At 49.0% G+C, this 288,358-nt stretch overlaps 1 protein-coding gene across 2 annotated transcripts; it reads right to left on the bottom strand.

Annotated features, from left to right (window-relative positions):
- Positions 1-57,682: 57,682 nt before the first annotated feature.
- NR5A2 (nuclear receptor subfamily 5 group A member 2) lies at positions 57,683-174,441 on the bottom strand. Of its 2 annotated transcripts, XM_040985411.1 has the most exons (8): positions 174,177-174,367; positions 164,841-164,972; positions 161,043-161,161; positions 159,472-159,613; positions 156,705-157,351; positions 107,883-108,002; positions 98,144-98,291; positions 57,683-58,582 (listed from the first exon to the last, which is right to left on the bottom strand). In XM_040985411.1, exons 1-8 carry the CDS (start codon positions 174,253-174,255, stop codon positions 58,335-58,337), a joined length of 1,635 nt encoding a protein of 544 aa, XP_040841345.1. In that variant the 5' UTR covers positions 174,256-174,367; the 3' UTR covers positions 57,683-58,334. The 2 variants fall into 2 exon arrangements, with proteins under 2 accessions (XP_040841345.1, XP_040841346.1); XM_040985412.1 differs by lacking the exon at positions 164,841-164,972 and having other exon boundaries at positions 174,177-174,441.
- Between the last annotated feature and the right edge of the window lie 113,917 nt (positions 174,442-288,358).

Below are 288,358 nucleotides of genomic sequence, written 5' to 3'. Positions count from 1 at the left end.
GCTGCAGGACAGCGACAGTCCTTGCCTTGTATGTACCAGGATCCCGTGTGGGCATCAGTTCATGTCCTGTGGCTCCACTTCCCATCCAGCTCCCTGCTTGTGGCATGGGAAAGCAGTCGAGGACGGCCCAAAACCTTGGGACCCTGCACCCGTGTGGGAGACCAGGAAGAAGTTCCTGGATCCTGGCTTCAGATCGGCATAGCTCTGGCCACTGCGGCCGCTTGGGGAGTGAATCAACAGGTGGAAAATCTTCCTTTCTGTCTTTTTCTCTCTGCATATCTGCCTTTCCAATAAAAAATAAATAAATAAAATAAATAATAAACAAGTAAATCTTAATAAGAAATGATGGGTTCTGGGTGAGTATGATCAGAGATGCATCATAGGATGGTCACACTGGCAGTGAATATGGGAAGGAGGCTGCGTGGACCGTACTTGCTGAGGTTCAGGTGAGACTGAAGGGCCACCTGTCTCAGGGGTCCCTCTAGTGGGGACCAAGACACAAGGTGTGACATCCACGCTGAGAAGGAATTTGGGACATAAGGAACGCAAAGGCGAGATTGATTGAAATTTCCTGGGGCAACTCATATCATTTTTTTTGCAAAGCAAGTAGATTGGTAAAAGTTACAGGCTAACTAAATAATTGCATACAGGCTGCTTCTAGTGATCCCAAGGGACCTGGGAAACCGTCACCAGGCCTTGGGCAACGAAACATGAGTTACAGGAACAGTACCAGTAAACGGGTGTAACTAGAAAAGGATTGGAATGGAGCTTTGTACTCGGACCCGCTCAGGTCAGTCACTGGATCGCTTCCTGCGTAATTCTTGGTCTGCCAAGAACGTTTGTGATTCGGGGGCCCTTGGACGTTTGGTGGTCCGGGTCAGGGGCCTAATCTCCACAGTTGATACTTCTCCACACATCTGGACTAGGGAAGCGACATTGGAATTGGGTGGACTTCGGACTCCAGCATAGCCCTGAGTGTGAAATGCGGATGTCTTACGTTTTTCCATCTCTGAAATTGGTGTAAATGATAGACTGGGCCATGACTTTCCATAAGACTCTACGTAAGACAATGGCACATCCGATCGCCGATGGCGTCCCAGTTAGGTGGAATTGGGGTCTGGGAGAAGAGAGCTATGGGAGTTGGCAGGCTCACAGAATCAGGGGGCTAGGGGCTCTGGCATCGCACAGGTGGCAGGACTACAGTTTCCAGCCGAGAGAGAGTTCTGTGGGGTCAGTTTTGTTCTCCAGCTCTTATAAACGATCCTAATGTGGCGAAGTTGAAAGTAGGAAACTAGTATTGAGTTGCCAATACCAAAGATTGTGAATTAGGACGCCTACGATTTCATGGTTGGTATACTTAAAAAAAAATTTTTTTTTTTATTGGTAAGGCAGATTTTTTTACAAAGACAAGGAGAGAAAAAGATTTTCCATTCTCTGGTTCACTTCCCAAATGGCTGCAATAGCCAGAGTTGAGCTGATCCGAAGCCAGGAGCTTCTTCCAGGTGTTTGTGGCTCTGGGCTGCCATTCACTGCTTTCCCAGGCCACAGGCAGGGAGCTGGATGGGAAGTGGAGCTGCTGGGATCAGAACCACTGCCCATATGGGATCCCAGCTCATTCAAGGCGAGGACTTCAGCTGCTAGGCCATGGCGCTGGACCCAGTTATTACACTTTTAAACTTCATTTTCATTAAGCATTGATTTGTTAACTGTTGAAGGTAACAGGCTCATGTGTCAATGACCCATTTTCCAACTTGAGCTGGTCGGCACAGCCAGGGCTTCCGTGGCAGTTGACTGACACCTCCCGCTGCGCTTCAGCATCCTGGCACTCAGTCTCCTCTTGGTCACGGGAAGATGCAACGTCACCTGCTATACAACCATGTGCTGAAGCAAGTGCTGAGCTGATGTCTTCACGGCTCCGGGAACCTCAGCAAACCCTGTTCTGGCAAAACAGAAAGCTCTGCTGGTCAGCTGTGGGGTGGATCCCGGTGTTCCCAAGCCGTGGCACCCAGGTGGATGCTCCAGGCCCGATGGGATGGCATTGGCAGGTGCTGAGGTTGTCAAGGAGATGCCCTTTTGCTTTAGGAAGCTATCCAAGTGGGACCGTCTCTCTCCTGGATGGGAGCAATGCAGACATCCGCAGGCCTGGGAGAGCATTGCCGAAGCTGACGTCATGTGCTGAGCTCAACTCTCCAGTCTCCAGAACGGGAAGAAAGGAATTCCTCTTGTTCAGGCACCCAGGTTATGATCTTGTTAGGTACGGGCCCAGCGCAGTAGCCTAGCAGCTAAAGTCCTCACCTTGCACATGCTGCCAGGATCCCATATGGACGCTGGTTCTAATCCCGGCAGCCCTTCTTCCATCCAGCTGCCTGCTTGTGGCCTGGGAAAGCAGTCGAGGACTGCCCAAAGGCTTGGGACCCTGCACTCGCGTGGGAGACCCAGAGGAGGCTCCTGGCTTCAGATTAGATCAGCTCTGGCTGCTGCAGTCACTTGGGGAGTGAGTCAACGGATGGAAGATCTTCCTCTAAGTCTCTCCTCCTCTCTATATATCTGACTTTCCAATAAAAAAAAAGAATAAATAAATCTTTTAAATCACGTATAAATAGGCGTTGTGATATATGCCCACAGGCTGCCACTAACACTCGTTTTAGGATGGATTTATTTGAAAGGCAGAGTTAGAGGACCAGGTCCGCCATGCCCCGCCGCCTTCCACCTGCTGTGACTAGCCCGGTGATGCCGGGTGGTGTCACGTGTCCGTGCTTACAGGGGGTGGTGCTCCATGCGGACCCCACGACGTTCCTCTCGGACTGTTCACTGAGATGATTCGGATGAATGAAGTCACTGCGTTAACTTATCTAGGCATTGAACTTGGAATGTAGCTAGTTTCTTTCCGTCTTGGTAAAAGTAGTATATTTTCAGGGTCCACTAACGCGTTAATGATTGATAAATGGGAAGTTGAAAATAAGCATCATGTATTTAAGTAAGATAAGGGACTAGGAGGTGACATGGCGTCAAGGGAGAGGCCAGGATTCCGCATTTGAAGTTGACCCTTCGGGAGCTGGGTGACTACGATCCACCTCGTGTTTCCCTATGAACAAAAAGAATCGAAAGGATAAAATTGTGTCTGATGGGCAGCAGCTCTGCTAGAACCCTGTCCCCGGGCTCGCTGTGCCGCCCAGCTGTGTGACAGGGCTGCCTCTGCCCAGCCAGGTGGAAGTGGCACCATGCCCCGTGGGGTCTCTGGAGCTGGGTGCTGAGGCCCGGGTTTGGCTGTGCAGCAGGAGGACCCCGGCCTGCCATGGCTGCGGCCCCCTGGGCCCCCTGGGCCCTCCCAGCCTTACATGCTTTCCAAAATGGAATTCCTCACCCAATGATAGACGGAGTCCCCAGCTCAGCCATGCCCTTCCTCCTCAGCCCTCGGACACACGAGGCAGCCCAGCAGCCCCTTGGGGTTCCTGCTATCCTAGGTCAGGGGTGTAGCTACCTTCCTTCTAGCCCCTTCCAGACTCCCTGCACCCCTCAGCCTCCGTCCCCCACTCCGGGCTCCCTCTCGCCCCTCTCGCCCGCCCCCTGGTGGCCGTCCTGCAGAGTCCAGGCCCTCCTTGAGAGTGGCTCCTTTGGTTTGCGGGAAGGAAATGAAGCGCTGAATTCAGGGAAACAGGACAGCAAGATCTTTAGAGTAAAGAGGAACGGGTTCCCTTTCCGGCCGCACTTCCTTGGCTGTGTGACTTGGAGAAAAGGGGATTAAGTTTTCTGGGCCTCATTTTCCTGTTCTGTGTGTTGCACCTGCCTCATCACGTTATTGTGAAGAGTGAATGAGGTCAGGCCCCCGAAGCCGTGAGGATGAAATGCCAGCACGCAGAGCGCTGTGAAGCTGGCGCGGGCCACCCGGTGAGCTGGCGTGTGCACGCAAGGTGTGTGGTTCCTTGGGCTCGTGTTTCCCTAAGGAGCCCTTGAGCGCTTGTGATGGAGCCCTCTGGGTTGGTGAAATGGTTTGGGGTTCTCATGTCCGTCCCTCTGTGGGACCCTCGGGGCTGTGGAAGGAACCCAGTGGGTGCCGCTGGCAGTGCCTGTGTGTATCTGTCCCCGGTACCCCCTGGCCTCCCCACAGCAACCTGGGCAGGTGAGGGGCTCGGGGCCTTCTGACCTTGACCCTCCAGGCTGGTGGTGAGGCAATGACCAGCCCGTGCAGGACCATCTTGGCGAGTACCCACTTCCACCTGTGCTGCTTCCTCATTGGCCCAGCATGTGCACCTCCCCACTGCTGACTGGCTTAGGGAGTTTCTGGATTCTTCCACATACTGACCAGGGAATGTTTTCAGTTTGCCCCATGTGTTTGGGAAGAGACTGTTCGACCAAGAATGCCGGCGAGAAGTCTCCGACGGCAGGTCGAGCTCCGCGCAGGCGCTCTATGCTCAGGTTACGGGGGTGATCCCTCCTGCCTCCCACGCACCTTGGCAGTGCCTTCTCTCCTTCCCTGACCTGGCAGAGTCCAAGTTCAGCCTTGAATCATGTCGTTGCGATGCCACTGGCGTCTTCCCACGAAAGGTCTGCACGTTTGTTAGATGTCTAGAAGCGCTTCGGAACCCTAAAGCGTCTGGATTAGCTAGTCCTGGGAAGAAGATGCTGTCGGAGACCTGGGTCTCCTTGGATGACGCCATAGACTGGGAATCTTGGGGTACTTCCGTGCTTCATCCCGGCACCCCAGGATTTCGCATGCCCCTTGTCCAGCCTGCTGCTCCTGCATCGAGTCCCCTGTGAGGGACAAGTGTGGCTGCCTGGGCCACCATGGAGTCCTGTGCAGCTGCTAGAGCCCCCAGCACATTACAGCCTTGACAGAGCCACAGCAGGGTGCGGACACAGCAGCGCAAACGCCAAGCAGCATGCAGCCGAGGGCCATTTCCATGAATCAGACACACATGTGCATGTATGTATACACACGGCCACACATGCACTGATCAGACATATCCCAGGATCCTGCAGACGGCTGGCAAGGCAGACCCTTCCACGCTGTTAGCCTCAGTTCCCTGCTGAGGGTATGGGGTGATTACCAAAAAGGCTATTCAACAATGAAGAAAAAGAAAGTCAGCTGTGGGTACAAATGTACTTGAGAATTTGTTTGAAAGGCACACACATACACACACACACACACACACACACACACACACACACACACACATACACACACACACACACACACACACACACACACACACACACACACACACACCCACACACCCACACACCCCCCCACACACACACCGAGTACTGGGACTGGGCCAGGCCATAACCAGACTATGGGAAGTTACTTTATCAATGAACCAATGGATGGAGGATCTTTCTTTGCAACTTTACCTTTCAAATAAATAAATCTTTTTTAAAATTATTATTATTTTTAAAATTTTTATTGGAAAGGCGGGTATACAGAGAGGAGAGACAGAGAGGAAGATCTTCCGTCCGATGATTCACTCCCCAAGTGAGCGCAATGGCCGATGCTATGCCGATCCGAAGCCAGGAGCCTCTTCCGGGTCTCCCACGCGGGTGCAGGTTCCCAAAGCTTTGGGCCGTCCTCGACTGCTTTCCCGGGTCACAAGCAGGGAGCTGGATGGGAAGCGGGGCTGCCGGGATTAGAACCAGTGTCCATACGGGATCCCGAGCATGCAAGGTGAGGACCTTAACCACTGTGCCACCGCGCCAGGCCCTAAATAAATAAATCTTAAACAAAACAAAAGAAACCTGGAAGAGGGCATGTGCAGGGGGGCCAGTGACTAAGGTGCAGGAAGATGAGTCTGGGGTTGTGAAGACATCGCCCTGGACCTGAGGCTAAAGTCAGCAACGAGCATAGCTGGGGCATCACAGAAACCTGCATGTGGCAAGGGAGTCCCTCTGTTTCCCTTAGAGCCAAGTTCAAGGGTGACCTTGGAGCACTACTTCCCTAGGGGCGCCTGAGGACAGCCTGCAGGTGTCCTTGTCTTTCCAGGCTGGGAATTCCTGGACCTGTCCTCGAGGCACTGGGTCCCACGTCCCCTGTAGTGCCCAGCAGAAGGGACATTGAGTCAGCAGTGCCTCGGCTCTGGCTAACCTCCTAAGAGGCTACTAATTAGGTCTCTTAAACAGTGGCTTTGGCTTTTGGAGTTAAAATGAATTGATAGTGTATAAGAATGCCATGTCGTGTTTAATAGTCAATCTAACTTTGTTTCTTCCCCAGAAACTTGCTGGGTTGGCATCTTTTTAGCAGCCAACTGCACTTCAGATCTTTTGCCCTGGGATCCCTGCCCCAGGGCTAGGTCATTTCATGTGGGTACACAGAATGCTGAACGGATTCACGGTGGGAGCAGTCAGGTCGGCACGCAGCAGTGATGGGCTTTTCTGGGGTTCCCATCCCTCAGGGTAACACATTGAATACCTTCTAGGAGCAACTTGGGTCTTGGAAACAAACTGGACTTAGCCAGGACTAACTGGGGGACTAAAAGAAGCACCCACAAGTGCTCAGCCTTGGTCCTGAGGTGAGCAGTGGGCCTAACCATGTAATGGATTGACCATTCATATCATCTGCCCATTGGCATGTCCGCGCCATGGCCCGCACTCTGCTGGAGTGTCTCCAACACGTCCTGCGTGATGGCACTTGTTATGGTTAATGAGCTGGTAGCTTTCCAGTTAAGGGTTTTCTTTTAAGGGTTTATAACCTGGTAACAATTTCTGGCTTCGCTTTGGACATGCGCTCCAGCACAGGTGCGATAGCCCAGCCACTGCCTTTGCTGTTCCCGGCACAGCTTGTGGCAGGGGAGTAGGCTCTGCCCCCTGTTTGCAGCACACAAAAGAAGCCTTACCTCTCCTTGTGGTGATGGCTCTATCTGATATGAGGTATCTCCAGAGAGCACGGGGTCCCCAGGGACACCAGGTGTTGTGGTACAGTGGCTTAAGCTGCTGCTTGGGGTGCCTTTAGCCCATCTTGGAGTGCAGGTTGGAACCCTGGCTAGCCCATGGTCCTGATCAGCTTCCTGCTAACGTGCCTGGGAGTTAGTGGAAGATGGCCCTAGCAGACAGGCTCCTGCCTCTCAGGTGGGAGGCTGGCTGAGATTCCATGGCCCTGGTTTTGGCTTGATCCAGCCTCCACTTTGGGGAGTAAACAAGTAGATGGAAGCTCTCTGTCACTCGACCTTTCAAGTAGATGAGGGGGAGAGACCCCCAGCTGGAGGCAGGAGTGTGTACTGGTGAGAGTTCTAGGCTGTGTGTGCCTGGCACTGTGAGATGCAGGTGCAGGCGGCCCTCCTGCTGATGCCGGCTCCACATTAGCTTGGCCTGGCTGTGAGGGGCACAGAGGACTCATGGAGTGTTTCCAGGGGCCTCCATGAAGGAGAGCAGGGACCTCAACTCTGAGAAAGGCCCTCTCTTGTCCTGCATGCTGGTTCTGTGCTCTGTTCGGCTTCCCAACCCCAGGGGACATGGATACCTGGGAATGTTGGCCAGGCTTCATACTTGGACAGCTCACCCAGTGCAGCATCATCCTATAAAAGCAACTGTATAGATATGTTTAGTTAGTGCCCCTGGTTCCTGACCCACTGCTAAAACCCTTGGCATCGCCAGAGCAAATGTCTTTTTGCATGCTGGTGTGCCGCCTGGTCACTGGGGCTCGCCCGGATGGCCTCAGGGTGGGGGCTGTGGCCAGGGCAACCGACCTTAGAGGTTGGAACTTTCAGTGGTCCCACCCTCTGCCTCCCTCATCTGTAACCACCCGGGAGGGAAAAGGGGTGGAGATCTCACGCAGGTGCTTGCCTTCATGGACAAGTTTGGTAAATTGTTTCCCTGAGATTCATGGGCCAGCATAGCATGTGCACCCAACCCACAGTGAGCACCCATGGGACCCTGACTGACAGCTGGCACTGGTAGTCCAGGAAGACTTCAGTGGAGTTCTAGGTCCTGACATCTCCTGATATACCCCTAAGAAGGTGCTCACAGGGTCCAGCATGATAGCCTGGTGGCCAAAGTTCTCACCTTGTACTCACTGCTGGAATCCCAGATGGGGCTGGTTCTGGTCTCTAGGGCTCTGCTTCCCATCCAGTTTCTTGCTTGTGACCTAGGAAAGCAGTAGATGATGGCCCAAAGCCTTGGGACCCTGCACCTGCATGGGAGACCTGGAAGAGGTTCCTGGCTCCTGGCTTGGGATTGGCTGATGTCCAGCCATTACGGCCACTTGGGGAGTGAATCAGTGGATGGAAGATCTTTTTGTCACTCCTATGCTCTGTAAATCTTCTTTTCCAATAGAAAGAATAGATCTTTGAGAGATAGGGCAGCAGAGAGGCTGCGCCAACTGGAAAAGTTGTACAAAACTATTGAAAGGTCATTGGATTTTCAACCTGAAAGCAATAAAAATCCTTTGAAGGCTTTGTGTGTGTGTGTGTGTTGTTGTTGTCGGTAGAGTGTGACAGGATCAAATTTGTATAATTAAATTACCACTATGGCTGTAGGCAGGAGAATTGATTGGATATTTACTGCACAGTCTTGTGAAACTAAAAAACTATGTTTTTGAATTGAGATGAAAATATGAAAGAAAGTTGATAAACATGTTCATCAGATCACCACCAGCCTTCTGCCTTAGCAGTGCGTGACCCCTCGGGGGTCTCTGTCGCCTCTCCTGGCTCCTTCCCTGCTTGCCTTGCTCTGGCGTTCGTTACCATGGATACGCTCATCGCAGCCGATATTCACCCTAGAGTGGGTTGCAAAGCTGTCGCAATGGGAAACGTCATGATTATCCGTCGGTTGTCGGAGATAGCTCGTATTTGTGACTTTGAATTTGCCAGCGCTGTTTCCTTGGCCTCGCTGAGAGGATGTCTCCTCAGCAAGGTCAGCAGTGGCCCTTGCTTCCCGCTTGATCTCCACTCGATTGCTCTGGAGCAGGACTGTGCAATGGAAGTCACTGGTTAGCACCTAACCCATCCCCTTCCACTGTAAACAGGTGCACTTCTCTCGGTGACTTTGAACTTGACCATGTAGCTTTCCTTGGCAGAGGGCCTGGTGGTCAGCGGTGGGGGACTGTGGCACACCGCCTTTGGAGCTTATGTTCATGGTTGCATTGAGCAGTGTGTGCCCCTGGTGGGCAGTGGGTCTTGAGTCAGGTGCTCTGGACCCACTGGGGCAGCACGGGTCCCAGAAGGTGCTGGTCTGACAACGATCAGAGCCTGTGGTGCAGGCCTGCATGAGGCCCACAGCCAAGTGCAGCTGAGCTTTCCCTGTAGTGGAGTCACCTGTGGAGGTCCATCCTAGACTCCTCAGCTCTGTCAGCGTTTTGTCACAGAGCAACACATCTGGGTGCTGGTTCTGTGACATGATGTCATCAAGAGTGGGCTGAGTCACTACCTCTGACAGCTCTTCCTATGGTGCTGTATTTTATTGTTAAAGGTTGATTTATTTGAAAGGCAGAGTTAGAAAGGGAGAGAAAGCAAAGAGGAAGAGAGTGAGTGCTTGCATCTGTTGGTACACTCCTCAAATGCCGGTGATGGCTAGGGCTGGGTCGGGATTAAACCAGGAGCCTAGAACTCAGTCTGGGTGTCCCACAGAGGTGGAAGGGGCTCAAACAGTTGGGCCATCTCCCGCTGCTTTCTCAGGTGCATTATCAGGGAGCTGGGTTGGAGATTCGAACCAGCACTTGGATGGTTTCCACAAATGGTGGTTCAGCCAGCTGTGCTGTATTGCTGACACCATGACATGGTTTTAAATCAGTCTAGATGTTTTTACATAATATGGTTCTGGGCATTTGTTTAGCAAGTATATCAAACCTTCGCTAGGATACAGGAGTGATGGCGGACATGGCCCTGTCATCGTGTTCCTGAAGCTCTTTGTAAATCCTGGCTATTAGTCCCAATCTGTTGTATAGTGTGCAAGGATTTTCTCCCACTCTGTTGGTTGCTTCTTCACTTTGTTGATCATTTCCTTTGCTGTACAGAAGTGTCTTAGTTTGTAGTCCCATTTGTTTATTTTGGCTTTGCTTACCTGTGCTTTTGGTGTCTTTCAAGAAGTCTTTCACCATTCCTATATCTTGCAGAGGGCTCCTGTGCTTTTCTCGAAGAGTTTGATGGTTTCCAGGTGCAGATTTAGGTCCTTGATCCATTTAGAGCTAGTTTTTGTATCAAGTGACAGGTGAGATTATTGCTGCTTTCCTCTGCAGGCTGGCATCCAATTGTCCCAACAGTATTTGTTGAAGAGGCCAAGCTTTTTCTCTGAATTGTTTTCAGTTTGCTTGTCAAAGATTAGTTGGCCATACATGTGTGGCTCCATGCTGGTGTTTCTGTTCTGTCCTGTTGATCTTCTCTGTTTCTCTACCAGTACCAGACTGTTTGGAATCCCGCTGCTCTGTAGTATGTTCTGAGGTCTAGAATTGTGATTCCTCCAGCTTGGTTTTTATTCTTCAGGACAGCTTTGGCTATTCGTGTCTCTTGAGTGGGTCCTGGTCTTACTAGTTGCATGGATCCCGCTGTCCATAGCAGTCATGCAGATTCTGCTTCCCAAACCAGCCCTGCCTGAGACCCAGGGCACCCACACGACACCCTAGGGTGAGGATATCTCATAGCTGGGGAGAGGGAGACAGATCCCTCTGGAGACAGGAGGACACAGCCAAGCGGGATAGCTACTGAGCTGAAGCGGCTCCCACCTGGTCGGGAGCAGCTTGGTAACATCCCCTGACTCACTGGCGCCCCCTCTAGGCGCCAGTGGGTGCCCAAAAGCCACTGTTGTGATTTGCAGTGGCTACGGTAACCCAATTTCTGGAGTGGTAAGCCAGCCACCCACTGTGCTTCCCAGCTGCCTCTGTAGGCAGGCCATGTTTGTGTTTAGGGGCCCCCTCCCCCTGTTCCAGGCATCCTGAAATTCTAAGGGTTCCGAGCCCTTTCTCCTTGACTTGGGACAAGGTTCATAATCAATGACATTAAGCAAGCACACATTCCACACAGTGTGGACTGGCAGAGGCTTTGGGGGACAGAGCTACCTTAACTGGTTCTTGTGAGGGTCACCCCGGTAGGCTCAGCAAACTGCGAGGTGGCTGGGCGGGGCATGAGAGTAGGGAAGCTGACAGCAGCATCGGGTCCACACCCTGCATGTTTCCAGTACCGTCAGTGGGACAGCAGGTGTGATGGAATGCCCTTGCGCCTCAGTGGAGGTAAGAGAAATAGAAGTAGAGGGGAGCTCGGGGCACAGGAATGGATGCCATTGGAGAGTGGCATGGGTGTTCTGCAGCAATGCCTATCAATCATTTGGCCTCCTTATGTTTCTTTTCATTGGAAAGAGTGACTAAGAGCGACGGGGGAGTGGCCATTAGGATGGAGAGACAGGCTGGTTGTGATAGAGTGGCTCTCGGTGGCAGGTGCAGCCTGTGACCATGTTAGCTGCATCTGCCGGAGGTTTCAAGCAGTAGACAAGCCCTTTCTGTCTGAACATGGTTGCTGGTCCCATGGGCGTCTCCTGCAAAATAGGTTATGGCTTGTCCTAGAACTTCACCAGCTGAGATGGCAAGGCTGGGTCAGTTTGGGAGACATAAAATTGATTCTGATCCACTTTAGCAAACACAGAGTTGAAACTATGGTTTTTTCATGAACAAATAGGGTTGGGAACAGGATCTATCTCCTTTGTTCCCTGGGCTAATCTCTAAATCACAGTTTCCCCTTTGCTTCTCCCTGGTCACCCGGGAAGGCCTCATGCCCCCTGCAGACCCTCGGGGGCTGGCACGACTGGCACTTGCTGGAGGAGATCGCTGCCATGGCCCCGCCTCTGGGTTATCAGCTCAGCTGGCTTGGGAACAGATTGCAATTGTATTTTCGCTCCTCCAGCTGGTTTCCAGAAGTTTTCAAAACCGACTGTGCATATTTTAGGCATACAAAAAGAAAATGCTAGAATTCCCTTTTCTACTTTTATCTCATTCTCTTTTAAAATCACGTTTTGAGCATAGATTTTATACCACACCTAATACAGTAGTCAATGTTCACAACCCCTCATCTGCAGTCTGGCATCCCGGAAAGCGTGGTTGTTTTTAAGTTCTGGGTTCAAGCAGACGCGAATTGACGCGTGGTGACCGGTAACCTTTCTCACCCTCCGTTCATCGGAGCAATCGGCAGGATGTGTGTGCCTCTGTAGCAACCCTACTGCCTTTCAGCAGGTTGGACCCCAGACTCCCTCCTAGGGGCACACGTAGTCTTGCTCTCTGCTAACACTGGGAGTCCTGAAGCACATTGCTTCTGTCAAGTTCGAGTGGGCACAGCCACCGATCACTGCATGTAATTTAGAAGAGACAGTCCAGTGTGTGCTGACCATACGCTCTCAGATCCTCCACCAAAGGGATGTGTGATCGAAGTCCGTGGCCGACAGTGACGGCATCAGGGTGGCCAGGTGGGGAGGCCAGTCCCAGCGGCGACCTGACCCCTCCACTGCAGCCGCTGGTGATGACTCTGTGGGGTGACAGGCAAGGAGGACAGATGGGCAGTGACACACCAAAGATGCCAAGACAGGTCCTACATTCCTGGGCCAGGAGAATCACAGCCTAGTGCCTGTCAGGTGTTTTTCAGCCAGAGGAACTCACAGTGAGTTCTAGAAATTAATATTGACTTTCTTGCTGTGTAAACTACTGTATTTTTTTTTTTTACAATAGATGCAGTTATTTATAAATTGAATCAGAGATAGCAAAACCAAAGGCCTGTGAATTATGAATTAGTCATTTCCAGTTTCTTAACTATTGTAAGGTAATGAGCAGATCACTGTAATAAGGAATCGAATGATTTCCAATATCCTAAAGCAGGTTTAATGAACTTTCCTGGGCTTTTTCTTAAGCCAGGATGCTTATTTTGTCTCTAGTGCCTAGGGAAGAAAAACGATGAACTTGGTCCAATTCTGGAGCATTGTGCCCCAAACACTGGGGTTCACCTCTGGCTCAGGTGTAGGCATACAGTCACCTGGGTCCCTCCTGCTAAGAGGCAGGATCGTTTGTCGTGGCGTTGATCCCGCAGTAGAACGGCCCCTTGCGCCGTTTGCTCTGCCAGGGTCTTGGCTCACTCTGGGGACACTGGCTGTCATTCTGCCTTCAGTAAGGAATGCCGGTGGCACAGAGATAAACCTGACAGGCCCCAGGACTGGCAGCATGGCAGCCGCCTTCCTCCGTCACCCGCCATCCATCAGCGCCAGGATCTGCAGGAGCCGAGAAGGTGACAAGGGAATAACATCCCTTTCTCTTCCATCGACAGGGATAATAACTCCTCGCTCCCGAGGGACAGATTGTAAAAGCCAATAGCTGGGAGCTGTGAAGCAGGGCGGGTAGAAGAATTGAAAATGAAAGAGGGAGTGGACATCTTTTTGCGTAAGGCTTGGGCGAGATAAAATAAAGCATCGAGCGTCAGTTTTCTAATTGCCTTGTTGTGGACATGCAGCTGGGCGAGTGTTCTTTTGGATCACTGGATGATTTTTAAGCCAACTGTTCAGAGTCATGGGGGTTCCAGAAATGCAGGCCTGAGCTGTTGCGCGTTGTTACGTGTCGATTCGTCTTGCCCTGAGTTTTCCACGTCATCGCTGAGAATCCCTCCTTGATGGTAGATTTTAAAATACCCCACTAAAGGACAAAACGTGGAGCGCACTGACCGCTTAAATGGTGGAAGCTGATGTCTTCATTTTGGCCTCACAAAGCCGTGTATGATCGGAGCTGACCGTGAGGGTACTTGGTGCCCGCGTGAGCACACACAGTCATTTTCAGCGGTTCACGAGAATTTCTGCGTCCCAGTAACCTTCAAAATGACTGACGGGCCCGATGGCCGGCCGTCTTCCAGTGGCCATCTATAATAAACAGGTCGTTCATGGCCAGGGCACCCCATGCAAACGCGTGTGCTTTGGGGTCCTAGTGTTTTGGATTAAAGGTGCCACCAAGAACAGTTGGAGCTTTTAGGAAATCACACCGCTGGGAGAGAGGCACCTTGGAAATACACTGACTTAGTTTTTAAACTAGGAGTGGTGTTTAGTTAAATCTCCTCGGGACTCAGTTCACTGAAGGTGACAGAGGTACTCACTGGAGCTCAATGAGAAGTAGACCCGACAGTAAATTTTTCAGGCAGTGACAGCAGATCTTGTTACAGGAGTCAGCCCGGGGGTCAGGGCAGAGCCTGTTGATGATTGAGGAAAAGAGAAGTAAATTCATTCTGCTCCGGGCACTTTGTCAAGTGCCAGTGGCTTACCATTGAAAACTAGTCACCCGTTCTGGTCTTACGGCCCTGGAGGTCACTCGTTTGATATAAATCACAGGACCACGTAGGTGCGCCAGCCTATTGCCACTCGGGATGAAATAAAAAAGAGGAATGCTGCCTGCGGAATGGAAATGACTACAAATATCCCACCACATGTTGCTGTTTAATGCAATATGTGGCTAGATATTGATCCCCCGAATCAAGTCATTAAAATGTGCAGTTTTTGTTTATTGGAATGAAGCAATTAAATGGTTCAGTTATGCCAGACCTTACCTTTTCTGATGAAAACTATTGATTTCTTGCCACGGCTTTATAAGCGACAATGTTTTTGATTACTCTTGACAAACCTCCTTGGAGTGTTAATTAAAATTGTACCAGATGAGCAGGTGTGGGAGATCATTAGATCGCCCGGATCACACAGCTACACTCTGCCGTCTTGCATAATGAATAGGGCACAAGAGGGGAAAACAATACAATATCTTCATCAGCAGAATTAGCAGCTTCACTTCTTAACACAACTCGGTGACGTTAGGCGTTCTGGCATCGGATGCCCGCTGCTACCACTGTGCCACATCACAGCAGCTTCGACCATTTGCTATTGTTTTTATTATTATTATTATTATTTTGGGAGGTCTTAAAATAGTTGCTGTTCTTGTTTCCAAGGTGGCAAATATGGAAATAGAAAATTTAAAGGGAAAATTGGTGAATCATGCGGGGCTCTTGTGGTGCTTATGCAAATGAGTTCATGAATATTAATAGAATTTATTTAACACTTTTGAAAAGTCCCCCCAGTAAGATGTCCTCGATGTGGTCTCAAAATACATCTCATTACTTAATTTGGGAATCTGCAGGAAATATAGTTGTCTTAAAAATGCATTCTGCTGATTGGTAATTCTATTTTTTTTGCAGCTGTGAAAAGGTTGTTACACAGTGACATTAAAAATAGTCAATAATTTCCAAAATCAGAAACAAGTCACGTTCAAGTTTTTGAGACACTGTCGGTCTTTATGTCGATGTTATTTATTGTGAAAAGATCTGATTATTTCATTAGCAAATGCATCAAAGTGGATTTTTTTTTCCCGTTTTTGTATGACGTGCGGAGTTTAATTGAAACTGGACGTAGCATCCTCTGTGGTCTGGAATCTGCATCTCTTGATTCACAGGCTCCGAGAACAACTTTGAGAGGTCACCGAATCCAATCCCCACTGCCAAAGTAGCTAGTTAAAAATGCACTATTTTCATTAGTGTAGAATTTTAAACAGATTCATGAATTTGTAAATGTATTATTTACAGTGTTCTGGTCATGTGTATCTGGCGGGAGCTGTCAGACTTTGAAATGATGGTTTTGTGTACGTGTCTTAGAATCTCAGCTTCCCTTAGAGTGATTCAGGAGTTTCAAAGTGATTTGCCATTTATATTCTTTCATCTGATCAATAGCCAAGTTTTCTGTCACAAGAAAATGGTTTGTAATTTGTTTCTAATTGAGTCCCTGACAAAGTCTCCTCAAATGTTTGTTGTTGTTGGGTCCTGATTATTAGAAGCTACTTGGCAGTTTTGTAACCTCTGTTAGGGATAGTTTTAAGGAGGTGTAAGTCAACCCTGTTTGTATTTTGTTGGTGAAATATGAGGTTATGAGCTTCAATCCAATTTTTTAGCACTGACATTGAGGACTTGCTCAGGCAGATGGGGCTGAAGGTCATGGCCAATGACAGCCGGGGCTGGGGGCAGGGGGTCTCCACATGGGCCCCTTTCTCGTGGTGGGTTCTAAGAGGGACTGTTCCCAGAGGAGAAGGCATTGACAAGTAATGACCTCAGGCGTCATGCCGAATCACCGTCACTGCTGTTGGCAGAGATGGTCACCAAGGTGTCCTCAAGTTCAAGGTGCACTTGGACCCCAGCACCTGAAGCGAGGAGCACCAAGTTCGGAGCCCTTGGAAGGGCAGGACTGGAGTCATGTTGAGAAGATAGGATTTGGTACAGAGACTTTTGGCTCAGTCTTCCTGTGACACCTGCCAGTAGGGTTAGGGCTTAATTTGAGAGGCAAGAAGTGAGTAGCAAAACAAGCACGAATCTAATCCTCTGACTCATTATTTTGGAGATAAGAGCATCAAGGCAGGTTGTTTGTAATGAGACAATGACTCCAAAATCATAATTGAACTCCACAGACTCTATAGTGAAAGGCACAATGAGAAATTAAGGTGGTGGGTTTTTAAAAATAATTTTTATTATTGATTATCTACTAGAGACAAATGCATTACCAATGTGGGCCTCTGACTTAGAGTTGGGGGAGGACCAAGACGTGGAAGAAGGTGGGTGAGATAAATGTTCCAGTTATTTATTTATTAATTTTTTCCTGTGAGTGGATGGGTGGGGGAAGCAAGCCACTCCTTGCTGTCAAATTCCATCAACTCTTGGGGATGAAGACAATTTCTTGAAGTCACCAAAGAGACTCTGCCATTGGGAAGGGTAGTCTGAGGATGTCACTTTGTGGTCTTGATAATCCTGAGACTTTGGAGACGTGGGGGCATCAGGACTGAGAAAATCTAAGGGTTGTTGGCTGATGAAGTTTGTGTCCACAGACCTGGACGCTTGCTGTAAAGCCTGGCCAGGAGGGTAGTTTAACCTGATCTGCTTCCCATCTTTTTTTTTTAAGATTTATTATTATTATTATTATTATTATTATTTTTTACTGGAAAGGCAGAAATACAGAGAGGAGGAGAGACAAAAAGATTTTCTGTCCATTGATTCACTCCCCAAGTATCTGCAACAACCAGAGCTGTGCAGATCTGAAGCCAGGAACCTGGAGATCCTTCCAGGTCTCCCACGTGGGTGCAGGGTCCCAAGGCCTTGGGCCATCCTCAACTGCTTTCCCAGGCCACAAGCAGGGAGCTGGATGGGAAGCGGGGCTGCTGGGATTAGAACTGGCGCCCATAAGGGATCCCGGTGCATGCAAAGCGAGGACTTTAGCCACTAGGCTACTTGTGGTTCCCTGAGCCTGGGGTTTGAGTGCAGGGGCCTAGCTGGGGAGTTCCCCAGGGATGATGGTCGTTTAGCATCCACATCACCATCCTTTGACAATCTGCAAAGTTCTGACAAAAAGGAGCCTTGCTTTGATTGGTCTGCGTTGTTCTGGTTATTGTCCATTAGAATGCACAGTATTACTTGCTGCAACCGTCATTTTGAAACTTGAGGCTGCCATTTCAGAACTGCTACAGAATGTGCCTCTGAGCACTTTAAGAATTCTTTCATTAATTCAATGGGTATTTATTATTCCGTGATGTGCTAAGAACTGCTCAAAGCACTTCAAAAGTGATCCTTGGGGCGCTCACCTTCCAAGTACCCACCCAACGAGGTCCCACAGATTCTGCTGAGCAGATGTAGCAGGGAACATGTCACCTCTGGGATCTTCTGATCTGTTTGGGTTTATCTGTTTAATATGTAATCATGGCTAAAATGAGAGATAAGGGGAAATTTTTAGATGTTATTAGGAATACTTTTTCTGTTTTTGGTACCTAACTTGATACATAAATGGAATGTTGTCTATCTGATATAATTTGCTCTCCAGAACATAGAGATGTTGCTCTAAAAAGGACTTACTTAGCTAACAATGTGTTTTTAAAAGGTGTACTCATTATTTATTCGAAATGCAGAGAAAAAGAGATCTTCCATCTGCTCGTTCACTCCCCAAGTGGCCACAATGGCCAGGGCTAGGTTAGACTAATGCCTGGAGCCTGGTACTCCGTGGAGGTCTTCCATGCAGGTGGCAGGGGCCAAGGACTTGGGTGATCTTCTGCTGTTTTTCCCAGGCACATTATCAAGGAGCTGGATCAGAAGTGCCAACAGCTGGGAATTGGACCTGCACCTGTATGGGATGCCAGCATTACAGGCAGCTGCTTAACTTACTGTGCCACAGTACCAGTCTCTAAGACTATGCTTTGGGAATCATGTTCCTGTGATCTTGATTGAACATAAAACAACTTTGCATAATCACATTTTCAGTTGTCAATAGTCCAGCGGTTTATTTTCAACCAGTGTCTGTGAAATACCACATTGCGTGAGTTTCTTGGCATTAACACCTGGGAAGCGATTTCTTCTGGTCCCGTAACAGGCTGGTCTGGTCTTTCTGCTCCCCGTGGTTCCCTCTTCACTGGCTTGCTCTTCCTTTCCAGTCCCCTGCCACTGAAGATAAAGAAGAAAGGCTGACAACGGGATCCTTGGCACAATCACGTTGTTTAAGATCCTGGGCCTGGAGTTCTCCTCCTGGGGCCTTTGCCGCTGGGCCTGTTGCTCTTGGGGCCGCTGGTCGCTGTGACTTGGCAGCACTGCGGGTACTAGGATTTCAGTCTGTGTCCAACAAAAAGCAAGCGGAGATGGAGCCGCTCTGCTTAGGATGGTACTGCATAGAGTTGGTGCAAAATGAAAGTAGGAGATAATTTGGGGGCCACAAGCGTGTGAACCCTGTACACTGTGCTTTCATAACACACATGTCCATGATCCTTTGGGGCATCCCTCATACGTGTCTGCAGGAAAGTAAGATCCTACTCATTGACTTTTTTTTTTTAAAGATTTATTTTTTAATTTTTATTGGAAAGGCAGATATACAGAGAGGAGAGACAGAGAGGAAGATCTTCCATATGATGATTCACTCCCCAAGTGAGTGCAACAGCTGATGCTATGCCAGTCTGAAGCCAGGAGCCTCTTCCGGGTCTCCCACTCGGGTGCAGGGTCCCAAAGCCTTGGGCAGTCCTCGACTGCTTTCCCCGGGCCACAAGCAGGGAGCTGTATGGGAAGCGGGGCTGCTGGGATTAGAACCGGCGCCCATATGGGATCCCAGGCGTGCAAGGCGAGGACCTTAACCACTGGGCCATCGTGCCAGGCCCACTCATTGACTTCTGAACCAACAGTGAGCAGAAAGAGACCAGAGCTGTGCTGTCCCTTCAGACCCACCGCTTTTGTCGCCACCTCCTTGCTGGTTTGCACCCAGACGGCAGGGAGGCCAGAGGGTGTGGAAGTGTCAGAGGAGTCTGCCCTCTCCCAGATGACCTAAAAGCTGGCTGGCAAGTGGGCGGGAGCAGGTGTCCAGGGTGATACTTTGCTGGGTAGCTGCCCATGTCATCTTGCTGCCTCTCCCTGCCTCTCCCTCCCTCTTCCTTCCTCTCCCTGCCTCTCCCTCCCTCTCCCTGCCTCTCCCTCCCTCTCTCCCCCTCTCCCTCCCCCTCTCCCTGCCTTTCACTTCCTCTCTCCCCCTCTCCCTGCCCTTCTCTTGAATGGCATTTCTCACTTGAACTGATTTGCTGAGTTTGGCCTACGCAGGCCCAGGAATAGGTTGTCTTCTCTGGAAAGTGAAATTCAGGCCCAGGTGGCTCCGTCCATGGGTTCTGCAGGTGCAGGGGACTGTGCTCTGTAGAGGGTCCCAGCTGGCCTGTGCTGAGCAGCGAGGTTCTCTTTGGTGGTGGTTCTCAGGGTATGTTTGTCAGACATGTTGCATATTAAACAAGCAAAGTGGAGAGTCTCCAAGGATCCCTGGGACTCTTTATTCTTTGGTCCATGCTGAAAATCATTGCTGTGAGCCTGGGCTCTCCAAGCTGCCTGGGAGAACTTTGGCATAGTTTTCCTAACCTTTCAAACAGTAAAAGCAAAACTCTCCTTTGATTAAAAAAAAAAAAAAAGCCGGAGGACTCTGGCACGTGGCCATTAAGGATGCAGGCGGCTCGGCTGCGATCTGACAGAATATTCTACAAAACACTGCAAAGTTCTCGTTGAGGTCCCCAGAGTGGGCCAAGGCACTTTGCTTGTACTTAACATATATCAACTGTCACCGGCGGCAGTCGGTGTTGAACCGAACACAATGGAACATCCAGATGGCATAAACAAAGTGAACACATGTTCACTGCTATTAAAAGCTGTTTACATCAACTTCCAGGAGTTCATGCAGCGAGGTTTATATTGTGTCACCCGCGAGGTGCTTGGCGTGGCTGGCCACCAGGACTGGCCTTTCACAGCCCCCGAACCTGTGGGCTTGGGTCTTGAGCCCCTGGTGGACAGTCGGGGCCCACACCCAGTTAGGCAAGGGAATAATGTCAGTGGGCGAGGGGGGGGTCAGTCCTCTTAGCCGGAAGTGACACCCACCGCTCACCCCTGCCCTGTTCTATTCTATGGGTTTTCTACTAGAAGCCTGGCCTCAGATATCATCTGTATGCGTTCCAGAGGGTCGCCTGCCCTGCGAGCAGCCTGCCGGTGCCATGCATACCATGGTGCCGTCAGGGTTGTCCTGCTTGTTTCTTGTGCAAGAAAGACAGAAAACTCTGCTGGTATTCACTTTGCCATCCTCCCCCAGTTTCTCTTCCTGTTGCTAAAGGAATTCGAACCGGAGCAGAAAAGACCCTTGATAATGCACGCTGTGCAGTTCAAGTCCCTGATTGTTACCTGTGTAAGTAAGTAAGCTGGATGTCAGGTTCTCCTTCTTAGGTTGCACTTGACGCATCTGAAACATAATTGTACGTCAACGGTTGGGCTGTTTTTAAGTGATTGTGCTTCGAGTTTTTTAAAGATGTCCTTTGTGAGATGGTTAATCTTGCGAGTGACGGGATTCAAATGCTTAAGCAATTAGACTCGTTGGCTATCCTATCTCTAGAAATGAATTTTGTTCTGGGTTGAGATCAAGATGGGTCTAGAACAAATCACATTCCACGGAGCAGCAGGATTTTACCGGTGGTGGGGGCATCCTGAAAGCAGGACTCATGTGGGAGCATTGCATGAACCCAGAAAAACAGGGTCCCCTCCACGCTGTGGGGTGACTTTGTTCAGGTAAGTTCAATTGGTTCAGTACACACGGTTTGTAGAGCACAGGCCCCCTGCGTCCTGTGTGCCTGCTCGTGAAAGGTTTAACGAGCTGGCTGCGTGTTGAAGTATACAGGCAGTAAGTGGTTCCCTGAATGCCAACCCGGGACAGTAGGATGAACAGCGAGGGTGGCCGTCCTCTCCAGAGAGAGTGTTGAAGAATCCGAGCCTTTTTGGTAGCAGTTCTGTCAAGTGTGTGTCTAGCTGGCAGTGCGCAGTGGACACATCCAGGCCCTTCTCTGATTGGCAATTAGCAAGACCACGTCACTGCCAGGCTCGGGGCAAATGGGTACAAGTTGGCCAACGTGGTCAGCAAAAGCATAAAATGGGACAAAACAGGGGCTGCGTCTTTGCCAGGGGTCAGGCCCTGTGCCCACGATGGAGGAGCCACCGCGAGCCTGCCTGCCCCTCCGTCCCTGTGCAAGCTGCCCTGTTTCCTGTTTATGCCGGAGCGCGTCCGGGCCAACTTGCCTTCAGCAGCAGGCTTTTCCGCACTCCCCAGGAGATGTCTTCCTTAAACTGGCTCGTTATTTATCATCCGAGTAAGCCACTGGAATTTTGTTAATTCCTGTTTTACTCAGCGCATGCTAAATGCTATCATTATCTAGGGGGAGATAATGTTAACTTATAACTGTTAACCAGAGTACCAATTAAGTGACCTTTACAAAACAAACCCGGGCAGGGAGTTCTCTGAAAGACGCGGAGGGTGCCAAGTCCACTGCCTTCCAGGCCTCTGGGTTTCTCATTTGAGGTGATCAGCAATGCCAACCTCAAATCTCTGTGTGGAGACGTTCTCACACTTGGTCTTTGAACTGCTCAATTTTCAGCAATCTCTTTGGCGTCAGCCAAGCGCTGCGTGAGCTGAGGTGCAGCTGGCAACTGACTTACTTGACTTCTCCCCTATCATGTGGGATCTGCAATCTTCCGTCACTTTCTCCCTGACCCTAAGTCAGAAGTGGAGAGGGCCTGGTGTGGTAGCGTAGCGACTAAAGTCCTCACCTTGCACACGCCAGCTTCCCATATGGGTGCCGGTTCAAATCTTGGCAGCCCTGCTTCCCATCTAGCTCCCTGCTTGTGGCCTGAGAAGGCAGCTGAGGATGGCCTTGGGACCCTGCACCCACATGGGAGACCTGGAAGAGGCTCTGGACTCTTGGCTTCAGATCTGTACAGCTCTGGCCATTGCAGCTACTTGGGGAGTGAATCAATGGATGGAAGTCTTCCTCTCTGTATATCTGCCTTTCTAATAAAAATAAAATCTTAAAAAGAAGTGGAGAGATTATAGCAAACTATTTCAAACGTTTTGTGTGTGTGTCAACTTTTATCAGAAAGGCAGATTTATAGAGAAGGAGAGACAGAAAGATCTTCCATTTGCTGGTTTACTCCCTAGGTGGCCACAATGGCCAGCGCTGAGCTGATCCGAAGGCAGGAACTTCTTCTGGGTTTCCCACGTGGGTGCAAGGGCATGCTTTGGGCTGTCCTCCACTGCCTTCCCAGGCCACAAGCAGAGGGCTGAATGGGAAATGGAGCAGGCAGGACACGAACCAGTGCTCACATGGGATCCTGGTGGTTGCAAGGCGAGGATTTAGCCACTGAGCCATCGCGCCTGACCGGTTCTTTGTATTTTAGCTTAAGAGGAAAACCTAAGCTAAGGAAATGCAATTCCAAAGTGCAGGAGTTTACCCAGTGGAAAGGGCTGCATCCGGGGGAAGCAGGTCCTTCCTACGCCCCTACAATCCTATTGGATAAAAGAAGAGATCACCCCTTTTAGCCGGGCTTGCTCTGTGTTCTGCTGCATTTGTTAGGAAGTGTGATCAGCTTGTCTACAGTTAGGATTTAGAGAGAATTCTGGCCCTGGGGCAGTAGCCTAGCAGCTAAAGTCCTCACCTATCATGTGCCAAAATCCCATATGGGCGCCGGTTCTAGTCCCAAAGGCCCCATTTCCCATCCAGCTCCCTGCTTGTGGCCTGAAAAGCAGTAGAGGATGGCAAAGAGCCTTGGGACCCTGCACCCGCATGGGAGACCTAGAAGAGGCTCCAGGCTCCTGGCTTCAGATTGGCTCAGTTCTAGCCCTTGCGGCCACTTGGGGAGTGAATCAACAGACAGAACATATTCCTCTATCTCTCCTCCTCTCTGTATATCTGACTTTACAATAAAAAATAAATCTTTAAAAGAAAGATTTAGAGAGAATCCAAAGTTAGGAGACACATAGCAAGCGGCTCCACCCTGCAGGCTCAGCTCCTGCCCAGAGGCTCTGCTGCTGATGGTTTCCGAATGCAACCTCGGACAGCTCGCTGTTCCCCTGCGTCACGGTCTTCCTAACGCCCACTATTCCTTCAGCTAATTTTCAAAAAATGCTTTTTTCATCTACTTGCAAGGTAGAGAGAAATGGCCCATCCCTTGGTTCACTCCCCGCATGCCCACAGCTGCCAGGGCTGGGCCAGGGTGAAGCCAGGCATCTGGAACTGCATTCAGGTTGCCCAGGTGCCCGGAGGGGCCCAGGCACATGAGCCACCTGCTGTCTCCCACGATGCATTGCCAGGAGGCTGAATCAGAAATGGAGAAGCCAGGACACGAACAGGGTTCTGAGATGGAATGCCATATCTGGAGTAGAGGCTTACCTCACTACACCACAACACCTGCCCCTTGAGCATTTTTGAATTAGGTAAAATCACTCTTACGGCTGTCATATTTCCTTTTAAAGTCTATTAATCTTTTAAAAAGGATTTATTTGTTTCAAGGGCAGGATTACAGAGGGGAGACGCAGACAGAAAGAAATCTCCCATCTTCTGTTTCACTCAACAAATGATTGCAATAGCCAGGACTGGGCCAAGCGGAGCTGGAATCTAGGTGATGCTTCTGGGTCTCCTACATGGGTGCAGGGAGCCAAGCACTTGACCATCTTTTGCTGCTTTACCTAAGCTGTTGGCTGAAGAGTTGGATCAACAATATAGGATACTGGGCCCAGCAGTGTGGCCTAGCAGCTAAAGTCCTCGCCTTGAACACATCGGGATCCCTTCTGGGCGCTGGTTCTAATCCCAGCAGCTCCGCTTCCCATCCAGCTTCCTGCTTGTGGCCTGGAAAAGCAGTCGAGCACGGCCCAAGGCCTTGGGACCCTGCACCTGTGTGGGAGACCCGAAGAAGTTCCTGGATCCTGGCTTCGGATCAGCATAGCATCGGCCGTCGTGGCTCACTTGGAGAGTGAATCATTGGATGGAAGATCTTCCTCTCTGTCTCTCCTCCTCTCTGTATCTCTGACTTTCCAATAAATTAATAAATCTTTAAAAAAAACAATATAGGATACTGATGTTGCAAATGGCAACTTTACCTGCTATATTGCAATGCTAGCCAGTGTATTAGCTTTTTTTGGAAGTGTATTTGAAATGCAGAGCAATCAGTACGGGTTAGGGGGAAGAAAGAGAGCAAGATCTTCCATCCGCTAATTCACTGCCCACATGGCCACAACAGCCAGGGCTGGTCCAGGCAGAAACCAAGAGAATCTCCATGTAGGTGCCAGGAGTTCCAGTCCATGGGCCAGTGTTTGCTGCTTTCCCTAGCTACATTCCAAAGAAGCTGGATCAGGAAAAGCAGCCGGACTGGAGCCAGGTGGAACTTGGACGTGGGATGTTGGCCTTACACATAGTGGCTTAATCCACTATTCCATGGTGCTGTCCCCTGATGAACTTTTTGCAAAGTACCCAGTTTTAGATAAGGGGCTAACTTACCATTCCAGATTCCAGTTTTTCTCATCCACTGATTCCTGGGCATCCTTCCCTGTTCACTGTCCAGGGCATCGCATGGCACTCAGATGTTTTGGAACTGGAAGTATAAGATGTGAAAAATAAATATGTACACACATCCAAGCAGCCAAAACACACATTTGGATCGAAGGGTGCTGCTCATTCATCCTTATGTCCTAAGTTTTGATTCCATTTTATGATTGCAAATATTTGCAGTTGCTACTTCAATTATAACACTAAAAAAGACACTTCTGCTTTGTAGAAATTGATGGAGAAATCTTCCATCACATTGTGGTCTGATTTATAAAAGCACAAGATTAAAGTTGGCAAGATTGTATTAATCTGACACCAGGTCTCCCTGTACCATACCTGATATATAGTGTGATCACAGGAAACATGTAATAAAAAAACAGTGAAGGGAGTGTAGTATTTTCTAATGTAATTGCGGGAAAAAAAAAAAACCCACCAAAGACACTACTTTGCAAAGATGTAAAAATGCACCTTATTTACTTGATTAAGTCTGAAATAAATGGAAGACCCGATATAAGACTATGTGGTTAAGACTGTGTGGCTGGAATATCACCGCTGTTGATGTTTTTACTTGACCTTGCGGACATATCGGGTAATCAGAGTCTTGTGGTCTGCAAGGGATCGTTACCATCGCTTGGTTTCTTGCCCAAATCACTTTCCTCTGATTTTGAGATGAATACAGTGGTCCCCCCTCCCCGCCCAACAGTCTTTACCAAGATCTCTCCATTACCAACAGCATGAAGTTATTTACATTAAGAATCTGGGCAATATTGCTTATCTGGTTTTTTTTCCCCTCTTAAAGAAATTTTTCTTGAGTTGTCACGATTCCGTATTATATGGCTAATTGATTAAAAGGCAGCAAAAGTTCGGCATCCCAGCCAGTTCTGCCCAATCAGCCGTATTTATAAACATAGCTTCAGAAAAGTAAGGCATGAGCCTCTGTTGGCCACAGAATGACTAAACACACGGATCCCGGGAGACCCACGCTCGTGTTGTGTGACGTGTCAGCACGCATGTGTTATCTCTCCGGAAGAGCATCCCACGGCAGCCCTTTCCCCGTGGTAATCAAGGCTAACGTTGGGGGCAATCGCACTCCCATCAGAGGGCGCATCAAGACGAACTGGAGAGTTTCAAGAGACTGGCATAGCAATCAGTTCCTTTCTCTGATAATATCATCCTAACTAAATTTGACTTCCCCAACTCACTGCCAAGATATTTGTTGATTCTTTTCTGGAGAAAACCTTGAGTTCTAATAACTTTTGCATGGAGGCAAGAGAAAATTCTGTCTTTTATTATTACACTTTCTATTCAGTTATGTTGTAAGGATTATTATAAAATGTATTGGGTTCAGTGCTCATTGTTTTCAATAGACTTTCAGGAAACTTTAATCATTTAATTCATTGCTTCAGTGTTGGAGGCTGTAGAATAATTTTTAGTATTTACAAGTCAATTCTTAGGAATTCTTAGGTTTTCCTAACCTGGAAACTCGGTGGAACCCGTGTGTTTGATGAGGAGGCATCCACAATTGCCTTACGGTGTGAAAGCAAGGTGGACTTGCCAGGGCTGCCCTCCAACACGTGGGCGAGATGGGAGGAAACGCAGTAGTCATGTACATGAATATAATATAGAATCCAAATGTCTGGCAATGACAAAATCTTGTACAAAATCATGAAGACAAGTGCCCAATGTGTGGAACTAACCAAGGTGCAGGGCATGGGGGCGGTGGAAAGGGGTTTAGTCAGCAAGGCAGAGCCTAGAGGGTGAACCTGTGTGAGGCAGAATGGGGGAGCCTCTGAAGGGCTCTGCGAGACCCAGCAATGCATCAAAGGGGCTGTTTGGTGGGTAAGGACCCCATCCTGTGGGGTCAAATCTTATTCTTCCTTCTTCCCTTAAACTCCCATTTCCTGTTTGCATAGCATGGTAACTGTGATGCAGAGCGATGTTGCGGGTCTCTAAGGAGAACAAGGCACAGCTGCCTTTGCTGCAGGCCGTGGCTCGTTTCTGAATCCATTCTTGAGCTGAGATTCTTGGGGCTCAGGAACCCTGATGACCCTGGAGTTGGGCCCATCTCTGGCATTTGGGGTAGCACACTGCTCTTGGAGTGTGTGGGTGGAAGAGGGAAGAAGTGGGAGCAGGGACCTGGCATTCCATCGGGAGCAGGGACCTGGCAGCCACCGCCCACCAGCACCGGGATGAGCGTCCCCAGAAGTGCAGTCCCTGGGAAATGAAGAGGCAAGTGTGGAGTCCTGGGAAGCAGTCAGAGGATTTGGGTTGTTTTGAAGGCACCTCTTCTTTTTGGACTGGTAGTTAATCCGACTTGTTTTCTAAAATTAGTACAGAAAATGAGTCATGGAGGCAGAAAGGCTGTGTGGAGAATCGCGAGAACTGGCGGTGAGTCTTGTTGGAGCACCTGCTAATGGTGTACCCACAACAGCTCACTTGTGTCGAGCTGTGATGGCCTATGTGCTTGGTGCTGTTGGGTCTTCACTTAGTCTCCCCCATAGTGCTGGGAAGTCCTGTGATCCTAGGGGCATCACTGCTTACACATCACTGGGACTGTTTGAGTCCCCCACATTCACTGAGTGGCAGAGAGTGACCCAGGGCCATCTCCGCCGATTTGTGTTTCCTGTTCCTGTGCTCTACTCTTTGCCTTCTGGTTGATGGAGACTGGCTGTCGCTCAGCACATGTTGTGTCCTGTTGACCCTTGGCTCGCATGGGCCTGGGCTTTAGTCAACCGAAGAGCACCTGAGCGGAAAGATTTCTGTTGGGGGACCCCGTGGGCATCCTGCCCCTCTCTCAGGATGGTCACTGGAGTCCTTGGCAGCCAAAGGGGAGGGAGAGGTCACTGGTGTGTGGATTCCAGACTTTCTCATCCCTCGTTACTGCATTTTTAAATTGAACAGAAACCACCATCAAGACATCAGCTCCTACGGTTCTGGAGAGGTGTTATTGTAAGGGGGTCTGTAACGCATAAGCTCACCAAGCATTTTTGGTGGAAAAACAGAAGCCCATGCATGGTCTGGTACAGGCAGAGTCCAGGGGAAGTGACAGCCCTGGGCCCTGGTCTGGGGGGAATGGGCCCTTCTCTTCAGTGGCTGGTTCGGGGCGAGTCCTGTGGCGAAGAGCCTCAAGTCAGGGCTCTGTTGAGGTGGCGATGCTGCTTGTGATGGTCTGGGAGGGAGCTTTGGAGGATGCTGTGTCGACTACAAAGAGGGAGCTGAAGATGAGGATGGTGAGGGGGAAAGAGGAAGCAGCTGGAAGCAGCGTTCAGAAGGTGAGACGGTTCTGGACTGCTTCTCACCTTTCTGGCCCGAGTTCCCAGGGAGTCTCAGGTGCACCTCACTGAGAGAACAGCAGACCAGGGGCTGGCAAGTGGGGGTGTTTGGACAAAATGAGAAACCCAAAAGGCGGTCACGTGTAGCTGTCCTGCAGGTGGCTGACATGCAGATCCGGAGCTCAGGCAAGGGGTGGGAAAACAGCCACTCACCCCGGAGCCAAGCTGCACAGTGCCCTGGCCCTCTGATCTGCTTCCTCACTCAGCTCTTGTGTTGGTTGGAACACTTGAACGTTTATTTCTTTGAAATGCGGAGAGACTGAATACGGACCAGGAGATCTCCCATCTGTGGGTCTCCCCTTCCCCACCCCCAGATGCCTACAACAGCTGGGGTTGGGTCAAGCCAGAAGCCAAAGCAAGAACTCCATGAGGATCTGCCATGTAGGTGGCAGGAGCTTGAGCCATTGCCCACTGCCTCTCGGTGTGTGTGTGTGTTTGTGCGCGCACGCGCGCGCGCAGGAAGCTGGGATCAAGCAGAGCCCAAGCTTGAACCCAGGCACTCCGATCGAGTAGCTTAGCTGCCTGTGGGCTTCCTGGGCTCTCTGTGTCCAGAGAGTGAGGTCTTCTTTTGGGAAGGACCCAAAGAGAACAGCCAAGAGAGAGAAATGATGGAGAGCATTCCCTTCGTCCTGCCTTCCAACCTCCATTTCAGCAGGTGGCAGTTCTTGAAATACCAACTGGTAGCAAAAGAATCTCCCATGTCTCGGACTCTGATTTGTAAAGTGAAAACGTCTTCCAAGTCAAGTCCCTCTTGCCCAGATTTGGGGATGAGTGGGCCTCTCTGCTCACACTGACCGACTGGGCCAGGGTAGGCCTGTGACAGAGAAACGTTGATTTTTCATAGAAGTTTAATCAGATGACACAGGTCAAAAAGTTCTGCCAAGATTGCTATGCAAAGGAATGGAGCAAGATGTAACTGGAGAAGAAAATGGAAATAAAACTTGTACGCCAGAGTTGATGGCAGAATAAATGAAAACAAGGGCCCTGTTCACCACGTGGTGGGTTTCTCCCAGGCCGGTCTTGAACCTCGGCTGATGTATTCACATGCAAGGTTTCCTGTCAGTTTGCTGAATAGCATTAGTATGTGTCAGTTGTATTTGGGGTACAGACTGGGTCTCACACTGTCCTTGGCATCACGTTCCCTTTTTAGCTTGCACTTATGTTGCCTCATATCATATTACAGAACAGTGTAAATGACCTTCCATGGCCCAACTGCTGTTCAATTACCAATGCCTGTAATTTATGTAGGATTGATTTACTTTAAGTTTTCTAAGTGAATTCAAGTGTATTCATTTGGATATAAGATGCTGTTTTAAAAAAACTTTAAATTTTCTTAATGTCTAAGATTTTAAACATCTGTTGACTTGCAGTAGCATTGCAACTAACCTCATCCCTAGCGTTCCGTTCTTGTTACTAAGAAGTGGCGCTGGCCTCTTTAAAATCCACTGGACAGTGCCTGCCATTGATTCAAATTTTCTCACTCAACAGCGCACCTCGACCTAATCAATCTGTTGATAAACAATTTAACCCCTGGAATATTACAAACTCAGGACATTTCCTACGACTGCAATCCGGAGAAAGAATGGGAAAATGGGAGTACTTTCCGCTCGAGTTCATTTGCCTTATTTGTTTCTCATTTTGACGCATAAACTTTCTCTTTCCCTTGGTGGTGAAAATTGAGAAGAATTACATAGATGATTTCAGGATCTGCTCTCGGATATCCAAAACCCAAATCTTCCCTCTGCTTCAAGAGACGCAGACTTAAATGAGGCTGAGCAGAGAGGAAAAAGTAATGCAGCACAAACATTTGCAAAAAGCAGCCTTGTAATTTAGGATAGCAGCAAATTACTAGGAAGTTGTGTAACTGCTATTTAATGAGCATGAACTAATTATAGCCCCAGTGTGGTAAGTCTCATCCTGCGGATATACAATATAATTCCTTTTAGAGAAGCAATAACATGTTGTTAATAGCATGCCACACTTGCTTCTACACTGAAGATTCCAAAGCCGTTTCTTACGAAGGGGCGTGGCGAGGAAGCCTCGTGCAGCGATTGGCGTTCTGGCCTGAGGTTTACGATAGGTGTGTTGTAAATGGCTTCACAGAAGCGAACCTTGTGTGAGCTGCACACAACTCCCTGGTCTGCGAGTGGCAGCAGTGATGGCAACAGCCAGTAGTCACGAACTCTGTTGTCTTTTTTCAAGATTTATTATTATTATTATTGCAAAGTCAGATATACAGCGAGGAGGAGAGACAGAGAGGAAGATGTCCTGTCTGATTCACTCTCTAAGTGAGCGCAATGGCCGGTGCTGAAGCCAGGAGCCAGAAACCTCCTCCAGGTCTCCCACACAGGTGCAGGATCCCAAGGCTATGGGCCATCCTTGACTGCTTTCCCAGGCCACAAGCAGGGAGCTGGATGGGAAGCTGGGTTGCTGGGATTAGAACCAGCACCCATATGGGATCCCAGTGTGTTCAAGGTGAGGACTTTAGCTGCTAGGCCACTGTGCTGGGCCTGGACTCTGCTCTTCATTGATACATGAAGGTCAATGCAGCAAACTGACCTTGGGTTTCCAAGGCAGTACTGGTGCCTTGTTCTCTAGCAGGTGGGGCAATGGTGGCTCCAAAAGGCTGAGGCACATCCTTAGGATCATACAGCTAGCAGGTGGAGGAGGAGCCTTCACCCAAGCCCCAGAGCATTTGTGTAGGATGGCTGGCTCCCCTGCACCATTAGCAGTTTGGGAGCTCAATGTAATGGCAATTTCCTGTGCTTGCTGGATGTTGCTTTTGGAAGGGTAGTCGTGGGTCGCACTGTAAGCCTCTGAAGCAAACTGTGGTCTCATGCCTCAGGATCTGTGAGATGCCATTCTGGGCTTAGAACCTGCAGGTTTCTATCCCTGGGGGTCTCTGATATATCTCTAGCAGGAGGCAAACTCATCTAGATCCTGGCAGGTGCTACTCCTTAACTCGTGCTTGACACACGATATTCTGGTAACAGTTGAACTCTTTTGGGTTCCCTGCTTAGCTCTCCTGGCCAAGAACCTCATCTGTTTGGGAAGTGAGATCGCTTCCTGCCAACTTGGGCATACACCTGAGTCTGTATGAGCCCAGGTTCAGGTGGAACAGCTTTTCCCCAAGGGGTGCTTTTCCACACTGGCCCAGCCCCTCAGCCAACACCTGTGCAGAGGCTGGCTGTCACCTAGAGGTGATCCCTCTGAGGGTCTAACACTGACTCCAGGGTGCCAGGTGGGGTTGGGGCTGTGTCTACAACGAGTGCAGAATGAGTAGTGTAACCATGATAAGTGTTGGGCCAAGGTGGGGGATTTCTAGCTGATTTTGAAACCCTGAAAAATATTTCTGTGGTGGTTTTTAAAAATTTATTTCTATTTGAAACATAGATTTTACAGAGAGGAGAGATACAGAGAGATCTTGCTTCTGCTGGCTCACTCCCCAAGTGGCCACAATGGCCGGAGCTGAGCTATGCAAAGCTGGAAGCTAAGAGGTTCATGTAGGTCTCCTGCACGGGTTTAGGGTCCCAAACACTTGAGCCATCTTCTGCTGATTTTCCAGGCCACAAGCAAGGATCTGGAGCACCCAGGACATAAATTGACATCCAGATGGGATACAGGTCCAGCAGGTAGAGGATTAGTCCTGCATGCCACCACGCCAGCCCCTTCATGGTCATTTTTTGTTTAATGACTTAGCTGGTTTGGATGACATTGCAGTGCAGCTTTAGTCTCTGAGGTTCTAGTCATGGCCGGATGACTCCCAGGCAGAGGAGGGTAGCAGGTAAGATGGCACCAGGCACTTGGCTCATGCACGTAGGCTGAACAGCGAGTGGAGGAGATGTGAATGACCTGTGCTGGCCTGCCACATTAGGGCCTGGGAGGTGCCAGTGCAGGTGGGGAGGGGCCAGGTGTGGACTCTGGCAGACTAGAAGAAGGAAAGGCCACCCAACATCCTGCTGCTGGTGCCAGTCTGAGTCCCTGCTGCTCTTCCACATATGCTGTGTGGGACTACTTAGGCGCTTCCATGTCCCGTTCACACACTCCCACCCAGATCCTGTTGCTGTGCTTGCAAGGTACCTTGCTGCTGGGTGCAGAGATAAGACAGACGGAATCCCTGTCCTCCAGGAGCGCCTGCCTCTGGAGGGTGTCTGACAAGGGAACATGGGGTGATGCATACCCTGAAGGGGGGAAGCGCAGTGGACTATGGGAATAGGGCAGGGCCAGGATCTGCTCTGATTCAGGTGGGCCTGCTGACGGTACGGGGGCTTTCTGAGCAGTGGAGGCCATGTCGGTGGAGAGCTGAGAGCAAATGGCAGCTGCAGGTTAAGAATGCAGGGAGGGCAGCGTCCCGTCCCAGAGGTGCCTGAGCCAGGGTTGGGGTTACAACAAGTGGGGCTGGCTGGAGATGCTAGGGTGCCACGTGTGGAGAGCAAACACAAAGGGGACACTTTGATCACATGTTCCTGTCATATTTGCTTAGCGAAGGAAGGTGAGGGGCACACTGTTGAATTCCAGGGACAATAGACTCTTGTGGGAGATGACTGCATATGAAAAAGGAAAGAAATTAAAAACCAAATCTGTCCCCTTGACAGCAAAACTGTTCCTTGCGGGGAACGCTTATCAGCCAGGGACAGTTTTGTGGTTGAGATTTCCTTCGTAAAGTGGACCCGTGGTGTTTGTTTCAATATCACACCCCAGGTGGAGGATGCACGGCTTGTTTTCTGTAACCAACCTGGGTGCTGTTACAAACAAGTTATGTGGGTGACAGAGGCAGTGGCACCCAGCAGGAATTAAGCCTAAGAAGAGAGAAGGGTTCATGGAGAAGTGTAAGAGGCCTGGCAGCAGTTTTTTCCTGGAGAGGAGAGCTTGGCCACAGCTGATGGTCATGTGTGGGCCACAATGTTCTGGGTCATGCATGTGCTGATGAGAGACTTGGCAAGTGCTGAACCCCACTGCGTGTATCTGCCCAACACGCACTATGGTTAGAAAGTGAAAGCGGAATGGGATCTGCTCCTTGCGTAGGAAGCAAGAATGCTACCTCCTGACCCTGACCGGAAGCTGGCTTTGCATCTGTGCACATCTGCTGGTGCCAGGGCCCATGGCACACCTGCGGCGTGGTCATGGTGTTCAGCTGAGGGCAGCTGAGGCACGAGGCTCTGCTGCATTGGAGAACCGTGCCATGAGCTCTGTTTCTCCGTGTAGAATGCTGACGGAGGCGCTGGCAGCGAAGTCCCCTCACAAGGACCTTGTACAAAGCTAGTGATGCCAGCCGTGCCGCAAATCTACTTTTCTCTAGATCAGGAAAATTCGGTGCATACAAAGTGGCCTTCTGAATGGTTGGCAGAAGTTGCCTTAAGGTGGAATTGCCTTTGGATGGATGTGAGCTCTTGTTTCCTTAAAGTTGTTAGATTATGGATGCCCAAAAAGAAACATTTCTCAAAGAGGCTGTATGATAAGAGTTTTAGTGAAGCTATTGATTTCCAATGATCTTTATAGAGAACTCCCTGATGCATACACTGCCGTCTCTATTTGTATGCCAGTAGTTTCAAACTAGTTTGTATGCTGGAGAAAAGTCACAGCTGTCATCTCTAACACCTGTATGCAGAGGTGATGCAGGGCCAATGCAAGGTAAACTTCAGGATGAGTATTCTAGTGTAATGTGGAAAGAAGGGGTGCAAGCGGTGAGGCAGAACGGTTTATTTCACTCTGATGGAAAGGACTTGCGTGTTGGGATATCCTTTCCTCTTACAAGCCATCTGCCCAGGCAGCTTGCCCAGAGAGACTGGGCCTGGGCAGATGCAAATTACAGTGGCGAGAACACCTCCCACCTTTCTAAGCTGGCACACTTAGATCTGCTCACCAGCTTTACTGACACCAGTGTTCAAACCACGGCTGTGAGAAAGGGCTTGGGCGGAGATGCTCACGGCAGGTTGCAAGCCTGCACCTGCTCCTTGGAGGCTGTGCCTTCATCCCGGCTCCTGCCTGACCTAGGGCAGGAGCACCTGTCCCTATGAGAGTGCCCTTGACAAAGCCTTCCTGATGTTGAAGTTGCCAGGCACAACCTGCGAGAAAGTAAATGCTGAGTAGTCAGAATCTGGTTGGCGGGGAGGGGGAGTGGATGAGGATAGAGAGAGGGCTCTGGTTTGGTTGGCACCAAGCATGGTAAGGAACTCCAGAAAGTGTTCTTGGCGTGCCTGTTCCCATCTCTCAGGCCCTCCCGGCCCTGTGTTCACCATGGCTTGTAGGCGGCCAGGCTTCCCCTTGTGAGCTGCCTCCAGGAGTGAGCTAGAGAAGCACTGGCACCTGCTGTTGCCCTTCATGCATGTGAGATGCTGCACCTCTCCCAGTGCACTTCTCATCCCTTCCCCGGGCTCCGTCTTCCTTAGCAGGGCAGGAAGCAGGCTGCTGAGTCATCGCTTCTCCCACAGATGGCTTCACGCAGATGAGGAGAGAGAGAGAAGAGAGAATTCAATTCCCAAGTCAAGCCCTCAAAATGAGAAAAAGGCTCTCCTCTCCCGCAAGGTGTGTTCAGAGAGAAGTGACCTGACAGATGTGAGCCAAGGCTGCAGAGACGGCTGGAAGCACCTGCCTTGCACAGCGCCCAGCACCCCCGAGTCTGAAGCTGGGTGGGGTGGGTCTCGGGAGCAGGTTCCCATGTCCTCCCAGACCCACTGACCATCCCCTAACAGCAATGCTGGAGTTTTGTAAGAATCATATTTTAAATATTAAGTTCTATAGATCAGAATAGCAGTGATCAGCTCCTTGTCCCTCCTGTCTTGTCTCCCACTGTTTCTGTGTGTGTGTGTGTGTGTGTGTGTGTGTGTCTGCACACTGAGCACACATTTGCTCTCCAAGCCCTTTCCAAGCCACTGAAGCCTTGTTATACAGCCCTGGTTTACCTGGGGATGTGGACTGGAAGATTTGCTGTGGTTACTGACACTGTCACTGTTGGAGTTGGTTCTGTTACGCTGCTCTGTTCCCTGGCCGCTTTGTGCACTGAAATTGTGATAGATTTTGGTCTGTCTGTAAATCCCTCTGACAAAGCTGGAAATTTCAGCACACAGAAAATGTGTACACAATCTCTCTCTCCCTTCCTCTCTCTCCCTTCCTCTCTCTCCCTCTCCTCCCCTCTCCCTCTCCCCCCACGGAAGAGACAATAGAGATACAGGCAGTCCACGCGTCCCACTGCATAAACAAGCTTGCCCAGCAGTTGGCTGAAGGACATTTCAGGATCTTTTGCAAAGACAGGTAGAGAATTGTCCAACAGTCACTAGGAAGCAGCTGCCTTGTAACTATGTAATTGTGACATGATGCGGGAGCTGCTGGAGGCCTTGCAGAATCATCCATTCAGCAGTGATTTTATTTCTGTGAGGTTTTACGTAGTAGGTTAAAATGAACCTGCAGCAGGTGGTAAAGGGTAGCAGAACTGCCAAGGAGACACCCCACTGCTGACTCGGGAGACGCTGCCTCCACGTATCCAGGTATTTCCTCTGTTCCCTCAACCCTGCAAAGATTGATTTACTTATTCGAAAGAGTGACAGATAATCCATGTGCTGGTTTACCCCCCAAATGATTGCCAACAGTGGGGGCTGGGCCAGGCAGAAGCTAGGAGCCAGGAACTCCATCTGTGTCCCCCACATGGTTGGCAGGGGCCCAAGATCTTGGGGCGTCATCTGCTGCCTCCCCAGGTGCATTAGCAGCGAGCTGGAATGAAAGAACGACTGGGACCCAGACTGGTGTTCCAATATGCACCACACTGGCCCTACATTTCCTTTGAACACATTTTATTTGGAAATGGAAAAAGAAAATCATATTTACTGAGAATAAGTTTAAGAATACAAAACTTATCTTGATCTTTCTAGCTGTTGCTGTGGTTTTGAGCCATACATCATTAAAGCCATGGCACTCCAATGATGTATGAAAGTCATATATCATAACAATGCCACGGCTTTGATGATGCATTAATGTAATACGACGTTAAGGCGCCATTGGCCTCATGATGTATGACTCAAAACAGTACCAATTGGTTAGATCTACACACAGGCACCTGTGTGTTGGGGACAGCAGGATGGCAAATGATTAAACTTCTCAGAGACATTGTGCCCACAAAAGCAGTGCTGTGCCACTGGCTGGGCTTCAAAGGCACACGTGGGGGTGGTGGGGTTGCATTGCGAGTGAGGGGTGAGAGCTGTCTGCTCCAACCACGTGGGAAACCTGCGGCCCGGGCCGCACTGCCGTGCGCAGCTCTGGCTCATGCCTGAGCGTTGCCCAGAGACAGCCTGGGAGCTGCTTTTCCTCTGGGATTTCATCAAATCCCCACTGCCAGGATAAGCAGGGTTTTATTGGAAGGGCAGATATACAGAGAGGAGAGACAGAGAAGAAGATCTTCTGCTTGATGATTCACTCCCCAAGTGGCTGTGATGGCTGGAGCTGTGCCGATCTGAAGCCAGGAACCTCCTCCAGGTCTACCCATGTGGGTGCAGGCTCCCAAGACTTTGGGCCATTTTTTAACTGTTTTTCCAGGTCACAGGCAGGGAGCTGCATGGGAATCGGGGCCACCAGGATTAAAACTGGCACTCATATGGGATCCCAGCGTGTGCAAGACAAGGACTTCAGCTACTGGGGCACTAAGCAGACAGTTTTAACATGACCTGGGGAGCAGAGGGCTGAGGTCTGGGGCCCCATGAGGCAGGATTAGGGGCCATCTCACTCCAGAGCTGATTTGGGTGGGTGCCTTTAATTATCTGATGATGACCCCGATATGTGAGAATCATCATTTTTTTCTCTATTTCGAAGGCAGTGTTTGGAAGGAATAGCTTCCTTTCTTCCATGCCCACCTGCTCCTGCCCCCCATATCTGCAGAAGGCGTTTGGAACACAAACTGGAGGAATCTAGACAGTACTGTGCCATTATTTGGCAATCATCTTCTGTTCTCAGGTACTGCCAGTGCCTGACCTGAGGTGGAAGGAACGGCCCTTGGATTTGGAGATGGGGACCAGGTGCTTGGCTGGATCCAGGGTCCCCATCTTTGCCTGATTAGCCCCTCGCCTGACCTCCTGACTTTCATTCTTGCTGCCATTGTCATTCCATTGTCAGTAAGGACCATGATTCTAAAATGCAAACCCTCTCCTGTCACAGCTTGGCTCCTCTGGAGGAGTCCCTAGTGTGTGGCCCCACCCCTGCCACCAGCCCCACCTTCCCTGTGCAGCACTGATCTTTTTTTTTTTTTAACATCTTTTTATTATTATTATTTTATGATACAGTTCCATAGATCATGGGATTTCCTTTATCCCCTCCCCAATTCCCTCCCCCTTCACCGAGTTCCCCTATATAATGACTATTGTATAGTTTTCATACACAATCATATGTCCATCATTGTGTACAAGGACAATATCAGAGTCCAGCATCCTATTGTTTTTTTTTTAATTTTTTATTGGTTTGCTGGACTTTTGGTCAGTCTACAGAGCAGAAAACTAAGTAAACGGTTTTTGACAATGGAAAGGAATCCTATCTTATTATTTATAATAAATATTCTTTGTTAAAATAGAGTTTAGACCCTAGAAAAAATTGGGAGATTTCTGGGACTTTCCTTCCCTAGACATAAACCTGTTCTTTGTCATATCACTGAGGCCTTATAAAGCAATGGGCTTTTTTTTTAAAGATTTATTTTTATTATTTTTTTTTATTGGAAAGGCGGATATACAGAGAGCAGAGACAGAGAGGAAGATCTTCCGTCCGATGATTCACTCCCCAAGTGAGCGCAAGGGCCGATGCCATGCCGATCTGAAGCCAGGAGCCTCTTCTGGGTCTCCCACACGGGTGCAGGGTCCCAAAGCTTTGGGCCGTCCTCGGCTGCTCTCCGGGCCACAGGCAGGGAGCTGGAATGGAAGCGGGGCTGCCGGGATAGAACCGGCGCCCATATGGGATCCCGGGCGTGCAAGGCGAGGACCTTAACCACTTGCGCCACCGCGCCGGGCCCTAAAGCAATGGGCTTTTAAATCTTTTTTTTTTGTTTGTTTTTTTAAAAAAAATGTATTTAAAAGTCAGAGTTACCGAGGGAGAGAGAGAGGTCTTCCATCCATCCACTGGTTCACTCCCCATATGTTTGCGAAAGGCCTGGGACTGGACCAGGCAAAATCCAGGTGCTTGGAGCTTCTCCCAGGTCTGCCACTCGTGTGCAGGAGCCCAAGTACTCCATTTCTTTCTCAAGGCCATTCAGGGCGCTTGATTGGACATGGAGCAGTTGTGCTTGGGCTGGTGCCTGTATAGGATGCTGGCACTGTTGGTTGCAGTTCTACTTGATATTCTTGCCACACAGACAGCCTGTAGGATGATGTTTTAGTCTTGAATAAATTAACTCACATTATGGTGTTACTAATTTCACATGTAACCCTTTTCTGAGGTATGTGTAACTAGAGGAATCCTTGGGGATACCAGTGGGATCCAGGGAAATTTGGAAGCCATTTAGAGGCAGGAAGCACTTATTCCCCACAGCAGTCTCCTGCCTGAAGTGGCCCTTAGTGAATAAGTCAATGAATACCAATAGTGTTTGCTGTCCCTGTGCTCATCTGACCCAAGTAAAAAGCCATGGCTGTGCTTGTAGTGCAAGGTAGCATTTCCACTCTCCCCACAGGAAGCAGAGCCACAGGTGTGTGATGCAGCCCGAGGCACAGTTTGGAGAGAGGATTTCACCATTTGTCCTGCCCTGGGTACACGTGTGGAAGGCCCAGACATCGCAGGCGAGAGGCAAGCACTGGGCAGGGGTGAAGAAGCCACTTGAGATGCCCACATCACACACCAGATTGCTAAGTGTTGAGTCCCCAGCTCTGATTCCTGAATCCAGCTTCCTGCCAGTGTGCACTCCGCGAGGCATCTGGTGATGAGACAAGCCATTGGGTCTCTGCTGGCCATGTGGGAACCTTGGCTTGAGTCCATGGCTGCTGGCATTCATCTAGTCCAGCTCTGGCTGGTATGGGCATTTGAGCAGTAAACCAGGAGATGGGAGAGCTCTTTGTGTGTCTCACTTTCAAATAAAAACAAAAATCTTGAAAGGAGGGTAGATTTACAGTACCACAGCTGTGTGGGTCAGGAACATGGAGGAAGCGGACAGTGAAGTGGGATAGCCCCATTGTGTAATGGTTAGCACTCTGGACTTTGAAAACATTGAAGTGGGCACATCAACAAGGGAGTAGGCATTAAGTTTAGTGGTTAGGATGCCCGTGTTTCCCTTAATGGTTAGTGCCACTCTTGCTCCTGACTCCTAGATTCCTGGAAATGTACATCCTGGGATCCCCTGGGAATGACGCTGCCTTAAGCAATCAGGCCACCCACATGGAGACCCAAGTTGTTCCTACCTTCTGGCTTCAGCATGACCCAGCCAGGACTCTCTGGGCACTTGGGGGAGTGAACCAGTGAATGGTAGCTCTGTGACTCCCATGAATTTGTTTGAAAGGCAGACTTACAGAGAAGAGAGACAGATCTTCCGCCCTTTAGTTCACTCCCCAAATGGCCTCAATGGCTGCAGCTGTTCTGAAGTCAGGAGCCAGAGCCTCCTTCAGGTCTCCCATGTGGGTCCAGGATCCCAAGGACTTGGATTATCCTTGCAGCTTTCTCAAGCCATAAGCAGGGAGCTGGAAGAGAAGTGGAGCAGCCAGGACGTGAACCAGCACCCGTTTGGGATGCTGACACTGCGAAGAGGAGGATTAGCCTGTTGAGCCACAGTGCTACCCCTTGCCCCCTTATTTTGTTTGTTAAGTGTCACCTAGTGCTGCAGTCACCCGAAGGATTGGTCAGGACTCACATCCAAGGTGGGCAGATTGGTGCTTGCTGGTGTTGGGAATCAGGACAGCCAGTCCAGACAGTGTCTGGCTAAGAGGATCGCAGATGCGTTTGTGGGCTAGGTTAGATCGTTTGCATCTGTGAGCTCCCTTGAGTGCCCCTGCCACTCACTGTGCGTCGTGCCAGCGTTGATCCTTTGAGTGAATCCAGTTGTGCCTGATGTCAGATCCGGTGCACTCAGGGAATGGTTGTCCAGGCAGCTAGGTTACCTGGTGGGGATGTCACAAACGGGATTAGTTCCCTTATAAAAGAAGCTGCAGAGGATTTTCAGGGCTCCCCATCACTCAGGATGAGTGGAAGGAAGCTGCCAGAAGAGGTCCCTCTAATAGGTGCTGCAATGGCACCCCAGTCTCAGTCCTCTGGCCCCCAGAAGTTCCTGCTATTTACCAACATTGTGGTACTTTGTTAAAAATAAGACTTGGGGTCCAGCACAATGACTCAGTTGGTTAAGCCTCCCTTTGCAAGTGCCAGGTCCCATATGGGTGCTGATTCCTGTCCCGGGTGCTCTGTTTCCCTTCCAACTCCCTGCTTGTGGCTTCAGAAAGCAGCAGAGGACGGCCCAAAGCCTTGGGACTCTGCACTCATGTGGGAGACCCAGAAGAAACTCCTGGCTCCTGACTTCGGATCAGATCAGCTCAGCTCTGGCTGTTGCAGCCACTTGGGGGAGTGAACCAGCAGATGGAAGATCTGTCTCTCCTTCTCTCTGTAAACTTCCTTTCCAATACAATAAAAATAAATCTTAAAAATAGGACTCTGATATGGAGCCACAGGAAGAACTGAGCCAGATGTGCCAGTGGTGGTCTTCTCTTGGGTCTTTCAGTGCCCTCCTTTGGTGTCTGCATTTAAGACCAAAAAGTCTTGCAGTGCAACGCAAAGCCTGTGGCTTCTTTCATCCCTCAGATCCTGACAAGCAGACTGAGTCACCAGGCACAGGCAGCCCGGCAGTGCCAGGAAGTGTCGGGAGGCGTGTTCAGAACTAGGAGGACACTTGCACTGTTGCCTTTGATCCGCACACTCCAGCTTGTGTGCCGTGTCCTCATAACTGTCACTTAGTGGATGGCTCTGAGTCTGCAGGGGGTGTGATGAGGCAGAGACCCTGCAGCTCCCAAGTTCACAGGCAGCAGGGGAGGGGGCTGGCAGTGAACTTGCATGGGCATGCATGTTGTGTGTAAGATGTTCCTGAGCTCCTGGCCTCAGAGGGGCATGAACTGGTGGCACCTGTGAGGAAGGAAGTGTGAACATCTTCCGGTGCTCTGTGAGCTTTCTGCCTGGCAGTCAAGTCTTTGGGATGTGTGTGTAGGTGGGTTAGGAACTTGCACTTGAGTCATTAATAACCTAGATGCATTTGCAGTGCAGTGGCGTTGCGTGCACCTTGGCCATATCCCTGTGGTGTGTGGCAGGTTCTTGGCTCCTGAAAGCCTGATCAGTGGATGGTAACTGTGAAAGAGGGGTTGGAATTTGTCCATGCAGCACTTACCTGAACCCTTGTGACTGTACAGACGCTGGCAGCATGGCAGCCAGGAGCAAGCCAAGCCTGCGGAAGACAAGCCAATTCTGTTTCTGACTCCAAAACCCTTCTTTTGCTAGCTCTATTGGATAATTTGGGGACAAACTGAAAAGAAGTCAAGAATATGAGAAATAGGAAAAGCATAAATGGGCCTGATTGTTTTGAATTACTTTCTATTCGTATTGCCCCATGTGTGTGATTTTGCAGTGTTAACGCTGTCATTTGGATGGATACATCTTAGTGAGGCTTTGTGTTGGCTTCACCGTGCAAGGCTGAGCTTCATCCATCAGCTCTGTAAAAACCTGCTTTGTGGTTCAGGGTTGAGGCTAAGGAGCTTGTGGTTCTGACTCCCCTGCCTCTTGTCTTAATCCTTAGAAAGAAGACTCAGTATGCAGGGAAAGAAGCATGTGTGGATTACACAGAGTTCAGATGTATTTACGTCCCATATAGACCAAGTGGTTGCTCTGTGCTACGGACATGACCCTGAATTCTGCCTGCCCTTGGACCTCTGCCGGGACTGGGCGAGAGGGGAAGGAAACGAGGGCAGAGTAAGTAAAGCTGCTTCTCGTAAGAGCTGCTGCTTGGGCCTGTGAGGCTGGCAAGGCTCTCAATGGCCCTGTGGACATTGTTCATGCTTGAAGGAGTTCCATGCTTGTGTCGAGGTGGTGGTTGGGGATGGGGGGAGTCTCAGATAGAACTTATCGAAGCATGCCTTTACCCCAGAGAAGGAGGGCTTGTTAGCTCTTGTCAAGACTTAGAGAAGCAGTGGAGGGGCCCGGGTCATGGCTCAGCAGGCTAAGCTGCTGCCTCTCATGCTGGCATCCAATGTTAGTTCAAGTCCTAGTTGCTCCACTTCTGATCCAGTGCCCTGTAAATGTGCCTTGGAAATGGCCCAAGTGTGCTTGGAACCCTGCCACCCACATGGGAGACTGGATGGAGTTCCAGCCTCCTGGATTTGGACTGGCCCAGCCCTGGTTTGATGGGTGCCATTTGGGGATGAGACAATGGAGGTAATTCTGTCTGTCTCGGTCTCCCTCCCTTTCTGTCTCGCCCTCTTTTCAAATAAATAAATCTTAAAAAAAAAAAATCTTGAAAAAGCAAAGCAGTTGGAAAGCCCGCCTGGCTGGAGCCAGGTGCTTGGGGACCATAGGAACCAGTCTTTCATCACACGTGCTGTGCCTTCCTGTCTTTTGTTTCATTGTCAGGCAAATCTGCACCCAACGGTGGGGAGGAGGAGAGCGCCTCTGTGAGCTGGTGGTGGGGGCACTTTTGAGGGGGGTCGTGCCAGTGTGCCATTAGGCCTCCTGTAGCCATCCTTAGGGTGACTTTGTGCCCTGGCCAGGCAGGGGCTATGCCTGCTCCTGGAGTTAGAGGTAAAGGTCCATTTCCCAGAAAAGGGCGGCTGCAAGGACTGGGCAGAGTGGCTCTGCAAGGAGAACATGGCCTGACTCCAAGAGGAGGGGAGGGAAGACTGGACAGTGCGCTCCAGCCTGTGCAGTGTGCTCCTGCCCGAGCAGCGCATTTCCTGTTCACCACTTCTCAAGGCTGCTCCCTGGTGTGTGTGTGTGTGTGTGTGTGTGTGTGTGTGTGTGTGTGTGTGTGTGTGTGTGTGTGTGTGTGCAGTATATGATCACGGGGAGAGACAAAGAGAAAGCAACGTCAGGGGGTGAGCCATGTAGCTGGTGTAGCTCCAGTCCCCACCATTCGGGACACTCCGAGTTACAGTACCTGCCTGCGTCTGGGCTCTCCACTTCCTATGCAGCTGCCTGCCAGTGCGCCCCCTGGCCTGCAGCAGGGAATAGCTCAAGTATTTGCATTCCTGCCACTTACCTGGGAGGCTCTTCATGGGGTTACTTGACTTTTGGCTTTGGCCTGGCCCAGTCCTGGCTTCCGGGGACATTTGGAGAATAAGCTGACTGATGGAAGGTCCCTTTCTGTCACTCAGCTTTAATAAATAAAAATTTAACTATTTTGCTAAAAAACTTACATGACAATCTCCCTTGTTCCTGTAACCACCCATCCCCTGTGATCAAAATGATAAGAGTTCAAGAAAGTTTCTCTAATTTTTTTACCTTTATACTATTTTATTTTTATTTTTTATTTTATTTTATTTTTAAAGATTTATCTATTTATTGGAAAGTCAGGTATACAGAGAGGAGGAGAGACAGAGAGGAAGATCTTCCGTCTGATGATTCACTCCCCAAGTGAGTGCAACGGCCGATGCTATGCTGATCTGAAGCCAGGATCCAGGAACTTAAAGAGTTACTTATGTTATTAGAAAGGCAGATTTACAGAAAGAAGGAGAGACAGATCTTTCATCCTCTGGTTCAATCCCAAAGTGGGTACAACTGCTGGAGCTGAGCCAATCTGAAACCAGGAGCCAGAAGGGTCTTCCAGGTCTCTCACGTGGGTGTAGGGTCCCAAGACTTTTGGTCATCCTTGACTGCTTTCCCAGGCCGCAAGCAAGGAGCCGGAAGGGAAGTGGAACAGCAGGGACAGGAACTAGCGTCATATGGGACCCAGAGCTTACAAAGGGGGGGTTAGCCAATTGAGCTATTGTGCCAGGCCTTTTTCTTGAAGAAATTTGATCACATTATACTAGCTACTGTTTTTGTTTGTGTTAAGATTCATTTATTTTATTTGAAAATCAGAATTAGGAGAGATTTTTCCTCAGCTGGCTCACTCCTCAAATGGCCCCTACAGCCGGGGCCGGACTGATCAGAAACTGGGCGCCAGGAGCTTCTTTAGGGTCTCCCATGTCGGTGCAGGGTTCCCTGGCCTTGGACCAACCTCCACTTGCCATTTGCAAGGAACTGGTTCAGAAGTAGAGCAGTTGGGACTTGAACTGGTGCCCCCATGGGATGCCAGGCCTGCAGGCAGAGGATTAACCTATTGTGCCACCATGCTGGTCCTTGCTGTTCTTAGCGTTTTCCACATCAGCACAACCAAAAATTTTTTAGTGGTTGCTCTCTGTCTCATAAGTGGAATTGCTGTAATTTAATCATTCTCCTGATCATGAACTTGTACGTGGCATGCATGATTATGTTTCAAACAATCCCAATGATGTCATGGACATTTCTGTGCACACAGCTTAGCATGCTTTCACAGTCTGTATGCTTAACTCCAAGATAGGAAGCTCTTCCTCAATCGTGTATCTTTTACCTTTGGATATGCACGGATACCCGTCTCCATTAAGACCACCATTATTGAGAAAAGCCAATTTCCCCTCATCCAATCAACACTGGATGTCTGAGCTTTCCATCACTGCTAATAGGTGAGCATGGCAGATCACTGCCTTTGTTTACATTTTTAAATTAGCAGTGATGCTGTAATGTGTTTCGCTGTTTTCTGTGAGCGTCAAGTTGTTCTCTCTGCCCGCGTTGGAATAGTGGCAGCTGGGTGACTAAAGCTCCCATTCCCGACTTAGGGTCCACTGCCTCCCGGCCGCCAGGCGTGACACCTGCAGGCTGGCTATTTGTGAATCCCAGAGACTCTCCTGAGACCTTTCCGTGATACAGTCTCATTTGTAGAGGGAGAAGTGGCATTCCCAGGAAGCAAGATGAACTGTCCCGGCACATGCAGGCACTGGCCCCATGCCGCCTGAGGAATCGCCTTTGTCATTCAGGAAAAGGAGCCTCTCTTGCAAATTGAAGCCATTCATTTTAATCTCTTAGTGTCCCTGGAGTTTCCAGGTACTGCCGCCGCCCTCCAGGCTGCCCTAGCTCTGCTGTTGTTTGTTGTGCTCCAGACCCCAGGCCCTGGGTGTCAGGGCAGGGCATGACCACCCACGCCCCACCTCCCAATGCCACAGTCGGGCATTGTGCCTGCCTCAGGGTGTTGGAGCTGCTCGGCCAAATCCAGCGAGGAGAGCCAGCAGTCTCAGCCCGGCCATTACTAATGCTTTTCATGGATTGTTTAATATAATGAAATGGTTACAGGGGGAAAAAACCCTACAAGTCTGCGTTATAATCCTTCACAGAGCTATTTGAAACTCGAAATTAAATTATACCCATTTAATTTCTTGGAGTCAGAATTTTATCTATCCTCTACTCCTTAAGGGACCCCTAAATGATTCTGAAAATCCAAGGTTATTTTTACTTATTTGGGCAATTGAGAAATGAGAACTGTTCTTTCAGAGGTTTTCATCCAGGGGGTCTCTGAGTCTAGGGGGGCAGGGACCCCAGATCCCTCTGTCTCTACCATCCCATGCTAGTTTGTTTTTCTTTCCATTATAAAAGAAAAAAAAGTTTATATTAGCCTTGTAATTTGGATTTATCTTGGTCTTCTTTTCTTCTTTTTTAAATATATTTTTATCTTAATAATCTTTACATAGTCAATTAAGACACAAAGGGTCAAGGGCTACAGGAAAGTGGGTAAGACTATTGTTTCCACTCTAATATCATTTTTCCCCCTGTATCTGGGGTCAGGGGAGAAACAAAGGGAGAAGCCCCACCCAGCCTCCCACCCATCCCAGGTCCCCGATGTGGGGCATGCTCCGAGGGCATTGCTCAAGTGGTTTTGATAGCTCAACAGTTCTGAATTGCTGCCAGTCTCGCTATTCCAAGCACATTGAAGTTGCTGCAGAATGCACTGATTAACATAGCCGTGTGGGGAGTCGGCAGACAGTTCACTCGAAGTCCCTCTTGGCTTTATCGATCCTTTTGGAATTTGTGCGGTTTAGGGCAGAGCTTCTTTTGACTCTTGCTCATAGTCTTTGCCCCACGCCCAAGCCCTCAACCCAATATGCAACTTCACCTTGCACACTGGTATGAATTTATCAACACAGGTTTCTCTGCAGTTTACTTGGTCTTTGCAAGATATCCTTGCAGGATACACCTCTGATCAGGTTTTTTTTTTTTTTAAGATTTATTTTTAATGCAAAGTCAGATATACAGATAGGAGGAGAAACAGAAAGATCTTCCATCCGATGATTCACTCCCCAAGTGACTGCAACGGCCAGTGCAACACCGATCCGAAGCCAGGAGCCAGGAACTTCTTCCAGGTCTCCCATGTGGGTACAGGGTCCCAAGGCTTTGGGCTGTCTTCGACTGCTGCCGGGATTAGAACTAGTGCCCATATGGGATCCCGGCTCATTCAAGGTGAGGACTTTAGCTGCTAGGCCATGACGCAAGGCCCCTCTGGTCAGGTTTTCGGGCCCCACTTCCCAGAGTCTTTGGGAGAAAGCATGGTTGGGACCAGCCTGGGCAGGCAGTGGCAACCCTACCCAGACCTGCAGCTGAATGAGATCCTCAGGTGACCCATGCCACCTTGAAGTCCCAAAAAAGCACAGCTGTGGGTACTGGAGAGGGATGAAATTTTCTTTTAAAATCCCATAACTCAGATCTCTAACCCCTTTTTTGAAATAACGTTTACCATCCTAAGCAAAGTCCTTCCTGGGACAGGCATTTGGCAGTGTGGTTGAGTTGCTGCTTGGGGAAGCCTTCCTCCATATAGCAGAGGGGCTGGTTCAAGCCCCGGCTCCTCTGGTTCCAGTCCAGCTTCCTGTGATGCACCTGAGGGGCGGCAGATAGTGAGCCACGTACTGGGGTTCCTGCCAGTCGAGTAGGAGGCCCAGGGGAGTTTCTGAGTCCTGGCTTTGGTCTGGTCAAGTCCCAGTTGTTGCAGGTCATTGGGAAATGAACCAGCGGAAATAAAATGAAAATGAATGCATTAACGTTTTTAAATGATTAAAGTTTGCATGGGGTCAGCATTGTGGGTGAAGCCACTGCCTGGGATGGGTCATCCTCTGAGTGCTGGTTTGTATCTCTGTGTAACTGCCTCTTTGAAGAGGTCTTTATTAAGATTCTAATACAGATCAAGTGTAACGAAAAAAGTGAACCATCCTCGACATTTGACATGAGAAAGTTCCGTTGTGAAAGAGACACGTGGGCCAGCAGAACAAATGGAGGGGTCTGTTCACAGGCTCCAGGACTTCCTGATAGAAGGGGTGTCAGGAAGGAGGAGAGACAACTGGTGTGGGACAAGCATGCACCAAGCTATTCTGAAGATGTATTATCCACGTGTGTGTAGGTATTTATTTTTAATGATTATGTTAATTGGAAAGGCAGTTACAGAGAAGAAAGACAGAGAGAAAGATCTTTCATCCGCTGGTTCACTCCCCAAGTGGCCACAGTGACCAGAGCCAAGCCAAGCCAATCCAAAGCCAGGAGCTTTTTCCAGGTCTCCCACTTGGGTGCAGAGTCCCAAGGCTTTGGACCATCCTCCACTGCCTTCCCAGGCCACAAGCAGGGAGCTGGATGGGAAGTGGAGCAGCCAGGATTAGAAATAGCACTTATATGGAATCCCAACACTTACAAGGGGAGCCGTTACATTGGACCCAGGTATTTCATTGGAAGAAGCTATGGCCAAGGGGCCGCCACAGGGGTCACTACCTTGGGCACCTGGATCAGAACCAGGACCACAGGTGGGTCTGTAGGTGAGTCCTGTCTGCTGGCCTCTGGCTGAGGTGAGGACTGAGCTGAAGTTGCCCAAGCAAAGGCCAAAGTCAGAGCTCAGCAATGGGGAGCTGAGCAGGGTTCTGGCTGGCTTGGGAGCACTGTGCCATGGTCCCCCTGCTAAATGGCAGGAGTCATTTTTCCTTCCTGGCCCTGTGAGATTGCTGGGTGACAGAAGGGAAGGCTTGTGTCTTTTGTTGTTTGGTGAGATTCAGAAGCACACACCTGTTATTCATATCACGTATTGTACCGACTTCTATAATTACAGTAAATTGTTCCCAATGCATAACAATAGCTCCTGTTCCCCTAAGATCCCTTCCTGTGACTGCTCATTGTGCACCTGCCCCGATGTTTGGAATCTTCCCTTGTGGCTTTGAGCTGGTTAGGAAGCTTTGCTGGGAGGTGAACCAGGTTTTATTTGGGGAGGTTTTCCACAGTGTATGAAAAAGACGAACCTGCCATCTTTGTGGGTGGTGAGTCCAGATGGATCTGAGAAATTCCTTATGTAGGCTCTCACGGGGTGCTCAGAGCTCCTGGGGTGCCTGTGGTGCTAGGGACAAGGGTCCTGAAGACACCTGTATCGAGGTAGGGACAGTGTGAATCCCGGGTAGGGTCATGGCATGGCAGTTTTCTTGCTCCACCTGTGGCTCCTGGAGGTTGTGGAGGGGGAGCTCTCATTTGGGTCCCTTCTGTGTCTTCTCCCATCTGTGTGTCTCCGTTGGTTTGGGGTCCTGCTTTGCACATCTTTCAGTGCCTGGCTGTTTTCAGCCTCTTATGCCTTGTAAGTACCATGCCTTCTGCAGCAGTAGTGTATGTTAGGCACACACAGGGAGAGGAGCCAGCTGGGACCTTGCTGAGGCCCCTTGACAAGGTGACAAAGCAGCAAGAATGGCACAGAGAAGATTCTGTCAGAAGACAGAACACATGATGTCAGTCTCATGCTTAGGGAGCTTAGGGGCATCGAGTGGGCAAGGGAACAGTGGTCACCTGAGGCCAGGGGGAGGGTGGAGCCAGGAGGAAGCATGGCCAGAGACTTGGGTGGAGCAGCAGGCAACTGGTTTCCAGGTGGTTCAGTCACTAGAAAGTGCAGCTGGGAAGGCAAGGAAGTGAGAGGTATGTGGGGTGACAAAAGGCTCATGGCTCAGGTCTGGTCCTGCATGTCTATTAAATTACACTGTAGGAAATATCATGTGTCACTTCATGTGATGTGCCCATTTCACTCCTGAAAACAAGTTACATTCATAAGAAATGAGGCAAAGCAGAAAGCAACACACACACACACACACACACACACACACACACACACACACACACACACAAAGCCTAAAAAGCAGATAGCTGCCCTGCCAGGGTGGCACTGTGGCATAGTGGGTAACATGGTATCTGTAGCTGCTGTGCTTCCATCCAGCACCCTGCTAATGCTCCTGAGGAGGCAGTTGGGGATGGCCCAAGGACCTGGTCTTTGTGGCCATTTGGGGAAGGAACCAATGGATGGAAGATCCCCCTGCTCTCCGATTTTCAAACAAACTTTTACAAAATAATAAACCAACTGATACTGAGCAAGGGGAGATGCTTCTGTAAGTCATCAGTAAAATGAAAATGGGGATGTGGAAGTCTCCATCCCTTCCATGTTTCACGTTTTCAGGATTGACTTAATAAATGGTTTGAAAGAGTTACAGACAGAGGGAGAGTCGGAGAGCCAGAGATCTTTCACGTGCTGGTTCACTCCCCAGACTGGCACAATTGCTGAAGCCGGGCCAACCTGAAGACAGGATCCAGGCGTTTCATCAGGGTCTCCCACATGGGAACAAGGCCTTGACCATCTTCTGTTGCTTTTCTGGAAACATTAGCAAAGAGCTGGATAGGAGGCGGAGCAGCTAGGCCACTCAGATTGGTGCCCATCTGGATGCCAGCACCACAGGTGGAGGCTTTACCCTGTATATCACAGCCAGGTGTGGTATTGCCTGGCCTTTGTGGTCAGATGGAGTTGCGTTCGCATCCTGGTCTTACCACTTCCCAGTTATGTAACGGGTTCATAGTGAGGCCATTCACAGGGTGACTATAATTATGCCCACTTTTTGTGGGTGCTAGAAGAGTTCAAGGACACAGTCAGTTAAAGGAGGGCTTAGTACTGGCAGAGGCCCAGCTATTATTAATTATGACCATCCTTGATGCTATGAGAGAGTGTGAGTGGGTGGATGTTGTGGTCCAGGTCAGGACATTGGTGGCTCCCCTAGTCCCCAGAGGGCCGTGCCACAGTAAGGCTTCCTTAAAGGGTTTAGGAGTCCCCTGTGCACCATGCTCTTGGATCTGCTGGAGCATTGCCCAGACCCTTGGCTGGGATCCAGAGCACATGATGGCTACAGGAACTTGGGACACTCAGTTGCCACGAGGCCACAGCCAGGAGCAGAGGGGGAGCAGAATCTTGACAGGGACAGTCAGGGAGTGGAACACGTGACTCTACACTTCTCACTTACAGATGCTTGTTCACCTCTGACAGACAACCCTGCACAGTTCTAATTGTTTGTTCCTGGAGGAACATCCTTAAGAATAAAGATATTCTGTAAGGAGTATTTTCTAAAGGCAACAGGGAAAATGAAATGTGGGCAGAAATGATAAGCACAAAATGTGTTCTCCCCATAAACATTCTTGTTTTGGATTTGCACGGGCTGTCATCCTGCGTGCCTGCAGGACACGTCTCAGCTGAGTTTGTGAGGAAGAACCTGGAGAAATCGGTAACCAAACAGGCTAGAAAGAATGAGGTGCAACAGGTCAGGACCAAGGTCAGGGAAGCAGGGACTGGTGATGGCAGTGCCGCCTGTTGGGGTGGTAAAACCAGTCTCTCTCCCTGCCCGCCTCACCATTTCCCATCTATGGAAGACTCTAAGAATGCCTGTGTTGTGGGGGTCCCCTAAGACTGAACAGTTTACATCTGTTGTAGCTACCAGCGGATATAAGCCAGCTTCTCCAGGATCTTGTTGAGATGAGGGCAGTTTCTAAAGTTTAGAAATCATTTGGTCTCTGCTTCTTTGTGTGTTTGCATCCTGTGGCAGGAGTGGCTATTGGCCCTGTAGAATGACTTGGAGGAAGGCAGCAGAGCACTGAGTCGGGGACCAGTGAGATGTCTGTGGGGATGTTTGGCTGGTCATGCATTTGCTATTGGACTTTGCACAAGTTGTTGGACCTAAGGCCGGTTTCCTCAGTCCCGAGAAGGGCTTGTGATGGCTGAATGAAGTCATGTTCTCATCCATCATAGGCTAAGTGCCAAGATGCTGAAACAAGACTCCAGAATCCAGTGGCTTAACAGAGTTCAGGGGCGGCCATTTGGCACAGTGCTGAAGTTGCTGCTTCCCAGGTCGGAGAGCCTGGGTTCAAGCCTTGGATCCTCCACTTCCCAATTCCAGCTTCTTGCTAAGGTGCCTCCCAGGAGGTAACTCAAGGACTTGGGTCCCTGCTTGTCTTCAGGAAACAGGACCGAGTTCCCATCTTCTGGCTTTAGCCATAGGCTCAGGCATGAATGTATGGGTATTTGGGGGAGTAAAGCAATGGATGGAAGCCTGTTTATCTCTTGCCTGCCCCCACCCTTTCAAATAAAGTGAACACAATGAGAAAGAGGTTTCTCTCCCAGCAACGCTGATTCTACCAGGGAGGTGGGTGACTTCCACCTCTTGGCTCCTTAATCCCCTGGTCTGAATTGCTCCCCATGACCAGGGGTCTATCCAGGGCAGCAAAGCAGAGCCAAGGGCAAGTGGCTGGCTCTTAAGGTGAAGGAACTCAGGATTTGTGCTGCCTTCAGCCCCGTCTTACCCACGTGGTTACACCTTGGTGTAAAGAAGCCAGCACAGGCGACCGCTGACCTCACCGCCAGGGGCTGAGTCTGCAGTGCCAACGCGTTTCTGACACACGGCAGATGCAGGAGGAGCCGTTGGGGGCGCATGAACACAATCTGTAAAGAGGTGACACGTCTTTGTATTGAGAATGTCATGGACGCTGACCTGTCCGGAGTCCTGTGGGGACATGTTGGTCAGGTTGTGATCTCTGTCTTGCATCATCAGTAAATACTGAAAGGTCAAATCAGATCTTACACATGTACATCTCTGGGCCAGACTGCTTGGCTGGTCAGGGTGGGGGAATCCTGGGTGGTCAGTTCTGGGGGGTTGTCACTGAGGTTACCCTGTGTGGGGCCTGCTGTCGGCCAGTCTGGCCTTAAGGTGGCAAGCTCCCAGGAGACAGCCAGCCTCCTGTGAACATGGCTGCACTTTGGGACAGCCTGAGTTGTTGGTGCTTCTGTCACACCATGACAAGGTCTCTCCCCATAGGAACCCCTGCCGTAACTCCCGGAGGTGCCAGCTTTCTGAGGCCACAGACCACAGGTGGATGTTTTTCATAGCTCACTCTTTAGATGGCATGCAGTGGGGCCTGGTGCCTTGTACCACATTCACTGCCTGTGGCCTTGGAGGAACCACGTGCTTGGGGTGGCAGCTGTCATGCTTGCACATGTGTGTCGCCCCGCGCAAGGAAGCCCTGCGACTGGTGTGACTGCACTGTGGGCCAGTGAGGCGCCATCCTGTCCTGGGCCCCATGAAGACGCCCACACCATGTCAAGGAGATGAACATCTAGCAGTGTGGTCTACGAGTTAGGGGACTTCACTGCATGAGGTCTATTTAGTGCTAGACACTGGGCGGCTGGCTCAGGAATCACCCAGCCCCCACCCTTGTCCTGCTCCCAGCGGAGAGGGGCAACCCTAGCAAGCAAGATAGGGCTAGATTGGAGCACAAATTTCACAGAGGTTAGGGACTATAATGTGGGCTCAATGTGGTTTGCTGGGGCATCTGGAAACCACAGAGATGCAAGATTGGGAGTAGGCAGCAGAAGAAAGATTCTTCCAGGAGGTGGGTGCATTGTGGGTGGGTAATAGGAGGGCTGGGCAGGGAGCCTGGGAAAGCAGGCAGCAGCTGTTTCTGCAAAGGCCCTTGTGCTAGGTGGGAAGGTGGACTTGCCTCCTGAAGAGGTCAGCTGGCAGAGGATGCTGAGCAAAGCAGCAGCACCTTAGCGTGGGGGGGGGGGGCAGGGAGACACTGGGTATGGGGTGACACTGATGGCAGGAGAGCAGTTGGCGGCCATTGTTTGATTTTTTGGGAAACAACCAGGGCAGGAGAGGAGCGAGCTGCTGTGAGAGGACCTGGAGAGGAAGCAGCAGTGTGTAGATGTTGAGGCCGTGGGGGAGTGAGGTGCAGGAGGTAAGCAGTGAGTGGCACAGGGGGCGGGAGACGAGAGCAGGGAGGCCCTGGCTGGCTGCAGCTGGATAGGCTGGACTTGATTCTCAGCAGATGTGGGCAGTGGGGTCAGACGAGATGAGACAGGGCTGTGCCCAGTGGGAGAAGCAGACACAATGTTGTTTCTCTCTGTGGCTCTTTCTGACCGACATGGTCCTGAGTGTAGGCTCATATCCGACCCAGTGTCTGAGGGAGCCGGGTCTGGGGCCACGATGCCTCCTGGGCACCAGCTCAGAGGCGGAGTAGCCCAGTATTACACCGTGTAATGGCTCTCTTTGCCCTCTTAGCACCTCTGTGAGGCTTTGCCACAAACAAACCCACCACCGCTGCCTTGCTTGGTCCCTTTCAGCAAATGCCGTCTCTGTGAACCACAGAAAAGTATCACCGGAGTATTTATTTTGAGTGGCTGAACGCTACACTTCCTGTGCGGTGTTGGGGGAAAATTGGTGGTTATTATTCCAGGGAAATGTCAAGATGGCTAAATACTGCAGCAGTGTGACCTGTGTTACGTTGAACAAACTCCCCACATGTTTCTCATAAAAACGCACATCAGAGATGGCTTCGAACTGGATGTCAAACTCAGTTAAAGGCATGAGCTTCTTCAAATTTATTTTCAATATCAAACAGAACAGGGGCACATCCACACGAGCCCTTTCTTCACGAGGCGGCCCCAGGGTGAGGGATGCAGCGACTGTGTGTGTCACCCCCTCTGCTGAGTCAGGCCTCTCCTCACGATGACCTCAGGCCACTTTCCTTGGGTGCTCCTGAGAGACACCCTCTATCAGTGTTTCAAAAAGGAATATGTTATTTAAAAATAAACCCATGCTTTCCCTCTTACTTGACCTGTGTGAGAATTTACCTGGCTGGATCCATACGTATATATTTTCCAACCTAGACAGTTTCTCCATGCAAATGATACTTTGATTAGATATGAATAAATCTGTTCTTAGTTCATGGAGTGCCAACCAGAGTAGTTGATGAAACTGTTGTGCCTTAGAGGTTGGCAGGGCAGCCATGCTTTCAAGGCCATGCCTGAACTGCTTAAAAATCTTGGTGTTAGGGGCAACAGTTAAGATGATGGTTGGGGTCGGGGCAGGTGTCGGGAGGCCCCCCTCTTGCGGTGCCTGCGTTCTGTGGGAGTGCCAGTTTGTTTCCAGTTCCTGACTTCAGATCTAACTTCCTGTTAAATGTGCCTGGGAGGCAGCAAATGATGGCTCAAGCGCGTGGGCCCGTGCCACGCGCTGGGAGAGGCAGATGGAGTTGTGCACTCCTGGCTCCAGTCCTGGCTGTTATGGTTATCTGGGGAGTGAACAAGCCCATCCTCTGTCTGTACTTTCACATGAAAACAAAACAGCATTCAAACACTATATGGGATTCCCAGACCCCATACTTGAAGTGTCTGGGTTCAGGATTCTGGCTCTGCTTCCTGCTCAGGCTAATGGGAGACAGTGGGTGATGGCTCCCATGCTGGGGCCCAGGCCCATGAGTTCCAGGGTCCTGGCTTTTCATCCTGGCGTACTATGGCTATATCTGCCTAAAACAAAACAAAACTTAGCTCCGTGCTCTGCGAGACTTCAAGCACAGTGTGTTGTATCTTTCTTTGGGGTCTAATTGGTGTCTGCTTGGCAAACCACCAAGGCTTCCTGCTGCTCCTGACCTGGGGTGGGGTCAGGTCATGTGGCTTGTGGCGGAGGAGGGCTGCACTGTGACATTGCCTAAGCAGTGTGACGTGTTCTGTGTCTCCTGCACTATTTTGTAATCCAGTCTTTGTGGATTTTTGGAATATGGGCACTCTGGTTTTAAAACCGTGTTTCTGAGTTACTGCTGAGTACTGGTGTCCTTAGTGGTGACCCAAAGCCTGCTTTTCTCTCATCTCTTTGCCATGGAAGCAAACCCTGCCAGGCTGGAACTGCGTAGTGTGTTAAGTGTTGACCCTGCAGTCCAACTGCCTGCGATCCAATCTCTGCTCCTTCCCTGGCCAGTGCAGCCCTTTGCGCCAGGAGCTGTGGCAGGTGGGTGTTGCCTTGTACAGTTGCTCTGAGGACTCCGAACGAACTAACAAAGCACTTTAGAAAGAGTGTGGCAGTCTCTGTGAAAAAGCTAGATCTCCTAAGATTGTTAGGCCACTTGAGAGATTAGCCAGAGACAGGCCAGTAGCTATCTGTGTGCGATTTTTCAGATCAGAATGATTTAAAAGTGTTAGCACCCCAAGAAAATGGTAACAACAACAACAACAACAACGACTTTTAAAAGAAAATGATCAGGCTGGGCATATCAATATTTATTGAAACACTGAAAAAAAAATTCCATGTTGTTGAGAAATTCCTGGCAAGAACTGACACGACATGTGTTTCACTGACACAGTAAGAAAACATCGACAAGCATCGGGTCTCGCACTCACAACACTGCGTGTTCAGATCCGAGGCAGCTGCAGAATTCCGTAACACAAATGCTCAGACGTCACAGACTGTCTGCTCGCAGATTGACCATGATAAGCCAAGCTAAGCCAAAAAGCCTTTAGAAGCAACCTGCTTTTCCTAATGCTATGTCATGTAATGGAGCAGGTGGTTGCTAAGCGAAATGTCTGATTGCAAGCTGGTTCACAGTTACCGTGAGATGTTCCTCTTGCCCATGAGGGACGAGTCTGGCATCTTGTGCCCTGGGTGTCAGCGGCAGTGTTGCCTAACTGTAACCGAGTAGGTCAGCAATGTATTGGCATTTGACATTATTTAGGTTTAATGTTCAGTGGGGAATACTGAATACAGACTCAGTGTAGAGTCTGTATTTTAAGAGTGAATTTGGTTTTGCAAAGTTGGAGACCCTCTGGATCTCACATTCCTTCCCACGCCTGTTACACACCGCAGTGGAACCATCCTGTTCCCTGTGGCCGGCACCCTCCCTCTGCACGTCGTCTGCTGACCAGCGCAGCAGGAGAGAGCACCGACGTAGCCACTCCGTGTGCTTTGGGTATGAGCGCTGCCCAGCCATTTCTCACTACCTTGAGGCATGAGGATAACACAGGTGACCGAGATGCCCAACTTAGCTAACATGTACCCTTCATGTGGACGAGTATTAGAGGTGATTAAGTAATAAAATAATCCTCTTTGTACACACTGAAGCGAGAACTCATATCTTTGGTATACAACTTACAATGGCTGGAAAGGAAAACCAGGTTAAGACTCTGTCTTGTTGAATTTACTTAAAAACAGGAAGCTACAAGTCACATAATTTACAATAGATATTAAATAAACTACAGTAAGAATGATGAAGATTTACAGACATTTAATCAAGTGAATGATTTTAAGTCATGAAGACCCTTCTATGTCCCTGAACTATGTTGCACTAACTTGAAAACACGCTACAGTAAACACATATATTTGGTTTCTTCAGTCTTGGCTATATCTTATACAAAGGTGAAACCAAGGAACAATAAATTAGCATCATAATTGTCTACAGTTGAAACTATGATATACAATATAAATAAACTATTCAAAAGCCAGAAACATTTATGAAAAAAAAAGGGACCAGGAGATACCTTTATTCTTTAGTTTCCACAAGTGATTGTGCTGCCGATAATCTCAAAAAATTAAAGTCTAAATGAGATTCCCGTGTTTTGATTTAGTGTCTCACGACATACAATAATTAAAAAGAATTAAGGAAAAGTACTGCTTTCATTATTCTGATATCACAGTCGCCCACCCCCTGTGCCCGCCGTCCCTAAACAATGTAAACACTAGGTTTCCTTTTACTTGAAAGTGTTAATACTTTAGACAACTGTTGGTCCGCGCCTGCACAGCTACCTTGGAGAATGGTGAAATAAGGCAAGACTTTTCTACCTGTGGCATTGCATCCTAATAATACTGATACTGTGTTTTGCAGTTTGTCTGCCCTTTTCTGTCCCCCCCAGTATTTGTTCTACAGCTGACTCTGGTCTCTTAAGAAGTCCAGCGTGTGTCTCTTCCCTTTGGAGAAGGTTTGCAGAGTTCTAATTCCTTTCCTGGCTGTGTGTAAAACGCTGTGAGTTTAGGAGATGTGCAATTGCAACATGACCAGACCCTCGAGTCGGTGACATCATCATCTTCTCCTTCCTGTTTGCATAGCTCAACGTGCTTCGGCTGCTTTCCCACTTCCTCGGACTGTGACTGCCATCCCTGCCCGGTAAAACACGCGGAATGCTTTATTATCAAACGAACTACAAACCTTGATGATTAGAAAGACCGATGCATCCTAATAAGCCTTTGGGCCAGAAATGACTATGATTTTTAATGAAATCCAACAGTGCCAAAGCCACACATTTCGGCAACGGTAGCGGAATAAGGTGTCACTCAGTTCAGCTAGGGAGCAGGTGCTTTTGCAGTTTGCAGTCATTTCCCTTGAAATGAATGAATGCTCATGTTAACACAGAAGAGGGACACTGCCTGCTTGTTAACATCACAGAACACATGACAAAAATCAACCCGAGAGCTTCTTGTAGGTGGCACGCTAACGTATTAAACAGACTGTTCTCTTGGGCTGCTTGCGGTCCAGGGTACAGTCGAGTCTAGGCTTTCCGCGATCAGGTGGAGCAGCTACTAAGCGTGTAGCCGAATGTAGGCCCTGGTGGAGAACTCTGAGGTCCCAGGGCACATGAGGGGCCACTGCAGGTGCAGGTGCAGCTTCCCCTGTAGACAGGCCAGTCCAGCTGTCCCTTGGAGGAGGCCTGTGATCCCAGAGCCCCCCTCGCCCAACGCTGTACATGCCTGATTGATGATACAGATGGGTTCCTACATTTCTTCATAGCGGAGATCAATTTAAATATACAAGAACTGTTCTGTCCATTTCTATTCCGACAGTGTCAGCATCCGCCTGTGAGTTCAGTCCGTTCCCTCCCAACACCTCTTACGTGGAATCCTTTGGGGATGGGAAGCCTTTGATTCACAGTTTGCAATACAAATACCCTGATACATCATTTATTCGCTAGCAAGTATCTGATTATTATGCCTTTGCCAAGTCACCGTCTCTCAACCAAGCTTCCCGTGAGTGTGGCTTGGAGCAGTTCAGAGTATTTTTCTTGAAACGATTCCCTCCTTGTTGCCGTTCCCCTCCCTTCACAAAGCTCCTGCGACTTAGGCTCTTTTAGCATGCAGCATCTCAATGAGGAGGTTATTGTAGGGCACGTCCCCGTTCAGGTGCTTGTAGTAGAGGTATTCTTCAGCTTGCATGCTGATGGCCCGGATTTCCGGAAGTCGCAGCAGCAGCTGCCCGAACTTCTCCGTCTGCTGGGGGTAGTTGCACATGGTGTAGTCCAGGAGGGCGGCGTTGACTTGCTCCTGGACCCCTTCCACCAGCTGGAAGTTCTCAAGATTTTTGACATCTGCATGTAAAACACAAAAAGACAACCATTTCAATGGCGTTTTCAGTTCCTGTGTACAAAAGCAGCGTGTTCAATTAATGGAGTTATTTGTTTTCCTCTTGACAAAAAAAGCATACTTTACATGCTGCTGAATATGCAGTAAGCCCCACTCACCACGCTTCCTGGGAAAAAGGATCACAAAAAAGGGGGAGGGGGGCTTGAGAATGTCTTGTTGAAATTCTGCCTCTACCTCACATCAATTAGACACCAATGGGTTTGGAGCAAGGTCAGCTCTCTTCGTATCTTGCACAAAAGGAAAGGTCTGAGGATTCCTCCAGTAGAGGGATCATAATATACTGCCAGCAAATGAGTCCCTGGAGGGAGACCTATCTTACCCCAGTATATTACACAATTCGTATAATTCTGTATTAATTTTTCTGACCCAAGGTGAAATCTGTGTCCAGGGTATGATGTAGTTAATTCTAATAAAAAGTGACAGGGTTCTTGTTTCTGTTTGACATTTCCTAAATGATTCTGAAAGCCTTTGACTTTTTGAGCCTATGCTAATGAGCCATCTGGTACACTCCAATGATTGCCAATGGAATATGCGCTACTGGGGACTTTGAAATATATAGATCTTGGTGACTAATGATCGCCGGCAAATGAAGGCCTGGTCCTGCAGGCAGAACACGAGCCAGCACTGTCGGTCGGTGTCCCTTACCCTGGACGTGGGTTCTAAAGTCTGACACTGCCTTCCCTTCCCTCACCTTTGCTATTTGCTGACACTGATGGGACAGAGCAGGGCAGGTCACCCTTCACGGCTTTTGCTGATCATCCAGGGGTTTGAGACAGCTGTCTTGGTGGCACATGGACCATGAGGGGAAAATCCTACGCTGGAATTTCTCTTCACATGACATACCCATAATATAAAAGAATCTGGAAGAAACATACAGATGTCTGACAACACATGTGTAGCCGCCCACCTGCTCTTGCACTGGGTGAAGGGAACCACATGCTGCTATGACTCAAAAGCAGGAAACTCGGAGTGGTTGCCATGGTAACTCATGCCCCCGCTTTTTTGGCACAGCTAGCTTTTAAACTTTTAGCCTCTGTGCATGCAGGGGGTTTCCAGTCAAGTTCCCTGGGCTTTGTGGCTGCAGCGTGTCCAGGATGCTGTGTTTGGGCGCGGGCCGTATCTTTGCATTAAACATCAGTCTCTGACACAAATTACAGATGGCAAGGGATGGGTCCTGAGATGGCCATGCAGTGAGGGGGAACCCACGTTCATTTCAAAGTGAGCTGCGAAAAAAGATTTTGATGAATTCTTCAAGTGCTACCCCAACTTGGAGCTGTGCCTCCACTTGTGCCACTTAAAACTGTCAGCAAGTTGGTATCCACCTGACATCTTATGTATGTGATGTTTCTCCTATCTCCTATTGAAAACATTTTTATAAATGATGTAAAATTACTTAAAAATGCCTTAAACAAGGCTATGGACCTGCAGCCCTACTGGCTTCCAGATGATGGAAGGCAAGGCATCAGAAATGGCCTGGCTACGGGGTGCCTCTGTCCACCACAGCAGGAGTCGAGCTGAGTTCCTGATCACGGCCTTGAGAGTATTGCATTATGCTATAGTGAAACCTCCTCTTCCGAGCAAGGAGGGCTCACAATGGTGAGAGAGATGAGGCAGGGATTGGCAAGATGGGAGAAATGTGAAATCACAGCCTTTAAAGAAGCTTATAGCTGAGACTTTTTATACCCGTACTTTTCGAGGGCCAGGGCTTTATCATGCCACTTTGTCAAGGACAAAGGTAAAAATGACGCCCAACCTAGAAACGGGATGACGGGGCGGCCCTTGGCGTCTTCACCAGCAGCTGTCCTGGAATGACGCGCTCAGGTCTCCATCCCTGGCCTCGCCCAGCCTGGCCTCGGCTCCCTGCACATTTGGAAATGCTCACCCCCTCCTCTGAGCAGGCGAACACGCAGGTCAACCACATCTTGCCCAAAGATGCCATTTTCCCCTGAAGCTCGTCAGAGGTCACCCCACTGAACTACAAACTTGCTATTCAGCCCACAAAGTTGCTGAATAGACCTCAAGTTGGTAAACCCGCAAAGTCTAACTTGCCAGTCCCCTGCAGCTTTTGTCTACACAGGTGGAATGATTCTGACGGTCCTGCTGCAAGGTTAGAGGGAACGGGAAACACTGGAGGAAGTTCTGATTGACTGCTCTCGTTTGCTGACCGAGCAGTTCCGGGTCACTGTGCTCCTGGGCGCCTTGGTGCTGACTTGGTCTAGTTCACCGTTCCTCCCCCCGGAAGGGGCTGGGGGTGAGGACTGTGCCTCCCCAGAGACTAGGCCAGGAACTGTTACTTGACATTGTCGCTGTATTATTCAAGACTGATAAACTCTAGGCTGTGTCTGTGCCAATTTCCGAGTATCTGATGACATCTCTCTTGTCATCCGACAGTGAAACTGTGATCCAGTCAGTCAAGTCTTGAGGGAGGGTTGGGGTGGTCCCCCTGGCCGTGTACTCATGGGGACCGGGCTCACCTGCCACCAGCCTTGAGTCTTGGGAATTTCGAGGTCTCACAGGGGGATGCTGGGTTTTCTACTGGAGCTGAGGCTGTTCCCAGGGACTGAAAAGCAACCAAGAAGGTTGGTGCCAGTTTCCCGGAGGGCACAGGGTACTGTGTGACTCACTTTCACTTACATTTTAGGAAGTGTCCAGAAACTCTGGGAACTGGATTTCATGGATAGTTAAGTGATTCAACTACGGACCTACCGCAGGAGTCCATCAGGCTCCTTTAATTGTGAAGGGCACCTGACACACGTGGGAGTCCAAACATTCCAGTGAGAGAGAATTCAGAGGCATGTTCAGAAATGCAGGTTTTGAGATTTGCTGTTGGGTTCCCATAGTGCATGGCATGGTCCCACACTGGAATTTATATTGGTATTTAAAAATCTTTTGAGCGAGCGAGCGAGCACTGGGCTGAGAGCTGGGACCTTGCCGGCATGAGTGCTGCAATGGTCATCGCGGCTGCCTCCGAGGGCCAGCAGCAACGAGGAGCTAGCGTCAGGAGTGGAACTGGGACCGGCAGCCTGGCCCTCTGATGCAAGCTCGGGGTGCTCTCACAGGTGACTCAGCCGCTGCATTTCAGCAAGTGACCCCCAGCTGCAGGGCCGAAGGGGAGTGCTGCCAGCTTTGCGGTGGCATTTTGTGCCTACAGCCCCTTTGAAATTGCTGAGTTTCCTTTTCATACAATTTTAAAGCACCCGTTAATGAAGCCCATCATTACACATTCTGAGTTGGAAACTGTACCCAGGCCGAGCCTCCCCCACCCCTTCTTTATCCCTTTAAATCTTGATGACTGGCACGAGCGCAGTGTATTGTTCTGCTAGTACCCATCTCTTATCATTGTATTCTGCTTTATTCACTCAGGGACTAATTACCCACTTTTATATGAAGCAGCATTACAAGGAGCTCACAGTGGGGTGCTCAGAGGTTTTCTCTTTTTTCCATCCTTATTGGGAAGTAAACCCTTAGGTCTTCTTGAATACATTACGGCGGCAAGCGGATTCCCCAGCCAGACCTAGCATCCAGCTGCACTCTGAAGCCCCTGGTGGCTGCAGCGGTGGCCATGGCCCAGGGACCAGCCTGTGTAACACATTTCTGGGGACGGGTCCTTGGACGGGTGGGGGAGGGGGGAACAAGGAGCACCATTTGAATCGAGCAGGTTACCTTCCACTTAAAAGAAAAATCATTGTTCATGTTTTTCCAGTGACACAAAAGAGAAATTAACCTGGTTTTTGAAAAAGACAGCCACGGTGGGAAGAGAAAGGACAGGATTCTGCCCCTGGAGAATATCTCTTCATCCCAGGAGACCCCAGGCTGGGGTAAGCCAGGAAAGGGAGAAAAAAAAAAGTTTTCTCCTAAGATTTCATGTGTAGGACTGAGCCTGAATAATTTGTACACACAGTTTGGTAAGGGGAGGTAGCAGAGTGACAGGTGGGGTCCCAGAGGAGCCGCGTGCTCTTACAGAGGCAGCCGGGGCCATTTGGGGGTCCAGGGAGGAGCAGATGTACAGGGTGTGGCGGGCAGGAGACTGCAGGTGCTGCTGGTGGAGATTAGACCCTGTTCCCCATTTCTAGAAGACCTTTCCCCTCAAGACTTTAAATTCCTTCTTAGCAGTCACAGCAGCATCTGTGAGAGGACCTCAAAAATGCTTGTGGAAAATGAATTCAAGGTTGAGCTTACTTAAGGACACAAGAGGCCCGGGCTTGCGGGTCAACGGCTGGGACCCACCAGGTCAGGAGAGAAGGAGGGGAGTGATGGAGGAGGAGCCAAAGAAGGCTAGTTCATAAGGAATTCCACCTTGAGACTCAGGAGTTATGAAGATGCTGAGGCAGCAGCACTTAGCAAGAACCAGTCCATGCACGAAGCATTTGTCTTCCCCATGTGTTTTCTCGATAGTGGAGAAGGTATTGCCATACCCGTTTTCCAGATGGGTAGTCTCCTCCTTCCAGGGGCTGATGGCTTTGTCTAGGATGATGACACCGATGAGCAGCAGGTGGTGAGGTTCCGAGCAGGCCTGTCTCCTAAAGCCTCCACCTCCTCCATCCCAGGACAGCAGAGGGTGTGGGGACTGGACCCTGCACACCTGCCTGGATACTGTCACCTGCTTGAGTGGGGCAATGGGATGTGCTGGCTAAGGACAGTGTAGATCCCAAAGGGTCCCATGAAATGTGAAGGAGGAGAAACAGGCAGGCAGGGACTGAAGGGCGCAGGTGCTTTGTGACTTTGCATAAACACGATGGACAAACGGGTGCCTATGAAGTCACCAGGTGGTACCTTACCAGACCACATCGATCATATGGCCTGGGGTTAACTGAAACACCTCGTGGTGCACACCTGTACTACTGACACTTACCCCCAGCAGGTGACAGACCTTGAGTTTGGGTGACGGTGAAGGAAGCTTAGCAACCTAAATGCCACACTCCCCTATTACAAATAGACTGAGTGCAGTGTGATGTCACAGAGTCCCTGCATGGGGACTTGTCTGGACGGTGCCCAGTCTGGCAGGTTCCCTTTTCCCTCGGCCCTGCTCTGTGGGCAAGACAGAGTTCCTCCTCATTTTCCTTCTTTGGGTGTTTAGAGCAAAGGTCCTGCTGACCGAGGAGGCGTGAAAGCCACCTGCCATTCACATGCCACGCCACGGGAAGCTGGCCTGAGCTGTTGTGAAGGTCCCTCCAGCCCCTCTTTGCCTAGGACCACTCAAATAAGCACTTTTCTCACAAATTTATGTTTAAATCGGATCTGATTTGCTTCCTGTAAACAACAGGAAGTGACTTTCCCCAAAACCACTATCTGATTGCTTTCTCTGTGGTGAAGTTGTGCAGATGAAAACAGATTCTACGATGGTGAAATTTTCCAAAATTAAGGGAAGGCCGAGGAAATCTTGGCCAAGTTCATCACACATACTCAAGAACGTATGAGCACATATTTAACTTACAAAAGCGTTTCCATAATGTTTTCAGGCATAAGTTCCTCGAGCCCTGCACGAAATACTGTGAACTAGGGTCCTACAGATGTCCAGAAAAGCCAGGCTCGGGCCACTTGTACTGCTTCTTGGCCAATTCTGCTATCAACACACATGCATCCTCAGTGAGTCCGCGCCAGGGTAGCCCAACCCTGCCAGTCCAAGCTCAGCTAGCGGACGGTGGGCTCAGGCATGCACAGTTCCAGGAACCGAAATGCAAGTACTTTGTAGCAAGTATCCATGGTTGTAGATTACAGAACCACTGCCCTTGGGCTGTTCCCACTAATAGAGAAAAGCCGCAGCAAGTCCCCTGATTGGACAGACACATCTGAAAAATCCCCCCTTTTGCTCAAGCACTCTGCCCTGTCTTCGCCAACAGAGTGGTGTGCTGTTCTGCTGCTGTGCTAAAATCAACTTCTGATACGCTCATTTGTTTCCTGGCCATCATTTCCACACTGAGCTGAGGAAAAGAACACAGTGGCCTTGGCCGGGTTCAAACACCTTGATGCCTAATCATAGCTCAACTCCCGTCTAACTGAGATAACGGGCAAGGACACTACACTGGGCCTCAAGTTCTTGCATCAGCTGAGGAGTGGCCTCTCCACTGTCACCCACGCGGGGCTGTCCTGCAGCTGTGTGATCACTGGGATTCATGTTGGATATGCAACCAGCTCAGCAAGCCATCACTTTTCCACCTGTTGTTTCAATCCTCTGAATGGCATGTGATCCAAACATGGCCACTGGATTCATACACACGCCGTTCTCTACTGAAGAGGAGCCCCCTCTTTTATAGGGAACAGTGTAGCTTGTACACACACAAAGCAAAAGCGTGCAGAAGTTTCTGCACAGGCTCATAGAGTATCATTTTCACATTCTGAACATAAGAATATGAATGTACACTTCCATCTCTTACCAGAACGGAAGTCCCACCTCTTGGCCTTGCTTGCTCCTGTCTACCCCTCAAGCTTCCTGCTGCGGTTTCGCTAACCACCTGCCTTTCTGCCTCAGGACTGCTTTACCTGCTGTTGTCCCATCTCTGCACAGGATGCCCCTCCTCACTTCATGATTTCCTCTTTCAAAGAAGTCCCCACTGCTCACTGTGTCCTCTTTGCTCTAGCACTTTCTTTACAAAAACATAGTTGCAAGCTCATGTTCATTGCCATTCTCAATAGCCAGAAGAAGGGACCACCCTGAATGGTTACTGTTGGGTGATTGCAGAAGCAACACGTGCCCTATCCATGCAGAGGAATGTCACCCTGCTACCTGCTGCCGTGGACAAAACGGTGCTGCGGGGACTAAAGCAATGCTACACACAAATACTGCTCAGGTTCACTTCCGTGACATTCACAAAGTGACAGGGCGGCTTGGAGAACTCTCGCATTTAAAATATCCATACAGAGGTTGGTACATGGACATTTACAGGTTTATTAATAGTCACCAATAAGCTGGAAGCAACCAAGCCTTTCCTCAGTAGGTAAATAGACAAAGAAATTGGGATCCAGCCAGACAACAAAATATGTTCCTCAACACTAAAAAGAAATGGAGAAAACTTGGATGCAAAGTGCGTGCCTGAAGCCAGTTTGGAAGGGCCGTGTGCTGTACAGGCCCAAACTTATGACTTTCTGCACAAGACACAGCTTTTCACAGATGGTCAAGCGATCAGCAGATGCTGTGGCTTCAAGGGACGCAGGAAGGGGACAGGGGCAGCAGAAGCGGCAGGGCAGTGACACTGCTACCCAGAGAACACAACGGTGGGGCACACCACCAACAGGCAGCCCTAAACTAAGAGCTTGGGGTGACAATGCCACGTCGGTGCAGTCTTACCCACCGTGACTAATGTGCCACATCCTTGTGGGGGCGTGGATAATTGAGGGGGACACTTCTCTGTACCTTCCACTCAGTTTTGTTGTGAGCCTAAAACTCAAGATACTACATATATATTTTTAATTGCTTCCTAAAACAGAATTTAAGATCTATGGTAAAAAAAAAAAAGAATTTGGCCACAGTTATCCATTTTTAAGATAGACAAGTTGTAAAATCAACTACGAGGAACACTTGTGAACCACCATGTGTCTGAAAACAGAACCTCCCAGCACCTGTAGGTCAGCAGTACCTTCCTCCTCAGAAATCAATTCCATGTTGCTTCTGCCCTGCATCCCTGAACTTTGCATCCCTTAACTTTGCATTCCTTTCTCTTGTTTTGTGATTCACCTGACATTTTACTAGCAGGGACCTCAAAAAGTTCATGGAACAGGGTAGGCAATTAGCCTGCGGGGTTAAGATGCTCAAAGTTCTGGCTTCAGCTTGTGGCTCCAGCTTTCTGCTAAAACAGATGCTGGGAGGCAGCTGTGACTGGTCCCCAATCCCTGGGTCCCAGCTCCCCACGTGGGAAGCCTGCTGGATGGAGCCCAGCTGTGGCCTGACCTTGCCCTCATTTTTGCAATCATTTAGGAAGTGAACCAGCAGATTGGAAATCTTTTTCAGATAAAAAACAAGATGCTTTGGTACAAAATAATTTTGAAATCCATCAACAGATTTTTTTCTTTTCCCCATGCTATAAATCTTCCAGACGTTCTGAAGACCACTGGCAGGCCCCTCTAATGTTTCCACATGGCCTGTCACTGCCACCGGAGCGAAGTGGTAAAGGCAGAGTGTGGGCTTGGCTGCCGTGTCCCCCCCTTGCCAGCACCCCCAGCAGGAGATGCTCACTGATCGTGTGGATATTGCTTGATGCCCTAAACCAAAATCTCTCTCTCTCAGCCCATGCTGCCGAGACAAAAATGGTTACTAACATCGAGCCAAAAGCACAAGCTTCAGCAGGAGTTGTGCTTTCCAAAGAAAGGGGCTCAGGGAGGAGACCTTGCTGGCCTCCCCCGGTAGTCCTAACTGCTCAGGAGCAGCCTGGCATAGAACAGTGCACCTGCCCTATCATGTTTACCACATTCACCAGGCCACACAGCGCTAGTGCTGACGGCTGCATGAGACCCTCTGCCAGCATCCCCAGGTACAGCCACCTGCTGGACATGGCAAGCTCAGTGTCTCAACCTACTCCCCCCACCCCGCCTTCCCTTTTGTCCCAAGACCAGTGCTTGAACCAGCATCCATCCAATCACTTGCTGTCTGCCCAGACAAGAATACACAGTCACACAGGGATCCATCCTGCCCAGTGTTGACAGTGTTAACACCCCGACTCTCGCCCTCAATCTGTGCTCTCACTGTCCCGGACTTACCCCCCGCTGCTATGGCAGCTTCCTCCCTGCTCTCCAGTCGTCCAGCCTGGCCCCTGCCAGTCCCTGTCCTTGGCTTTCGTTTTCCCCTGCCAGGCTGCAGCCTTTGGGAGGGCAGAGCTCTGCCTAATGATCCTTACACACCATAGCATTCCCATGCAGTACAAGGAGTGTATGTGCTGTGTGTCTCTCACACACAGTGTGCACCTGCTGTTGAGCAACAATGTGTATTCGGCTTCCATGAACAGAGAGCATACACTGTGAGACTGCGGAACTAAAATAAGAGCTAAGTAGTACTAAAGTGTCCTGAGTGACAGATGAATCAAGAGAATCGTGTGGTAAGTAGCAGGTAAATAGTACTGGAACAATAGTAATAAGAAAAAGTATTAGAGAGTAGTATTAAATAGTTAAAAAATAAATGAATGTCTAGTAATAAAGTTAATGGCAAAAATATACACGTGTTAAAAGAACATTAGATGATTATAGAGATTAAGGTCAAGGGATAGCATTAAATAAGTAACTAGTAATAAGGTAATTAAAACAAACATGTAGCTGTTAAGAGATGGTAATTGGTAGAGGGCTGGATAAGTAATGGTAATTAGAACATAGGATAAATGATGTTAGAATGATGTTGATTGATCAATTGTTAAGCTGGCCGCTAAGTCTGGCTTCTGTAATGAGAGCTTTGCTTGCTACAGGGAACCAAGGTAAAGCCATGACAGGCACAGGGGGGCCTCAGACAGGCTAGGCCTAAGTTTCAGTCCCTAGAATTGAGGCATCCGCTTCCCTGAAGTGGGCCACCACACACCCTAGACAGAGCCGACCAATCAGAGGAGACTTGAAAGGTCCCTAGTCATCAGGTGGTCATGGCAATAGAGGCTCACCACTGGGGTTGGCATGGATAAGACACACTGACCACCAGGGTGGCCACAGGTGATAGAAACTGACCAAATCTTGCCAATACCTGTTCGTAGAATCAGTGGCCCATCCCTGGAATTGCAGCTAAAACCCTACATGATCTATGTGGAATGTATGATCGAGGTCCTTGTCAAGACTCCACTGTGCTGGATGAGACTTGGACCCTAATGCACTAGCAAAAAAGTTATCTATGTGGAACACCTCTGCTCAAGGCAGTGGGATAAATTCTGGACCCAACAATGTAACTTGGTGGAAACATGTCCGGCACCTGTGTGTGCCAATGGCTGCCCTCACACGGCTCTGCAGGAGCCTCTTCATAAATTCCTAGCCAGTTTACTGATTGCGTCTCCTAAAATGGATCTCCAACAAGAGTCCTTTAATCCGAAATGGGAGAAACAGTTCACCCAGCAGAAGGGGGCACACTAGCTGGGTACCCCGATTCCAAGCACTCCCCAGAAACGGCCTTTTGGTGGGGCTGTGTGCCAGGTTAGGAACTGCATCAGCTGACAGACAGCACCCCCATTTCTCCCTCAGTCACAAAGCTTCCATCTGTTTCTCAGAATTCTTGGGAATAAAAGGAGGGAAACCTGGACAGGGTCTAGGACCAAGAAACGGATCATATGTTGTTAACCAACCTCTATGTATGTGGAGACAAGCAAAGCTCCAATAAAATGCCCGGGAAATTAAAAGTACAAACAAGTACGGTGACTGGGTCTGAACCGAGTATCTTCAGCCAGTAAACAGAATCGAAAGGTTTGAAACCTAGTAGCAATTTCCTGGTTTGTTCATAAACTTCCAATAAAAAGTCTGTGTGAAACAGTAACCGCAGGCCAAGTGCACACATTGTTGGATTGAAGAGGTGGCCCGGAGCACTTGAGGCCCAGGACAGGGTGGCTCCCGAGAGTCACAGCACACCCCCTCATTGGAGAACACCTGTCCCCAGGGCCCACGCACCCCACGCAGCCCACACACCATGAAAAGCACCCCTCCCGGAGGACAGTGCCTCTTTCCACACTCACGGTCACATCCAAGCCACACGCTTGCATTTGATTCCTGTCCAGGAACTTTTGTGGCTTTGGCCACGTTTTCTCGTCCTCTTAGAATAAGATACGAGGTTGGGTTTGTTCAGGTGGCCAGTCAGGACTATGAATAAACCAACGTTATCATATGAAAGAGAATTAAACAAGCAGATCCAAGTGGGGATATATTAAGCCAAATTTAAGCTGCAGTTGTTGAATTTAGCCTGTACTAGAAGTCTGCTTTGCCTCGGGATAAATGCAGCTTTCCAGCTAATCGAATGAGGAAAACCGCCTCGGGTCTGATCAAATTTACAAGAGAGCACCCGGCGAACAGTTCTTGTTAAAAAATATTAGCTTAAAGGCATTCTTATCGTCTTTGGGATGAAGACTGTATTTGCATTTAATTATTTGATTTCAAACTTTTATGAACTTGGATCAAATATTAGTCCAGCCAATTAAAATATTATTTTGTGTGCATGTGTGGCTAAGAGCCCCATTCAGCTCAACTTTCCCAGCTCCGGGCGTGCTTTCCGGGAGGTTGTTTCTATGGCAGAAGGTGGTAACAGTCGAGCGTCTCAACGTTTGCCTAGCAGACAAGGCATTACACTTAGAACAGACGGCAGGCTGGAAATGCTGCTCCACATTACAGCTCAAGCCTCAAAGACAAAAGGCGTAGTCTTCTAGGTCCTTCTGCCCAAGCGATCAATACTTGTCCATAATTCAGCATTTTAAAGAAACCCTTTCCTTTCAAACTCCTCCCAGCACTCTGCGGGCCACGTGCAACTGGGCTCCCAGGAGCAACTTCCTGTTTCCAGGCTTGGTTCCCAGGGCAGGCAGCCGAGTCCCTTGCTTCCTCTCCTGCAGCTCTCTGGGTTGAGCAACTTCTGCAGAAATTGGACATGGGTGAAGAGGAAGATGCCATGGGGGAAAGGCAGCGTATGGAACCGAAGAGTGGCAGTGGTGGAAGGCCCTTTTCAAAGCACCCTGTCCGGACCTCTTCACAACAACCATGATGTGCATGGCTTATAGCTCACATCCGGTGACGGGACAGAAAACTCAGTAACACGCCAAGGCTAAGACAGAGGAGGACCACATGGCGGTGTCCCGCAGGCTGAGGTGTGGTCTCTGCTATCCTGCTGAGCTCTCACCTCATGGCAGTTCCCCTGTTGCTTACTGCAACACTTGGGCTCTATCTGCATGGAGGCGCATGATTCGACAGTCAACCACCAGAGTCATGCGTTCCCAGGCCTCGGCTCCCACCCTGCTCATTTCCGCATCAAGGAAGCCAAGACACGGACATATCTGCTGTCTCAAAGAGTGACTCAATCATGCTTTAAAAAAATGAAATCAGAGGTCAGGTCACTACAAGACTGCTCAACCCGACAGCTGCTTTGCCTTCCAAGCAGTAAGAGACACAGAATATGAAAACCAGCCCCCACAATGGCATGCGGCACCTGTGGATGCGCTCACTGATGCGGACTCAACACCTTAAACTCTATTTCAGATTACTCACTTTTTAAGATCCACTTATTTGAAAAGCAGAGAGATAGATATCTTCCATCTGCTAGCTCAAGTCCCCAAATGGCTAAAACAACTGGGACTGGGCCAGAATGAAGCTGGGAGCTTCCCAGGGAGGACCTGGCCGCTTCCCAGGGAGGATCTGCCTGCTTCCCAGAGAGGATCGTGGCCGCTTCCCAGGGAGGACCTGGCCGCTTCCCAGGCACATCCGTGGCTAGCCGCACTGGAGGTAGTGAAGCTGGGACTAAGCCTAGCGCCCCATTGTGGGATGCAGGCACCTCAACCAGCAGCTCAATCCACTCAGACTCCACAACACCTGCCCCTGTCACTACTTGAGATGCTGTATTTAGCCCCCCCCTTTTTTCTTTAAATCTACTTCATCTTTCAAATTTCAAAGTTGCACATATTTTCACAATCATCCTGCTCACCACCCCACCCCGCTTTCTTTGAAAGGCAGAAGAGAAAGAGATCTTCCATCTGACAACCACAGGCTGGGCCAGGCTGACGCGAAAACCCAGAACAACCCAGGTCTCCCGCACGGGCGGCAGGAGCTCCAGTGCCTAAGCCGTGACTGCTGCGTCCTGGCTGTGTATTAGCAGCACGCTGGAACCTGACCCGTGGCTGCGGCTCAGACCCAGGCAGCCGGGCCAGTATGGGCTGAGCGTCCAAGAGGAGACTCAGCCAAGTGCATTCAGCGTCCATCTCCATAGGAATTCAAAGGAAAGTCATGAGAAAGGCATTCTATTTAAATCCAGCACATTTAAGTCCCAAATTCAGGGAACCAAGACTATGATTACTGTGCTGCTTAAAATCAAATTTTTTTAAAAAAGATTTATTTGTTTTTACTGGAAAGTCAGATATACAGAGAAGAAGAGAGACAGAGAAGATCATCTGTCTGCTGATTCACTCCCCAAGTGGCTATAAAGGCCAGAACTGAGCCAAACTGAAGCCAGGAGCCAGGAGCCTCTTCCAGGTCTCCCATGCAGGTGCAGGGTCCCAAGGTTTTGGGCTATCCTCGGCTGCTTTCTCAGGCCACAGCAGGGAGCTGGATGGGAAGAGGGCCACAGGATTAGAATCGGTGTCCATATGGGATCCCAGAGTGTGCAAGGTGAAGACTTTAGCTGCTAGGCCATCACACTGGGCCCTAAAATCCGATTTTGAAATGTTGAAGCCCATCTTTTTAAATCCAGTTACAGATTTTACTTCTGATGCTTCGAAGAGGGGCACAGGGTGAATGATAACAGCCACCGCATTCACCTGCTCCCTCTGTCTGCAGCACTTGTGACAGATCTGATATTCTCCTTTCGTGAGAAGATATACAATGAATGAATGATGGAGCTGGAAGGATATTTCAGCTGAATATCCGACGCTCCTAACCCCTTCACACAGACTAGCTGCTTTCCTTCGGACAAAGTATGAGGGTGAGGCCCCTAAACTTGCATGTAAGCAATAAAATGGCCTTTTTGCCAAGCTGAAGTGGTGTGAATGACCCAGGTTTGCTCCGTCTGTATGTTCTGGTTCCATTTGTTCTAAAGAGTGACATTTTATCATCACTAGGATTCTTCCAACTTTATATTAGAACTCACATGACATGGCACACGTGAGAGCCGCTATTACACACACCCATTCTAAATATCCAAGGTTTTATTAGTTTGCAGAGTTAAAATAAAGCTACTTTTTAAGAGCCAGATACACTTGTTCCTTATTACATGATTTCCCTGAGCTTATTAAACTTCTGTTCATGAGATCAGAGGTTGAACTCAAGACGGGCAGTCACCCGGTGAACTAGCACTTTTCTGAATCACTCAGTCTAGAAAAACAAGAGTTTTCAGGGGTGGCAAACGAGAGGGCAGGGAAACTGGTCAGTTACCAAGATCCCTAGAGCCAAACACACACTTTTTAGCTACAACTTAAACTAATGATTCAACCAATTTCACATGCATATGTTTTAGTGTGGGAAAGAAAATCCATATTACCAATTTTACATTTGTATAAACATGGCAAGAAAAAAACCTGGAAACAATAGTCTAAGAGCTTAGTAAGCTGGAAACATTTTATAAAGGAAACTGTCCTTTTTCATTTTTTACAAAGATTTACTCATTTTTATTTACTTGAAAGGCAGGGTTACAGAGCGAGGGAGAGACACAGAGGTTGATTCAGTCTCTGGTTCATTCCCCAGCTGGCTGCACAGGCCAGGGGGAATCCCAGGAAACGCCAGGAGTCTGGAGCTACAGCTGAGTCTCACCTGGCTCTGCTGCTGTTTTCCCAGGCACATCAGCAGGGAGCTGGAATGGAAACGAAGCAGCCAGATCTCAAACAGGTGCCCATGTGGGAGGCTGGCATTGCAGGTCGTGGCTTAACATGCCATCATGACACAATGCCAGCCCCAACTGCCCTTTTCTAGCGGGAATGTAGACTTTGCTAAGATGATGAAAGCAAGGTATCTTATGTTTGATTACGTTGTGTATATACCTGCTATGCTCAATTCTAAGTCTTGTACAGGAAGGAAACTAAAAAGGTGTGGTCACCAGACCTTTTTATTCCCAGATTTTATTCAATGTGGGAGAATGTTTATGTTCAGTTTTATTACAGTCAGTTCTTGATTAGCCAAGGGAATTATTGACGCTCATATTTCCACAACGCATAAGAATGAAAACCAGTGATTTTAAATCCAAACACTCCACTGGTCACACGACCAAACGCCCATGATAGCCAGGGCTGGGCCAGCCCAAAGCCAGGAACCAGGAACCCAATCCAAGTCTCCCAGCGGGGTGGCTGGGTTCCAACTGCTTGAGTCATCAGCCATTGACTCCCAGGTGCACAGCAGCAGGAAGTTGGAGTTAGAAGACAAGCTGGGACTCAAACCTACAGACTGCATCCAGTATGAGACAGAAATCTCGAGGGGCATCCTAACCACGGCTCTACACAGGCACTTCTTCCCCACCGTTCAAACATGTCGCTACAGTCACACCCACAAGGCAGGACAAAACCGCCAGCCCCTGTAAGGCACTGTCAGTTGCTTCATCTTTCCTGCCGTGATGAAGCCACTGAACAAAAAGCTGTCCCTGCTGTTCTAGAGTAAAGCTCAAATCCTCCCAGGGGACTGAAGTGTTGGACAGCTCCTGCGAAGCACTGCTCTGCTCAGTGCCCCCCAACCCCGGCCTGCTCCACTGTGCTCTGAGATGGGGTGCAGGTCCTCTGGGGCCCCCACTTCCCAGGACCCTTCTTTGTTGGGCTCCATCAACAGAGAACATCAGGGACAGGCTTGAAGCCCTGATGTGATCAGGGATAACAGAGACAGCTGACAGCCATCAAGGTCAGTTAATGTGTTAGGACATCTCACTTCCGTGCCGGCTTCTTCCAAGAGCCAGCTGAGTTGCGGTCAATACTGTGAGAGACACAGGCGCTTCCACGTCCCCCAGTTTTAAGAGAAACACTCCTCTGACACATCAAACACATCTTCAAAGTGATTTTGGAGATGCAGGATCATCTCTTCCCAGGACTGTATTCATTACTTGGACAATCAGGAAGAACAGCGCCTCCCAGGCTGCCTCTTAATCCCTAACCTGCTGCTTGCAATGCCAGCATGCCATGCCTGCGAGTTGACTGGAGGCACAGCTCCCTGCAAATACACCTGGGCAGTAGTGGCAGATGCACCATGCTTGGGAGACCGGGATCCAGTTCCCAGCTTCTAGCTGCTGCCAGGGCCAGACCTGGCGGCTGTGGCCATCTGGGAAGTGAACCAGTGGATGGAAGGTCTCTCTCTCCTTCTCTCTCTTCCTCTTTCTGCCTCTGCCACTCTTTCGAATACAAGAACAAACTTTAACTAAAGACTATTGCTATTTCACTCCAACACAGAAATATGAAAACTTTCAGATTGCATGAGGGAAGCACAGTGTCAGCTCACCTTTCCCAGCACTTCGGCAAAGCAGACCCCATTGTGAGCATCACCCAACTGCTGAGCCGGGAGGAGAACCCCGGCTGGCTGGATCCTAAGGTGCTGCTCTTTGTGCCTCTGCCATGGAAAACCAAGTTCCTGGTGGGAGTGGAGGTGAGGGAGGCACCTGCGCCTGAGCCAGAACCTCCATGGACTCTGGTCCTGGGCTGTGGACACAGATGTTCTGAATTTGCTCTTGGCAGTGGAACGGACATCTTTTTGAAACTTTGAAAGGACCCTCTGAACCTCGAGGCAGATCCCACAAGAGGGGACACGTGTACAGGGCAGACATCAACACTGCATGGTGTCAGCGTGTGTACTCAGCAGCCTCCTGTCCACCTGCCCACCATCATCTCGATGAGGCCCTTGCGACATGTTTCATTAGGCTGCCACTAATACCTCTGATGGTCAGGTTCTCTGTCATCAAGTGGCAGGCAGCTGTGGGACCACCCAATGCAGGGGATACCTCTGACTCTTGCGTGTCCCCTGCAGGGCTCCTGGGGACTCACCACGGCTAGCCATTACTGCCAACTGGACCACCGTGCAATCCAAGGTTCCCTCTCATGCAAAATGGGCTACATTGGGGACCTCAGGGCAGGCAACATGGCCTCTACCTCGGTCCTATCCCTTCTCCAGTACACCCAGTGTGAGCCCGGCCACTGGCGAGCAGAAGTCATGGCTGGAAAGACCACCCCCCTGGGAGGCTGGATGCCAGGTGCTCCCCTCTGCCAGGCCCCCTAATGAGGCATTCACAGGTGCAGCCCTAGAATTTCCAGAACCAACAGGCAAGGGGTCATGCCCTGAGCTGGAGCAAGCAAGAGAAAACAGGGTGCTCATGGGATGCGAAGTCACCTTGGGAGACAATGCAGTGGAACTGCAGGGCGTGTTTGGGGTTTCACAAGGTATCTCAAATCACAGATGCAGTTGGCAGAATTTACCACCTCAGCCAGGTCACAGGATAACATGGACGCCACCACAACAGCAGCCTACTTTCACGTCGATGCATACACGTCCTCTAATTTGTCTTAAGTGGGAAGAAGGCTTCCCTTGATCGTCTAACCTGCCTTTCCCCTCTTCTTTCTGGCTCTGTACTGCCTCCTCCTCGGAGCACTCTCCATGCCCTGCTTAATATGCGAATCTCTCCCTAAAACCTACAGATGCAGACATCTGATCAGCGACCTCTCTGGCAGGGAGCCACCTGAGCGAGTGGCAAATCTGCTGTCATTCTGGATTTCCCCCATTAATTTGACCCTACAGGGCTTGGGATGGCTGCCTTGGAAAGCCCCTACTGTGCCTAATATCCTGCTTGGGGGCTTCCTTCCGGAGCTGGCATCCTCTGCGGTGCTGTGCGGGAGCCATCTGGGGCTGCTGCCACCTTCTCAGAGGGGATGTTCTCTCTGTGGGGAGGAGGATGGTGCAGGGGGTCCAGGGGGGTGGGTGGTGTGGAGGAGAGCGACAGCTTACCAGGGTTTAGTATGCCAGGGGAAGAATTTCTTTTTCACTGGGCAAGAACAAGTGTGTGGGCAGCATGTACTCTTAATAAGAGCATGAATGCTACCAGGAGGGAGGTGCTGGCGGAGTTCACAGAGATTCTATAATGCTGCAAGAGATGCACCATTCTAGCAGGGACTCTGATGACAGGCAGGAAACCCACATTTGGCATGGGAATAGCGTGCAAAACTCCACTCAGGAGAGGAGCAAAAGCAAGAAGCTGCAATCCAACAGAGATGAGCATGGTAAGAATCATCACCATTACTGTTATTACTTTCACTGTTCGAAGTGTTAGACTGGCAGAGAAAGGCCAACCTCACAGTTGTCACCGCCACCTGGCCACCTGGCGGGCTCTCAGGTGCTTCTGCAGCCGACAGTTCCATGCTAGTCCACCAGCATTGCCCCACGGGGAGGGGCGTGGGCTGGGCTGACCTAAGCAAGCCCTTTCAGAACACGAAACACTGAACACGGCTGCCACGGCCACGGTGGAGGGCAGGTGCTCCCGTTGCTAGAGCGGCAAGGGGAAACTTGAAGTTAACACAGGATTTTCCCCCTGCCTGGAAACATGAGAGGAGAAATCCCACAGAAGCTGAGCAAATAGAGAGGAAAAGGCTACATGGAAACTTGTCTTCCTTTTCCTCCAGGACATACACGAGGAGACCAAACTGCCCCTGGACTCTGTCAGTTTGTTACAGTGATGGCTTCAGGGGAGTGTGACCTGCCACTCAGCCACTCACAGCTGTAGTGCATACGTGTCTGGGGTTTGTAAAACGCTGCTGTGAGATGCTAAAAAAAATTTAAGTTCCTCAAAATTCCCTACATGAACACAAAACTCATCAAGACAGGTTTCTGCTTTCTTGCTTTTTAAATATATCATCTTCCAGGATAAAGAGGCAAATGGGGTTGGGACTGGAATCTTAACAGTGAAATAGGAAAAACCCTTTATGTAGAGCACTGTACCCACAAAGTGCTGGGCAAACGACTTAACATTTATACAGACCTGAATACAACTCCTGCTTCTGTTTAGAGGGTGGGGCGCACAGGTCCACAGCTAGGACCTGCTAGGAGTGGCTTCAGGAACCTGGCTCCTTATTTTTGCTCAGACGGATGCTGAAACGCTAGGCACGTACATTCTATTTTTCAGCATCCTTCATTTACATATTTACATGCACTAATTGGTGGCTAACTACTCCCAAAGGCAGATGAAGGTATCTGTTGCTTTAAAGTCCTGTCTTTTTCCTGCCTCACCGCCCCCCCAACCATGTGATTGGAAAGACAATGGAACCTCAATCCTGCCTGGGCTGGGCAGGCCAATATGAGCTCACGTTCACGTGCTGGGAGGTTCCTCACTGCTTGCCTGGGTGTGGAGTACAGCACCACACCTGGCACACATTAACCTACCCCCAGCTCCCATGGGGCAGCTGACTCCAGTAAGGCAGTGGCCAGGACTGGTGTCGTGGGGTGTGGGACTAAGCTGCCTGTGTGAGCACCAGCATCCGCTGCTACTCCACTTTCGATCCAGCTCCCTGCATGTATTGCCTGGGCAAGCAGGAGGAAGATGGCTCAATTACCCTGCCACCCTCCAGGGAGACCCAGATGGAGTGCCCGGCTCCTGGCTTTAGCCTGGTCCAGCCCTAGCCATTGTGGTCATTTGAGGAGTGAGGCAGCAGGTAGAAGATCTCTCTCTCTCTACCTGTATGCAAATTTGCCTTTCCAATAAATAATTTTAAAAAAAAAAGATAATTTAGGACTTATGCCATTACTTATGCCATTATGTTCCCTTACAAAATGCTACTTTTATTTTGCAAAGTGCTCCCTGACCATGCCTTTAAGAGCTTGCCCCTGACTTCCATGCTGCCATGCAGAGCAGGGACACTATTTAAAATAATAATAATTCCCTGTAGGTGATTTTTTGAACTCGGTGTGGAAGAGAACAGTGGCGGACTGGACCCCTCGCCTTGGCGAGCATCTAACAAGGGGCACTCTCACAGCCCAGGCCTCTTTATTTGATGTACACGGTAATGAAAGCTCCCTATTGATTTTTCTGTAGCTGCTTGTAACTATTAGAGTTGATACATCAATAGGAAAGGAAAGCACAATGTTTCACAGGAGGCAGAAAATCAGAGAAGACGCCATGCTTTAACGGTGAATCACAGCACCCTCTGGAGAACTGATGGATGGCCCCAGCACACCTGAGGCGCGGGGCTTCCGCTAAGAGGACTGTCCCAGAAACCCCAGTGCATCCGAACGGCGCACTGCCCAGAGGCGCTACCAGACACGAGGCAGCGGTTCCAGTGGAAGGGGAGGGGGACTGGCTGGTGGGCAGGGCAGTTCACCCAGATGGCTTGTGGTCAGGGGATCAATTTGTGCACTCCCCTGCCCCCTTTTCTGGAGCTGAAGTGGCATAGGCCCAGAGTTTAAAAGTGAGAAAAAAGCAAATCAACAGAATGAGTTGCCATTAATTCTAACTCTCAGGAGGTCAGGATGAAAACCTGCAACTTGGAACTTGTGCTGCTGACGGCAAGAGTCTTGTCACCGGGTAGGAAGAGGTAACTGGATTTCTTACTTCCAAAAAGCTATGAGTGGCACCGGCGGAGCAGCAGACGGAGCGGCTCCCTGCCCCGCTTCTGATCCAGCTCCCTGTTCACGTGCTGGGAAAGCAGGGGAAAGTGGCCCAAGTGCTTCAGCCCTTGCATCCACACGGGAGACCTGCATGGCGTTCCAGCTTCTGGCTGTAGCCCGGCCACGCTCTGGCCACTGAGGCCACCTGGGGAGTGACCCAGCAGATGGAAGGTTTCTGTCTCTCCCTCTATATCTTTTTAAAGATATGTGTGCCCTGTGATTCACGGGGGACATTCGTATGTATTCAGAAATAAGGACAGAAAAATGTATTAGAAAGGCTTCAGTCTACCGGGTCTTAAAAATCTCTTTTTCTTGTTAAAATTCAATGATTTATTTAAAAGGCAGAGTTACAGAGAGAGAGAGGGAGATGATCTTTGGTCTACTGGTTCACCCCTAAAAATGCCCGGAACTGTGATGGCTGGGCCAAGACGAAGCCAGGAACGTCACTGGGGTCTCTCACATGGATGCAGGGGCACAAGTCCTCGGGCCCATCCTCCTCTTTTGTCCCAGGTGCATTAGCAAGGAGCTCAACTGCAAGTGGAGCAGCTGGGACCTGAACTGGCATCCATATGGGCTAATGGCACTGCATGCGGTGGCTTACCATGCTACACCACAACACTGGCCACCAAACATCAATAGCCAAGATGCCTATGCTAGTCTAGACCTCTCTATCCTGTTATCTGTCTAACTCTTCATCCCTCTGTACCAATTTATTCTTTTCTGGGGAGGGTATTTATATATATATGTATATATACATGTATATATATACAGGGTCAACTCTCAGTTATACTTCTGAGTACTTAAGTGTTCAGCCATTACATGAGCATCCCAAGATTAGCCTTGAATTTCTGGCGCCTCACACAGGGCTGGAATCTCTCCCTTTGGCTGCAAAGATTTATTTATTTTTATTGGAAAGGCAGATACACAGAGAGGAGTAGAGACAGAGAGGAAGATCTTCCGTCCAAGTGGGAGCCACGGCTGGAGCTGAGCCAATCCGAAGCCAGGAGCCAGGAGCTTCTTCCGGGTCTCCCACATGGATGCAGGGTCCCAATGCTTTGGGCTGTCCTTAGCTGCTTTCCCAGGCCATAAGCAGGGAGTTGGATGGGAAACGGGGCTGCCAGGATTAGAACCAGCGCCCATATGGGATCCCAGGTGTTTAAGGCAAATACTTTAGCCCCTAGGCTATTGCACCGGGTCAGGAACTGGATTTGTCAGTGGTGCTGATGGTCACCCTGTCCCGCTGCTGCAATACTAAATATGGATGCCACTTATCAGCCAGCAGCCTGTCTTGGTCTTTACACCAAGCTGCTACCTCCTTGGGCGAACAATACAAACTCCTCTCTCTCCCTCCCAGCATTCCCTAAGGGTGCACAAGGCAGTTTAGGCTCCTGGTTTGCACTTTGGTTCCAGCGGCTGGAATCACTCTGAGAACTGCATGAATTGGAATAGCAAGAGGAACAAGGGGGAGAGGGCTTCTTCAAGCACCTTGACCTGACTTCTAATCAGTCAACCTTCCAAACTTCCTACCCTCCGCCCTCTGCACTGCCTGAATGCTCCCTATGCTGCAGGCTTTGCTGTGATGGCCAAGTGATGCTGATCCTAGGGCAACCACGTAAGTTGGACGTCGCAACCACCGTGTTGGTTGCCACAAGGCCATGAAGCAGACAGCCCTGAAGCTCTCTGTTGAAACAGGCACTAAAGGATGGCACAGGGGTCCATGATGCAGAGACACCCAGGCCAAGACGACCCAGGCAGGGTTCTCACTGCATTGCTGGTATCGTGCTAAGCACATCTGGAATAAAGAGGCACCCAGAGGGGGCTCTGCGCTGGTGACGATGTTGTGTGCACCCACATGGTGACACACACAGAACTCGCACCGGTGTTCTGGGTCCTGCCAGCTGCTCTGTGCATGGCCTCTTCATCATAGGATGTGGTCTCCCTTTCACAGCCGCCAGTGTGCCACGGGGAGACATGCGGATGTGACAACAGAGCTGTGGTTGCTCCCAAAGACTGGGGACTGTCATGTCACAATCGGAATAACAGAGGGGCTCTGCCTTAGTGCTGGTATGTCATCTCAAGCAGTCACAACCCAAAAGGGTGCTGTGACCAAGGCTGAAGACACAGCTCATCTGTCCGCGGGACCCGTCGGGGTGGGAAGAATCCTTAGTCACGTACCAGCTATCACATCCTACCCTTGCCAGCCATAAGTACTCTTAAGTGTGGGGTGTGAACACAGGGCAGTGCGAAATGCGAACATATTGGCTTGGGCCCACGAGTGTACTGTGCACCAAGGGCTGAGCTAGGGCAGGAACTATGAGATAAAGAAAATGAACTCCACCCTTTTATGGACAGAGAATCCTGCCCACAGAATCCCTGCTGCTTTTCCATGGGCCAGGAGAGCAATTTTCATTTCGTTTTATAGGCTCATAAATTGTACCAGAGAGATTTTAAATTTGTTTTTACATTTAACAACTTTTTTTTTTTTGAGATGGAGAGTGGAGGAAGCGGGGGCAATCTTCCATTTGTTGGACTCTCAAAATGTCCACAACAGCAGGAGCCAGACCAGGGTAAAGCTGTGAATCTGGGCACACGGACCATCACCTGTTGCCTACTGGAAGCAGGGCTGAGACTCAACCCAAACAGCTGGGTATGGGATGAAGGCATCCCAGATAGCATGGCACCACGGACCTAGAAATTTTCTTGCTTAAAAATGTTTTTGTTCAAATTTTCATTTCTTTTATCTTACCAACATTTTCCCTTATTATCAGTGCTTTCACTGATTTTTTACCTTATAATAGCATTTCCAATCTTCATCTGAATTTTTATAATGTGATCACTGCCAAGTAACCATCCAAATTGGTATCTTTGTGATCAATCAAAAACATACATTTTACTGCCAATTAAACTGCTCATCATAAAATAGCTATTGCAGTCCCGAGTTGGTCTACGGTGAAGTAAAAATGACTTGTGCAGTATTTAGTCTTTGTAACCTTATTACAGACACATGCATGGTTTCCAAACAAAATTTTATTTATAAAGTACTAAAATGTGTAGGAATTTGGTTTACCAGGTAAGATGCTGGTTAAAATGTTGGTGTCCCACAATGGAAAAATGCCTGATGCCAGCCTCCTGGGAGGCATTGTTCCAGCTCCACCATCGTTGCAGGTATGTGGGGAGTTAGCCAGCAGAAAGGAGCTCTCCTCTCTGTTCTTCTCCCTGTCCCCACATCACCTCTTAAATAAACACTATACCTGTCTCAGCCATTTGCACTATTTGGTTAGTGCTTCTTATTTCACCATGACTGAGGTTTGGGTGGGGCATGCTGAAGGCTATTTTTACAGGCTTTAAAAGCTCAGCAGCATCATGTTGGTAAACAGTCTCTGCCTGCCTCTAAACGCCATGGCCAAACCTAAAACTCCAAGAGCAGGAGCCCCAGTACTGAACAGAGGGAAGCTGTTGTACCGTCCACAGCTTGGAAGTCTAGACATCAGCATTACATGCAATTTGAGATTGGATAAGCTGTTTGATAATGGTATTTTAGATTGTGATAAAGTAATAGAGATAAAAGGATGCAAGACATTAGCCAGAAGGTTTAAGCTCAATCAAAGGGAAGGAGGAAGGAATACTATTCCTCACTCACTGTTCAAGCTCTCTACTTGGCAAGTTGTGGAGATGGCAGGGCAGAACTGCATCTCTGGGCTGGGAACTGAGGTGAGTCACCCACTGTCTCTGTGTCCAGATGAGGAATCAGGTCTGCACTACCCTCAGAAGGCTCAATGTCACCATGGATTCAGGGAAACAAATACAGAAATGCAGCAGAAGAAGAGTGGGCACCAAGTGGACAAGAGAGAAATGCCAAAAATGGGAAAGAGAAGCTGTAGCTACACTACTCAGAACAAGTCTGCAAAAGAGAATGTGAAAGTCAAAATGATGTAAATGGCTAAGGAAGAAGCCAATCAAAGCAACTTGGACATCACTACAGAAGAAATTATTTCTATATAAAATCAGATGAAAATGTCAAAGTTAGTTTAGACAGTACAAGACAAAAAGAGATACTATTCATTTTTAAAGAAATGATGTAATGAGCCAAAAAATCATAATAGTAGGTAAATATGAAAAAGAACCTACCAGAAATTTTCAAACAGAAATAATTAAGCAAGGAGAAAGTCTAATTTTTGAAATACATGTTAGATGAGTTATACGACAAGGGAATTAGAAGATGTTAATGCAAAAATGTACCAAAGGTATTGGCTTAGTGGTGTAGCAAGGTCTGCTTGCAGGGCTGGCATCCCATAGGGACATACTCTTAAGTTATTGCTGTTCCACTTTTAGTCCAGCTCCATGCTAATGTGCCTGGGAAAGCAGTAGAGGATGGCCCAAGTGCTTGGATCTGGAACCCATGTGGGAGACCTGGAAGAAGATCTTGGCTGCTGGGACTTAGATGAGCTCTGCTCTGGCTATTGTGGCCATTTAGAGAGTGAGCCAGCAGATGGAATTCTCTCTGTAACTCGTTCAAATAATACACACATGTTTATCTTTTTAAAAAAAAGTACCACAGTGAGATGAAGAGAGAAATAGCAAACAACAAGACCTCTCCCAGGTCTCCCATTGACTGAGAGACCCCAACATATGTTGAATGCAGTCAGCACAGGGATTTACATCAAAGAGAATAGTTGAGTTTTCCAGTATCCTCTAAACTTACCCACCTTAAAGGGGAATTTAAGGCATCTAAAATAGATGCAAGATCTCAAAATCTATCAAAGAGAATAGGCACTGGGCTTCTGAGTTGAAAGGATATGCCATCAACCTCCAGTTTTATACCCACCAAAACTGTCATCCAACACGAAGCCAATCTTAAGAACACAAAGATCAAGATGAAGTAAAAATAAATGGATCAAACGCACTTTTTAAAAAGCCAATTGCATAGGATCAGCATTTTAGTGCACCAGGTTAAGCTGGTGCCTGAGATGCTAGCATCCCACACAGGAGCCAGTTCGACTCTCATTACTCTTCCAAACCAGCGTCCTGTTGATGTATCTAGGAAAGCAGCAGAAGATGGTCCAAGTACTTAGGTCTCTGCCGTCCATATGGGAGATACAGATGAAGCTCCTGGCTCCTGCCACTGTCTGTCCCAGCCCTGGCCATTGTAGCCACTTGGGGGTGAATCAGCAGATGGAAGATTTCTGTGTGTGTGCACACCTCTTCCATATCTCTACCTTAGAAATGAACAAAACAATCCTTGGGCATTTACTTAAGGGATATATGAAAACTTAAACACTAAACATGATATCCACTAATGATATCCAATTAAGATGTCTTAATTGGTTGTACCCTGTTGTCTTTCCAGTTTATCAATGGGTAAAACAAACTGCAGTGTATCCATACTGCAGAATCTACACAGCCATGGAACAAACAAGTGTTATCTGCTCACAGATGGGCAGAGCCAAGAAAACCAACCCCAAAAGGCCAGGTGTGCTCTAACTGCACTTATGTCACATGTTGAAAGTCCCAAATTATAGCTGGACACCAGTGGCGAGTATGGGGCAAAGCAGTGGAAGAAGTTACAGGGAAGTTCTGTATTGTGACTATGTTGGTGGTTCTACAAACCTAAACATGATGGAAGCACAGACTCCCATTCCCACCCCAACATGCATAAGAGCACGCAAAACTGCGGATATGTGCCAACTGTCACTAGACCAAAGCCAGTATTTTGGTCTTACACTGACCACCATTATGTAAAATGTTGCCATCAGGGAAATCGGAGATAGTTTTTTTTTTCATTTTCCTGAAAATTCAATGTGATCTCAATATTAATAGAAAGTGGCTTAAAGAGAAGCAAAATAAAAGCACAGCAATATGCTGCTTACTGGAAACCTATCCAAAATCATGGAAACCTGAGAAGCTCACTAACTCAACCAAACCTGTGAAAGTGAAGACTGGGAAATACATCCTTGAGTCTTAAAAACCCACTAGGCTTTCTTATATTAGACACAATACTTGTGAAATAAAAGGATTAAGGGTGGTGGGGGAGAGACATGAAGTCCTAAAAGACAAGATACCAAGAAGCTGTAGCAAAATTATCAAAAATTCCCTCAGTAACATTTGGCACCCAACTAACAAAGACTATGCGGCTATAAAAACTAGACATGGCATGCAAGGAATGACAATGGTATGCATAACCTCGTGATGCAAACAACTCACACTCCACGAGTGAAGGACTAATTCCCATTTGCTGGGAAACTTCAAAATCCATGAATGAATAATTCATGGGTTTAAAATACACGTACACACAATGCAGATCACAAATATGTGGAACTTAATGCAGGGTTCCAGGTACTGCCATTCACAACACACAACTCTACCTGGTACAACTGACACAGACCATCGTGTGTGCGGCCCCCCTGAGGTTCTGTAGAGTGCAGACACAGCGCTGTAGCAGTACTGAAGGTGACAGGTTTGCTACATTCAAATTTCTGCACATATAACTATGGCTATGCCAAGAGGCTACTTTTTAACCCTAAATGCTTCCATGGAGAAAAAAAATAACTAAATTTATGGCTGAAAATAAATGAACAAAATGTTCAACTCAAGAAGGCTAGAATGAGAACAAAATAATAAAAGAGGAGGATTTATTGAAACAGAGGCAAAGAAAAAATTGCTCCTGGATCTCTAAGAGCAACATTTTATTTCTTTTTTGATAGGAAGGCTAATAAAACAGACAGAACTTTTTTTATGAGGTTGTGCGACTTTAAGTTTACTCCCATTAAAGATCAGAGTAAGGTAACACTACCGCTGTTTCAAGTCAATATTGCCTAGTCGACAAAAGAAGGAAATCCCAGGGGCAAAAATAAGTCTGTATTTATTTTCAGACCATAAATGTCCATGCAGAAGGTGCAAGGCAAAGCACAGGAATTCTACAGGTCTGTTTAGCACAAGTTCAATATTAAAAAACAAATTAAGTTACATGGATATTAACCAAATGGAAAAAAACTGCATTATATCAACAAGTTCCATAAGGTGTTCCTGATGAATCAATAACAAACCATGTGTCTATACCTCTGGGGAGAGCACCAGGGTGGGGCTTTATGAAGGTGTACCAAAGTACACCTGTGTGAAGGGAAGGTAAACCATGTTCATGAACAGGAGAGAGCTTGACTCTGTGAAGAAAAGCACTTTGCCTCAATTAGCCTCTACACATAATGCAATAATAACAAACATGCCAAGCAGGTTTGTTTTCTGGAAGCACAGCAACATGTCAAACTTGAGATGTGAATGGGAAAGCGAAAGCCCAAGAATAACTGAGACTGTTTTTGAAATCCCAGGCAGAAGCACCCTTCAACCAGGTATCAAAATCGACTCCCAAGAATGCTTAAGACAAGAGATTGGACCGATATAATCACATACCAATGTAATGATAAAGTAAAGACACTTGGAGCTTTATAGATATTGAGTGCACAAAAGACGAGTTGGGACAGAAAACAGTTCTGCTACAGCATACACAAAAGCAAATAATCTAAATATGGAAGGCAAGGTTTTAGTATATGGGATGAACTAAAGGACAGTGTATTTAATTTAGGAAGGATTTTTAAAATACAATACATAAAATCAAAGATCACACAGGAAAATAGTGACAAAGAAGGCTACTCCTGTGAAAGAAAAGATAGACAAAATGAAAAACCAAAGAATTCTTTTTAGACAGAATGACTGAAAGGGCTTTTAAACCAGTGCAGAAAGCCATTTCATCCAATGAGGAAAGGATCTGAGTGGATGCTTCAGATACAGACAGGAAGATCATCTCACTGGGAGTGAAGACGGAATGGCGACTGCAGAGTGCTGACGACAACGCAGGAACGCTGGCTCCCATTTAACATGGCTAAGGAAGTGATCGGGCACATCTGTTTTGGAGAGCAACTCAGAACTCTAGAATTGAAAGACTGCTCTACTATATATTACAAAAAGACATGGAGGAATAAAACCCACGTCTGGAAGGAGGCGCTGAGCCCACATTTAGCACACTCACATCTCGGACTGGAGTGCCTGGGTCAGGACCTGACTCTGGCTCCTGCCCACTGGGGTGCTGACACCCATGTGGGAAGATGTGGATGAATTTCTGGGTTCCTGGCTTTGGCTGGGGTCCAGCCATGTCCACTGGGGAAATGAATCAGTAGATGGAGTTCCTTCCCCTGACCTACCTTTCATAAATAAAAATTTTAAAAGTCCCTTTAACCTTGTCTGTAGTTGATGCCCATCGATGGAGAGTTCATGAATACATGGTGGGCACATTATAAAATGAAACACTGTGTAATCAGTGAAAATGACGATCCGGGCTTTAGAGTTCTCAAGGGTATTAGAGTTACTGAAACACAAATAGAAACCTAGAACATGGTGGCAACAAGCAAAAAGGACAAAGGCAAGGGTTTTCAAATCCTAAACGTGGCCATATCCTTTTGCAAGACAAGAATACATTTCTATAGCCACCTCTCTGAGAGTGGAATTTCCTTGAAGTTATAATTAGACACATTACTGTTAACAGCACCAACCCCTTTCGATAGTTGTTTCTGGACAAATGCCAGCACATGTGTTTATCCAATCTGTCCCATCATTTCTTACACAAGCAACAAGTTTTTTTTTTTTCATGTTAGAATAACCTGCTAATTACTACAGCTAGGAATATCAGGAACATGCTGAAGACTTTATGATGAGACTTGCACAATGGAAAACACAGAGTCCTGTGTTACTCTCTGTTCCCTAGGCTTGCACTGAGTCCAGTCCTTGGCTTTGAGACGAACAGCGAGAAGAGACTGTAAACAGTTCCAGCCCAGAGCCTCGGACTGGTGATCAAATTCTGTTCATGCTGGGATTCACGGGACAGGAACTGGCACACCAGAGGCTCCTTCCCCCAGGGAATGAGACACACCACATGCCCGCCAGTGTGCAGAACACACGCGCCGCCCTCTCGGCAGTGCCTCTGGCATGGTACGGATAAGGCGTGCAAAGCCATTTCTATACCTGGTGCTAGGCAAGCAGCTCAGGCTGACACTGCCCTCGCTGGGCCTGGGCAGCATGCTGGCGAGAGACCTGTGAGCCTTTTAGGAGGACAGGATGGGTGCTCAGCCCCTTTGTACATTCCACAGTACACTCTAAAAGAATCCGATTTCCTCCCAATTCTTGACGAGACCAATCAGAACGGCTCATCACCGTTCAAATGCTGGGCATATAGTGCCCTGCAGGTTCCCATACTGACTCAGTTAACCAGGAGGACAGCAGGGAGCAGTGGGGAAGACTGGGGTCTGACATGGGCAAACCTCAGCTCTACTACCTTCCCAGCTGGGTGATCTTAGCAAAGGTAGTGCATCAGAGAGAGCTAATGAATGTGGCCTGTCCTGGAAGGGATGCTTTGAGATTAGGAGCAACTGTAGGCTGTGTTCTGCTTCCATGGTACAGCTCCTCTCCACTGGGTCACTCACCAAAGGCCACCGGCGACCAAGGCTGGGCCGGGTGGAAGCTGAGAGCCAGGTTCTCCATCCCCGTTCCCTACCTGAGTGGCAGCAACCCAGTCACGCCATCCTCGTTTCTGCTTCGCAGGGTCTGCCCTAGCAGGAGGCCAAGCTGGGCAACAGACCCAGCTGCTCCAATGTATTCCAAGCAAGGGGCTAAGCCTAACAAAATAGCACAAAAACAGAGCTGTTGAACACATGAAACAATAGCCTCAGTAGAAACTGGTGACAGAGGAAGAAATGTGTGTCTTGGGGCTGGCACTGTGGAGCAGTGGGGTAAGTGGTCATTTGTAACACTGGTAATACCATATGGGCATTAGCTTGAGTCCTGGCTGCTCCATTTCCAATCCAGCTCTCTCTGTTAACGTGCCTGGGAAGGTAGCAGAGGATGGCTCGAATGCTTGGGCCCATGCATCCACTTGGGAGATCCACACAGCGCTCCTGGCTCTTGGTCTGAGCCTGGTTCAGAGAACACCTCCCTCTCCAGCCCCTACTCTCTAATTCTGCCTTGAAAATAAAAAAAATCTTAAAAAAAAAAGAGGTATATGTGCAGCTATGAAGCTGGGGAAGACATCCAAGAAAGTGCCCTCCTGAATGGAGACGTGGAGGACGAAGCCCCACGCATGCTCAGAGGCACGCACTGGTGTCGGTTTCACGTAGCAGAAAGCGGAAGCTCGCCGACCCTGCTTCCTCTGTGCCCTGACTGCTCTGCTTGCAGAACCCAGGACTTTGGACTCCAAAAGCCACATTTCTGAGACCGTGCAAACACGGCACTGTGTGCACAAGCTGTGCCTTCATCCCTGATCCCATCCCACTTAGTCCCTTGAGTTTGATGCAAACACTGGGGTGGGAAGACTCCAAGGTCCTTAGTACACAGTTCCTAAAGAGAACTATTGTCATCTCAGCCCGGATTTCAAAACAAAAACACAACTGATTAATTTGTCTGAAAGAATTCTATTCTAACAATTCCCTTGAAGCAAGGGAGACTTCCAGGATTTTAGCTCCAAAGACACAGCCTTTGCCATGAGAATCCCACATCTCAGACAGGCGTTTGTATCTCTCTTCCAGACTCCAGAGCGGAGGCACGAGCAGGTCCAGGACAGAACCACAATGTGTTCAGGCAACTCAAGTGAACCATAGGGCACTGACAATTGCAGGACAAAGGGTCTGCGAGCCTCCTGGGACAGAGCTCTCGGGGAGCAGGTGGGAGACCCAGGCTCCCCTGTTAGAGCCTGCTCATCTGAGCCCTGCGCCAACCTCGGACAACATGGTCTAGGATGTGATTTGGGTCCCACATGGGGATGGGTGGCAGAGGAGATGAAGCCATGTGCCTCGGCTTTGCCCAGGGTGATGACGGTGCCTTGGCTAGCAGATCAGAGGGTCTTTAACTAGGGCTCAGCAGTGAAAGCGGCAATGATGGCGACACGAGAAAGAGCTTTCCCTGGACTTTTCATCGCTAAAGGTGCTGTCCAAGAAGAGACATGGTCTGTATGACCCTCCCCAATGGAAGGAAGTGTCTTGAACATCACTTACTGCTACCAAGTGCCACCCACCCAGCCCTCACAACCAGGCCGTGGATCACGGCTCTGCTGTGCCCAGCGTGGCACAGCTGCCGGGCCACATCTGAATTCAAGCCTGCATGAGCTTCTCCCCCGTCCTCACTTCCTACTTCTGGTCTTATTCTTTCAGGTTAATGCTCTGAGACTTCCTTTCTGGTGTGGCAGAAGAGTGAAGACAGCAAGGCGGGGGCCAGGCAGCCTGGCGCTCTCAGCTCCCTGCATGGCCTCTGAGCATGGACACAGTCTCAGGTCACTGCTTCTGTTCAGGTTATGTGACATGGAGAGGGCAATGCTATTCACAAACAGCACTTTCTCCAAGTGCAGACACAGCCACTACTGAAAACGGTTAGTATGGTAAACTTGATATTCTGTAAATTTTACAATAATCAAAATTTTTAAAAATTGCAAAAAAAAAAAAAAGTGTGAGCAGGTATGAAGAAACCTCCTCAGAAGCCACAGACGCCACAGTCAGAATGCCTGGGTTCCAGCTGCTTGCTGATGTGGCCCACGAGGCTGTGTCCCTGCCACCCAGGTGGGAGACCTGGGTTGAGCTGGGAGCTCTCGGCTTCTGCCTGGCAAGCACTTGGGGCATCTGCCAGCAGGTTAGGCACCTTTCTAAGTTTCTCTGTACCTCTGCCTCAGAAGCAAATAAAGGAGCTGACAACATCTGCAGGTACCAACACTCGGTGCAGCTCACCATTTTCAATGACAACCAACAAGACTCTTACTTTCGAATCTGACCCTGGCCTGGCTCGGCCAGGGTCGGCCCATGTGGAATTTAACCCTCTTAACCAAACATGGCCGGGACTCGGGATGGGACCCATCAGATTTTATCAGTAAACTGGAATAAAGGTTTAACAACTGATTCAGATGTGACTCACTGATTGGCTCCATTCTGGAATAGACGTAGGCCCCGGGCTGTGCAGAGTGCGCCAATGTGCGAGCTCTGAACACACCGTGCTGGCTTCCTAACCCCTTCCGAGGCACTTCCGAGACAGCCACTTGGTGCCCTGCACCAGGCACAGCTAAGGCTGGCAGAGGAGGTAGCCTCGACTCACACATCAGTCTCCCCCTTGGCTCATCCCAGTCTACCTGACCACACAGCGGCTTTGCAAACAATCACCTCCCTGAGCAGTGACAGTTAGCAAAACGACATCAGTGCAAACACAGCCAAAACGTGATGAATATTTGGGAGTATAAGCTAATTCAGAAATATGCTCAAATAAATGCTATTTAGGCAATTACAGTCTTCTGCCAGCAGAGAACAAATGATCATCTCTTCTCCCACAGTTGTAAACACCTATTGATTACATTCCAACGTGGAACTCCAAAATGAGTTATATCCAGTCGTCACTAAACTGCTTTGCTCACTAAAAGGTGGGAAGAAAATACCCACACGACACCTATCATAGTGCATTTAATTAAGACAAGCATCAACTTTATGGGCCATTATTTGCTTCTGCCAAATCTCTCTGGTGTAAATATTGAACAGTGGCACCTCGTGAATGCTAATCAATCCTTTCTGAATTTCAAATGATTATATAAATTCCAGGAAACGTGAGTTGCCAGAGAGGCCCTCGGTGGCAGAGCTCCCAGCCACGCATTAGGATGAGCTCGGCGATTTGACAAGTGTCTAGCGAGTGTTTTTTCTGAATTAGAATATCACCAACGAAAAGGTCAACACGGAGCCAGAATGCTAATTGCCAGCAGTGCCCAGGGCTATTTCTTTGGCTCCTCTAACTTGAGGGGAACCACTGAACTTCCCACACCTGGGTGAGCCTGGGAGCCCAGTCGCCTGCAGCCCTGGGCTCCATGAACAAATCGGGGCGCAAGAGCGCCTTTAGATGTCACATGAAGGACAAGGCCGTGGGCAGTCGAAGCAGGAGCCAGCACCCCGCGGCACGAGGCAGCCCCCACCCCATCTTCATGGAGATGACATGGAAGAACTTTATTGACATGCAAACTGTCCTGCTTCAGAATGAAGTTCATGTTCATGTTTGCATATCAAAGGTCACACACGTTTGATTTCTGACCCGTTTGGGGCCCTCCTGAAGCAGTTACAAGTGCCCCAGGAGGGCGTCAGGAGGGCCCGCTCTGGTTTGGCTTTTGGACAGCGGCACAGCAGCTAGGTGGCAAACGCTGCCTTTGCTGTGTCACCCTCTGATTGGCAAGGGGGGAAACCCACTCATTGTGCTGCAGGGCCCAGGCACCGGGCTCCAGGCCCTCTGTGCGACTCGGAAGCCACTTTACTTCATCTCCACACTGCAGGAAGGCAAAGGGGGGGTTCACATCTCCCGGCTGTTTCTGTGCTTGGAATGGTGCTACCCACCCCCACAAACAGTAAGGGCCAAACAAACCCAGGAACGTGGACCTCCTCTGAAAAGCTGCCCTCCGCCCCATCCCAAGGCCCTGGCCGCAGATCTTTCCAGGGGTTCCCCAAGCAGAGGGAGCTCCAGGGCATCATGGCTCAGGAGGGCCATAGCAGGTGTCCTAGGCACATCAGGGCCATAGCAGCATGTCCTCCTGGCTGCCCCTGCACTGTGCCTCACGGGGCAGACGGGGGCTGGGTTTACACGGGTGCCTTTCCTTGGCCACACTGTAATGGCCAACTGTCTACCATTTGTGTGGGCCTCCACATCCCCTGACGTCAGCAGTTACTCTGGGATCATTTGTGCTCATTTCACACACACAGTCAAACAGCATTGCTCTCTATGCTGGCTTGACCTCAGTCTTTAAGAGGCCCTGGGTGGCAGTCTCCTTCTTGGCATCATGCTTACCAGCTGCCCTGCCCCTCACCAGGCTCCATTGCTGAAAGCCCAAGCAGACAGTGTACTGCTGTGAAGAGAAAAAGCACGTGCCAGATCTCTAAACGTCAGAGCAGAAGAAATACCGGTGAGATTCAGATTAAGGAAGCAAGTCCCCGTCATGTCAGAAACCACGCATTGTTGGATCTTTGGGGGTGGCCTTGTGGCATGGCTAGTTGGGCTCCTGCAACCCACATGTGAAGACCCAGGTCCTGGCTCCACGTGTCAGCCTGAGACCCGGCCAGGGTGAGGCAGTGGCGGAATTTCAAGAGTGAGCAGGTGGAAGGGAGCTCACTGTGTCTTTCAAACAAACAAGGATTTTTTTTTTTTTTAAAGAATCATAAAGTGCCAGGAGGGAATTATTTGAAGAGGACAGAACCTATGCACCTTACCGCTCTCTATGAGCTCACGGCATCTCTGGTACTCAGCACTGACCTGGAGACAAACACAGAGGCTGGCTTTCTGGCACAGCTGTGTAGGCCACTGCCTGCCACATGGGTGTCCTACATCACAGCACGTGTCCAGTCCTGGCTGCTCCTACTTCTGAGTCAGCTCCCTGCCAATGCACCTGCCAAGGCAGCAGAAGACAGCCCAAACTGTGGGCTCCTTCTGCCTCCATGTGACAGACCCAGAGTTCTTGGCTCCTGGCTTTGATTTGGTCCAGCCCCAACTGTCACAGCTATTTGGGGAATGAACCAGGAGATGGAAAATCTCTTTCTTTCCATTTCTCCCCCTGCCCTTCTTTCACAAAAATAAATAAATCCTTCAACAAAGAAACAAACCAAACTTTATTATATACTTAAAAGCCCCAGGAATCAAAAGTCCTATAGTTACTTAGACTATCCAATCAAGGTGGCACCTTTCATGTAAGGCAGTTCAGTGCTCTGCATACAGGTTGGTTTTTTCTGGTTCCCACTTGTGTGACACTGTCCTAACTCTCATTCTGCTTGTACAAATGGCATCTTAAAGAAGCACATGGGGATTTCAAAAGTTTCATGCAAAATTGTAATGAAAAGAAAGGGTTTCTTTAAAAAAAATTGTTTTTGAATCCCATGCCTGGAAGACATCTTCAAAAAGCTCACGGATAATGTACGCCACAAAACACACAGAACAGCGATAACTACCACGCGTGGATTTCAAACATTTTTGCACCAAAAGAAATTTACCTTTGCATGAATTCTGTTTTCCAATGACTTTTTGAAGCACCCCTGTGTGGAGCTCCAGATGGAGTTCCTGGGAAAGGCCTTGGGGTGACGGCTCGGTGAGGCAGAGCTGGCCTTCAGCTGAGCAGTTAAGGCATGTGTGGGATGCCCGGCTGGGAAGGCTGCTCTGGCTCCCGACCCAAGCTCCTTGCTGCTGCACTGCCCCCACTGGCCAGCACGATGGCTCAAGTCTCTCCATTCCTGCCACCCACACGGGAGACCTGGATTGAGGTCTGGTCCAGACCCAGCCAGGGAGGGCATCTGGGGAGGTAAGAGTGGACGAAAGGTCTGTACCACCCACATCAACTGCAAAAACAAAACCAAAGTCCCTTGATTCGCCTGTGTTCATCAGTAAAGAACACCTGGAGAGTGCTGACTCAGCACCAAGTGTTGTGTTGGAAACACGAAGCACACAGAAAACATACAGCACAATTCCAACTCCAGCCGGGGCTGCCATGCGCATCACTCAGTTCTACCCAAGCATCCTCACGCTGACATCGAAATCAGAGTTCAAGCTCAGAGATGAGAGGCAAGCACACAACCCTCTCCAAGAGTAACATGCTTTTCAACTCTGCTCTAACCCAAAAGCACACTGGAGGCGCCATGCCAGGGAAAATCTGAACTAGGAAAACACAATGTGTGGATTTCAAACACGTAACAAACATGTAAAAAAGATACTGTTTTCATCCCACACCTTGGCCCCAGTCCTGATGAAGTATCCTCAGACAGGAAATATTCTCCAAACGTAAGAGCACAGTTCTCAGCATGTAGAGAGCGGTCTCCGGGGGAAGCAGGAATAGCAGGTACCCAGCCTGATCTGCTGCCCCCTGACCCAGCACGGGAGCCCAGCAGTCTCCAGGCTGGGAAGAGGAGCTTGAGCCTGTAGGGACAGTCCTCAGGATGCCATAGCTCAGACTCAAGGGTGCCTCCCTGCTCTGCCTGTGTTCTCAAGAGGTCACGCTTGCGGGAGTCCCGTTCGTCTTTCCAACGCACCCTACCAGTGCGTGCATCCTCCTCTATGGGTTCTGTTCCTCTGCTGACGGATGACCAGGCTGTCATTTGCTGTCACCTCTGATTCCTTGTTAGAAGTGAGGGGTATTTACAAGCCTGACAGACACTGAAAAATCTGTTTTGACCTCTCTTGCGTCATCAAGTATGAATGGCCAACTTGGAATATTTCTTTTTCTGCCAAGTTTGTGATGGACACAGGTTACAGTATCTTATAGTTAGGCAACAAATTATGCTTATTCAATGGAATTTCAATACAGAGATTGCACCTCCAGGGTCTACATTTTTCTTTCTCTCACACACACACACCCCTTTTTGACCAGGTTAACTGCTATCTGCCCACAGGTACAACATGAGGGGTTAAAGACCGGATCACAGACGAGGGGAATTTTAGCTGTGTCTACTTGTAATATTAGTCCCACCACTCAGTTTCTCGTGGAACTTGGAGTATGCTGTAGTGAAGAAGACTTGAGGGGACAACAGGGGCTTCTGGAACCTGCTCCACCTCCAGCAGATGTTTTTATTCTGGCTCTACACTCAGAACTGAGTCCCATCCCAGACCACTCCCGCCAGCTCTTTCCCCGGCTCTGTGGCTCACAGGTGCCCTTCACCTGTCTTCCTCTGCTGTGCCATCTCACACATGGGTTTCCTGCCTTGCCCCGCCCATGTCAACTTCCCACAGTGCTACCTACCAAAAATGTAAATCAGGTGCATGTCACCCTTCCTGCCCCTAAGCACCATGCCAGCATTCCCTGATTGCCTCCAGAATGGCTCCTTCTGGTCGCCCCCTCCCCGGGGCCTGCGCACCCCTCTTCCCCTGACAGAGTAGTGGTTCAGTGAGTGTGGAATGTAGCCAAGGCTGTCGCCTGCTCGGCTAATGACCTGGCTCTGCCAGCGTCCCGGCGTGACTGTGGCTTCCTTGCAGCTGCATTCTACGATCAGTCCCCAGTGTCGCACTTGCTCCCTCTCACCATCCAGCCTCTACACCGGCTCTTCTCCTGCTTGCGATGATGGCACCTGCTTAGGAACACAGCCCAGTTTCTTTCACCAAATCTCTCTTCTGGAAAACTTTGCCATGCCATGGTCATCTTCTCTCAGTAGGCCTCTGGTCTCTGACCAGGCCACAATCTCCTTGTTTTTCTCAAAGATACTCAAGGCAGGGCTGGGATCACAGTATAAGCTGGCTGCAAATGGGCACAGGAGGCATCCAGCTTAAGGGTCAGGCTGGGCGCTAAATGATGTTCTATGATTTCCTCCTCATCACAGTAAGCCAGGTGTTTGGCCAGGTGTTTGGGCGATGGCCTGGGAAACTAAGAGTTGATATATAACTCAAAGAGATGCAAATTTAAAAAATATATTTAATCCATTGTTTCTTGCAGGGAAGGAAATTCACAATTTGAAAACTGCCTGCTTCTTTAAAACTTTGTGGCCCAAACCTACGCACCTCTGACCTGAAAGCCACACTTTCCCTCCTTTCTCCCCTAGCCAATAAACAGACCAGCTTGAATGGGCACTTAGGTTAGCCATTCACTGATGGCTCACAGCACTGAGTTGTTCAATGTGCACACTAAACAAGACAGCAGCCAAGTGACCAAGGTTGTGGTCAACGCACAGCCTAGCCAATGAGAAAGGTAATCTACAAGGTTCCAAGGTTGACCGCTATCAGGGTCTGCTCCTCTCCCACACAGAACTGACCAAGAACATGCTGACTCTGGATAAGGGCAAAGGAAAGATAAAGTGATGTAAACTCAAGTTGGCTCAAGGCTGATGTGTGCATCTTTGTTCCACTCATTTAAAATACCACTGAAGTGAGATGATTCGCTCTAAATAGTTGATGACTCGGATGCTGTACGATTTCTCACACACGCACAGCCACATCTTCCATTTAATGACTGATCAAATGTCCTGGTTGAAAAGACTTAAGATCTTGCCATAAACCAGGATAATTTGTGAGATCAGAGCAAGCAGGCCTGTGCCACTCTCCCTGGACTTTCCAAACACCATTTGTGGGTAAAAGATGCCGACTTACTTGCCTGGAACCCGCCTATTTGTTGTGGTCAATACAGAAACCACACAGGATCCAGCTCTGGCACGGGAAACCTTTGAACACTGCATTTCGGAAATTCTCTTGTCATTTCACATTTTCAGTAACATTTCTTTTGGCTGCGTTTATCACACTTTCCAAAATACAAAAACGCACTTGCTATTTTAAATGTTGACTACACGCGAAAACTTCACTCGGCTCTATTACTTGCAACCCCTCCTTTATTAGCAACAGTTGTGCCGTGCTGTCGGGAAGGATTTGAAAATGAAAGGACCAAATTTGGAGAGGAGGCACATCTGTTTCGCTTTGCAGTTTGCTTTATTGGTTTATTTCTCAGAATATGAGTTCACAACTATCTTATAACTGAAGACTAAAGAAAAAGCATATGTTGGTAAATCTGATTTCTTTTTTTTTCATTCAAGGGAGGTTGCCTTCATCAGCTGTCTGCCAAAAAGAAATAAAGGGACTTGGAGAAAAGTTTATTTAAGTTGGCTTTATGGTGCCAACATAATACAGAAATCAAGTACAGGACAGGCAGAAAAATCTGTTCCTTTGAAGTCAATAGGAATCCATCTCCTTAATCCTTTTTTTATTCCAAGCAGTGGTGATTTTTCTCCACTGCTCTTCGAGAACCTTGCCTAAGCTCAGTTATCGTTCTTCTCCAGAGCCTTCCATCTGTCCCCCTGACAAGTGTCATCTTTTATCCTTGCAGAGTGGTGTGTCTGGCTATAGAGACTGGAAAACTCTGGATACTAATTATTGTGCACATCCTAGAAGATTAAGAATGGCAGCAGGCGAAAGAAGAACTGAACCGTAGAGCACCCACTCAGATATGACCATGGCGGAGATGGCAAACAATGTGATACCGTCCAGCTTTGCCGAGCCAGCCCCATTTAGCTTCTTGCCATGGCCCTGGCTGACTGCTTCTCTGCTCATCTTGGACCAATGCCCCGAACACCAAGTAATACTCCACCTTCGACACCCCGAGCCTAGCTGCTAGTGGGCTACGAATCAGGTAGAAGTATACATATACATGACAATATACCCATGTTTCAACAGTTCATAATTTTCAAAAAGGAGCATTATCTAGGCAGGACAATCAAAACCGAAACCCTGTGCACGTGACTTGAAGACACTGAAAAGTTCAGCATCGGGCAGGACTCTCTGATTGCAGGTAGAATGAGCAAAGGACTTCTTACCTAAACTGAAGAGCACCAAGAATTTCAGACACACAAACTCCCGCTGGTCAAACTGTAGAGAACGCAGCTTCACCACCAGCTCCTGGGCGTGACTCATGAGGTTGTTGAGGGTGGCCCCTGCCTGCGATGCTATTATGGAGTAGTCCACCTGCAACACAGAACCACACTTTCAATGACTCTAGGACCACAAATGAAACCTGCATGTCACGTTCCTGAGTCGTGGGTAAAGCCATCAAGCTGAACACACTGCCAACAGAGCCAACTGTCCCCAATACTAGCTCGAGATGGTCAACTATAAATGTCATATGCTTATCCTGATAAAGTTAATCATTTCAAAGCTTGACAGGGAACAGACTTGGCTAGAAATTTCTTAGAAATTGATTTTTCTATCAGAAAATTTCATTATTTGATAAAAATGAAGTTTATAGAAAATGCATACTGTGGAATTACTGCATGCATTCCGCTTGGGGGTGGCAGGGAGGAGCGGACAGACATCACAAAGCTTATCCTTTTATTTCACTTTTTTTTCATGAAGTTTTTAAAACATCCTGTCATTGAAACAAGAATGTATTGTCTGTAAGCAGAGAGCTCAGAACAGTCCACGTGGACACAGCAGGTGAAGAAAATAAAGGCAGACACGTCCCTTTTGGCTCCAGGAAGCAGTATTTTGAAGTAATCGTGGGTCAGGGTTGCATTTGGGGGGCTGGTGTTGTGGCATGGCAGGTGCCAGTTCATGTCCTGGCTGCTCGGGACATGTCACTTTCGGTCCTGCCCACTGCTAACACATCTGGGAGAGCAACGGAGGCAGGACCAACTCCTAGAGTCCCTGAGGGCCACATGGGAGACCCAGGAGAGATGCCTGGCTCCTGGTTGTGCCCCAGCCCCTGTCGTTACAGCCATGTGGACAGCGGACCAGCAGAGAGAGGATCTCCTCAGCTGCTTATCTGCCTTCCAAGTAGACAAATTTATCTTTAAAAAACAAGAGTATATGCTTCCGGGTGACAAGAATCACCACTGAAGTGCTCTTTAGTCACGTTGCTTCATAAAAAGCAACGGGATAAACCTGCTTTTCTTTTAGCAGATAATTAACATCAAATAGACAGGAGTGATGCTATTTGTAACAAGACGAATTCCTTGACCTGGAAAACAAGAAAGAGGAGGCTTTTCCATTTAAAGAAAAAAAAAGTTATGCATCGGTCTTAGATAATTCCATTTCTAATAATAAGTGAAGATGTTGGACGGCTGTCGGGGTTAGGGTTGGCGTTGCCGTGGCAATCACAGGATAACGGCGCAACCCGTTTGGTACCTGGTGTTGTCTCATCCTTTTTTACTGGCGAGTGCTCAGGCAACCAGATACTCTTTCAGGGGCATTTAATATTTGCAGCAGCAGCAAATTTGTCTGGGAGGCAAGTCCTCATCTGCCACTCACCCAGAGCAGACTGTATTAAATTTTTATATTTATTGACATTTCATTACCATAATTGACTGCACTTGCTTCTCCAGGAGAAGGCGCGGGGCCGCCTCCTTCACGGGAGAACGAGTCCCTGGAGTGGAATTTGCAATTAAAAACAAGGCAGAATAGATTTTTTTTTATTGTGTAAATATGATGAGTTGAATTTTCAGCTTTAACTAGAGAATACTTGGGGGTACAGAAACCTTTTTCAAGAGTGAGGAAAATTATGAGTCCGTGATAAGACAGCCCCCAAAGGTGTCAATCAGTTTATGGAGAGCCAACTGTGCGTGAAAAAGCCACGGGGAAGTGCACTGGCACGAAGCTCTGTGCCGTGCTCACCCACGAAACCCAGCCCAGAGGGGTACTGCCAGCTCCTCTGGCTCCTGTGCCACATCGTGCACATGAAGGGATTGGTGCCTGAGCCTGGAGCTGGAAGAAGGAACAAGCCATGGAGCTCAGCCAAGGGCCCCCTGGAATCATGCCAGTTTTCTTCCAGGACAACTTTCTCCTCCCAGGCACTGCTTACTTACAGTGCCTGAGCGTCCATCCTTTAAAAAGTGTTCAAACTACTCCAGGTGGTTAACACAGGTCGAGTAGTCCCAACACAAAAACCCCAAATAGTCCAGAATCTGACATTTCATCATGCTCCAATCAGAATATGCCATCCTTGAGGTCATGGAATGGTTAAAAGGCAGGTGCACCAAAGACACTGCACAGTGGCTGGCATCCTGGTGTGTCAAACCTCTGCCTACTACACGGGCACCACATGAGTGCCTGTTCTGAGTCCTGGCTGCTCCATTTCCCGTCCAGCTTCCTGTTCATGGCCTGGGAAAGCAGCAGAGGATGGCTCAAATACTTGGGCCCCTGCCACCCACGTGGAAGGCCGTGCTGGTGGCTCTTGACATCAGCCTGGTCCAACCCTGGCCTTTGTGGTTGTTCAGGAGTGAACCAGCAGATGGAAGAATCTCTTTCTCTCCCCCTGTGGCTATACCTTTTTAATAAATAAGTCTTTTAAAATAAAACATTGCAAAAAATTACTTCCTATACAAAAACAAACCAGCTTCACATTTCCACCCAGGTCCCATCCCCAATGTACCTCATCATGTATCTGCAAATATTGCAAAAATCCAAAACACTTCTGGTACTACTAAGCATTTTGGTTAAGGGACACATAATCTGTAACACAGATTCTACATGTAGGCTAGCAGAAAGGCACGGTGGGGCAGTGGTGTTGGAAGAAGCTTGGACAAGAAAAAAACTCCAGGCCGATGCCACCACCCCTTACAAATGAAGGGCCACCAACAGGCCAGCCGGTTGGTGCCACATCTTTAGTAAAGCAGGTCGGCTGGATGTGGGTAACGATGTGCCCCCCTCTTCTGTGATAATCAAGTTGGGACAATGCCTGGTGCCAAGTGAACGTGCTGCCGCATCAACTCCAAGTATCCCTTCTTCACATCCTCACTGAGAGGCAGACAGACAGCTCCTGTCTGCTAGCTCCCTACCCACACACCTGCAACAGCTCAGGGGATGAAGTTGGGGTGGGAACGCAACCCATTCCCCAGTGCGGGGCAGGGACCCAACTTCTGGAGCCATCACTACCGCCTCCCGAGGAAGCTGGAAATGGGAAAGAGAGGCAGGAACTGAACCACACACTCCCGCATGGGATGCCAGCAGCCCAACTGCCCACCCTGCTGGAGCGCAACTCACCAGGGAGACCTCATATTTACTAGAGACACCTTGTATTATTTAATACAACTCACTAGGGAGACCTTAAGTCAGGCAGGCCATATAAATATTTAAATCAATGATATATTTAAACAAACAATATAAATAAATAACTAAATAAAGCACTAATAAGGTGATACTAATTTTTTGTTATTACTCAAGTGTTGATGCCCGTGTACTTTTTTTCCTTTTTCTTTTGAATTTTATGGTACAATTATGTTGATGCCTGTGCACTTCCAACAGGTCTCTAATCACAAGTTTAAATACTGAGAGTTCATCTGAAGATACAGTACACTATAATGGAAGGCAACTAAGTCATTCCATAGGACGAGGTCTTCAGCGAGACACCCCTGGTGAGCCGGACCTCGGGAAATCAATTGGCACACCAACAACTTTATAGCTATACATTTATTTACATGCTAATTTGAAAGCTCAAACATGCTTATTCAATGGGGGGCTCCGAGAGCATTTCTTTCAAGGATAATTTATCCGACTGCACGGCTACAGAGGGGAATGCGTGATTACTCCCTGAGCAGCACCCGGATCGGCAACTTCCTCCGATTTTACGACAAACATAATTATATTTTCATTGCTGACTGCAGGCCGTGCGCTCTTGCTGCAAGAGCAGCTGGCCTTGTCTGTTATGTACTTGGTAAAATGAATTTATGGCTCTCTTACATGTAATCTTCATGCAATTAAATCGGAGAGAGATACTGAAGAAATGCCCTATGCCAGGGGCCCCTATGGATAAATGTTCAACTCATCATGGGGGGAGAAACAGTTTAAACTAAATTGCTTTTAGTTCTGATGTCTTGTATATTGTAAGATGTCTGTCGTTTTAATACGGTCAAGAAAAATAATAAGTTGTTGGTAGATTTTTCCCTTAGGATAATGTCACAGTGGCTGTTAATTAGCCACAATATGCAAACAGTGAAACCCAACCCCCTTCAGAGGACTCCATTGTGTGTGTATGTTAGAGATACATGTGTTTACCCACACGTGTTAAAAGCACCCGGAAGAAAAAAGTTCTTGTTATAAGATGCTTAACAAAATGGACTTGCCAGCACTTAATATTACTGATCATCATTTCCATTCTAACAAGGTTATTTAATGGATACTTTCATAGATGCCTGATTAAAATGAATGAACACACATTATTAAAACCCAACTGTTGACTTTAGATTCCCAGGGATGGGGTAGAAAAAAAACTTGGCTGACCACTCAACTCTTCATTTCAATTCTAAGTCATGGCACCGTGCAGTGACCATCACTCCAGCTCTGGATGCACCAGAGCAGGGCTCGGTGCTTCCGACCGGGGCACCTGCCAGTCCTGGGCCTTGAGCACAGGTTGCAGTGTAAGCAGCAGTCCCCCGGATGCCTCCTCCTCTTAATTCAGTCTTGGTGCTGTTTTCCTTCACCGCCGAGTTAAAATCACCTCATTGTTGACAGTAAAGTATATTCAATAAGAAAAATCTAAGGCTGGGCAAGGGCCTTGCTTCCCTTGGCTTGTCCCTTGTGTGTGGATGCACAAAAATGCCTCAACGAAGATGGCGCACGCCTGTTCTTCAGGCTTCGTCTTGGGTCTGGAATGTGGCCCTACCACTGCGGACAGGGCGCATATAATCTCTCTCTTTGCTGATCCTCAAATCTCCAAGTACGTACTTCTAGCTATCCTCGAAGCTGTGGCTGGACCCCTGAGGCGAGCCCGGCCAGGGTGCCCCGGGAGGCTGCAGAGGGGATGTTCATCCAGCAAGTCCTCATCACTGCTCCCCCCGCTCTGGGAAGGTGTCCAGCCACAGTCTGGGCTCCCATTTGCAGGCAGAACACAGCCTCTCTCCCCAACGCGAAGGGGTTGCTTTGCAGAAGCTTGGCCACCTGGCGGCTCGGATGCCCACCCATCCCATCCCCCTTGCACTCCCTCTTCCCCACTTCTCTCGCACCTGGTCAGAGCCTGTGTGCCAGGGGTTACCTGGGACAGCACAGAGAGGGAGGCGGCAGCCCGGGCCCCCATCACTCAGCAGGTCAGTGAATTCTCTCGTTGCCATTGACTACAGTGCTGCGTGCGCATCACTGTTCTCACCCTCACACTTCCCCTTTCAGCAGAAACATGTTTCAGCTAAAGGGGAAACAAAAAAGTATGCCTGGCCAGTAGGTGAGAACCACAAGCTGTCTGGAGGGGAAGCCTGCCAGCTGCACCACGTCACCTGTCCTTCACAATACCGAAATACAAACCTTGATAAGATGCACTACACGTAGTTTCTATCTCCATCTGAAAGTTCACTTTCCAACAACCATGGGAGTAGGTCAGTGTGTCTGTGCGAGAGGCAACTCATTTTTATAGAGAAAAAAGGAAGAGGGCCTGGACTTGCGCAATAGCCTAGAGGCTAAAGTTCTCGCCTTGAACATGCCAGGATCCCACACTGGTGGCGGTTCTAATCCCTGCGGCCCTGCTTCCCATCCAACTCCCTGCTTGTAGCCTGGGAAAGCAGTCAAGGACAGCCCAAAACCTTGGGACCCTGCGCCCATGTGGGAGACCAGGAGGAGGCTCCCGGCACCTGGCTTCAGATCAGTTCAGCTCCAGCCACTGTGGCTGCTTGGAGAGTGAACCAGCAGATGGAAGATCTTCCTCTCTGGCTCTCCTCCTCTCTGTATATCTGACTTTGCAATAAAAATAAAAATAAATCTTAAAAAAAAAGAGAAAGAGAGAGAGAGCCTGGTGCTGCGGCATAGCCCACTAGGCCTCTGCCTGTGGCACCAGCATTCCATAAGGACGCTTCAGGTTGCAACCCTTCTGACCCAGCTCTCTGCTAATGTGCCTGGCAAAGCAGCAGAGGATGTCTCGAGACTTGGGTTCATGCACTCACATGGCCAACCCCCAGGACGCTCCTGGCTTTGGACTGGCTCAGCTCCGGCCACTGTGGCCATCCGATGAATAAGCCAGTGGATGAAATCTTCTCTTTCTCTATATGTAACTCTGCCTTTCAAATAAGTAAATCTTTTTAAAAAAGAAAACCACTTATTTAAGACCTACTTTTGTTCCCCAAAGATCAGAAGAAAACTCAACAGCAACAACAAAGGCTCATTTACAGAGGTGACATTAGGAGTGATTTTGTTTTAATTTTTAGCTGTCTTCATATAGTTTTGTAACAGTAATAATTACATTAAAATTGCTTTTGCATAATTCACGCAACATGTTTATAAAGCCATGTAAAAACAAAGAAACCTAGGAATGCTGTGTGTCTAGTTCCATACAAAGGGAGAGGAATCTGCTCTGGATGAAGTTCCACTGAGGCGGCCACGCAGAAAAGCACTCAGGACAGGCCCGCATGGCACACAGGGCAAGACATGAGCTCAGGCCCTGCTGGGCAGAATGCCGCCGTGCCACCTGGTGTGTGTGTTTCCAGCTGAAGCAACTCCTTCCTCTCTCCACCTAGTTTCTAATCTGCATATGGGGATAACAATGGCGTTTCCTGACATAGCTGCTAACCCTCTAACTGTCAAGCCGTGCGTTAGGCTGCCTGTGACGACTTCTAATTCTTACGTCGTCATGCACAGAGCTATGTCATGTAAACCTCGCTGCCCGGGGGGTATCAGCCCACTGTCCACCGGACAGTGATGAGGACGCTGGACCAAGAGGACATGCTCCGGGCGTCAGAGGCAGCAGGTGCAGGGTGGGCACTTGATCACAGGGTGATCTCTCTCTCTCACACACACACACACACACACACACACACCTGTCCCCCAAGTCCACACAAGACAGCAGACAGTTTCCACTAGTAAAAACACACCCCATCTATGGTCCAACTTTTTTCACCTAAACACAGTCCTTTCTTCTTTCATCAATCTTACCATCTTCCCACAATCTATCTTACCCCTCATACTTTTTATTACTGCTATTGCTGCTGTTTTTAACAAAAATCTACTCTCCCCATTCTTGTCCTCCAACAAGACTTTACCACTATTAAGAAAATTATTAATATTTAAAACTTAATAATCCAAAAACATTTCACTCATCCTCCTGGGCCACAGGGTAGGTAGTGGTCAGCAACAGCAAGAGGGGGAAATGGAAATCCACTGTTGGATCCAGGGTCCAGGGAGAGCTGGACGTGGGAAGAGGGGAGACACAGGCTGTGCGAGCATGCTGAGGCTGGTTACTCTGGCTCACCTATCTGAGGGAAGCAACGAGGTTAGAGACAGCACCACTCGACTGGGCAGTTAGAGGTTAGTACAACCAGCTAATGTCCATGCTGTGCCTCGGTTAGAGCAGGTGCAGGGGTGTGTTCGAGTCCGTCCTTGTGACTACAACCCCATCTCTTTCCCATCCGTTAGGGAAGTCAGGTGCTCTGCAGAAGTCTCCTTTGTAGGATTTTGGTTTTCACTCTTTGAAATCATGGGAAACCCAGGAGAATGCTGAAAATGCTTTGTCTACCCACGGAAGAAAATCCAAGCTCTTTTCCATAACTGCCATACATGAAGAGTATTTGATTATTCTATTTACATATTCAACATATTATCACGTTATGATAACATTAGGCTATTCATTTGGAATGCACGGGAAGAAACACACAGTGGGGGTAAGCGGGGTGGGTGGTGGGAGAAGCAGGAGCGCCAGGGTGCGGGGAAAGTCACTCTCGAGGCCTGGCTCATGGCGTAGCCTGCTAAGCCTCCACCTGAAATGCCCATCATCCCATATGGGTGCTGGCTTCTGTCCCAGCTATTCTACCTACTAAAACAGTGGGGGACAGTCCAAGGGCTTGAGCCCCTGACCCGTGTGTAGGAAGAAGATCCTGGCTTTGGACCAGCCCAGAGTTGGCCACTGTGGCCATGTAGAGAGCGAGCCAGCAGATGGAAGATACTTCTCTCTTTTCCTCTAATTCTGTCTTTCCAAAAAATTGTAAAAAAAAAAAAAAAAATCTAAAAAAAAGAATCTTTCCAGCAGGGAGTCTTCATTCAGCTCCAATGGCAAAATACAAGAACAGAGAAGCAACAATGGACACTGAAGACCTTGGTACCATTTATTCCTGGAGGATTCAGGGTTCTGAACATAAGAGAGGAAACAAATGCACTTCCTCAGTTTTTAAAGTAGGAATTCCCTTTACCAAGGGGCAGTGCTTGAAGTGGAAAGAAATGTGAGCTGGGGAGTATTTCTAAAAGGCAGAGAGGCTAATACTTTAAGAAGCTACGCACAAACCCATCCCACTCCTTAAACTCGGAAGGAAGTGAATTAATTTATGGGCTAGTCTCGTACTTCTAATGCAGCATCTCATTGGGGGGCGGGGGTAGGTGGGAGATACCAACGACTAGACCCTGCACGTGGGTCCGTGTCCTTCACAGGATGAAAATACTACACAAAAAGGGAAACGCACAGGAAGACAACCCCAAGGGGTTGCTCATTCAGAAAGCTCTTCTCTCAAGGGGTGCCAGGCACGGGGACCAGACACACATGGAAATGGCCGAATGGATCCAATGTGCAAAAACTCCTGAAATACTGCCTGCCTTTAATTTGATTGGAGAAATGTGATTTATTCACAATGGAGCAAATGATGTGGAGCCTGCCTTTCATTTCCAGGCGTGAGCCGCCGTGCTTTCACAGCACATAAACATTTATGGCTGCCAGCCGGAGACCACAGGGCCTGCGTGCTGCTGCTACCCGACACACAGAGAGGCCCCGGGCGCCCCACCCTGTCCAAGGCTCCCTGTGTTGGCTGTCGCCAGCCCTCGATGTAAGCAGCTAAAGAAACAGAAGGACTTGCCTGAGCCCTGGAGAGCGGGAGTTAGGTGCATGGGGCAGAATATTTCTTTTCCCCAAGACATCTGCAAGGCCGTCCCTCCTCTTTGAAGTCCCTGCATCTCCATTCTGTGCCACTCTGCCACAGGCCTTTGCTCTCTGGTTCCTCCTCTATTCAACAACACCTTGTCCTCCGACACAGCACGTTTCATCAGGATTCTGTCTACACCTGTTTCTCCTGCTATTACGTTAAGTTCCAAGAGGACAGGAATCGTTGCTTTGTTCACTACACTGATGCCACAGCCCCGCGACAGCGACGAGCACACAGCTTGATGCTCAGGAAGGACCAGTTAACCCAACAGGCATCTACCTTTTTTTCAATAACTGTCTCTAGAAAGCAGAAATACTGTGTGCCAACTATTTGAATCATATTTGCCATCTCAAGTCCCATCTTGAACCAGTGTCATTCCACAAGAGTGAGGATCCCACAGACTGGGACTGTACCATCTCCAAGCAATTGACAAACCAGCGTGGTAGGTTGGGACAGAAGCTCAAGGGCAAACACATGTGTATCAGTCACCCATGGGAGCGCTGGGGAGCTAGCTGCTGCCTGGTTCCCTGGGAAGGAAGCCTTCTGTTCCATCCGGCTTTCACAAGCTTAACTGCAGTCATCCGAGTGCAGACACGTGCATCGAGTCATCATCGCTAAAAGATCCGCAGCCAGCCCCTTGCCTTTCAGAGCACAAGAGCTCTTCTGATCCAGTGAAGTCCCTGCCATTCTGAGCATGCTTAATAAAAGGACACTTTCCCCCGGCCCCGGTCTCCCCACTCACTTGTTGCCCGGTAACCAGGAAGATGGAGCCTTCCTTGCCATGCACCACTTGCCGATAAATGTGGTCCAGGATGAGCAGCTCACTCCAACAGTTCTGCAGCAGCTTCATCTGGTCGTCAACCTGCGGACAGAGCACGGGACAGGAGACTGACACGGCTGTTCACGGCCTCTCGCTTCTGCGCAGGTTTCCCTGCACGGGAATTCCCTGTGTAAACAAGGCACAGGTGCTCACAAACCCCACCCCTCTTCCTTTACAATCCCTTTCCTTTGGCAGAGACCTTCTAGGCCACAGAGAAATACTTACAACAAATGAACTGCGAGAAGGGACTCTGTTCACCTGCTCTGGGAGGCGCTAACAGAACCACCCGAATTTGTCTGCAGGAGGTACAGACGCCCAGATTTGGACTATGACACGTGTTTATGTACACTTTATGTAGTTCACCTACCTCAGTTTCCCCATCAGAATGTTCACTGGATCAAAAGTAGAGCTCCCTTATACAGGGCTGCCACGAAAACGGGAGCGAAAAGTGCCATCCCTACGAGGCCTTCTATCTGTGCCCCCCGGCCTCCAGGGAACCGTCTTCTTGGATGACGAAAATGCCCGGTTCTCATGTTCAGTTCACACACCCAGAGTCTAAAGTCGAAGGGGAGATGGAGCCTTTGCCATGGCCCCTTGGGACACTTTACAATGAAACTAGCCTCAACGTTCAGTGTGTCCCGATCTCGTGGCCCTGTTTGTGGACCTACTGCACTGTGCATTTATTAAAAAAAAAAAAAAAAGAAAGACACCTGACATTTCTGTTGAGTGATATTTTAAAGAGTTTTAATGCATGATTTTAGACGAGATTCACAGGGCATACATCTCAAGTTGCAGACCCTGACAGCCAACTATCAGAGCAGAACGTGGGGTTCTCAGAAAGAATTCACGCACATGCCTGAGAATTTTTTTTTCTCCCTTTCACATCCAGATTCACCTCTAAATCATATCAACAAGTCCAAGAATTTGCTAAACAAAATCAATTCGCTGTCACAAACTTGACTTTAACAAATCCCCAGGGACTTTGGCTAGTGGCCACAGACACATCTGTGGTCTACGTACGGCTCTTCATTCCTTAGGGGGCCAGGAAGGCATGACCTGTGGTCAGGAGAGTTCTCAACCGAGACTCAACTTTACACTGAACCCTGGAGCCTCGCGTTCTCACCTGCAGCATACCCGCACAAGGGTGGGCCGCGAGGACAAACGTGCGGATGAGAACACCACACGCAAAGGGAAGAACAAGGCATAAATGAAGAACCCTAATGCAGGAGCCTTCTCTCCCGAGGATGTGTGCTTCTCGGAGGGGAAAAGGCCAACTACAGAGCTTCAAGGGTAACCAGCCCATAGAACAACGCTATACTGTCCTATAGAGTACAGCTCCATCAACCATCCCAACCGACCAGAAGATGCTCATGTGCTGAGTGAACAGCCTGCCTGTTAGTTCATGGGTGTACATGCCAAGGCCTGAGATGTGAAGGGACGTCCAAGAGTTCATGGAAAAGTACAAGATGACCCTGATCTTTTGATTTAAAAGGCATAGTAAATGTTTTTGCAAAACTGGCATCCTATACACCGGAGAGCTGGTTCCAGTCCTGGCCACTCTCCTGCTAACGCCCGGCTGGCACTCCAGGCTCCTGGCTTCAGCTTGCTGGCCCAGTTGTGACCATGGTGACCATCTAGGGAGTGAGCCTGCAGATGGAACAGCTCTGTCTCCTCCTGTTACTCAGCCTTTTAGATAAATAAAATGTGTTGGTTTACTTGAGTATGAGCGAGAGAGAACTTTGCAGCTGCTGGCTCACTTCCCAAATGGCCACAACCAGGTCAGGAACTCCACCTGGGTCTTCCACTTGAGTGGCAGTTACTCAAGTCCTTGGGCCATCTTCTGCTGCTTTCTCAGGCACATTCACAGGGGGCTGGATTGGAAATGGCGCAGCAGGGACTTGAACTGGTGCTTTCCTGAGAAGCAGGAGGCAGCTTAACTTGCAGTGCTACAACATCAGCCCTGCACAGTTGTTTTTTAACATTACCATCTTTCTTCCACACTCTGAAGGAGCCTCATGGGTGATGGCTGTCCCTGCCTTGGTGGCAACCTCTCCCGTGGGGAAGAACATGGCAGAACTGACAGCGAGAGGTTGGGCTCCTCTGCCCAGATGCAGGGTGCCGGACCATTTTCCAAGTCTGGGTCTGGGCACCGGCAGATGAAGCTCAATACAGACACACTGTGTAAACAGTTGACCAGGGAACAGTGGCCTGACCCCTGGCAACACGCATGTCATTGCACCCAATGTGCATTCAGATTCCTGGAATCGTCCCTTTCAGGTGCCAAGTGGAGATTGCACAACACATGCCCTTTGCTCTTCTGGGCCTCAGCTCACTCTCACACAGCATCGGCACCTCCTTTCAGACTCAGCCTAAGACAGCAGCCTAGCTCTACTGTGTCCGATGGAGAGCTTCAGTTACTAACCTAGGACTCTCCTCGGGGAAGCCCCAAACGCTGCACCTTTCAGATGGTGCGCCTGGAAACAACTGTCCATTGGGTCACAGCGTCAGGATTCTAGATCATCAGAACAGGGGGGCGGGACTCTGCAAAGTCCACCTGTGGATCCTCAATGGCGACCCGAACTTACGGATCTACTTATGCAGCAACAAAATCAACACGTCCCGTCCCGTTGTGCTGAGAGAAACGAATGAGCTCAGACTACCTGCTAGCCTGAAGCAGTGAAGAGAGTGAGGTGTCCATCAAGACTGAGGTGTCTATACTGGGCCAGTGCTGCAGTACAGCACATAAGCTACCACCTGCAGCACTGGCATCCCACAGGGTGCTGCCAGTTCAAGCCCCAGCTGCTCCCCTTCCATTCTAACTCCCTGCCAAAGCACCTGGGAAAGCTCTGAAGGGTGTCCCAAATGTTTGGGCCACTGCACCTACTTGGGAAAACCAGAAAAAGCTCCTGGCTCCTGGCCATTTGGGGTGTGAACCAGTGGATGGAAGACTTCTCTCTGCGTCTCTCCGTAACTCTGCCTTTCAAATCAGTCGATCTCCAGAAACAGCAGAGCAGCATGCTTTTGGGCAACATCTTACTTAGACAGCGTCATTGCACCGATGAGCCCCTGTCCTTCACAGAGAAGGAAACAGAAGCAGAGATGGTAACCAGGTGACTGGACCTTTCCTAGCCACCCGTAGGGATGCGCAGGGCACCTGCACCTGAGCAGCCCCCAGCTGCCCTGCTGCTTTAGACACTGGAGGAATGCGGCCCAAGAACTTGAGAGATGCCATGTGCAACTTCCACATCCCCCATTGTGGCAGCCGCTGGCTTTGGGTTCCTCCCGCCTCTGCCTTCCATCTCACTTCCAGCTGATGGACACCCTGGGAGGAAGCGAGTGAAGGCTTGGGCCCCTGGGTCCCTGCCACTGTCATGGAGGACCAGACCGAGTTCCAGGCTTGGGACTTCAGCACGCTGTGGACATTCGGGGAGTGAATCAGAAAAAGGAAATGCCCCTGCCTCCCTTCCAGGGAAAATAAATACATAAATGCCAATTGATTTAGTCTTTAAAACAAAAGGGAAAGGAACGGGCAGGAATAAGTGAGATTCAGGTTCGCCTACTCATATCTCCCCTCACTAGTTCTTCCCACTGTGAGACCACACGGCTCACGTGGCTGCCTCACCCCTGTGCCCGCCAGGACCTCCCATCTCCTCCCTACTCACCGCGCGCCGGAAGTGTTCTGCGCACTGGAAGTGTTCTCTGTGGTCCCTCCCTGAGGAAGCTGGCAGGACAACGGATCACCTCCCGTCATGCCTGGCAGCCAAGTGGCTCTCACAGGACTTTCATGTCATGTAAGATCACCACACGGCCTCCACCCTGTCATCTTCTGTGGGTCTCTGGGAGCTGCTCTGTGCCCCTGCCAAGCATGCAGCTCCTTCATGTTCACAGAATCAGCGACAACCTTTCCGCCACAGCGAACGCACCAGGAACCAGCTCCCAAAACCTCGGGCAAGACATTTTGACTGATAGCAATTGGAACACCCCCCTCCGGAGCCATCAGTTCCTTGTTTTAATGCTCTCCGAGGAGGTTTTTCGCACCAACATGCCATCTCATTATATTCCATAATTGATTATGTGATATTTTATGTGATCTTGCAATTGGTGAGTGGGCAAACTCCACAGTGGTTGCTAGGGAACAAGATTCTACGCAGCTCTGTGGACACAAGAATGGGGTAGACGACACACACGTGGTGCCGAGCGTCTGCATGTACTGGGAAGAACTTTCTCCTTCTGCAAACAGAAATTATAAGGTGAGGGGTGGGGGAAGGGCAAGAAAATGATCCTCTTTTGGAGTCCACTTTCCAGGTATGGATGCTGTCAGTGGACAATTTAAGATATCACCTAGATAGCCTGGCTGGGGATGTAAGCTAGTATGCAAGTGCCAGCATGGTCTGGGGTGGAGTTGACAACGCCACGCTGAGTCTTCCCGAGCTAGCAGCTGTAATGAAGGGAAAGTCTTATCTCCGAGCCTGGTTACTCAGGGAAACCATCCTGATATCCCAGAGGAGCGTATACAGGGATACACGTCCCATTCTGTTACCAAGCACAACTTCCCACACCCCAGGAATGTTAATCATCAGAAGCATATGCTTTCTCACAGGAAGAGTCAGGTGGACAAACAATGAGAAGAAAAATGGGCTGACGACTCTCTCCAGGCCACTTCCTCCCCAGCGCACTTCTGCACCCCTCCCCTGTCCCTTGAACAGCTCAGCAGCTGATCTGTCCCTTCCCCTTCCCTCTCCGCAGAGGCTATGGGACACAGATCCCACATACCACTGTGGGGCTCAGCCTTCAGTAGGACACATCTAAGAAAGCCTTCTAGAAGGATGGACTGGTGGTTTAAAGTGGGTGGAGCCACATCTCTTACTTCTGACTTTGGTGTGTGAAGGCTGGGGGAATGCGGAGACCAAGGCAAAGGAGGAGAGAGGCGGAGGGCGTACCTGCAGGTGCACAGGCAGCTCGGAGTGTGGAGCCCTCCTGCTCCTGGAAGAGGCCGCCCAGACTCAGAGCAGCAGCTCAGTCCCCGCCCCACAGAATCACGCAGGGACCCCCTACCTCACCCCACACAGTATCTCTTTTCTGTTTCTTTTTGATTTTTTTTAAATGCATAGATTCCTAGAGAACCCTGTAAAAACAGTTCCTGGAGATTCTTGAGAAACACTGCCCATCTTTGGGGGTTCCCCTCACCCTATTTTCTGGCAAAAAAAGAAATAAAATATCCGTGGAGTTGATTCTCCACTTCTTTGGGTGACAGTGATGACCTGTACATGGCAGCCTAAAGCGGGGAGGGGCAAATCAGACCGCAGCAGACCCCGGCTGGCTCAGCCAGTATGGGGGGGTGGGGGAGCCTGCTCTGGGCGGGGCAGACACAGGACCCGCATGGAGTACTTATCTGTTCTCATCAAGCACCCTGAGGCTTATCTGCAATCTTGATGACAACCTGCTACAAAGTCCAAAAAAAAAAAAAAAAAAAAAAAAGGATTTCACATTAGCAATGATTAAACGGGCTCTAAAAACAAGACCATGCAAGATGGTGGCAGCCAACGACTCTGGGTCCATCATGTCGCTGCCCAGCGGATTGACAGCCACCACTTCTGGTCCCTTCTGATACCTGGAAGTCATTCCAGTGCCCTTCTAGTTGGGCTGCTGTTTTTCCACAACGCTTTGCCAGGAACTGAGCTATTCTGGCCCCTTCTCGTGCCTCCGGTGCGGTGAACAAAGGCTCTTTCTCCCCTGGGATCCGAGCTCTGTCTGCGAGGAGGAAGCGGGGTTTACTAACTCGGTGAACTCTGCCTCTGCTTTTCCACTCACACCAACCCCTTCTAGGAGTTGCCCTCACTTCGCCTCACATCTGTGCCTCTCCCACCTGCGCCCCATCACTCCCACAGGCGTGAGGCTCAGCCATGGTGACCACGCTGTCGCTTGGCACAAGAACCCTTTTGAGAAGTCCTCCACCGATGCAGAGCTCCCCCACCCAGGCTGCCTGTGTGCGGCTTCCAGCCTGGGGTGATGGGAAGCCAGTGACACTCGCTCTGCTCACTCCTGCGTGCCACACAAGTACGTTTCTGATGCGGGCCACGGAACAGCTCTTCCTCAAACACCCTTTCCTACACGCCCTCTCTCGCATCCATCCTTCTGTGGTATCCTGCTCATGACTTCTTACTTCCACCACGAGGAAACAATTGACTGGCATTCCACGTGCACCAGCTCAATTAGCATCTTTACAGTCACTCAACCAAACAGGACTTCCCAGTGAGCCCTGGGACATGAAAAGTTCACGCCCTGCCTGGAGCAACGGAGTGGAGTATCGCTGTTCCTTCCTAGAACATTCATCAAGCCCCTGAGAAACCCTTCTGGAATGCTGCCTCCCTCAGGAAGTCCTCCCTGACTTTCATGTAGCCTTGCCACCTTTGGTAACAGGTAAACTACATTACTGACTGGTGTTCTTCAAATATCTTGGAGTAGGGATTCAAAATGTGGGAACCAAGAACCTTCTTGGGGGCCAGATGGTGGAAAATGTTCAGGCGGGATGGGACCGTCCGCTGCAAGCACAGCTCCCGGCCTTTGTCTGTGGGGAGGCAGGGTCCTCCTCGGTCCTGTCGCTTCCGTAGCTGTCAGCACGCGAAGGAGCCAGAAAACCAGGCCAGCACTGCACTTCTTCCACAGCTCTCCTGCACGGATTCAGCACCGGAAGTCAGGGGCTCTCGGCCTCAGGGATCCCCTAAGGGAACCTCCGGGAAGGGCTGAGCAGTGGGCAGCTGCCGGAACAGGCTCAGCGAGCCACCGGAAGTGCTTTGCGCGAGAGACCTCTCTGTAAAACCTACTGTATTTCTTGCCAAGTCCCACAGCCCCCAGTGTAGACCCCACTCGCTCAGAACCCTGATGTTCTCAGTGTACCTCACTTTGCAGGGACGCTGAGTATCCAGCACCTTGCTACATCAGGACAGGCTAATGCCACATATTAAATGCCAACATTGTTTAGATAAATGTGATAATACATTTAGATGAATGGGGGGGGTCAAACAGGAGTTTTCACTCAACACTCCTGCTCCGACTCACCAGTTACCACATAAAAGTGCCAGGGGTCACGCTGAAGTGGGCACTGGCTGGCACACAGAGCCTGCTTGCTTGTGCCTTAGGGAGTCTCTCACACCCCACTGCTGCAGGTTGAACACGCATGGGGCAAAGGAACAGGAAGAGAAGAGGGTCTGTGCCCCGTTAGGAGGCTTGCCATGTCCCCGCACGTCCAGGGAGCCGCCAGCAGTGCAAGGCGGTGGCTGGTTTGTAGGGGGAGGGTCCGTGAGGCTGCAAGGGACCCAGGAATTGCCAGCCCTAGATTTTGTGAGACTGCCATGAAAGAGGGTGGTTTGTAGAAGGACCTGGTTAACTTGGAGGTCCTTCAGCTTGTCTGATTACAAGTAGATGCCCAATCAACCACAAGGCACACGCTGATGAGGGCAGGGGCCACGGAGACTGGGCTGTGTGGAAGCTCCTGGCGTCCCAGGAGCTTCCACACAGGTGGAACGTGACAGGTTCTCACAAGGAGAGCGAGGCGGGAGTGGCAGCAGCCAGGACAGAATGCTGACACAGCCTTGGTTCTTTCAAAAAAAAATATATATGTATATATCGACAAGCTATTAAAGGATAGACTAAGTTGCTACATCAAGATGCTTATGCAAATAATAGCTTCCTCACTTGATCCTGGGCCCCTTCTCCTGGTCCTGGCCCCTGGAGGGTACCTGCCCGGTCTCTGGGTTTTCCCAGGAGGACCCCTGCGGCTGAGGTCCGCTCAGCTCCCACAGGGTCCCTACAGTAGGTACAGAATGTGACACTGTGTGTTCATTCTCTTCATTCCTTTGGTGTAGGGCAATATGAAGAGCCAAGAGAATGAGGCACCAGACCACACCCTTCTCACCACCCGCCTTGTTCCAAAGGTGATTCATGAGCCTACTCGGAAACGCCAAGGATGTGTGTTTTCTAGGCCCAGTCAGGAGAGCAGCACCCCGGAAGGAAGGAAAGGCATGGCATTGGAGATCAGAGTCCCAGGGCTCTATCGCACTCACTCGCCAGGTAGCTTTTGGGCGCAGAACTTCAACTCCATAAAACTCAGCCAAGTGCCCAGCTTGTAGCCTCACACAGCAGACACCCAGTTAAACCAAAGTAAGCGAAAGGTGGCAAGGAAGGGGCTAAAGAAAGTACGATGGAAAACAAAGCATCAGATGAGGGAGGTTCATGTATGGGGTCAACAGGGTAAGGTGGGGTAAGCCAGGCCATGGGGGGACTAGTTCAAGTCCCGGCTGCTCCTCTTCCAATTCAGCTCCCTGCTAATGTGCCTGGGAAAACAATGGAAGAGGGACCAAGTGCTTGGGCCCCTGTACCCACATGGCAGACTCCGATGATGTTCCAGGCTGCTGGGGCAGGCCTGGTCAAGCCCCAGCTGTTCTGATTACTTGGGGAGTAAATAGTGGATGGAAGATCTCTCTCTCTCTCTCATTTTATCTATAACTCAGCCTTTCAAACAAGTAACTAATTTTTTAAGATTTATTTTTATTGGGAAGTCAGATTCACAGAGAGGAGGAGAGACAGAAAGATCTTCCATCTGCTGGTTCACTCCCCAAGAGGCCACAAGAGCCAGACCTGAGCCAAACTGAAGCCACAATCTCAGAGCCTCCTCTGGGTCTCCCACGCAGGTGCAGGGTCCCAAGGCTTTGGGCCGTCCTCTGCTGCTTTCCCAGGCCACAAGCAGGGAGCTGGATGGGAAGTGGAGCAGCTAGGACACGAACAAGTGCCCATATGGGATCCTGGTATGTGCGAGGTAAGTACTTTAGCCCCTAGGCTATTGTGCTGGGTCCACAAATAGCTATTCAAAGAGAAAGGTGCATGCACTAGAAACACTTTCCAGTGCTTTCTCTTGCCCAGATAACTTACAACTGCAGTCTCTTTCTTGTTCTCTAGTTCAGAAATCTCCCTCGTGAAATGAAAGCCCTGCTCTCAGAGCTCTGAACACACAGGTGGTGATCGGGCAATGAAGATCAAATGCCTGTCAGGATCCACTTCCGGCTGGCTTGCCTGGAATGCCAAGAGAGCACCTGGGCAGAGGGTGCCTGGCACAGCAGTTAACCCGCCACTTGGGACATCCTGAGCAGAGGCTGGCTCAGTCACAGCTCTGCTGTCCATGCCAGCTTCCTGGCGGCGCACACCCCCTGAGGGGCAGATGACAGCGTCAGGGCCAGAGCACCTGCCACCGCCACCAGAGACCCAGGCTGAGTTCTCAACTCCGGACTTGCCACTGGATCAGGCCTGACCGCTACAGGCATTTAGGGAAGGAAGCGATGGATGGGAGACTGTGCTTGCTCTACCCTTCAAGGAAATAGGACTGCTAAGGTTTTTCTTTTTTTTTTTAAAGCGTTTGGTATGGTGGCTGTCACTTCCATAATAATGTAAGAGAATTGCATGTGAAGCTCTCATTTTCCCTGCGCTATCTACAAGCAACAAAGCTACCAGCCATAACATTATCTGGCATGCAGTGCCCTCCACCTGGCGCAGTCAGCCCTGTCCCGGGGGTGGCAGGGTGCGGGCGGGAGGCGGGGGAGGGCCTGCTCCGTGACTCCCAGAGGTCGCTCTTCTACAGTTTCTTCCTTTCTAGACTGCATTTGGATGCCTGGGAAAAGCTTTATCAGAGGCGGGAACGTCCTTGGCTCCTTTTTGGCTGGCTTTGTCAACCAGGCACTTGGCCAAAGAAGGGAGGAAAGAAGCCCAAGCGGCCTAAATATTCCTCCACAAAAATATCGCTGAGAATGGGGCAGAAACACAGGGAGGCCCCCAAGGGCCGCTCGATGATGGGAATTCTCGGGGCCCGGTGGCTCCAGGGAGAATTCCTGAGGCCAGCTCCCGGGGGCACACAGAGGCCACGGCCCCTTCACGCAGCGAAGGCAGCGGAGCTGGGTGCACAGTCCAGCTGGGCCTCTGGACACGCCTGGGTGTGCATTCGTGGAAAGTGGGAGCCGCTCCAGGGAGCAATTATCCAGACCCCAAGCACAGCAAGGAGGTTCTCGGTGAACCCAACAGTCTCGAGCCGAGTCTCTCAGCAGTGTATTTTGAGAAACAGCCCAGTGGCACAGCTGCAGCACGTGAATCAACAGGGCTCTCCGACTTCCATTCCCAGCTCCCATGCTCAGCCTCCGCTCTCACAACCTGCACTAGGGGAGCCCCTCTATTTGGTCACAGGCTTGGTCACACCCTGGACTTACGGGCACAGCTGGCACTTGCTAGGCGTGGTGCGGTGTCCCTTTGGGCTGGCCGGGCTGTGACTAGTGTAAGATGACGCAGGTGCTGGGAGCAGCACCTTTCCTACTCAACAACCTTCTTGGCTTTTAATGAGTTTAACCTCACCCCAACTGCTTTCCGAAGGAGGAATAAATTAATGGCAATTGGATGACTCTGTTTCAAACAAAAAGCAGTCTGCGGTTTGGGAAATGAACTCCTCTGGAAATTCACAAAAACAGAAGCCCAGGCACCACAAGACACAGCACGGCTCGCAGTGTCTCCCGTGGGATGAACCAACACCGGCAGACACCACAGAATCCCCATCAGCTCTCACAAGGAGACTGGAGGCAAAAGAAGAGGGAGGGAGGACACACTTTTAATAGCACCTTTGTCTTTTTTTCCCAAAAAAATCAATGAGCTATTACAGAATTGACTAAATTCTTCTATCAAGATGCTTATGTAAATAGCGGCTTCTTCACACCATCCAGGGACCCTTTTCCTGGCAGTCTGCACAGAAGTTGGCTGTCCCAACACCATCAGATGGTCAGGGGTCACCCTTACCCAGCTGGGCTCCCTGGGGAGCAGTGCCTGGAATCCACTCTCCCAGACCTCTTGGCCTCACTCCCCGCTCCGTGACGCCCCAGCCATCTCCCCTGAAGACGCTGGGTACCTGGCCATGGTCACAGGGCACCCTTGGGTGATGGCGAGTGGACAGAGCCCCTTCTTGCAACTGTGTGTTGCTCAGCAAGGTGGGTGGCAGGAAACCCCCGCCCCAAGCTATACAGCAGGTACATCATCATCCTGGGAACTCTGTCCACCAGCACCGTAAAATACATGTTTGTACTGATTTCTACTCTGGCCAGTTAACTGGGGGGAAACCAGCTGGAAGAAAATGGTTTTAAGATGGAAAGCACATGAGCAACACTTGTCAGCAACAACACACTTCACTCCACTGCACCTGTGACAGGCTTCAACCTTCCGACCCGTCACCTCTACACGCTCTGGATTACAAGGGGAAAACACAGGTTACAGAGCTGCATGGCGCCCACCAAATACACACACATGGCCTCCCCAATGGGTCAGTCCCAAGACAGTCTCTGTTCTCCAGAGCTCTCTATGTGGTGACCACCAATCGCTACCGCTGTGCATATCACAAAGGAAAACAGGTGTAGTGCTCACAATTCTTGTGGTTGCTAGGTCCATGCAGCACAACTCTTGCTGAAGGCTAACTGCTTTCCAACCAGGTAGAGCAGCAGACTGAATGCAGGACTGGCCACACGCAAAAGGCACAAGTGTGCGAGGAAGGAAGGGCACAAAAGGGGAGACCACGGTTGGTCCAGCTCCCTGACAACAGCTTACTGGGAGCGTGGGAGCGCACGCCTTCAGACGCCTCTTTAAACACCTGATCACCGCCCCCGCTAGCCCCACCCCTTAAAGGAGCCGTAGTGGGGGAACCAAGCAACCATGCTTCCAGCCTATGAACCCCTGGAGGTCGCAAAGCACATGCAAACCACAGTAGCAGTCACTCCGACAGCTGGGTTCCCACACTCCAGGGCTACGGACCCCAGGCTCCTGCAGGGCCGGGTCAAACACCAGTCACTGAATTCCACCTTCCCAATCAGCTAGAAACAGCAGACACCTTTGGCCTTGATTGGAGGTAAGCTGCGGTTCCTTTTTTTTTCTGCTCCAAGCTTTCCCCTGCTATGCAAAGAAGGGAGAATGAAAGACTACATTCCCCTTGTCTGTCTCTGCGCTTCACATTGAAGCAGATGGTTTTATTCAGCGTATGGATCAAAGAGAAAACAGGTGCCAACAGTGAGAAGGAACTGGCTGACGTTCTCTGGTGTGCCTGCTGCTCTGGTGGAAAAGGAAGCTGCTTTTCAGGAAGGAGAGGTCGGTCTCCTTATGGCTTCTTATGCCCTGACAAGCACCCGCATCCTGTGTGCTTCAGCATCATGCTGACTGCTCTGTTAGAGAGGGCTGGCCAGTTTGTGCCAAAGCAGAAAGCAATTCAAGGGCAGCACCGTCGCGTAGTGGATAAGACCACCACTTGCAGCGTCAGAACCGCAAATGGACACTGCGCTGTGTCCCGTTACTCCACTTCCCACCCAGCTCCCTGCTTGTGGCCTGGGAAAGCAGTCGAGGACGGCTCTTGGGACCCTGCTCCCACTGGGAGGCCTGGAAGAAGCTCCTGGCTCCTGGCTCCTGGCTCCAGGCTGGCCCTGCCCTAGCCAACGTGGCCATCCGGGGAGGGAACCAATGAATGCAAGATCTCTCTCTGTCTCTTGGCCTAGAGTCAACCTTCACGCTCTTTCTCAAGGCAAAATGTGATTTTCAAAACTATTACCATGATGTCTTGGAGAAATCTAGAGAGATCAAAGGCAGCAGCTCACGGCACAGCCCGGTGATGCGTTTGGCCTGGCTTGTAAGCCAGCGAGAGGAACAGCTGGCACCTGGGGTATGTGGGAGCTGCTGGTCCCCCAGCACCGCAGCTTCTCTGGGAAAGCATGACAGAGAGTTGGAAGGTTCTGAGCATGCCTGCATGACTTTTTGTTAACATGGGCAATGTGTGTCCTTTTTGGCCTGTTTCTACCTCTCTAGAATTCACATGGAGCGTGACTTCAGGGGAACAGCTCACATGGCCCCCCTTGCCAAGACGGGACTGTGGCACCGCTTCAACACAGGACTGACAGCACGGAACCAGGGGACACCTCTGAGTCCTCAAGTTTGCACGGAGCAGGCACGCTTCTGGAGGGCAAGCCACCTGCCTGTGTTCAGGCCAATCTTACCCTGATTTGGAGTGCATGCCTTATAAAATCAATAGGAGAAAAACCCACACAAAATGGGAAAGCAATCTACTTAGCTTTAAAAGCTTTGATTTTCCTAAAACTGAAAAGCAAGACCTTAAGTGTAGGAATCCAGAAAGAGCACTTGAAGTCAAATAGAAACACCTACTTTGGGGGCAGGTGTCTGGCGTGGCATTTAACATCCTGTGTTCCCAATCCGGCGCCCAAGGCTCCCGACTCCGGCGAGCAGGTCCCTGCCACTTCTGTGTGAGACCTGCGCCAACATCCAGGTGTCCGCCTTGAGCCCTGGCATTGCAGGCACTTGGGGAATGAACCAGCAGGTGAGGCGGAAAAGGAAGGTGGGCGCTTTCTCTCTCACACCTAAATTAAATGTTTAGGAATAACCTGAAAAATGAAAAGCAGCCATTTTCCTTGGTGGGGGTGGCACCCGCACTGGAATCCTCAGGCTTGCCAACCTCTACCTGCCTTCATGCCGGAGCAGAACAGTCCAAGGCAGGAGGCGCCCCTGTGCCCTCCAATCGATGTGGTGAAGGAGGGCAATTGATCCCAGACCAGAGAGTGTTAACAAGCTCCTCTGCATGACCTTTGCCCGGTGGTACAAATTAGACGCCACCACAAACCACGTTCTTGGGTGGGAACCTTGTGTCTCGATGCGCTGTTAATACAGCGGACGGCAGGCTGACCTCCCAGACAACTGTGAAGCTAAGCAGCCCACCCTGGCTGCAGCTGAGGGGGTCCTGCACAATCAGTGTGCGAGATGTGAGAACATGGGCGACACAGCATAAAGGTAAGCTTTAAAAATCAACCATGTTCTCTTCAGAAGCCCGTAAGCAATCCTGGTGTGTATATATATATATACTGGATGCGTTCCCGAGTAGGAAAGCTCCTGCTGATGGCTGCACCTAATTCTCTCTTTAAGTGTGCAGGGAGACACCACAGGGCTGGAGACCCATCCTCCTCAAACTTTAATGAGCCTGCAATTCACCTGGGGGCCCTGCTGAGCTGCACCTGATGGGCTGGGGACTCTGCATTGCTAACAAATGGACTGATGAAATCGACACTGTGGCTAATAGGACACATCTCTAGCAAAACATCCCAGGAAATTGCAGAAACGTCACGTCTGTCTTTGACATGTGCATGTTCATGCACACACACAATCTCACAAACGCCCTCCAACATTTTAGGCCCGGGTATACGAGATGAGAACAGTCTAGGATGGCCAGAGGTAAGAGCCATGCAATCGGACCCAAGGCATATCCAGGCTCCACCAGTAGCCAAAATCAATCAGGGTGGACTTGGGCAAATGACTTAGCTCCCTTAGCTGGGCACATTCTGGTTGCAGTCAAATCGTCATTCATTCTCACCCCTCACCTGCTATGAAGGTTACTGCACAGAACAAAAGCAAAGCTTGGGCTGTGTAAGCAGTCGAGGTTGTTACAACGCATCCCTGCTCCATGAAGCTCAGAGCTGCTTCCCAAGACCTAGCTCAATCCAATAGTACAAAGCAGGTGGGGTCTCCCAGAAAGCCACAGCCAAAGGGATCTACAGTGAGTGAGAGAGTGTGAGTGTGTGTGTGTCTGTTGGGGAGCAGGTAGAGACTGTTATGTAGGATAAACTTCTTATGGTTCTCCCTGACTGGCACACTGACCTGTGTTGCCCCCGGGGCTTGACTGACACCCACCTCCCTTAGTGGGGCACCCTCACCCCCGTGGCAGAGGAACCCCAGAATGCCAAGAGGGGTTCCTTCTGCTGCTGATCTCTCCCACTACCCCCTGCTGGACTGCAGGCTCCAAGGGAGCAATTACATCCTGCTAGCAGCAACCTCAAGAGCGACAACACTGACAGCAATGCTTTCACTGCTTGGTCCAGGGGGCCCTGACCCCAGTCACCCCATTATGTTATTGCTCTCTCAACCTCTGCTGAGTGCCAGGAGAGAATAAACATGCAGGGCTTAAGCAGACTACCTGGAGGTGGTAAGCATTTACCCCCTAGAGCCAGCAATTCCACATGCTGCTGGGGGAGGCACCATGTCACTGCACTTATGGGAGAACTCCCCAAGCACAGGCAGGGTGGGCAGGAAGGGGGAAGAGCAGAAGGGCTGGAAGGAGGAGGGAGAGGAGCCCGAGGAGGGACACAGTGAGAAGCAATGGGGAGGGAGTGCTGATGGACACAACCCAGACGTGTGTCGGAGGGGAGGGTGGTGGTGGAGGTGGAGGGCGTCCAGGGATTCAGGCGGGAGACGGGATGAGGGTCGAGACCTCCACAGTGCCATGAGAACTGTGGCCCTCAGAGCAGTGCAGGTGCATCTCCATCCTGCCCAGCCCGAGATAGCCACTCATGACGTCAGCTGTGGGGATGCCAAGAGCCTGGGGGTGCTGATGCTGAAGGTCCCCGGCTCAGCAAAGGGACAGGTGGGGAGGCCAGCGCAGGGAGGTATTTTGCTTGTTTTGACGAGCAGGACTTTGCTCACAAAACAAGTGTGAAGTGGGACAGAGCCAGCAGAGCGGAAAGACAGGGATGGGAAGGCTGGCAGATGCAGAGAGAGCATGGGGAGGATGAGTAGGGGGAGCCACAGAGGCGGGATGTCTCGAAAGGAGGCATGGGCACAGGATGGGATGCACCCTTCTTAGGAACAGGTCTGGAGGGGAATTCTGTGTGTGCCCCGAGTGTGCACAGGGGTGCAGGTGGAGGGGTTGTGTGCGGCTACAGGGCCGAGGCTGCTGGAATAGAATCCCTCCGCCTGCTTCGGAAACCAGAGGCTGATGGGTCCCTTGTTTGTCCCCAGTTTTAACCCAGATCAGGGTTACGGAGGATTAAAAGGGACCTACATTGTACTCTGCCCTTCAGGAATTTCTATTATTGCACTTACCATATTGTAATGTCATTATCTCAACTTTTTTTTTTTTTTTTTTGGATTTCTATAAAAGTTTCCGGAACTCCTCTCTCTCCCCACCCTCATACCTTTCCATTAATAATGGGCTTAATGATTTGGCATAAGACTCGCATGACACACACCATGAAAGCAGAGCAGAAAGCTGCTGAATTACACGGTGGAGCTTCAGTTTCTCCAGCCAGCAGTTCAGGCTGTTTGCCACATGGTGAGACAGACGGAAGGACCCACAGACTTCTGCACGGAGAGCCCCCTCCAATCTGGCCCACAGAACCGGCTCGAACGCCAGCAGGTGCCAGCGAAACAAGAGTGATGAGCCCCAGAAGTGGTCTCAGAGGCTGCTCCTTCACTCCAGAGGAGAGATCAAAAGGATGTGCATACACATATCTGCTGGTCAGAACAACCCATCACGCTGGCCTTTAGCGGATGCTGCCTTCTGACAACTTTCTGAAAGGTAGTCCTCGCTTTGGTGATATGAGATGCAAGCTCAGAAACTGCCTTCTAGCACGGCACTCCACAAAAACGGCATCTTCCCTCATTTACACACTGTACACTCTCCCCCTTGAGACACCGCTTCCAGTCCACCTGTGTGCATCCAGACCATAGCACACTGCTCTGCAAATATCTGGGCTGACAAGTCCGTGTCAGTGGCACGTGATCTGTATGTGACAGACAAGGGCAGCTCTGAAAGTTCAGAACCAGCGTGCATCCTAAGAGCACGTGGCCAGCACGTGGCTGGACTGGGACTGAGGACACCTGTCTCCACTCACCCTGGAGGGTCGTGTGGACATAGCCAGGAAGCCCTGGCCACCTCCTGTCCTCTCCGATCTTATGGGTCTCACGAAGGCCCCAGGATGGCATGGTGACAGAACCCTTCCTCTGTTAAAGACAGGCTAAATCAACGACCACATTCTTAAGACTCTTTTTCGATAAATCTATTTGTTTTTCTGTTTCTTAGCACGCTTTAAGAGTGAGTTTTCTTTTACTCCAAAAATCCTATTGTTTTGTATTATCAGATACATCCACTAGTGATATAACTACAGAGGGAGTGATACATTCTTAATGAAACTTCATGATCTCACTTGTTACCCATCCAGCAGGAATAACAGCAGATGTATGGAGGTTTACAAAGATAAGAGCCTCATGAGTTTATTTGAAAGCTTGAGTTATGGCTGTAATTCAGCTGTAACATGCAACCATAGACTTTAAAATCTATGATTTGAGCACTGTGGGTAAAACTCTCCTTTGTGACCTCAGCATCCCAAATGAGTCCTGGTTTGAGTTCAGGCTGCTCCACTTTTTTTTTTTTTAAGATTTATTTTTATTGGAAAGGCGGATATACACAGAGGAGAGACAGAGAGGAAGATCTTCCGTCTGAGATTCACTCCCCAAGTGAGCGCGACGGTCGATGGTTCTCCCACGCGGGTGCAGAGTCCCAAAGCTTTGGGCCGTCCTGGGCCACAGGCAGGGAGCTAGATGGGAAGCAGGGCTGCTGGGATTAGAACCGGCGCCCATCTGGGATCCCGGGCGTGCAAGGCAAGGACCTTAATCACTGTGCTATCGCGCCGGGCCCAGGCTGCTCCACTTTTGATCCAGCTCCTTGCGATTGGCCTGGGAAAACAGTGCAGGATGGCCCAAGTGCTTGGACACTTGCACTCATGTGGAAGGCTTTGGCCCAGCCTGGCCCCAGCCATTCAGGCCATCCGGGAAGGCGAACAAATGGACAGAAGAACGAACTCTCGCTTTCCTCTCTGCAACTCTTGCTAATCAATCAATCAGCTGAAAGCCCAAAGAGTGCACTGTTTATCACAGGACTCTGCCCCTCTCTGTAATTAGCTCACTCTACGAAGTTATCAGTTACAAACTTATTGATTATTCTTCCCTGAAATCATTACCGTTCTTTCCCTCCCCCCTCTTCCACCTTGACTCTAAGCTTCAAGGAGCAACAGTTTTCAAAGAATCCTTCAGTTTACGCTGGAAATAGTATCTGACCGTTACCATACACCGTGGGTGGAGAAGCTGGTGAGAGGTCTCCAAGGCTGTGACAGAAGGGGGAGAGGAAGCACCCTCTCCTGCACCATCTCCAGCCCACATCCCATCAGCACGCTAAACCATTAAGGCTTTTAATGACATAATCAGTGCGTAAAGATTTTTAAAAAGGGCTCACAATTGCTAAAACATATATAATACACTCCTCAAAAGTACTGACTGTTTTTCTACACTCCTCATGTTCCAAGTTCTAACACATCACACTGCACACCACTCACACTTAATAGTTAATGAATGAAAGAAGGAATCTCCAGAATATCCAACGGGAGCAGGCCTTTCACCCAGAGGGCCTGCCACCGCTTGGGACACCTGGGTTCAAGTCCTGGCTCCACTTTCAGTTCTAGCTTCCCGTTAATGCACATCCTGGCAGGAGGCAGGGAGGGGGAGGTAGCAGATGGCAGAGACCTGCACTGCAAAAAACAGCAACCAAAAAACCCTATGGCAATTAGTGTACATCATTACCTCACTGTGCACATGGGAGGGAGTCTGGAGTTCTCCTGGCTTAGGAGGTCATTCTCTCTTTCTCTCTGTCTCTCTCTCTCTCTCTCTCTCTCTCTCTCTCTCACACACACACACACACACACACACACTCTAGTTTTGGAATTCACTTAATACATAAAAACTCATTGTTTGAACTGGTTTAAAAATGCATACTTCTGTACTTAAATGTGGGGTTATGCGGAAGTGAAAGGAGAATTTAGAGGGAATATTTCAGAAGAGAACAGCTGCCCACTTAGAACAGGCAGGTGGAATGAATCCTTCAGAATGAAATGAATTGATTGGGATTTCAGAAGCATAGCAAGTTGAACTACTTAAAAAATTTTTTTCTTATTCTGCCCCCTTTTACAGGTAAACCAACAAAAGTAAAATTGCTTATGTACAAAGCTAAGTTACACTGGTGTTCACGTTTATGAGCTTGACATCTGTCATCTAATCTCATTAAACTTACCAGTAGAAATGAGTTCTAAGAAACTTATTCACAGTTAAAAAAAAATTTGTGAGTCCTTACTTAAATGAAGACAGGTATGACTTTCAAAAAGTAACACTGCAGCCAATGGGTTTAGGTGTTTGCTGGGATTCCAACTCCCGTGTTGGAATGCTGGCTCCAGACCTGGCTATGTTACTTGCCACCCCCCTTCCTGCTGTGTACCTGCGAGGGAGAGATAATGCCCCTGTACAAGGGTGTCTGTCACCTGAGTGGGAGACCCGGATGGAGTGCTGGGCTCCTGCTTTCTCCTGTCTAGCCACAGAAACCTTCAGGTGTGAACCAGCGGATGCAAGATAATCCCTCCTTGCCTTTCAAATACAAACTTTTCTTTAAAAAAGTCAATTTCAGTTGAAAATTTTCTAGATTTAAAAACTAGCGATACAAAAGTCTGATTTTAATTTCTTAGGACTTGTGTAAGAAAGGTCACCTTAACTCCAGAAAAAAAAAATGTGTAAATACTTCTTAGAATAATAGGTCATATATCTTTTTAGATTAAAAACAGATTAATAAATGTAAAATCTTTAAAGATTCAAGCAACTATATTGAGGATTTTATGTTGAAAAGCTAACTAATTATAAAAGCCTGACTAGACAAATCAATTATTCAGGTCAACATTAGGTGCCCATTATACAAAGAAACCTGGAAAAACCTCTCCTAAGCAATACACTAAAATCATGAGTCTAGAACATTCTAATGTGAAGCCAAAGCAGATTAAATTTTGACTCATCCTACTGAACTTAGTGTGTGCATCAGACACATAAAAGACACCTTTTTCGCTTTTCTCATTTGATTAACGCTTTGAAAATGACAAAACATGAAAAAAAAAACCACACCATAATGTGCAGTTTTTCTCATAACCATGGTAAGAGCAAATATTTTTGTTCTAGGAACTTGTAGAAATGTATACACAAATATAATATTATCTGCAGAATGCAAATCATATTGATCTTTAAAAGTGCTATCTAACGTATTCTGTTTTCGGCATCTTTTAATCCAGAGTTGTTTTGTTTTTTGTTTTTCTCCCTAAGACGATGAAGACAAAAATTTTCCCCTTCCAGCAGAGCTGTTTGGGAGAAGTTGTTTGTTCCTGCAACGAAGACTCTTTGGCGTTGAGAAAAAAGGGCCATTCACAAATAGACTCAAGCCAGAGGAAAGGCAGAAATAGATGCAACCAGACACCTGCTGACAAACAGTGACAAATCTCACTGACACCGCAGTGACCCCCAGTTAGTCAAGATTTAATTAAGGGGCATAATTAAGTCAGTGGAACAGAACACTAATGAGTGTTTTTTAATATGGGTAATTACACGTAAAAATTCAAAGTGTGGCCAGAACCTAAATATATCATTAAAATGAACAGTATAGAATAACAAATGAGTGCTAAGTATGCCTACTGCAGTTTAAAAAAAAAAAAAAACACTCGAGTCCGTCTCAGGTTGAATAATGCTCTGGCAAGTTTATGTTGGCTGCGTGCTGGGAACATTTGTTATTCTAATTTCGCAACAATAAGCAAGTATGTGTATTGAGATCCTGTTTTCAATGCAGATTCCATTGGCTTTGAAGTCTTTCTGCGCTTAGCATTTTGTCCAACTGCAAATGAGCAATTAGGGGGCTTTTTGCAAGTCTCTGGCTTCCTATGGCTCAGCTTCTGGAGGTGCCCCTCTGAGCCAGGGACTTCCATAGATGTAGGCACTGGTGGCATTGTGCACTCACTCGGAATAAGCCCCTGTGAACCATGTGTAGGATATATACATAATATATATATATATATATAGAGAGAGAGAGAGAGTCTTCTGAAATAACTGGTACACAAGCAACCACAGGAAAGCATGCCTGGTTGGCTGGGAAGCTGCCCTTTTCTTGCACACTCAGCTGCTGGCTCTGGGGCCCGTGCAGCCCTTGCATCATCCTGTGATCAACCCAAGCAACAAGTTCTCAATAAGCCACGTGGGGCTGCGAGCACTCCTCATTCCCCAGGACTCATCAGGGATGCCGGATCCCTCCCCTAACGTCACTCTGCTGTCGGATATAGCTTGACAATAGGATGCTGGACTGTCTGCCGTTGTCTGTACCAGCAATGTCAGGACATAAACAAAACAATGGACTCAACTGCTTATGAAGGAATATACTATTATAATAAATTGGGGAAAATCAGTGGGGGGGGGAGGGAATTTGGGGAGGAGGTAGGGAAATCCCAGACCCTATGGAATTGTACCATAAAATTCAAAATAAAATTAAAAACAGCAACAAAGTCCCTCTGCTTACTTCCTGCAGTTACTACGCTCGTTCCCCCGGTCTCGGTCTCAAGTGCACACTGCAATCTCCCAGGACTGGAAAGAACATCTTTACAACCCACTGTTCAGTCTTCCCAGCCAGGGCTGGGCTTGCCGGTGTCACGGTTAGGATTCTGATAAGGGCCCCTTGGCCAAGTAAGCTGTTCCACAGCAGGGCCTCTCATTCAAAAACTGAATTCTTACCGACACTCAGACATATCAGATCGGCTAGCTAATCAGCATTTCTTACTTAGATAAATGACAATGTGTCCAGGCTGCTAGGTTTCAACACGTGAAACATTGGGCTTGTTTTTGACAAGTTACACACACACACACACACTTTGCATCTCCTACAGTGGTGTGAGAGCTCACCAAAAACAAAGGCAGGGAAAGACAAAAGGAAGTGGAGGGGGGAAAAATCCCTTGTATTTAGAGAGCTCATTTTTCCTTAGTGCTTGTCATAAAAACAGGTATTATCTCTGATGGGGCTAGTATAGGAGTTATCAGGAATTATACAAAGATTTTATATAGACACACCCCAAACTAGAGTTAATGGTTAATTTCAAAATACAAGAAATTGAAGCATATTAGAACACTGATACTTGCTCCCAAATAACGTCAAAGTCCTGGAAAACAATGATTTGGGGGAGGGGCGGGGTCCGTTCTGTGGCACAGTAGGAAAAGCAGGTGCCTGAAGTGCTGCTTTGAATTTCAGCTACTCCACTTCTGATCCAGCTCCCTGCTAGTAATGGCCTGGGAAAGCAGCAGAGGATGGTTCAAGTACTTGGGACCCTGCACTCACAGGAGACCCGAAAGAAGCTCCTGACTTTGGACTGGCTTAACTCCAGGTGTTGTAGCCACTTGGGGAATGAGTCAGCAGTTGGAAGATCAATCTCTCTATTTTAGAATAAAATTAAATTAAAAAATAAACCATCTGTTAAAAGTCAGATGGGAAAGGCAGGTGCTGAGCACCCCACATTGCATCTCGGGGTACTGCGGCCAGCACTAGCTGCTCTGTCTCTGACCCAGCTTCCTGCGCAGGATCCTGGGAGGCAGCAGATGACAGAGCTCGGGCCCCTGCCAGTCACCAGGGAGACCTGGATCTGGGGGAGACCTGGATCTGGGGGAGACCTGGATCTGGGGGCCTGCCTTGAGCCGGTGAAAATAAGCCAAGGCACACAGCGACACCAACGCTGCAGGGGCGTGCAAAAACGGTGCTGAAGTCCAAAGCTGCCAGGAAATATCTACCTTTTCTTTTCAGACCCAACCGAGGGCAGCTGGGACCACAGTCATCGAACCGCACGCAACTGTAGTTGGATTTCCAACATCCCTCTCGTTTTTCCTTGGCTTTTTTTTTTTAAGGCCACCCCCATCAAGCTACGTCCGAACAAGCAAAAGTGTCTTTCACGCCCCTTCACTTGTTTCCCAATTCCAAAAAGACCTCTTAAAATAGCAGCCAAAAAAATAAAAAAAATCCTCCAGCCAGCCAGCGGGCTCACACTGCTCACGCCCATCCCCTTCCTACAGGAACGGGGCACACGAGAGCGAGCTTGGGGTGCACGGCACCATCTTTATGTACGGGAGCAGGCCCAAGGAAAACTCAGCCGCCAGAACCGATGGTGGACAGAGGCTCATCTATCAGCAGACAAATGCAGGAACTCCGGAATGTCTCTCCTCAAATGAAATAATATATCTTTGAAAGCCAATGCCCGTTTGAGGCCCGAGGCCCATATATCAAGGCTGAGAGGCCTGCGGAATCGCTCCAGGGCCATTAACCTTCCACCTGTTTCCCCTTGTCCTTCAGGATGAGACCCTGCCCTTGAGTGTACTCCCTTCCCCTGTTCATCTTCCGACAGAGTGTAAATGTAAAGCAGTGGGCCTGTGAAATAATTCAAAGGCAATGGACCAGGGGCACGGTTACAAATCTCTGCCACTGGCACTGTGACTTATGCAGGCAGTTTGTCACACATGAGCCAGGTGACCTCTGTGACATAACAGAGAAAAATATCGCCTGGATATCAACGCTGGGATGCGGGGCACTTGGAGGAAGCCTGCAGTGTGGGGCGAGGGGGTTATCTGGTACCCAAGGACTGCCCCCCAGTACCGGTCATATTTGTTTGAGTGAAACAGCAAAGGGAACTTAGAGCCTCTCTAATTGAAATCATTTTCTGTCAAATGCAATCCCTGCCCTTCCTGTAACATCCTGGTTAGAATTTCTCCTTCCCTGATCGTGCCATGTCATTGCTGGGAATGCCCAAAATGAGGCAACAGAAATCCATCTTGCTTCAGCCTTCATAGAGAGAAATGAGTAGAAAAATGCATCCATAGGTCCACAAAGAATTGGTTAGCCCGAATCCTTAACAGCGGTAGCTATGAACTAGCGGATGGGGGCGTTTGTCACAGATTATACATTTGCTAGGCCAAAAGTGGCTTAGTAAATTTTCTATAACAGTAAAAATGAATCTCAATATATTTTTTATGCAGGACATCTGTAAGGAAAGGTTGTCAAGAATCTGTTGAGAGCACATGCAAGAAGTTAGTTTCTGAAAGTCCAAAGTTGGAGCAGGTGCCTGGCTCAGGAGTTAAGCTGCTACTTGCTGTGCCCACGTCTCATGGCAAACTGCCTGGGTTCAAGCCCTGGCTCCTCCACTTGCAATACAGCATTCTGCTAATGTGAACCACACACAGGCAGCCAGCAGGTGACAGCGCATTTGCTGCAAAGCCCTGCCATCCAGATGGAATGCCAAGCTCCTGGGTTCAGCCTGGAGCAGCTTGACTGTTGGGAGCATCTGGGAAGTGCACCAGTAAACACAATACAATGTACGTGTGTGTGTGCACGCACGCATGTGTGTTTCAGGTAAAATGGAGGGAAAAACTCAAAGCATTCTCCAAGTGATTCGAACTTTAGTAAAATGCAGAATTACCAGCAGTTTTTTCACAGATGAAAGACAATGACAACAGCCAGGAGATGCAGGCACACCTCAGCGCATCTCTCTCCTGAGCTGAAGCAAGGACCCAAGCCCGGGAGCCAGCTGCACGCCCTGCTGCCCAGGGTTCCACAAGGGCACCCACCCCAGGAGGCCGCCCCTCCAGTGCTGCTTTGGCCTCTGGTAGACCGCCTACTCCGTGGTTGTTGGTTGGTTTGTTTTTCTTTCCTTCTTCAATGTTCTAATATGGGGGCAAGTAGAATTATAATGCCAGTTGGCTTTGTCTTGTTAATCACTAGGAAGTTCTGCTGCCCAAGTTTGGAGCAATTTCAGACGCCCCCTTTCGGCACACAGAACCACAAGGAAGCTGACCTTGTGGCAACAGCCCTGGCCTTCCACGGGCCCACGGGCCCACGGGCTGGACCCCGCGTGGAAAAGTGTCTGCTTATGCAGTTTCCTAAGAAGATTAATAACAGCTTTCACCAGCTACTCCAAGGGGGGTTGTGATTCAGGCAACATGTGCAAGTGAATGTGAAACCCTGAAAATACCTATTGCTAAACTAGGACCACCCCCCCAACCCAACCCAACCCAACCCAAACGCTGTTCTCGTGGTGATCCAGCCAGACCTGCTCTGGCGCAGATGAGAAAGGAGGAGCCTCATACAACCAGCCACTTGTGCAAACAACCAGTCCTGAGAATTCGTCAGCAGGACCCAGGCTCTCGCCTCCCAGCCCTCCTCCACCACATGTGACACCAATCTCGCCCTTGGTTCTTGTTTAAAAGTCAGATTTTGTCTTATGTCCCTTAAAATAGATGTAGAGACCTCATTACAAGAAATACATATGTTTTTAAAAGAACATAAAACGTTTTGTAATTACAGCCTTAGGCATCTGTTGGTACGAATAAACGTTCAGAAAGACTTTCATTTGTGGATTAAAATTTGTTTTTGTGAAATTGGCACTAGAATGACAGATCCCATGCTTTGAACTCAGTCAGCCTTTCCTCCTGAAACGAGCTGTGCCATGTGACAACGTGTGTCCGATTCGTCTTTTTTTTTTTTCCTTTTCTATGTAACTGTTGTGTCTAGTTCCTGGTAAGGCTGTTTGAAGCTTCTCTATAAATCAAGTTGCACAGATAAATCCAGACTTTCTTACTGTAAATACAAGTTAGCAGATATGCCTTTGTGATTCTTCCAAAAAATCCCAAACCAGGACCGTGTGACGCTACCTGTCACCAGAAAAGTATGTTTCCACTTATAGTCTGATTATTGCAAATTTTTTCTCTACTTCCAAATTACAAAAAACAACAAACAAACAAACAACAACAAACAACAAACAAACAAACAACAACAACAGTTAAGCAAGGCACACTCTTCATTTACACACAAACTCAGTACCAACACATGCCAGATGCCAACATAACCAAAGCTGAGAAAATGTCCCTTTCTCTTTCGGAATTCCCAAATACAAGTACTTAATATTTTCAAAAAGCCATCTAAAATCTCCTCTTAGAAGAGAAGCAGTGCAGGACAAAAGAGAAAAAGCAACGTGAAAAGCAACATACCCTAACCTTCTTAATCCACTAGCGTTTTATCATTTAAAACAAATAAAATATGGTTAGCCTGCAGCCAAAAGAAAAAAAAAAAGTCCTGGGCATGAATCAGTGCTTACATTCTTCTCCATCCGCAAACAATTTCATTTGGGAAAGTTGCCACATAGTATCGACAGTGACAACAAATGGCATTGTCCCACGAACATCTGTTTCCGACTCCCACACTGATACTGCAGGCTGGGCACTTACGAGTTAGTTTGTCTTCACAACTTGCTGGAGCACAAAGGGACTGGAAACCACTGGGACGCTGAGGTTTTATTATTGGAACACAGGAAAACTTCATCACCATGCTGGGAAGTTCTGTATCTTTGAAATATTGGAACCGGGGTTATGTTAGCACATTAAGCCATGCGGAAGACTACTTCTGAAGAAAGGGGAGGGGGGAATGTTTCTTGTCTATTATGTCCTTGGACTGAGGTTCCCACTCCATCTTCATATAACTTCCTCACCCGCCCTCAGCGGAGAACGGTTGTTTTTTAAAGATGTTATTGAGTTTCTTGTTGAAATGGAAAGAAATGGAATACCAAAGAATTCTCAGTCAATTATGATAAATAAACACGATTGTTTCTTTGTAGCAACAACAACCAAAAAAAAATCAAATGAAACCAGAAGGGCTTTTATATACTGTTTGATTTTGTTTTTTCCTTCTTTCACCCTGCCCTGTTTGCATTTACTTGGAAGCCTGAGTGGCCGCAGGTTCAAACTGTCTCCTGACTCCTACACCCTCTCAGGGAGCCCACAGTCTTGGCATCCAGGGAGAGGTGGTGACAAGACTCAAGCGAGCGGTGCTTGCGCTTGCCCTAGAACCTGTGCTGCAGAGGCAACCCCTTGTGCCAGTCTGTCAGTCAGCAGTCACGTGCCCGGGGCAGCTTGCCCTCCGTGTGGCCTTCAAGTTCCAACACAGGCAATGCTGGAAGTGAATTAGCCAGGGCAGCTCACTGACCGTATGCTCCAACTATTTGCATACTCTATAAAATAAATCGTACAATCTGAAGCCAAAGAAATAAGTTGCAGAATCTGAAAGCAAAGAAGTTTCCGCCTTTCTGGTGGTTAAAGACAAGCTCACCGGGGAGTGGGATATGCCCTCGATGTCTGATTTGCATACATGCCGTCAAATGTTTAGTCCTAAAGTGGTTCCTGTGTTAGAGCAGATTTCGCATTGTATTGTTGACTCTGGCCTTTCACGTGGCAGGTGCCCAAACCCCTAAACGAAATCAGCACAGCGCTGCTGAGTCACACACCTCTAAGAGATGATCTGCACACGTAAGTGGCCTGGAAGGTAATCTTTCATTGGAATATAATTTGTGTATTAAGAAATGACCTATTACAAAATAGGTCATACCACAGTGTCATTTTACCTGCTGAAAATTGCTGAAAAACGGAACTATAAAAAAAAATTTCAGTCTATTTTTACTCTGAGAAAATCTGTGTGCATTTGGAAGTTATTCTTCTTTCATTTGATTCTTGTCCAAATTTACGAAAAACAGCAAAAAAAAAAAAATTAAAAATACTTGAGGTCTGTGTTTCTTTCACTTTTCATTTTATAATCAATTCTCAAATAACTTCACTCATAATTAGTCACCAAAATGAACAAAGATGCATAATACACAGGCAAGTGGGAGCAAGGAGTAGATCTGTGCTAACCGCACACTCAGGGGCTAGAGGAAAATGGGAATTTATCATGTGTGTTATGCGGAACAACAGCCTGTTTGTATTGGTGTGCATGCTTTTTGATGGACCTGTAAATCCAGGGCTGGCTCCTCAGAGCCATTCTCACCAGTGCCTTAGCAAAGCTGCCCCCTGAGATCCCTCGCAGCTCTGTCAGCCCTGTGGGGTTCTTCCAGCTCAGGTCACCACTCGATCCCTCCCTTTGTCAGGTCTAGCTAGCTGCACGCATCGGGTCCCAGCAGTGCATGCCTTGTGAGCAAGCCGCGGGTCTCTCTACCTTACCCACGTCCTGCCATCATTCATCATGAGCATACTGGGGCCCTACCTGTCGGCTGCATTAATCAGGTGAGTGTGGCAGAGAGGAGATGCGGATGAGGGTTCTCCAAGAGGTTTGTGGAAAATATGCATTGTGACAAAATGAAAAAAAGAGAAGGAAAAAAAGTCCATGGATTCCAAAAGTTCTTGCACCAAAATGCACTTTCAATCCCATGTTCTGGGAACTGTTGGGAGTGCCCCGCTCCGTCTATGTACCTGCATGTTTGTTTACGAAGGGTTTGACCAAAATCACAGAGCTCCCCGGTCCCTCTAGCAACTCCTGCCGCTCCTCTCTGATCGCGCCCTGATGATAACCAAACAAGTTAACAAAAAGACCAGCAATCAGTAAGGAAGTAAAGATAAAATTCTTCATTACACCTTGTGTCACCAGAGGAAACCTCTGCCTGCCAACTTCACAAACATGCCAGTAAAAGAATTTCCTTGGCAAAGGGACAGTGTGGAAATGTCCTCTTTAAAAAAAAAAATCAATTAACCCCCTAAATCCATACTTGGTAGAGACACTTCCTATGAGGTGGATACAAGGCTGAGCAGAAGCTGCTCCTGCCTCTATTTCTGGCTCTCCCCTTTTGTTCACACTCGCTAAGAATAGTGCCAGGGCTGGGTGGGGGCTGCTATTTATAATCCCCCACGGTGAATACTTTATTCACTTATATTTCCTTTGTTTATTGTTGTCTTACCTTTTCAGTAATTAAAAGTGTCCATCCAAGATTTTATTTAGGAACAAATTGGTTGTAAACAGCTTTTCTTTTAATATATAAGTGCCTATATTTAGATTCAATAAAAGGTTTTACTCCCATTTCCGTATTAACTAAAAACAGACTTCAATCAGGGCAGGGAGGTTGCAAATATGTTTTCCTTCCATTTTTTTTTTTTTTATGTGACATCCAGTGATGTGACCTCTAGGTGTTTTGATGAAGATCTCACTTTATATGGTAAAGCATGTGTCTTCAACTGTGAAGATTCAAATCTTAGAAACTGAAGCAAAAGGACTATAAGAATACAGCTTCCAAATATCTCTGGTTGCTGGGTAATATGATCAGAAAATAATATTTAAAAATGTCCCGCTGGCTGACTAGAAAATAGGGTCTCAAAAAAGGGTCTCTCCGTTTTCCAGGAATTTGTAGGAATTCCCCTTAAAACCAACGAGGTATTCCAGTAGGAGAAACGCAGGGCCTGTACCCCATGCTGCTGAGCTGGTACCTGGACTTCGCTGAGAATTAAACACGTGTCTTGTCATTACACACCAAGCAATTTCTTCCTGCTCTGTCCACCTGAGCTAGCCCTCCCTATCCACCCTGCCTTTTCTCACACAGGACAGACTGTTTTAACATAAAGTCAAACTCCAGGGAGTCTGTGTGCAGCTGTCTGAAAACCCATCAGTGTTTAAAGTTCGGCAGAAAATAAAACTTGCTCCATATTGTGCCAGTCTCCGTGAGGGCCCCGCGGTGTGGCTGACACAGGGGTGGCGGCTCCCTGGTCCCGCTGGCTGCATCTCATTGCAACCACAGAATCCACCAGATGGAAGACAACTGCCGTTTGAATATCTCGACTCCTGTTGGAAAAAATCCTTGACAGCTAGCTAGAAGCACTGGATCTCAAAAGTTCCACAAAAACTTCTCTAAAACTGAACGAACCGAGAGACTGCGCAGGTTCGCAGGCAGCCAGCCGTGGGTTCCGAATCAGGGCTCTTCTAGCTGTCAGAGGCGCTGGACACTCACACGTAAAGGGGCGACAGATTGTGAGCACGGCTGCAGTGATGCCATTTCAACATGTCTTCTACCTAAGGTTTTATTTTGATAAGGGTAAAATTAAATGAACACTCTTCAGCAGCCATCACAAAGCACCGCATCTGTGCAATAAAGTGCTTCAGATCTAAGCTAGTCATGGACAGATTGACTTGTTCTGGGGTTCACCGTGGGGAAGACCTGCAGCAGACGATGGAGAAACGCGTTTGGTGGATTAGTTCCTCTTCCTTTCCATCTCTCTCTCTCTCTATGAAAGTATTTTGTCTGGTTTACTTGATTTAGAAAACAACAAACATGAATCAAACCAGGTCACAAATGACTTAACTGATCTGGAGTTCTTGCCAGTAAGTCATCTAAATAAATACATCCTAACCCCAAAAGCGAAGATAAACACCACGGCACACACCTGCAGGAAAGAGTTATCTCATAAAAGGATGCATATCTGGGAAGGGAGGTAGCGTGGCTTTCATCCTAAGGAGCCATTCGTGCTGCTGCTATTGCTACCAATTCTTGAGGAATCCTCCTGTTTCGCAGGGCCTGTGCCCCGTGGTGCCCTGTGGTGCCCCATGGTACCCTGTGGTGTCCCGTGGTACCCTGTGGTGCCCCGTGGTACCCTGTGGTGACCCGTGGTGCCCTGTGGTGCCCCATGGTACCCTGTGGTGCCCCGTGGCTCCCTGTGGTGCCCTGTGGTGGCCCGTGGTATCCTGTGGTGCCCCATGGTGCCCCGTGGCTCCCTGTGGTGCCCCGTGGTACCCCGTGGTACCCTGTGGTGGCCCGTGGTATCCTGTGGTGCCCCATGGTGTCCTGTGGTGGCCCGTGGTATCCTGTGGTGCCCCATGGTGCCCCGTGGCTCCCTGTGGTGCCCCGTGGTACCCCATGGTACCCTGTGGTGCCCCATGGTGCCCTGTGGTGCCCTGTGGTACCCTGTGGCTCTCCATGGGCACCACGGGCAGCACTGGTCATGGCGCCAAAGCCAGTGACTACAGGATGGGTGAATCCAGGCTTGCTTCTACATGAATTCTTTGAACAGGTTTCACCCAGCATAAGCAATTATTAGGATCAGGGTAGTAGATGTTCATGAGCACGTGCCGACTGTGTATAAAATCACCTCCTTAGGTCCTCAGTAGGATTCATGCAGTCACGTCAGCTTACACTTGAGAAACTCACTTCACTGTTTTAGCAACAGTCAAAGTGAACGGTTATCCTGTTTTTGAAAAATTTTCTCAGGGCTGGTACCGTGGTATAGTGGGCAAAGCCACCCCCGCAGCACTCGCATCCCATATCGACGCTGGTTCAAGTCCTGGCTACTCCACTTCTAACGCAGCTCCCTGCTGACGGCCTTGGAAGACAGCAGAGGATGGCTCAAGTCCTTGGACCCCTGCAAGCACGCAGGATTCCTGGAAGAAAATCCTGGCTTCAGATTGGCTCAGCTCTGGCCACTGCAGCCATTTGAGGAGCGGACCAGAGAACGGAAGTGGATAGAAGCTCACTTCCTCTCTCCCTCTTGTCTGTGTAACTCTGTTTCAAATAAAAATAGCATAAATCTTTTTTTTTTTTTTTTAAAGATTTATTTTTATTATTTTTGTATTGGAAAGGCGGATATACAGAGAGGAGAGACAGAGAGGAAGATCTTCCGTCCGATGATTCACTCCCCAAGTGAGCGCGACGGGCCGATACTAGGCCGGTCCGAAGCCAGGAGCCTCTTCCGGGTCTCCCACGCGGGTGCAGGGTCCCAAAGCTTTGGGCCGTCCTCAACTGCTTTCCCAGGCCACAGGCAGGGAGCTGGAAGGGAAGCGGGGCCGCCGGGATTAGAACCGGCGCCCATATGGGATCCCGGGCGTGCTAGGTGAGGACCTTAACCACTTGCGCCACCGCGCCGGGCCCAAAAATAGCATAAATCTTAAAAAAAAAATCATCAGTGCCTTTTAAATTTATGTTCAATTTGGACCTCAGGAATCTATTATTTATTAAAAAAAAAAAAAAGGGTTCCCCAGCATCCCATTTTAAAGCCACTGTAGAGATGGCTACTTGAAGGTCACTTTAAGACACAATGAAAACATCTTTCTGCAAAGTTCCTCTCAATGGGTCGCTTAAGAACTCTCACCTTTCACTTGAACGTGAAAGACAAAACTGGTAGGCAAACAAAGAGAAACTGAGAAGCCGCAAGCACCCAGCACCCAAAAAGTCACACCCGAAAAGGCTCCAAGATGGAAAACCCTCCTCTTCATCTCGCCTGATGAGTCTCAGTCAAACTCCAGGCACTTCAATAAAGCCGCTGTGTCAGTGGACTCAGCTTCTGCGTAGCAGGCATCTAGCAAGCACAAATTCACTTTGTATGTACACCCATTTCCCAATCCAAAGCCTCTCATGATGGATAGGGGAGTATCCCAAAGTCCAAAATAATTCTGAAATTGCAAGCATTTCCCCTTTAACCCTATCTGATAAGGCATTCACACACTCTACCTGTAAATTCTTATCCGACTCTTCTAAGGAAGAAACGGCTGTATTTCTGCAAGCGCAAGGGTTCTCCCCACCACCCAGTCTTCCAAACAGGCTTCATCATCTTCATGGGAGAAGCTCCGTGCTTTTCTAAAGAGATTACGGTGAGACTTTTAGCTATAGCCAAATGCTACTGCCACGCGCTCCGCTCTCAATGGAGATGTTATGTACAAAACCGTTCATCAGAACGCAAAGGTCTAGCAGTCCTCTCTCTTGAAAGGTACTTGCTAAACACTTCAGATGACTTAGAAGAGTGAAGAGGAATGACAGGCCAGGTCTGCAATCAACCAGCGTCAGCAGGGAGAAGGGGAGAAGGTTAAAGGGTGAAAGAAGGGCTTCTAAAGCGGACTCTAGTGCTGTTCCAAGCCCGTAGAGATCAACAGCTAGGACTTCTTCTTAAAACATTCTTTAAACAACTTTTTATTGGGGCCAGCACTGCAGCATAGCAGGCACAGCGGCCACGTGTGACACCAGCCCAGCTGCTTCCCTTCAGATTCCACTCGCTGCTTGTGGCCTAGGAAAGCAGTGGAGGATGACACACGTCCTTGGGCCCTGACACCCACATGGGAAACCCAGAGGAGGCTCCTGGCTCCCAGCTTCAAGTGGCCTCGCTCTAGCTGGCAGAGCTGTTTGCGGGGTGAGCCAGTAGATGCAAAATCTCTCTAAGTGTTTCCCTCTCTCCTCTGCAACTCCGCCTTTTAAACAAATAAAACTTTTTTAAAAAAAGAAGTTTTAATTTATTTTATTTTCGCTTAATTTGAAAGGCAGACACAGAGAGATCTTTCATCTTCTGCTTTACTCCCCAGTTGCCACTGGCAACAGCCAGGGTGATGCCAGGTCCAAACCAGGGGGCACTATTCCCATATTCCCCGTCCAAGTCGGGGACCCAACTACTGAGCCAGCCCCTGCTGCCTCCCGGGCATCGAAAGGCCAGAACTCCACATCACACAGTCCAACACGATACGCAGGTCTTCCAACTGGCTTCTTATTTTTTAAAAGTTTTATTAGATAGGAAGATCTACAAAGAGAAGGAAAGACAAAGATCTTCCATCTGCTGGTTCACTTCCCAAGTGGCCACAACAGCCGGAGCTGAACTGATACGAAGCCAGGAGCCAGGAGCTTCTTCTAGGTCTCCTGCATGAGTATAGGGTCCTGAGGCTTTGGCCCATCCTCGACTGCTCTCCCAGGCCACAAGCAGGGAGCAGATGGCAAGTGGAGCTGCCGGGATTAGAACTGGTGCCCATATGGGATCCTGGTGCTTGCAAGGTGAAGGTTTAGCCACTGAGCCATCGTGCCGGACCCCAGATCAAATGTGTAACTGTCGTCATCTATGTAGATTCCTACTCTGACCCCTTCTAAGCCCAAACAATTCATGACATCAAGAAATGCCCTGGGGCCCGGCGCGGTGGCGCAAGTGGTTAAAGGTCCTCGCCTTGCACGCCCGGGATCCCATATGGGCGCCGGTTCTAATCCCGGCAGCCCTGCTTCCCTTCCAGCTCCCTGCCTGTGGCCCGGGAAAGCAGTCGAGGACAGCCCAAAGCTTTGGGAACCTGCACCCGCGTGGGAGACCCAGAAGAGGCTCCTGGCTTCGGATCGGCATAGTATCGGCCTGTTGCGCTCACTTGGGGAGTGAATCATCGGACGGAAGATCTTCCTCTCTGTCTCTCCTCTCTGTATATCCGCCTTTCCAATAAAATAATAATAAAAATAAATCTTAAAAAAAAAAAAAGAAATGCCCTGGCAGGACTGGGCAGGAAGCCGATCTTCCTGCAACTAAGGGAGCACTGGAACCGCAGGCATCCTCTGCTCTGTGGGCACTTGTACCAGGGCTCCTCCCTCCCTGCCCATCACCCCCAGGAATCACAGGAGGACCCCTCCCCCACCAAGCAAGGGGACACCCAGACTAACAATTTCTTAAATGTGCAAAAGCCTGGTATTTTTGCCTTCTTTGTCACCAAGAGCTTTCTAAATAGCGTAAGCCTCAGGACCCACAAAGCCAAGCTCCATCTACACTAGCAGGAAGAGCTGCCACAGGCTCTGGGGACCTTTCCAGGCGCTTTCGCAACTGTAGCTGTGTCAGATGAAGCAGATCTCGGCTCTTTCCCTGCGATGCCTGCCGGTCAGTGAAGGCATGTGCTAAGCAGCGTGACACACCAAGTCCTGATGCTAGGCTGACGACAGCTAGCGGCCTTGTCGGGGCCCCAGCACACGGGAGAGCAGCGAGTAGAGCCCCTCAGCTTTGCTTCCTGCTGACACACCAAGGAGTGTCGCAGCTGATGGCCCTGAGTGCCTGGGTCCCTGACACACACATGGGAAACCCGGCTGGAATTCCGGGACAACAGCTTCAGGCTGGCTGTGAGTGCTAAATAGGGAAGGAACCAATGGATGGAAGATTCTCTGTCATCCTGCGCATAATCAAGTTAAGAATTAGAATAGATAATTCATCACTGCTTCCAGTGCTCATGTAAGTATCACAGGTACAACCACCCATAGTTTTATAGATGAATCCCTGGACTGGCTGTCGAATCCACAGCTCTGCCCTGGGTGGGCAGGGAAGGCTGAGAAAGTCGGTGCCACGCAGGTCCTGTGCTAACACAGGAGAGCCAAAAGGCCCCTTCACAGACCAGCAAAGATGGCTAATGGACTGCAGGTGCCGCAGAAAGAACACGGGAAACAGCTGACAGCTTCATCCCTAGCAGGGTTACTCACGGTCAGGCATCAGGGGACTGAGGTGAACTTGGACCCCATTCTCCTACAGAATTCACACTGAAGCAAGAAAAACTGAAAACAACACTGCAAGTGTTTAAGGCATGGTGTCTGGCATTTCCCCTCAGCCTCGGCTCCCCACTCATCTTAGAAGTGGAAGAGACACAAGCGCAAGCAACGAGCTGCTTTCAGCCACTCTGCCTGGCACCCACCCCAACCTCAGTGTATGCAGCCACTGGCTGTCTCTCGGGAAAAGATCCATTCCATTTGTTTGAAAAGTAGGGCTACAAAGATCTTCCATCCACTGGTCTGTTCCCCAAATGGCTGCAACGGCTGCGGCTGTGCCAGGCTAAAGCCAGGAGCTTCTTCCGGGTCTCTCACGTCGGTGGCGGGGACCCATGCCCCTGCCATTTAAGCTGCTTTTCTCAGGGGCATCTGCAAGGAGCTGGATGGGAAGTGGATGGAGCAGCTGAAGCTTGAATCGGTGCCCATCTGGAATATCAGCAGCTCAGGCAGCGGCTGTACCCACTATGCCACAGGGCCAAAGAGACTCTGCCTTAATGTGACCCCTCTCTATGTTAAATATGAAGATAAAGTTGGATCCCCCTAATGACTGAGTATTTTTAGCCGTTTGTGTGGCTACAATTGGACAGTTACAATTAAGCAAACGGTGTGCTCGCTTCGGCAGCACATATACAATTAAGCAAACGGTGACAGGGTATCCCACCATCACTACTAACCAACCCAGAGGGAAGGAGGACAGCGGAAGGAGGCTGGACTGAGCGCCATGGAACTGGGAAGCACCTGCTGGGTCCCTAAGGAAAGGCCCCAGTGCTGAGAAACCTCTGGGCACAGCTCCAGTTCCCGTCTGCATGGGGCAGTCCAGCTGTGCAGTCCTGAATAAAAGAATCCGAATAAGTGAGGGCATTGTGGCACAGCAGGTAAAGTTGTCTTCTACAGCGCTACGTCTCACAGGTGCCAGTTCTCAAGTCCCCCATTGCTCTATTTCTGATTCAGCTCCCTGCTCCTGGCCTGGGAAAGCAACAGAGGTGGCCCAGGTCCTTGGACCACTGCAGCCAGGTGAGACCCAGAGAAAGTTCCTGACTCCTGCCTTGAGCCTGGCCCATCTGGGAAGTGCACCAGTGGATGGAAGATCTCTCTCATCTCTTTGTCTCCTTTATTCTCTCTCCAAATAAATAAATCTTAAAAAAAAAAAAAAGTAGACTATGTCACCAGTTGTCCCAACAGAGGCTAGTTCCCTGTGGAGGGAACTCACCAGAAAATGGGCAGGACCTGTCCCTGGGGATTTTGATCCCTTTTCTACCAGCAGCTCCCAACGGTTTGGGCCCAACACCTGCTGCCTGGTCACTTCTCTCAAGATCCTCAAGCAAATTCTACTGGTTGTGTCTCCCCTCGGCTCGCATGCCCTGGCCTGGCCTTCCACCTGCTCCCTGCCGGACTGCTGGGACTCCCACTTTTTCTCTCGCTTCTCTGCACCCATCTGCCACCCACAGCCAGAGCTGTATCTTTTTGTTTAGATTGATTTTGTTTATTTGAAAGGCAGAGTTACAGATATACAGACAGAAAGACAAACAAGGTAGAAACATGGAGAAAGATCTTCCATCTGCTAGCTCACTCCCCAGATGGCAGCAAAGGCCACAGCCAGGCCAGTCCAAAGCCAGGATCCAGGAGCTTCTTCAGGGTCTCCCACATGGTTGCAGGGTCCCAAGGCTTTGGGCTGTCCTTGACTACTTTCCCAGGCCACAGCAGGGAGCTGGCTGGGAAGTGGACCAGTATCTCTTGCAATGAGATTCTGATGAAGATGCTGCATTGCATAAAGCGAGTAAAACCCAGGCTGTCTATGGGCCAGGCCTTGTCAGACACCGTGACAACCAGAACACCTCTGCCCCCTAACCACTGGCAATTTCAAGTGAAATCCAGCCCCAGGGCTCCTGCACCAGCTGTTCCTATGCCCATGCTACAGCATGTCCAGATTTACCTCGGCCGGCTCTCCATGCAGAGTCCAGCTCCACCCTTGTACAGTCTCTTCCAACCCCAACAGGCCCTAACCTGTCCTCTCAGCTCATCTCTGCTGACTTGTCCCCAGTGACCACCCTCCCACTGCAGTGGGAGCACAGCCCCGGGGGTGGCCTTGCTGAGCCTGCTCACCGAGCATCCCCCGCTACGGGACAGGATGGACAGCCAGCGGGCATACAGGTAATGTGGAGAATGACACGAGGGAGAGAGTGAGCAATTCATTAGACCCAGCATGAGCCTGGGAATGCACAAGCCTAATGAGCTGACAGGGGATCACTTCGGGCTTAAAAGCCTCCCCGAGTGGCTGGCACCTGGTACACCTGCCATCTGGGCAGGATGGAATACTGGCTGCTCTATTTCCAATCCACTTCCCTGCTAATGAACCCAAGAGAGCAGCAGAGCAGGGCCCAAGCACTTGGCTCCTGGACCCACGTAGGAGGATTCAGAAGATGCTCCTGGCTCCAGGCCCACCCAGCTCTGGCCATTTGGGGAGTGAGCTAGCAGATGGAAGATCTCTCTTCTTTCTTTCTTTCCCTCCCTCTCTTTCAAATAAATAAATCTTCAAAATCAAAAAGAAAATTTACACTTGAAAGGAAGGCTAACTTGGTGCCATTAAAATCAACAACAATAAATCTATTGGCGGCTTAAAGAGGAAAAAGCTTCTGTAGTCAAAAGCAATGTGGAGGAATTCTCAAACATGACATTGTTTGACTTCAACATGAAACAAGTGGCAAGGCCTTTACTCACACGTCACCAACAACCGGAGTTTACCTGGAGGCAAAAGATCCCTCAGGAACAGGTAAAAAAAGACACCATCTATATACCTTCTTTACAACAGCAAAGCTGAAGTGAAGCATAAAAAGAGTTAAAAAAAAAAAAAACCTGAAATACACTTCACTTCCAGTGAAACAAGCAAGGAAAAACCAATGACGGAGAAACTTCACAGCAGCCACGGGTCCAGCAGCCCACAATGAACCTGATGCAAGTTCCCCAACCGCCCAGCCAGCTGTGCCTCCTGCAAATTGTTCCAAGTTCCCAGGAAATGCAGCCCGGTGCCTCGGCAGCAGCAGGTGCCTGCTAGCAGTGCCACCCAGGCAGCCTGCGACTCCCATCTTTCCATGCGGGTCGCAGCTCTGCCTCCTGGGGGTGTTTACCCCGCCCTTTGCTCTCCTGCTCCTCCGTGCTGGGTGAGGTGCGCTCTGGAACACCATGTTGCGGGGCAGGAGGTGGGGTGCGGTGGGTTGGCTTGGTGTCCAACAGAAGGAGCTGCACTTCTCAGCTCTGCTGCGGTCAGCCCTGGTGTGAGCAGTCAGACCTGTGTGCTGTTGGAGCCGAGTCCCGGCACCAGGTGATGACTTACTGATGGATAAAGCGTTTTAGGGAGAACTTTGAGAGCGAGGCTCAAGCTCGCAAGAAAAAAACGGCTACATTCTAAGGAAACACAGGCATCAAGGGTTCTGAGCCTACTCAAAAGCTAAAACCCCAGGCAACTCTCTAAACAGAAGTCCAGAAAGAAACTACTGGACTTCTCAAGGCTGCAACAATTTCAGGGATGAAAACAATGAAGAGAATTCTCAACAGGCAAATCAGACCCCTGTGAAAGAAACCCTTCCCTGCCATGAATGCCAAATTCACCAATGCCAGATGAGAGCTTTCTGAAAGGGGCCAGCATTGTTGCATAGCACATTAAGTCACCACCTGCAGCACCAACATTCCAAACGGAGCACCAGTTCGAGTCCTGGCTGCTCCACTTCTGCTCCAGTACCCCACAGATACACCTGGGAAAGCAACAGAGAATGGTCTACGTGTCTGCATCCCTGTGCCATGGGTGACCTGCATCAAGATCCTGGCTCCTAGCTTCAGCCAGGTCCAGCTCTGGCCCGCTGTGGCCACTGGCAAGTGACCCAGCAGATGAGAGAGCTCTGCTCTGTCACTCAGCCTTTTGAGTAAACAAAACAGATCTTAAAAACAAACCAAAAAAAAAAAGTGCTGAAAGAGTGTGACACCCTCCCACTCACCCCTCTGCAACGTGGGGAGGCCTGCTGCTGGTACCTGATGCAGCTATGCCACTGTGTGCACCTGTGCACCTGCCCGCCCCCCACAGCCAGGGCAATGAGATCCCTCAGCCAGGGAAGCCCAGACTCGGAAGCTGACCAGCTAATACGGCAGGGAGCAGGCAGGCGCTCCACCGGCCTCTCGGGATGCTGAGCTGCCATTTGCTCTCAGATCTGTAACTGAGAGGACACCAGGAGAGAGCCAGCTTACATGAGCCTTGACAGTCACTCGATTAGCCAGTCTACACCCTCACACAGCCCTTCAGCATCCCACTGCCAGTTCTGCCGCCCCAACACTAGCCTCTCTCACCATCTTATGAGGGAAGTACAGTGCTAGAGATTGTCCAAAGTGACCCAGCACAAGGCAGCTCTTCATGGCAACTAGAGACAAACAAACGTGCAGGTATGGGTAAAGTGTGTGCGGCCAACACATCCTGCTGGCCATCTTAAAGATGGCTGGACATGGTCAAACCAGCAACACACCTGAGAAGCAGCCGACCCTTGAGTGTGAAAGGCAAGCCACATACGTACTCCGTGACCCCTACACACCAAGGAGCTGCCAAGGACCATCATGGGGATCCCCAAGCCCATGCCTGCACAGAACTGTCTTCTATCCTGGGAATGCTGAGCGGGCCTGTGCGCACCCCTACTGTGAACACCAACCACACAGCCCTTTAAAAGCTCGCTCTGTGCACCTGTGGATCCCTGCGCATGCTCCCTTGAGGCTGCTTCCGGGGAGAGCCAAGATGGACATGCCAATCACCTGTCCCGGGCCAGTTCTGTCTCCCTCCTCTCATTCCTGGCGCATCCCCAGAGTTCACAAGTCCAACAGCCTGGAAACAGGGCATTTGTTCGTGGCTGGTGGACTCACCTCAGATTTACAACAACTGACACTGGCCAAGCCCCTGGCGAAAGGTGGCCTGCAGCCCCCACCCACGCTCCTGCCACATAAGACACCAGGAGTGGGCCAGCCCTACTGGCTGGAATGATGCCCCCGTGTCTGCTGTGCCCTCACCTTGTACGATGCAGGGCAGACTTTACACCCAATGGTCATGAGCCCCTTGTCATGTCGAGAACAGAATTAGAACTTGGTGCAAGTCAGGTCGTAACCTTCATCCCGGCTGTGGCGCAATCGTGGTTGACCTCTGTCAACATTCTAGCCAAGGAGGTCTGCGGTTCCTGCCACTGCACTGTGACTTCCCAGGAGGAAGTGAAAAGGGAGGGCAACGTGGCTAACTGTGTGGCTGAGAGCCTGAAGCGGAAATGCCTGGTCTAACACAGAGCCCGCTAAGCTATCTGGAAGCAGGGAAGGGATTTGAAAGTTTGCCTATGCAGCAAACTTGCCTGGGATCCATCCAGAGGCACCCCTGCTAAGCCTGCGGCCATGGGTTCATCTCCTACCCTTGCCCCTCTGAAGCTGCCTGCTACCCCTCAGGTGCGCCCAGGTGTTTGTGCCTGGGTGGCTTCTGGGGTCAGAGCCTAACGTCTTTGGTGTGAAGAACAGCGTAAGTGCCAAGTCCATGCATTCTCCGTATGGATGGTGAGTCATATGATCTACTTCCCAGGCTGTGTGAGAATAAGCCAGAACAAAGCCACTCTTACCCCAGAAAATAAGGTCTGTTTTGCTGTGATGTTCAGAGGGCACAGTCCTCTGAACTGCGTGAGCGGGTGAACCTTGGCCTGTGTTTCAGACCCGTTACCCGCCATATCAATGCAACGGGCAGCCGACCACTGTGGAGCTCAGGTCCCAACACTGAGGGGTGACCACAGATCATTGGTCACCATCAGCAACCTCTGTGCCCTCCCAGGCCAAGTCTGAGGGCAGCTGGAGAGGGCAGAGGGCAGCTGGAGGGCATGGAGGGCAGCTGAAGGGGGCAAAGGGCAGCTGGAGGGCATGGAGGGCAGCTGGAGGGGGCAAAGGACAGCTGGAGGGGGCAGAGGGCAGCTGGAGGGGGTGGAGGACAGCTGGAAGGCATGGAGGGCAGCTGGAGGGCATGGAGGGCAGCTGGAAGGTGTGGAGGGCAGCTGGAGGGGGCAGAGGGGCCAGACTGTTTCCAGACAGGTACACATGCACTCTGCTTTGGCAGGTGATTCAGAAGGAACTCGGGCCAGGCCCTGGCAGCTGCATGAGTGACAGGACCTACACAGGCTGCACGAGCTGAGGGAGACGCGGGCTGCACACCTCAGAGCCTGGTCTGACAAGCTGAAGTTTGGGAACTCCAAGCCCCGCCGTCCACAGCAAACCCCTGTCCTTCTCTGATGCGGACTTCCTGAGCTCCTCCCGGTTTCCCACACTACCCTCCTGATTAAGAACTCCAGCGTGGGTACCCATCCTTAGGGCAGCGTATAAAAGGCACTCTCTGCCGTGATGGTGACAGAGGGATGCTACAGGTGTGGGTAGGATAAGAGCAGCACCAATAACTACAAAGCACTTCCCACTTGCACGGCGGCCTTCCCTATGCTTCTCTGTGGAACAGCATGACCGCACACCGGGTGTGCGCCTGGGGATGCCTCCAGAGATGCCAGCAGGGTTGACTAGCCTATCCTATACAATGGGCAAGATGGGCAGCACACAGGGACCAGTTAATAATAAGCAGGATAACACGTGCAAAACGCTCATCACCACCTGACCCGTGGCTACTATGAGAATGCTGATTTTTCAAAACTCTGGAGTGAAGGAACAGCGCAGAGTTCCTGCTGATCTAGGCTCGTCCCTAAACCCTTGCCTGGTTTATGTTATCTCAAGCGTTGAAGCAGTACGCCTACCAACACCTTTCTTTTGGATGTCTGCACCCCTTCTCTCTTCCTCCACACCTTCCACCACCACCCTCCCACCCGTGGCCAGCCGACAAGCTGACTGTATTGCCCTGATGGATTTTACCAATAGGAAGACATGATTGGTCTAAAATGGCTAGTTAACAATCAAGTTGGCGAATTTGTTTTTACTGTTCAATCCAGTGCTCATGTGGCTCAGGTCAACCTCAAGAGTGAGAAGGAAATCGGTGTGTCCCCCAGAAGGACATGGTACCCACTCCCTTTGTCCCCATGCTGGTCACAAGGGGCCCACGGTCTGTGCTTCTAGCCCCAGACCACCCTGAGGACCCAACAAAACAGCTGGAGGCACCCTGCCCTACAGCACACTGCTGGGGGAGACATGGCCCTCTTCTCCTTCCTTACTGGACCTTGAGCAAGCAAGCACTGTGAGGATTTCCTTCTTCCTCTAATGGCCATATTCAGACACCTGACCATGACCGGGCTGGTGAAAGCAAAGTGCATTTCCGGGCAGTGCTGGGCTGTCCTGAAGCCCTGCCCCCAGGACCTCAGTGGAAGGCTGGTTAACAGCGACAGAAATGTATCAGATGTGCACTCCAATCACCAGCGCTAACTCCTTGAACCAAACTTTCCAGCTGCCCAGATGGATCTGCCCACACAGAAACCACTGGTGCTTGACCACAGTGAACCCCGAGCCTTGGGAAGTGAGGGAAGCCCCACGGAGGCTGCGGCAAGCAGGTGCACCCTCCAGGAACACGGCAAGCTCATTTGTTTCTCCCAGGTGACTGAATACTCCATGGTCAAAACCAAGAACAGACTGGTGTGGTCAGGGGATGAGACGGTGGGGAGAGGAGTACAGGGGCGTCTTGAAGGATGGCAGAGCTGCTCTTTGCCGCTACATTCTAAGGCAGGTAACTCAAGGCTTAATCAAAACAGCTAACAAGCATAGGGCAGTTTCAGGGTGCTCGGTGCACTTTCAACATACCCCATGGAGAGGGAACAGAAATGAGTGATGCTGATTCGCGGGGTCATCTGTGTATGGTCAGCTGTGCCCTGACCACAGCACCAGCAGGTATGCACAGAGCAGGACCAACTCACCCTTAGTCAGAACACACGTGCCTTAATGGATTACACAGATGCATGCGACGGTGTGGGATACCAGCCCAGAAGAGCAGAGCTCTGGGTACCAACAACCAGAGCTAAGGCTGCTGTCTCAAGCTGGCCTGGAGAACGCTCAGCAGCAGCTGCTGCTGTTTTCACCCAGAGGGACCTCAGAGACCACCAAGTCAAACCTGAGGATGCTGTCATCCTCCAAGGCTCACCAAGACAGACAACAACTTCCAACGTCCACCTCTGGCAGAACTAAAGCCAGTCGTCCCACTTCCTTGTAAACATAGTTAGAGGTCAATTTGTTTGGATGCGTGGGGTGAGGAGGAGACCTGGCAAGAGACCTGCTTTGAAATTACATTTGTAACTTAGCTAGGAAAACTACTTTATTTCCTGATGATCGACCATCTCCTTTGCCGATTTAGCAACTTCACATCCACAGACATGAAAGCAAAGCACAGCCCAGTGACTACGACCTGGCCGCGCCACGGGGACGAGCAGAGATGGGGGGTGGGCCTCTGGCTTCCCGACCCCAAAGGGGAGCTGTGCAACAGGTCAGCGTGGGAACACCTCGCCGGCTCCTCTCCTCCGTGGACACGGGGGTACGCTGGCAAGGCTTGGGATGCCCGCATCTCCTATCCAGGTGCCTCCCTCCATGCCTGCTAATGCTCCTGCGAGGCAGTGGATGATGGCCCAGGGGTCTGGATTCCTGCCACCTGCACAGGACACCAGGATGGGGCTCCTGGCCCAGGACCAGGCTGCCGTAGGTATTTGAGAAGTGAACCAGTATTTGGTATTTGGTATTTGGAGAGCTCTCTCTAACAATTCTCTAGAATACACACACACACACACATATGTCATAGCCTAAAGGTCAGACAGAGGTCATAAGCTCTCAGAATACAGGCTTGTATAGCTGGGGAGAGGTGAATAGTGGCTTGGAGAAAGGAGTGCACAATGTTAAATATTAAGAATAAGTAAAATACAACTTGGCTCAGGAAGCTCCCATAGCAGAGCAGGAGGCCTGCATGCCCCTCTTCTTGCCCGGGTTCCGCCCTCAACCCGGCCTGAGCATGGCAGAATTCCTTTGGCACCAATTCCATGCATCTCTGAGACGGCTTCCACACACAAACCCGAGGTGGGCAGGAGTCAGGGATTAATGAGGACTTTGCTTTGCTTTTTGTATCAGAATCCTCAGCCACGAGAGCTCTTACAAATCCATTCCCAGAACCCCCAGAAGACAGGAGGTCTCAGAAGGTCAGACACATCTTTCAGATTCATTAGCTGTTAAGCAGAGCGGGTACAACACCCCCCCCATGCAAGTCACAGGTGGAGAAAAGTCACACTCATCCTGCTCACGATGTGGGGTGGGGGGGGTTCCGGCACAGTGGGGGCACCCTCAGCTCACTCTTCAACTCCCCAAAACACAAGATAAAAAAAAAAAGCCAGCGTGTAAGCCCTTCTAATGGGGATGTCACTTTTAAGGTCCCCATTTACACCGAATGCAAGAAGACTCCAAAAGGTTCCTGGAGAGGGAAGTTCAAGATTTTATCTCAGAAAGCTCACCTGAAGCCCAGTTCCCCTCCTGTGTCTGCTCTCTGCCTGTCCTTGCCTAGGGACCTGATCCAGTGTGCCCATGCGATGCATACCCCACACCAAGCACTGCCCCGAAGGCCATTTGGCCTTTCTGAGCCTTGCCAATGTTGCTCTGAACCCACACACCATCACTGAATCCAATTCTCCAGTGACAGCCCACCTTATGTAGGAGTGACGGGAGAGGGTGGCTTCAGGCTTCAGCTAAACATCTCAAGACCCCGAATGCTGGCTGGGAGAGCCGCCCTCAATGATCCCGTGGAGGTGTGGAAGAATTACTGAAGCTTTCTAAAGTGACTCGCATACTCCAGAGGCTTCATCTGGCTGTTTCATCTCCCGGTTATCAGTGACTTAGTCACTGGGCGGTGTGATAACCTAGCCTCGGTTTTTGCCTCACTGACTCAGTGCCCTCACCTGCTGCTGGGGGCCTCCACTCTGGCTTGTCAGGCCGGTGGGGTCTAGAGGGAGTGTCACCCAGCACCCATGCAGCTCTGGGAGCAGCGGAGATCCGGGCAAGAATTTCACTTTCCTTGGGCAATACTTTGGGTGAAGGCCAGAACTGTCAACAGGTACATATCAAAAGCAGAAATACACACACAAACCCAACAGCTTTTTTAAAAATAAGAAAAAAAAAAAAAAAAAAGAAACCTTGGGTCTCCAACAGGGTCCCTGAAAGGCTAGAGTTTCTGTAAGTATGCTTTTTAAAGAATCTTCATTTGTTTGAAAAGCAATTACAGAGAGCATCTCTCACCTGATTCAATTCCCCAATATCTGCAGAGGCTGGGGGGCGGGCGGGGGGGGGGGGACCAGCAGACACCAGGAGCCATGACCTGGGTGACAGAGGCCTGGGGACCTAAGCCACCACATGCTCAGGGTGTGTATCAGCAGGAAGTTGCAAGCAGAAGCACAGCCAGGACTCGAACCTGGGAACCCTAAAGTGAGAAGTGGAGGTCCCAGGTAAGTCATTTTTGTGCTACAACCAACACCTGGCCCTCTTTTTTTTTTTTTTTTTCTGTGTACTGCTGCACAGTGGACACTCTGGGAGATGCAGTGTCCCCTTTCTCATCCCAGTATTTTGAGGAGAAATGGGAACACCTCTGGTGCGCCCAGAGATGTATGGAGACTGCCTCCGGCCACTCGCTCCTTTTAACCAGCAGGTGGGTGAACTCTGCATTTTCTCCTTCAAGGCGACTCCTGTCAGCTGCCCTGGGAGAAACAGCAAGTGGGTGCTTGCGTCAAAATTCCCTTATTCCCTGTCACTTGGTAGGTAATTTGCTGTGAAGTTAATCAACAAGAAAAGAAAGTGCTCATCTTCCCAGCTGATATTTAAAAACCACAACTTGGGGCTGGTGTTGCCGCATAGCAAATAAAGCCTCCACCTGCCCCAGCATCCCATATGGACACCAGTTTGAGTCCGGGTTGCTTCACTTCCAATCCAACTCTCCACTAACGGCCTGGGAAAGCAGCAGAGAATGGCCCAAATCCTTAGTCCCATGCAAGACTTGAAGGAAGCTCCTGGCTGCTGGCTTTGGCTTGGCCCAGCTTTGGCCATTGTAGCCAGTTGGGGAATGAAACAACAGATCTCTATTCCTGCCTTTCAATTAAATAAATATGTCATAAACACACAGACACACACAATTTATTCAGAAACATATGGTGAGGACCAGGGCTGAAGATTGAAGGATGTTTCTGGCCAAGCTGGTGCTACAGGTCTTTGTTCAGGAATTGTCCTTAGTAGTGGCAGGTGAACAAGCCCCCAGGACGGTCCCTGAGCTTTCAGTATCTCTCTATGTCTCAATTATGGGTTGTGAAATCATGCAGTGAGTCACGACCAGAATTTAAAAAGAAAAAAGAAATTAGACTCAAGTAGAATAGAACAGAAAATTCTGGAGTGCGTGGCATGTCAAGTATCATAGAATGAAACTTTTGATTCAGTTGTATGTCTCTGTGTGTGCCTGTGCCTGCGTGTGTGTGTGTGTGTGGTGTGTTTGGGGCACCAATACACAGTATGAAATGCATTTCCTGCTGTGGTCATGGTTTAAAAAACAAAGCAAAACAAAGCGGAGATCAACAGCCCTGGAGATGCCTCAATGCTGGATTCGAATGACTCGCTATTTTCTGACAAAGCAAATTAACTGGATAAATAACAGGAAAACTGATTCTTTGCAGCATGAATAGTCACCTCGTGAACCATTCCTACAGAAAAGCTCTGAGTTCTATGCTTTTAAATACAGAACTCCTCAAAGCACAGTCCCGCACAGGGAGAGCCTTGTGGCTTGGGGACACCTCCTAAGACGCATGAAAGGCCAAAAGTGCATCACGCAACAGGAGGAAAAACCGGACACGCTTCAATCGGCATCAGCACCGAAGGTTCTCACGCTTTAGCCACATAGTTAAGCTCACGGCTTCGCTGCAGAGGGGGAAGAGGAAATTTGGAAGGAGTGGAGAGGGAGGAGCGCGTGTGGGGGAAGAGCATTTTCCTCACACTCCAAGTTTTAGCTCCATTCATGTTGTAATGCTTGCTTACAGGTGACAATATGCTTTCTTAGTTTCCTTGTTGATTTTATTCAGCTGTCTAGTTAACTCTCTTCTTACAAACAGAGGAATGTTTGGCCATGTATAATCCCACTTAACGGTCAGCAAGTTTTGGGCATTCAGTTAATAGTACTGATTAACGACTCATTAGCATACAATTACAATACCCTGTAGCAAGGTCATAACCTTGGTACCCAATGCCAAAATAGGCAACTTAGTTACAACTGCCTGTGTTTGAATAAAGCATGATACAAAGACTGAGCATGTTTTTCATGAAACAGTTTTAAGAACCAGTTACAGGGAGCATCAACTGACTGAACTCAGAGTCCTGGCTGCTTTACCCAACAGCCTCATTTTTCCCCTTACAAAACTTTTTCCACCCAAGTATTATGACTTGCTCCGTACTCCTCATTATCACATACACACACACACCACACACACACACACACACACACAGTTTCACAAGACAAGAACCTGAAGGCTCCAGGCCACAGCTTGTCCGTGGAAGTTCAGTGATTAAATGTTCAAGGTACAGGTACCTGACTGCAAGCGTGGTGTTTTGCTCAGTTTACATGACCTGCCCTTGCAGCTCTAACTCAGATTCCACTTATTTTCAAGCACCTTTTCTGTTCTGTAAGGACATATCTGTGGATGGAAGACAGGTGGCTGAATCTTGTGGATGACACCGTTGTGATGAGTGCAGGGCATTGACATGCACCTGCTGGACCTCCGCAGGATGATGCAACCACCGCCACAACCATTTTGATGCAGAATAAAGGGCAGGGGTAACGGGTACGTCATGGTCTTTACAGCACTGTGGCATGCGTCACTAACTTACATACATGTACTAACTTCTGTGTTTCTGTGTCCAAGTAGCAAGGCTTAATGAGGGCTCCTAGGAGCAGTACCGTTTCTCGGCTGCCCTTGGCTCCCACACTGCCTAGTATATTTACCCAGACTGCTTTTTCCTTTAACAGCAGTCCTCACAACGAAAAGTCTGCTTTTGTAATTTTGCACTTTGCTCTGAGATTTTACAATCTACTGTCCTGGAGAATCAAAAGTCCACGAGTACTTAGCAGCCACATCTGCCTTCGCAACAGTCAAAGGCAGGTCAGCTTTCTCCAGCAGACTTCACTGAGAAGCCAAGCGCAAGCTTTGTTTTTTAAACCACAAAGTCAACTTTCTTATCCACTCTGCTCCAAACTCAGTCTTAATTTTCAGAAAACAAAATAATAGCATAGTTCAACACAGATCCTTGTACACACAGGTACTGCCTTGACAATGCACCAATCTATTAAGATCAGTGGACGAGAAGAGGAGCCCGGGCAGGGCCGACCAGCACAACCCACTCACCCAGTCCCCACCAAACATCCTGCTGGAATAAGCTCTGAAAGCAGAGGCTTTGCCCACCTCCAGCTTAGCCACAAGAGTTGTAAACACCCAGTAGGTACAACCAACCCGAGCATCACTTCTTGAGGTCCTAAACACAGCCACGTGCGAACAGTATTCCTTTGAAAGATACCTTCAACTTGACATCATTTTGATAATGCTGCTTTCTTGGTAATTTAAGACAGGAAATAGCATACTAGGTGCTAACCACAAACCACCTAACATAGGGGATGAATACAGTCATCTTACTTTCCAGAGAAAGTTTCCTGTACTTGGCTGCTATGTACCATTCCCTTCCCTCCAAATTAAAGCCCTGAGAAAGTTAAACTACAATAGTCCCGCAGTGAAGGGCATAAATTACTGCCATTTTTTCTTTAAGTCACAACAAGAGACAAAACATATTTGTAGCACCTGGCATGTACGAACGAGACGCAGACCAACACAGGTCTCCCTGCTGACAGGGGTTTTGGCTGGCGTGACAGCCTCCCGCATACCTTGAGTTCTCTGAAGAAGATACTACTCCTGGCCCACTCGACGATGGAGAAGAGCGTCTGGTCGGCCATCTTGCACATCAGCCCGAACGTGCTCAGCTTCTCGTGCTTGCTCCGGTTCGCCTGCTCCTGCTGCAAATAGGCCATGATCTTGGCCTGCACCTGCGGCTCCTCGGGCTCACACTTCAAAAGTTCCAGGATGAGATGGGGGATGCTGGCCGGGGAGCTGGTCTGGTAGCCGTCCATGTAGGAATAGCCCATGATGGACTCGGGGGAGCTGGTGTAGGGGTCTGGGTATTCAGACTTGATGGCCCGGCTCGGAAAGTGGCTGTAGGTTTGGTAACCTGGAAGGCTGCCGTGAGGTGGCATCGTCATGCTAATGGGGGACGTTACAAAGGGACTTCTGTCGTAGTCCGAGGGAGGCAAGGCAGCGTGGTTCAGGGGGAGCCCCTTGGAGGCAGAGTGCATGTTCTGGATGGCCGAGGAGATGGTCAGGTCCGAGGGCATGGCCTGGATCACCTGCGACATGGCTTCCAGCTTCAGTCCGTTGGCCCGGATGAGGGCTTTCTTCTGCTGCTTCAGGGCCCTGTCTCGCTTGTACATGGGCCCAAACTTATTCCTTCCTCCTCGCATTCGGTCGGCCCTCACAGCTGTTAGGGCAAGACGGGGAACAACAGAGAGTGTGGGAAGGAAGGGTATTAACAAGATGTAAATGTTACCAGGCTCCTGAAACTCGGCAGTGTCCAGGTCCGCAGAGCCCACCCCCGCCCCTCCGGGACCGCACGGCCTCTCGACCAATGCTTTCCTTCAAGGGTGTTTTGTCAGCAGATATTTCTGTTACCTTAGGACACATTCAGCTTCGCATGGACTAACGGATTTCACAATCTTTACAATACACGGGAGGTCCTTTTGATTGTGAGCCCCAAACCACTTTGGGTTTTGTCTTGTTGCAGGGTCGGACAGGGAAGGACCCAGGTTCAGATTAAGTTGTATTTTCCTTTAGAACACCCCCCTTCTGTCAATGCCATTCTTTGCCTGGACGCAAAAGGGCTGCCTGCACTGCGTCTTGCAAAATCGTTTTCACCTGGGCTTCGTGAGCACACCCCCTCCCCAATAACCACCAGCTACTGTTTTCAATCTGGGCCGAATTGGACATAATTAAAATCATTTCAGAAGCCGCAGAGGGTCTTCTGCCACAACGGTGCATGTGGTCTGGGCCCAGGCCTCTAAGTCAGTTAGCAGTTCTCTGTAAAGTTCACAGTGGCCAATGGCAATTAGAACGAAACTGGCGACCTCTGACAGCCTGTGACATACTGAAATTGCTCGAGGTTAAGTTTTTGAGCTTTTTATCTGAGGATTAGTAGTGCATTAAAAATTTATTGTGAATTCTTGGATTCCAGAATGTTGCACTAGATCATAAAAGAGGTTTTCATCTGGATAATAATTTATTGAACACTCAATTGTTTCCCATCACTGGGGTAATGTGGTTATGCACCACGTGTGACCCACGGATAATTAAGAAAGTAATTTTAAGGGAAAGAAATACAACTTTTTTTTTCTCTCATTGAAAACAAAAAAATCAAGTGACATCATACTGAGATCACAACATCTTTTTAAAATTATTTTGTCTTGTGTGTCTCAGAGTGTATCTTGCCGTTCAGGAGAGAGTAAAACAATTGTTGATAAGGAAACAAATAAGCATCAATTCCTCCCTCTCCCGATTCCGTGTTACAAGCAATATTGACTTTAGGCAGTCCCCAAGGCCACCAGAGGGACATTTTATATTTGAAAGGAATCTGGTGGCCACCTTGCAGAGCTACCTGGATTGTTCTCAGCATCCCTACCACGCAGCAGCTCCCTAAGCCTGAAAGCCTGAAGTGAAGATAACCCGTGCTCATACATCAGACCAGATGCACTCCTGTATCCCGCACCCCCCAGGGACCTGGATCCCTCATTAGTACTTTATTTGCAGCAGATTTAATCGGCAGAAAGCCAGCATGTCCAAGGCTGGACCACAGCAACACACCGGAGTGGCCCATGAGCCACCAATGATTTACAGTGGTCACACATTAACCCCACTGCCAGCCCGTCTGCAGGCTGCCCGGAAGGTTGCGTTCTTTCCACCAAGCTGACAGTGGCTGCGTGTGCAGGAATCGCCGGCTCCTGCTCGTCAACCTATCATTGGTGACTGAATGCCTCCTTATTTCTTATGCTTCCTGCTCCTCAACAATGATATTCTCTCTCCAATTATTATCTTGGAAAAAATGCACTCCTACGCTACCAACAACAGCATTCCACGAGAGAGAGCTCTTTGCTTGCTTGAGAACTATGAAATCAACAGTAAAAGTTACGATGGGCACACCTACTAAAAGACGCAAATCAAAGTTTGAGTAGAGCATTCTGATTTCAAAAACGTAATCTTGTTTTTTCAATCTTTCTGCAAATTAATTATAATGTGTTCTCAGTTCTTGTTATTTTTAGTTTTGTTTTCAGGTCACCCCTTTTCCTTTCACTACCAAAATCCAGTTTCCCGAGACATGGAAAGAGAAGAAGTACTCTGAAATGTGACTTTTTTTTTTCCTGTACAAGTGACGTCACGTTTCCATGAGCCGGTGACTAGTCCTTCTGCAGGTAAGACCTTAAGATCAGCTCACAGCACAGCCTGCAGGGCTAAGAAGGTTCGGGAAAGTGGTGAGCGTGTTCCAAGTGCAATGTTCGCCTCATGTCCTTGGAAAGTGCCAACAGGCAGTGTTCCTTCGCAAACGCTTACCTTCCAGCTTCATTCCAACACTCAGACATTTCTGAAACCGACAGTAAGGGCAACGCTTTCTCTGGGTTTTGTCAATCTGGCAGTTCTGGTTTTCTATACACGTGTACCTTTTATTATTTTGGACTGTTCGCTTAAAAAAACCCTATAAGACAGAGAAAACAGTGAGACGTAGTTATAAAACCCCCAACACCCGTCTCTTCCATTGTTTCATTTTAAGGAAATCAGCAGTAAATCCTTCTATTGTAGCAGTTGAGCCCCGGTGAGGGTCTGTGGTTTATCTTACACCTCGGCGGGATCAACTCTCCCAAGCCCAGCCCACGAAAGCCCAGATGTTTCTGGCATCAGCATCCCACCCCTCCAAAATTACGCCAAATCTTGGGGAGATGTGGCCATGGAACATGTCATCCCCAACAGTCAGGGGGAAAAACACACTGCTAGCCAGCAGAGACCCTGTCAAGGCAATCTGCTCCCCCAGAATCTAGAAGAACTTGGTGCAGAACCCGATGGCAGAGAAAAATGCCAAGTGGGAAACTGACAAAGTAGCCCAGGTCTTCCAGGGACAGCTAAGCCACAGAGGACAGGGACAGGCCGCTCACTCCACCGCGAGCCCCTCCAGCTGGGCTTGTTCCCAAAAGCAGGAGAGACTAACCGAGAGGGAAAGCTCATGCCAGCAGGTGGGGGGAGCAGGGATGGCAGCAGAGTGTGTGCAAAAAGGAGGGATCAAAAAGAATATTGGTTGTTTTATAATATAGCCACAGTTTTACCAGTATCCATGCTTGTCCTACAGATCATCAAGAGAAATCTTTTTTTTTTTTTTTTTGCCACAGGAAATGAAGAGAATTTTCTGGCAATGGCTTAGGATACTAGTACTTACAAAAAAAAAAAAGTTGGGAAACTGCAAATGCTGCATTTACTGGGAATAAGAAAGGTTTGAGATAAATCTTTGAAGGAATAATTGATAAGATTAATGACCTTATAATACTTTTTACATCTTAAAATCCCTTGTGCTTAAATAGGTCGCAGCCTCAGGAAAGCGGTGGAACTCTCAAATTTGGTTTCTTGATGCCTGTGATAGGAATTTCCCTCCTCCCCCCAAAATCCTTAAATTTATTTTTGGAATAAATCAGGGTGAAATCACACAGCTGTGAATTCAGACTTTTACGTCTGTGGATAAAAAATGTGTAGACACAAAGCACTGAATACTCGGAAGTTAAAACATATTCGGGAAATACTTTGTCATGGTCCCGCTCAGGAATAACGATGCCTTAAACATATATAAGTCAAGCAAAATCAATATTTAGGACTGTTAGGAATGGAAGTCTTTCTACAGCTCTATCACTTTACTGCACTAAAATATCTCGAAGCCGCAGGGTTCTCTAAACAGCACGCACTGCTCTGCCAGTTGAGCCAGACACCTACCGGAAGGAATCGGCTCCCTCGGACTGACTCACTCGCTTACTTTTAATTGAGTCTTAAAAGAAAGAAAAAAACCCACAAGGCTATGCGAACTACAGGGAAGTCACCCCAGGGTTGATTCTGTCGTGGGTAGTCAGGGGGAGGCAGGAGCAAACCTTGCAGCTCTCACAGGTGAGAAGCCCATAGTGGTACCCAGACACTTTATCTCCACACACGGGACACAGCTCCTCCAGGTCTTCATCATAGGAGTAATTCACCATTTTAAACTGAGACACTGCAACAGCAAGAGAGAGAGGCATCGAAGGTCTGGTTAATTCACCATATATGGACTCAGATCCCGCAGCACAAGCATTGTAAAGTCACAAACAGTCGCTATGTTTTTCTTTTAATCCGGGGCATACTGAACTGTTATTTTTACATAGAGTGAAACATCGTCTGGGTATCAGAAAACAGTACACATTATTGTTTCTAAAACTTCAAAGAAAATTCCAACTTTTCTGGTTAATAGTTTCAACCGAACACGATGGTGCACCAGTCTCCTAAACTCTAACCCAGAATAGAAGTGCGAATTTGCATAAGCAATCTAGAATTGCACACATCTGTCCATTCCCCAACTCCCAGGTATTTCAAGGCAAAAGGCTCGCTCGGGGCACACACCACAGGGAGTTCGCGTCGGGGGCAGCTGGTGCTCCCCAGTGGAGCGCCAGCCTCTGTGCGGAGCCAGGGCGCTCACACGCGCACAGCCCGGGGCTCCCCGGGGTCCCGAGCTCATACAGGCACCCAAACACTCAGTTCCCTTCTGACACAAGTCCTGCTGCAAGTCCCGTTGGAAAACCTGTAAAAAAAAAAAAAAGCGTGGACGCTGGACGGGGAAAAAGAAAACAGCAGAGGAACGCAGGAAGGAGGATGGGATGGGGTAAGATCGGACCCTCCGCCGCCGAATGGTGCGGGAAGGCTTGCAATGAACTTGACGTGTTTCCGAATGTCTTTGCAAAAAACGGTAAACACCTTGAGAGCGTCCAGAAGTCAAACAGCCTAACTCCCCATGACCCCCGCGGCTGTGCCTGGGATCCAGCAGAGGAACTTGCGAGAGAAACCCCTCAGGCATACCTGAGCCGGTCCTCCCCGAGACTCTGCACGCGCGCGAGTCCCGTACCGGAGCGGCTGAAGGGCAGATCCGAGCCGCCCGGCCACCGCCCGTCCTCGCCCGACGCACCCCGCGCTCGCCCCTAACCGTCCGCACCCCGATGGCGCACGAACGCCGGCCGGGTTTGTTTTAAGTTAATCAGTGCAGCTCGCGGTGGGGTGGGGCGCGGCGTGGGGGTGGGGAGCCCGCAGCCGGCCCAAGTTTCTCTTGATTTGTTTACCAAAAAGGAAAGGGAGAAACAGTCTCCGACCCCAGGCCCGGGGACCCCGCCGCTCTACCACCTCGCTGGCGCAGGCTTTTCTTTCTAAAGTCTCAACTTTTTCCCTCCGTGGCCTTGGGGACGCGTGGAGTTCACTTGTGGCACTTTGCAGTCCGCCGAGGCCGCACGCCTCGGAAGCGGCTCTTCCCGCAACGCGGAAACCCCGGCTGGGACTGAACCCCGAGGGGAGGAGGTTCTGCCGGAGAACCCAAGAGAGCTGATCAGAGGCGGGAGCCTCGGGTTCGGCAACCTAGAAAAATGAAGGGCCTGCAGCGGGGTTCCCGCAGCGGGGCCGGCCTGAATCCCAACGCTGACACTCCCTGCTCGGGGTCTGAGGACTGGAGGAGTTGGGGAGCCGATGAAGAGTTGGAGAAGTTCGTTTACAGCCCTGGGACACTACGCAGCTCTCCCCAAACTCGTGCTTGCAGTTCTGAGCGCGGCTTTGGGCCGGCAATGAAGAGTGTTTTTTTCTACTTCTCCCCCTGCTGCAACAACGCAACTTGTTCTCACTCCTTTACAAGGCGCAGCTGGGCAAAGGCTCACAGGGGGTACTACTTCCTGCATACCCCCGGGATCCAACAGAGGACCAAAAAAAAAAAAAAAGAGAGAGAGAGAGAGAGAAAGAGAGAGAGAGGTCGAGCCCCGGGGGTGGGTTCCCTCACGGAAAATCCAGACAGGAGCCGAGGTGGGAATAGAGGCGCCGCTACGCAAGGCTGCCCGGGTGCCCAGGAAGCGCGGAGAGAAGCGACTCCGTCCGGGCCGCTGTGCCTTGCGCCCCACCCCGCTTCGACTTGGTCGGGAGAAGGGAGAGGGGGACCCGGGAGTCTCTCCGTCGGGGCCTCACAAAGGGGCGAGTGCACTCTCAGAGAACCCCAGGCCAGATTACGGGTGCGTGCCAGGCTGGCAGCGGAGCCAAGCGTGGGAATCCGGGACCCGCTCCCCAAGGGCCTCCTACCCGCGGGCCTCACCCCGGAGGAAGCCGTGCCCAGGCGCTTCCCACGCAGCTTTCGCACCCAGGGCTGAGAGCGCGGCCCGCTCCTCCGGCAGCAGAAGAGGGCCCCTCCGGCCCTTTACAAAGGAGGTGTGATAGGGCATTTGCCCCAAATTCCGAGTCCGCCCCTGCTTCCACCGACTCCCGCGCAGGATAAACTTTCTTTGCCAACCCGGCCCTAAGGAAAGGCCTCGCCACAGCCTGCCGGGGACAGCGTCCGGACCCGCTTCGCCGCGCCCCTCTTACCCTGCACGCCGCCGTGGGACTCCCAGGCGCCTGGAGGCTCCTCTTTTTGGGCTAGCCGGGTCCCCCCAGAAGTCTGACCCACAAACCGAGTCTCAGGAGCTCTCGACAGCCCTACCCCGAGGCTTGCAGAGACCCCAGGAGAGGAGAGGGTGGCTGAGCCCCTCCAGGTGGGGGTGGGGGGCACACAAGGCGCCAGCCTGCCACCCCCTTTCCCTCCTCCGCGGCCGGGCGACGTCAGATCTCCCGGTCCGAGCGCCCCGCGCGCACCGCCTCCCCCGCACCGGCCCTGAACTCTGCTCTCAACACCTCCCCGGCCCTTTCAAGTTCGCGCAAGGGGGATGGCAGGAAGCGCTCGGGGATCACAGGCCGGCCGGCCCGCACATCCTGCGCGCTGGCTAGGGCGAGGATGGAAGAACGCCGGTGACTTTTCCTAGCATTGTTCCTTTCCCGGGGCCGGAGCAAACGCGATAAACTTCTGAGATGGTGCCCCCGAGCCCGATCTGGAATGACTGGCTTGGCACGTGCAGACAATATCGCCAGAGATCTGGGTTTTGTTTTTGTTGTTAGCTGGGTAAAGGCACGGGCCATTCGTATTCGCAGCTGGTTTTTGGACTACAACCCGGGGGCGATAAGCTCTGGGCTACCTCCCACCCTCAGTCTCTCCGCAGCACCACCCGCGCAGGGCACCTCTTGGGAATAACTCTGCCTCGGATCCTGCCAACAGCCGGAAATTTGGAAATCCGACTGTCCAAATCCTAGCCGGTTCTTGAGGGCCCACCTGGGATTTTGGGGTGCTCCAGGCTGCAGCCAAGTCTCTCCGAAATCACCTCCTCCTGAGAGTGACTGCCACAGGCGGAGAGTCTTCGCTCTCCACACCGAGCCCCGGCCCGAGTGCGCGCAGGCTCCAGGAACCCAGAGCCTGCCGGGGCATCGAAACATCCCCGGTCTTAGGATGATCTTTTTATTCCCAAGACATCCTTCCGCCTTTCTGCGACCCCGCTTGAGTGGCCACGGAGCTCCGAGCCTGTCCTCCTCTTAATTAGTAGCGGCCAATTAGCTACTGCTTGGAAGACCTCTGCCCCCGCATTGTTCAAGAGCCATAAACTTTTATGCCTGCACCTGAGGAGGGGGCCCGACGGCCGCGCGCCGCCCCACAGCCAGCGGCTGCGCGCCCCCCAGACCGGCTCCCCCAACGCCCGCGGCCGTGACTGCGCCCGCGCTGGTGCGGGTCGGTCGCGAGGCTGCAGCCGCAGGGCGAGCCCGGGGGGCGGTGAAGCCGCCGGGGCTAGAGCGCCGCGCCGCCGCCTTACCTTGCATGTTTTCCGGCATCTGCCCCTGTTCCCCATGCGACCGAGTCAGTCCCAGCGCTTCCGTCTCCACTTTGGGCAGCATGACAGGGCGGCCGCCGGCGGCAATGGGGCGTCGGTCCGGAAGCCCAGCACCTGGACACGGGCAGCAGAGATTCAACTCCGGCCGAGAGAAGGGGCGCCCGGGGCGCTCACTCGCCCTCTGGCTCCTCCGGGGCTCCGAGCAGCACCTCCGAGCCCCGTCTGCAGCCGCCCCCCAGAGCTGCGAGACGTGGTCAGGGCTGCGGAGGAAGCGAAGCCCACCGCGGCCGCGCTCCCCGGCTCGGCTCGGCCAGGACGCAGGCGGCGGCGCGGCTCGGCGGAGGACAGCGCTGCGGGCGGCCGGGCGGAGGAGGCGGCCGCAGGGCTGCTGCCGCGGCTCCCGGACGCCTCGGGCGCCTCCTTCCCCTCCCGCCACTCGCCCTCTGGCTCAGGATCGGCAGGGGTCTCTCTCTCCTCTCGCCTCACTTCTCGCCTCTCCGCCCCTTCCCTCTATCGCTCTCAGCGCATCGCGCGTGCTCCCTATCACAAGTGCCGAGTTGTGAAGTTCCGACCTCCCTCCCCTGCCTCGTCTGCTCTCCCGCGCGTCCGAGCGCAGCCGCTCCAGCCCCGCGGGTGGCGGTGCTGGGAAGGAAAGGGGAAGAGAGGAGGAGACGAGAGGTAAGTAGAGCCAGGGGTGGGGGAAAGCCTGAGGGGGATGCGGGGCGCCTACGGCCGCTGGGGACGCAGGTTTCGGACTTGGGACACTAGCGGCCAGCCAATGAGGATGCTCCTGTCCCCACGCTGCCCCAACCTCTTCACCCGCCTTACCCCCTCCCTCCGCACCCTGGCCCGGGGCGGGGGCTGCACACGCGGCTGGGTCTTAACAGCTGGCGAGAGGCGACTTCTGAGCGCCGCGGCAGAGGCAAAGGAGCCGGGTGTTGCGCGAGCCCAAGGTTGGGGCGCGTGGACGTGGGTGTGTTGCGCGCCCTCGCTGCACGCCGACTGAGGAGGCGCAGGGGACTTAAACACCCACTTAGAAGACCTAAAGGAGATCCGGTGTGTTGAATTCTGGTGACCACACGTCTCCCGGCGCGGCTGGTCGCCTGTCGTGGGAGGGGTGTCTGCCGCTTTAGTCTTCCCGCCCTCGACTCCACGAGGCACGCGGTCTGTCTGAAAGTCACGCCGCTGAGATCCTATTCTCCACCCAGACTCACGAGTTCCTTCTCTCCCCCCATCCCCCCGACCCCGGACGCAGGGTCAGGATTAACTCTGGTGGATGGGGGGGGCGACTTATAGTTTCAATGAACTGCTTTTACATATAAATTGCAAACATCAACCCGAGCTTGCCTACTTCATTTCTAGCTTCTCCTTGGTTGTTGGTGGAATGGAGCTGTAGGAGACCCAGGGGCTCAGTGTTAACAGTTTTAAAAAAAAAGTTTTTAAAGAACCATCTGTTGTGCAAGCTATCCGGCCACCAGCTCAGCCACGTCTACAGAGTTTTCAGATGTCATCCCAACAAGATTAAAAACAATCTCCCAGCCTCCCCTGACTGCAGGCGAAAAGCCCCCATTTTCAGGGTCTGCTGTGCAAACGGGTAATTATCAGCGTCCACCCACAAGGGGGTGAATTTGAATCTCAAAAGATCTGGATTTATTCTATTTGAATAGTGCTCACACGGGCACTCGGCTGTGCCTGGGATCTGATGAATTGAAAATTATTTCAACCATTGCAATGCCACTTTTTTTTTTTTACACTTTGGTAGGAAACCGGTGGCCCACCCACAGCTGACATTTTGGGCTGCCTGTTGACCCTCGGACTGAGTTGCTGCGTTATAAAATTCTGTGATCAGAGTCTGAGTGGTTTAAATGGCAGCTCCAGTGGCATCTTCAGATTGCACACACACAAACGGGGGTGGGGGGAGCTATCCACGGGGTTGGGGAGGGAAGGTGCCCAGACAATGGCCTTCAGCAGCCGAGAGGCTGGCAGCTAGGTCAAGGTGACAGTCTGTGCTCCTGGGTGCATCGTTGTCAGTGCACAAAGGGAGTTGGTGCGCCGGGCTCAAAATCAGTGCTCAGTTTTGCTGTGGATTGGGTTAGTGGTGAACTTGAAAATCGATTCTCAAAACTCCAAGAACTAGCGCCTAGCACTGCTCATCCAACAGCCCTGGGCAGTGCCTTCCAGCACCAGCCTGGCAAGGATGCAGTACCCTGAGCTGGGGTGTAGCAGGGCAGCATGCTGAGTGGAGAAGGGACCAGGCCAGGGGAAGTGAAGGAAGTAAGGCGGAGTTCGGCACGTGTGGCAAAGAACTTCGCCTCACCTCCAGTCCCAGGCGAATCCGCCCAGGTCAGCGGCTTCAGGGCCAGCAGGACCTACTGGGAGTGGGGAGGGGCGGGGTGTACAGGCCACTTCTCCGTCCAGACCCCTCCGATTGATTGCCGTCTCCCCCCCCACCCCCCGCCCTCCAACAGCTGGCGTTCAGTGCCCAGATTACTGGTGGGCTTCCCAATGGGGACGGGGGGGGGGCGGGAAGGACCAGACTCTTCAGGCCGCAAGGAGGGTCTGGTCCAGGCAGCCCCTTCTGTCTCATCAACAGCCCACGTAGTGCGGTGGCACCGGAAAAACTGCGTTCCCTGGCGCGAAGACAACCAAAGGATCTCAGAACCCGGAAACCCATCGCTCCGGGCGAACACCTCCAGGCAGGAAACAAGTTCCCCAGGGCCAGCCCCTTTCCTGAGTCCCTCAAGAGACATCGAAAACCCCACCTGCGGTGGACCGGGCTGGTTTTCGTCGGGGCCGCAAGGGCACACTGACCTCTCCCCGCGCTACTCTGCGTGAGGCCGCCAAGCCTTGGGCAGCAGCGCGGGGAGGGGCGGCCTCAGCAGGCATCGGACGCCACGCTCCCTACCGGCTTCCAGGCGCGCGCCGCTAGCCTTGTGAACCGCCCGCTTCGGGACACGCTGTCCTCCCGACCCTTCCATCCCGCCGGGCTTGCGTGCCGCCGCCCCCGAAGTCTGGACCGCTTGCTTGGATGGCTAAGGTGCCCTGGAGCTATCCCCAGGGCCCCCGCTGCCAAGGAAAGCTGGGGAAGGGTCTTAGGTATGAATCCTGGAGTAGGTGCTAGGCCTCCGAGGCCGGGATCTGGGAGAAGAACCAGTTGGCCCTGGGAAGGGGAGACAAGTGGAGACGGCAGCAGGTGGACAAGGGCAGCGGCCTGGACGACCAACTCGCATTCCCGACCGCGGACGACTGGACACCGCCCCTTCTACCTCGCCTCCCGGGAAGACGTACACAGCAACCTCACCCCGGGCTTTGTACTGGGGGGAAACCGAGTTGGCGACTGAGGATGGAGTCCTCGCCCCGCCCCTGGAGACTGCTGCAGCAGCTCTCTCTGGCTTCACCCACCGCGGGGCCCTGGGCTGCGCGCCTTACCGCCTCCAACTTCTGACAAAAAACAATTCTCCCCCAGTCCCCCCACGCCACCCCGCCGCCTCCTTTCCGACGAGCTGAGTCTCCAAGGGCTCGCCCTTCCCGGTTCTGACTTTGTCTTAAAGTGTTGATTGACGGTTGCAATTACGATGGATGATGGCTCTGGGAGGCTCCCGCAGCCTTGATGAGTCCAAGAAGCGCAGTCCTGGCATATTTTATCCGGGCTCGGCGCTTCGGGGCGGTGCGCGCCCCATTCACCCAGCTGCCTGGAGGCGAGAAGGTCTCGCGCTCCCCACCCACGAGGAGCCCACCGCACGCTCCGCCCCGCCCCGCGACTCTACCTTTCTATGCCTTTGCGCCACAGCTCGCCGCGCGCTCTGGGAGAAGCCTGTTCGCGCCCTGACCCGAGAAGCGTCGGCGCGCGAAACTCGTGCGGACTCCGGGGTCGGGAAGACGGAGACCTGCGAAGGTCGCATAGGGGTCCTGGCTCTGCAGGCCCCGAGAGAGCCTCGGGTGACCCCGCCTATCCTTGCACAAAACTTACAAACCCTCCTGGTACACAATTTCCGATGTTTCCTTTTCCATGCCTACTTGTCGGTGCTTTTCAGAAAACGGGGCAATTGCTTTTCTGGAAACCCAGATTGTTGTTTATTATTATTATTATTATTATTATTATTATTATTATTATTTAGATACATTTATTTTCCAGAAGGTCTCCACTGGATTTGCGCTCCCAAAGCGACTGGGTCCCTGACTGTCCTTCCCGCCCTTCCCAGCTGAAAAGCCCCTCAGAGGCGGTGTTGGCCTTTTCTCTGAAAATTAAGTTTACCCAGGACTCCGCCCCGCCCCTAGGCTCCACCCACCCTCGCCCAGAGCATTTTTTGTTCTTGTAAAAGAGGTGGGTGAAGTTGTGCATAAGGTAGCTTTTGGGCCCCAGCTTTAGGAAACAAACAAAAACTAAAAACAAACCGGAATGGATGGGCGGTGGCACCTCCTTCGGAAAGGAAAAGCCCCTTTCTGCTATTTCTATGGATGATATCTTAAAGCGTCCCAACCACAGCTCCTTAAAAACTAAAAACAGCACGTAGAGGATCTGCTTCCCAGTGGTGTGTCAGGATGGGGGCCAAGGGGCTTATCTGCACGTGTCAGAGCTCAGCCAGGTTCCTGTCTGGGAGAGGCCAGGGAATCCAGACTCCCCCATCCGCGCCCCACTCCTCAGCTGGCCTTCCAGTCCCTAAGACAACGAGCCTGTTTTGGAAAAGCCTGGCCTGGCTCACCGAACTCCGGGTGCTTGAAGAACTTTTGAGCTTTACCTGGGCTAGGAGGGCGAATTTTGCCCCAACTCAGGGGTCCCTGCACTTCTCACTTTGGCAGGGTCAGCAGTCAGTGCCAATGGAAGGCTGACCAGGATTGGAAGGAGGCGGGGTTCTGGGGGAGAGACCCCGAGTCCCAGGTCATTCCTCTTTTCCCTCCACTGAAGTGGAGTTGTGAGGCGGGGGTAAAGGAGGGGGTGGGGACCAGAGACTCCATCCACAGGAAGCAGCCAGAACACCCACACTGATAAAGACCACCCAGCCCCACCTGGCCATTCCCGTCTTGCGACCCTGCCCCCACCCTACTCCATCCTCAAGCTAGCCTGGGAACTGGTTCCTTTAGGCCAGGCAGCCCTACTGGGAGGTTCTTGGAGAGATATCCTGCCTGGTTTCAGATTCTTTGGCTTTTTACAGCGCTAGGATGGACAGATCCCAGACTCAGCCAGTCCTTTTGGGAAGTCCCCTGACCCTATGGACCCCTGGCCTCACAGAATTGTGCTGGTCCAGCCACTTGGGGCCCCCTTGAACAGCAAAGAAAGTGAGGGCTTGGAAAGGTGGGACCTGGAATGGCAGTTTCGGGGCCAGGGGAAAGTGTAAGGTGGGATGGATTCCAGACTCTTGGGGTGACCACACTGCACCTCAGCCTGGCACTCCCCTTTGTCTGCACCACCTTCCTCTTACTCCGGAATTTTAGCTGGGAGATTTCTGACCAGATTTGTATTTCGGGACTGCGGTGGGGGAGTGAGAGATCCTGCAGGTGCAGTGGAAAGTGGGTGGGGCGAGGGGAGGGGGGTGGAGCATAGGACCAATGCTGCAGGAGGCACAGCTGGGTTTGCCCCAAAGTGCTTTTAAACACAGGTGCCGAAAGGGTATCTTCCCAAGTCAGTCCACCCTCATTCCCTAGGACATTATGTTTCTTTTATCTGAACTCCCTCACTCAATTACAGTCATTTCTTTGCCTTCCTCATGCCCAACTGGCCCTGTTAACAATCCTGAATTTCCCCTGGATTTGGGTTTCCCATCTGGGGGTGGCCCTGTGAGTGGCCATGGCATGGTACTTCTGCCTCAGCTACCCTGCATCCGATTCTGAGATCCTCTCCAGGAAACCCTGGGGTAGAAGCTGTTCTTATTCCATTGACAGCACCAATTTGCCTCCTGAATCCTGCAGGAATCCACAGCTGACTTCCACGGGAGAATGAAAAGGCAGATGAAGCTGTCAGCTCACAGCCTGAGTCGACCAGCAGGGCTTATTATCAGCAGGAGTGTGGACCAGTTGCTACTTCGAGCTTGGTCATTGGGGTTCCCTGTGCAACTCTCTCACCTGACAAGCCACCACACCTTCCCAATTCCACCTTTCCAAGCAGCAAAATGGGCAAAAGCAAAGTAAACTATGCGATGATGGGAGAAAGGCAGTGCACCCTACTGTTAATATGTTATTCTTCATCTTTCTCTCTGACTCTACTCAAACTCATCTTTCTGTTAAGGGAAGCCATGAGGAAGGAAGGGAACCACAAAGCATGAACCACTGGACACTCATCAAAGGTAGACCCTTGGGGAGAGACACTGCTGGCTTGCGGAGCTGGAAATGGTCCCGCAGGGATCATACCCTTAAAACTGCTCCTGGCATCTGTATTCAAGGGTGTTAAATACTGAGTGCTTATCAGTCACACAAACATGCCTAAAGCAGTTTCTCAAAACACACACACACACACACAGAAAACCAGCCTTTGTCGCTGTATCTGATCAATTTCTGACCACCTGCTCAGTCTCTCACCTGTCTTATTTCAGCTATTCCCCATTCCTGGGAACCCCTACAGAGGACAATTTACCCCCTTCCAACTCCTAAAGTTCTTTAAAATGGACTACATTTCTCACAGAAGCTTCCCTCCTTCTCGCTCCCACCCAAGATGAAGAGTGATGAAGTTCAACTCCAAGAAGTAACTCTGCTGACGTGGGTCCTTCATCTGGAAGTTGGAGGGGGAGGGACTGGGTGGGCAGAGTCTGATAGCCTCTGACACTTGCCCAGCCCAGACCACCCCGTAGGTGTTTGAGGGTGGGGTGGGAGGGAAAGCTGGGACCTTTGTATCTGTCCCAGCTCCCCGCTCCCCAGCTCAAGTTCCAGGCCAAATCTAAGATAATTCAGGTTGTGTCTGTCTGGCAAGGGTTCAATACAGGAGATGGGCCATTTCCAAGCCTCCATACTCTTCCAAAACTGGTAAGCGAAGTCCAGCTGTAAGGGTGTAGCAGTGGGCTGGGGTGAGGGGTCAGGGAGCTGGCATTGCACACTACAGCGCCGAGGTTGGCTGGAGGAGAGGAGAGCGTGGCAACACTCCATTCTTTCAGCCACTCCCCCCCGGGGGGGGTGCGAGGGGGCGCACGTCTTGCTTTCTTTTCTCCCAAGGAAAATCAGACTCCGAGAGTGTGGGGGTGGGGGAGGGAGGCAGAGAGCACACCTTTGACCACACAATTACTGATGTGTGTTCTGCACTTTTAACTATGCACATGTAAGGACCTGAGGAGGGAGATGCATTAATAGCCCATCACGTGCACCTCATTTGCAGAACTGTGTAAATTTAATGCGGGTCTAACCTAAGGCGGCTGCAGTGGAATGGGGTGCAAAGTTGGTAGACGCTTTGGGAGAAGTTGTTTTCTCCCCACAGATGTGTGCAGGCATCATGGATAAGTAGCAAAGACTTGGCAGAGTAGGATCGTATATCTTCCTTTACCAGGATGGTAGGCAGAGGGAGCAGCCGCATCCCAGCCTTCTGCACACCGAAGTTACGTCGGGCCCCAGTTACCCCCACCCACGCAAATGGCTACAACGAGGTTCAGCCCCCCAGGACAACAAGAGGGATTATCGCGCAGCGGCGCCCACCCTTGGCTCCCTTCTGTGAAGCATTCCCTCTCGCCTCCTTCCTCCATCCCAACCCCTAGACGCATTTTGCCTTCACAAAGCCACGCATACCTACCCCTGCGCCCCCCTACAGCCGCACTTGGGCGTCTCAGCCCTGGACTGTCAGATCCAGTTATGGAAAGTCCTCAGTTGGCGAAGGGGGCAGTCTCGCTCCAGCCGTTGGTTTCCCGGCTGAAAGCGGCCTGTTCGCCTTCTCCTTTGGCCCCATTCGACGGCTCTGTCCGGCCAAGAAATCTCCGGCCACGGCCTGCAGTGCTTGGTGGCTGGGGGGCGGGGCTCGGCACCCATAAGAGGCGTCTCTAACTGAGACAACCTTGCAACCGCGGAGCTGCAGCATCCGCAGCAGGGGCAGGAGCGCCCTGCGAGGAAGACAGCCTGAAAGGGGGGGCTCTCTCTGGGACTAGAAAATTGCAACGTTGCGTCCCGGGGCGTCGAAAGGGTTGGAACGGGTTTAGGACATCAGGGTAGGCCCGCAGAGGCAGGCGAATGCCTCCCGAACCAGGCTGGATCCCCCGGGTGGATGGGATGGGGGAGCCCCGCGGGCGTGCTGGGCCCCGCCTTGCCCCGCCCTGTCCGTACTTGGGGTACGGAGAGCGAGCCAGCCTGCAAGCAGGGAGCCTGGCCCCACCTCCCCCTTCCCTCCTCAGTCTCCGCCCGCCGGGGGTCTGGGGACCCCTCCTGGCCGATCCCCGCTCCTGGCTCCCCGGGCGCGGAGAGCGGGCGCAGGTCCTGCCTGCATCACCGGCTCTCCTCCCACCCGCGTTTGCTTTGTTATCTGCAAAGCAGTTGATTCTCTGTGGCACTGAGGGTGCCTCCCCGAGTTTTCTTTTTCTTAAGTACAGACATTAAAAAAATTTTTTTTCCCCTCAATTGTGTAGTTGGCCCATTAAAAAAAGAAAAAAAAAAAAGCCATCACTGTATTCAGTGGAGTCAGCTGGCTGCCCCGTAGGGCCGGGAGAAGCTCGGACCAGCCCTGCTTTCCCGGTTCCTGCGCCTGGGACTCCCACTGCGCCCAGGCCCCGGGCACCGGCGGGGGGAAGCTGCTGGGGGCGGAGGAGGCAGCTCCTGCCCCTGGAAGTCACTAATGGAATGGAGTCTAGCTGGAAAATGAACAACTTTGTGACTCTTCCTGTTTGTTTTTTAAATGAAAGCTAGTTTTAGGTACTTCTGTTTATAGAGCAAGACATGTAGTTCATTATTACTAAACACAACTCATAATTCTTAATGCTTATCTGATTTTTTGCATACATTTGGTTTGCTAGAAAAATAAAGGATTTTTTTTAACAGTATCTGAAAACTATCAAAGTTTGATTAATTATCATTAAGTGGGATAAACTTTCAAGTTTGAGTTTATTATTTCTGGTTAAACGTTATCAGAAAGCATTAAGGATAAAACTGACATATTTTGAATTGTTTTCTAGCTCTTTGGGGCTAGCAGAAGGACATCCAAAAACAGTGTATATATAATACATGATGAAATAGCTATTTGCATTTGAACTGCAAAAATGAAAACTGCAATATACGCACATGGGTGTGTTACAGGCCCTTAATAAACACAACAAGAGAAGTAGTGATTTAAAATATAAAACCATCAATGAGATTAAGTTAAGCGTGTTCAGGAGCAACAGAATAACGACTGGGTGGTAAATAGCAACTCGAACTTACCGAGAGGCGTGAATCCGTGCTTGAGAGAGGCTTGTAAACCCCCAGTGTTGGTGTTAGAAGACATTCTCCGTGAAACCATGGGCAGTCCTTTGGTTTATGGCAAAAATCATTGAGCATACGAAACGGTGGGGCCTGACACAGACTGTGGCCTTGGGAAAGACACATCAGACTACAGGAACCCTTAGTGAAAGTTAGGGAAAAAAAAAAAAAAGGATTCAGAATTTGGAAAGTTACAGGCAAGGCTTTGCTGGACTCTGTACTGTTTCCAGCGTTAGTGACCTGCTGTAAACCATGTATCCAGTTTCATGATGGTTTCTAATCAGAGGAATGGGAACTTCTGATAGGCTTAGTCTGATCACATGATTCTCTGCAGGTTGATAAGCGGGCCCTGTTATAAAGTGACAGCAAAAGAGATAAGAACTCTTGGCAGATAATGGCGAAGGAATGATTAACTCAGAAGTGGAGAGGTGCTATGCAGCACAGAGAGTGGAGAGTTGTAAACCCAAGGGTCAGAAGATCATATTGAGTGGCTAAAACTCCAAACCAGCTCAGATCCACTAACTCAACTAAGGCTTGTGACATAGCGCCTTGATGTCATCACCTATTTGCATAGAGGAGGGCAGACCCGGCTGCTCTGACCTCTGCAAATACATGACAGATGATAACATTGACAGACATTAATTCTTGAAGGGATGACTGCAAATATGAACAACACTTTGCAACACTACAGGTAGCACTGCTAATCTTGGAACCATTTATTTAGTCAGGTTTTGGTAAACTCTTCTCTCTCTCTCTCTCTCTTTTTAGCCCTAACTCTCCATTAGTGGAATTAATTTGAGCTTGTTTGCACATTGGCCATTTGGTTAAGAGGACAACTTCTCCCCCAGTAAAGTCAAACTTTGAGATTCATGCTGAAAAAAAAAATCATACAGGTGAAAATACCTTTTCTGTAATTGCAAAAGTGATTATGTGGTTGACTTCATGAAAAAAATCTGTTACTCTTCCCCATGAGAGAAGTATTACTCCAATGAGCAGACGGAGTTTGTTCTGTTGAATACCCTTATTGTTATTCAAAGTAATCAAATCTAGATTCCCAGGGCAATGCAGATCTTTTCCCACGTTCTGGAAGTTGGTTTTCTTCTTTTGGGTAAGCTAGTTGAGTGACCATTTTTATTCCTTTGTATGAAAAAATATATATTTATATTGGCATATGCAGTTTTCCCTTTCCAGAGTGTGTGTGCTTGGGCTTGGACTTGGCAGCGTCTAGTAGGAAAACCAGGAGGATTGTGGTTTGCGTGAGGCACCTGTTCTCTGTTGTGGCAGAGGCTCTGTGGTCCTTGCAGCCTTCCTCGTTCACTCTTGTTCTTACGTTGCACGATGGCCACCGGCATTCCAGCCATCGCTTCTCAGAAGCAAAGAAGAGGAGGAGAGGAAGCGAGCTGCTTCATAGAAACATTTCCTCAATGTTCCATGTTTGAAGAACATTTCCTTAACCACACAGACTCTGTTTACACCCCGCCAGACAGGCTGAAGACGCCTAGCTGCCCTTAGCGGCAAGGGAGAATGGCAATTGAAGTGTTTCAGCTGGGCAGCTAAATAAGTATTCAAATTAAGAAGAATTTGGTGATTACAATTATCCTGTCAGCCCTTTGCTATTCTTTCTTGGACTAATCATGGCATATTACTAGAAGTCTACCCATGTGTGTGTTCAAGGGCATGCAACTCTGTAAAGCAGATGTTCTGTTTAACTTAGGAATCCAAAAAGCTTTTGCTTGTGCAAATTATACTAACTAGTATTTGCTGTATTGAAGATTAAAACTGAGAAATTTGCAAATATTTGTTTTATAAATACATCAATGTATTGTTATTAAGTAATACATTTATCATGTATTAGTTTATTTAAAATACAGTTGATTTAAAAATATTCCTTTTCATTTATTTATTTATGTATTTATTTATATTGGAAAGGCCCATTTACAGAGAGAAGGAGAGACAGAAAGATCTTCCATCCGCTGGTTCACTTCCCAAGTGGCCACAATAACCAGAGCTGAGCTGATCTCAAAACAGGAGATTCTTCCAGGTCTTCCACATCCAAGCAGGGCCCCAAGGCCTTGGGCCATTCTCGACTGCTTTCCCAGGCCACAAGCAGGGAGCTGGATGGGAAGTAGGGCAACTGGAACACAAAGTAGTGCCCATATGGGATCCCGGTGTAGGCAAAGTAAGGGCTTTACCCACTAGGCTGTTGCACCGGGCCTGTCATTTTTATGTCTTTGAAAGGCAGAAATAGGTTCCTTCCATTGCTTCATTTCCCAAATGCCTGCAAAGCTGAAACGGGACCGGACTGAAGCAGGAGCCAGGGATTCCTCTGGGTTGCCCATACGGGTGACAGGAGCTCAAGTACTTGGACCATGACCTTCTGCCTCCTGGGCATATTAGACCATAGAGGAAACTCCATCCCTGTGTTACCATGTGAGATATGGGTGTGCCAAATGTTGGCTTACCCCATTATGCCATACGCCTACCCTACATACTAGCTTAGTGGCATATTTATAAAGAAAGACAGGTATTTAAATAGAAGGCTCTCATTTGCCAGTTCCCTTCACAAATCCTTGCACCAGCCTGGGCTGGGCCAAGTCCAGGCTGGGAACTGGGATTTCAATGCAGATCTCCCACCTGGGTGGAAGGACTCAACTGCCTGAGCCTCCATGCTGCCTCCCAGGGTACGCGTTAGCAGGAAACTGGGATGCGAAGCAGGACTGGAACTCAAGCCCTCGCACTCTGATTTGAAATGTGGGCACCTCGGACCAGGCTTGGCTGGGCTGTAGCACCCAACAACAAGAACCGGAATGGGTGAGGGCCAGTGAGGACAGGAGGTGGACTAAGTAGGGCTGGCCCATGGACCCACTAGTGTGCAAGAGATCTGACATTGGGAGAGATCCTGATGGAGGAACTTGGGGGACTCCTCTGTCAGAACACACTCCCTGAAGGTGAGTGCAAGAACCAAGATGTGGAGCAGCCCAGACCAGGTCAAAATACGGTACCCGCCAGCATACATTTGGCACAGGTCAAGGGCAGACCAGGCTGGGTCAGTTCATATCACCCACTGTCAAATCTAAGCACAAGAATGGAGTGCAGATTAGGCCAAGTTGGGACGAAATACCAGCCAGTCCACAGTAGGGCCGGGATTGGGGGCTGGCAGGGCTGGGCTAGGCTGTAGCCCCCAACAGCCGGAGCTGGAATTGGGGGTGGGCTGGGCCAGGCCAGGCTACAGCACCCACTGCCAAATGCTGAGGTGAGGCAGGCTATGCCAGACTGAGTTGCAGAACCCAACCAACACATGTGAAACTAGAGGGGTGGTGGAGATGAACCCAGTAGAGGAGCTGAGGGGCCTCCCTTACTGGGCTGCTACTCCCACTGGTAAGCATGAGAGCTGGAATGGGGGGAGATCAGGCTGGACAGGGCCAGAACATCCAATGGCCTACACGTGAACTGGATCAGGGAAAAGCCAGGCTGGGCTGACTGTACCTTCTGATGCATGCATAAGCCAGAGTGGGTATGGGTGGGTTGGACTTTGCTGCAGCATCAGCTGGTAGATGCTAGCACAGGGGGCAAATTCTGTCAGGTGCAGGCATGGCTAGACAGATGGTGGAACTTGCTGGCACCAGTGTGGACTGGATAGTGGGGCTGATTGGAATGAACAGGGCTTCACTGCCCATTAGCATGTATGATAGTTGATTGGGGTGTGGGACAGCTGGGACCAGTCTGCTGAACATACTGGCAAGAATGGGAACCAGGGTAGGGAGTGGGCCTCGTGGGGCTTACCACAGGTTGTACTGACTAGGCTGCAGCTCCTACTGCTTTATGTGAAGGCCGAATATATGGTGGACAGGATCTGAACTCCAACACCCAATGGTTTGTGTAAAACACAGGGGTGGAGACAAATCTGAAACAGCAATTGCAACTACTAATGTGTGCGTAAACTGATTTGGGTGATGGATTTTGCTGGACCTTGTATTGGCAAACACACAAGAATCAGGTCTGGGATGGCCTCAGATGAGGTTTCTTTGGTGATTTCCTACCAACTGAACCGCTGGACTCAGAATCTCAACCATGGAGAGAATTGCAGTTTCCATGGGCTGACCATGGAGTGAATGTGTCAGAGCTGGGCCTCCTCAGAGGCTCAGACGGAGCACATTCCAGTGCACAAGGAGGATATGGCAGTATGTTGCATCTGCAGAGGACAACTGGTATCACAACAGAGGATGGAAGACAAAACAAATCGATCAACTACCCCAGCCATGTGCCGGCAGCGAAAATCTGGGCAAAGGGAGATTCTAAAGTGGACTGTCAGCCAGTGGATTCTAGAGAGATTTCATAGCAATTGGAGTAGCAGGATTGACAGCAATTCAGGACTGTTAAACTATCAAAACCTCTGGAACACCTCATGGAATTGTAAATTTCTACTTTTCTTCCTGTTGATGATTTTGTGTTGTGGCTTTTCATTTAAGGGGCTGTATAGTAACTGTGTAATGGAGACTAATGTACCCAGATGTGAGGATACAATGCAGTATGCATCTCTACTTCCAGATTAAAGATGGACTCCCAACGAAACTGTTAACTATGTCTTGATAACAGGATGCTGGACTCTCTGCCATTGTCCATGCCTGCAATGAACATGTGACTGTTTATGAAGAATTATCCTATAGTAATAATATAGGAGAACTCAGTGGAGGGGAGGAGATTTGGGGTGAGGAAGGGAAATCCTAAGGCCTATGGAACTATATCATAAAATAATAATAATAATAATAAATTGTAAACAAACAAACCAAAAAAGAAATGTGGGCACCTCAAGCAGCATTTTAACTTCAAGGACAAATGTCTATCCCTAATGATATATTATAAATTAAAATATTTATGAAAATAAAACACTTGTTTTGACAAGTCTTTTTAAATGCCTGACCTCATGGAAGACAATGAGAGTCTCATATTTACTTCTGCATTCCTTTTTTTTTTAAGATTTATTTATTTTTATTGCAAAGTCAGTTATACAGAGAGGAGGAGAGACAGAGAGGAAGATCTTCCGTCCGATGATTCACTCCCCAAGTGAGCGCAACAGCCGAGCTGAGCCCTTCCGAAGCCAGGAGCCAGGAACTTCTTCCAGCTCTCCCACGCGAGTGCAGGGTCCCAAGGCTTTGGGCCGTCCTCGACTGCTTTCCCAGGCCACAAGCAGGGAGCTGGAAGGGAAGCGGGGCGCCGGGACACAAACCGGTGCCCACATGGGATGCAAGGCGAGGACTTTAGGTGCCAGGACATTGCAATGGGTTCACTTCTGCATTCTTTGAAAAAAAAATTGAAAGACTTATTTATCTGAAAGAGAATTGTAACAGAGAAAGGGAGAGACACATAGAGACCCTTCTCCCTCCTCTGGTTCACTCTTCACATAGTCCCAAAGCTATGGTGGATCAAACTGCAGCCAGGAGCCAGAAGTTCCATTTGGTCTCCCACATGGCTGGCAGGGGCCTATGGACCTGGGCGATCTTTGCTGTTTTTCCAAGTGCATTAGTGGGAACTGGATCGGAGGTGAAGCACAGAGAACTCGTACCTGCGCTCGTGTGGGATGCTGACATCGGCAACCTTGGCTTGAGTCACTGTGCCACCGTGCCAGCTCCTGCTGCTGCGTTCTGTCTGCGGTGATACCATCCTGGCTGAGGAATGTGAAAAAACATGAACTCACACAGGGGAAGCTATGAGGGAGAGAGTCACACTTGCTTTACACAATTGCATTTTCTTTGATCCTGCACCAAAACTCCACAAGCAGCATCTTCCCGACGATCAGTTCAAATGTGGAAATCTGAAATAATAATTAGTGAACTTTTTCAAATGTTAGCACATTGAAATTCATCAGCTTATTTTATGCCTCAAATGCATCTTTGGTGGGTGCCTAGTCTTGTGATTATGTGTATTGGCCATTTGGAAGGTAGGGTTTTAGTGAGGTTTTTCCAATTTTCCATTTGTGGACACATTTCATAGTATAGAATCACAATGACCCCTCAACTGAAGGCAAGAAGCTCAGAAAAGGCCCTTAAATATTGGGAAACTTCCAAAAAATGAAAATATGCTTTACCAAGATACGAATTTACTCCCCCAAATTGGAATTTTATCAGTGGGGGAAAAATCTCATCAGCTATCTTCCTCAAAGTAATCATTGCACTTCATTTTTGTTTGAGGAAATGCCTCCCAATTTATTTGAAAGGCAGAGTTACAGAGAGAGAGAGAAAGAGAGAGAGAGAGAGAGAGAGACAGAGCTCTTCCATCTGCCGGTCACTGCCTGGATGACTGTGTCAACTGGTGCTGGGCCAGGCAGAGATGAGGAGCCAGAGGCTTGTTCTGGGTCTCCCACGAGGGTGGCAAGGATCCAGACCTTTGGGTCGTCTGCTGTGCTTTTCCCAGGCTGTTAGCAGGGAGCTGGATTGGAACTGAAGCGGTGAGGACATAAACCTGTGCTCACATGGGATTCTGGTTGTGTAGATGGTGACTTTATCCATTATATCACAGGCTGACTCTCTGTCAGTCATTTTTGACAAATAAAAGTAATGTCTTGGACCCAGCTTGACGGTACAGTTGCTAAACCCTTGCCTTGCATGTGTCAGGATCCCATATGGGCACTGGTTCATGTCCCAGCGGCTCCGCTTCCCATCCAGCTCCCTGCTGTGGCCTGGGAAAGCAGTCAAGAAGGGCCCAAAGCCTTGGGACCCTGCATGTATGTGGGAGACCTGGAAGAATCTCCTGGTTTGAGATCAGCTCAGCTCTGGTTATTGTGGCCACTTGGGGAGTGAACCAGCAGATGGAAGATCTTTCTGACTCTCCTTCTCTTTGTCTTTCCAAGAAAAAGAAATAAATGTGATAAAAAATTTAATGTGACAGCAATAACTGGTCACTCACTCCAGCAAATGCATCAGTGTTGTTCTCAAGTCAGCACCATGCTTTAATTTTATCATCAAATAATACTTGGAGAAATGTCAAGAACTGTGGGAGAAATTCAGTTTGCACGGCTTGGTTTGACTAGAGGTGTGTTCCTGAGTAGGAACATCTCAGCCTTTACGACTCACCTCACATACTTGATACATCAGCTAGCGTCCTAGGTGGGGGATACAACGTTTAGAATTAAAAAAAGAAACCCACAAAACTTGGGGTTAAACTTGAAAAGCAGAGAGACACAGAGAGAGAAGTCGTCCATCCACTGGTTCGCCCTGCCAATGGCCACAACCTTCGCGGCGGGCCCGTGACTCCAACCACATCACCCACACGGATGAGAGGCCCAAGTGCTTGGCCATCCTGCACTGCCTTCTCAGCCGTATTACCAAGACACTGGATTGGAAACCGTAACCGGGACTCCAACTGGCCTGCAGATATAGGATTCCTGTGTCACAGCGGCAGGTTTAACCCTCTGGCCCCGAAGTTCAGAGTGTATTAAACAGCGTCAACCTTTTCCAGTCTCCTCAGGGTCTCTATCCTGGATGGGGGCTGCCTGCTCTGAGCGACGTGGAGGGATTTAAGGATCACGGTCAGTGACGTAATCTCCCATTGGAAGCTGGCTTTGAGACTACTATTACAGCTCTGCACTGCCAATGTCAAGACGATTTTGAAGTCCTCCTTGCAGGTTGGGGGTCTGGCTTAGCATCAGCATCTCTCACATATATATAGAGAGAGAGAGAGAGAAAGAGAGAAAATTATATATTTTTATATATAATTTTTAAAGATTATTTATTTGGGAGGCAAAGTTGCAGAGACAAAGGGAGAGACAAATCTTTCATCCACTGATCCATTCCCCAAATGGCCACAACATCGAAGGCGGGTCGGGTCAGAGGCAGGCGTCTAGATTTCCATCTGGGTCTCTCACATAGGTGCCAGGGTCCCAACCACTGAAGCCATCATCTGCCTCTTGCCCGGGGTCATGAGCAGGGAGCTGGATCAGAAGTGGAGCAGTTGGGACTTAACCTACTCTCACATAGGATGCTGGCACTGCAGGCTGAAGCTTAACCCTCTGCACCACAACGCAGACCTCAATGCTAAAATTTAAATTTAATTGTGTTTTATTCTTTCACTTTTTCTGGAAGAGATCTGCGTATCCAGCACATGTGTAAACAATTTCAAACTTTTATGGCTGTTACACTACACATACTAGCATTGACAACTTTTCTAAACTAATGTGACTTTTAACTCAGTCTGAACATTTTTAAACAAAACAAAACAAAAATAGATTTAGCAAGCATTGTTCCAGGATTCACATTTCAGAATTTATGGTCCTTTTTTAAAAAAAAAAAAAAAGATTTATTTTATTTTTATTGGAAGATCAGATATACAGAGAAGAGGAAAGACAAAGAGGAAGATCCTCTGTTGATTCACTCCCCAAGTGGCCACACAGCTGGAGCTATGCCGATCCGAAGCCAGGAGCCAGGAGCCTCTTCCAGGTCTCCCACATAGGTCCCAAGGATTTGGGCCGTCCTTGACTGCTTTCCCAGGCCACAAGCAGGGAGCTGGCCTGGGAAGCGGGACTGCGGGGATTAGAACCAGTGCCCATATGGAATCCCGACACGTTCAAGGCGATGACTTTAGCTGCTAGGCCACGGCACCGGGCCCTTGGCCCACTTGTTTTCAGGTGAAATGTTTAAATACAACATCTCAATGGTGAAAGTGCTATGTGGAGAGAGACCTTAGTATCGGGGGTCCTCCCGTCCCGCGGAAGAAATCACCCGACACTTGAGAGAGTCTCCAAGGCGCTTTTTATTCTGCCCCTCCGTCCCGTCGTGACCGTTGTCCGTTGACCGTTATCACCGTTATATCCGTTACGCTCCAGCCCCTCCCCCGCCAAGCCCCCCGCTTAACTGTCAAACTTGACCAATCAACTTAAAGAGAACCAAGGCACACCAATCAGGGCAAAGGGCCAATCACAGGGCAGGAAATGGTCAGTGCCCCCAACACCTTAGGACGGGAAAAGACAATCAAACAAGGTCTTTACCTTCTCTCCTTCTCCACCGCCGTTTGGTGGAACCCTGTCAACACAGACTCACCTCTGCTGGCTTTGGGCATGCGGGTGGCCCGAGACTGGCCCTCCAGCTGGGGCCTGTGGTCCCAGTGGGTGCTGGGTGAGAGTGGCTTAAGACCTGCTCCCAGATGGATGGGAGCTGAGCCGACACTAAGGGAGGTTGCCGGCAGTCCTGGCCACGCTGGCTCCAGGTCAGCCTGCTCCCCACATCCAGGGTCCATGGGACCGACACAGTCTACTCTTGCTAACACCGTACTGGGCATTAGTAGTTTTGGTTTTTTTTCTCTTAAGTGTGTTGTAGGCTTCAAAACACAGTCTGTATTGGAACAAATTTCTTCTGTGATTTTAGATGGGACTGCACAAGACCTTGTGTTTCTCCAGGCTAAAGTTTCAGATACCCACTGGTTAAAGTTTCACGCTTTGTTTGGTATGTGAATTAGTGCTGGCCACCAAATGCTCCCAGCACCTTGCCTGTGGCTACGGCTGGTCTCCCGAGAAGCCAGAGAGGCGGTTGAGGTTGGTGCATGTGTGGGTGAAGAAGCATGCGGAGCCACGGTGGGAGTGGAGGGTGCAGCCGTGTGCTGTGGGGTCGGAAAGCTCGAGACTCCCATTCCTGCTTTGCATTCTGCTCAGGGTCAGGGAGCCTCTGGGCCTCTCGCAAACTCGAATTTCTGCTAAGTCGAAGTGACCAAAATGGTGTGAGCCAGTGGTAAATTGTGTGCATGTTATAGCATTGCATAGGCGAAGTGCTCAGAGGCAGGCAGAGGAAGAGTCGCCACCTCCTTTGGATACACCAACAGCTAACGTGGCCTGTGCGAACCCGAGACGTGGCTTCCTTAAAGGGACCTGGGAGGCCATGTGCAAGTTTATGGTTTTGTGCTTTGTTTTGGATGCCGGTTCTGCCTTAGTCACGGGTGGATGCCCCGTGTATGGGAGACTTAACAGGATCCATATAATTTAACAGCATCATTATGTGACTTGCTCCTCTTCCTCTGTGGTTATGGCTCACACAGCACGCGGCAGCACGAGGAGTGACTGTCACGCTCCATCCTCTGCCCCTTGGCAGCCACAATTATTTCTGGAAAGGCACCAAAAAAGTTGAGGACTGGTGACGTCACTAGGCTGCCCAACATCTCAGTGTCTTCAGAACGATACACTTTGCCACTCTCTTGTTTAGTTTCCTATGAGCCCTGCTGGCACGCTGAGGAAACACTATATTAATGAGTTACTTTGGTCTTTTGAAGCTTATCTGGTGAGCTAATTTAATACAAAAAAATAGGCAGTCAGAAGCTTGTGAGAAGCAAACACGTTGTTCTGAAAGAGGGACTGGAATTCTGTGCACATGTGGCATAAAGAACAGGTGCTCGTAACCCAGACCCAGCCGGAGGGAACATCCACTTTTCGTTCCAGCTGCGAAGGGACCAAGCGAATCACATCCTCAATTTTTAGTCACTATTTTTCTCAACCCAGGTACAGTCCAACCATTTCCTTTTGGCAAATGTGGGCATTTTCCATAGCTGCTTTCTGTCTTCAACACCTTTACTGCCCACGGAACCCACCACAGATCTCCTCAGGGAATGCTTGGAATGACTCACATTTACAAGAATACATGTTTATCATGATAAACCATTATTTGCTAACTGATTTCAGAAAGGATTTGTAAATGATTGACAGATAACTCATGGCTCCCCGGCATCTTTGCCAAAACCCGAAAAGTATTCAACAATGTCATCTGAACCCACACTGCATGGCGGTGTTGAAGCTGAGTTAATGAGTTACGCTCACTGTAAACTTCCTGAATACACTCTTTCAAGACATTATGACATATCCGTTAGGAACTGGTATTCTTGCAAAATTGGATTTATGGTGAACGCCTTGTGTAACCCTGCCAGAAGGGCCCTTTAAGTGTATTTATAGTCTGGGTGTAAGAATGAGCGCTCTCAACTGCTCATCATTCAAGTGGACTGGGGATGCTAGATTGGGGGGAGATTTCCCAGAAGACCCATGTCATTCCTGCCACACCATTGCCTAATGGTCTATTTTGGCTTGTCCCCTTCAGCACTGGGGTGTTTTTTTGTTTGTTTGTTTTGTTTTGTTTTTTTTACATCCTGGCTTAGCATTGATACTTTAAAACAAGAAAGAGTTGCTTAAGTAATCCTCTCGCCTGTCCAATTCTCCAAGAGGGTGGAATTGTAGATTTTGGAAAGCATAATGGCTGTGAGAAATGTGGCACCTGGCAGGAAAGATAAGTGAGTTTTACACAGTACTATTATGGGCAGGTAAATATGACTCACTTTTTATAGCACTAATAATTAAACAGAGCCTTAGTCAATCTTTTGGCAAGGGAAATGTTTAAGACCTGACTCCTTAGGCTGCGCCGAGCTCCCCGCCTTGACCACCTTCTGGGAGCCGGACTGCGTGGCTTTAGTTAATGCAGCTGAACTATGGTCAGCACCGCCTTGTTTCCATCAAAGACATATTCAGACATTTGAATAAAAATAGCTAAAAGGCCCAAATTGTCTTTAAAAGAGGAAACGAAAAGCATTCACAGAACTCACATTGTAATTTTAAAGATACAGAACCATGAAATATACCTCGGGCATTCTTAGAAAAGTGGTTACTGTGTATTACCTAACATTGTCTGGGAGACCATGTGAATAAAGCAGCCATTTCCATAACAGATGTTCCTCTAGACTGAGATACTTTGTGCTACTAAAGCTTGTGTTGGGCTGTATAACAATTTTGATTTGTGCTTTGGTTATTTTTTCTTTCTTAAAGATTCATTTTATTTTTTGGAAAGGCAGATATACAGAGAGGAGGAGAGACAGAGGAAGATCTTCCATCCGATGATTCACTCCCCAAGTGACTGCATTGGCCAGTGCTGTGCCGATCTGAAGCCAGGAGCCAGGAACTTCCAGGTCTCCCACGCGGGTGCAGGGTCCCAAGGCTTTGGGCCGTCCTCTCCTGCTTTCCCAGGCCACAAGCAGGGAGCTGGATGGGAAGCAGGGCTGCTGGGATAAGAACCAGCGCCCATATGGGATCCTGGCACATTCAAGGCAATGACTTCAGTCGCTAGGCCATGGCACCGGGCTCTGGTTACTCTAATATACATGTTTTTGCTCTCCCTGACCTTTGGGAAATAAATGCGTGTGAAATGAAAATGATGACTAGGGACTGGCACTGTGGCACAAGAGGGTAAGCCACCTTCAGCCATGCGGGCATCCCATATAGGCACTGGGCTTGAAAGTGGAAGCTTGAGAAGGAAGCAGTGCTGACAGGGTAAGTTCGAGTTAGCCGAGGACATAGGTGTTACTGGAAGGAAGTAGTGTGTCCTCTGAGCTGTGGGTGATGGTGTTCCCGTGAGGAATTTCCAACAGGTGGAAGCCACAGCAGGGCCACGCCTGAACCAGTTGCATTCCCTCTGTGTCTTTGGCTGCAATCCGGCCAAGTGGCTTGGGAGGATTCCTGTGTAGGAGTTACTGTTTTCTAAGTGAAATAAGGCAATTACAAGAGTGGGAGAATCAGGCAGAAAAGAAGTAAATAAAGAGCAGGCAAGTGATCGCATTGTTACATATATGGGGACCTCTGTGGACATGTGGATGTGTTTACAAAAAAAAAAAAAATTGCAACATGGCAGAAACCCAGACCCTGTGTGTTGTAGCACTGTGTGATAAGCCACCTTTTGGGATGCCTTTCCATGACAGTGAGAATAACGAAGACAAATGACCTGTGATGTTTACGGTCTGGTCACCTTTTCTTCAGACAGCTGCCTCATAGCTTGCCTTGCCATTCCCACAGAGGGCATGGGGTATGTTTGTAGGCATGCACATACCTGCTGGTTTTTTTGCAATAGATTTTACTTATTTGTGCATTTGAGATTCAGGTTTTACAGAGAGAAAAAGAGAGACACAGAGAAGATCTTCCATTTGCTGGTTCACTCCCCAAATGGCCACAAAGGCCAGAGCTGAGCTATTTGAAGCCAGGAGTCAGAAGCTACCTATGGGTTTCCCATGCGGGTGCAGGGTTCCAAAGGACTTAGACCAATCTCTGCTGCCTTCCCAGGCCATAAGCAAGGAACTGGATCGGAAGTGAGGCAACCAGGACTCAGTCTGGTACCCAGGTGGGATGCCAGTATCACAGGGCAGAGGGTTAGTGTACTGTGCCACTCTACTGATCCCTACTGATTTAAAACATTTTATTTATTTATTTGAAAGGCAGAAGTTAAACACACACACACACACACACACACACACACACACACACACACATCTTTCACCTGTCATTCCCTAAGCAGCTACAACAGTGGCCTTTGGAGTTGTAGGCCTGCCAAAACCAGTAGCCAGGAGCTTCTCCTGGATCTCACACATGTGCCATCTTCTGCTGCTTTCTCAGGCACATTAACAGGGAGCTGAATGGGAAATGGAGCAGCTTGAACTTGAACCAGTGCCCTTATGGGATGGCAACATCTCAGGCAGACGCTTACAGCCACAGCGCAATGCCAACCCCTATGTGTTTGCTGATCTGAGCCGTCCTGACCCTGTCGCTGCCTGGCTGTGGGACTGTGACTATGTATTTTGTTCCTCATCTTTGAAGCGGAGAAGAGTCATTGCACTGAACAGTTGCCTGCAGAAAATAGCTTACTATGGAGCCCGGCACACAGTAGGTGGTCAAGAAGTGCTCACTGCCAGAGGAGTCCCCTTTAGGAATATGGGAGTCTCCTGCTGCTGTCACCCTCGTATTGTGGATGGCACACTGTCTTCCAGACACCTGACACTGTGCATGACACAGCAGGCCTGGGTCCCTTCTGCATCCTAGGCTGTGAGGTGCTGGGCCAGCACCCAGCTCGCAGCGCGCTCTGTCTGCTGCTGCCTGATTTTCCTTTTTGCTTCTTCACTAAAGTGTGAGTCCTTTGTCCCCACCACGGGGCACAGACACCCAGCTGGGCAAAAGAATACCGAGTGAGAGTGAGAGTTATCTAGGAGAACAGAGAAGAAAGAAAGAGAAAGGAGAAGTGATCATGGAGAATGGAATTCAATGGCTAAGGAAATAGCCACAGTGAGTAAAGGGCACGGAATTTGAGCCTAATGAGAACTGTGACCTAGCTGAAGATTCCTGTGGTGTGAGCCAGGCCAGTTCCTGTCGGGGTGGGAACTGACACAGCAGTGGGCAGCCAACTTCGGAGCTCCTGTGTGTGGCGGGCACTAGGCTATGGTGATAGAGATCGTCTCATTTTGTTGTTGCACCCACGTGGTGTTAGGTAAATGAGATGACCTCCCACTGGGGAGAAGTATGCCCCAGACGCTCACCTATTTTAAGAATGAGCAACTAGAGATTTGTGGAAAATAAATGATTTGTCTAAGGCCGACTGGTGAGTAAGAAAAGGAGCAGTGATTCATGGGTCTGTCCAGGTCCGGAGCCAGAGCACTGCTGTCCTCGATGCTTTGTGCAGCTTGGGCCAGACTGGACTTCCGTGGTGGCCAGATAAGGTCAAGTGTATCCTGTCAGTCACCGTGGCAAATTGCAAGGCCAGGCTGGTCCTGGGGCTTTTCTCCTGCAGCCGCTTGGCGGAGGCTTCTGGGTGTTCTTGCAGTGCTCTCTGGGGATTTGTAAAGAAGCAAAGTCCTACAGCAGGAAGCCAAGAAAGTCAGTGTCCCCCGGGAGCCAGCGGAGAGTCTGCCACCTGTGTCTCTGGCCAAGACACGCAGCGGTCATGCCCTCGCGTGCCTGCCATCCCACTGCTTCTGAGCCCCAAGGCATCTGTGAACAGAAGCTTGGGGACATTGAGCAGATGCGGAGGACAGGGCTGGGATTCTCCTACAAGGAATGATGGTACCGTGTTTGGAGGAGAAGCAGGGATTCATGGACAAGGTAAATGCTATGACAGAGACCTGCTAAACAAGAGGTGCGTCCTCCAGCCGCCCCCCTCAGCTGGAGAGGAGCTCAACTAGTAAATAAAGAGCTGAACTTTCCCTGAGGGCGTCCCAGCCTTCTGTCCTGGAGTCTCTAGGGAGATGTCTTCAGGCAGTCCATTTCCATAAGACCTCACAGAGAGGTGACAAGATCACAACAACTTCTTGCTGGCCCTGATACAGCCTTTCTAGTTGCAATAGGATGAGACTTCAAATTCTTGCCCAACTAGAGGGAGGTTTGAACAAAGCTTTCTTCTTTAGTTGGTTCATTAGAAGTAAAATCCAGGTTCGGTCACGACACAAACCAGTGCACATTACGGAATCTCAAAGTGAGGTGAGTCATACCAGATGTGGCCACAACACCCAACCAGCACACATGAGAACCAGGGAGGGAGGGGCAAAGCCGGCAGGGGCAATGTGGGCTCCCCTGCTGGACAGACACTCCCACTGGAGAGCGTGAGCTGGGATAGGGACAGACCAGACCAGGCAGGGCTACAACACCTGTGTGCCTCATGTGAGCTAGATCAGGGAAAAGCCAGGCTGGGCTGACTGTTCTGACTTGTGCAAGCATAAATTAGAGTGGCTGAGGGTTGGTTGGGCTTTGCCTCAGCATCAGCTGGCAGAGGCTGGCACTAGGGGCTAAGTCTGTCAAGTTAAACTGCAGAATCACCTGGAGAGTGCATAATCCGGGAGTGGGAGTGGCCTAGTAGGGAGATAGTGGCCACCTCCCTCTTGGGTTACCACTCCCCACTAGAGAGCATGAAAACCAGGACAGGGACAGGGGTGGCTAGACAGAAAGGCACTGCAAGTGTGTGTGTGGACTGGACTGGATAGCAGGGCTGGTTGGGTTGAACTAGAGCTAAAGGGAATGTGGGACAGACTGAACACGTCTGCCGTACAGGGTGGCAAGCATGGGAACCAGGGTAGGGGGCAGGTCTGGTGGGGGTTATGGGGAGTTGCCCCATTAGAGTGCAGTTCCCACTGGTTTACGTGAGAGCCAAGTATGAAGTGGGCAGGATCAGGCTAGACTGCAACAATCATTGGTTTGTGTGAAGACAGGGCTGGAAACAGAACTACCCGGCAACTGCAACTACCAGCAAGTGCATAAGCTGATTGGGGCAACAGAATGTACTGGACCTTGTACTGGCAAGCACACACAAGAATCAGGTCTGGGATCACCTCAGATGAAGTTTCTTTGGAGATCCCTCCAACTGAACTGCTGATCTCAGAACCCCAACCATGAAGAGACTATGTCAGCCAGTGGATTTTGGAGAGATTTCATTGTGATTGGAATGGCGAGATTGGCAGCAATTCAGAACTGTTGAACTATCAAAACTGCTTGAGCAGGACCCTCAGAGCGTGCCTCACATCGGGGACCTGGGATGGGTGGGAGGCTGGGTAGGGCTTCTCCCTTTGTTTCTCCCCTGACTCCAGATACAGGGGAGGGGCGGGGAGGGAATGATGATACTAGTGTGGAAACAATGGTTTTACCCACTTTCCTGTAGCCCTTGACCCTTTTTACCCTAATCAACTATGTAAGACTATAAAAAAAAAAACCAAACAGTAAAACCACTTTCGCTTTCTTCTCCAAATTCAATCTCAATAGGGAGTTAGCATGGTTCATTTTCTTTTCATAACAATGCAAAATGCCTAAGGTAAACTCCATATTTTATGATCCCAGGTTTGAACTCTAATTTGGCTGACTGATAAACTTGAGGCATTTAGCACAAAATCTTTTCTTTTAATTAATTTATTTTTTTATCGGAAAGGCATGTCACAGAGAGAAGGGTAGATAGAGAAGAAGATCTTCCATTCGCTGGTTCACTCCCTATGTGGTTGTAATGGCTGGAGCTGAGCCAATCCAAAGCCAGGAGCCAGGAGCTTCTTCCAGGTCTCCCATGTGGGTGCAAGTTCCCAAGGCTTTGGACCATCCTCTATTGCTTTCCCAGGCCACAAGCAGGGAACTGGATGGGAAGAGGACCCACTGGGACACAAACTGGCATATGGGATCCTGGCACATGTAAGGCGATGACTTTAGCCACTTAGCTACAGAGCTGTGCCCTTAAAAAAATTTTTTTTTAAAGATTTATTTATTTTTATTGGGAAAAAAATCAGATTTACAGAGAGGAGAAGATACAGGAAGAAAGATGTTCCATCCACTGATTCATTCTGGCTTCACCAGCCAAAGCTGAGATTATCTGAAGCCAGAAATCAGGAACTTCCTCCACGTCTTCCAGGTGGGTGCAGGGTCCTAAGGCCTTGGACTGTCCTTGACTGCCTTCCCAGGCCACAGGCAGGGAGCTGGATGGGAAGTGGAGCAGGTGGGGCAGTGGGCATATGGCATCCTGGTACATGCAAGGTGAGGGTTTAGCCGCTAGGCCACCACGCTAAGCCCAGTGCATAGTTTTGATTGTTGCCTTTCTGCCTTCAGTTTTGGAGTTTAAACATTGCTCAGTAGAGCTTCTTGATGAACAGCTTACGTGTTTTCTTCTGGTGAGCCCGAGAGCACCTTCTTTCCCTTGTTAAAGTTTTTGTTCATTTTTCATTTGGTGTATCTGTTCTATTGTATCAAGAGGGAAATACAAATATTATTACCTTTCCTGAATGGACAGAAAACTCAGGTATGCCTAGTGGCATGGCGAAGGTCAATGGCAGAGCTGAGGCAGGGAGAGTACGACCTCTTGAGGGATGGGAATGGTCACCCTAGGTAGGTCTCCCAACATCTCAGATGTTCTCCCTAGAAACCCACCTCCCCCACTACAGAAAGCCTGGAGCCTGAACTCCATCCAGCTGCCTTTGGACACTGGCTGGATGCAAAGGACTCAGACATTGTCTTTCGTTGTTTCACATCGGAAAACCAGCAGCCATGGATCCCTCCCCATTGTCTAAGAGCAAAGCAGTCACAGTCAAACCTGTGATCCTGGAACAGCTTCCTTCAAATGAAACCCTTCTGCCCCACTGATGAGTATGGATGACTCCCCTTCTCTGTTGGAAGGGATGCCCTTTTGTTCCCCCATCTCTGCCTGCTGTCTTGTTCTTGACAATCATGAGTAGCAGGCTTTGCAGAGAGACCCCTCTAGTTAGTTCATGATATCTTCATGGCTACATAATCTGTTCCCAGATCATTAGCTCAGGAGATGTCCATCTGGTCTACCTCCAAGTATTTCTTTTCTATGTTCTATTACAAGAGACCGCTTGGCATGAGAAGACCATTGTGGCTGCTCCATATCCTCAGGACCCTGGCTGATGACCTGTTTCGTCCCTGATATAAGACCCAGCAGACTATCACCAGTTCCCTTTTCTGTTCTGAAGGGAAGTAGCACATCCCACAGCCCATGTTTCAGTCTCTGATTAGGCAAAAGATTGACACAGAGAACATGCAGGATTATTAAGTGGTTCAGGAATAAACACTTTCCATGGATAAAAAGAAAATGTGTGGTACTCCAGACCGATGAGTATAGAAGAACAGATGATCAGTCCCCTGGTACCATGGATTCAACTGTGGATGGAAAATCTCTGGGAAATACTTGCACCTGTACTCAGCATGTGCACACATTTTTCCTTTTTGTTACTTTGTAAACCATGCAGTGTGACAACTATTTATGTGATATTTGCATTTTATTATGTACAGTAAATAAAAAAAAGCATGTAGAAGGGCCAATGGTGTTACGCACCATCTTAAGCTAACTGCATGCCAGTAGCTCACATGAGCTATGAGCACTGGTTTGAGTTCCAGTTGCTCCAGCTCTGATCTAGCTCCTTAATAACATGCCTGGGAAAGCAGAGAAAGCCAACCCAAGTGCTTGGCCCCTTGCCACCATGGGGAAACCCAGAGAAAGTGCATGGCTGCTGGCTTCAGCCTGGCCCAGCCCTGGCCATTGTGTTCCTTTGGGGAGTGAGTCAGTGGATAGATTTTTGTGCACATGGGGACCTTTGAGCCAGTACCCCTCATGCTGCCTCTAATCAGATCTGGAAGGACAACCGTATGTGCTTATGTTTGTTTAAAGCTTTGCTTGTTTATTTGAAAGGCAGAGCAGAGAGAGGTAGGAGACAGAAAGAGGGAGAGCTTCCAGCCACTGATTGACTCCTCAAAAGAGCCTCAACAACCAGGCAGAGCTGGGTTGAAGCCAGGAGCTCAGAACTCCATCTGCGTCTCCCCTGTTGGTGGTGGGGACCAAAGCACTTGGGCTATCTTCTGCTGGTTCCCAAAACGTATTAGCAGGGATCTGGCTGGCAAGCCGAGTGGTGAGGACTGGAAGTGACAACACAGGCGCTGCCCTGCCCAGCTGCTGTGGCCTTTTGAGGAGTACATCAGCGATGGGAGCTCTCTCTCGTGAACAAATAAATATATGTTTTTAAAAATCGGAAAGAAAAAAAAAAAAATCGGAAAGAAGATCCAGGAAAACAATTCATGGCTCCCTGGGCAGGCAGAGGTACCATTGGAACTTAAAAATCATTGTCACAATGCCATTGAACTTCAGGGTCTAAATAACTGGAATTGAGAGACTTCAGATGGGATGTTAGTTTGAGAAATAAAGCTAACCACTCAGAAATTATATTTCTCTTTGTGGATTATATAATGTTAAGCACATTATCCATTGGCTGTCGTATTATTTTGTCTTTTCCCATAATAAGGTGAGATTGAATGGCCCTGAAGTGTGAGAAATGCAATACAGTGTTACTGTTGTGCGGAGGGGGACCACATCCGTGGTTCTCATCCCATTCTTACGACAGTTGCCCAACATCTCCGGGTTGCTGGTAGTTGAGCCTGCAGGAGGGGGAAAAGAGAAGCTCGCATAGACGGGCAGAGGAGCCGAGGCAGGAGCGCTCTGGCTCCAACTTCCAGTTCTAGTTTTGGGCTGGGTTGGGAGGTCAGTCTCACCCTGAGAACTGCCTGCCAGGACTGTCCCTGCCCCACAGCCCTGTCCTAACTGCCCTCCCCCCGCCGCCAGCCTTTAAATCAATCGGACACATTGTTTGTCCCTTCGGGCTTGATAGACGTGTTGTAATAAGGTCCTGAACTGTTCACTACCTCTTTATGTACCTTCTGTCTAAAGGCTTGTTACTATTGTGACCTATATTCATGGGACCACAAACAATGGGTTTAACCATTAACTCCAACCCACCTTTAATTGAATTCTTTTATAAGACGAGAATTATATAGGCTTCCACTGGCTGCTTAGAGGAAACAAGAAAAGGATTCAGGTTGAACCAGGTTATTCAGGAACTGGGAGTTGATGGTTAGGATGTCCCTAGACCCTGCACATAATTTGCCTTGACCTGACCAAGTCAATAATACTCTTTAGCTGACATTCCAGTGTCCCTGACAAACACAATGCCTTAGGAAGCAGGCTTGGCTGAGAATAAGGTTAAATTGTGGTTAGATCTTCAGTTCACTGAGCGAAATTCCCCGGCGTATTCCAACACTCAGTGTCTGTGAAGGCATCATCTGAGGTTGACCTTCTGCTTCCGGGCCCTTCCTAGTGGGCCTTGGGAGAGCTGCAAGCTACAAAGGATGCTTTATTTTCTCAAGTGGCTCAAGGACTGGAGGGAATAACTGAACCCAACCTCTGTACATGCATACTTCTTTTTGATGATTTTTCTCTTATTTGTGATGGAGCAAAAATCAGGGCAGGAGGGAGAAAGGAAGGTTTCCAGGAAGCTGTTCAATCCAGATAACGTCTGGATGCTCGGTTAATTTTGCAAACATTTCAAGCAGGGATGAACGTTCGGCTTAGTAGTTGGGACATTTGCACTGTATGTGGGGGTACCTGAGTTTGCTTCCCAGGTCTGTTCTTTCTCTGTTCCAGCTTCCTGCTGATGTGCACCTGCCCAGGAGACAGGGGTTGAGTTCCTGAGTCCTGGCTTCAGCCTGGTCCAACCCCAGATGCTGTGGACATTTGAAGAGTAAACCATTGCCTAAGAGTTGTCTGTCTCATTCTCGCAGGAAAACAAATGAACTGATAAATGTTTTAAAATCTTTCATGAAAAATATAGGGACCAGTCCATTAGGGTAATGAAGTCGGCTTTAGTTGCAGAATACTCTCACTAATGCATGGGCTGATTTGGGGTTTTATTGAGTCTGCGTTTGCTTTTTCATAGAGTTTAATTTTTATAGGCTACTTTGAGTCACTTGAAACCATGCTATGGTATAATTTTTTTTTTCTTTTAATGTTAGGAGATTCTTTTCTTACATTTCTGGCCAACTAATTTTTTTCTGTCTCTATCAGCTAGTTTCACCTAAGGCTCCAATTTTCAGTTTAAGAGATAGAAACACAATGAAATGAAGTAATAGATAGATCCGGCACGATTCAGGCATCAGTAAGAGCCAGTCTGCTTGTCCCACTTCTGACGTCACTCTCGGAGTCCCAAGGCGGTTCCCAAGAAGTCGTTGTTAGCAGCCCGAGCTTGAGTCAGAGGCACATGAGTGCTTCCAGCTGGATTACTTCATCTGCTTCGTTGTTGTTTGGGCAAATGTCTGGTATGTGCTTCTGAGCAAGCAATGAATTACTTGGTGTGTCAGTTTATTATTACTATTTAATTTATTTGAAAGGCAGGGTAACAGAGGGAGAGACAAAGACCTTCCATCTGCTGGTTCATTTCCCAAGTGATGACTGGAGCAGGACTAAACCAGAGTCAGGAGCCAGAAGCTCCATCTGGGTCTCCCGTGGATGGGAGGGGCCCTGCTACTTGGACCATCTTTAGTTGCCTTTCCAGGCACTCTAACAGGAAGCTGGGTTGGAAGCAGAACAGCTAGGACTCGAACTGGTGCTCTGAGATGTGATGTAGGCGTCGCAGGTGGTACCTTCACCTACTGCTCCATGTCACCAACCTCCTGTGATTTTTTCTTGAGAGAGATGCCGCTGCTTGTCAATGCCTTGAGGGAAGTGTCGGTAGCAATGCCCCGCTGACATTTGCCTTGATCTAACTTGTTGTTGAAGAGCAAGTGTAAGTTTGAGATTTGGAAGTGCCTCTGTACTGCTGAGCGTGGCTGCAATACTTAGGGCCCCTTTACTACCTGACTTGTGTTAGAGTGACCGAACTATGATTTCACAGAAGGGACGCAGGAAGAGCTGTTTGTTCTCGGGTGTTCCCCTACCTGTTGGCTGCTGTGTGTATTTTAGGTGTGTCTGTAAATCCTCACAACTTCACATGGTTTCTTCCAGGTAAAGGCTGTGTTGCTATCACCCTGTCTTCCATATGAAGAAACTGAAGGCACACAGCTGGCCTGCGAGGATTCTCGGCAGTCCGGGGCCAGGGACCGACCCTCCTATGCCTGGGAGCAGAACGTGTGGGAGAAGAGAAGGGAAGGGAGAGCAGAAGCCGTCATGCATTAAGAAGGATATATAAAATATATTTATTTTATTTATTTATTGGAAACGTATAGAAACAGAGGGAGAAAGAGGAGGGGGAGGCAGGAAAGAGGAGGGGAGAGGAGACCTTCTGTTTGCTGGAACATTCCTCAAATGGCCACCACAGCCAGAGCAGGGCCAGGGTGAACCCAGGAACTGGAAGCTCCATTTAGATTTCCCATGTGAATAGCAAGAATCCAAATACTTGGTTCATTTTCTAGTGTGATCCCAGGCATACTAGCTGGGGACTGGATTGGAAATGGAGGAGCCAGGACTTAAACCAATACTCATATGGGATGCTGGAGCTACAGGCATCATCTTAATGTGCTACGCCACAACACCGAGCCAGGAAGGGCATATTTGAAGCAGCAGCCTGTTGATCCTCATCAGAGCTTTTGTTGGTGCAGCTGTTGCTGTCACTAGGAATGGCTCGTACGAATTGCAACTTGCCACCTGTCAGGATTGTGGTTTGTGGATTTTTATATCGTGGGGGGCCATGAGAGAGCGCCCATGAACACTGCCTGAAAGCCTTCATCTCCCAAGCCCTTCCCTAAATCATTACCTTTCCCCTTGATTTCCAAGGAAAGGAATAAAAGATCTAGAAGTCTGTAATAAGGACAGAATATCAAACACATGCAAAATGAACAGTGTAACTGTCCTCACATAGATTTGATAAGCAGAAATCTTACAACAGTTGGTTCTTTAAGGTGTTCAAACTGTGTTGACCAATAAAAAGGAACTTGGCGACTCATGCTCCTTTCTTTTCCTTGCTTCAATGATTTTGCATGTTTGTCCTCTTCTTTCTTAATTTATTTTCATTTTATTTGACAGAGGTCGTTCATGTGCTGATTCACTCCCCAAATGCCTGCGATAGAGGAGTGGAGCCAGGCCCAAGCTGGAGCTTGGAAACTCCACTGAGTCTCCCGCATGCACATGAGTGGCAGGGACCCCGAGCACTTGGGCCACCACCTGCTGCCTCCTCGACTGCTCACTAGCAGGAAGCTGGATCTGAACCAGAGCAGCCAGGACTGAAAACAGTCACTGTGAAATGGATGCACTTTAACCAGCACACCAAGCACCTGTTCCCATGCTTGATCCTGAGTTCACCCAACAGTCACCTGTCAGCAGCATCAAGTGGGGTGGTGTCACCTGCCATTCACACTCCCAGTGCTGATGACTGCTATCCTGGGGGACATTTTGGCTGCAAAGATGGGGTCAGTTTTGAATTAGTTGGCTGTCGCAGAGGAAGAAGGCTCAGAGGAACATTTTCTTGCTATGGGAGTCATTCTGAAGAATCTGTGAATAAACAGGCCTCATGGTGGGGCCTTGTCTGCCCTTTTCAAACTGAAGCTTGCATTCATGATGGAGTTTTTACCTCCAAGCCAGGGCCTTCTTTGGTCTTCATTTGAGTGGCTAATCAGGACTATATATGAAAGAGGGAAGGCCAAAACCAAAGTTTTCTGACCCTGTAGTTCATTCATTCATTTATTTATTTAAGAAGTATTTACTGCTGTGCATTCCTTATACTGGGTGCTGGAGGAAGCACGACAGAGAAGGCACCAACCTGGATTTTCTAGGAATTTTTTCAGTTCAGCCTGAGGTTGGGACAAGCTCACAGGCTGCTCATCAGCAGGAAGAGGCCACCAGAAGTGGAATGGCCAGAGGAGCCAGCTTTCGCAGCACTGGGTGGGTTCTCTCCTTTCCCAGCGCTTGTTGCCACTGCCCCATGGCGGCCGAGCAGGCCTTTCTTCCTGAAGTGTAAGGCTTTTGTGCTGTATCTCCATGTCCTCTCTCACACCTGGTTCAGTTCCTAGAGAAGTAGCAGTGCCTCAAGTCTCAGCTGCTACATGCCAAGGAGGATGGCGCTGCCTCTGCCATCATGGCCTTCGCATCAGTGCCTTCCTGCACCCAAGGCCTCAATCAAACCAGCACTGAAATGATTTGGGAACATAAAAACTTGCATCTCTATGAAGGATGGATATTTTTTTCCTCCTCATCAGCGTTCCCTGAATCATCCAACATCAGCTATTTACATAGCATTTACGTTGTGCAACGTGTTATTAGGAATGTAGAGGTGAGTTAAAGCATGTGTGATATGTGCCAATGCTACACCCTTTGGCATCCTCGGAGAGACCTGGCTTCACTGTGTGATGCAACTTTACTGTTGTAACAGCGTCAAAGGGGAGAAGGTGATAACATGTAATCCTGCCACCTAACCTATCCCGGCATAAGTTGAAAGGCAGGAATAAATAGGCAAAACTTTTCCTCAATTCCTGCCATGGACAGACACTGATTTAAGCGGAGACTACTTCTGGCAAGAGCCCAGACATGGTCCTTGATGCACTGGATGATCCTGGCAATAGATGGTATACAGAGGCATCTCGAACTGCCAGGCGTGCTCACAGTCTCCTCTCCCAGTGGTCAGGGACTGGCCTTGAACTCTGAACTGGAAGGGAGGTGTGGCAGGGGAGGGAGGAGTCAGGAATGCTGATGGGGGCAGCAGGATCCTGGGAGGCGGGCGTCTGGTGTTTGGACCACCTGCTTCTTCCTTCCTGGGCTTCGTCACACCCAGAGCCCTCATGCTGCCTTGGCATCCCCGAGGACTGCTTTCCTCCGAAGTGGAGAGCACTCTACGTCCTGCCTGCTAAGTGTCCACGTTGGTACCTCCAGGTGGACCTGAAGAAATCAGAAGCAGCCCTTCCAGTTTTAGATGCCTGTGCAGGTTTGATTACACAGACATCTGAACACACTCCTGAGAGGCCCACGTGTCTCTTCTGAGTCCGATGTAATACACATGCAAGTCGGGATTTGGTGCAACCATGAGCAATGGGAACCCAAAGTGATGGTGGCATGAGTAATACACAGCATGGCGGCTCCACTGATATCAGAGACTCAGGAAGTTCCGCTTCTGTCTGTGCCTTGAGGCAGGGATCCGAGATGGCCTCTTCACCTCTCACCGCCAAGGCCACATTCTACACAGGGGAGAGCTCGTGGTGAGTCAGCAGTATTTCATCACGGGCGATGCACATCTGGTTTCTGCTTAGGTCAGATCTTAGATCCGCAGTGTCATGAGGACAAAGGTGGTGAGAGTTGTAGTGTTGACCGTAACAATTGTGTGTCTAGTTAAAGATGAGAATTTTATTTACAATGCAAGGATGTTAAGTTGGAGACAAGCAGTCGTTTCCAACATCCTGGGCCAATGTGAAGGCCCTTGAGACTATTGGAACAAGTTTATAGTTGTGCTAACAAGACTGAATTATAGGTTTACAGAGTATTGGATTTCTCTAGTAAGCATGCAAATTAACATTAGTTTCATATAAACCAGTGTTCTGATTTAAATGTGTGAGCAATATACAGTTGGTAGATTTTGACAGTGAGGTAGAGATGAGGAAGTTGGCAATATTAATTTAAGGCCAAAGTTGGCGTTCTGTGTGTGTGTGTGTTTAAGATTCAGTTTATTTGTGTGAAAGGCACAGTTACAGAAATAGGGGTGTGGGGAGAAAAAGATCTTCCACTCAGTGGTTCACTCCTCAAATAGCTGCAGTGAATGGGACAGGTCCAGGTAGGAGTCTGGAAGCCAACACAGCTGTCCCACAGGAGTGGCAGGGAACCCAAGCATTTGAGCCATCTTCTGCTGCACTTGGGTAGAAAGTAAGCAGAAGTAAAGCAGGTGGATCTCAAACTGGTGCTCTGACCCACTCTGCCACAACACCAACCCTGCCTGCATTTTAAATTTGAGGCTAACCTCTAAATTAGTAGGCTGCCGTTGCAATAAACAGACCAAGAAGACTTTGACAAAGGACATCAGTATACATGTGGACTGTCACCAATTTGATCCTGGGACTTGGGCTAAAGCAATTGCTGCGGTGTGTTCAAAATAGGAGCTGGGATTATTTGAAAAAGTAGTTGTTTGCATTTAAAGATGACTTGGTTCTGGACACGAGAAACTCAAGTGTGAAGCAAGAACAGAGGATGTTGAGGATTGTAGGGTGATGCTTATTCCTGTTTCTATGGAAGCTATTTGCATACTTTATGTAGATTTTTAAATTTTATAAAATTGTGGTAAAGATTATAAATGTTGGATACATTGAGTTTGAAGTGTTATGAAACTTTTAAAAAATATTTATTTATTTTTATTGGAAAGGCAGATCAGATTTATAGAGAGAAGGAGAGAGAGAAAGATCTTCCATCTGTTGGTTCACTCCCCAAATGGCCACAATGGCTGGAGATGGGCCTATTTGAAGGCAGGAGCCTCCTCTGGGTCTCCCACATCGGTGCAGGGATCAAAGGCTTTGAACCATCCTCCACTGCCTTCTTTTCCAGGCCATAAGCAGGGAACCAGAAGGGAAGTAGAGCAGCTGGGACTTGAACCGGCACTCATATAGGACCCCTGGTCTTGTAAAGTGAGGATTTAGCCACTGAGCCATTGTGCTGGGTCTTTGTATTTATTTGTGAAGCTGTGAAGTGTTGGAACTAATGCCTAGAATATAATAAACGTTTATTATTACTGTTTTCATCAGCATGTAATAGATGATGATTATTGCTGGTATTATTAGTCTGTTTTGGAAAGATGTGTTTATTTATTAACAGGGTGCTGGATGGGAAGCGGAGCAAGCAGGACTTGAACTAACATTCTTCTATGGGATAAGGTATCGTTAGCTATGGCTTAATCCTCTGCCTCTAGTCCTTCTGAGTTTATTGCATCAACTGAGCTGAATGTGTTTTCACATATCGTGTTGTAGTTCTCACCTTATTTGGTATCACTGATAAGCTCTCGTGTCTTTGAGAGGGGCGGGGCAATCCTATTTGATATTCATACACCTTAAGATGAGATTCTGATAGCACACCTTGTCTGACACATTTATACTGATTTTTTAATATAATCTTACATTTTTCTTCCATTTAATTTTATTTTAGTTGGCCTAGCTTTCTTTTGTATCTTTTCCTCCTGCCTGAAATCTGAAGAATGTGTTATAGTCACTCTTCCAAGGTTTCAAAAATGATTGAATGGATTCTGTTTTGCTGTTTGATTTAATTCATTAAGGTAAATGATTGTCTGGTCTCCTTTCTTTTGTCCTCATAGTCCCCGCTTCATTAACAGGATTGTTCTTTGTTTTGTCATAACTTATTTTTCCCACACTGCCTTCTGTTATGCAACAATTCCATTCAGTCATGAGCTGTGATTTGGTCATTCCTTTGAGGCCATTGGAACAAGCAGTGTCCAGGAATTTTCATTTCTTGGGCGAGTCCTGGGTTTACAAAGAAGCTTGGCAACCGTACCCCGTGTCACAAGGCAATTGTGGGCCGTGCACAAGAGGTCAGGATTACTTGAAAGCTATACCTCTTATCTTAGTAAATAAAATAAAACTGGCTAATGATCACCAACCATATTTTCTTTTCTTCTTGGGATGGGCTTGGCAAAGTGCAGGGGGTTTCTTACAACAGCATTCAACAGCTCTTAAGCAGAAAATGGCCTTAAGTCAACCACGCCGGGTTATTCTCCACTATCACACAAACGCACCTTTCTCCAGCCAGTCTTTTTATTTCATGACTATTTTCACATCCATTGCACTCCACGAGCCTCTACCAAAAATATATTTATTTGTGCTGAAAGAGTTTAAAAGGACTTTGTTTTTTCAGAAGGACCAGGAGCTGGCTTTCACCAATCATGCCAGGGTGGCCTGGTTTCAGAGGAAATAGACCCTAGTGCTAATTAGTTGTCACGTCCCACAATCTTTCTGCAGAAGATGGGGGATGAGCTGGTGTGGAGCTGAGGGAAGGTGGGCCTGGTTAACTGTCGGGTCACCTCGTTATCTAGGGAGGAATCGGAGCGCTGAGATCCTTGGTTAGGTGTTCGTCTGTGGATCAGCTGTGGTACGCTGACAGCGTGCCCCTTGGCTGTGGTGTAGACAGCTGGCTGTCACAGCCTTCTGAGCTTACCTGCCTGCAGAGGAAACGCTGCACATTTGGGGAGCCCTTGCGTCTGGAGTGCTGGGAATTCAGTGGGCTGCAATGCTGCGCGGGGCATGTGGAGGGGAGAATAGAGCCTTTGTGTTCTCGCTGTTTGCACTTCAGTTGCAGGGACGAGACCTGCACATAGGAACATTTAACTAGCAGTAAAAACCAGTGTATAAACAGGAGCTGAATGCTGGAACGGTCACTGGGCAGAGTTCCGAGGGCGTGGCTGCGGGGCTGGCACTGTGGGTGGGAACTTTCCCAGGTGGGACTGGACACAGCTGGGACTTAATGGATGGATGGATGGATGCAGACGCAGGGAGGACGGATCACATTCAGATGAGAAAACCAAAGGGATTCTGGAGACCTGAATGTGCTGGAGGAGCAGCGGTGAGACTAGGCAGAAGTCTGGAGGAACGGAGTCTGGTGATGGGCAGCCTTAAGCACCAGGCTTCCTCTGCAGTAGTGAAAGAAAGCGAAGTTAAGGGCTTCACACATCTTACTTACCCACTCTTTGAATTGCAAAGCCAGATGTCACCACCTGGTCCATGCACTGGGATCTTGCCTTTAGTAGGGTCATTTCTTAAACCTCAGGGGCAGGAACTTGATCTTGGGGATGAACTTTGGATGAGAAGCAGGCGCACCAGTCAGGACAGCTCACCAGTCAGGACTGTCAGGATGGCTGCAGCACGCTGGTGGGGCTGTTGGCAATGGAGGAGGCCGTGGGCCGTGGGGGATCTTTGTGCTTTCAGCCTCAAATGACTCCCCAGGAGAAGGTCTGTTAAAGAAGGAGGCCAGCATTGTGGCACTGTGGGTTAAGCTGCTTTTGATGCTGGCATCCCATATTGTAATGTCGGTTGGAGTTCCAGCTGCTTTGCTTCTGAGCTAGCTCCCTGCTTATGCACCTGGGAAGGTAGCAGAGATGGTTCCAGTAACTGGGTCCCTGTTGCCCACCTGGGGGACCCAGTGGAGTTCCTGGCTCCTGATTTTAGCTTAATCCTGCCCTGCCGGTTAAATGTATTTCAGAAATGAATCACAAGGTCAAGACCCCTCTCTCACTGTGTCTCACCATCTCTCTCTCTGCTTTTCAAATAAATAAATGAATCATTTACAATTTCTATCTTTCCGATCATGAATCTCTCAGTCGCCAAGACCACCACAGCCCTGCTGGAGGCTGAGCTGGACCAAAGCCCGGAGCCTGGAACTCTGCCTGGTTCTTCTACGTGGGGGCAGGGATCCTGCACTCGCGCCATTGTTCGCTGCCCTCCCAAGGACATTGGACCGGAAGCTGCAGGGCAGTTAGGGCACTGGCAGCAGTGTCACAAGCGTGGGCTTTGCCCAAAATGCCAGCCCCAGGATTTCAATTCTTTCTTTGGTACCCAAACGATTTTTATTTCCATTTTTTCCATGAGCTTTTTGAAGCACCGTCGTGTTTGTGAACATGTTAGCTCACATTTATGGGCCCTGCCACCTTGGGCAGTTTCCAGGTGCCCAAACAGCTGGATGTGCAGGGCCACCGGCGGGCAGTAGGTCCTTGATGTTTGATAGTTAAGAAAATTCAGTCTCCCAGTTTGGGGTTTGGTAACGGGACCTAAGAAGCGGCGAGGGACAAAATCCATTTATTTTGTCTATCTGTCCGGTATCCCCAAATTCTCTCATCTCAAATTTCTTATAAACATCTTGACATTCCATTGAATTTTCTCGAATTCCTCCATCTGGGAAAGCAAGAGTGTTTTAAGAGACAACTGCAACCATGTTGTCTACCCCCCAACTCCGAATGTTGACTGGCTGGCTTACAGAAAGAGTACCACACAGCCAGTCACAGTCGGACCATGCAGGTACCCTCGTTTGAAAAAGTAAGTGGGAATAAGTTAAGAAAAGTGAAGTGGGAATGGAATGAAATACAAGGAGGAATGACTGTTTGTGTTGCCAGCTGTCAACGCTCTTTTTGCTGTGTGTGATCTGGGTCCTTTGGGGAGAGCTCCACAATCTCGCAGGGCAGTTGGTGGGGAAGGCCAGCCGAGCTCACACAGGTGTTGCCTGCCCAAGCCTGGGGCCCTGGTCCACACAGGCCGCTGACTCCCAGCCTCACTGCTCTGCAGCTTGGCATGGCGTTTCAGATACATCCCCTGGGTCCACTCTTGGAGTCTGCAATGCCACTTTCAGATCCAGTGCCAGCAGCTGGTTCTAAGATGCTGGGATTTGATACAGTGCAGAGTCCTTGTCCAAAGGAGATGCACCTTCCAGGTAAGTGACACATTTCACATTCCCATGGGTGTTGTACACCTTTCTCTTTATTGTTGTACCTTAAAGATGTGTTTATTTCGGCTTGGTGTGATAGCATAGCGGCTGAAGTCCTTGCCTTGAATGCGCTGGCATCCCATTTGGATGCCGGTTCTAATCCCCGCAGTCCCACTTCCCATCCAGCTCCCTGCTTGTGGCCTGGGAAAGCAGTTAAGTACAACCCAAAGCCTTGAAACCCTGCACCCACACGGGAGACCCAGAAGAAGCTCCTGGCTTCTGCCTTTGGATTGGCTCAGATCTGGCTGTTAGAGAGAGAGAAGGTGAGATGGAGAGCTTCCATCCACTGGTTCACTTTGTATATGGCTGCAATACCCAGTCTCCCTTGTGGGTACTGGCTCAGAGCCTTGGGCTGTGCTCCACTGCTGTCTCAGGTGCATTAGCAGAGAGCTGGATTGCAAGAGGAGCAGTCAGGACTTGAACCAGCACCCACATGCAGTGCCCGTGCTGTAGGCCAAGGTTTAACCCACTGGTCCACAACCCCCACTGTAGACCTTTCTTAATGGTGAGAGTCATTTCAGGGAAACTCAAGCGGATTCAGACAAAGAAGTTTACTCTCAAGTGTCAAATTAATGCAAAACTTAACGTTTGGGATTTTCTCTTCTTTTTTAAAAATTTTGCCTACCTTCAATATACACTTTCTCCTTATAACACAATGTTATATTACTACATGAATATTATTAAAAAAAAAAAAACAGAAATCAGTCCAGGCTGCTGTGGCCATTTGAGGAATAAACCAGTGAGTGGAAGATTTCTGTCTCTCCTTGTCCCACACCCTCGTCCTCCCTAATCATGTCTTTCAAATAAAGAAATAAATCTTTAGAAACAAGTAAAATAATTGTGATTCTTCTATCGAGGAAAACCTGTGTACAATTTGAGAATTTTTCCTTAGGAAGGAAATATTTATGAAAATTTACTATTTACATACATAGTGAATCAATATTTTATTTAACATATAAATACATATTTAAAGATTTGCTTATTTCTTTGAAAATCAGAGTTACAGAAATAAAGAAAGGAGAGACACCGAGACACCAGTTTGCATCCTCTGGCTCACTCACTAGTTGCCACAACGCTGGTCCCCATTTCAACTGTTTTAATGGAAACAGTTTTTTTTCCCTAAGTGTTCTTTTTCTGCTTCACTCTCCAAAATGAAGCCTTGAACTCCACCTGGGTCTTCCATGTGGAAGGCAGAAGCTCCAAGTCTTGGGTGGTCCTCAGCTGCCTCCCAGGCACAGTAGCAGGAAGCTGGTTTGGGAGCAGAGCAGCTGGGGCTTGAACTGGTGACCTGTGATGGGATGCTGACGTGGCAAAACCCACTGCACCACAGTGCCAGGCCCAGGAACCATTTTCTAATGCTCTGGATTGTTATTGAAAAAAAAAAAAAAAAAGCTGCAAGAAAGAGTGCACCCATTTTTACGTTCATGAATTGTCTTAGTAAAAATATCCGTGTCAAATAACTATAAACCTTATAGACAAATTTTTTTTTCATTGATCTTTTTTAATAGCCAGTAGCTTTCAGATTCTTTCAGATTTTGCATTCGTTGTGTTTTGGATTACACTTTTGTCGCTTTTGCTCATTTTTCTTGTCTTTTAGATTGTTATTTGTAAGAGAAAGAGAGCTGGAGAGAGTCCATCCGGAGTTCGCTCCCGTGTCTGCCGCAGCGGACCCTTTCCTTGCTTAAGGAGCTCTGCGCAGAAGAGGCGGTGAGCGCCTTTCCCAGAAACGCTGCAGTGTTTCCCACAGATTTTCTTGACCTAACCCCGGAGTAAAGCGATTTTAATTGTTAAGTAGACAAACTGACGTATCATAACATTTGATAACTTTATTTTGTTAAGGCTTAGATGGTCTTTCCCCATTCCCGGGTTGGGAAAACCCTGGAACTCAGCGACCATAGAGGGAGGCGATGGGGCAGGTGTGCCGTGGAGCACGCGGAGCACGCGTCCCCAGCTGGAAGGCTTTTGGGGCCCCCGAGGCAGGTGGAAGGGGTTGTCTCACCTGAACTCCGTGGAGCTGACTCCCTGCAGGGGATTCAGTGACTCCCTGTAGGTGAGACCTGCACACACACAACCCCAGGCACAGCAGCGTTCGCTCTTTTGTTGTTACTGTGCTTTTAACCCTTTAATCCAATAGAAGCATTTTGTTGTGTAAATACTGATTATAAAATTCACAAAAATCAAAGTCTTGAGTTCTTAGAAGATGTGACTAGATTGTCCCAGATGAGGAAACAACAAGTGGAAGATATAGTTAAAAAAAAATTTTTTTTACTCTCAGTGTCAAAAGATAAAATCTTATTCAAAAAGTTAGCTGAGAATAGCAGAAAATCTTAATCTTAGAAGTGGAAGAAACTTTTGCAGTTATTTAACTGGATCTTCTCATTGAAGAAACCAAACCAAATCAAACCTAAGACACCTGGGGCACAAGAATTCCAAAGGCTTTTTTTGCTGGTTTCTTTAGTAATAACAAACAAACAAACAAAAAACCAAAAACAACCCCCCCTAAATTACTTTATATTTATTTGAAAGGTATTGGTACACACAAGGAGAGAAATCTTTCATCTTCTGATCTATCCCCTAAATGGCCGGGAAGATGGGCTGAGCCAGGCATGAATTCGGGAACTAAAACTCCTGCAGGTCTCCGCGTGGGTCGTAGGTGTTACCAGAAATGCCCGGTGGGTTCTTTCCTCAGCTTAGTATAGAAATAAAAAGCCGGGAATCTGTTACAAACAGAAAAGTTTATTTGCGAAGGGACCAGGGAGCAGGGAAGGGAAGGAAAGGGAAGCACCTCCGGAAGAGAAGCCGGGAGGTGGGGTGCCCCTCGAAAGAGGAGGGAGAGAGAGAGGCCAAAGGTTTGAGGAAGGGTCTAGGGGTTTTAAGCCTTCCTTGACCCCTCCTTGTTGGGCGGGGAACCTATAGGTGAGATGTTCCCCATTGGTGGTCTCTTAATTAGTTAAGAAATGGGTGGGCAATGCTGGTGCCACCCACCTGAAGGTGTGGCCAAGACCTCAGAGGACCTGGATGGTCTCAGTAGGGACTCAAGCACCTGGAACCACCTCTCCCTGCTTCCCCAGACGCGTTGGCAGGGAGACGGATCAGAAGTGGAGCAGCAGGACCTCAGTCAGCTTTGATGCTGCGGTTGCAGACGGCAGCTTCATCCACTGTGCCAGAAAACACCTGTTGCCCATCATCAATCATGTTAAAAAGAAAAAACGGTAATGTTAGTAATGACATAGAGGAACTAGGTGGGGGGGAGGGTATTGGGGAGGGGATAAGGGAATATGGAACTGTATCATAAAATGATAATAATAATGATAATAAAATGTAAAAAAAAAAAAGTCAGGCCGTGCTTTTACCGGAGAAAACAGAAGGCAGAGGGCGGCTGCACTTCCGAGGTGGCGGCTCCTTGAGTGGGTCTGGGCAAACTCCGCAGCCCTCAGCCCGGAGGGTCTTCCCCCAGGGAGTCCATTTCAGGGGCAAGCAGCTGGAGTGACAGCCGTTAGTTTGGCCTGGGGGGGGGGGGCCCAGGCGGGATCAATGGCCTCCTGCTGATTTTATTTGACAGCAGGGAGTAAGCTGTTCACTGCCACATTCACACTGCAAAGTCAAGTTCCACAGTGACACAGCTCCGCAGATGCACTTGCTATTGGAACGAGTTGATGAGGCCTGGGTGGGGTTTTTGCGTCTGAATTCTCTTGCTAATCGCCATTATAGTTATTTTTGACTTGTTGATGAGGGATTTAACCAATGGAACTCTTGCTAAATGGTCTGTGGCGCCTTAGACCAACGCTCAGATCCTGCGTTTGCTCCCTGCACTCAATAACAAATATTTATTGGGCACTCACCCCGCCCTGTGCTGGCCCTTTGTCTTGCAAGGGAGAGCCAATCTGATCCAGGACTTGCTCCCCAAGGAGACCCCCGTAGCGGGACGTGGTAGAACCTAAGCTCAATAGTCAAGTTCATTTCCAAGTGACAAGTGTGGTGACGTGGAGAAGAGCAGCCAGGAGTGGAAGGGAGGCTCGTGGGACGCGGAAGGAGCCGTCAGGGAGGTCCTGCCTGGCGGCCGAGTGTCCACCGTGGGGAGCGCCGTGGGAAGCGGCCGGCTGTGTCAACACCCGGACAGCGTGGATTTCAGGCCCGGGAACACCACGTGCTGAGGCCGGAGTCCAGCAAGCTTGTCTCCTGTTTGTTCGTTCAGGCGGGCAGAGCGTGCAGCTGCTCGGGGAGGGCACTCCGGTAGGGCAGAGCTGCTTGCACGTGCCGTGAGCTGCGGGCGTGAGCCAAGGCAGGGGGAGGCCTTGGCGAGAGCCTGGTAGCACACTGGGGTTCTTCCGTGTGTGCTGACGCTCACACAAATACGGGCTGAGCCCTTGCACACGTGCGGCCCCAGGGGTGGGGAAGGGGCGGCTTATTGATTGGAGCAGTTGCAACGTTTTCCCCTTTTAACTAGAAGCTCAGCGCTCTGGCCGCTCCCCCTCGGAGCTCCCTGCAGAGGCGAACTGTCTGAGAACTGCCTTCGTCTGGACTTGTGGACTGGCCAAGAAAGCAGACGCATCGCTGCTGAGCTGGTGTGCAGGCGCCGTGGATAATCAAAACGGCAAAAAAAAAAAAAAAAAAAGAAAAAAAAAGAAAGGATTTTGTTTAATTGAGAGACAGGGAGATCGGAGTTCCAGAAGCACCTTGCTCACATCTAAGCATAATTTGCTATAGTTTTTTTGTTTGTTTGTTTCTTTTTTTAGTATGTCTTTTCCTCCACATTTGTGACACCTGCCCCGCGGGAGTTTTTCAGCGAAGCCCTGAAGGAGCAGGTGAGCTCTGGGCCCAGGCCCGGATTCCCCCTTGCCGCAGGCCTGTCTACCCACGCTCATACCGCGGCCCTTGCCCCTGGCCATGAGCCTGAGCGCTGCGTGGCTGTCTCTTCCCACCGGTCCCCATACTTTGCTTTCAGAATGCGCCCAGAACCTGAGCGCTGGCGCCACTTCACATCCAGGCCAGCAGTAAGCGTCATCTGGGGCTGCTTGATGGGTCTCTTTCCGTCTCCAACTTATCCTGAAGAAAAGCCATGAGGTCAAACAAACAGGTACATTCATTTTTTTTTTTTAAAGATTTATTTTATTTTTATTGGGCAGTCGTCAGATATACAGAGAGGAAGATCTTCCATCAGATAATTCACTCTCCAAGTGACCGCAATGGCCCGTGCTGCGAGTCAGGAGCCAGGAACCTCCTCCAAATAACTCCCACGTGGGTACAGGGTCCCAAGGCTTTGGGTTGACTGCTTTCCCAGGCCGTAAGCAGGGAGCTGCATGGAAGCAGAGCTGCTGGGATTAGAACTGGTGCCCATGTAGGATCCCGGTGCATTCAAGGAGAGGACTTTGGCCGCCAGGCCACTGCGCTGGGCCCAACAGGTACACTCCTAAACAGCCATCTCCATCTCTGCCTGTCTTCTGTCACAGAGCCTAGCATGCTCCTGTTTGATAAGGAGCTCTGGCTGCGTGGCTCTGTCCTGGTCTGGTACTGGCTATTGTGCCTGTTTGGAAGAGTGAAAACCAAATTTCAGTGAGACCCTGCTTGATTTGTGTCCCTCCGCCCCGCCATGGACTTGCCGACCCCTCCCAGCTGTTCCCATCCACTGGCCCCTGTTGTTCCTGCCTCCCGTCCTTTGCAGTAACCATGCTAGATACCCACCTGCTTGCTCTTTAGCTTTCTCTAAGTCCTAGCTCCACGTGATGTCTTTTAAAGAGCTTTCCCTGGGGCTGGCACAGTGGCTCAATAGCCTCATCCTCCCCCTACGAGTGCCGGATCCCACATGGGCACTGGTTCATATCCTGGCTGCTCCACTTCCTGTCCAGCTCCCTGCTTGTGCCCTGGGAAAGAAGTAGAGGATGGTCCAAAGCCTTGGGACCCTGCTCTCATGTGGGAGACCCGGAAGAGGCTCCTGGCTTCAGATTGGCTTAGCTCCGACTATTGCGGTCACTTGGGGAATAAGCTAGCAGATGGAAGATCATTCTCTGTTTCTCCTTCTCTGTAAATCTGCCTTTCCAGTGATCATAAATAAATAAATAAAAAAAAAAAAAAGGAGCATACCCTGACTACCATATTTAAGGTTGCAAGTCCCAGCCCCAAGCTTGGGAGCTATTTTTCCTCCATTTTCGTGTAAATGTACTGAAATAGGGAGGGTTTTTGGTGATTTCGTTGATGACTTTATCCGCAGTGTCTGGAACAGAGCCTGGGACAAAGCAAACACTGAGCTTTCTGTTGGGTGAACTGAGGAATTGCACTGTTCTCTTACCCATGTGTTCACTCCTTCCCTGTCACCAGCGTTAGCTAATGAATTTCATAGAGCACCTGCGGGTTCCAGCTGCAAGGGAAGTGCTGGGAAGCCAAGGTGAGAGCTGCTGCCCTGAAACGCCTCATGCCTGGGGAGTGGGGGGTTGTGCAGAGGGCTCCTGCGGAGGAGGAGGTTCGCGGGGCAGCGATGGTGGAGCCACCTGCACCTCCTTCAGGAGCAGAACCGCCACGTGGGTTGAATCTTATTTTTAAATTTACAGTAAGTGGTGGCCTAGCAGCTAAGGTCCTCGCCTTGAACTCACCAGGATCCCATATGGGCACTGGTTCCAATCCCAGCAGCCCTGCTTCCCAGCCAGCTCCCTGCTTGTGGCCTGGGAAAGCAGTCAAGGATGGCCCAAAGCCTTAGGACCCTGCACCCACGTGGGAGACCCGGAAGAGGCTCCAGGCTCCTGGCTTCGGAAGGGCTCAGCTCAGGCCATTGCAGTCACTTGGGGAGTGAACCATCAGATGAAGATCTTCCTCTCTGTCTCTCCTCTCTGTATATCTGACTTTGAAATAAAAATATATAATAAAGCTTTAAAAAATTTACAATAAGCAAGTCAGAAATAGCCATGAAATATTGAAAACGAAATTCAAGCATTGTCTTCTGGTTGGATCTATTGGGATTTGATCATTTTACTTAGTTTATCAAATTATTATCATGACATGACTGACATTTTGCAGTCTGATTTGCATCAATTCAAATTAGTTTGTGTGTCAGGATGTGATGACAGCGATTTACCTGCCATGATTTTGTAAAATTTTGTTTATTCATTTGAGAGGAAGCAAGGCATAGAGAGAACTTTCATCAACCGGTTCACTTCCCGGATGCCCTCATGAGCCAGCGCTGGGCTGGACCAAAGCTGCCTGCCGGTCCTTTGGTCAGGTCCCCGGCGGTGGCAGGGAGCGAAGCACTTGGTCTGTGACCTGCTGCCTCCCGGGGTGCCCATCCACAGGACGCTGGATCTGAAGCAGCACAGGCCTTGACTGCAGGCTCTGCTGAGCGCCAGGATACGGGCGTCCCGACCGGAGGCGGCATCTCCTCCCCATTGCTATTCTGCTGCAATTTGTTAAAAACATAAACATTCCATCAAGAGTAGTTCATTTTGGAATTGTGAAATCTTGTGTTTGTAAAATGAAAAACTACTACCCTGTACATGTAGTGATAATAATTATTTCTTTTAATTAAAATTTTTTTAAATTGCAGAGTCAGATATACAGAGAGGAGAAGAGACAGAGAGGAAGATCTTCTGTCAGAAAACTCACTCCCCAAGTGACTGCGATGGCCAGTGCTGCGCTGATCCAAAGCCAGGAGCCAGGAATTTCCTCCAGGTCCCCCACTGGTGCAGGGTCCCAAGGCTTTGGGCCGTCCTTGACTGCTTTCCCAGGCCACAAGCAGGGAGCTGGATGGGAAGCGGGGCTGCGGGGGTTAGAACCAGTGCCCATATGGGATAGCAACGTGTGCAATGTGAGGACTTTTTAGCTGCTAGGCCACTGCACCGGACCCAATAATAATAATTCTAAGAGAATAGGATGAGTTTTTGAAAACTAGGCATGCCAGACAATGTGTTCAAGCAAGTACTCTTTACTCAATGAGTGTGAACTTTAGAGACATGTCCCTAATGCAGCGTCGTTGCCAGTATGTATACTGTTTCCGGTTTCCACCTGCTATTAAAGCATTCAAAGCTGCAGTCCACCCTTTGGGCTGCTCTCCCTGGTGTCACAGGCTCCCCGGTGTGCTGCTGAGATGTCCCATTAAGGAAAGGCTGGCTGGTCCAGGCCTGCAGAGTTTCCCTAACAGCTCGCTGGTGGCCCCACTAGAGTCAACCCCAGCCTTTGATCAGGGTCCCTGGTCTTGCTGGAGTGGTCTCTGGCCACCAACTGAGCAAAGCATACCAAGGCCAATCATTTTTTCCCTTTTATTATCTTTTAAAAAGATTTATTTATTTGAACAACACGGTAGAGAAAGGGAAAGAAATCTTCCATCTGATGATTCACTCCCATATAGCCACAATGGTTGGGAGCCAGGAACTCCATCTGGGTCCCTTGTGTGGGTGGCAGGGTTCTAGCAAGGAGCTGGATTGGAAGTGGATGGTAGGGAGCTGAATTGGCACCCTGAAATGAAATGCCAATATGACAAGCAGTGGTTTAACCTGCTGTACCACAGCCGTAGTCCCAATGGGGCTCAATTTAATGGGCAATATTTTTTTCCTTCCCTTCCCTTCTCTTCCAGATCTTATCTGCTAGTTTGCTTCCTAAATGCCTGCAGGAGCTGGGGGTGGGTCAGGCTAAAGCAGGATCTGGGAACTCATTCAGGTTCCCCACAGGCATAGTTGGAGCCCCAATCACAGGAGCCATTCTGTTCTGCATCAGGGTCTGCATCGGAAGGGAGCTGGAGTCAGGATGTGCTGGATGTGGGATGCAGGTGTCTTACCTGTAACCCCATGCCTGCCCCGCCCCCTTCTCATCACAGGTTTTATTCCCCAGTAAATCATTTGTACTTCGAAACTCTATCATCTACCTTCCAGAGAAACCAAGCTGTGGCAGTTAGTAGCAGATTCATGCTTTAGATTTCTTCTTGTGATGTAATAGTGCTTGATGTTTGTTAGGCACCTTCTATTACTGGAGATATGTAAAGAGCTAGACGTAATTCCTACCTTTACAGGTGTATTATAGCCCGAGGGGAAGTTCAGGCCGTCCTACTGTCACGTGGTGAGGTCAGTAGAGCACTGTATGAGTACTTAAGATTTGGGGAATCAGGGGAGATGCCTTAGAATCTAAGGCAAGACAGGAGATGGGCAGGAGAGGATGTTCCGGGGAGACGGGACTGTGCAGGGGTTTGGTGGCAGCTCGGGCTGTGTGTGATGAGTGGAGGATGGGAGTAGCGAGGGAAGGAGGGTTTCCAGTTTACACAGCCTGAGCCGGAGGCTGTGGGTTTCTTTCAGTGCCGCGTTGAGGGCAGGGTAGAAAAGAAGCTGGTGACGAAATCAAAGAGATCGCTAGGCCCCCGGGTTGGAAGGCTTTGGTAAAGGGCATTAAGGAATTTGATCTTTATCCTAAAGACAACAAGGAATTAGAAAGGCAATTTAAAAAGTTAGATCAGATCAATGATTTCTAGAAGCCATTCCGGAAGTGCTAAGGGGCAGTGGAGGGTGGGGGTGAGGAGAGCAGTTAAGGAGCTGTTAGGAATGGTTCCGGGGAGGCCCGGAGGGCAGGTCTGCCAGATGTCAGGGAAGTGGAGTGAGGAGAGGGATGAAGCCGGTAACGGCTGGGGCCCAAGCACCTGCAGTGGGTTACTCAGGTACCAAAGTGAGACCTTGGGGAGAATTTGGTCCATGCTTGCTGGGTTGAAGATGGAGGAGCAACGTGGGGCAGACCACGGGCAGCCAACAAGAGAACTGCCAGATACTGTACTCTCTGCCAACAAGAGGGTGTGTGTGGAAGTGGGGGTGATGGTGGTAGTGGCAAGTTAATGCCTGTCACCCAGGGAGCCAATCAGGAAGCGAGAAGCCCCATGGGGTGAGTAAGCATCCTGGTGGAGGAAGCAGGGTACTTCGGGTTTGGGGTGCAGACATGCAGGGTCCCGGTCCAAGGGAAGAGTGAGGAGTGTGGGGAGACAGCCGCCAGGCAGGAAATGGTCATTCTGTGTTGGTTGAGCTGAGCGTCCCGGAATTCATCCACCAACAGAGGAGCACAGGGGAGCACGGTGTGTCTCAGCACTGGGAGGAGAGCTCTGGTCCATGGGAGGAGACGAGGATGGTACTTTGGGACTGCGGAGGCAGAGCTGCACAACACCCCTGCTTCGTGCTCTGGAGGTGGCTTGAGCCTAGGGGAGCTGGGTGTGAGGGCGAGGGGACGTGAGTGCTGGTCAGGTGGTCAGGACCTCACAGTGGCCCTACCTGCTCTGAACTGGGCATCGCACTCAGTGCCCCCCTGCTTCCAACTGCAGCAGCTGCTGGGGTGGGACATAACCGTGGAGAGGCCCAACAGGGAGCTTCTGGAACTTCTCTCTGAAGGCATGGAACACGAGGACTGTTCACGGTGTGGGACCATGTCTAAGGCATCCCTGAGAAACTGAAGCAGGGGCTGCGTTCATCAAGCGGCTGCGGCAGCTAACGGCACCTGCAAGCCCGCATTGAAAGTCCCCGGACTCATGTGTTTTGTGCCTGAACTGATGTCAGAGACATTCAGACACCTTGTCAATGCACAGCGCTCATCCGTCTGGCTATTCTTGGCAGGATTTACCTAGGACAGCCTAATGTGCATCATTCTCTTTATAATGAAACTGTCATAGTAATATTCGTCGACGCATTCAAGAACTACTCCCGGGGTGGGCATTGTGGCACAGCCAGTTAAGCTGCCACTTGGGACACATACACCTTAAATGGGAGTACCAGTATGCCACCGAGTGCCTCTGTTTCTGATCCAGCTTTTTGCTAATGCAACTTGGGAGGTGGCAGATGATGGCACAAATGCTTGGGTCCCTGCCACCATGTGAGAGACCCAGATGCAGTTCCGGGCTCCTGACTTTGACCTGGCTCAGCCTTGGCTGTTGCCACTCATTTGGCGGAATGAACCAGCAGGTGGAAGACGGGAAGTCAAACTGTGAGGAAATCTCTAGGCTATTTGGTTCACGTTGACCCATTTTGTAGAACAAGAACCCGAGGACCGAGGTAGGAGAGGTCTGAGGATGGTTTGCTCTCTCTGTTAGACGCCTGGTCCCCATGAGTGGTGACGAGGAATGAATATGTTCATTGTGGGTCTCGCGAAGGTCATGCCTACAGGAGCAGCTTTCATTTTGTTCCCTGGGCAGCTGTCATGCCCCAAGGGGGCAGGAGGGCCCGCTGGCCACCTCTGCCTACCCTCCGAAATTTCTTGCCTGCAGTTGACTTCTTCATATAAGCCAACAAGTAGCAAAGTCCACTCCAATGAGCTCTCTGCACCTGGCATTTATTGGGGTCACTCTCTGCTCACCTCTGATGGGGCAGAAAAGAAAAAAATTGTGTTTGGTAGAGGAGGAATTGTGTTGCTCAAGCGAGACGTGTGCAGAGCGGCTCGCATTGGGGCCTTGGAAAATTTTGGTGATTCCTGTGGAAGGGTTTCTGTGTGGATGGCATACCATTACAGGTCATCTACAAAGTGTAAATGGAAAAACAAAATCTAAGTGGGCTGGAGTGTGGGGTGTTATGTGTGTCCAGGATACTGTCCCCCACATGCCTCGTCTGTTCAAAACCAATGCCGTGTATAATCACGCTTGTGTTGTTATCGTCATTTTTCGCCTGTTGGTTTTAGTAATAGGATGCTTTGCTTTAAATCTCTCGTACTTCCTTATATAGGCTGATGCCCTGAAGAATTCAAACAGCCCTTGGACACGACCTGCTGAGCCCCGGTGGGGCTGTGGGGCAGGCTGAGGTTGGAATGGGCCACGGTTGGGCGCCAGCGCAGGAGCAGGTGGCACCACCAACAAACAAGTCCACAGCCGAGGGTGAGGCTGGCGATGAGAAATGCGTTGCTGATCCACAGGAAGCTTTGCAGGGCCCAGTGTGCTGCCGGAGGTGTTCTGCCTGTGAACTGTGTGGTGGGGGAAGGAAGGGGAGGGGCTTCCTTGGTTTAAAAGCCGGGAGATGCTGACAGTGGCTCCGTGAAGCTTTTCCGCATTCCTTCCGAGACGCAGTCACGCTTGTCTCTGAAGCTGCGGAAGCCGGTGTTTGTTAGTGGCGATCCTGCAGCTCTAGGTTCTCTGGCAGTGTAATCCCGGGTGTTGTAATCTTCAGAGCCTTCGGAATGCCAAGGGCAGGGCCTCGTGCGCCAGGGGAACAGGAGTGGCTCCGGCTTGAGCACAGAAACCCCCATTCAGAGGGACTCCGAAAAACCAGAATGCAAACTAAGGTTGCTTGTGGTGGCCACGAAGGCAGCAACCTTGCACACAGGCGTTTACTTAAGATGAGCTGGTTTTAGTATTACTACATGTTTTTGTTGAATTGAAACAATAGGTCAGAATTTAAATACTTGTTCTTGCCGGGTGTCTTTTGCAACAAGTTTGGGTTAGCAGCTTGATGTTGTTTTAAGGGTCAGAGAAAATTGTGTTTTTAAATAGCTCTTATTCTCTGATAACTGATATGGAACTAAGGGTCAGAGTTGAATTAATTTGAAACAAACACCATAAACTTTAGCTACTAGATGCCACTGAGTTCACTTTGGGTTACAAAATGATTAAGAATAAAATTAATTAGAAGTAACTTGAAGGCCTGGTGTAATAGCCTAGTGGTTTAGTCTTCACCTAGCACGTGCCAGGATCCCATATGGGTGCCGGTTCTAATCCTGGCTGCTCCGCTTCCCATCCAGCTCCCTGCTTGTGGCCTGGGAAAGCAGGAGAGGACGGCCCATAGCTTTGGGACTCTGCACCCGCGTGGGAGACCCGGAAGAGGCTCCTGGCTCCTGCTTTTGGATGGCTTGAGTGTATTATTCCTAAGTTACACAATAAGATCCTTGAAAAACTCAAGTAATACTCATGATTTGTTTATTTGAAAGGCAGGGTCACAGAGAGAGGAAGTGACAGAGATCTTCCCTGTCTGTGGCTGTTACCTCCAAATTGGCCATTATCGCCAAGTTGGCCAGACCAGAGCCAGGGCCCAGACTCTCCATCCCTGCCTGCTGCATGGGTGGCAGGGACTCAGGTACATGGAGCATCCTCTGCTCCCTCCCAGAGCATCAGCAGGAAGCCGGCTGGGAAGTGGAGCAGCCAGCACTCTGCCACAGGATGCCAGTGTTGCAAGGAGCAGCTCCATCTGCTGTACCGGAATGCTGGCCCCAGTAAGCGTTCTAGAAGGGTACAAGTGGGAGCATGTGCAGAGTGTGTTTGGAACCATAAGTGATTGGCATCAGCTGAGTTCCTAGGACTCGCTTGCAGTGCAGCCATCCTCCTGGACACCAGGACGACTGTCCTGCAGGAAATCAATCATTCTAGTACAGAGCCGGTTCTCTCGTGGTTAGGACCCTTGGCTCTTCAGGGAGCCTGGGCCACCCAAGGGCGAGGCGTTTTCACCAGTGTGCTCTCTCTGTTAGCTGGACTGATAGAGTGAGTTTCCTGGGGTCGGCAGGGTAGCACAGGTGGTTAACCTGCCACCTGCCTGCCTTGAGCTTGTTCCAGCTCCTCTGCTTCCCACCCAGCTTCCTGCAAAGGTGCCCAGGAAGGCAGCAGAGAATGGATCAAGTATTCGGGTCCCTGCCACCTGTGTGGGAAACCTGGCCGGAGTTCCTGACTCTTGACTGTGGCCTGGCAAAGTCTTGGCTGTTCCAGGCATTTTTTTCCCTAGCCGACGGATGATTTCTGTCTTAATCTCTTCCTTTCTCTGTGTCATTCTGCCTTTCAATTTATAAATAAATAAATCTGAAGAAATACATTTCCTGTATTTCTTGTAATTCTTGGAAATGAATTATGGCAATCCATAAGGTGGGAGTATGTGGCCTTATAAGTTTAGCTCTCCTGTGGAATGTATACGCCTTCAAGATAACTAGATGTCAAACTTGGTGCAGGTGCGAATTGCACTGTCCGTTTCTGCTTATCATTGAGGCTGTTGCTTTTGGTGGGTATCAGCTGGGAATTTAGTTTGCTTTAAAGACTTGCCGTGATGTTCGTGCTAGTTTGATTTAATATGTTATATATAAACAAGTGACAGATCAGGCACCAGTTTTAGGAAGGGTGGCTGTCAGTTTTTTTGGAGGAAGTTACTTCAGCTCTTGGAGCACTAACCTTCAAGCGTGTGGAAAGTTTTTTGGGAGAAAATTCATGCTTTCCTGAGGTTAAGATCTACAGTGTTTATGTCATAAAATGAGCAAAGGAGAGCAAGCTGCCAGCTGGGAAGGAATATTTCCAACAAGTGTAGGTGACACGTGACTAGCAGTCATGAATCTCAACTCATCAGTAAGAATGCGAGTGCAAGGGGAGCACCCGGGGTGAACAGTTCCTTTGGGAGGGGCCAGTGAAAACCACAGGAAGGCACCCAGTCCATCCCCACTAGACTTCGTTTAAAACTTCACATGCAGGGCAGACCCTTGACATACAGTGAAGGTGCCTCTTGGGACCCAAGGATCTGGTGTGAGTGCTGATGTCGCTCCCCGTCCCAGCTGCCTGCTGATGGGTGTGACGCCATTAGTGGTGTGGTCCTTGCCAGCTGAGGTGTGAGCATTGTGACCATTCCAGGAATGAGCCAGGGATGGGAGCTCTTCTCCACCTGCTCTCCCTGTCTCTGTCCTACAAATACATGCATACAAGGCTTAAGAAATAAAAATCCCCCAATACTACATAGCCAGACGTTGTTTGACCTGCTCCACAAGCAGTTTCTCCTTTAATTCCCTTGAGTGCTACAGGATGTGTCCTAGCATTGTCTCCACGTGATAGAGAAGCCGAGGCACAGGCTGACGGAGAGATTTGCAACATCACACAGCCGATAAGTGGCGGAGTCGAGACCTGAAGGCAGGTGCATCGGTTGTAACGTTCATAAGCTCATCCTCTGTTCTGGCCTTCGCCCCTCACAGCGTGTGGGAGCTGGCGAGGTGCACAAGGAGACAGTGTGGCCTAAACAGGTGAAACTAAAGGGTGTGGATGTCACGGTGGCCTGGTGGTTCTCTATGGTCTATCCCAGGGAGACCCTCACATGTGTGTGGACCACAGACTCGGAGATACGCGAAAGGCTCAACATAGCACAAAGAGAACAGAAAGCCTGGCAACACTGCACGTGCCCATCGTGCCAGAAAAGGGTGGCTCAGCTGTGGTAGATGCACACGGAATATGGCTCAGTGTGTGCGCAGCAGAAAGAGTGACGGCTGCTGTCTCTCCAAGAGCTGTGGTTACTGCAGGACTCTGAGGTCCAGCATCTGTCTCTCCCTGCTTGCCTACTCAAGCCCTGACCACTGCACAGGGGAGGCATGCGCCCAGGGCTCCTTGCATTGTGTGGTCTCACTGTGGCAAGGGCTGGCAAACCTCTGTAAAGGGCTACATGGCAAATGTTTCAGGGCTTTGTGGTCCCACAGTCTATTGTCACCACTCCCTCTGCCATTGCCATTGCCATGACCACGTGCAGTCAGCCGTGGACAGTCCATCCGCAAGCGGGCACGGCCAAGTGCAGTGCTTTATGTATGGGACTGCCTGTCCTAGCCAATGGTGGCCGTGGAGACAGAAGGTGTACCTGTTAGAGCCCACAGCACCTGATTTCTTTCTCCTGTGCTCCCAAATCTGTGGGCTGGTTTTCCTCGCCAGACTGCACAGTCCCCCCGTGGAGTGGCCCCGCGCTCTGTGCTACCCGGGAACACCTGTTCATCTGCTAAGAACCAAACCACGAATTCAAACTGAAAACAAAGCAAAAGGCAAAAACAAATCCTCGCCGCCGAGGCCATCCCACACGCAACTTTAGGAAGTTTTAAGCCTTTTCCTGTAGAACCTTTCGGCACTTCTTATTACAGTGTTTTCCATGTGGTCTTGAAATTCTTTTTGTTGTTGAGATTTATTTGAAAGGCAAAGAGAGAGAGAGAGAGAGAAGAGAGATTTTTACTAGTTCACTTCCCAAATGGCTGCAACGGTCAGTTTTGGGCAGGCCAAAGTCCTGGCTGGAGTTCCAGGCTCCATCTGGTCTCCCACATGGTGACACGCACATGGGCCCTCTTTTGCCTTCCTGGGTGCATTATCAGGGAGCTGGGTCAGAAGTGGAACAGCCAGGATTCGAACCAGCATCCGTAAGGGATGCTGGCATTGCAGACAGTGGTTTAACTGTCACCTTGCTGGTCTTGAGATTCTTAAATATTTGTTTCGTCTTCTATCTTCTCTCCAGTAGACAACAAGCCCTTTGAGAACTCCCAAGTTTGTCTCAGTCCTATTTGTATGGATAGGGCTAACACGATGGTTAGTATATGATAGGAGTTTAATACTTGCTTAGTAAGGTGATAGAGAAAATATGTCTTAAAATGAGATTGAAAGTACAGATCATTCGAATCAGGTTTACCCCTACCATATCATTTAACTAAGTTAATGTTGAAAATAAAGCAATAGGTTTTAAAGAATTAATCTTTTTCTAAAGGTTTATTTATTTTTAATGGAAAATCAAATCTACAGAGAGGAGAGGCAAAGATCCTCTGTCTGCTGGTTCGCTCCCCAAGTGGCCATAAAGACTGGGCCTGCAAGGAACCAGGAGCCTTCTCTGGGCTCCTCATGAAGGTACAGGGTCCCAAGACTGTGGGCTGTCCTCCACTGCTTTCCCAGGCCACAAACAGGGAGCCATGTGGAAAGTAGAGCGGTTGGGACATGAACCGGCATCCATATTTGGGATCCTGACCCATGCAAGGCAAGGATTTAGCCACTATGCTATTGCACCAGGCCCAAGAAGCAATTTTTAAAAATGTTATTTTCAACGCATTTGAAAGGCAGAGAGAGAGATTTAGGCGGGGACACCTGTGCTTCATGATTGAGCAGATGCTTAGGCAGTGGGAGAGGCTTGCTGTCCTGGTTGGAAGGATTCTGCTTTCTGAGCCTCTTCCAGGGAAGGGAAGATCCTCTGGCCCAGGCCGCAGACACTTGCTTCTCATCGGGCTGGGTCAGCAGCCGGGCTGTGCAGACACATGGACAAGCCTTTCCTGCCGCTTCAGGGCGGGACTGTGCTCCCCCTTCGACAATGCCCCAAATGACTGTGACAGGCTGGGCGTTTGAGCAATGTTGGCGATTTGTTTTTTGGCACACGAAGCAAGCAATAAATCTGTCACCCTGAGAAATCAGGTTGTGACCCGAAGGAAGGAGCAAATTGTGACTTTAGGTAGAAAAGGGTGACCTACAAGGGAGTGTAATTTATCATGATAACAAAGTTGCTGGTGCTCTCCTGGCCGGCCAGGAGGAAGGGCTGCAGTAAGCAAATTCAAGAGATGCAAGCGTCCGAGGATTTTTCGCTGATCGATATTTCCTGGGTTCGCAGGCAGCCACAAAGCTGTCATCACTGCGGCTTAGGTACATTGCTCACCTGATCTGCAAAAGGAACAGGCCAGGAGCTTTCGGTATTCTCAACGACAGGCGTTCCTTTGAGATGAAAATAAGCATCTCCCGGAGAGTGAAGAATTGTTTCTTTCTTTCTTTCTTTCTTTATCTCTCAGTGGGGAAACTGCACATAATTATTACCTGAATGTGCCGGAGGAATTTGACTTCCTCCCCCACTTCCTTAATGCCCTTCCACCCTCTTAGATTAAAACTGTTCATCTAAGGACTTACAATTGAGGCAAAGCTAAGCGGCTGTTGAAGACACTGACTGTCCTCCCGTTTGGAGGGAGTCCATCCCAACTGCTCCTCCAGATCCCTTCCATCCTGCCTCCTCTGTCTGCCCTGAGCCCCAGGCCGCCCCTTCCCTCTGGCTGTAAGTTGGGTTTGGTCAGTGGATGGCACCTGCTGGAGCGGAGAGGGAAGGGAGGCGTGGGCATGGGCGTGCCCCTCTGTGGAGGTGGCAGTTCCTGCAGGGTGATCTTGACCCCAGCCACTCCTGCCTCCAGGCTCAGTGACTCTCCCTTCGCTGGGCCCGCTGGTCCTGGGGGTTGGCAGGCTGCTAGCACCGCAGCTGATGTGTCCTTTGCTCTCTGACTGCCTGTGCCTTCCGCAGACCTCAGCGTCTTCATGACTCGCCAGGGAGTCTAGATAATCTGTACCTGGGAAGTCCCAGTGAGGGATGATCAGTCATTGGACAGAAAATGTGATGTGCACATCCTGTGGCTGTGTGACTAGCAGTCCCTTATTAATGAGAGCGACACGATAAACCCAAGCGTTGGCTGAATCTGCAGTTCTGATGTAAGGGGTTGGCATCGTGGCGTAGTGGGTAAAGCCACTGCCCAAGAGGCTGGTATCCCATGTAGGTACCAGTTCCCCATCTGAGAAGTGAAGCAGCAGGAGTAAGATCCCTGTCTCCCCGTGTGTGTGTATCCCTCTCCTGGCCCTTTGTCTATCAAGTAAGTAAACGAAACTTTAAAATATTACAACTTCTATCCGTAGATTTTGCTGACAAGTACAAGCATAATGGTAGAATGTTGTCATCTCTGCTTGCGACTTCCCAGGTGAGATAAAGCATTACGTTTGGAGTAGCAGTGTCCTGTTTTCTCTCTTAAGCACTGTTGCCGTATGCTACTGCTTGTCACCACTCTGCCAGCCTCCCTGCCCAACGCTGTGCCCATCTCGTTTTTCAGATTAAACAGCAATGAGTTCACATCCAACAAAGACTTCATTATTGTTATTAGCTCTCCGTGCTCTCTACTTACTGGGGCACTGTGAGATGTTACAGAATAATCTGTAGTTGTCAGTGATGTAGTGTGCCCTGGCATAGTGCAGCCTGGAGGCCCCTACTGCATCTGCTTCTTTAGGACATTGGGAAGGGCTAGGCTGACTTCTTCCTGTAGAGAACGTTGCTGGAGAGTGTCTAGTGTGTGAGTAAAGCAACAACACCCAGTTTTCATTTTTTTTTTAATGGAAAGATTACTTATTTGAAAGGCAGAGATACATTGAGATAGGAATCAGAAAGAGAGAAAGAGAGGGAGAGAAACTTCCAGTCTTTAGTTCACTTCCCCAAATGACTCTACGGTGGAAGCCAGGAGCTTCTTCCAGGTTTCCCACTTTCGCCTCTGCACCCACCTTCATTGCTTTCCTGGGTGCATCAGCTGGATTGCAAGTGGAGCATCTGGGATTCTAACTGCCCCTACCTCCCCCACCATGGAATTCCAGTGTCTCAGGTTTAACCTTCAGTGCTTTCACACTGGCCCCACCTGGTTTCCATGTACTGTGACACCTGCTGGAATGTATGCCTAGTGCCAGCTGGCTCTATGGAGCCTGCTGCAACCCAGGTAAAGGTAAGCTGTTCTAAAGAAAAGACTATATTTACTTCTTTTGATTTAAACTTTTGCTTAATTTATTTGAGAGGCGGAAAGAGAGATACCCCGATGTGCTGGTTCCCTATTGAAACGCCTGCAGTACCTGGGACTGGGTCAAACCAAGCCAGGAACCCAAACCACCTGATCTGTTTCCTCTTAATCCCAGGTTGCACATTAGCAGGAAGCTGGAACTGGCCTGAGGACGAATGCAGGCATGTTAATATGGGATGTGGGCGTCCTAAGAGGTATCCTAACTGCCAGGACAAACATCTGCCCCTCCAAATGTGGGAGCATTGAATCTGGCAGCATTCATGTTCTAAAGAATTTCGTTAATGGAGATACAAGGAAGGAGGAGGGTGATGTCAAGGACGCGGAAAGCGCCTGCTCCTGATCATCTCCGCCCTGGGCACCTCTGTCACGGTTTTGGAAGGATTAGCAGTGCTGACTGTCTGTTTCTCCCCCCTGCAAGTCCGTGGTCAGGCCTGCTCAGGACGCAGTCCGCTCAGAGCCTGAGGTCCTTTGTTTGCCTGGCTGGCCGCGGAACAGCACGCGGGTGACCGCTGCTTCCTGGCAATCTCTCCTGCAGGCTCCGATGACCTCATTCTCTCCCAGGCTTTCTCCTTTCCACCGGCCACATTCTTTCCCAAGCCTCTGTCCTCTCCTGCTGACTGAAGTGCCTCAAGACTTGATCATAAAGCCCGACTAGCTGGCTTTCTTCTCTTCTCCCCGGGCCTCTCTCAGTTTTTAGATATCCATCTCCTTAGTTTCAGTTACTTTCTGATGCAACTCAAATTTCTTTCTCCAGTTCAGGTTTCTAACTCTGCATTGACCAGCGCTTAAGATGTTAAGTCTTAGTGTGTTTAAGATGAAACTCAGAACCCATCTTTCCTCTACCTGACTTTGTGCTGGTCTTTCTGTCCCAGGGCATACTTCCTGCTCACTGTGGGACAATGGATACTTGCTTATCATTCTTCAAGCTTTTTCCCTTGGACCCCCTGTATTATTCAAGGATCTCCTGAATTATTTTACTTGTCAACATCTGCACTGCCTCCAGTGGGGACCAAATTTCTAGTGCTTCTTGTTTAAACCCAAACTCACAAACTATAGCTGCTTGAATTGATTACCTGACTCTAGCTAGAAGGTTTGTGTCAAATATAGATTTGCTCATGTCTCCCCTATTAAAACTCTTCAAATGACTTTATTCTTTGGATATTAATTAAACATATCTCTTGTGATTTCGATGGCCTGGCAACTTTTGCATCCTGCTTTCCTCTCGATTCGTTTTGAGCCAGTTCCTTATTTACTATTTGTGTTTTTCCAACTTTGGCCTTATTTTAGTCTCTCACGTTTGCCAAACCCACACAAAGGCTTTTTTTTGTATGTGAACCTTCCGCTACTGGAATGTTCTGCTGTATTTATTCACTTGGCATATTCTGCTGCTTCTTCTAGACTTTAAATTTTTATTTATTTAAGGTAAAGGGAAAGAAACTGAGAAATCTTCTATGCATTGGTTCACTCCCCACAACAGCCAAGGCTAGGCTAGGCTGGCACCAGGAACTGACACCAGTTCAGCCTTGGTTTGGTATGCGTGTTGCTAGGGCCCAAGTACTCGAGCACCTGCTATCTGCCAGTGTGTGCATTTGTAGGAAGTTTGGATCAGAAGCAGTGGAGGCAGAGTTCCCACCCGGGCACTTTAGAATGGAATGTGGAAGTCTTCCAAGCAGAGCCTTTGAAATGGAGTAGCCGGAACTGAGCAGGAGCCGTGCGGGACCCTGGCGTGTGCAAGGTGAAGATTTAGTCATCGGATCATCGTGCCAGGCTCCCAAGCAGAGTCTTAACCGCTGCCCCAAACATCCTCTCCCTAGATGCACGTTTGCATTCATTTCATTTCCTGCCTTCCGTCAATGAAAGTGGCTGTCCTCGTCCACACTGGATAGGGCAGGAAACTGAGATGTGGCTGGATTCAATTACTCTGTTGGATAGTAAGGTGGTGGGAGAATCTAAGTGCTTCTATCATTGCTGGGCAGCTGCTGCCTCTGAGCACGGCTGGAAGGGGCATGCATGGCGCTGTCAGTGCAGGAGTGTGGAAAGCCTCCTGAGCAGGGGCCAGAGCAGGGGAGCCTGAGCAGGGCCAGGGTAACAGCCCATGAAGGTTTTTTTTGTTACAAGAGTCTCGTGGAGCTGCTTCCTGTTTCCTCCAGAGCTTTGCTTCGACAGTGTAATTTCCAGGATTGACTGAACAAGATGAAATACTCACAAGAGAAGTACAGTTAACATTTATTATGGTGGCACTAACTTTTATAGCTCTATTGTGTTATAATCCACTCAATTTTCTGGCAATTTAGAAGAACAACTATTTATAAGGGGATTAGCTCTATCTGCAGGCTGCCAAAGACTTTCATGGGAGGCTTTGATTGGGATTCAACGATGACGTGAAGGAGATCAGAGCCAATCACATGAGCCGGGGAGAGTGACTCCAGCCAGAGTACAGATGTTGACCAAGTCCACTTTATCCTTTTGATTAAATTATGCCTAAGAGATGTTTTTTCTCTATAGGATGCCAAACAGCCATTTTCAAACTGAAGCATTTGGATCAAAACCAAAGTGTTTGCTGCTAGAAATTCTGGATTGAAAGCAACAGCATCATTGAACCAGACTTGTTTGTTTGTAGTTACTGTTTGGTTAACAAACCTTGTTGTGCATGAAAATCTAGCTGGCCAACCAGGTGATGAAAACTTCGGGGAATGGGCCAGGGGATGGAACGTCTCTCTCTGTCTGCCAATCTGCCTTTTGAATAAACATAAATGAATCTTTTAAAAAAAGAAGATGTAGGTATGCTAACATAGATATGAAAACTTTGAAATTCATACATTTACTTTTTTTACAGGAAGTATTTCCATGAACTTTTTTTTTTAAAGATTTATTTTTATTATTTTTTTTAATTGGAAAGGCAGATATACAGAGAGGAGAGACAGAAAGGAAGATCTTCCATCCGATAATTCACTTCCCAAGTGAGCGCAACAGCCAATACTATGCCGATCCGAAGCCAGGAGCCTCTTCTGGGTCTCCCACGCGGGTGCAGGGTCCCAAAGCTTTGGGCCGTCCTCAACTGCTTTCCCGGGCCACAGGCAGGGAGCTGGAAGGGAAGCAGGGCTGCCGGGATTAGAACTGGTGCCCGTATGGGATCCCGGGCGTGCAAGGCGAGGACCTTAACGACTTGCGCCACCGCGCCAGGCCCTCCATGAACTTTTTAAATAAAAAAATCTACAAGCCAATTTACACACACTTATATGTAAAGTATATATGTAAAAATATTTAAAAAAAATAAAAAATATATGTAAAATACATATGTTACACTGAAATAAGCTTATCTCGCAATCCCATTTTGCGTGAGTTTCTGTGAGCACCACTCCCCTGTCCACAGCGTGTGTAAGGGATTGTCCTTTTCACTCGCATCCACACGGGCTGCGTCTGCGCGCTTTCCTCCTGTGGGATCTTCCTTCCCAGCTCGAGCCTCGCGGGCTGACAGAGGCAGCGAAGCAGCCTCCGTGAGTGGAAGACGTGGAAGATGCTAGCATCCCAGGCGCCGGCCCAGGAGGCAGCTCCTTCTCCGGTTTCCCCTCCTCCTCCTCCTCAGCGGAGGGGTGAGGGAGATCCCTGGCAGGAGGCGTGTGCTCCTGGGAAGGTCACCGCCGCTGGGAGGCTCAGCTTCAGTTTCTGAAATAACACATTAAGTGGTTAACCACAAGCCAACGAAGAAGTGTGTCTGTTTAAGGTTCCTCAACCTATTCAAACCAGAACTGGCCCTGAGTTTTTTTTTTTTTTTTTTTCTAAAGCCACACAACCATAACATCAAAGTGGCTTCAAATCAAACCTAGACTTCAATCTGATTTGAGCTCCTGACATCCACTGCTGCAGTTGAAATGCTTTTGTAACATTCCATGTGCTTAGTGTTGATGTTCATTTAGTATAGAACAGAATGATTTCAAGATCTTGGAAATGTTGCCAGTGTTTATAAACACCACTGCCAATGCTTGCCTTTACGGCACAGGTTGGTAAGCTCGGTTGTGGGGTTCAAGGGTTCAGGCAGGCATTTGGTGCAGCGGCCTTTGCAGTGGTCAGGGTACCTCCTGAGGCCAAGCATGAGAACCCAACTTTTCTAAGATCCTACCTAGTGCTTAGGTGACACTCAGGTGGCTGTTTGCCGAACAAATGAAGGGGTCATTTCACCCTGTGCTTCAGCACCTTCCCACTGTTCCCATGGACTTTGGGACCGATTCCCTTTGTTCTGAGATGCCACGGTCCTCAATCCCTGGAGGTATCTAGGTGTTAAGAGTTTTCTAGAGACTGGTGTTGTGGTGTTGCAGGTAAAAACCTCACTCTATGATGCCAGTATCCCGTATGGATGCTGCTTCATGTCCTGGCTACTCTACTTTCAAACCAGCTCCTACTAATTCATCTGGGAAAAGAAACAGGACAACCCGCATGCTTGGGCCACTGGCCCCCAGGTGGGAAGTCAGGAAGAAGCTCCTGGCTACTGGCTGTGGCCCACCCCAAGTCCTGGCCATTGTGAGCATCCAGGGAGTGAGCTAATGGGTGGAAGAGCTCTCTCTCTGTATGTGTATGTCTTCCTCTCTTTATCTCTGTCTTTAAATAAATAAGCCTTAAAAAGAATTTTCTAGAATGGCATTTTGTCTGGAAATGAGCTTGATGTTAATATTCATAGTATAATCATCATTTATCTAATGCAACTTTAAGAGTTGTTAGGAAACAAGTTTTTCAGTGACCAAGTCTTTCTTTTTTTTCCTTTTATTTGAAAACTAGAATTTTCTTTTTAAGATTTACTTATAAATTTGAAAGATAAGAGAGGGAGAGCAATGCTCCTTCTGCTGCTTCATTCCCTAAAATGGTTGTACCAGCCTGGGCTGGGGCAGGTTGAAGCCAGGAGCCCAGCACTCCATCTGGGTCTCCCCCATGAGTGGTACGTGGGTCCCCTTCCACTGCTTTCTCAGGAGCAGCAACAGGGTGTTGGACTGGAAGGGAAACAGCCTTGATTGGAGCCAGCACTTTTACATGATGGCAGGGTTGTGGGTGGTGGCTCTGGGCCCCCATCTCCTTTCCTTTTCAGAGAGCAACAGGTGTGAGACCTGGGAGGGAAGGAGCCAGGCAGTGGCCTGGTCCCTGCCTTTCCACTCTGTGGGTGGCATGTCCAGGCAGCCAGAAGCATCCAAAAACCAGAGTAAGCACAGCCACCACCCCAAGGCAGCTTGTACTTTGCTGTGTGCTCTCCAACACGAATCTCCAACATCCCTGCTTCTTATTAGGGGATTGTTTTAAAACATACTCCCAAGGAGATGAATTTGCTCCAAGCTTCTTTGGCTCCGTATTACTCTAATACAGGCTTGCATTTTCTGAAGTGTGTGTGCGGGGAAGCCAGGCAGGACACATTAGCAGACCCGGCCTGCTACGGCTGAGTAATCCAGTGGAAGTATCCTTGTTGCGCGGCACATGCATTCGTAGGACCATTTTAGTTATTGCCGTAATTAGTTCTGAGTCACGTATTCTACTGAGAACGGGGTTTCTGGATAGATTGAAAGTGGCCAGATGCAGGTTGGCAGAGGGGATGTCAGATGGCAGATGGCAGGCAGAGCCTGAAGGAGCGACGAGAGATGTTGCTATCTGCCTCAATTTGTAGCATTTCTGGTTTTTATATGGACATTAAGGTTGGTCAAGCTGAAGTGCCATTTGCTCAGAGAGAGGATAATGTACACTTATCGCTATGCTCTCGGAAAGAGCAGCCTGAAGCTGGGAGTGGCCCAGGCAAGCGACAGCGTACAGTGACATCTGTCTGACCGAGGGCCTCCAATATCGGACTGACAAACAGGAGGAGAGCATGCGCTATTTGCCCGAACAGTTCGTTTTAGGTGGAATTTGTGCGACCCCTTGGTGAAGAAGCAAGCTGGTGGATTTTGGATGTGGGAGAGATTCAAAAGCTCATTCACTCTGCCTTACATTTTGCAGGCCACAGTTTGTGTCGAGTCAGCAGCATGTCTCCTGCAGGCCAGGGCCTTTGCAAGGCGTGACAGATGGAAAGGTGAATTGCACACAGGGCCCTCCTCCCCCGGGAGTTCACAGTGTGGTGGAGAAGACAGAACAAACAGTACCACGGTGGCATTTGGCCTGTGGCGCGTGGGAGTTCGGGGGACACTCATGGCTCCTGGGGTCGGGTTCTGGAACGTCAGGAAAGGTGTCCAAGGATAAATTGCCTCTTGCACTGACAGTTGCCTGATGCCAGGGGCTCTCTGAGCCAAGGGGGGCACAAGATGTGGGCATTATACCAGGAAGACAAACTCTTGTGTTTGAAGGGTTGGTAACATTAGAAGAAACAATGGATTTGGAATAGAAGTTTTGCAAGGTTAGGGTTTGTGGGGGAGTGAGCAGAAGCTGAGACTAAAAAAGATAGGGAATACTAGGGAATAGAATGACATGGCATTAAATTAGGGAATTTGGGACTGGCATTGTGGTGCAGCACATTAAACCTCTGCTCATGGTGCCAGTCTCCCATACTGGAGTGCCACTTTGAGTCCCGGCTATGCTGCTTCTGATCTAGCTCCCTCGAGTGTGCGTGGGACTCTGTGCTGGAGGCCTGGGGTGTGGTTGTGGCTTACATCGGAGCTGGCCATTGAGACCCAATGGGGAGCACTGGATGGTCTCTCTCTGTACCCACCCACTGTTGCTGTTCATGTCACTCATCTCACCAGTTAGGAGAGTGGAACTGCCAGGTGCTGGGAATGTGCCCGGAGCTGTCATCTTGGAGAGCGATCCAGCAGTATCACACTAATCCGCAGCCTTCTACGTAGCTTGGACAGCACCTGTCAACAAGGCATCCGGGAACTCTGTGCCTCCTGAGATCCTTTCGGTGTTCAGAAGGCGGAAGCTTCTGATTAAGGGCAGGTACTTGGTGGTTAAGATGCTGTGTGGCAAACCTGTAGCCTTGGTTCATTCTTGGCTTTGCAAACTATTGGGGAGCCAACCAGTGGAGGGGAGATTCTCTCTCTTTTCAAATAATAATAATATTAATGATAATAAAACGCACAGAAAAACCACCTTTTCACTATAATGCCATGAAGCTGTCTGATTTTCACACTCGTGTTGTTTGCCACACGCACTCTTGGATGCCAAAAGGGAATCGGGAGTTGAGCACCCTCAGTAGACCCTTTGACCTTTCCTGGATGTCCCTTTAGCAAAGATGCCCTTACAAATGTGTGCCAGGAACTGCTTTGGCAAGCCATGTGCTGACATCTTGCCAAGCTCCCATGGAGCTCTGGCTGCTCTCATTGCGGCTGCCTAACAGGCACTTCCAACCCAGCTCCTGAATCCGTTGATGAGGAGTATTTAAGTACCCAAAGCATGAGGGCACTGGCTTTCTGCGCCCTTCCTCTCAGTTTTAGAACCACACCTGCTTTCAGGGTGCACTCTGGCTTGGCATTTAGATGGATTTGGGTAAGCAGATAATCGATCAATCACCATCAGGTAATAGGCATCGATGATATTACTTTGCAAGGTGTACACTGATTCATGGTGAGCTTCGTTATTTATGATACCTTTTAAATATTTGTGATGGGCTTAAGCTTTTATAGACAAGCCCCTAAGACAAAGCCAGTATCTTGTTTATTTTATGTGTTTATTTATTTTAAACATCCCATTGATCCTTAAACTGCTTAAATTTGAATGTTTGGAATGGTTGCCAGTGGCAACAGCACCTACGATTTGTTTATTCTTATTGTCTGTTTGAAGGACAGAACAACTGTGACAGAGATAGAGAGGAGAGATTTTCTATCCTCTGGTTCACTCCACAAGTGGCTGCTACATCCAGAGGTGAGCCAGGAGCCGGGAAACCCAACCTGTCTCCCACAAACACGAAAGGCACCCGAGCACGTGGTCCATCCTCTGCTGCTTTCCCATGCACATTAGCAGGAAGGCAGACTGGAAGCAGAACAGCCTGGACCGAACTGACACTCAACATGGGACCAGTGTTGTAGGCTGTGCTATTGTTTTTGAAGATTTATTTATTTGAAATAAATGACAGATAAATTAAAATGTTATAGAGGAGAGAGAGAGAGACCTTCTGTCTGGTTTACTCCCCAAATGGGTGCAGCAGCCAAAGCTGGACCAGGCCAACGCCAGGAGCCACGAGCTTCTTCCAGGTTGCCCATGTTGGTGCTGGGTCCCAAGGACTTGGACCATCCACTGCTGCTTTTCCAGGAGCCTCATAAGGGAATTGGATTGGAAGTGAAGCATCTGGGAGATGAGCTGCTGCCTGTATGGGATGCCTGCGATGCAGGTGGTGGGTGAATGTGCTGTGCCGCTTTAACGCACTGAGCCACATTGCTGGCCCCAGGTCATATAAAGATGGTTTTTTAAAAATCAGGTAGTGGAAATGCTCACTACTGAACAATGGGAACTACAAGGGCAGGATTCAAACGTCACTGTCCGTTTTGTCATTCAGAACTTTTCATTAGCCAGGTCTCCAAACTTGTCTGAAGCTGCAGGGCTAAGAGCATTATCTCTGCTGCTGTAACAATTCCACATGCAAGAAGTGCTCACAGTGGGGGCTGGTACAGTAGCTCAACAGGCTAATCCTCTACCTGTAAGCTCCAGCATCTCATAGGGCACTGGTTCATGTCCCGGAAGCTCCACTTCTCATCCAGCTCCCTGCTTGTGGCCTGGGAAAGCAGTCAAGGATGGCTCAAAGCCTTGGCACCTTGCACCTGCATGGGAGCTCTGGAGGAAGTTCCTGGCTCCTGGCTTTGTTTGGCTGAACTCTGGCAATTGGTGGCCATTTGGGAAGTGAACCAGGGTGGAGGTCTCTCTCTCTGTGTCTCATTCTCTGTAAATCTGCCTTCCTAAAAAAAATAAACAAATAAATCCATTTAAAAACAAATGCTCACATGTGAAGCATTCACCTACAGCCAGGGCGGCAGCTCACCTCCCATCTTCATCTTGGCTTCCGCTCTCTGCCCTCCTGTCCATTGTGATGCTTAACCCCACCTCACTGCCACACCTGCTGATTCCACAGGGCACGGAGATGCTACCATCAGAGATCAGCCATGCGACAAGCTCCTGCCACTTGTCATCCTCCGTCCTGCACAGGGACCTGCCCACCTGTGCCCTGTGCCATCGTCCTGCTGCCAGCCCAGAGTTCCACCCTGTTGAGGACGTCTCCCTTCTTAACCACACTGTTCCTTTTTCCTAATTGGAGTCTTCCCGTTGGCTCCTAATCATGCTCAAGCACATTCCACGAAAATCAAACCCTCATTAGGTCTTTGGTTTCCCTTTGAGTCGGGCTGTGTCAGTCACCGTGCACTGCTCAGCTACCTTAAGGAGTTGAAAGCACTGTCTTCCCTGCAGTCTCCGTTTCCTCACTTCCAGGACTTGGCTCACTTCGGGCTTCCCTCTCTGGGTATCAATGAGTTTCCATATAGTAAATCAATGAATATTTTCCATCACCAACTGTGACACTGCTGACCACTCCTTCTAGAAACATTTTCCAGATTGGAAATTTAAATTTAACTTTTATTTATTTGAAAGGCAGACAGACAGACAGAGAGAGAGAGAGAAAATGAAAGGGAGCCAGAGAGAGAGAAATCATTTGTTTGCTGGTTCACTCCGCCAGTGAGCCAGGAACTAGGACCTCCCTCAGACACTGGGGCAGCCTGCTACCTCCAAGAGTATGCACTAGCAGAAGCTGGAGTGGAGAATGGAGCTGGGGTCCCCGCCCGGCCACCGGCTTTAACCGCCACATGAAACTCTTGCCTTTCGGTTCTCCAGCTTTGGCCTCCCTGGTGCAGAAACTCCTGACCCTCATCTTCCCTGCCTGCTTCAGCCTTTCATCTCCCCCACAGCTGCTGCCCGCTGAGGTGTGGAGGTGCTCTCAGACCCCTCTTCTTCCTGCCCTACACCGCCCTTAGCTCTGCTCAAGCAGTGACTGGCTCTCTAGGAGGAGATTACCTGGGGGAAACGTCAGGTGCTGTGGCCGAGTAGGGAAGGGCAGACACAGGACAGTCCAGATACGAACAATGGAATGAAACAGAAGCCAACCACAAGTCCAGCACGCCAGGCAGCCGCTCTGGTACTTACACACTGTCCCCTCTGTCTCTCCGGTGCCCGCCTGCGCAGCGACTGTTCCATCGTTTGTGTCCTTTCTGCTTTTGAGCAAGTGCACATTTGGAATTTTGGCTTTTCTTCCCAATCTGCCAAGTGAAACTGTACCCACTTGTCAAAAGCCAGACCAACTTGTGAACACTTCCCCTATCTGTGCCAGCACCTACTGACAGCACAGCCATCCTCGCTGCGTGGTCCAGCTGGAGCGTCAACTCCACGTGGTCAGACCGTACCCCCTCTTTTACACCTCTTGTGGGATTAGCTTGTGGCCAGGTTCCTGGTGTGATAACCTTTTCAAGAAATATTAATTTGATGATCATTGTCTATTCCTGGTGAGTCAGAGGCAGGAACTTGGAAGAACTTAAAAAGAGCTCCGAGTGAGGCAAGTGGTGCAGCTTTCTGTATCCGCTTAGTTATAAAAATAATTAAGTCCATCAGAAATAGCTACAGTTTCAATTCCCGAGAGCTACTTTGGCATAACAAGAGCCCCTTCTGTTTCACACTGGTACCAGGGGAAGATAGGAGAATCCCAAATATTGTGAGTTTTCCCCCCCTGGTCTGGTGTTATCTCTGATAACTGACCTGCCCTGTGGTTGTTTGTGTTGGTCGATTGTAGCCGCCTGTCCTAAACAGATGCAAACAATTAGAGCACAACCTCTCCAAATAAGCACTTTCTGGGAAAATAAAATCACCACCGTGATAATTTGGAAAGAATACTGATGACCTTCAGCTTGCAAGCAACGCAGAGGCAGGCTGCCATGTGCATGATTTATGGCAATACGCACCCTCTCAGTGCCCAGGGAGGGGTCCGGCCTGCCTTGATAGCTGCCTGCTCTCCCAAGGGGGGCGGCCAGAACACCATGGCTCCTATCTTTTTCTAAACACAGCGCAGGTCTGAGGTGAATGTGACCTCACAGCCGCTTGTAGTCGGCTCTGCTTCTAGGCTATCGCGCTGGCAGCTTCGTTGAAGGAAACGATCTGTCAGAATGTAAGCCCCTGACAGCCGAGGTGCCTCACGCCGGCCCTGCTCCGCGCTGGGTCACCAGGAAAGCAGTTTTTCTGACAGTACTGATGAGGAAGGATTGATGGAGACAGGTGTCAGGGCCACGTGGCAGTGAGAGTGGAATGGCGGCCGCAGGGGCCCGCCGCTGTCTGTGCGAAGTGTTTAAGCTACACGGCTCTGGAGTTGGCCCTCTTGCCCCATCTGGTCCCGGTGCTTGAAGTGCCCCCGTGACTTCGCCACTCTCAGACGGACGCTCAGACTGTCACAGCCACCAGCAAGAGCAAAGGAGTGGTGAAAAGGTGCCAGTCGTATTCCAGGGGATTAAAATGGTGTCTGGGAAAGGCCGTTTTCTTCCTCATTTGCTTTAATGTCTTTGCCATTTGTCTTGATGAGAGTTCAAGTTCACTGCCGGTGTAGCTGCCTGAATCTTTTAATGAATGTATGCCACTGTGTTGTCTGAGCCTAAAGCAAACTTAAATAAGATTCTTTTTTTTTTCTTCCTATTTCCACATTTATGCTTTTAAACACACAGAATAGTGTGAGGAACAAATTGCACACAACTACACATATGCAAAAATTACATTTTAGGGCATGGTTGTGTTAAAGAAGACTCAGCTTTGAGAAGTGACCAGATTTTCTTCAAGAAGGGAACCTGCTTAGTGTTCTCTGTGGAAATAGTTACTTGCTAGAAAAAATCTTAGTAGGAAAACTTTACCTCAACTGTTTGCTAAAACAGTCAGTCTGAAAGATTTTATTGAAAAACTTTGATTTGTCACACAGTTTTTTTGGATAACATATCTCTTGTTGCATCAACAAGGATGACCTGTGATAGAGAATATGCACAAAAACTGCCTGTCACTTTGCAAGGCCGGGATCCCAGGTGGCCACAGTTCATGTCCCAGCTGCTCCACTTCCCATCCAGCTCCCTGCCTGTGGCCCGGGAGAGCGGTCGAGGACGGCCCAAAGCCTTGGGACCCTGCATCTGCCTGGGAGACCTGGAAGAAGTGCTTGGCTCGTGCCTTTGGAAGGGCTCAGCTCAGGCCATTAGTGGCCATTTGGGGAGTGAACCAAAGGATGGGAGCTCTTTCTCTGTGTCTCCTTCTCTTTGTAAATCTGATCTGGTCTTTCCAATAAAAGTAAGTCTTTTTTTTTTTTTTTAAGATTCCTCTCCCCTGGGAATATAGGGAATATAGCTATGAAAGTTCTGTTCCTGTGCTTAGGAATGAAACATGATTTAGGAGCGTAACACTGGGGAGCAGGCATGGCACCACGGGCTTGTGGGGAAGGAGGGGAGAACGGGCTTTGTTCCCAGTCTCCAATCACTTGTGCGCTTGTGTGTGTGTGTTGAAATTGACATTTGGGCCTTGTTTATGGTGGAACATGATTGCAGTGCTAGCTAATACACCTGCCATTGCATTGAAACTAAAACCCCAACACAATGTAGACCATGGGCTGCAAGCACCTACATTTAGTGGCTTCTATGCCACTTCTGCCTTTCCCTGACTCTTCCGTATGAATGAACACACAGAGTGAATCGTTTTAAATCAGAGTGGAGATCTGCATACAAGTAGAGAAGGGCATGATGGGATCTGGGTCCTGACAGCCCTAGTCAGGCCCTTGTCTCCCTGTGGGTCATCCTGGGGACCCTGCGGCTCCACGGCCTGTCCGTGGGATGAGACGCGTCACAGAGGTCTTCACTGGCCAGTGTGACTGTCGGCAGGATGTAAGCAGAAAGCCGTCAGGAGGAGAGAGGAAGCAGGTGGCAGAGCAGGGAACAAGAACAGACTGTCATTAGGGAATCTCAAACTTTTCAAGGATTAAAATGAAACGAAAAGCTGCTTGACCTTCAAGTTCTTTCCAAGTCTTGCTGTGACTAACTCAATCCAGCAGTTGTAATGATGACAGTCACTAACATCTGCCTAAGGAATTCCTGGGCCGAAACAGCTCACAAAGGTCACCCAGGTCCCACAGCACTGACGAGAAGTCAAAAACGAATATTCTGAAATTAATTTCAAGGTGAGTAACATTGCTTTGGCCGATTTTGTAAATGATCTATGTAGTTTGTGCTTTTTTCAAACTTTTTGATCTTTCATTACTCCACATTTTTTATTAAAGATTTATTTATTTTTGTTGCAAAGGCAGACTTACAGAAAAGGAGTGACAGAAAGATCTTCCGTCTACTGGTTCACTCCTCAAGTGGTCACAATGGCCAGAGCTGAGCCGATCCAAACTCAGAAGCATCCTCCAGGTCTCCCTGGCAGGTGCAGGATCCCAAGACTTTCAGCCATCCTCTATTGCTTTCCCAGACCACAAGCAGGGAGCTGGATGGGAAGTGGAGCAGTCAGAGCATGAGCTGTGGCCCGTATGGGGTCCCGGCATATGCAAGGTGAGGATTTAGCCATTAGGCTATTGTGTTGGGTCTTTAACAGTCTGTTTTCAACACCTCTTATGAAACTGCTTGCTTTGTGCAACAAGCAATTTATATAAAGAAGAGTACAAGGAAAGCTCCCTTCCTAAGGGGAACTAATAACCATGCAATTTGAGATTCTGAGGTCTGAGAAGTCACAAGAGTATCCACAATATCATCTTCTTTATAGAAAGAGGAAAAATTCTTTTCTAATAGTAGAAGAAATAGACTTCAATCAAGGTGTCTGTGATGCACATACATTTTAATTAATTAACTGTCTTTGAAAGGTGGTGGGTGGGAACAAAAGCACAGATTTCACATCTGTTGCTCCGCCCCTAAAATACCCACAAGAGCGAGGATTGGGCCAGCCTGAAGTGGGAAGCCCAGAATTTAATCTGGGTCTCCCATGGGTAGTAGGGACCCAACTCCCAGGACAGGCGTGAGGAGATAGCTAGAATGGAGAGTAATGCCAGGACTTGAATTAAAGCACTTCGATATGGGATGGGGACAGTTACATTTCTCAGATGGACTTATCCTCCAAAATTTTAATTTATTTGTTTGAGAGAGAAAGAACACTGCTATTTGTTGTTTCCCTTCTTGAATGTCTGCCTTGGTCAGCCTGGACCAGAAGCCAGGAACTCCGCCCGAGTCTCTGGGTGGGTGGCAGGGCTCGGCTCACTTGAACCATCTCTGCGGTTTCCAGGGTTGGCATTAGCGGGGAGCGGGAGCTGAGATCCAGAGTCAGGGATGGGCAGGTGGTGGCTGACCACGGGGGAAGGCAGCAGAAGTAGCACTTGGGCCGCTGAACCTGTGTTGGAGACCCAGATGGAACGCTCCAGGCCATTGTGACCATCTGGGCAGTGAGCCAGTGGAGGGAAGATTCCTTTCTCTTTTTCAAATAATTTTTGTTGTTGTTGTTTTTTTTTTTTTTTAAGATTTATTTTTATTATTATTATTTTTTTAATTGGAAAGGCGGGTATACAGAAAGGAGAGACAGAGAGGAAGATCTTCCGTTCGATGATTCACTCCCCAAGTGAGCGCAACGGGCCGATACTATGCCGATCCGAAGCCAGGAGCCTCTTCTGGGTCTCCCACGCGGGTGCAGGGTCCCAAAGCTTTGGGCCGTCCTCGACTGCCTTCCTAGGCTACAGGCAGGGAGCTGGAAGGGAAGCGGGGCTGCCGGGATAGAACCGGCGTCCATATGGGATCCTGGGCGTGCAAGGTGAGGACCTTAACCACTGCGCCACCGCACCGGGCCCTGTTGTTGTTAAAAAAAAAAAAAATCCAGAGTCAGTATTGAAAGCAGGTACTCTGATGGGGGATTACGGGTATCGTCACCGCTAGGCTACAGACACTTGCTCCTGGCGCACATGTTTTGATAGGACCTTATGAATTAGGATTTCTTCAAAATTGAACAGTATACCACTGGGATCCACTGGGATAGTTGCTGTGCGTGTGTTGATACCCTGTTGATTAAAACACTCCAGCACATGCCGGTTCCCTGGGACACACATGTAAGATCCAGCAAAGCACACACACAGTGAGGAACTTGCCCTAAATTGTGACAATTCCCCAGTTTCCTAACTTGTCTTAGAAACCCGGAGGTCCCTGCACACAGGTGCATGGCAGCTTCCCTGAGCCCCTCAGGTCATCTGCTTATAGCCCCAGGCTTGGGTTTCATTAGAGTGTATCATTTCCATAGCTCCCAGAGCCATGATGCAAGTGACAGTAATGAACGTTTGCATCGTCAAAGCGAGTTGTTTAGCAGGTCTCCTTGCAGCTCAAGACTGGGTGGTCACATTGCTATTGACTGCGACCTGTGACAGACTTCACACCCTAGGCCTCGTCAAAAGCACGTCTGAAACTGGGCTAGATGAAGCACACTGCTAATGAATTTAACAGCCTCATTAAGCGCCTCTGCCTCCCCGTAACAGTTTGCAGAATGCCCTGGGCGTTTTGAAGCAGGCATTAATGGAGAAAGCTTTGGGGAGTCAGCCAAGTGCTTCCCTGGATTTGCCTTTCTCACTCCCCTGTGCTTTCCTAGGCAGGGCTTCAATGCCCAGTGCCCTCTCGGAGCTGCCCACGTGTCAGGCCCTATCTGTGAGATGCAATCCTGTGCCACTGTGGAAGGAGGCAATCATCTTAAATGGCTCCAAATGAGTTGGTTATTGCCTATTACTTATTTACTTGATCTTGGAGTCACAAGAAATTATAGAGGCCAGGATTGCAGGCTTCTGTCTTTGCTTTGGCTTTGGCGTTGGCCCGTTGAGGCTAATTGAAGACGTCTCGTTGGCTGTGGGCTGCATTTTAAGTCGCTCTCCTGCGGTGTGTCTGTTTGCTCTGGGCTGGTGTGGTGCTCATGCCAGGAGCTTCCACTGAACCTTTCCCTGAGCCTTCCCTTCCCCATTTTGATCCCTTGGAACATGGGGCTGGTTCCGCATGTTCCTATCTGTGGCACTGCTTCCCCTCATTCTTTGCAGGATACGTAGTCTGATGCTGTGTATTGGATAAGCAAGAACACATGCTAATTCACACACCCAGGAACACCTGAAAACTCCAAAACGAGGGTGGGGGACAACAAGGAGGAGCGGTCTGCGAGCCGAAGCCATTCAGGACGTTCTCTTTCCTTCAAACGGCAGCAAGAGAACAAGATGCGGTTCTGTGCAGGCCTCTGGTGACGACACCTGTTCCACCAGATGTTTCCCCTTTGTGAGTTTCTGCGAAGTTCATGTTCACTTTGTGTCTGCGTAAATCAGGGCCTTCCAACGCTTTTCCATGTCCTGGTAGATCCAGAAAAATCATCTTATTCCGCACAGTGGAGTACACTGAAGGAGAGGTGATGGTATCTGTGGGAGGCTTGGGAAGAAGTTCACTAACTTTATAAACAATTGTGTAAAGGAAAGTTCAAAAGCAACTAGGAGAGATACAGAGAATGAAACCAAGTAAAATCTTTTCATAGTTTTTATTTAGAGCATTGTATTCACCTGCCACTGTTATTTGAATAGCTATCTGCAATTTCTGTTGAAACTTTTGTAATAATGATCTCTTCCATATTTTAAATTGACATGTAATAATAGTACATATTCAAGTCAATACATGTTTATGATGCGTAATGCTCAAATCTGAGTAATTAGCATTGTCATCTCATGTGAGTGTTATTTCTTTGTGCTTGGAATGTCCAAACTCTTCCTCTAGTTTTTCATAAAATATAATACTAGTTTTTTTTTTTTAATTTTTGGAACTGTAAACACCTTTCAGTAGAACACTAGAATTTATTCTTTTATTTATCTATGTAAAAAGAATGAATGCTCTCTGTGCTGCCCAGCCAGGGGTCCATACAGGTGTTGTTCTTGCCTCCTGGCATAGCTTAAAGGGACCCAGCCACGATGACCAGAGCCCGTGATGTCCTGTAAATTAACGCAGAGGTCATCCTCAAGTTCCTTAAACAGGAACTGCCCTCCCCCTCTCCCCGCCAGGGGAACCAACCTTGATTTCCAGACGGAGCAGGACGCCTGCAAAGGGGACGTGATGGCATCTCCACGGTCAGTCTGGGAGGATCGTGAAGAAGCTTCTGGGGGCAGTGTGTGCTGTCGCTGCCCTCGAGAGCCCTGCTGGCATCAGTGTGCGGTGCTTATTTATTTAAGTAAATAAATAAATCTTTTATCTATTTACGTAAAAGGCAGCTGGGAGGGCAGAGGGAGTGGGGGGAGACAGAGAGAAAGAGAGAGAGAGAGAGAGAAGCAGAGATCTGGCTCATCCCAGAATGGTCGCAATCATTGTGGCCAAGCCGAAGCCAGGAGCCAGGAACTCTATCCAGATCTCCCACCTGGGTGCACTTGGGCCATCTTCTGCTGCTTTTCCAGGCACATTACCAGAGAGCTGCATTGGAAGTGGAGCAGCTGGGACTTGAACTAGTGGCCATATGGGTTGTCAGTGTTGCAGGCCATGGCTGAACATGCTGTGCTACTGCACCAGTCCTGAGTTTATTCTTCTTAACTAACTATGTGTTGGTGTCCTTCATGCATTATCCCTGTATCCCACCTCCCCAATATCCTTTCCGACCAATCACTGCTCTGCTTCCTTCTTCGGTATCATCTTTTAAAGCTTCCACCTGTTGTTTCTCCATTCTTCTGCTGCTGGAAAACATAGCTGGTTCTGAGTCTTACTATATGACTAGCGCTGCAATGCATATGAAAGCACAGGCATCTCTCTCTTTTTAAAAGGTTTATTTTTCTTCAAAAGGTAGAGTTGTAGAGAGAGAAGGAGCAATAGTGAGAGGTCTTTCATCCTCTGATTCACTCCTCAAATAGCCACGATGAGCGGAGCTGGGCTTGTCTGAAGCCAGGAGCCAGGAGCTTCTTCCATGTCTCCCATGTGGGTGCAGGGGCCTAAGGCCTTGGGTCATCCTCTGTTGCCTGTCCAGCCCATTAGCAGGGAGCTGGATTGGAAGTAGAGTGGCCAGGACACAAACTAGCACCCGTGAGGGATGCCAGCACTGCAAATGGAACCTTAACACACCTTGCCGGTGACCATTCCCACCATCCCACATGTCTCTTTGATATTCAGATTTCATTTCTTTGTATGTTTGCTCAGTCACGTGATAACGGTCATACTGTAGTTCTAGTTCGCTGAAGAATTTTCATACTGTTCCCTGCAACAGTTACACTAATTCATATCCTCACAAACTATATATAGTTTTTTTAGCACTTGCTTTTTAATGTTTGTTTTCTAATGATACCTTTATTTGTAGAAAGAGAAAAACATTTCATGTATTCGTATACACAGTTCTGCTTAAGAGCGTAATACTTCCCACCCCCTTGGCTTCCTTCCCTCGCTTCTCTGCTCCCACCCTGCTGCTTCTGTTGTTATTATTATTATTTTTTTGATAGTAGCCATTCTGACAGGAACTGGATGATAGCTTAGGATATCCAATTTTCATTTCCCTAATGGTTAGTGGTATTGAGCATTTTGGCATGTATTTGCTGGCCATTTGCTTATCTTCTTTTGGGAAATGTCTATTCAGATCATTTGCCCATTTATTAATAGAATTACTTCGTGTTGCTGATTTCCTGGTTCCTGGCACATTCTGGCTATTAATCCATGTTAGATGCACAATTTGTGAATATTTTCTCCCATTCTGTTGGATTGTTTCTTTACTAATTGTCTTATTGTACAAAACTGAAAGCAGTCGAGGACAGCCCAAAGCTTTGGGACCCTGCACCCGCGTGGAAGACCTGGAAGAGGCTCCTGGCTTCGGATCGGCATAGCATCGGCCGTTGCGCTCACTTGGGGAGTGAATCATTGGACGGAAGATCTTCCTCTCTGTCTCTCCTCTCTGTATATCCGCCTTTCCAATAAAAAAAAATAATAAAAAATTTTTTTTATAGGATTTATTTACTTATTTATTTAAATGGTAGAGTTACAGAGAGAGAGAGAGAGAATCTTTCATCTGCTGGTTTGTTCCCCAAATGGCCTCAATGGGTGGAGCTGGAATGGTTCAAAGCCAGGAACTGGGAGCTTCTTCCGGATCTCTCATGTGGGTGTAGGAGGCCTAACACATGGGCCATATTTCACTGCTTTTCCAGATATGTTAGCAAGGAGCTGGATCAGAGGCGGGGCAATTAAGACTCGAGCTGGTGCAGATATGGGATGGTGGCAATGCAGGAGACATGATTTATTTTATTTTTATTGCAGTCATATATATATATGTATGTATGTATATGGAGAAGAGACAGAGATGAAGATCTTTCATCTGTTGATTCACTCCCCAAGCTGCCACTATGCTGGAGCTATGCTGATCCAAAGCTAGGAGTCTCTTCCTGATCTCCCACGTGGGTGCAGGGTCCCAAGGCTTTGGGTTGTCCTTGACTGCTTTCCCGGGCCACAAGCAGGGAGCTGGATGGGAAGCAGGGCTGCCGGGATTAGAACTGTTGCCCATAAGGGATCGCAACGTGCGCAAGGCGAGGACTTTAGCTGCTAGGCTATTGCACGCGGCATCTTAACTTGCTACATCAAGGTTTCTACCACATGCAGGAACTTGATAATGCCATATTACCTCATTTGTTTTTTTGCTTTTGTTGTTTCTGTCTGGGGGTACTATGAAAAAAAAAAGGGTAGAAAGAAAAGAAAAAAAAACCCTCATTGCCTGATTTCTTTATTTCTACTTTTAAATTCGTTTATTAATTCATTTATTTATTTGAAAGGCAGGGTTACATTGAGATTGGGAGAGACAGAGTGAGCTATCCTCTATCTGCTGGTTCATTCCCTAAATAGCTGCAATGGGCAGGGCTAGGCCAGGCCAAAGCAGGAGACAAGAACTTGATCCGGGTCTCTCATGGGAGTAGTGGGCACCAAGTCCTTGGGTTGTATTCCGTTGTCTCCTCGGGTGCACCAGGAGGGAGCTAGATCAGAGGAGCTTCGATGGGATGTCCATATTGCAGGTAGCAGCTTTACCCGCTGCACCACAATGCAGGCACAGTTCAGACCAGAAACCAGTGCCTAATAGTGATTTTTCCTAATAGTGTCACAGTTTCAGATTTTATATTTAGGTCTTTCGGCCATTTTGAGTTTTTAAAATATATATATAAAGTGAGAAAGCTTTCTAGGTTTTATTTTCTTGCCTTTGCTCAAGCAATTTTCCCAACGCCTTTGGTACAAGAAGCTTCTTCTCTACAGCACAATGTTTTGGCGCTTCTGTTGAGTGTCGGTTGGCTGGGGGTGGTAGGTTGATTTCCGGCCAGTCTTGACGCCAGGGCCGCGCTGTCCTGCTGCAGTTCTGGGCTCTGTCTGTGAGTACTCCTGCTTTGGTGTATTTGTTCAGGATTGCTCTGGCCAGTCTTTTGTAGTTCGATGTGTGTTTTAAGGTTGCTTTTTCTGTGTCTTTGAAGAATGACACTGCTTTGGTTGGTGGGGATTGCAACTGAACCTGCACATGCATTTGAGCAATATTAATTTTAAAGCCTGTGATCATGAGAAATCTTCCCTTTTTTGGTGACATCTTCAATTGCTTTCATGATTGTTTTGTAATTTTCATCGCAGAAGTCTTTCTTAGTTCAATCTTTTCTTGGGTATTTTAATTGCTTGTTAGTTGTGAATGGGATTGTTATAAAGTCTGTCTCCGCAAGTTCGTGATTGGTGTATAAAGCTGCTGATTGAGTATGTTGATTTCATATCCTTCATGGAACTGATTTGTAAGTTCTAATAAGTAGAATTTGAAGGTTTTTTTTTCTGTTTGTTTGAATTTTTTTCTGGAATAGTTTGAGTTTCCCCTCCCCCATGAGCTTGCCCTTATTTCATTCTTCTTAGTGACTCTGGCAGACTTCCGGTTCTGTGTTGAATATGAGTGGTGAAAGTGGACATCCTTGTGCTGTTCAACATCTTAGAGGAAATGCTTTCCCCTGCCCAGTATAACGCAGGCTGCCTTTCACACATTTTTCAGTTTTGATGTTTGTGTGGTTGAGAAGGATGCATGGCTAAAAGTGGATGAGATGATTTGTTTCCATTTTTTTTTTCTTCTTGTATCTGGGGATAGGAGGTGAGGTGAGGGGAGAAGCTGCACCCAGCATTTTAACTGTATCTGTACCTGGGGATGGTGGATGGCCACCCAATGTCATCCCAGGGTCCCCAATGTGAGGCATGCTCTGAGAGTACTGCTCAAGTGGTTTTGATAGTTTTGAAATGATGTTGATTTCATTGCTCCAAGAATAAGAAAATCCTTCCGAGGGCCATTGGCTGACATCGTCCACCCTAGAGCCTCCACTCGCCCAGATACTTGCTGTCAACACTTGGCTGGGAGAGTTATCCAATTTGTTCTGCTCTCCATCCTCTGCTACGGTACTAGACGTCCTCTGCAGACCCCACTGGACAGCCATAGCACTCAAGGGCATCTGGGCCCAGTCCTCAACAAGCTAGGAGGCCCTCATGCATGCCACGGTCATACTGCACATCCCGCTGTGGTTGGGATTCTGAGTCCCAGGTTCCAAAGAACCTGTGAGGGGCTTCCAAAGAAACCTCTTCTGAGGTAATCCCAGACCTGATTTTTTTGTGTGCCAACCAGTGCAGGGTCTGGCTTAATCTATCACCCACATCGACCTACATACACTCTGGTGGCTGCAGTCACCTGGTCAGTTCTGTCCCCAGCCCCATCTCTTATGCAAACCCATGGAGGCTGTGGCCCAGTTCAACCCTGCCCACCACACACTCAACTCATATACACCAGTGGGAAATGCAATCCAATTGGAGCGATGCCCAATAACCCCAACCAGGCCTGCCCCCACCACGGTTCCTGCACATGCTGTTATGTACAGCAGACTATTCTGCTCTGTGCTGCACCCCATTTGGCTCTCGTACATATCAATGAGTGCTTCAGCCTAGCTCATCCCAACTGATCCAACTATCCAGTTCACACTTATGCCAGGAGGTGCTGCCAACCTGTCCAGCCAGGCTCACTGGAGAGAGCTGCAGCCCATCAGAGGTACTCACAGTTTCCCAACTGAGCTCACTTTCAGCCCCAGATCTTGCACTTTCCAGGTGGTTCTGCGATCTAGCCTGACAGGACTTGCCCCATTCCCAGCACTTGCCAGTTGATGTTGTGGCAAAGCCAACCACTCTGCACTAACTCTGGCACCTGCGCGAACCAGTAGATATGGTTGCTTAGCCCAGCCTGGCTGTCCTCCTAATCCAGCTTCCATGCAGGTTAAAGGGTGTAGCCCTTCCCGGCGTGGTCTGCCCCTGGTCCTAGTTCTCATGTTTATCATCAGGGGCAATGGGCCAGCAGGGGAGTCCTTGTTGCCCCTTGCATTGGGCTAGCAGACCCCCTGAACCCATCCTGGGTGCTGTGGCCCAGTCTGGTGTGGCCTGTTTCACCTCAGCATTTGCCGGCAGGTGCTATAGCTTGGCTTGGCCCAGGCTGCCCCCAGTTCTAGCTGGTGGATACTACAGCCCCGCCCAGCCCAGCCCATCCAGCCCACTCAGCCCCTATTCCCAGCCCTAATGTGAGCTGGTTGGTGTTGAGGCCCGACCTGGCCTGTCCTGCATCCCAATTCAGATTCTCACATCTGCCAGTGGGTATTATGAACTGGCCTAACCTGGCCCGATCTCCAGACCTGAGCCACACACGGATGCTGCAGCATACCTGGCCTGGACTGGGCTGCTTCCAGTCTTGATTCTTGTGCTCACCTATGTCCTGATAGGGGAGTTTCCCAAGTCACTTCGTGGTGGCAGATCTTGTGCACATTGGTGGGTGCTTGGCTCAGCCTGACTTGGCCCACGTCTTGTCCTGGCAGGAACAGCAACCTTGCCCTACTTGCTCACTCCTATTCCAGCTCTTACTGCTGGATGCTACAACCTAACCCTACCCAGTCTGCCCCCATCCCTGGCTTCATGCAAATCAGTAGGTGTGATAGCCTAGCCGGGCATGGCCTGCACTCCACACTGGCTCTCTCTCTTTTTTTTAAAGACTTATTTTATTTTTATTGAAAAGTGGATATACAGAGAGGAGGAAAGACAGAGAGAAAGATCTTCCGAGCAATGGCCGGTGCTGTGCCGATCCGAAGCCAGGAGCCAGGAACTTCTTCCAGGTTTCCCACACAGGTGCAGAGTCCCAAGGCTTTGGGCTGTCCTTGACTGCTTTCCCAGGCCACAAGCAGGGAGCTGGATGGGAAGTGGAACAGCCGGGATTAGAACTGGCGCCCATATGGGATCCTGGTGTATTCAAGGCGAGGACTTTAGCTGCTAGGCCCTGCCGCCAGGCCCTCCATACTGGCTCTTGCACATGACAGTGTGCTAAGGTTTGGCCTGGCTCTGCCCAGGAATGAACCCACACATTTGCTGACAGATGCAGTCTTGCCCAGCCTGACCGACACCCAGCACTGACTCATGTGCTCACTGGTGGGAGCTGCAGCCCACCAGGGCAGTTCCTTAAGGACCCCACCAGGCCCACTCCCAGAGCAGATCTCACAGTGGCAGTGGGTGCTAGGTCCTTACCTGCCATTGCCTGCCCTCTGTCTCAGTCTCTGTGTGTGCTGGTGGATGTTGCAGCCCGGCACGTCCCCACACCCTTATTCCTGGGTACATCTGCAGGTATTGGACACTGGACCAGCTGGCATGGTGGACTGGGCTTGTGGACTCTTTAACATGCTTGAGTCCCAGCTAGGTGGAGGGGTGGGGACCCAGACTGACTAGTATGCTGGAGGACTGGTTCTGAGATCCCAGGTGGGCAGGCAGTGACCCAAGCAAGCATGGGACCCTGCCAGAAAACTGGACCGCCGAACCCAGGGATGGGCATGGGGGCTGTGCACTGATGGGGAAAGGGGGGATGGGATGTGTGGGAGGAGAGGCTGCTGAGCGAGTACGTCGCAGGGGAGAGATGACTTCCGGGGAATTTCTGCCCACAGCGTTACTTGCAATCAAGCGAGGGGGCTGAAGCCGAGGGGTTTGGAGGAGGGAAGCTGGAGGACTTTTCTGGGTCAGACCAATGCACCCGCCCATGTGGGAGACCTGAGCTGGGCCAGTTAGCATCAACCACCACTGACCACCACCCACTGGTGCACACTAAAATTAGGGCTGGGGGCCTGCCTGGCAGAGCCACATCACCAGTACTCAACAGTAAGTGTCAGAAAAGGGGACGGGTAATGCTAGACTGGGCCATGGCACTAACCAGCACGTGAGAACCAGGTCTAGGTGCAGATTTTGTGGGGGATACGTTGGACACACCTCATGGAACTGCAATATCTACTGGGTTTTTTTTTTTTTAAGGTTTATTTTATTTATTATTTTTTTTTTTGGAAAGGCAGATACACAGAGGAGAGACAGAGAGGAAGATCTTCCATCCGATGGTTCACTCTCCAAGTGGCAGCCACAGCTGGAGCTGAGCTGATCTGAAGCCAGGAGCCAGAAGCTTCCTCCAGGCTCCCATGTGGGTGCAGGGTCCCAAAGCTTTGGGTTGTCCTCAACTGGTTTCCCAGGCCACAGGCAGGGAGCTGGAAGGGAAGCTGGGCTACCAGGCTTAGAACCAGTGTCCATTTGGGATCTTGGTGTGCAAGGCGAGGACTTGAGCCACTAGGTTATTGCGCTGGACCCATTAGCTGCTGGTTTGCTCAAGAGTTGGGGTGAGGGTGTGCCGAACCACGGACTACCCTGACACTCATGGGTACTGGGATTGGGAATAGACTGGCCCTCCTTGGAGGTCCTCTTCCAGCACCTTCCTTCCTATTTCAGCAGCATTGTTCTCTGACTCCTTCTCTTTGGCCTATCAGTGTTTTACTTTATTTTGTGTTTCCAGCGTGAACCAAGTCTCGCTTCCCTGAGCATCTTTCTCTACCCTCTTTCCCTTTTATTCATCTCCGAAGCATAATGAGCTTCCGTCCATTTCTGAGACACTTGAGTTTGACTTCCACCGTAACTGCCTGCCGTGCTGTGCTCACCCCGTGGAGGTCCTGCTGACCTGCTGGCTCACTGTGCCCTTCTGGCTCTTACCTTAGCAATCTGTTGTGCCGCCTACATCACTGTGAGTCATGCATTCCTCAGGAGATTTGAGAGGTTCTAGAATTCCCTGGTGTCCTTCCCATCAAGGGATACTGAGTCTCCCTGTGCCTGCCCTCCAATCTGGGCAGGCTCTGGGCCTGTTCAATAGGTCGCAGGGCTGGCAATGTGGCTAGGCTGCCTGCCACATTGGGATCCCTCATGCATGCTAGTTCAAGTCCCAGCTGCTCCAGCTCCTTGCTAATGCAACTGGGAAGGCAGTGGAGAATGGCCGAAGCCCTTGGGCCCCTGCACCCACATGAGAGACCTGGAAGAAGCTCCTGGCATTGACCTTGGCCCTGCCTTGGCTGGGAAGTGAGCTAGTGGGTAGAAGATATTTCTATCTCTGTAATTCTGCCCTTCAAGGAAATAAAAATATTTTTTAAAGAAATATATCATGATGGTTTGAAAGTTCATTTTGCCCTTATATGTATTCATAGTAGTTTGTTAACATCTATGATGAGTGATGCCAAGAATACAAAAAGGAAAAACAGATGAATTTGTATTCAGATATTTATATAAGCAAGTAAATGTGGCTGAAAAGAAAAAAAAAATCTATATCATGATGTAAATGATACTTTGCAAGTTTCTGGCCCCAGATTTTAGAAGACTGGCTTCCCCTTCTGCCCTGTGGAAGAGCTTACTCCTGGAGAGTTGAGCTACCCTGTGGGAAATGCGGCCCTCTTCTCATGAGACTGTCAGGAGGCGAGGGGCTCCGCTGGGCTCAACCTGCAGCCTTCCTCCAGTCATCCAGGCACCAGGCACGTAGTGAGCCCAGCACGTGTCCATGGCCTGCCTGAAGCACTGGGGGCCTCCTGCTAGCACCCCACAGACGACTGTGCAGCCCAAATCTGCCTTGGTTCTGTCACCAGAAATTTAAGAGATAGAGTAGAACAGCTGTGGTTTTTAAGCTTCCGGTCTTGTTCCACTGTCACAGAGAGCCAGAAGCCACCTGTCTTCTTGAGACTGTCTGATCCATTCCTTCTTGTGGCCCCATCCCCCATTTCTCCTCATCCTCCTTGGGTACTTTCTCTTGCTGGAGCTCTTCTGGAGCCTGGGTTCTAGGTCTCTGTCCCTTCCAGAGGCTCCGATCATCCACGTGCACATGTTTGCTGTCAATGCTATACTTCTTCAAACCTTATTTTCTAGAGCAGTCTTTGGTGCACAGTGAGCGAATGGGAAGACTGGAGTTCCTGTTGCTGCACTTTCAAGGTCCAGCTCTCGTATCACTATCTCTGTGGAATGTTCTCTGACTTCTCCTAGACATAGATAAAAGTACTTCCTTCCAGCACTTCATAGCCCCTTTTCTTGAATGTTTTAACAGAACTTTTATTTTCTAATTGGGCTTACCTGTCTTTTCTTCTTTATTAGACTCTTGGGTTCACATAGTTTCTCTGTTTCTCCAATGTGCTGGGACTGCGTCTAATGTTGCGCATGTCAGATGGTGTATGTATCGCACTGTGCTGCTTCTATGTGGGCAAGTTCTGCTCTCTCATTTTGTGGACAGCTGTGAGACTTGAGTTTTTGTTTTTCTGTCTCCCAGTGATTTGAGAATGTCAAGTATCTGGTAGATGGTTGATAAGAAAGCTTCCAGATCAATGGTGAAATTTCAGTTAAAACACCAATAGACTTTAAACGGCAATGATAAGCAATTAATCATCATAGAAAAGTATAGAAAAAGTTGTTTTTCATTGGATGTATTTGTTGTGTTCTCCAAAGCAAGGGTTTGCATTTCCTGGTATTTCTTAAAGCTTGGTGACCTTTGTGTTGGTTGAAATATCTTTCATGACTGAAAATAGATTTCTAACTCATTGAAATTATAACTTCTTATGTTATTAGAAACAAATAAAGGAAAAAAGTTTGGGTCAAAACACATGTTTAAAAACTCTCTTTTTTCTTGGAACAGCTGACATTTAAAACTCATTATCTCTTGCCACTTGAATCCCAGGGTTGACCTCAAGAATTTTGTAGAAAGTACAGGATTCACAGGGCAGAGCGGAGCACAGGAAGGCATTGCGAATGCAGTGGAGGGGCAGAGAGAGTTATAACCTGGTCATGACAAGGTCAAACTCAAACCAAGGGCAGGAGAGAACTTGGAAGATGGCTTGAAAAGGAAGGGCTGAGAAATGACGCACATAGCAACGTCAAGTCAGGGAGGATGAGGCAGATTGGGAGTCTTAAAGAGCCAGCTACAGAGGGTGAGGCGGGACAGCTTCTGAATAGCAGCTGTCATCATCCAGCTTTCTTTTTTTTTAAGTGCACATGGAAGTTCAAAATATTTGCCATGAAAATAAAATAGTAAAATTCCTCTCTGACATCATCTTTTCAACCAATCAAAGCTTGCCTTTGCTAATTTTTTTTCCCAGGAATATTCAGGACACAAAGACACTTTGAAAAACTCATGGAAGTCGAATTAAAAGATGTTTATTTTGGGGAGCCCATATGGTGGCACAGTAGTTTCAGCTGCCACCTGCGATGCTGACATCCTATATGGATGCCAGTTCATGTCCTGTCTGCTTCACTTAGGATCCATTTTCTTGCCAAGATACCAGTGAAAGCAGCAGAAGATGGTCCAAGTCCTTAGGCCTTTTCCACCCACATGGGTGACCCAGAGGAAGCTCCTGGCTCCTGGTTTCAGCTTAATCCAACCTTGGCCATTGCAGTCATTTGTGGAGTAAACCAGTGGATGGAAGATCTGCTCCTTTCTCTCTGCCTCTCCCTTTTTCTTCATACCTCTAACACTCAAATAAATTAATAAAAAAAGCCTCTTAAGAGAGTGTGTTTTGATGCAAAAAAAATTCTGCAAATAATTGTCTATACTGTAGTCCATAGTGCCTGTAGTATTATTGGCTTTGAGAGGAATTCTGAATTTTTTTCAGTGCTGTATTTCTGCATGAATTGAGGGTGAGGAGGAAATAAAAAAATTTAAGTGTATTTGTGAGGGCATATTACACCTGTGACTATCAATTAATATGTGTATTAAGATGAAAGAAAATAAATGCCTCTGATTTCTGCATATCTACCAAATTAATGCAAATATAGACATGAAGAACTGAAGTCCGTTGGTCAACGGGCTTCACCTGATTGCGGGTCTCCAGTGTGCTGAGCTTAGAAGGACCATGATCTTGAAAGAGAGTTGTCTTTGCTACCTCTAAAAAGGCTCCCCTTCTCCACCCAGGAGGAGAGGGATGATGAAAAGCTTCAACCTTTCATCTCTAACTCAGGAAAAAATAACACACGTCAGGGAAGGAAAATATTGATACTGTATTGACAAGGCATACATCTGGAAGCTACCAAAAGTGGTCCACAGATTCTCACTTACGAACGTTGGTCATTTATTATTTGTAATAAATGATCTGCAGTCCATTTCTCAACTGGCTCCAATGCGATTGCCTCTGACACCATGGTTGAGAACACCTGTTCTAATATGACATTGTGTACAGCCATGTTAGCCCTCTGCGAGTGAAGTCAATGCCTGTGGACCTTGAAATAGTCTTTAATGTCTAATACATTTTCCTACCTTGTTTTCAATAGAAACCACTTTTATTTATCTCGGGAATCCACTGGCTGTAATTCAAGGCCTCTCTTCAATGCCAGCATCTAAAAATCTTCATTTTATCACCTTTGAACACATTTAAAAAGATGTCAGAATGCATTATAAAATTCATCAGAGAAAGCTAGAAGCATCCTGCATCTTCTGTCATCTCCAGATCCCTAGAAGATTGATCATATGGAAGAGTATCGGACACGCTACTTTGGAAATGTTAACATAATGACCGGGCCTACTAAAACTTGACCTTGTAGTGTTCATTGCATAATATCTTGCATCTTCTCCCCTGCAAGGAGAGCTGTGCCAGCCAACTACTTGCACAGTTTATGTCTCAGTTCACTTTATCGTTCTTGTGTGAGTTTATTCGCAGGTATCAGACAACAGGCTGAGTATGAAGGACCAGATGTTGTTGGGCACTGGGTAGGTACTTGCCGAGGCACGGCACTGCTGAGATGGTCACAGGCCATGACTCTGATTGCCTGAGTTTGACTTCTGACTCTGCTTGCAGAGGCTGGCTTCCTGCCATTGGAGACCCTGGGAGGCAGCGATGATGACTCAAAAAAATTGCGTTCCTGCCTTTACCTGACCTGCCTGAATTCCTAACTGCTGGCCTTGACCTGGTCCAGGAGTGATTATTGCCTATATTTAGAGGAGAGGGTGAGCAGATGGCTCTCTGTCTGTCTCTATATCTTCAATAAGAATTAAAAATTCTAAAAAAATTGAAAATTACTGGCGGGGGACAGGGGTGGTGTTGTGCCTTGTTGGTTAAACCACTGCCTGCTGCACTGGCATCCCATAAGGACACCATTTTGAGACCCAGCTCCGCCACTTCTAGTCCAGCTTCCTTGTATTGCCCCTGGGAAAGCAGGGGAAGGTGGCTCAAGTGCTTGGTCCCTGCACCTGTAGGAAAACAAGGAAGATGCTCTGGGCTCCAGCCATCACGGCATTTTGTGAAGTGAAGCAGCAGGAGGAAGATTTTTTTTTGTGCTTAGATTCTAGGTTTAAGAGAATGAGCCATGATGTGGCTTGCCTTGAAGAGCTCCTGGTCTAGATTATGGTGCCATATGAAAACACCCTCCTGGGGAACTGCGGGTTCATAGTTGCCAGCCCTGCCTGGGTGCCCTCTGCCAACGAGGGAGGGCTCTGAGCTGGGCCATGAGGAATGAGCAGACTTCGCCAGATGGGGAAGCCATCTAGTCAGTATCCTGATCTTGTCTTCGTGTAAGAGGTCTTGGAGAAATAAAAAGGGTTTGAGTAATCAAACTAAAAGGTGCACACTGGCTCTCTTGCTTGGTGGTGGTGGGGTTTTCAAACAGTTCAAGAAAACGCCTGCTGTGAAAAATTACACATAGATATCACAAGCTTTTACTTGTCAGTCCCACTCTCCAGGAACTTTCTGAATCACCCATGCATTTTCTTTCTGAGCACATACTCCAGCCTGTTTGCTGCCTGCTGAGCTCGTCCATAAGCCATGATCTCCCAGAGACTGCTAGCTGGAGCCCTCCCGTGGTGTTGTGGCACGGGTTGAGGTGCAGCTCTGTGGTACTCCTCACAGAGCGTGCCTTGAAAACCCTGCTAGCAGGTGAACTCCGACCAGCCGTGAGCGTTTTGCTGCTAGGCTCTCGTGGTGGGAATGCAGAGCACACCGGTGCACCAAGAGCAAGATGACTCACGCAGCAGGATGAGATTTTAACTCGGGCTCCGCCTCAAAACAGACCTGGTTGAAACGTGTCGCTCTCCCCAGTCACAAAATCACAGGCGTCATCTTCCGCCTTCCAGGGCCCTTGCCTTTTTCTTGAAATCTTTGTTTGCAAGGCAGAATCACACACAAACACATGTACACAGGGAAGAGAGAAAGGAAGCAGGAGAGAGAGAAAGGTCTCGCCATCCACTGGTTTTCCCAAATGGCCATGACAGTCAGGACTGGGTCGTACTGAAACCTGGGCCCAAGAAGTCACGCTGGGTCTCCCACATGGTGGCAGGGGACCAAGCTCTTGGGCCACTTCCCACTGGCTTCCCAGGTGCACCAACATAAGGCTGCACTGGGACTGGAACTGTAACCGGAACTTCCATATGGGATGGCAACGAAGCCTGCACCAGGGCCAGTTCCCCACCTTTCTAAAGAGAAAGAACTGGCAGAAGCACTGTCTTTGCCAACCTGGGCCTCCCTTCCCACCCCACCCTCCACCTCCTGACAGCGCACAGACAGAAGCCTTCGAGCTATTTTAGTTCCTTGCCTACGTGACCGAGAGCAGATCCAGTCCTCCCAAGGACTTCCTAGCCCTCTGCATTCGCCCTCAAACTTGACCTCGCCTCATCCCCCAGCCCACGCAAACCAGCCCAGTCCTGCCTGGCGCCACCCTCTCCCGACCCTCAGCCGCCTGGTCTGTGTGAACCCTGGCGTGCCTCGGGTGGGACTGGCGTGCACATCGGGGCTGGTAGGGAGCCCCCACTCCGGTTTATTCCCTCAGTAGACTTGCGCTGACTGTGACCTGCTTTGTGCCTTCTCTCTGTCCCGTCCTTCACTCCTTATCTGTACTTAGGGTTTAACCACCAAGCAAGAAAGCTAAGTGCTTAGTAGCTCAGTCTTCCCCTCATTAACAGCTTCATCACAGAGCCCCGGTCCTAGAAGTCCAGGTGTCCGTCGTTTTCTGGGATGACCAGCTTCCAAAACATTCCTCAATTATAGTTTGCAGCTGCCTCTGGGATGTCCCAGCTAGGTGTGCCCAGGCTCTTCAACGCCAAAGGATTCGAGATCAGATCGATTCCCCACCTAAGTCCTGTGTCTGGGTTGTTCCACCGTCCGTACTGAGATCTTAGCGAAGCAAGCCAGGTATATGGGGGCTGTGTCTGACCGCTGGGTTCCCACACACCTTTGCGTTCAACCGGTCACTAAATCATGTTCGTTGGAGTTTCAAAGTGATTTCCAGAGGAGGTTGTTTGTTTCATACTGAAGTCCCTGGGTTTGATTCCTCTTCTGGCTCCACTTGCCTGACAATGTGCGCTTCGGAGACATCAGATGGTTAATGATGGCTAAGGTGGTGGGAAGATCTGGACTGACTTCCTGGCTCCATCTCTGTCACTGGCCGTTCTGGGCACTGGGGAGTGAATCAGCAGATACGAACTCTGCACACGTGACTGTCTTTCTCAAAGTTAAAAAAAAAAAACAGATTTTTAAAAAAATATATCAGTGAAAATGTCATGTGCTGTAGTTCATACTATGCAAAAAATGCTTAGTTTCTATTCTTGGGTACTGATGCAGCGTGGTGTTGCAACACGTGTTTGTCAATATGCTCACATGTTAGCTCAGTTTTTTTCCAAACTATTTCAGGTTAACTCGGTCATGGACAATTTCTCTCCTCTCCTGACTTCTCCTTGTGGGGGCGCCTGGGTGGGGAGGAAGGGGGTTATCCCCCGCAGTGGAGAAGGGCAAGGTCTGCAATATCCCCCGATTTACGGTTTGTTGCCGAGTGCTTCTTTGTCCGGCCTTGGCCCGCGTCTCCCCTAGCCCTCGGGGCTGCGGTCAGCCTCACTTTGACACATGCTAGTGTCTGCTGCTCCTGACCTTGGATCCCCCCATGGCTTCTGCCCCAGATGCGTCTGTACTCTGTGGCTTCTGCATTTGACCTCAGGGCCCCGCAGTGCCCGCTGGCTTATCTGAACAGCTGGTGGCTTTTGCATGTGGTGCGCCCTCTGGGTGCTGCGGCCCTGTGTCAGCCCCATGTCGCCGTCTCTGGCTGGTGGTCTCAGCTCTAGGATTCTCATCCTTTGGATTCTGACTTCTTTGCTCTTCCCCTGGAACGCGATGCCTTCTTTTTATGTCTCCTCTCTGAATGGTTGGGCCTCTCTTCTCCCACAAGGAGACAGCAATTGACTTCCTCTTTTTGGGGCTGGAATGCGCTTTAACGGTAGGGCAGTGTGATTTATAGAACTGTATATGCTCTGCCTGTTATATGCACAATAGTATCCTCAATAGAGGGATGCTCATATTTGTGTGTCTCTGTACATCTTTTTCAAATCAAAACACAACCATGCTACGTTTATTTTTCTAAAATGTTCTTGACTGAAGTTTTGGAGTAGTTTCTGTGTAAGGATATGTGAATATACCTCATTCTAAAAAACGGCCACAAGATGCTCCATTCGGCGACTGCATCGACTGCATCTTGATTTGTCTATTTGGGCATTTATTTGTTTTTTTTTCTATTTTGAATATTTTATTAATAGGTACACTTGTGATGAAGTTTCTGCTTTTCCATGATAAGCTTGTTGGAGGTTTTTTTGGTCCCTTAAAGAGATTATTTTCTACTTTAAGACTGAAAATGTCTACTTTCTTGGGTTTTTTTTCAATATGCTTAAAATATTTATTCAGTTGGACTTTATTTTTCACTTATTCTGTGGTGTAGGCAATATTACTATTTTCCATGTGTTGTTAAATTGTGTGTTTTTAAGACGAAGCCAGTGTTTCAAAGAGAGCGTTCCGGTTGGAATCAGTTGTACGAGACCATCAGAAGGGAGGGGCGTTCTGCTTGGTCTCCCACTCGGTTCAGTCCTCATTGCTTCGTGCCTGTCCTTGGAATAAGAGACATGTCAATTTCCATCTTCTCTGTTTACAATAGTTAGCCTGTTAATTCTCCGAATACTCAATCGCAGACCGCATCCGCATTGCAAACATAATGACGCTTAAGCAAAAATCACTGTAGAATTGCAAAATGAACTCCAAGAGTTGAAGGTTATGCAGGCCTGTCCCACTGCTACACGTACCTGCTGCTGGCATTTCTTGTAAAGCAGAACCACTAGTCTTCACTCTGCAGATCTTTGTTCCATGACTACTATTTTCACAAAACAAAATTTTTGCTTCCTCCCCTGCCCCCAGGTGTCCATACGTATATTTATAAAGGAATTGGGAAGTGAGAACCATGTGTGAAGGGGACAGGAATTCACCAGCCCTCGGTGCCCCACCATGTGTTACCACGGCCCGGACTGTCGGCGTGTGTTACCTGTATGCCACAGTGGGTTTTCCCAGCCTGTTTTCTTGTGTTAGAACCATTATTCTCTCTCTCTCTCCTTCTCTCTCTTTCTTCCATTTTTAGTGCTGTTTGGTTAGACACATCTTCAAAGAACATATTGGAGACCTTAGGTTTCTGGGCTGGAGGGAAGTTTTGAAGCTGTCTCTGCCATTTACACAAGAGAAAAAAAGGTACAAGCCAACTACAAATCAATTAGTCTTCAATCCTTCAGTGAACCTATGGTTTTGGGAAAATTGACATTCCCAAAATGGAAGAGATAGGCTGATGGTTACATAGCATCACAACCTGCTAGTAGTTTTTTCCAGTGCTAATTTCCCATAGTGAATCTTACGAATCATTGTTTCGAGAATGTAAAGACTTTATTCTAGTATTTTTTTAAGCATCTGAAAATTGATGAAAATTCCAAAGTTATTCTCATTTTTGTACTTGTGACTTGCTTCCTACCTTTCTAAGCAATAGAAACATGTGGTTTTGGCCAACGAAAGAAGAAAAGAGACTCATTGGCCCCTCAGGAAAGCCACGATGTGCATTCTGGCATGCTTTGGCCTCAGGTTGTGCTCACGCAGCATGGGCACGGATTCCCTGCAGCTGGAGTGGAAGAGCACCCCGTGTCTTCTTGATGAAGGTGGAGAGGTTAAGATCAGTATTCAGTAGGCCTGAAGTTAAGACACCTGCAGCCATCAACTCACAATGAAAGACTATGTTTCATGCCAGTAGCTTCATAGTAAAAAATTTAAACAGTTCATCTATATGATTGTATTAGTCCATTTCCTAGGAAAGCATGAAATATATTGATGATATTCAAGGCTGAGTAACTTTCTAAAGAATAAAGGTCTTTTTGGCTCATAGTTCTGGAAGGCCAACGGCACAGTGTCTACACCTGTTGGATACCTCCTGGAGCTTGTTCCCAGCGACTGGGGCAGGAAGTCACAGCTGCTGACTGGGCAGTTGTGGGGGACCCAGGATAACTACGTTAGTGTGTTTCCAGAACAGGTCTCCGCTGATCTAGGGCACCAGACCCTGCCCCTCTGAGGGGCCACATTGAGGACCAAGCACACATGAGCCCGGGCAGGAAACCACATACAAACCCTGCGAAGGGCCAAGTGGGCTATGTTGCATCCGGACAGCCTGGCTGTGGTCTGCTCATCACCCTCAGCTTACACATCGGTTCTTTAAAGATGTGCTCATTCCCTTCGGTCGGTAGCAGGACATGGTGTGTTCATGTGGCTGCTGTGTATTGGTTGTTCTTTCCAGCAGAATCATGACCAGCGAAGGTGTACAGTTACCTATTTCTGGCATTCCGCCTGTGAAGATTTGGTCGTTGGTAATTGCATGCTTCTATTGAGACAGTTTCACACATTTAAACTCTTGGTACATCTGGAGGAAAAAAAATTGCTGAAGACAATTGTGTTCATTTTTTCTTGAATTTAAAAAATTTTGCATCCATGTGATGTTTATATAATTTCATGGCAAAATTCATCCTGAAGTCTTGGGTTTAGCTATGTGTCTGTGGAGCAAGGAACTGGCTTTCAGGTTAGCAAATCTCAGAATTCCAACTTGTGTGTCTGCTCTTCCTGCATGTGCAGCAGTTGCAACTCCTTTGGAGGGGCAGCAGGACCTGAAACTCCCCGCAGCAGGTGTCATGGGGGTGTGTTATCCTCTGAGACTTGGCTTCAGCCAATAAGCCACCTTCTCTGTGAGAAGCGTTCAGCGGCTGGCTGTTCGTCCCTGCTTTACCGTCTTGTATCAGTTCATGATGGAGCACATCCCAAGGCTCCTGGCTGCTGTATGGTTGTGACTGGGAAAGGATGATGAACGTGGCCACAGCCTTGCCTCATCGCCACAGCTGGCGATTCTGTTGCTTTATGCTCAGCTGTAACTGAATCTTGAACACAGTGATCCCAAACGGTTCTTAAACCATTCAGAGAATGACTTCTCTCATCGTCAACGACAACGTGGCACTTTTCCCCTGCTTATTTCACATCCCAATCAGATGACGTGAATCACTTTCAAGTGTGAGATTGGTCTTTAAGATGGAGAAGCTCCTTCATATGAGAGTAAAACCAAATCTTTTAATTGTTACGTGGTGTTGACATGTAGGCAGAAAACATCTATTTCCCAAAGTTCATTCATGTCTAATATGTAAACACTGAACATACTTAATAGTATTGCTGATAGTTTTTTGCTCAGAGTGGAATGATTCAAGTAAGATTTTTGTCAGTAGCACAGTTTTTAGAGTTGATATCTCCAGCAAGTCTCAAAAGGTCTGTTACTTTCAGTTTTCCAAGGTTATTGATAGGTGCAATGACTGGAGCTGAGCTGATCTGAAACCAGAAGCTTCTTCTGGACTTCCCACATGGGCTCAGGGGCCCAAGGATTTGAGCCATCCTCTACTGCATTGTGAGGCAGGGAGCTAGATGGGAAGTGGAGCAACCAGGACATGAGCTGGTACCCAGATGGGAAGCCAGCTCTTGCAGGCTGAGGATTAGCCAATTGAGCCATTATGTCAGCCCCCATGACAAGGGCTCTTTGCTTCCATGACAGCATGCCCCGGATAGCTGGTGGTCTAGCAAGAAAGGAGATACTTGGAACAGAACTGAATCCAACCCACAGTCTGCAATCCTGAGCTTCTGACACCCCACAGCCTTGAGCAGGAAGTACAGATGTTTGTTCTGATAAGCCATTGAGATTTCTGCAGTGGGTAGCTGACCAAAACAATTTAAAAAACACTGGATCACCTCTGCCAGCTCTTCTGGGATGAATGAAGAGAACAAAGTCAACGTCTTCAGAGCCACCTGCACGGCCCTTCCCAGTCACACCCCCGGTCAGCCGCTAAACACCTCTTAACAACACTCAGCAGTCACCTTTTGTGTTTATAGAAATTGAATCACATTGTAAGTATTTTTTATAGCTTGTACCTTTAACGTTATGTTTCTGAGATTGGTTTGTGCCGATGTGTGCGGTTTTAGTTCATTTATTTTTATTGCTGTATTCCATTGTATAAATAAACTCTAGTTTATTTATAAAGTCTGTAGCTAATGAATATTTAGATTTTCATTATTGTGCTATTACAGCGTGCCAGTGGACATGCTTATATGTGAATCATGGGGCATGACATGAGAGTTTCTTTATTGTCGTGTTCCTGTCTATAACTGGAATTATAGCTGCAAAGGACATTCATATTTTCAACTTCACGAGGCAGTGCCAAATGTTTTCCAAAGTGATGATGCTAATCACGCCCCTACAGCGTACGGGAGTCGGGGCCTCTATGCCGGTCAAACCTGGTGTTGTAAAGAATTCACATATATGTCCCATGGTATGTGTGCTCTAGAATATCATTTTGGCTTTTTTTTTGCAACTACAGTTTGCGTGCAGAATATCTGGCAGAGGGTCACATACTGGAGGCCTGGGTGCTGGTTGGCGGCATTGAAGTGATGACACCTGTTGGATTAGATGCTCAGATCCTTGACAATCAGAGGCTCAGGAGGCAGCTGGATCCAGGTTAACTGACTCCCAGAACGCTGGCCTGGCAGGAGGCGCTGAGCCCTTTGAGGAAGAGCAGTGCTTTCCACAGGGAGTGAGGGAGTTACTGAAAGAAGAGTGAGCCTGGCCCTTGCACAGTGTCTGACTTTCTCTTCCTGCTCTTGTTTCCTGTGTGTGCTCCCAGCACTGAGATGCCCTGGCCGCGGTAGATGCACCAGAACTGAGAAAATGCTGGTACCTGTTCTTGATCCTCCAGCAGCACCGGGAGCAAAATAAACCCATTTTCATGATAAAGTACTCAGCCTCAGGTAGCAGCACAAAATGGAGCAAGAAGACTCTCGATGGATGGAAACATCCCTTTAACATGATTGCGTAGAGATTTTCTTTGGGTCACATGTCCATTCAAGTATTTTCCCTACATTTTTCTTGGATTCATTTTCTTTGTCTCATTAATTTTCAGGGTTTCTCATATATTATGCTCACTAATCCTTTGTTACAGGTGTTGTAAATACATTTTCCAATTTTCGGCGTTTGTTTTTAACCTTGTGGTTAAAAATCAGGCATTGTGTCACTCCATATGGGTACTGGCTCTAGACTTGGCTGTTTCATTTCTGATCTGATTATTTGCTAATGTGCTTGAAAAAGCAGTGGAAGATAGCTCAAGTTCTTGGAACCCTATACCTACGTGGGAGACCCAGAAGAAGCTCCTGGCTCTGGCTCCTGGCTCCCGGCTCTGGCTCTGGGCTCCTGGCTCTGGCTCCAGGCTCCTGGCTCTGGTTCCTGGCTCCAGGCTCCGGGCTCCGGGCTCCTGGCTCCTGGGTCCTGGCTCTTGGCTCCTGGCTCTGGCTCTGGGCTCTGGCTCCTGGCTCCTGGCTCCTGGCTCTTGGCTCCTGGCTCTGGCTCCTGGCTCCTGGCTCTGGTTCCTGGCTCCGGACTCCTGGCTCCTGGCTCTGGCTCCTGGCTCTGGCTCCTGGCTCCTGGCTCTGGCTCCTGGCTCTGGCTCCTGGCTCCTGGCTCTGGTTCCTGGCTCCGGACTCCTGGCTCCTGGCTCTGGCTCCTGGCTCTGGCTCCTGGCTCTGGCTCCGGGCTCTGGTTCCTGGCTCCGGGCTCTGGTTCCTGGCTCACGGCTCCTGGCTCCTGGTTCCGGGCTCCTGGGTCCTGGGTCCTGGGTCCTGGCTCCCGGCTCTGGCTCTGGGCTCTGGCTCCTGGCTCCTGGCTCCTGGCTCCTGGCTCTTGGCTCCTGGCTCTGGCTCCTGGCTCCTGGCTCCTGGCTCTGGTTCCTAGCTCTGGGCTCTGGTTCCTGGCTCACGGCTCCTGGCTGCTGGTTCCGGGCTCCTGGCTCTTGGCTCTTGGCTCTGGCTCCTGGCTCTGGTTCCGGGTTCCTGGCTCCTGGCTCCTGGCTCCAGGCTCCTGGCTCTTGGCTCCTGGCTCTTGGCTCCTGGCTCTGGCTCCGGGCTCCTGGCTCCTGGCTCATGGCTCTGGCTTGATCCAACCCAGGACATTGTGACCATTTGGGGAATGAGCCAGCAGATGGATGATCTCCATATTTTACCTTTTCTTTACAACTCAGCCTTTCAAATAAATAAGTAAATTAAAAAATTATGCATTGATGTCAAAATTATTTTATAATAAAGTAAATTTATCTTTTTTTGATGACATGGTCATAAAATTTTTGCCAAACTCTTTGAAAATCATCCTTTTTTCACTTGATCTGAAAGCAGAGACGAAGGCAGTTTCATCTACCGATCCACTCTCCCACTGTCGCACCAGCATGGGCGGGAAAGGCCGGAGCCAGGAGCCAGGACTTCAATCCAGGCTTTACCACATTGGGGACAGGGGCCCAAGTGCGTTTGCCATCACTTCCCTGGGTGTGCATCTGGCTTGGAAGAGGAGGATCCAGGACTGTGGAAGCAATCACTCAGATATGGGCTGCCAATGCCCGCAGTCTCAGGGCTGTCCTAAGCATTGTGTCACAGGGCCACCCACAACTTCTCTTTCCAGTCTACAGAGGTATCATGGCACTCACATAAAAGTGACATTTTGAATCTAGGAAGTTGGAACAATGGGACTAGCGTGGAACAGAGTCTTGGAAGTTCTTAATAAAATAGTCTTCACCTTTCTTTAATGTAAATAATATCCAGAGTTCTGTTTTTATAGCTTATGTAGTTGTGCTCAATTCTTTGGATTCTTCCTGTTTAAAGCTGCTTAACAGGTGAAAAATCGTACATCCATCCATTCATTTTATAAACATTTATGCAGTACTTTTTGTGTTCCCTGGGGGTCTGGGCATTGTGGGTACAGATGCTCTTATATTCTTTCACTAAAGAACGTACTCCGAGGTTCAGAGACTGATAATAGAGTTAAATACGTACATCCTAAAGTTTCAGATAGGTGCTGTGGAAAAAATATAAACAGGAAAGGCGCATAGCATGAGACTAAATGACTGGGTCTCAGCAGCAGTGTGAGCCCCCAGGAAGAGCCCTAAATGATGGGCATCCTGGCAGAGAGGGGAGCTTCTGCAGGCATGCAGGAGAGAAGGGCAATCTTGGGGTGGCCATGTCCTAAATGTGTGTGGGGAGAGCCGTGCAGGGACAAGGCTGGGTTGTGTGGAGTCTCAGGGGTCATGTTAAGGGGCTTTGCTTGTTCTAGCAGTTGTCTGGACTTGATTTAAGAATACACTAAAAGTCTTTGCCTTCAGCCTCTGGGTCCTCCCTGCCTGCGATCCTGTATCTTCATTTGCAGTCGCTGCTGTGCAGTAAGTCAATTTCTACTTCTGAAATGATTAGGATGCAACAGCTACTGACAGTGTTTAGGAAAATACAGGGTACTTTCCACTTTGCTTGCATGTATCAGGATGTTCAACTTCAGAGCAGCTTTCATCCGCAGTAGTCTCAGTGGGCTGTTCCTGACCATCTGCTTTATAATAAAGGTCTGTGTCTATGCCCTCTATTGGAAACCCAGAGGCTTTGCGCATTGTGGGGTCCCAGAAAGACAGAGTCAGAGGAGAGTACAGCTTCATCCTTTGGTGAGTGAGGGGTTGGACTAGATGCTTAGATCCTTGACAATAAGAGGCCCAAGAGGCAACTGGATCCGGGTTATCTGACTCCTAGAACACTGGACAAGTGTTTTTTTTTTTTTTGTTTGTTTGTTCATTTTGTTTTTTAATATGTATTTATTTTTATTTGAAAGGCAGATTCACAGAGAGAAGGAAAGACACACACATAGAGATCTTTCAACTGCTGATTCACTTCCCAAATGGCTGCAATAGCAGGGCCTGGGCCTGAGCTGATCTGAAGCCAGAAGCCAGGAGCTTCTTCCAGGTCTTCCACATGGGTGCAGGGGCCAAAGAACTTGAGCCATCCTCTGCTGCTTTCCCAGGTCATAAGCAGGGGGACAGATTGGAAATGAAATAGCTGGAACTAGAACCAGCACCCACATGGGATGCTGGTGCTGGCAGGCAGAGGATTACCATGTTGAGCCACGGCACTGACCCTGTACAAGTGTTTTAACTTGACTGACATCCTTCTGTTAGCCTAGGTAGCAGCCATTCTCAACTCTAACGTTTCTCACAATCATGATGATTGATCGAGCGAATTTATAAATCAGCTCTCCAAATGACCAAAATAGCTGGGAATGGGCAAGGCTGAAGCCAGGAACTTGGAATGACATCTGAGGCTCCCACCAGGGTGCCTGGGACCAGATATCCAGGCCGGGCTCTGTTGCATTCCTAGGTGCATTAGTGGGAGCAGGATCAGAAGTGGCGCAGTCAGGACTAGAACCGACAATCACACAGCATGCTGGTATTGCATGCAGCAACTTAGCCATGACACTGCTTCCTGGGTAGGTATTTTGGCTGAGAGAAATCTGTACCTGAAGGCTTATGCTGCAGAATGCATGCAGAAATAGGTGTTGGCAGCTAAGTGGTGGCCAGCACCAGCAGGCAGTACAATGCCTGTCCCATAGGCCTCACTGTGGGCAGAAGGCAGAGGATCCTGCAGGAGGGGACATTCAGCTTGAAGCTTGACAGCCAGGTGTGGAATGGGAGACCCTGGGCTGGTTTCTGGGCCAAAAGCCAATCACCTGGGGTGTTTATGAAATGAGAATGTCACAATATTAGGTGGGACTGATGACAAAGACTCAAAAAAGTCTAACACTGCAAGGTGAAGGACATTGAGTGGCAAGGCTGGGCTCCAGCAAGAGACCACAGGAATCAAGCTGCCCCAAGCAAATCCAGCACTGAGGGTAACCTCTGCAAAGACTCACTTTGTCCTCATGTTTTCCTTGCTTAAGTACCAGGTGCTACAATGTAGCCTGTAAATGATTGTTAAATAGTTCCAGATGTGGGGACACAAGGCCTTGCCATTCAGGTGGCTTTCCAACACCACCAGGACCACCTGCAAGGAACATCACACATGGGTTGCCTGGCCCTACCCTGGCATCTCTAACCCTGGTGGATCTGAGCTGGGCCCTTGGCATGCTGATGACCAGGTCTGCAACCACACTCCGAATCCCCACTGTATTTCAGCATTGGAAATGCCTGGGGTACAATAGAGGATTTTAGGAACTTGTCACGGCATGCAGCTTGGGTGGGTTTCTGCCAACAAGAAGGAGTCCTTAGAAACCTCTAGTCCTCCTTTAAATTCCCTTGAGGACATAGCAAAAATGTCAGCTCTTTTGCCAGAAACTTTTAAGCACTGCATTCCCTTGGGAGTGGAGGCAAGGCCACCTGTTGGCAGTCAACTTCCTTCCTGGTACCATGGATGGCAATCTTCTGCCGGGGCAGGAATCAGTTCTGCTCTTGCTCTTGACTGAGTCGGTGATGAACACAGCTGGCCAAGGACAGGAAGCAGTGGTCCTCAGGAAGCAAGATGAACTAATACCCGAGTTTAATTTGCATGCAGTTTTTCATTTCTATTTGATTAAGTTGCTGGTCAACATTAGAGTCAGAGGCAACATAATGGAATTGAAGAAGGGACAAAACCAGGGGAAGCCCAGGAAGATGGTGCTTCCAGCTTACTGGGAAAAGCTGTCCACTGACCTGCGTGGGTGGGGAAGCTCTGTCCCGGGCACAGCAGCTCTGCTTTTAGGTTCCTCTTTTCGCCCGTAGAAACCCCATGGTGAGCGCTGTGTCTGTTTTCACTGCTGCCCTCTGTACCCAATTGTCAAACCTCTGTCTAGGGCTGGTCATGGAGCTTGGTCCCACCTGCTCCTGGCCACCCTGACACCTGCTAGTGAACTCTCTTGTTTGATCTCATATTCCCACAGGGACTGCTCATCCCCCCATTCTCAGCCCCTCACTTTCCATGATTGTTGTAAAAGGGAAACTTCAGTGTTGCCTCCAGGAAACTAACAAGTAAGTACGTATCTGCAAGGCTTAATGAACTACTCTAGAAATTAAAGCACTAGAAATGCAGTATTTTAGTCTTGCTATCAGCTGGTGCTCTGTTTTAGCTTTAGCTTTCTTGTTCCCATTTCAGGTATCTCTGTTGGTTAGGCCCATCAGCATCTAGAATGGTTGGTGATGTCCAATCTTCCCCACGGTCATAGGTTTTGAAACCATGAAAAAAATTTTTGGTAAAGATTTTTATTGGAAAGGCAGATCTACAGAGAGAAGGAGAGACAGAAAAACCTTCCATCTGCTGGTTCACTCCCTAAGTGACCACAACAGCCAGAGTTGAGCTGATCCAAAGCCAGGAGGCAGGAGCTGCTTCCAGGTCTCCCATGCAAGTGCCAAGGCTTTGGGCCATCCTCCACTGCTTTCCCAGGATACAGCAGGGAACTGGATGGGAAGTGGAGCAGCTGGGACATGAACTGTCACCTGTACGGGATCCCAATGCATACAAGATGAGGATTTAGCCGCTGGACTATTGCACCAGTCTCTGAAATCTTTAAAATTCAGGTGAAATTTGTATAAACACACAACATCTTGGCTTGTTTGAAGGTACTTCAGGAAGTTAATGGAAAATGGAATTTAAACTATGAGCTTATTTTGGTGCAAATTTTAATATTTTCAGAATACTTGGAATGTGTGCAAAAATGAAAAACTATACTTGGGTTTCAAAATCATTTTTGTGAGACTCTTCTGGTGCAACAAGGTAAGCTGCTGCCTTTCACCCCGCATGCCATGTCAGATTGTTGGTTCAAGCCCAGACTGCTCTACTTCCGCTAACACCTTGCAGGGTAGTGGAAGATGGCCTAGGAGCTTCTGACCATGCCACCCGTGGGGGAGAGCCAGATGAGGTGTGGTGGTCCTCTCAGCTGCAGCCTGGCCCTGAGTTGGCTGTTGCCGTAATTTGGGGACTGAGTCAGCAGATGGAGGATCTCTCTGCCACTCTCCCCTCCACACACATATAGGAATAAACACATAAATCTTTAAAACTGGTTTTGCAATAAAAGAAGCTCATACTTTTATTTTTTTTCATGAACTTCGACATTTATTTATTTATTTATTTGAAAGGCAAAGTGAGTGAGAGAGGACAGACTATAAGAGAGCAAAGGAGTTCCCTTCTTCTGGTTCACTTGCTAAATGCCTAAGAAGACCAGAACTGGATCAGGTGGAAGCTGGGAGCTGGGAACCCACATGATGTCAAGAACTGGCTTAATTCACCCTCCTACCCCACTAAGCATCTGCATTCTGAGGACGTTGGAGCCAGCAGCCGGAACCAGGCATTGAACCAGGTACTCTGATGAGAGATGTGAGCATCTAAATCACTAAGTTAACTCTCCACAACTCCCCTCCATTTGCTTCAAAAATTTATTTATTTCAAAGGGAGAACAAGAGAGAGATATGGAGGGAGAGAGAAATCTTTCTGCTTGTTCACTCCCCTCGTCACAAAGGCCAGGACTGTCCAGGCGAAAGCCAAGAGCCCATAACTCCAGGCTGAGTTCTGCACGGGTGTCACGGATCCAGTACTGGGGCCATCTTGCACTGACTTCCCAGGAGTCTTACCTGGAAGCTGGGCTGAAAGCAGGGTAGGCTGGAATCAAACCGGGGCTCCAACATCTGATGCTGGCGCTGTGGGCTACAGCTTAGCTCTCCACGCACAATACTGGCCCCATCACAAACTTTTGGAAGTACCAGAAGTGGTGGCGTCCTGGTAGAGGAGGCATGGGCTGCCCAGTGCTTGCCATGAACCCTGCAACATCGCTCTTGGTAGCAATTCAGACCAGCACAGTGCACGACAGTAAGTTAGCTAAGACAGATTCAACACAGCTATTTCCTCCACAACTGCATGCTGGAGGCCTCAGAAAATGGCTGCTTAACTACGTGTTCATTTCAAGCAGCATTAGGAAAAGGAAATAAAATGAAATCAGATGCTGAAAACAAGGGAAGTGATTTGTGCTTCATCTTCTGAAGGCTCTGTTTTCCCGAGGACTTGAATCTGACCACAGGCAGAAAGGCGATCATTAGAGGAAGGTGGTACCCTCCGTTACACCATCCATGGTGGTCACTGATGCCCACGTACACATCATCCATGGAAATCAAGGAGATTAAATTGGGTGGCAGGCAGCATCTGCTTCTGTAAGACCCAAGCGCCGGAGCAGAACCCAGGCTGTTCTGGGAGGAGTCACTCAGGCCTGTGTGAGCAGAACTAACACAATTCCCCGGGCTCTGGAGACCCTGAGCTTTCTAGCTCTGAAATTGGGATAGTTTGATAAATTGTTGGCCTAGGAAAGTTTAGGAAGCTTACAAATTTAATAAGCCATAAGCAACTGTGACCCAGAGCCTCGTAAGTGAGCATCTATATCAGAAAGCTTCTGTGTTATAATAAATCAACTTTGAGACACATTGACGTGATTTTCAATGTGTCTGCCTAGGAACTGGTAATTTGAATATTCATTCTCTGAAACATAGTGTGAGTCATGTACTTTGAATTTCCTGATTTCAGTGAGGAAAATGCTTTTCACATTTTAAAACGAGATCTACTTATGTCATGCATTACCTAGAATCAGTGATGTGGAGTAAAACCTCTTAAGAGTCTTAATACTGTCTGCCAGCACTGATTCGCCATTTTTTTTTTTAAAGAATTTTTTTTCTTTTTATTTGAAAGGCAGATTTATAAAGGAGAGGAGAGAGAGAGAGAGAGAAAGAAAGATCTTCTATCTGCTGGTTCACTTCCCAAATGCAACAAATGATCCGAAGCCAGGAGTCAGGAGCTTCTTTGGGGTCTCCCGTGTGGGCGCAGGGTCCCAAGGCTTTGGGCCATCCTCTACTGCTTCCCAGGATATTAGCAGGGAGCTGGATGGGAAGTGGAGCGGCCAGGATAAACCAGTGCCCACATGGGATGCTGGTGTGAAAGGCGGAGGATTAGCCTGTTGAACCAATGTGCTGGCCCCTGAACTGCCATTTTAATGAGTGCTTGCTTTGTGCAGCATTCTGTGAACTGTCCTTCTGAATCCTCACCACCCCATCGTATCTTTGAGTAAGAGTCCCCATGTGTGCTCAGCCTGGCCAAGTGTGGAACAGAACCAATGATCTGGCTCCAGAGTGCGTGTTCTTGATTGCACTGTGCGGGCAAATACTCAAAAGCCACCACACAGCTGGAACATAACTTAGAGAAAGATGGTGGTGGCTAAGAGATGAATGCTGACTTCGTTTCTTATCTTGTCCCATGTCAGTGCTGGCACCTGCTCTTTTTAAACTCTTTGCCCTTCTCCTAGGGGACACTCCATCAACACCTCCACCAGGACGTGGCTGGGGTAGGGTCCCACTTTGGGTATTTGTCCAAGCAAAGGATATATGAAGCTTAGATTTTGGGAGGTGTGGTCATAATTCCTCTGAAATGAGGTTCAGTGTGTCACTGACATGGGTTCTGTCACTGAACCGTGCCCATCTTTTAGAGAGAGGCAAGGACACAGCTGCCAGCCCAACCAAAGAGGGGACAATGGGGGGCAGGAACTCTGCAGAGTGCCGCTCAGTGGCTCTGAGCTGTGGAGAGAGGGGCAAGTGTGGAGAATTCTGAGCAGTGGGGGGGAGGTGGGAGGAAGCAGAGTCAGCCTCCGGGGCTGGCAGGCTCTGGCAGCAGGAAACTGGACGTTAGTTCTGCAGAGGACTTCCTGTCCTCAGAGGATGGACTTATCCACTTGGCACATTTCCCTATTTGCACTAGGGGCTTCCTAAGAAAGATGTGGTGTTGTGTATGGCTCCTTGTGTCTCTCTTGGGTCAGGAGTCTATGATAGGAACTAGTCCCCAGGAAATCCTCTGAGGGGACTCACAGGACGGGTGGGAGTTATCTATGCTGGAGCTGGCCATTGTCACCCCCTTCCCATCCATTTATCACTCCCACTCCACTGACTTGTCTTGAAGTCAACTGATCACTTGTCTTAATGAGACCCTGGCTTTTAGGGTTAAATCAAGTCTCTAAATTTCATGGATATCACCCCAGCCACCTGCAAATATTCCTGGAACGTGCAGGGCAACAGGTAGAGCCAGAGCAAGGAAGCTAGAAATATAAGGCACTCAGATTTCATGTACCATTTTCATGAACTGTTTGGAAACAGCATTTGAATATTAATACTAATATCTTCATGTCATCACCAAAAGTGCTTCTTTAAAAAAAGGGTATGCAGTCTCAAATGTTCTTTGCAAACTCCATTTATCTAACTGTGTTCGTCTTCCTTTGTTAAGTGGCTTCTCCCCAGTCTCGCTAAGACAGATGGCTTCAGCGGCTTCCATCATCCTTGTTGCTATGCAACGAAATGCATCCTATCTGTGCTGTCTCCCTGTTGTATCCCGTTTCCGTTCAACAACTCAAAATAACTAGCCAAGTGCTTCCACATGGTACTTCCTCCTTTCTCCAGAGTTGAATATCTATCAAGTATCTTCCTGGGCTTCCTATCTCTTCCTGTTACAGCCTTGAAAAAAAAATGTGTTTGCCCAAAATTGATTTTCCTCATCACTTCCTATTTACATCAACCCACTCGGTGCTAAGGCAGGCAAAACACACATCAGTGAGTCACGCAGCTGGTGGCCCGTAGGAAAAAAGAATGTGTCAGCCGATTGTGCCATGGATGAAATCAAGATTTTTTTTATTGTTGTCAGGTGTGGAGTTCCTGTTTTTCTTTTCATTATAGATTTGTTTTTCAACAGATGCTGCAATGTGAAAAAGTAAATAAATGAATCCAAAAGCAAAACATAATTATCTTCCTCTTTCTGGACTTGAAAAGAAGATAATAAAACAAAACAAGAGGCAGGCAGAGGACTTGAAAGTATTCTGGATTTTGAGGAATTTAAAGGAAAAATATATCCTCAAAAACTAGAAACCATTTAAGCCTGTAGGTCGTGTTGAGGTTCTCTTTCTTGTTTAACCACTAAGAAATTTGACTCATTTATGGATTCATCCAAAACTCATTTCATGTCCTTTTGATTCAGGCCATTTTTTTTTGTTGTTAATTTTAGAAGACACAAATCTCAAATAATTAGACTCAAGTTGAGCCAACTAAGAAATCAGAGGGTGAGGCCTGGGGGAGGGGTGACATTGGGGCTGGAGTGGTTAGGGAGACACATCGGTCACTTCCGGCTTTGCAGTGGTCACAACTTCCCATTTCGGAAGGAAAATCTGATGTCAAATAGAAAAGCATGCAGGTATCTGGAACTCCAGAGAACATATGTGATTCTCATTAGTGTGAAAAACCAAGGGACTGCAGCATTGCATAATTGAAATGTGTAAAACAGAATCATGATACTGTACAATTACTGTAAAGTCAACAAAGATTCTATTGCTTTCTGAACTTTTGGGAGCAGGTGATTTTCTTTCCCAGGAAACTTAGGTTTCTCAGTGGAGCGTGCTCTGTAGAGTTGCGAATTTCCTTCTGTGCTGTCCTTTTCTCACCAGTGTTTTCACGCTTGCTTTTGCTAAATTTGTGTTGACGTCTTACCTGTAGAAGGCTCTGACAGCACGTACTGATGACAACCAGAACAGGCAGTCCTTGCCGTTAGGCCCCTGACCGTGCTGCACATCTCGAAGCCCGCAGCCCTGTGAATTGTGGCTGAGATCCCAGGAGCAGTGAAGTGATGACGAGGACCTGAGTTTGGTGGCAGTGTTCATGTGAGGTTCTGTGCTATGGCCTCTTCTTTCCAGCAAGAGCTTATCCGTATTGGCACGATAATACTGGGTGTACTTCTTTGTAAAAAAGATTTATTTGATATTTGAAAAGACAGAGAGAGAGAGAGACGGGCAGCAGGGTGGTGATCTCTTTGCTGTGTTGCTGCTTTCTTCCCCCAATGGCTACAGCGCCTAGGGCTAGGCTGTAGGAGTGACTGATCCAAGATGTGGGAGTCCCAAGCAGTGGCACAACCCGCTGTGCCACCATGCCTGTCTCGTGCGTAGCCTTTGAAGACTTTGCCCATGCTGTTGTGCATGTAAATCAGAGCAGATGGGGCACTCCCTTCAGTGGCGGCTGTGTCAGACAGGGCCTCATGGCAGCAAGGCTTCCGCAGGGAGGTGCGTCTATACCTTTCGGTCAAGTTGTGATTGACTGTGTTCCTGGGGGAATTCTGCTGTGGTTAAGTAGGTAGACAGATAGGCGTCAGTGCCCATTGGTCATATACAGGAAAAAAAAAACATAGATGGAAGATGGCTAATGTTGATGTGTAAACTTCATACAAGCATATGTATAGACATACATGTGTGAATACAGTGGTTCCATTCTCCTTCCCCCAGTTTGTTACCAGCGGTCAAGGGCGGTCCAAAAATATTAAATGAGCACTCCAGAAATTAAAAATTCATAAGGCTTAAATTTCATGTTGTCCTGAGAGGCACGAGGGCCTCACCCTGTCCAGCTGTGCCCTGTCACATACTCGTGTTGCTTGTCCAGGGTGTCCCAGCTGTACGTGTCTGCGACCGGCAGTCACTTGGTAGCCATCTTAGTTATTAGATTGCAGGGCTGGTCTCCAAGGGACCTCCTACGTCACTTACCCGTGGCCAAAAGCACGAGCGTAGAAGGCCAACGAGCGGCACCAGGGTGTCAAACGTGGAAGGACAGAGTAGGCCTGGAATGGCAGCCGCTGCGGGGCAATAGGAGACGACTTCGTCTGTGCGGGAGTCAGTGCTGTCCTCAGTGGCAGGTGGCCGCAGGGGGCTTGGAGCATCCTCCACGTGGGAGGGGGATTGATGTGTGTGTGTGTGTGTGAGGATACTTTCAGCACTTCATGGAAATGTCAATCTTGGAGCTGATTTTTATGCAAACATATTTTGAAAATTGGGCACACTTTTTCTTTAATATCTATTTGCATGTATCATGAAAGTAAGAATTTTGCATGAAAATAAACTGCTTTTAATTCCATTTTCCATGACCTTTGTGAAGTACCCTTATAGCTGTATCTGCATTTACTTCTGTACATCTTTCTATATGCAAAGAGTAAATATTAAAAATCGCAAAAGTCGGCCCTAACAATTTAAACTAATTTCTTTGACACACACATTAAATAAATATCTTAAATTTCACCTTTATCTGTGGTTTTAAGAAAGTGGAAAAGATAATTATTTTCTATGAGATATTTGCAATGCTAATAAACAATTTAAAGAGTTATAAATGTCCTTTGTGTTCTAAATATTTTAAAAATATCTGAATGAAGGAGAGAGAGAGAAAGAGAGAGAGCAAGCCCCCCCTCTGGTTCACTCCTCAAATGGCTGCAGTGGCCTGGAGTGAAGCCAGGAGTCAGGACCCTATCCGGGTCCCCTGAAAGGACAACATCACTCAGCTTCTCCAGCCATCCCCTGCTGACTCCCAGGCGGGGCACTAGCAGGAAGTGGAAGTCAGGAGTAGAATCAGGACTTGAACCTGGGCACTCAGCAGTGCCACATGGCTGTCCCAAGCGGCGTGGGCATTGCTGCCTCAAATGCCAATCCCCCAGATCCCTGCTAACACCCTGTGCGTGAGTTTCCTGTCTTGTGCTCTGTATCAGACTCAGGAAAAGCAGAGAATAGCTTCAGGTAAGAAATACACTCATTCTTAAAGACTCCATCCTGTGTTGGGCTTGCAGAAGCACCGGGGCCGGTCTTGGTCACCCTTGGGGACATTCCATCACTGTGCTTCAAACCTCAAGTCTTACAAGTCCCTTTCCGTCATGACCACAGCGTGTATTCCAGGCTAGATAGTGCGGCCACAGGGGACAAGCTGCATGATTCCCTGAGACCAGGGCTGGTCCCTGGGCAGTGCTGGGAGCAGGAGTGCGCTGATCCAGGTAAAGCCGTGGGCACAGTGTGGAGTTTTCACGGGCGGAGGTGCCTGTGTACAAGGGCTTGGCTCCAAAATAGTGAAGGGGGCAGAAGGAGCAAGTCAGAAACGTCTATTGCGTTCTTCCTTTTGTGTAGCTTTTGGAGCGTCTCTGAATGCTAGAGGAAAGCATATTTGCTGTGGCAATTTAAAAACAAAACCAAAACGCAACATGGACGGGTTCCTGGAGCTTACCACTAGCGCCCCTGCCTCTGGACAGTGGTCACTGGGCACCTGGCTTACTCGCTGTCCCTGCCCCTGGCGAGCAAGAATGGCTTCACAGGCTGCCAAATATTTCAGAATGTGATTCATAATGATTTCATACTTAAAATACTAAGTTCCCTAGAAAAAGGGATTCAGAAAGGAATGTGAATTCTCCGTGAGCTTTGGTCCGTGGTGTAGGGGGCTTCCAGCAGTGACTGTCAGCAGGTGTGGACAGTTGCGACGTGCGGCCACGATCGCTTCCCAGTTGTCTTGTAATTCATGGCTTCGCTCTGCAGGAAGGCGGGTTTCTCTCCAGAGAAGGAAACGTGTCCTGCTCAAAGCTGGACACCATGCTTGCACTTGCAAGTCATCATAGTAGTTGAACCGTCAGGTGAGCGAACTTCAGAGGTTGTCTCAGTCACTGAGAGACGGGAGCGAAGGACGATGCCACCCCAGGGCGCGAAGGGTGCTGGAGCCTCTGGGGGATTTGTTGATGAAGGACAGGAAGGGGGGACAGCAAGGGGACAGGAAGCGGGTTGGTGACACTTCTGTCTGGGTTACCACATTTTGAGTTTATTAAGTACATTTTGAGTTGATGGCGTTCGGAGTGATAGTATCATCAGACTTTCTGATTATCATGGCATTCTTTTCTGTTGAACCATGTCCTGACAGACAGATAACCCTGGCCACCTGAATTGCATTCCCATGAGTGGAAGATGAGTAACACTCCCTTTGAAGCAAGGGAGACAGGACGGAGGCCCGAGGTTATGAGGCTACGTGCCTGTGTCACGACTCTTTCTCAATGATGTCCTGACAAGCCCTGATCGTCCTTGAAGATCCCATTCAGATATTCACTCAGACACACACAGTGAGGCTCCAGCCCAGCCCCATTCACACCAAGACTTCCTCCCCAGCGTCCGTGGCCTTCTTAGTCAGTGCCCACAGATGCTCAATGACCAGCGTCCCTGTGCTGGGGGCCGCTCAGGTACTGCCCGGGGGCCTTGGTCTGTTTTGGACCCCATGGAGACCCTCACCACAGCCTGTTGTTCATGAGAGTTACACAAGACACTTTATCAAATGACTTCAATGACTTTTTCTCCCCACAAGTTATGTTGCAAGTTATCAACAAAACCAATGCTGTTTTCTCTGTCCATCTTGGTCTAAATACACAAACAAATGTAGTTGTTTAGCCTCAGCCTGTAACATCTTCAAGGCTCTGGTTAACTCAGCAATCAAAAGGAATAAACTGTGAGTATATGCCGCAACTTGGATGGACCGCAAGGGAATTTTCTGACGAAAGACTATGCACTGTTGGTTCCTACCGACTCAGCTGCCTTTTCAATGTTTGTTTGTTTTATTTATTTGAAGGGGATACAGACATAGGTAGAGAGAAGCAGACATTTTCACGATCTTGTACTTCCTAAATGCTCGAGACAGCTGGGACAGGGTGAGGCAGAAATTAGGAGCTAGGAGCCCTAGATAAAGTCTGCATGGGACCTGGTCACTTGAGCCACCACCGGCTGCCCTGTACGATGTCCATGAGCAGGAAGCTGGCGTCAGGACTTAAACCCTGATATGGGATGCAGGCTTCACCCTCTGCTAAACAGCCGCCCCGCCTAACAATCTTGAAAGGAAATGACAAAGCTGGAGAAGAGATCGCTGGTTGGCAGAGCCGGAGACTGAGCGAGGGGTCAGTGCCGCGGTGGAGAGGGAGGGGAAGGGACTTGACGCAGACACAACAGCCCTGTGCCTTGGTGATGGAAATTGGCACACAGACCTTCAAGCAGGAAAGTATCACAAAGAGTGGCACACACACCAAGGAGTGCTTGTAAAGAATGAATGTACTCAGGCCCGGGGCGGATGCCAAGCAGCTAAAGTCCTCGCCTTACAAGTGCCGGGTATCCCGTGTGGATGCAGGTTCTAATTCCAGTGGCCCCGGTTCCCATCCAGCTCCCTGCTTATGGCCTGGGAATGCAGTTGAGGACAGCCCAAAGCCTTGGGACCCTGTACCCATGTGGGAGACCCAGAAGAGGCTTCTGGCTCCTGGCTTCGGATCGGCTCAGCTTTGGTCGTGGTGACCACTTGGTGAGTGAATCATCAGATGGAAGATTTTCCTCTCTGTCTCTCCTCCTCTCTGTATATCTGATATTCCAATAAAAAAAATCTTAAAAAAAAAAAGAATAAATGTACTCAAGTCAGCCTCCTAGTATGCAAAATGCTACTGTTGGGAAACCTGGTATAGTGAACTTCCTGTGCCTTTTTTTTAAAACAAGTTTTCCTAAAACTGAAGTTATTTTTAAAATAATTTTTAGAAGATTTATTTGTTTATTTTTTTATTAGAATAAAAAAAGGCGGGATGATGATGCCTGCCTCTGGGTGCTTGTCATGCCCAGATGGGCACAGTCCTGCTCCCATGTGCATCGCTGCTTCAACAGGAACCAGGAAGACTCTCCTAAGAGGGCACCCGGAGCTGTGTGCTAAGCATGCTCTTCTTGATCTGAGAAGGAGGAGTTGTTGAAACAATCTTAGTGTGTGACTTGAACTGGGGGTGGGGCATGGGGTGGCAGTTACCATCACCACCCGGGATGTCTGTGTCTTGTATCTGAGTTCCTGGGTTCGAGTCCCAGGACCCCACCTGATCCAGTCTCCAGCTGATGTGTGCACTGGGACTCAGGAGGTGATGCTTTAAGTATGTTGGCCCCCGTCGCTCATGCAGGAGGCCTGGCTAGGGTTCTGGGTTTCCTGCTATGGGACTGACCCAGTCCCAGCTGTTGTTAGCATCTGGGGATTGAACCAGTAGATAGAAGATACTTTGTTTCCTCTGTAACCTTTGAATAAAATTTTAAAAAAATTATTTAATTTGTTGGAAACAGAGAGAGAAAGCAAGAGAAAGCAAGAGAGATGATGAATCACTTCCCAAATTGCCACGAGAGCTGGGCTGGGCTGGGCCAGGCCAGAGGCAGGAGCCAGGAGCTTCCTCCAGGTCTTCCGAGTGGGTGTGGGGTCCCCCAAATGGGGGCTACATTCTGCTGTTTTCCCAGATCATTAGTAGGGAGTTGTGTTGGAAATGAAGCATCTGGGACTCAAACTGATGCTCATATGACATGGTGCAAATAGTGCCTTAATCTACTATACCACTGGTAGAATGCTGGTGCCTTAAATAAACAATAAAATCTTAAAGCTAGCTAAAACATAATGAAAAAGAAATAAAAGAGAAGAAAACAGAAAAAAACACGTGAAGGAGAGCTGGCATCTTGGTGGGCGATGACTGACTTCTGTAGCTGTCACAGGAATGAGACGGTTACTTAGCAAAAAGGTCCCTCAGCGTGACTGGGTGACACGGGGCGCAGGGCCATGTGGGAGACGGACTGCACTACAAACATTTTTTTGTAGTACTTTTACTCCTGTAAAGATATAGCCCATTCAAAATAAGCCATAAGTAAACTTTGAAAAACAGCTTAGAACATTGTAGATTCAATCTAGAATATCTACTGAAATTGTCTGTGACGAAGTCTGCATTAAGAAAAAAAAAAGATTTAGTGATTTATCTGAAAGAGTTATAGAGTGAGGAGGAGAGATCTTCCTGTAGCTGGTTCATTTTCCAGATGACTGCAACGGCTAGTTCCAGGCCAGGTCAAAGGCAAGTGACAGGAGCTTCATCAGGATGGGCCACGTGGGTGCCAGGAGACCCAAGCCCAACCGGCCATCTTCTGTGCTTTCTCAGGGCACTGGTGGGGGTTAGAATGGGTGGGGGTACACTAACCCTGGCCTATATGGAATGCCCATGTCAGATGCCACAGCTTTGTCGGCCAAGCCACAATGCTGACCTGTTTCCTTTACTGTTGTGATAAAATGTACATACCATCTAACCATGTGTCAACCAGTCCTTTAAGGTTGTTTTAGAGACCCTGAGAGAGAGATGCACGTTGCATGTTTTATGCATGGCACCAGGCACTTCTAGAGAAAATATTTCCCGATGGTGGTTGCAGTGGTTTCCTGACTGTTGCCCCCAAATGACCACAAAGTCGGGAGGGGAAAGGGTGTTACAACAACAGAAGTGCAGTTCTGATGGCTCTGGAGGCCAGGGGCTGGAAATGAAGGCGTGGAGGGACACTCACTCTCAGGCAGCTGTCCCCGGTGCTGCTGGTGGCCAGCCATCCTTGGTGATGGGCATCCTTTGGGGGCAGGGATAAGAAAACTACGAGTCCTGTAAAGGATTGTTCCCTTTTCTGTAAGGAAGAGAAGCACCTGCTAGTTCAGATCTCTCTCCAGTTATCTCTGCTTTAGTACCTTTTACCCGGTTCACTGCCTTGAATGAGGGCTGGAAGACTCAGCACTTTTGTGATTCCAATTCAGCAGTTTAGACTGAAGCAAAGGAGAGTCTTCCTTTGCGTGTGTGTGTGTGTGAGTGTGTGTGTGTAAAATCCAGCCAGAGTCATTGGGACTTTGCTTTTGAGGCAATATTTGAATTTCAGTATCAGTGACACATCATTTACAGAGAGACGAGGAGAAACCATGCCCTGGACCAGGACGCCTTTGCCTGAGGCAGGAAGTCAGATCCAGAGCTTGTGGCTGGAAGACCTGCAAAGGAAGGAATTTCTCTGGGGGATTCTGATCCTTGTGCACAGTGCTATGTTTTCACCGGATGGGGCATTCAACAAAATCTGTATAAAATGCTCTCGGGGTCGCTTGTGGCACTCTGGGGGGACATTTGTGTTACTGCCACATTACATGGGAAGATGCCGATCATGGTTCCAGTTAGGAAGAGTCATGTGCAGACACAGCAGGTGCACAGGGCGTTTCAAGCTTGTTAGAGTTGGCAGTGGCTGGGAGCAATTTAGTTCAAACACTCTGAAAACAGCAGCCACCTCAAGAAACAAATTAGCATGGAGGAGGGTGATAGGCTTTTTTTTTTTTTTTTGTATTGCTAAGGAAAAATTGCCTTCTCATTTCATTGCACAAACCCAAGAAGTTGAGTCCTTGCTGGCTTTCCTGTAGCTACTCAGGACCCTGTGCCTTGAAAACCTTACTCTGCCAGGAGACAAAGTGGAGCTGGAATGGAGACACCAGCAGAGCTACCAGTTTTGTTGGGCATGAGCCACTGAGAGCTGAAATTCTTAACCCACAGAGAAATAGGTCCTGCTAGCTGAGTCAGGTAGTTGATACACGCTACCAGTGTGGTGAAGGTCTCGACTGTTCCCACCCGGGGTCTGGGGTTGGCTGCTGGCTTTCACCCATATTCTGTCCCATCATTCTGTGTTCAGGTGGTCTTAGGGAGTTTCCCTTTAGAGCACAGCTGGGTGGTGCAGCCAAACTGTAGGGGCATCTGGGTATGTTAACCGGCTGTGTGTTTTACTGCTGATGGGACCACAGCGTCCAATCGTTTCCAACGTGTATGATATATTTTCTCTGTGATACCTCTTTATAGTAAACAAAAGTTTTATATATATATATATATATATATAAATATATATATATAAATATATATATATGTTTAACTAGGCTCAAAGCTTAGGCTCAGTCAAAATGAAGTATTAGATTATCTAAGCTGGAGTTCCTCCTTAAGGTGGACACCTGCCTGGCAGCAGCTAGCCTCTGATTCTTCATGCCCCTTGCAGCTCCCAAATTATTACCTTCCGCCCAAGCACCTGGATGGAAGAAGGGAGGCTGCGACAACCGGTCTGAGATTCTGGCACTCTGAACTTATAACTGAGTTTAAGTGGGAAGGTTCTAGTGATATTGGTTGCTGGTCTTTACTCTTTCTTTCGTTCACTCAAAAAATTTTGATAGCATCTCTGCCAAACGTTTTGCTGGGCAACCACAGTGAGCAAGGAAAGGGTAGACCCCCAGTTCTCCAAGTGCTTGTAAGCTAGTGGGGAGATTCCCAGCTAATGTACTTCATCAGCCAGCGTGAGCTCTGCAGAGAGGACGGGCACGTCCCTGGGCAAGGTTATGAGGTCTGATGGGCAAGGAAAGCTGCTAGGAAGTGGTGCTGACAGAGTCAGCAAGGAGCATGGGTGAGTGGGACAGAGGGGGAAATATTCACATAAACTTAAAAACATGTTAACACTGTTTTGGGTCCTAGGAAGACGGCGATGAACCAGATAGACAAGGTATTGTTTCTCTCTCTCTCTCTCTCTCTCTCTCTCTCTCTCTCTCTCTTTGATAGAGGCAGGGGCTGAGACAATATAAGAAATAGTTATTACTGGAAGTCAGTGCTAGGAGCTGAGCAGAGCAGCGTGATAGAGAGGAGACCAGTGGGCTGTTTCAGTGCAGCACTGGGCTGAAGGGATTCACGCTCCTGCACGTTAGTTATATTGGCTCCTCCCTACAGTCTGTAGTGAAGGGATGGGGGGCAGCAAAGCCAGAAGACCACCAGCTGCACCATAAAGAGTAAGGGTGCAGGTACAGTAAAGCGCACAGATTCAGTGTCTATTTGGAGGTGAGGCTGAAGGCGAGGGGTTTCCTGTATTGGATGGAGCAGGTATGAGGATCAGGATGGGGAGCGAATGCTTCCTGGGCGTCTGACGGAGTAGAGTGACCTCACTTCTTGTTTGGAAGTAGAAGCTTTGGGAAGGAAAACGTCACAGCACGCTTGAGGTACTGGGGGAGGGGGGTGGTTGGAGGGTGGGGAAGTATGGCCCGGGAGTGTAAACAAGAAGGGAGGCTCCAACCTGGGGTTTCAACTGGACTGTTAGAGTTTATCTTTAGTTCCGTAGGAAGTGAAGTCAATTTCTGTCTTCTTTAATTTTTTTTTTAAAGATTTATTTTTATTATTTTTTTATTGGAAAGGCGGATATACAGAGAGGAGAGACAGAGAGGAAGATTTTCCGTCTGATGATTCACTCCCCAAGTGAGCGCAACGGGCCGATACTATGCCGATCCGAAGCCAGGAGCCTCTTCCGGGTCTCCCACGTGGGTGCAGGGTCCCAAAGCTTTGGGCTGTCCTGAACTGCTTTCCCAGGCCACAGGCAGGGAGCTGGAAGGGAAGTGGGGCTGCCGGGATTAGAACCGGCACCCATATGGGATCCCGGGCGTGCAAGGTGAGGACCTTTAACCACTTGCGCCACCGCGCCGGGCCCTTCTTTAATTTTTAGATATAGTTAAGCTCTGTGAGCTTTTTCTCCCCCAGAATCGTGGAGTCGTAAATTCATTAAGAAACAGTTATATAGACTCTAAGAAAAAAAAATTACTGTTATCATACTCAAGTCCTTCAACAACACTGGAAAAAGTCAAATACATAGATGAATGTTTAAAAAGTATTTGTCCCTCAGAAAAGGAGTTATGTCTTTTGACTTCTGCTTATTCATTTTTATTTGGTCGAGAGGTAGAGAGATATTCCACGCGTATGTGTCTACAGCAGGCAGAGCTAGGTTGGGCAGAAGCTGAGTGTGGAACTAAATCAGGTGTCCTGCAGGAGCAGCAGGGACTCAAGTGCTTGAGCCATCAGCAGGTGCACACCAGCAGGGACTGGACTGGAAGTGGATCAGAACTTAAGTTTATGAGATGCAGGCTTCCCTGGAAGTGCTATGCTGCCCACATTTTTAAAAGGTAATATTTAGAAATAATGGTATGTGCTTAGAGTTTTTAACATTATTCGATTTCTTAAATTATTTTTTTAAAGATTTATTTATTTATTGGAAAGTCAGATATACAGAGAGGAGAAGAGACAGAGAGGAAGATCTTTCATCTGATGATTCACTCCCCAAGTGAGCGCAACGGCCAATGCTATGCCGATCCGAAGCCAGGAGCCAGGAACTTCTTCCAGGTCTCCCACGTGGGTGCAGGGTCCCAAGGCTTTGGGCCATGCTCGACTGCTTTCCCAGGCGACAAGCAGGGAGCTGGATGGGAAGTGGAGCTGCCAGGATTAGAACCGGCGCCCATATGGGATCCCGGTGTATTCAAGGCGAGGACTTTGGCTGCTAGGCCATGCTGCCGGGCCCAATATTTATCTATTTTAAATTGAAAGGTGGAGTTATAGAGAGAGAAAGAAAGTCCTTCATGCACTGGTTTACTCCCCCAAATGGCTCCAACAATTGGAACTGGACTGGTTTGAAATTACAAGCCAGGAGCTTCTTTTGGGTCTCCTCTTTTGGTGCAGGGGCCTAAGCTCTTGGCCCTCCTCCTCTGCTTTCCCAGGCTGTTATAGCAAGGAGCTGGATCTGAAGTGGAGCAGCAGGACTTTTTTTTTTTTTAATATAGCTGTGTGTTTGTGTGTCTGTTTATAATAAATTTACTTTAGTGTTAATGATGTTCACATAGTTGAGAAGGATGTACATCCATGTGGACCATGAGGAATGGGGGAAAGTGGGTAAGACAATTGCTTCAAAATATTTTCTTTCCTCCTTTATCTGGGGTTAGGGGACAGAGAAGGGGAGAAGGCTGCTCCCAGCAGCCAAGCCATATTAGTATTTGGGGATGGGGGATGGTCACCCAGTGTCATCCCAGGGTCACCAATGTAGATAGAGCTTATTCCAAGGATACTGTTTAAATGGTTTTGATAGTTTTAAGATGTTGTTGATTTTGTTGATCTAAGGATGAGGAAATACTGCCAAGGTCCATTGGCTGACATAGTCCAATGCAGGAGCACTCGTAGCTTTCCTATCAGGCTTGCCCCTAAAAGTGTTCTTTGTGTTGGTGGGTGCACAGTCTGGCATGGTCTGCTTCACTTTGGCATTAACCAGTGGGTTCTGCAGCCTGGCTTGGAGTTTCAGCTCATGCTGGTGGGTGCTGCAGCCCAGCCCAGCCCAGTCCAGCCCAGCCCAGTCAGCCCCTAGTCCTGGTCCTAACGTGAACTGGCTGGTTCAGGTTGTGGCTCAACCTGGCTTGTCCTGGCTTGTCCTAAATCCTGGTTCTCACGTCTGTCAGTGGGTGCTGTGAACTGGCCCAGCCCAGCCCACTCCCAAACCTGATCCATGTATAAGCTGGTAGGTACTGTAACCTGGTCTGCTCTGGGTTACTCCAAATCTTGGTCCTTGTGCCACCTTCAGGGACTGGATCCTGACAGAGCAGTTCCCCCAGCTCTCTATCAAGTCACTTCCCAGTGACACATCTCATGCGCACCAATGGATTCTTGGCCCAGACTGATTTGGCCTACCTTTTGTCCTGGCAGGCACAGCAGCCTTGCCTAATTGGTCCACACTCGTTCTGGCCCTTGTTGGTGGGTGCTACAGTACATCCCTGTATGGCCTACTCCCAGACCTAGCTTTTACATGGCTCAGCAAGTGCCATGACTTAGCCCTGCCTGTCCTACACTCACTTTGGCTCTTGCAAACACCAGCAAGTACTGGAGCCTAGCCCATTCTGGCACACACCACATCCAGTCCATACCCATGCCATGCGATGCTTCAACCCTGTCCAGCCCAGTTCACCACTCCCATTCTGGTTCTCGTGCTTACCAGTGGAAACTGTAGCCCAGCTGGGCATTCGTTGGGGTCCCTGATGTGGTCAGAAAGAAACAAAGGAAGGAAGAAATCTATCTTTAAGAAAGCTGTGAGTCTCCACAAGGCCTCCTTTGTCACTCCCCACAGCAGAGAAGCACAGTGGAGAAGTACGACTGTATTACCTTCAGATGAAATTGGCAGTTCAGGCTTCCCACATGGTCTCAGTTTACTCTGTGGGAGGGAGGATTGTTTTGGCAAGAGGGGTTCAAAGTCTTAGCCCTCTAGCTTGCATGTCTGTTCTAGCATCCCGAAGGCATATAGGGGTGCCTCAGTGACATCTCTAAGAGTGTGGATTCTAGACACTCCACGTGGCTGGTATGGGTCGGGTGGCCACAGCTTTTCCTGTGGCACTCGGCTAGGACAGCAGGTCTGAGTATGTTTTATCCTGGCCTGGTTGGTTTTCCATTTGGTAAGAGCCAAAATCCTCCAGGCCTTTAAAGGAACGGTCTGTTCTGGGGACTTTGTTTCTTTGGTAAGTCTAAGCTCCACAAAACAGAAAGATGAGCCTGGGTCATCACTGGTCCTCCTGCCTGACTGTCCTCTGTATTGTCCACTCCTCTGTGTGAGTCATGTCCAGGGCTTTCAGTCCGACTCAGTGGGAGGAAGAGGGGAGATATGTCTATTCTTGGAAGTAGAAGTTTCCTAAAGTGGAAACGTTAGCTCAAATATGCACTTATTATGATCTCTATTTTTATAACTCCTTTTGACAGTCTAGGCAGTAGTTTCCAATGTTGAAATCCATCTTTTGACTTCCCACTGTTTCTTTCAAGAACTAGTACATTTGGAGTAAAGTAATGGTGAAAGCTACAGTATAGCTTATGGTATTAAAATAATTACCCACATACACCAGCAGGGAACCAGATCAGAAGTGGAACAGCTAGAACATGAATCCGCACACCATATGGGATACAAGTGTCACAGGTGGAGGCTTAACTGGTTCTATAACAACGCCAACATCAACTCAAGGTGTTTTAATGGTAATGTTTTGAAGATGTATTTATTTTTATTGGAAAGGCAGATCATGTTTACAGAGAGAAGGAGAGACAGAAAAAGATTTTCTATCTGCTGGTTCACTTCCCAAAATGGCCGCAATAGCTGGTGCTTAGTTGATCCAAAGCCAGGAACCAGGAGCTTCTTCTGTGTCTTGCATGTTGGTTCAGAGTCCCAAGGCTTTGGCCCATCCTCTGCTGCTTTCCCAGGCCAGAAGCAGGGAGCTGGTTGGGAAGTGAGGCAGCCAGGATATGAATTGGTACCCAAATGGTACTTGCAAGGTGATGAATTAGCCATTGAGCCATTACACCAGACTCATGGTAGTATTTTACATGGGCTCTGAATTGTTTACTATAATACTTGCAAATTATTCACTAATTGTTTAAGGGAGAATGATATGGTAAGCAATATTATGGGGTTTTGCCTACTAGGTAATGCTCAAGCCGACTTCACATCTAAACATTATCGAAGTTATTCACAAGTGACAGATAATTTAATATTGACACAAACTTAAATAAATTGAAAAGGCATAAATTAGAGTAATGAAATTCATACAGCTGTTAATATTAATGGGGAAATCTTTAGGGAAGCATGGCATGAAATCAAAGAAACTAGGAACCCTAGATATAAGGGATGAGACTAGTTAATGATTTAGAAATTGGTTATTTTGTTCCAATCTCTTTTCAAGTTGAACTGTTGCATGTCCTCATAAAAAGGGTTTTCACAGCCCGACTAGAACATGGAAGCAGAATTCTTAGGGGAGGGAAAGGTTAAAATCCGTAGAGAATACAATATGTTTCTTTTAGTTCTGCATGAATACAGGAAAAGTATTAAACTTCATTTCTGAAGTAAAAATAGGAGCTCTTCCCCAAATGAGAAGGTCATCAATATGTATGAACGAGAAGTATATATATGTTATACATACACACATGGGGCTACTTCAAAAAGTTCACAGGAAGTAGCTAGCATTAAAACCCAAGCTTACTTTGGTGCAAAAAAGTTGGAAACTATATGTAATTTTTGTGTGTGCTACATTTTTCTCAATTTTATTAATAAAAAGAGAACAGATTTTAAAAAATGGTTTTTAATATTGTTTGGTATTTGAAAGGCAGATTTACAGGGAGAGACCTCCTATCCCTTGGTCACTCTCCAGACAGTCACAATGGCAGGGGCTGAACTGACCCAAAGTCAGGAGCCAGGATCTTCTTCCATGTCTCCAACATGGTTGCAGGAGCCCAAGGTCGTGGGCCCTCCTCTGCTGCTTTCTGATGCCATATGCAGAGAGATGGATTGGTGGTGGAGCATCCTGTACTTGAATCAGTGCCCATATGGGATGCCAGCACTATAAGTGGAGAATCAGCCAGCCCCAAAGAAAACAGATTTGATGCATTCCATAGGTTCAGTTCAGGGAGATAACCACACTTTCCTCTGTCCACTGCTTTCCCCAAATGTCCCTCACTCTCTTTTCCTCTTCAACAGTGCTTTCTGAGTCATAATTCTAATCCACTGTGTCCTCAAAGGCTTAAATTGCCACTAGTTATAATATTCAACAAGTAAAAAGATCATAAGATCAAATTTCCACTTGAGTATAAATATAGGCTAAAAATGATGATCCTGTTTCAACTTGACCATTTCATTCTTATACTTTTTTTGTGTGTGTTTCATATTATCTGGCAAATATCAGAGAAAACATATTTGTTTTCTTGAAATTGTTTCGATTTTGTTGCAAAAGACAGGATTTCATTTTTTCTTATGGCCGAATCCATATTGTATACATATCACACTTTGTTTATCGAATCATTCATTGATGGACATCCGGATTGAGTCCATATCTTAGCTATTGTGAATTGAACTGCATTAAACATGGTGTACTGTCTCATATGCTGATTTAATTCCATTATAGTAAATTCCCAGGAATGGGATGCGTGCGTCATATAGTAGATCTGTTTTCAGATCTCTAAGGAATCTCTAATCTCTATGCTGTCTTCCATATGGTTTTGCTAGTTTACATTCCCACCAAGAGTAGATTAGGATCATAGTATATGTTTCCATGGAATCTAAAAAAGTTCTTCATATGTGTATATGTGGGACTGTGTGTTAAAATAGGCTCACATGCTCATGTATTGATATCATTAATGATTCTTAGCAACTTGTTAACTTCAATTTCAAGATACACTGAAAATAATGCATGCCACGAGAACAGTAAGAAAACAACTCATTCAGTCACATCGCTGGCTGTTTCGCTAAGTAACTGCATTGAAGGAAAGTATTGATGTAAGTCGTGAAAGTTATGTACCCATGTCATACATCCTCTGGAATGTTCGCCTCAATCGGATATTCTACGTTACTTCTAGAGGTTCTGCTTACCCCAATTGTATAACCATGAAAACTATTAAAAAAGGAAGACAGATGAATAAAGCTGAATGGCTGTAGTTAATTTTTGTCCACTTGACCTTCTGTACTGCAGAAGGACATCGTCTACCTTGGAAAGTTCTGTGGAAGGACAGAATGAACGACTAGAAACTGACCATCCCAGATCTGAACTGTGGAAGGACGTTCCTACGTTTTTCTGTTGCTGGGCTTCTCTTGCCTCGGAGAAAAGGGAGGGTGGATGGTGTTTAGTTTGGGCTTATACCTTGTCTTGCTTTGACAGAATTGGCCAAGGGAGGTAGCTTTTCCCCTATATGCTATAGCACACTGGCTCTTTTCAAATCTGATTCAAGTATTGATTCACGCATGTGCTAGATCTTGCATGTCTTCTTGATTATCACAAGATGGAGGTGTTCAACCTGATGGGTGAGAAGTAGAGCCAGGAATTCTGTCCTGGTCTTCTATGTGGGTAGCAAGGAATCAAGTATTTAAGTCATCACCCACTGCCTCCCCTGGGCGCCTGGCAGTAGGAACATAGATCAGAAGTGAAGCTGAAGCTGGGTCTTGAATTGGCAGTCAATATGGCATGCAAGCATTCCAAGTGGTGTCTTAACTGCTCTTGCAATGACCACTGTGGGAATTCTTTCCAACTATGTAAAGAAAAAGAAAACTTGATAGCATGGTTTCTGATCTGCTTATTTCATATACCTATAAGTATGACCAGCAAATCTGTTTATGAACTAAGAAATAAATGATCAACTCTAAGTCCATGAGAAACACTGGTGTCTCTCACCTGGTGAGAGATCTTAAGGAGGCTCTTCCTCCCTTGTCCGTGTAGTGGGGTCCCCGCTGCTCCCTTGCTCACACTCATTACTCCCCTCATTCCTTTCCTATGACTTCTCTGAGCCCACAGTACTTCTACAAACTTTTGTTGTTGTTGTTGCTTTTAGTGGCAAGCATGTCAGCACAGTGTAAGCAAGGGGAATAATGAAGAGAATGCACTTCCTTCTATAACCTTTCCACAACGCTT

Source organism: Ochotona curzoniae, unplaced genomic scaffold, assembly GCF_017591425.1.
Source record: "Ochotona curzoniae isolate NIBS_2020 unplaced genomic scaffold, NIBS_Ocur_1.0 contig_430, whole genome shotgun sequence".
Lineage (NCBI taxonomy): Eukaryota > Metazoa > Chordata > Mammalia > Lagomorpha > Ochotonidae > Ochotona > Ochotona curzoniae.
The sequence above is the reverse complement of the archived record's forward strand: the minus strand, read 5'-3'. Positions and strand labels throughout refer to the sequence as shown.

Excerpts from the sequence above, each read along its gene's own strand:
- NR5A2 (XM_040985411.1), bottom strand. The coding sequence starts at position 174,255 with ATGGTTTCACGGAGAATGTCTTCTAACACCAACACTGGGGGTTTACAA. Across the intron at positions 159,614-161,042 it reads TCACCTGTGAGAGCTGCAAG|GGTTTTTTTAAGCGAACAGT; the intron begins GTTTGCTCCTGC and ends TCTGTCTTATAG. Across the intron at positions 108,003-156,704 it reads TCTTCTTCAGAGAACTCAAG|GTTGACGACCAGATGAAGCT; the intron begins GTATGCGGGAGG and ends CTCTGTCCGCAG.